We start from the raw sequence: 288358 nt of genomic DNA, 5'->3' as shown, positions 1-288358 counted from the left end.
ACTTCACACAGGGGACGTGAACGGCGTACATGGAGAGGGCTGGGATTGGGAGGATCTGGCCAAGAGGACAGACACCATAGAAGGACAGTCTACTGAGGCAGCAGTGCCGTGTCTACACGTCCACCCAAGACTCAGGTGTGTCAAGCTGCCATGTTGGGATGCCCCGTGGGCTGGTGAAGAGAGGACACGGGAGCCCTGAACAGACCTGGGCTTGGACTGAGTCCTCTGATCCAAGTCCTGTGTCTGCTTGAGCAAGCGGCTTCACGCTCTGAGACTCTTCCCGCTCCTCTCCAAAACGTGGAGGTGACATGGGGCTGAGAAGAGAAGTTCTTTACCCCTGAGCAGAACCTTCTCCAGGCCCCAGTGACCACAGATGCACCTGAGCTCTGCTGCAGACCTGGGGGAGGGCTGAATGGGAGGTGACCTGGGGGCAGGGATGTTGTTGTAAAGCAGAGGACCAGGGACGAAGCCCTCTGTGGCGGGGGAGAAGATGAGCCTGTGACAGTCCCGGCCGAACCCAGGAGCGGTTGGTCTCTAAGCTCAAAGAGCATGCCCAGAGCAGTGGGGACAACCAATTCAGCCTTCGCACTTGGGAGGTCAGTGCTGCTCCCCACTAGACAGAGGAGAACACAGAGGGCTAAGTGACCTCCCTCAGGTCACGCAGCCAGCATAGCGAGGGTTCAAACCAGAGTCACCAGGTCACGTGCTATGGACAGACACCCTCCTTGACCTGACTCCTCTCTGGCTCCTCAGAGTCCTCTGACTAGACCTTGACCTTGGTCTCTGTTCTCCCTCCAGGCCCCTCTATTCCAGTTTCCACAAGAATCCTACTGAGTCCATTTAGGGAAGATCCGCGAGCTCAAGATCTGCTCACCTGGTCCGTCTTCAGAAAAACTCTTGTTAGGTTAGTTGGTCAAAGAATCTCTTGCCCTCTTAGCCCATCTCCGCCTCTCTCTGGCCCTCAGTTCTAAATTCCTACTTCTCCTTATTGAACTTGAAGTTGAGCTTGCTCTCTTACTGCAAAATCCCCAGAACAAGGGTCACCAATTTCTTTAACACAGCCGACCACTACATAATGCTCTGTGTGAGACGAAGATCACACCGGGCACAGCAGCTTCAGGACAGCTGCCCCACACTGGGACCCCACACAGCATTGCCCTGGGTCACTTCCAGCAGGGCATCAAGCTAAGAGAGGGGAGAGGGCAGGTCTTCATGCCGCCCTGGACCGTAAGTTACCTGGAGCATTGGAAGACTTACGATGGCGGCCACCAAAGTAGGGAGCCTCTGAGCCCAGGGGGCCACAGCACCACCAGCTGAGAAGAGCTGAGTGCAGGGGTGATCAGTGCCCAGCAGAACAGCCAGGGCACTGGAAAGCTACGGCAAAACCCCTTAGGCAATCCTCAACGACCACTGAGAATCCATCTCCCTGCAGAGACCTCTGCAGGAGCCAGGACTTCCGGGGTGAGCCAGTGAGGCCAGGGGTTGCTCTGGTGTGACCACTGCCCAGATGGTGAGCGAGCAAGAAAGGGGAATCACTCCTTTTACATGGAGTCTTGCTACAGACAGGCGAGATGCAATTTTCTTAGAGAGGGAACAAGGCTGAGCAAGGCCAGTCTACTCAGATTTCCAGAATGTTTCTATTAGGCTAAGGAAGATTCAGGATGCTTTGAGCAAGGGAGAGATTTCAAGGTGACCTTGTGGAAGGCAATGGCATTATGAAATGTTTTTGATCGAGTGGAACAAGATAAGCTGCTCATGTTGCACAAGGCTTCAATGTCCTGCATGCCAGCTGAAATAAGGACATTTAATTTCTGGTATAAGATTGTTCTTCCTGCCTTGCAGAGGGATGGATACCCCGCCCCCCACGTCAGCCCCGTGCTCCTTGGAAATGCAGACACACACGGTGGTGAAGACAGGGTGCGTGGTACCATGAGCCTGGGGGCAGGTAGAAAACCAGGCTGGCTGCTGTGCTGTAGGGTCTTCCACGCAACACCACACCCAGCCAAGACTGGGACTAAGGGTGACCCAAGGCCATTTCAATATCCTTCTGTGTTCTTTTCTATTCTCACAGAGACCATGCAAATCTCCCCTGTGTTTATGTACAACAGAGCTCACCACGTTGATAGAAATGTCCTCTGTCTGTCCTGTCCACCATGGCGGCCGCTATCACATGTGGTTACTGGGGCTGGTGGCACCAGTGAAACTCAATTCTAAATTTCACTTCATTTACATTCATTAAAGAGCTGGTGACCTCGCTGGGCAGCACAGCTCTGAAAGATTCAGTGGAAAGGGCAGGATCTCCAGGCCACCTAAAATGGACTGGAACTCCACCTGTCCCATTGGGTAGCTGTGTGGCCCTGGGCAGGTGTCTTAACGTCTCTGACACCTGTCTCTGAAACTTGCCTGAATAAGGGGGATAATGATACCTACACTGTAGGAATTTTGTGGAAACGAGTTATAAATACAGACCACACAGCAGGCCACGTGTAGTTATTAAATCTCAGCTGTGGTCGACGGGCCGCAAACATGCCCAGCAGCTTCGTGACTGGCCTGAGTTTCCCTGTGAGCTTTCCTCCACTGTGGGCATGGACACTTGCAGGCACTGACTGGCAAAGTGGATTGAGGGTGAAGCCATCTCTCCTCTCCTCTCCCTTTCTTTTCTTCTCTTTTGTTTTTATTTTGTTTAAAGCAAAGAGCAGGAAGTGATGGGAGGTGGCAGGGGGCCAGGCAGCAACAGGCCAGGGTCACACTGGGGACCTGCCCAGCTGCAAGAGTCAGGGAGCTCCTCCCTCCAGCAGCACTGCAGAGACAAGGGAGAGGAGGAGGAGGAGGAGGAGAAGGAGGAGGAGGAGGAGGAGGAGGGAGACAGGAAGGAAAGGAGGGAGGCAGTGAGCGGGAGGTGATGGGAGGTGAGAGCACATACTGGAACATGGGGTGGGAGACAGGAGGGAGGTGTACATCAAAGCAGGGGTGTGAAAAGCAGAGAGACATATTTTTGTTTTGAAACAGGGTCTCGGTAAGTTGCTGAGTTTGGCCTTGAACTTGTAATCCTCCTGTCTCGGCCTCCTGAGTTGTCAATTCTCAGTACTACGTGAGGGTGAAGAAATGCTAGAAGTATTGAACATGCTGTCTTACCCTCCCGGAAGCACCCACTGAGGTTTCCAGACAGTGCCAGAGAGGGCAGAGGACAGAGAGACACAGGAAGTCAGGCCACAGAGACAGAGAGACACAGAGACAGATGTGGTGGAGACTCAGAGGGAGAAACAGAGATGCAGAGACCAGGTAGAGACAGAGGTAGGGCAGAGACTTGAGACAGGTACATGGTAGAGACAGATGGAGACAGAGGAGTCCCAGAGGCAGGCCAGGCAGACAGGAGCAGCAGTTCCAGGTGCACAGCAGAAAGCCAGGCAGAGAGACCCAGGAGAGACAGAGGAGGAAGGGGACAGCAGGAGGAAAGAGGAGGAGGATGCCCATGGAGGCCCCAGCTCAGCAAGAGCCATCGAAAGAGAAGCTGATCAGCTGGGGAGGGAGGGAGCTGGGGACAGTGGGCGGGCGCAGGGAAGGCCACCTTGCCAGGTGCCACCCAGGTCCCCTGTGCAGGGCATGGGGAAGGGCAGCTCCCTGGCCCCTCACATCCCCCAGAGGGCAGGCTGGGCAGGAGGGCTCCAGAGCTGCTCCCAGCCAGGGCTTTGGCTTCTTCCTCTCTCCAGAGTCATTAATCTTGGAGGACAGGTTGGTCTTTTGATAGCTATCTGCAGGGGTCAGCTTAGAAGTATATAAGGAGATCCTGGTCAGAATGTCATTTGTCACCGGGGGCTGACAGGCAGCATTGCTCAGCCCCCTCCTGGCTTCCCTGGAACCCGGAGGCCAAGGCTGCCCCTCACCCTCCCCCTGAGCACAGCTCTCCTGAGCTCCCCTCCCCTGGTCTCATCTGGGAAGGAACAGGAGGCGTGGCAGTGGGGCAGGGGACCCTTGCTCCAGGAACACGTGGGGACCCCTGGTCCGTGCAGTGCCAACCTCTAGATCAGCCCTTCTCAGCCTTGGCTGCACCTGTGACTCTCCTGGGATGTTTTAAAATGTGGAGGCCGGGAGTCCCCAAGAGGTGGGGATTTGGATGCTGTGGGTGGGGCCAGCCCTTGCAATTGGCAGACCCGACTGAGGTGACTCCAGTGAGCAGAAAAGATCTTGCCAGTCTCAAACCAGGTGATGCCTCCTAGGAGGCGTTTCCCCTGATGATCCTGCCCTCACACTACTCTCCAAATATGGGCTCATTTCCCAGCCAGCCCTACTAGCTACCTAACCTAGCCATGAGGAACAGGGCCGCTGGGCAGAGGCATATGCTTGGTGGCACATGGCCTGGTCTCAGAGAAATCATTGTGATAGGAAGATCCACGACAGCCTTCCTGGCTTCAGACACCAGCCCTTAACTTCCAATTCCGGGAGTCCCACCACTGCCTCACCTGCTGGGCAGGATTGCCCGCGGTCTCCCTGGTCAGGCAGATTTATGAACGTATCAATGAATGCATGTCGCGACAGAGCTTTGAGTTTCAGAGTGGAGAGGACGGTGGCTCCTGCATGGTGGCTGCAGGACCCAGGTGACTCAGAGCCCCCAACCTGTGGTGTAGTCGGACTGGAAGCAGAGGGTGGGCGAGGGCCAGGAGACCCTGAAGCACTGGGTACAGAGGACATAGCCCTGCAGGTCAGGGGAGGCCAGGCAGCAAGACTAAGTGTTTCCGCCCTGGAAAGCCCCCTTCTCCAGTGGACAGGGTCACAGCACAGCCCCACAGCGCCATCATGATCCCTGGCCTGTGAGATGACTAAGTGCCTCACCTTCCTGTCCTGCTGCCCAACCAGGTGACTTTAGAGGTCAGATTCGCAGGGGACTCCAGCTGTCCTCTTACCGGGCCGCACGGCAGGGTTGGCAAAAGTGCAAATTCTGTTTTAGTGGCCCCAAGTTGATGTTATGAAAACGCTCAAATATTCAGAAAAGGCACGAAAGTAGAGCACCAATCCCACCTCGATTCAACACTGCGGTGACTCCACTGGGCCAGGACCTGCGCTGTCCCCATGTGTTTCCTATCTACCCATGCAGCCAGCTCTCACGCAGCTCTCTGTGTTTATTTTCTAAACTATTTAAAGTCGGAGACATCATGACTCTACCCCTAACTACTTCAGTCTCCTAAGAACTTTCTTACACAACCACAGCATCATTGTCACACGGAAGATGGCGGGCAAAAGCCCCACGATCTTTAACCTCCAAGTTCAAATTTCCTCATGTGTTCCAAGAATGCATTTCAAAGCTTTTTTAAACCACCATCCAATCAAAACCCAGGCACCACAGGACATTCTTTATGTCACCGACGCAGCTGTTAGCCCAGAACACCACACACAAATGTCTTTGCAACATTGGCTTTTGAAGGGTCTTGTTGTCCTAGAGAATGTCCCACGTCTGCCATTTGTCTGATGGCCTTTCCATGTCATCATTTGATGTTTTTCTCTGTCCCCCATATTTTCGATAAAGTAGACGTGGTTCTATGTCAGATTCGGTTTAGTTAACTCTAACAGGTTTGTGATTTGCAACTTAGCAAGGATTCCTGACAGATGGCGCTCTGTGCCTCATTCCGCACCACCCTGGGAGGTACATAATGTCAACAGAGAGAACCTGTCATTCGGTCAAGGTGGTGACATCGGATCCCCCTGGTAAAGACACATTCTACCCCCTGGGCTTTAGGAAGGTGTCCACAGTGACGTGCCAGCTCCAGACGGTTTCTCCAAACAGTTACAGCGTCCACCACTCACTCACTAACTCAGGCCCCACAGGAGCGCTCAATCGCAAGTTTAAACAGTACTTTGTCTAACTCTCCTTCCCAACTCCTTCTATGTTATTTGATATGATTCTTCTTCTTAAATAAGTTTTTTCTTTGTTCTCTCTCTCTCTCTCTCTCTCCCCCCCCCTTTCTTCCCCTTCTCTGCCTCCAGCATCCCTATGGGTTCATGGAATTTTAGTCAAAGTATTGCAATCAAATTGTCATTTTCTCATGCTAAAATCTTCCTAGATTTATCTACTACGAGCCCCATGAGGCTGGATTCAGGACTCTTTTCCTTGCTTTATGGAGCTGCTAGAGGCCCAAGGTCACCTTGCACTTCCTGTCCCAGACCTGGAATCGACCATTTCTCCAAGAAACATGGTTCCTTTGGGTGGTGAGTGGTTCTCCTAAGCCACAATCTGGGCTCCAGTTGGGATAAGCATATATTTTGCTCCCCAGAGGCACAGGACTAAATTCTAGCTCTGCCACCTGTGAGCTGTGAGGTCTGGGCAGTCACTGCCTGTGCTGGGTCTCAGTGTTCTCCTCTGTAGAATGGGGAGAACAAAAACCCACTTCACCCTGAAAGATTGATAAAAAGAATCAACTATATCGTATTTTTAAAACCATTCAAGTGACACAGGACACATGGCAAGAGCTATGGAGATGTGTTGTATGTATTTATATTTCACATGTATGTATCTGGGCTTGGAATGGAGAAGAACCCCTGGGCATCCAAAGACAGAGAGAGAAAACGCTTCTTCTAAAGATTCATTCCATTCAGTTAGGATGTGTACAAGTGGAAAACAGCATGATGTTTATTTCCACTCTCGTATTAATGGCAGGTGACACAGATGTGACATTTGGAGTCTTGAAAAGAAGTTCCCTTTCTTGAAAATAATAACAACATTTTTATCAAAATGAAGCACAGACATTGCACAAAGCTTTCTTTGAAAACAAATGTATTTTTTTTAAATCAAAAAGTCGATTTGTTTAATCCTAATAGCTATGGATTGTAGAAATGTCACAGGTGACTGATGGTGGCATGTGTGGGTATGGTGGAGGTTTGAGTGACACTGTGCTGAGGTCGCCTGGGGAGACCGCCTGAGCCCCTTGTTGGGAATGATCTTATCTTAAAGCTGAGATAATGTGACGCTTCTGGGACGCGTGTGCCCTCAGGCTGGTGAGCCAACCTAGCACAGGAGAGGTGGTGGACACAGGGACAGGGGTTCAGTGCTCCCGCCTGCTTTTCAGTGATGGCAGTGGGTGGAGGGGGGACTCCAGGGAAGAAGGCCCTGGAGAAGTCACCATGCGTGTCTTGGCAGGACCTGTCCTCTCACACAGCACTGGAGGCCACACAGGTCTGACTAGCGGGTCTCTGTCCCCGGAACGCAGCTTCAGCCACAATCACCTTGAACTTCTTTTTATTAAACTCAGGACCCCAAAGAGCCATGGCCAGTAGCCCCCAGAGACCTAAGAGGGCTGAGAGAGGCCAGGGACGGGTCCAGCCCCTACCTGCCTCGAGCAAGGAAGCACCCACTCCTGGGGAGGGGCCTCAGCCACGTCGGGATGGGGTGTGAGGGACAGAGCAGGTAGAAAGGATTAAAATTGAGAGGAGGAAGGAGGCAGGAGGGAAGGAGGAAGGGGAGGCCCAGCACCTGGTTTCCCAGGGGTCCACTGTGTGTCACTTTCAGTAGTAAAACTGGGAAAGCCCAAGCAAATCAAGATGTTAGTCACTCTAAAAAGAAGGTCTAAAGCCCTCATCTTATTCTTTATAAAAAAAGAGTCAAAAATGAGACACAAAATACAATATACAGCACAACCAATGGAGGCTAGATCCCATACAGGACTTCCCAGTTACTGAACAAAAGACAAGACTGGTCCTGACCTTTAGCAACTGGGAAGGAAGCTCAGAGCCCAGGAGGGAGCAAAGAGAAATGAACAGTGTTTCCTTAGGATGAAACCTCTGAGTGGGTCTCTGGTAGCTCCCTGTGACAGGTTTAGCATGGGCTCTGCCTGTGACCTTGAACCTGGATGGATTTCCAAACACCAGACCTGAGAGGCTTTCAAAAGACGCTTGACTGGATTCTGCCCAGGGCCGCTGGGTGGAGGCACATGGCCTGGTCTCACAGAAATCATTGTGATAGGAAGATTCACGACAGCCCTCCTGCTGCAGAGTTGGCCAAGCACCCTAGATAAGCAGCAGCCAAACCAAGGCTGACCACACTTGAGCAGAGAAAGGTAAGAGAAGAATGTGCTCGTCCTTGGGATTGGCCTTTTCAACTCAAAGATCGGATTGTATTCTTTCCATCCCTTAAATTAGCATCTATTATGTGCCAAGCTCCGAGAAGCTCTGAGGACACATCATGCTGCACTACCTAATGATTCCAGCCACGGTGAACACCATTAACTGAATGTCTTTTCAGCGATGTCTCTGGCTGGAAATATGAGGCATTAATCAGGTGGCAATTTCAGAGTCTTTAGGGAACCATTATATGGGGCAGTCACCGCGGAGTGACTATTCCTAGGAATTCGGAGACCATTAAAATAAGGTGGGGTGCCCTTGCTTAACCTTTCTCTTCTTCCCTTCGCCCGTCTCTCCTCCTTTCAGTTATTTAATTTATCCTCATACAATTTCAGACAAGAAGGCCTCTCGCTGCAGAAGTGGCCAGACAGCTCTGGGGCACCCCCAGAGCACATCCAAGGGTACATGTTGGTAAAGTGATAGTGCTTCCTAAACCATAAATTGGGCGTGCAATCTGCAAAAGATCGGTGCCTCTGGGGACAGCAAAAGGGGCTATTTTAAGTTGGAACTCCCCCAGAAAACCTGGGTAGGAAACTGTAACAATTGAGATGGGGGCCCACCCCAGGGCACTGTGCAGGAGTGACATTTAGTGTCTGTCTCTGCGTTTCTCACACACCCAAAGCATCTGCCAAGGCTTGTGTGTTTGTGCGTGCTCCGTGCTTTGTGATAGACAGGAATGGCGGATGTGAACCCAGGAACTCTTTCCTTATGTGAAACGCAGAACTTGCAGGTCAAAATTAGCTGTCAGGAGGTGGAGGAGGAATGGACTGCCCCACTTTCCCCACTTCTCTCCACTCTTCATTGAAATAATCAGAAGAGGCTTTCAAGCCAGATGTCTTTATAGAACGGCACTTGGGGAAATGGTGCCATTTAAATTTTTAAGAAATTTATTAAAATGGCAAAACAATTAATAGGGTCTGAGCTTTAGAATAAGGAGCCTCAAATCGTTCCTGCTGCTCTCCTGAACCACCAGGATGTAAGATGAAGGACCTGGGCCACATGGGAACGGAGACTGTGAAGTAGGAACTGTGGGTCCCGTCTCCCCCGCTGGACACTCAATATAAATCAGTTGAGTGAATGAACGAATGAGGGACCAGCTCTTCGTCAGACGAAGCAACTTACATGTTTGCTCTGTGGCTTTTACCTTAAACTCTTAAGAAACAGACCCAACTGGACCAGCCAGGACTGCGGACTAGTTCATCTCAGATCCAGTGACTCCCCCGTGGTGACCACGAGGAAGGATCCTAGGGTCCAAAAGAAGTTTGATGGTTGGGCACTTCCAGAGGAGATATGGATTATGCAGACTCCCCAAACCATCTTGGCCTCCAGTTCTTCACTGAGAACGCCGCACAGATTGCTCAAGGAACTAGCTAAGGGAGTCGTCCTGGTCTGGATTACATGAATCAGGGGCCCTGTGCTGTGTCAATCTAATCGGTGTGACCGCATCTTGCTTCTGAGATCCCAAGCTTTCCTTCTGAACAAGCTCATGAGGGGACACATGCTGCTTCATTCCGGTTCATCCTGCTGCATGTGAAGGTCGTGTGCATTCCCCCTCTGCCACCCCCCACCTCCCCTCCTCCCACTCCAGTGCTCTGTGGCTGCTCCCCTGTCCCCCTCAGCTTTAGAATCCTTCCTGCAGAATGAACACTCTTCTGTGGGACTCAGGGCTGGTGACTGTGCTTGGGTAGAGGAGCTAAATGTTCTTCTTTGAAATCAGCGCTATAAACAGCTCCTCGCTGTACAGGGAAACAGAGGCGGGGTATTTTCTGTATTACTATCGTAGTGTTATCAATGCCTCCATGCCGAGAAATCCTAGAGCAATTGATGGGCAATACGGCTTTATCGCGCCCTTTCCAATAATGATCCTTAAAATCACACGGGGCTTCAAAAACAAATACAAAAAAAAGTTATCTATAACATATCATCAAACCTACAGAAGAAGTAGGTGTGAGGAATCACTGGTACAACAGTGTAACAAATGGGCCCATCAGATGTCACCATCCATTGAATGTGACCCATTCTTCACAAGGGCACTAAGGCATGTGACTAGTTTTATCCAATAAAATGTAGGCAGGAATGGAACTTTAAGAGTTAGAGAAGTAATATATATTACATTTATTAACACATATTCTACGTATATTAACTCATATATTAACTCAAATGTATTAGCTTATTTAATGCTCAAGATTCTTTCCATGCATTTCTTCTTTTCTGCCATGATGCTGGCGACATTCTGACTGGATTCTCCAGATGCCTGGGTCCTGGAGAGAGAACCCTCCCTCCCTCTGCTGACCCTGAGGAACAATTTTTAAGCCACAGAGATATGGGGTTGTTTATTAATGCAGCATAACTCATCTCAACCTGACTGACATATATATTCATGTACACAAAGGGGCTTTCTTTCCTTCTTCCTTTTCTTTCTTTCTAGTGCTAGGGATTGAACCAAGGGCCTTGTACATGAAAGACAAGAGCTTTACCACTGAGTACCCCATGGCCCTACAAAAAGGATTTAAATGAAAGAGAATTGATTGAAAGGATTGGTATTGAACATTTATTCATTTATTTATTGTGTGTGTGTGCATGTGTGTATGCATATAATAGATTGAGTTCCCACTGTGGGTAAGACATGATGACTTTGAATGAACCATCTAGGAGATTCTGAACACTCTGCAAACTCTCCCTTATCAGAAGCACTTGATAAGGAGGCAGCCCGGCCCATGAGCTTAGGAGGTGCTGGCGCCACCCTGCCATGCGCTGAGCAGCTCCTGGGCAGGGACCTGGTTTCCAGCAGGGGTGCCGTGCGCACCCTCCGCTGCTCCTCCTTCCCACGCTCACAGGGTGCAGTGTCTCTTCAGGAAACCACAAGGAGCAAAGAAAAATAAAATCTCTGCCCTTTGGAAGCCTCGCAGGCAGCCAGCACCAGGGCTGCTTTGACAGGCTGTCTCTCCTTCAAGATGAAAAGGGGCCTAAGACAGACAGAAAGCCAGCTGCTTGGCCCAGCAAGGACCTACACGCGGGCGCAGGGGCCTGTTATTTCGGGGGCCCCAGGTGCACCCCCCACAGGCTCTGCAGAGGACAGCTCCACTGACATTGGCCTGAAGGAGGAGGAGCTCCTTGGGTGGCATGTTTGTGCCCAGCCTGGGGGACCGCGGGGTCAGGGTAGGGAATGACCCATCCTGTTGTCACTCAACAGCCAGAAGAGCCCGGGAACGAGATGGGAAATACCCAGGGGCTGCAGGGTCATTGGGCAAATGCTTTGCCATCCTTGAAGTTTTAGTGCCAGTCCCCTGGCCACAGAGAAAGAGCCAAAGAAGACGTCCCCTGAGACTCGGCTCCCTCCCTCCCTCCCTCCTTCAATTGAAAGTCACTTACTGGACGCTTACGTGTTGGTGACCGAGATGTGAAGACAAGAGAAGGATATTATTTAACAAAGATGTAATAAGACCTGGTGTGGCCGGCATGTTCTCAGCAGTTTAGGAATATAAACTCACTTAATGCTCACAAAACCCGGAAGAAGTGGATGCTCTCATAATCTCTGCTGTGCATTAGGAGAAACCGAGGCACAGAGAGGTTCATCATCTTGCCCCAGGGCAAACAGCCCTGGAGACTAGAGCCTCAGCCTCTCCCGAGCCCAGAGTGCTTTACCCCCTCGGCCTCTCACAGGGTCCCCGCTCTCAAGCACAAAGGCCTGAGAGGAAAAGGACCTGGAAATAAATTATTCTTTTTTTTTTTCCACCCAGAGTAAAATCTGTTTCTCTGGAATAGATGCAGAGACCCAAGGAAGAAGAATTCACTCCTACCTGGAGTCAGCAGGGCTCTGTGCCCTGAGAAAAAGACCCTTCAGAGAATGTTCACTCTGGCCAGTCGGGGGGGGGGTGCTGGGGCGACACAGGGGGCCCCTGCGTTCTGGCTGGCACAACACTGCGGTTGGGGGTCTCCTAGTGGTCAGAGAGGAGGAGGTGCCCGCTTCTTGATTCTCATGGCAAAGTCTGCAGGAGGACCCGGCAGCCGAGGTGGAGTGCAGCTGGAAGGGAGGGGAGAGCAGCTGTTGAGATGCAGCCCTGCAGAATCCAGAGCGCGGAACTTGAACCCCAGCTCTCCGTGCCTACCTGTGCGCCCAGAGCAACTAAGGACACGGCCCAGGACCTCGGCTGCTGACCGGGCTGTTGCAAGGCCTGTGTGGCCAGGGGCCTCACTCTGCACCCTGCTGAGCTCTGCACCCTGTGCAGCACAGTCTTCAGTGGATTTGGAGGGAGGAGTGCCACTAACAGGACATTGCTGTGTGTCAACAGAAGGGGAAATGTGTCCCCACTGACCTGTCATGAACGGGCTGTTCCCCACCTCAGAGCAGCAAAGACCTGCTTGCCCTGCTCTGTTCTTGCTCTCATGCTGGGCTTCCCCTGAGACCAAAGCCAGGTGAAGGTGGCCTGGGTCAGCACAGCAGGTCAAGCTCCTACTCTTGGGCTCACCGTCAGGGGCTCTATCCTCAAACTTTAATGCACATACGGTTCCCTGGGACTTTTCTTCTTTTGGTATCAGGGGTTAAACCCAGGGGCGCTTAACCACCAAGCCACATTCGCAGCCCTTTTGGGCATTTTATTAGAGACAAGGTGGGTCTCCTTGAGTTGCTTAGGCCTCACTAAGTTTTGGAAGCTGGCTTTGAGCTTGCCATCCTCTGCCTCAGCCTCCCGAGTTGCTGGGATGACAGGTGTGCATCACCGTGCCCAGTTCCCTAGTCCTTTTTTTAAATTTTGAGACAAGTTCTTGCTAAGTTTCTTAGGAGCTTGTTGAGTTGCTAATATTGGCCTTGAACTAATGATCCTCCTGCCTCAGCCTCCTGAGCCACTGGGATTACAGGGAGCACCACCTGCCTGGCTCCCTGGGGTCTTGTTAACAAGGCAGATCCCAACTCCATAGAACAAGGGAGGGGCCCAAAAGCCTGCACTTCCTACCATCTCTCCATGGTGATGTCCATTCTGCTGTCCCACCGACTAGCTCTGCAGCAGGATGGTCTCCATCCACCGAGATTGCTCTTTTTCCGGGACCTAAGCTACCCAACCCAAGAGTGAGATCAAAACCCAGTAACTCTCACTGATCGCCTATTCACTCTTTCTTCCTTTTGATCTATTCTAGCATCTTCCATGGTCTAGGCTCTGGGAAAACAAAGACCCACAGGTCACAGGCAGCTTACTCAATCATTTGCTTCCCTGGGTAAGAGGCGGGGGAGAGGGAAGGGGCTGGCCACGGGGGTCTGCTTCACAAACTCCATCTCATCTGATCCTCCCACAGTGAAATGGCAAAGCCTGGCTCCCGGGACACTCTAGCTCAGGGAGTGAGGGCGACCCTCCTCCAGGTCACCAGCCAGTCGCTCATTGGCATTGGGCCTCCAGCCATGTCTTCCGATTCTGAGGCCCACGGCCTCCCTGATACTTAACAAGTTGGTCGCGTTCCTTTTTTATTTACTTCGAGCTTGACTGTGTCTCTTTAGCTTTAGAGACAGAACTTTTTTTTTTCCTCATAAATTTAATTGCTGACATAAAAGGGGAAAAACTCCTGAGGTAATTGAACAAGAAGATGTTTACGACCCTCTTCGAGCCATAGAGCTACTGACACACAGAATTTATGACAGAGAAGAGAAGGGAAATACTCAGGAGGAGAAAGATCGAGACGGGGGCCACTGTGCAAACGTGGGTTAATAGATGGGTTCAGATCCTGACGCTTGTACACTCGGTTGGGTAACTTTTTGGAGGCCATTTAACCAGCTAATGAAGATTTACTTAATAAACTCTCAAATTTACCAGAGCTAGACTTCTAAAAACAAACCTATAAATTACAAAGATGACAGAGTGTTAAAGACCCACTGCTATAACTTAAGGATGGAAGGATCTAGCTGGGCTGCAAAGGTCCTCATCTGGGACTCTTACAGCCAGCCCTGGAGGGACAGGATGCTGTCAAAGGCCTGGCTCTGGTGTGTGCACCCAGTCCAGATAAATGCACCCAGATGTTCCTCGAACTTGAGCAAATCGCTTCTCAGCATGAATGCAAAATTGATTGGGCCACATCCGTGCTTGTGCCAGCAAAGGCTGGCTGCATTCAGAAGTAAAATCAGCCACTTCTCATTTACTTAAAGTCTCCAACTCAAAATACACAGGAGGGAGAATACGTGCTTCACTTTAGAGCAGGAGCCAAATTGCACAGCAACAAAATAATCCCCATCCTGGAGACAGCCTCAGCCAGCCATTCTCTTTTCCTTAAGGTGCAGAAACGAGGCACATTGGCATCATTAAAAGCATTTTTGCTCCCAAATAAATTATAAAATATGGAGGAACTAGAAACAGAAGCAGGGGGCCCATACATCAGTCTACTTCTGCAGCTGACTGTTGAATGTTTTCTGTCCAGGGTGCATGATGAAGGTGCCAAGGAAAGGGGTTGTGTTTGCAGCTCAGGTGGGCAGGGGTGTGGATTTTAATTTCCCTCCCCTATTCTCAGCAGTACCTCCTCTTGCTCAATGTCCATTGCAGTGGTCTCTGATCTTCACAACCCCACCCTGTCTGTGGTCTGCTCTTTCTGTCCTTGGTCAGGAGATAACCACGGCTGCAGACATTTATTTCCTGCTTCCAAAGAGTCCTTTGTTTCTTCCCCCTCCTCCTGTGTCTTATTACCTGGTGAAGTTCAAGAAGCCGATCCAGGGTGTGCTGATACGAACAGTGTCTAAATGAACAGTGTAACTCCACAGTGAGCGCTCTGCCGGCCTGTCCAAGGAAGTCCCATTCCCACGTGTCACGCCCCCTCCATGCTCCATGTCTCCCTCTGAGAAGGAGCTGTGCTGGTCCCCTGCAAGCTGGCCTTCCCTTCCCTCTGTCTTGGAAGTTCAGGTCTCCAGATGTCTGTGCCCTGTAATATATGTTTCAGATCACCACCCTCCCCACCCATGAGGGACAGCATGCATTTCTTTCTCTACTGAATCACTGTCTGTTTATTTTGAACTCCATCCTTAGAAACTAGACTCTGCTGTCTTTGGTGATGTCCAGAATACGAGTAAGATTTCCTTTTCAAGTCCATAAATGAGTGTCCTTTCTGGAATACGACTTAAGGAGAAAAAGAGTAAATGTTTCAAATACCTGTAGGAATGCATCCCTATTTTGACTTCAGAGGAGATGGGCCGCCATTGATTTCTAAGGATGAAAGTTGTGTACATGAAGGAGGCACATATTATTCAAATCAAAGCCCAGGAAAGCAGGGATGATCAAAGGCTTCCCTGTACTTGTCAAATCAAATCAAGTGGTAGCGTGGCTCGCGTGCCCTGGCTGAGTTCAGACCAGAAGAAAAAACACAGCGGGAAGGGTCAGAAATGTCTGCCGCTGGCTTGATACAGAGATATGCTCCAGCGTCCATTCCCTTCTGCAAATGCTAACCCTGGCATGAGACAATCAACAGTTCGAATTTCTGATACATCTATCAGATACACTTACAAAGAAGTTTCAAGAAAAGGTCTAAATTCCCAAGGCACAATATCAAGGATGCTTCCCCAAAGCAGTTCTTTCCACTGGATGCTTTTATTCACATGCTGGCTTGGATGGGTTAACCCTTGCTAGGCCTACTGGGCTAAGCTCTGTGATTGATTAGTAATGTCTGCCACAGACACTAGGCATAGGCATGGTGCCACGTGGACCCAGTCTTTGCTTCCCTGGCTTGGTACCCTAAGCCATCTATTCTGTCTTGGGAAGGCAGTGAAGCAGTAAAGCCTTTAAAAGCATCCCACAGGATCAGGACACAGATTGATTTCCCATATGTTAGAGGAGAAGTAGAAAGAAGTAGAATGTGACAAAAATGTTAGCAACCCTATGCCCAAGATTTAGAGACTGTATTTTCTTCTGACTCATATAGAATATGAACAAAAATGGACCATAGATTGGTGATAAAGCAAGTATCATTGACATTTAGAAAACATTCTAAAACCACTAGGAAACAAAAAAGCAACCCCCATTCCCAGGGTCAAACCTCACTCTAGAATGTGATGAGCACTGAGAGGCAGGGATTTGAGAGGTAATTAAGCCAAGAGAGTGGACCCTTCATAATGCATGAATGCTGTCATGAAAAGGTGACTTTGGCCTTCAGTGTTCAAGGTGCCCTCTTGGAAGTGGAAACCTGGACCTCACTAGACATCAGACTTGCAGGTGTCTTGACCTTGGACTTCCTGACTTCCAGAACTGTGAGAAATAAATGTCAGTTCTTTAACTTTTCTGGTTTCAGGTATACTGTTACAGCTACAGAAAATGGACCAAGACTGTTCCCAAATTTGTAGTCACATGAAAATTTACCATATGTTTACAACTTTAAAAATGTACCTCTAGGGGCTAGGGTTGTGGCTCAGCAGTAGAGAGCTCATCTAGCATGAGGCCCTGGGTTCGATCCTCAGCACCACATAAAAATAAATAAATAAAATAAAGGTATTGTGTCCAACTACAACTAAAAAATATTAAAAAAACCACATGAACCTGAATAATTCAGACACTACCCTGACCTAACATATGTGTGCATGTTTTTTCTGTCTTTCCTCATGTGAGTGTGAGCATCATGAGGTCAGGGAATGATGGGCACTAGGCCACCCCCAGCAAAAATCATAGAACTTTGTTTGTGTAGGGGCAGGCAGAATATGAATAAATGCCAACATTTGTGAGATTCTATTTATGAAGTTCTTGAAGGGAGATGTACACCCTTAAGAACATACATAACAAAGGAAGGGAGATGGAATATGAGCTTTGAATACATATCTGAAATGGAAAATGCTCAGGAGTTCACAACCTTGGAGGTGGTAGAGGAGTTTCGATAAGTAAGGGACAGGGTAAACACTCCACAAACATGGAGCTCTGCTGGCCTAAAGACTTCTTGGGAAACTGCCTCTGAGGTTGGGCACTTGAAATATATGTTGTCAGGAGATTTAGCTTCCTTCGTAGTGAGACCATCAAAGCTGGGTCTGCATCTATGTGACCTGGAGGACATGGTTTCTGATTTTCCAATGAACATGATGCAGCAGTGCTGAATTCTCTCTTTGTAGGTAAACTGCTACCACTGGGGGCTAAGTGTCTCCCCGTGTGGACTGTGAGGCCATTTGGTCATCCTCCACTTTTCGTGGTGTTTCTTGCTGCTTCACTGAGAGTTTACTATTTGCTTCATGAAATACAAGGAGTTCAACTGGGACACAGTGCTGGAGGGAGTTCTGTCATGTGTGCTGACTCAGGGTCCTAGGAGAATGCACCAACTAGGCTTCTATCCCACAGAGCTTGCCCCTTTGACTATAGCAACCTGATTCTGAACATTGCCCTGAAACCTCTCCATATAACAAGATGCCTTTACATATAAGGGTCTGCTGGCTGCACCATGTCAGTCACAAGCCATTTGGAAACCAATGGCAGATTCATGTGGCCCCACTACAGATGTTTTATCACACACCTGCACACCACTGCTCTAGGCCCACTAATCAGCAGGCTGCAACTTACTGGCATCTCTGTTCTACACCATTTTCATGAAACCCAGTCAATCAAGGCACTGTCTGGTACACTCATGATCAGCAACAGGACATCCAAAGTTTCTCCAGTGCCACCTGGTCATGGGAATTTCAAAAATTTCATGGTATTTATCAAGCCATTTTTCAAGGATAAAGTTGGAGGCACTGTGGGTTGCTATTCATTCAGGAACCACTAAATGGTTACGAAGCTCATTTCAATGAAAGCTCTGGAGAAACACTCAGAGGCAAGGATTCCCAAGAGTGGCCCATTGAGGTCTACAATGTGAAGTCCATGTGTGTTTTGACTCTCAACTATGGCTGCCAGGTCTTTAAGAATAAAATAATGTGATATCCTGGCTGAGATTCCCAGTGCTCTGTGGAAAGTCACCCTGGGCCTAGATCTCAGTTTCCAAGGGCAACTCTCATGTGTTGCCTCCTAAAATCCCAACACAATTCATGGCAATACTTCTCTGAGGATAGTTTCAGAACTCAGTCTCTGAGGAAAATCACGCCAGAGTTCAAGCCCAGGTGGACCCAGTCATCCCTTCCAACCACCACACAAATGACCACAATTCAAACCAAAACACTGTCACATGGCCCTCATTTTCTTTCATATAGACACTCATCATAACCTCTGGCTGGAGGTTTCTATGAAGGGCGCAACCCAAGACAGTGTCCAAAATAAGCTCCTTTGCCCCTCATTTGCCAAATGTCACGGTGGCCTGGACACCCTTCCTGTGAACCAGGAGTGATCAAATAGGCCTGCCTTTAATACTGCTCCCCTTCTCCAATTTGAGACCTACTGACTGTCGGGTATAGATTCTTTGTGTGAATTGGAGTCCTGAGAAAACCCAAGCACCTATGGGCTAGCCTCTGCAGGGCTTTGAAGAACTCATTTGACCCAAAGGATCCCTATTCTCACTTGATGGAGGTCAGGAACTTTACAGAGGAAGGCGAGAGACTTCATCCACAATGACTGCTCTTTTTGCCATTTTGGCTTTGGATGCACACATGGGATCTTTCTTTAATCCATCAGGTTCTGAGAATCTAAGCCACAGCCTCACACAGGGCCAAGAGGCTGATTCAGACACATCCCTTTGCAAAGCAATTAAGCAAAAAGCCACAAGTGATGCCTATTCATTTCCATTTGAAAACAGTTTTCTTCAGGCTTCACAAAGGGCTGGCCTGAGGCAAAGACCTTCCTGACATTCAGGGCAACAGAACAATAGGTAAGCAAAAGGCCCAAAGCAGGGTTTCTCCACTGACACTTTACTGCTCACACTGATAGATGTGAGTTTTCTGAGATGCTAGCCATTCCCTTCAGTTATCCAGTACATGGCCATGTCACAGAGCTGGAAGGTGGTACATATCTTGGACACAAAACCATGAACCTATTCTGGAGAGTGGCCAGAATTCAGGAAGAAAACAGGAACTTAGGAAGATAGTAGGTGTTGCCCATTGATAAGGCAAGCAGCAGTCCATTCATAAACTGGGCAGGATGAATGCTGGGAAGTTTTCTACTAGACAGGACACATCCATTGATGCATTCTCTTTTCTCTTGTCTACAACCAGGGACACAGTGGGATACACAGACATAGAAACACTTGCCTTGTCAAACGACTTACTAGAAACAGTCCACTCCAAACCAAACAAACCGCCTTTCCTACCTATTTTCAGAACATGAGACAAAACCACAAACACACCCACACCCACAAAGGCACCTCCTTCCCCCAAGTAGGTCCATGACTATCCGGAGTGTCGTCTGACTGGTGGGCCATACTATGTTCCTCCAAAATGGCCTGTCCTCTCTCAGATCTGGCCTCCTTGGTCAACTCTGTGAAGTTGTCAGGAGCCAGCGGTGAGCCACTCACTACCTGCTTTCTCAGGAAAGTTCCCTCTTCAGAGCTTTCCTGGCATTTGGCCATCCTCACATGAGTAGGTACCAAGAAAGACTGACTCTCTCCTTGGTAAATCCAAACAAGTCAGCCCACTGGGACTGGCACTGGGACTGCCTCTGGGTGCCTGGCTTCCTGGATCCCAAGTTCAGAGAGTTCCATCACCAAGGAAGTGAGGTGAGGTTACTTCCTTTAAGAACTGAATGAGGTCACTGCCTTGGCATCCACTTTGTCCTAATAGTTGCTTCCAAGGGTCCCATGAGATGGAGGCTGCCCCTGCTTCCTGTGACACTTTCACAAGTTAGAATGGTATATCCTCCATTGGCACCCAGGAACACCTCTCCACACAGGCCTGGTTTGGTTCATCTTGTCTACATTAAGAAGAGAGAGGCTCATTCAGACACATCCCTTCATCCTGACCAGGTTGTTTTTCATGGAAGATGACTTTTGCTCTCTGAGGTCCTTCAGATGTTTAAATGCATCATGACAATGAGAAATATTTAAGAAAATGATCTTCCAGTTTGAGGTGAGGACCAAGTGGAGAGCACTCACAGCATAATCAGTGTATCAGAGCTTTCACACAGAGAGCCTGGTGAGGTAGAGGACCTGAGGGAGACTAAGTGAGGATGGTGGAGGGAGGTGCCTTGGACGTGCCTGGAGCATCAGGTTGTCACAAAACTTGTTGAAGATACACTGATTTTAGCCTTTAGACCCACAGAGACTGAAGCTATAATGAGGAATTCATGTAACCACAGAATGAATGAGGGAAACTCATTCTTCTATCACTTGTAGAGACCAGGATTCCAGTAAAGAGAGGAAAGGGAAGCAGATGTTCCATAGAGCTCCTTGTGTAAATCACACTGGGTCTGGTTTTATTTGTTTACACTGAAGGGAGTGATTCACTTTGTCTTATGTATGAGTATGGGGATCACTCAATGTTCTAGATTGACTCTTTAGTTCTGTGGCATGGATAAAAATGTCGCAAGTGAAATAATATTTTAAGATTTTCAACCATAAGAGAGCAGCATGAATGCAATGAAAAAGAAAGGGTAGAAATGGAGGCTTTCCAAGGTGAAGGCACAGAGTCCTGAGAGTCTCTCTATTTCTAAATGTGGGTAGCTGAAGAAATGGCTATTACAAAGAAGAAAGAGAAAGCTGGAATTTATGATCATACAAAGGAGCTAGAACCAAGTTAGCATGGTGGGCTTAGGTAGGGATGTTGGGTGGGTGATTTATAATACTGTCCAAATAAAGAAACAACCAAATATACACTTTCTCTGACTCAATTCTACTGACAGGAGAAACAATCCAGCTTTCATCTCTCCAGACTAGGTTCACTAGGTTTTCTCCATCATGGAAAAATCACTCATATGTAGAATGATATAATCAAGGTTACAATATAGGTCCTTGTTTCTAGATTTTTTTCCATAAGTGTCTTCTAGGCCCTGTTCCTTGATATGATTTCTTTGTGAGTGTGTCTCATTTCCCTCCTTCCATGTGTGGTCATGAAAATCCCCAGGTGCTCTGTGGTACTCCTTCATTCTGACCTTCTTCATTCTGACCTGACATGGTAATGAGCACTTGGTAAATGGATTGAGGAGTTGTCTTTTCACCCTCTATTGGTGGTGGAACAATCTTTCTATGTCATCATGCAGTGGAGAACTGTGGGTCTTTAGAGAAACTAAAAAATACATTTTTGCCTGACACAGTATTTTTCCTTTCTTTCTTTCCACAACTTGAATACAAATCCTTTAGGATTCCAATCAAAAGCAACCTTAATGACATAAACATTCTAGAAACCACCTCTGCATCCTAGCCCTTGCAGCAAGTCTACATAATTAAATTCTATTTCCCCGTGGTCAAATGCTCCCCCAGGAGACTCCTTGGCACTGTGTTTAAGGGTACAGTTATGGGAGTGCACTTGTGACTCCCTTCATATTCCCTGATGTAGTTTAAATTTGAATAGTTACTCAGTTTAAACTTACCTATAGGCATTTCAGTTGCAATCATAAAGACAATAGAGGGCCATAATACATTAAAAGACAAGTGTGACTGACACTAGATAAAATGTTTGGTTGATTATCAGAATAGTTACATTGAGGAAGGATTTTTAGCAGAAGAATCAGTGACCACACTAATAATTCATGCATAAGGCCTTATGTAAGTCAATACCTAGACACACTGCCAGGAAAAAATGTGTCAACCAAATAAATCCTATAAAAAATGATTATTCTTGAGAGCAGTCAACACTCCTACAAGGTTGATCAAGAAGTCTTCTAATCTCATCTTGTTGCTACCCAAGGGATCCACCATTTTTCCCAGAAGGTGATGGCAAATCACAGGCACAGCACTGGTTTCTGCCTTTAGCATTTGGACCCTAACTAATATTAGCAGACAGATCAGCTCAGATGAGGGGAAAAATGGTATAAACTTAGTTACATATTTAATGTCCACTCCTTTGACCATGATGTATAAGGGTACTTTGGGCATCACCTAGGTTGTGTGGGAGAAACTGGTTGTCTAAAATTCACAGTACATAAAATCTCATCTACCTGACTAGTGGCAATCTCCCAGGGGCAAACATGTGGGTGTAAACATAAAGGATTTTGTACTTCTTCTAAGGCAGTCTATGACTTTGAAGTTTCAATATAGTGTGAGAATCTCTCAGCCCTCTAGTCTCAGTCTCTGGAAACACAGTGACCTCAGAGTGCATGTTTTTCCCATCAAGTCTACAATAGCTTAATGCTAGTATGAGCCTACTTCAGTTATAAAGTCTTTGAAGAGATATATGTCTGTTTCTACGTTAGCCTCCATTTTATTTTCTAGGAATAAATTTACTATTCCTGTATCCCATCTTCAACTTATTTACCTATAAAAAATTGATAGACACTTGTAACTTTTACATTGAAGACCTTCAACTCATCCTACAATCCAAAAGACATGAGTAGAGGGCATCAAAGGAATTCTAAACTTTGCAACATTCAAGACTTTAATGATAATATTTGCCTCTATATTTCTCCCAAGGATGTGGTATTGCATTCCCTTTAATGTATCAGCAGAAGGCATCTACAGGGAGATATTTGGGGAACTTCCTTTACATTTGAACCTTTAAAAAGTGATAATCCCCATGACAAGAGTGAAGGGAAGAAAGTGAAAATAATTCTGCTTCATTCTGTATCTCTACTCAATATGATTTGTGGTTCTAGGTAAGTAATGATCTGCTCTATGCTTATTCCCACTGGAACCACAGAGGCATGCACTGAGGCCAAAATAAACTTTCATATTGCTTACCTTTCTTACTACATTTCATATTACATTTAATGATCTTTCATATTGTTTAGCCTGCTGAGGAGAAACCAGTAGCTACTCAGACCAAAGAGTTGGAAGTCTCAGAACAAGAGGGACCAATGACAGAGCCCCAGTACAAACATGAACGCTCTCTGAAGAGTTGTTGGTATGAATGTTCCAAAGCAGAAAAATTGGAGTCAGATGTCCATGGACAATAGCAGCAGCCAAAAATGTGCGCATTCAAGAATCCAGCATGTACACACTTGTGGACTTTCTCCTTCTTCCACTTTTGGTTTCATCTGGCTACCCATCCTTTGGATGGTTTCCTCACTTTCAGGGCAGACTTTTCTTGTTCCATTTACTGTCTGGCATGTCAATCATCTCTGGAAACACATTCTCAGATACACTCAGAATTGCACTTTATTATTAATTCCATAGGCATCTCTCAATCTAATCAATTTGACAATAAAGATTAATCATCACATCCCGAGGAGATATGGGTATTTTCCTTTTTCCAATATTGTAATACCTAGGTAAATGGCTGCAAGCAATTCAATAAAATGTCTGGATGAAGATGTATGCAAACATGTTGGCTAAGTTTGGTGACTTTTATCTAAGGATCCAAGCCTCCACTTCTATCTATAGTTTTAGTGTTTGTGAAGTAGCTTAGCATAGGTTGGAGAATAATATGAATTTATACTTCCCTTTTAGGAGAAATTATGCTGGTTTGCATCCATTAATAAATAAAATAATTCTTCATTATAGGAAAAACAGCATCTTAGTTGATTTCCTACTATTCAGTTACTTAGAATCACCAAATCCAGCATACTTTGTCAAGGATGTCCATACAACAAAGTAATTGATTACCATCTAGAGTTTGTGGTATAACTCTAGAAATCCAATTCCACTGCTTTTGCTCTAGCCGTTGTCCTTAGCCTACTGATGGCTCTTGGACAGAGCTTTGTTAAAATGCTGGTAAATATGTCAGCAATGAATTTCTTAATGTCTTGGTGAAATGATTGTCCTGAGATTCTTAGTATGAATGAGGTGAAATGGTTGTCCCTAGAATGAATGAGGTGAGAGTTAGAGAGGGTGGTGGTTGGGCAGTGACAGAGTAGATGGAACATAACGGGCTGCTTTTTTCTTGGTCCTCTTATGTCCTTGACTTTGGCCTCTAAAGGTTTTGATTTTAAACATCCTTCACACCAGTTTCAGCAACCTTATGAGAGTAACAAGTTATAACTTCAATGTCTGTAATTTTACAATTACCTCTTTCATTTAATTGGGGTCAAGATTAGTACTGGAAGTCAGCATTTATATCCTATCTGTTCTATAGCTGATGGCTTATTGTCTCGAATTAATTCAAGTTGTCCTTTTAGAAGAAGTACATCTACAAAACACTAATAGGCAATAGGAATAAAATTTTACAAGGAAAATAAAAAATGAACACTAATATACCTTTCATATCAATTTAGTCTCCACAAAGTTCCATTTATCAACTTAATTACATACAAATTTTACTTTCTAGAAACTCTTTTTTACATACCCAAATACCTTTTACAATTTACCCAAAACTTTACATTTTGTATTATATCTCTTAGTTACTTTGAGATCACAGTAATCTATATAACAAAAAAAAATCTATTTTCTGAACATGACTTTAAATAAGCTTAATTCTCGCCTACTTCAGAGCCATACTTATATGGAGGACAAGAAGCAGAGCAAAAACTCAGGTGAGGCTGGCCAGTTGAGGCATTTTTGATACTGCTACTGTTGAACATTTGGAAGAAACAATTTGCAATGTTCAGCCACTGAGAGTTCATTAATCCTTAAGGTTCATATACTAAAGTCCTCTAATCACAAAGAAATCAAAAAGAGATATTTCAATTGAACACACTACTTATTTTTTGACTACAGGGTTTTTTTAATAAATGTTTTTAAAATTACTGTTGGACCATTGACCAAATATTCCTTTGATTTCTTCTCTATTAAAGCAGGGGAGGAGTGTTAAAACAAACAGGTGGTTACTATGCATTTCAATGTTATAAAACTTTACCTTTGAGCTAAGCAAAGCAAGCATTATAACTAGAATGCAAACCTAAGATCTCCATTTCTACATCTTATGTTTTTTCCTTTCAAGTATGGCTGATAGTTACATAATTCAATTGATGACATTGTAGTAAAATGAAGACTCTTTCATTTTTCTATTGTTAATTAGCGTATCTGTTCTCATTAGCTTCCGAAAAATAATTTGCTCATTCCCTGTATCAATTGCTGAAATTCCAGTGTTTCTGTTTGTCAAGTCAAAAATTGGTAATCAACCTACTCTCTTAGTTCCCTATCTGCTTTTCAGTAACTCAAAAAATCCTGTGTCCTCACCTATTATGTGCTATGCCTTTCTAATCTTCTATACGGCTATCACTCTGCTCTAAATCACTAGCATCTTTTGCCAAAAAAATAAAATAAAAATATAATGAAATAGCTTTTAATTGATCTATACCTTTGTTCCCCCATAATGTATTTGAATAGAACATCCTGTATGATACTTAAAATCCAAGGAAGGGATTAGGAAGTATTACTTCTGTATTTAAACACTGTAAAACGTCCTATTTATCTGAAGTCAATTTTATTACAATGGCTGAGAAGTTATTCATGGCTTAGTCTACAATGGGCAACATCCTAACACTACTCTTTTATTTCTAACCACATGATTTATGTTATCATGGTCATTAACACAGTGGACAACTTAGTTGATGCCTGCTTCTTAATGCCACATATAATTCACAGCTGCTATTTAATGTGAAATACAATATCTAGGATTAGGGCCTGAAGTCCCCTTCTAATTGTACCTACTTGGAATACATTCATAGGTTCAGGTTCCTATATTTTCATATTCTATACCTTGAAGTATTGTTGGATCTCAAATAGGGCTAGTTTGTGTGTGGAGTGGAGTTCGCTCTCATTTGGATGAATTGTGGGTATACTTCATCAGGAATATCTCTACCTCAGGAACTTTCAGTGTTTCAATCACTTCCTATTTACTCTTAGAAAAAGAGGGGGAGTAAGAAATAGTGCTTTAGTACCAATAACAATCTTAAAATAAATGTCCAATATATACTACAACATCTGTAACACTCATTGCTACATGAAGAGGAATGGCATGGTCTGTATTTGACACCAATAATGAATTGGTGAGACCTTGAATTATCCTAAGAGGATTATCTCTCACAGAACCTGAGCACTCCTTAGTTTCCTCATTCAGGTTAACCAACATAGGGGGGAAAGCCACAGATGGAGCCCATTGAGGAAAACAACCAAAGTCCCCCAAAATATTCTACATGGAAGGGTTGTTTCGTTCACCAGACTTCACAAAGAAACTTACATCTTTATGTTCAGCACATGGCAGGCTTATTGATATCTTCTACAGTAATTTTTATAACAAAGCAATTCAAGAATTACAATTACACTTTACAAGTGAGAACATTGTTACTCACAGTTCCAAACTGTGTTACTGAAAATTATAGCTATTACTAGAATGACATTATAAAAGTACACTTAAAGTAAAATTTTGGAGCAAATTATTGTATTTGCTTCCCCATTTCCATTAGCTTGGAAGTAACCTGCATTTGTTAACACATCACTGCCCCCTCTCTTTCATGAAAAAGTCACTTTTAATCCATGAGCAAAATGATTAATGACATTATCACCACAGAAAGTCCAAGTGAATATCTTGCTAATTAATATTACTGCATTGATAAAATCCCAAGGATAGGAATATAGAACCAAACAGAGGAACAATGTCCTTGACATGGCCTGAGCATAAAGCAGGAGGTTGAAAATGGCCATGTAGTGGTCATAATCTAAGACAGCCAGCAGATAGCCCTCTTTGCAAGCCATCCCAGCAAAGAAGAAGAAGAACTGAGACAGGCAGCCAGCAAAGGACATGCTTTTGTCCTCAGAGATGTCGGTCACTATGAAGTATTGACAGAAGATAACCAGAGATCAAGGAAAGACAGATTTCCAGTGAAAAAAAGTATGTGGACCTGTGAAGCAACCCTAAAACTACAAAGACTATTCTAAAAGGGAGAAATACATTTTTAAAATAGTATTTTTATTAATTTTAAAGTCTATTTAAAATACCACTAGATATTGAGAAAAAATCAAATTTAAAAGGAGCTAATTAAATTTAGACACACAGAATTGAAACACTTTTTCATTTCTAGGGTAAGAAAGGAGAAATTGTTCAGAAGAAAAGCAAAGGTCCCTATAAGTGAGAAGGTGATGCCATTTCTTCTTCTACAATCATAGAATGTGTCCTTCAGGTGCTCTTCAGGGTCATCTGTCACATATATCATAATATGAGGGAGAGGAGGTAAGTGTGAGTCCTGGAGAACTCTTACTGGTGAACAACAAATTAATCCGTAGGATCAAACCAAGCAAAGCAAAAGTGTTGTCCACCTTGCTAGAGTATTCACAGTTCTGACCTTCCAAAATATAAGTTTTATTTGTTCATAGAACAGAACTGATTTCAAAGGAATGATTCATAAAATATAAAATATATCAATACACTATATGTAATGGTTATAAAGATAAAATTATAAATGGGCAAAGCATATAAATAGAAAAAATACAGGTAGACACTGTTATAGCATATAATTTTGAAAGTCTATTTTAATGCATAGTGTCCATTAAGACTCTGGATAGGGGTCTTGTTTTGTAGCTCAGTGCAAGAGCTCTTGCCTATGAGTCCCCAGAGGAAAACCTATCAGCATGTAGGGAATATAGAGGGTAGGACAATCTTCTTTAGAAAGAAGTGACCAGAGGATATAGGACATTCTCATCCTGTTCTACCACATATTTAGTAGCAAGTAATCAAGGACCTTTGTGACAATAAAAACACAACCACACAGGTAAAAACTGTTACCATTTTACCTTGTGACTTTTCATAAAATTGTTCTAGGGATAGTGGGAAGAAATAGAGAGCAACTGGAGAATATTCCTACTGAGCATACCACCTGTAGTGACAAACTACTCCATCCAGCTTCCCATGGCTCTACTGGACACTGGGATCAAGCAGAGTTAGTAACCCATCAAAACACAAATGCAAAGAGGCCGAGGCAAAGGGGCCATTATTTGTGTTGTTTATTCCTATATCCAGTGGTAAGGACAGTTCCTGGGGTATAATAGACACACAAAGTGCCGCAGTCTGCTGGGCACAAATCATGAGCCACTGAAGCAGGAACAAACTTTATTTCTGAACTCCACTGCTGAGGGCCATTGCCAAGTAGAAATGATGCATCGAAATTTCCTTGCTAGCGTACCCCATGTTAAATGGAAATTTGCTGTGACATTGCATGTGTCTTTGAGAAAGGTGACCCTGCTCAAGGACCAGGGTGGATCCAGGTTTAAGGTGTATCCTGCAGGTTTTAGGAAGTATCCCAGTTTAAGATAATTTGGGTTTAAGGTGTTCCCGGTTTAAGACAATCTGGGTTTAGGGAAGTTCCAGGTTTAAGATTATTGCTGCTGGGAATAGGGCGTTCCTGCTGCCTGAGTTTCCGTTGAGTTCTTGTGGAATTCAGAAAATATTTGGGACGTGAATTGGGCGGCAGAACTGGGATTTCCCCAGAACGTGTGTAGAGGCCAGTGTGAGTTCGGAAATAAAGAATTACTGTTTGAATCTACAAGGTGTGTGGTGGCTCGTGATTTTGTGCCCAGCCAAGACTGTGGCACTCCACCAGCACACTCCACACACGCTGCTGGGAACACCCCCACCCCAACGCCATGCAGCTGCTCCAGGAACCAGCAACCAGAAAAAATCCATCCTCTGGCACTTCCCCAACCAATGGGAACTCTCTGGGAATCCCTGAGAGAGCTCAACTGGAACTCAAGGGGAACTCTGGGAGAACTCAAAAGTCATCATCTTAATGGCTCCCTAGCGTCACCTCTCAACCACTACTTCTGGCGAAAATGCCATGCGTCATCCCAACTCGGCTGTGGCCCTCAACAACAAAGAATCTTTGCTAATATATGAATGAATGGGCGGGCCTGGATCAGAAAAGAAAGAAGTCGTCAGGACTGATTTTTTGGATGGACTCTAATGATGCATTTTACTTTCAAACCACTATGGATTTAATTTGTATCCCACCTACACTTCCTCATACTAGTAACCACTGGAAATTTGCAACCCTGCCCTACTCTCTTCAATGAGGCACCTAGTACTATGTGGAAATGATGTGATCCTCTTATACCTGAAAATCAAAACAAAACAATTATCATGAGTACCCTAGAGATCTGGAGACTACAAGGCAGAGCACAACTGGAGTCTACAGCATGTCACAGTATTTGGCCCTCTTTATTTCTCCACCGCATGGATGAACATTCATAGTCTAACTCAACTACCAGATTACATTTTAAATTGTAGATAAAAACACATCACTGTCTGGAATATGATTAAGTAGGGAGTGTGTGTGTGTGTGTGTGTGGACTAGCAATGATTCATTAGGTGGCATATGAAACTCTATTCCCTTTCTAATAGCAGTTGATGTCAGAGAGAGGTCAAATGACTTTGCTAAGCCTGATCCCTGGTACCTACATTTGATCAGAAAGGCCAGTTTCTGGAAATAGCAACCTTTGCCCTTCTCTATGGATTTTAGTCATGACTTGTTTGGACTCAATTTATGCATTTCCTCAGCAGGCTTTGGAGACTCCTCCCACAAGCAACAGGGAATGTATATCCCACTCTCCAAAAAATCAATTAGAGTTCATCTGCAATTTAAAGAAATGTATTACTTAGGGTATGTTGATATGAGTAGCATTTCATTAAAAGTTGACCCAATGGATCTAAATCACACTATCATCATCTTGTACCCCTGTTCCGTGTGGGCACCATCCAAAGGACCAAGGGAGGAGACCTTGAGACAACAGGAATCTGCAAGCCAAGGAGCGAGATCTCTAGAGTGGCCCATCCTCATATATTATAGATTTACATGTTGTTTCAACTTCATGTTTTATATGTTAAAGTGTGCTAAAAATTGGAAAAGTGATGTATCCCCAGTAAAATTCTCTAGCTTTTAATTCCTCCCTAAAACTGAACTGGCAGGAACATATGTTCATAGACTCTTAGTTTTATTAGTTTTATTAGAGTTATTAGATTTGACTTGATAAGTCTAAAGTTTAAGTTTTAAAAGACAAGTAACTGGTCAGGATCTAATGTAAAGCCTGTTGATAACAATTGATCAACTGAGCTGTGTTCTTGAAACTGGCTCAACAATAGAATTGAAATGTTCTAACAAAACACACATATACAATGGTTTGGAGGTAATGGATGTATTAGTAAACTTGATGATGGTGAGCCTTTTGCAATGTATATGTATAAAAAACATGTTTTTTCACCTGAATTGTATAAGATTTGTATATATAAATGATATTTTTATAAATTTTGTAAAAATAAAAATGACAGGTAACTGGTACACATATCCATTTCTCTAAATGCACCAGTATCATTTATTTTAAAACAAAATCAAATATATTGGTGCAAAAATAAAAAGATAGTTACAGCTCAGGTTTCTTATACCATATAACTATTTTTTATTATCTCATTTTGTTATTTTCTGAGATTACAAGCTGAGAGCAATGATATGTAGATAATCTGTTATTTAAAAATTATAATTGTCATTTTTTATCTTAAAAATAAAAACAGCTTTATTGAGATATAACTGACATGTAATGAACTGCAATATTTAACTGTTATAGTTTGCCAAATTTGGGATATGTTTACACCCTTGAAATTACCACTAAAATCAAGGTAGTGAACATCTCCAATGTACTTTGTTTTTTCTCATCTCATTATAGTCTCTCCCTCTCACCCTTCATACTCCCCTATGAAAACACTGGTCTGCATGCTGTCACTACATGTTAATTGGCAGCTTTCAAGTTTTATAAGCATGAAATTTAAATTTTGTGCTCTTCTCTTAATGTTTATTTTTATACATTGTAGTTCTACAGTATAATGTGTTCATTTTGATATAATCATACATGCATAAGATACAATTTGCATTACTTCTGAGCTCCCCAGTATTCTCTCTGTTCCTACACTCCTTCTTATCCCTGTTCACCTTCCTCTACTCTATTGGTCTTACTTATATTTACTTATTGATGTTTTAAATTGATGCTTTGTAGATAGACGTGATGATGAAATTCACTGTGCAAGCACTATAGAAAGCAGTATGGAGTTTCTTCAGAACACTTGAAATGGGACCACCACTTGATCCAGCTACCTGTCTCCTCAATTTATGCACAAAGGTTTTAAAAATCAGCATTCTACAGTGCTGCAGCCACAGTAATGTTTATACCAGCTCAATTCACAATAGCTATACTATGGACCCAACCCAGGTGCCCTTCAACAGATGAATGGATAAAGAAAATGTGGTATGGTATTTGAGGATAAATTGATACACTGGAGAAAATTATGCTAAGTGAAATAATCTAATCCCAAAGAACCAAGTGCCAAATTTTTTCTCTGATATGTGGATGCTAGTTCACAATAAGCAGGTGGGGGTAGGGAAGAATAGATGCACTTGTAGTTAAACTGAAGGGAAAAAAGAGAGGAGATGGGATATGAAGGGAGGCAGGATAGTAAAATGAATCAGACTTATTTACTCTATGTGCATTCATATGATTACATGAGTGGTGTACAACCAGAAGAGTCAGATTTCCTACTTCATGTATGTATGATATATGAAAATGTATTCAACTATCACATAAAACTAAATAGAAAGAATAAAACATCTGTTTAAAAACCCCCCAAAAATGTTTATTGTTTATATCAATGTAGAAAAGTTTATTTACCAGGGAGCTATACAAGCAAGGATTGCATCTACAAGATGTCGATATTTCTGATAATAATGTTGTGAAAAGTTGATTATAAATTCACATACATGAACATGAATAAATTTAGGGAGTGTATAATAAGACACATATATTTTATATTTTGAAAAATCTGGAGATTGTGTGTATATATATATATATATATATATATATATATATATATATATACACAAACAAACACACACACAGACATTAAAAAGTAGAAATATATATGCCAATCAAAATTCATCATGAAATATATATCATCCAAAGATCCAAAAATATTTATTTTACTGAACATGGATTTATGTATCATGTTGTACAAGTAGAAAGCTCACCCAAAGGTTGAATTTTCAGTTCCAACAGCATTTAGGAGGAGTGATCTCTTCTCACAATTTGTATTTGCCAAGTCAGACACCTCACAAGAATGTACATGAGATACCAGGAAGGATTCTATATGTGCATGTAAAAATACATGTGCTGAATAGGCTACAGAGAAAGGGAGACAGGAATTCACATATTTGTTAAATTTACAAACACATGGAGAACCATTTCTTAAATTGGAATAGATTTATAACACCTACCCTTTATAATGCAAAAGGCAAATCCAACTATACACCATGCCTCCTCTGAATTGCTTGTGTTTCTTTTCTGTTTGGGTTATTTTTCTTCATCATATCAGGATTCATAATCAGATTCTAGTAGGGTATGGGTTAGTGTCAGGGATTCAGTATTTTGAATGGAAAATAGGAAAATGAATCCAATGTGTATGCAATTATGTGCTACACGAAAATCTTCTCATTCCCATTCAGAACAATGCCTTGACACTACCTTTGCCCCAAGTAAGACACAATTCAAGGAGAAGAGTTAGAAAATCTGTGAATACATATATGGAATGGAAAATGCTCAGAAGTTCACAACCTTGGAGGTGGTAGAGGAGATTCCATAAGTAATGGACAGGGTAAACACTCCATAAACATGAAGCTCTGCTGGCCAAAAGATTTCTTAGGAAACTGCCTCTGAGGTTGGGCACTTGAAATATATGTTGTTATCAGGAGATTTAGCTTCCTTTGTAGTGAAACCATCAAGGCTGGGTGTGCATCTATGTGACCTAGAGGAGAAGGTTTCTGATTTTCCAATGAACATGATGCAGCAGTGCTGAATTCTCTCTTTGTAGGTAAACTGCTGCCACTGGGGGCTAAGTGTTTCCCCGTGTGGACTGTGAGGCCATTTGGTCATCCTCCACTTTTCGTGGTGTTTCTTGCTGTTTCACTGAGAGTTTACTATTTGCTTCATGAAATACAAGGAGTTCAACTGAAACACAGTGCTGGAGGGAGTTCTGTCAAGTGTGCTGACTCAGGGTCCTAGGAGAATGCACCAACCAGGCTTCTATTCCACAGAGCTTGCCCCCTTGACCATAGCAACTTGATTCTGAAAATTGCCCTGAAACCTCTCTATATAACAAGATGCCTTTACATATAAGGGTCTGCTCTCTGCACCATGTCAGTCACAAGCCATTTGGAAGCCAATGGCAGATTCACATGGCCCCACCACAGATGTTTTATCACATACCTGCACACCACTGCTCTAGGCTCACTAATCAGCAGGCTGCAACTTACTGGCATCTCTTTTCTACACCATTTTCATGAAACCCAGTCAATAAAGGCGCTGTCTGGTACACTCATGATCAGCAACAGGACATCCAAAGTTTCTCCAGTGCCACCTGGTCATGGGAATTTCAAAAATTTCATGGTATTTATCAAGCCATTTTTCAAGGATAAAGTTGGAGGCACTGTGGGTTGCTATTCATTCAGGAACCACTAAATGGTTACGAAGCTCATTTCAATGAAAGCTCTGGAGAAACACTCAGAGGCAAGGATTCCCAAGAGTGGCCCATTGAGGTCTACAATGTGAAGTCCATGTGTGTTTTGACTCTCAACTATGGCTGCCAGGTCTTTAAGAATAAAATAATGTGATATATTGGCTGAGATTCCCAGTGCTCTGTGGAAAGCCACCCTGGGCCTAGATCTCAGTTTCCAAGGGTGACTCTCATGCTTGGCCTCCTAAAATCCCAACACAACTGATGGCACTACTTCTCTGAGGTCAGTTTCAGAATTCAGGCTCCTAGGAGAATCACTCCAGAGTTCAAGCCCAGGTGGACCCAGTCATCCCTTCCAACTGCCACACAAATTACCACAATTCAAACCAAAACCCTGCTACATGGCCCTCATCTTCTTCCATATAGACACTCATCATAACCTCTGTCTGGAGGTTTCCATAAAGGGCCCAGCCCAAGACAGTGTCCAAAATAAGCTCCCTTGCCCCTCATTTGCCAAATGTCACGGTGGCCTGGACACCCTTCCTGTGAACCAGGAGTGATCAAATAGGCCTGCCTTTAATACTGCTGCCCTTCTCCAATTTGAGGTTTACTGACTGTGGGGTATAGATTCTTTGTGTGAATTGGAGTCATGAGAAAACCCAAGCACCTATGGGCTAGCCTCTGCAGGGCTTTGAAGAACTCATTTGACCCAAAGGATCCCTATTCTCACTTGAAGAAGGTCAGGAACTTTACAGAGGAAGGCGAGAGACTTCATCCACAATGACTGCTCTTTTTGCCATTTTGGCTTTGGATGCACACATGGGATCTTTCTTTAATCCATCAGGTGCTGAGAATCTAAGCCACAGCCTCACACAGGGCCAAAAGGCTGATTCAGACACATCCCTTTGCAAAGCAATTAAGCAAAAAGTCACAGGTGATGCCCATTCATTTCCATTTGAAAACTGTTTTCTTCAGGCTTCACAAAGGGCTGGCCTGAGGCAATGACTTCCTGACATTCAGGGCAACAGAACAATAGGTAAGCAAAAGGCACAAAGCAGGGTTTCTCCACTGACACTTTACTGCTCACACTGATATCTGAGTTTTCTGAGATGCTAGCCATTCCCTTCAGTTATCCAGTACATGGCCATGTCACAGATCTGGGAGGTGGTACATATCTTGGACACAAAACCATGAGCCTATTCTGGAGAGTGGCCAGAATTCAGGAAGAAAACAGGAACTTAGGAAGATAGTAGGTGTTGCCCATCGATAAGGCAAGCAGCAGTCCATTCATAAATTGGGCAGGATGAATGCTGGGAAGTTTTCTACTAGACAGGACACATCCATTGATGCATTCTCTTTTCTCATGTCTACAACCAGGGACACAGTGGGATACACAGACATAGAAACACTCACCTTGTCAAACGACTTACTAGAAACAGTCCACTCCAAACAAAACACACCACCTTTCCTACCTATTCTCAGAACATGAGACAAAACCACAAACTCACACCCACACCCACAAAGGCACTTCCTTCCCTTAGTAGGTCTGTGACTATCTGGAGTGTCATCTGACTTGTGGGCCATACTATGTTCCCCCGAAATGGCCTGTCCTCTCTCAGATCTGGCCTCCTTGGTCAACTCTGTGAAGTTGTCAGTAGCCAGTGGTGAGCCACTCACTACCTGCTTTCTCAGGAAAGTCCTCTCTTCAGAGCTTTCCTGGCATTTGGCCATCCTCACATCTGTAGGTATCAAGAAATACTGACTCTCTCCTTGGTAAATCCAAACAAGTGAGCCCACTGGGACTGGGACTGGGACTGGCTCTGGGTGCCTGGCTTCCTGGATCCCAAGTTCAGAGAGTTCCATCACCAAGGAAGTGAGGTGAGGTTACTTCCTTCAGGAACTGAATGAGGTCACTGCCTTGGAAACCACTTTGTCCTAACTGTTGCTTCCAAGGGTCCCATGAGATGGAGGCTGCCCTTGCTTCCTGTGACACTTTCACAAGTTAGAATGGTATATCCACTATAGGCACCCAGGAACACCTCTCCACACAGGCCTGCTTTGGTCCATCTTGTCTAAATTAAAGAGAGAGAGGCTCATTCAGAGACATCCCTTTATCTTGACCAGGTTGTTTGCTATGGAAGATGACTTTTGCTCTCTCAGGTCCTTTATAGCTGCCTATATCTTCACCAGGAATCATTTCTGCATGGACCTTTGAGGTTCTCAGCAGGTGGAAGATCCCCTACATTCCTGTATTTTAAGACCAACTCTGTCCCTGCTCTTCTGTAAGGTTGGAGTGAGGGAACAGTGTATGGTTAGGGGTAAGAACATGTTCAATTTGGGTTAGGAATCATTCTGCTGGATGAAGAATGGTATTGGGAATTTGGGATATTTATAATAATATATAGGGGAAATTTATGTATGAAAACACAAATCTAAGTAAGATTTGAAGCCCAGAAGGGCATTGGGCCCTTGACTGGCATACTTAGCTTTGAATTACATTCTGCACAGATGTCTCAGATAAATTGATATACAATGGCATAGGACCTTGTACCTTGGATGATTGAATGTGGAAGAGAACATCCAGTCAAAAATGGATAGTAGGTAGGATTAGGAAGATAGTCAGTAGGTTTAGGAAGAAGAGTGAGTATAAAAAAGCAAAGAGATGATTATGTGCTCACATGCCAAGGAACACGGAATATTCACATATAGTTTATGACATCTTCGCTAGAAAAGGAGACTTGAGCAAAGAAAAAGCCTCTTCGAATAAAATCCACTAAAGATGGGACAAGAATTTCTAATAAAAATTACAGGTAAAATTATCAAAGTATGGCAACTGTATGTGAATCGGTGAAGTTCAGAATGAATAGTATTGGTAACGGGTTATAAGTTCTGGCACTGATGAGGAGCAGGGCCCTGATATACTTGCTCACTTGAAACAATATTACCATTGTCAAAACAGATGAAGCAACAGTTTTCCAAATACAGACCTCAGGAAACAAAGGAAAGTGATCCCTGAAAGATAGGGCTCAGTGAGGTGCCCCCTGCTATAGCTTGCTACTTGGAGAGACAGGACCTTGATGGATCCCAGAGCTGTGGAGTTGAAGACAGAGGGAGTGAAGGGTTGATTAAGGCCAGAGAGAGGACCCCTCAAAAGGACTCAAAAGAACAGTACTCGACACTCACATGGGGCCAGGAGGAGTGTCTGCTCCTACCAGTTGGACTGAAAAACCTCATTTATTCCTCTGTACGGAAGCTCTTGCTTCAGTACATTCTTTCTACAGGAGCGTCAAAATCACCTGCTCAAAACCAATGATAAAGAGAAGCCCTTTTGCAAGGGTAGGGAAGACACATCACATATGTCAGAACAAAAGTAAGGTCGGGCACAGTGGTGCATGCCTGTAATCCCAGTGGCTCAGGAGGCTGAGGCAGGAGGATTGCCAGTTCAAACCCAGCCTTAGCAACTCATTGAGGTACTTAGCAACTCGGCAAGATCCTGTATCTAAATAAACTATTATAAAAGGGGGCTGAGGATGTGGCTCAGTGGTTAAGCAATCCTGAGTTCAATCCTAAGTACCAAAAAAAAAAAACCCAAAAACAAACAACAACAACAACAACAACAACAAAGATTAAATATGGCAGCAGATTTCTTATTTCCCACCAAAAACAACACAGATGAGAATGCAGAGGAACAACATCTTTAAGACTTAAAATAAGAATTGTAAATCAAAGTTAAGATGATATTCAGAAATGAAATAAAGGCTCTCAGTAAAAAAGAAAAAAAAACAGATGAAATCATTAATCTTCAACTTACTCACTCTATAATAAACGTTGAAGTCGTCCTGGTGCAATAAACTGCTCCAGGGGCTACTTCGTGGCCTGGCTTCTCACGTGTGCCAGGGAGTGACAGGGCAGACATGCACTAACTAGCTAAAAGCCTGGGAAGCAGGTCAGCATCTCAAGGCTTCACTGCCCCAGCAATAACTCCAGGTCGGTTGAACCCTCCTAGGCGTCGGTCTACATATCAAACACAACTTCTATGTCTTCCACAGGAGAGGACCACACCTAAAACTTCCCAGCTCTGGGAGCAGAGGGGACAACGTACATGTGAAAATATGTAGACAATAGATAAAAGTGCTGGCTGTGTGCAGGCACACAGGTGTGTCCAGGGTTTCTTTCTTCAAGCCATGCAGAGAGGGAGGGGCTAAAAATTATGCAGTGCCCTGTTTCTCCCTGAGTCCTCCCATGGTTTCAACCCTGCATCAAGCACCCCAACTTTTACAGCTACCTCCTATTAGACTCTGTCCTAAACCTGTTAGCTCTGGGAGCAGAAGGGAATAAGCATCTGTAAGTTTTCCCCAGATCATATTAAAATAAGGGGCTTTAAGCAGGTGCACACACACTTCCAGGAGTGATGCCTCTTGGAGCAGAGTGGTTAAGGTGCTGGAAGGTACAGCTCCAGATGCAACAAAATGAAATTGAGCCCCTATCTCTCACCATGCACAAAACTGAGCTCCAAGTAGATCAAGGACTTAGAAATACAATCAGAGACTCTGCGTCTAATAGAAGAAAAAGTGGGTCCTAATCTCCATCATGTGGGATTAGACCCCAACTTCCTTAATAAGACTCCTGTGGCATAAGAATTAAAACTAAGAATCAATAGATGGGATGGACTCAAACTAAAAAGTTTCTTCTCAGCAAAAGAAACAATCTGTGAGGTGAATAGAGAGCCTACATCCTGGGAGAAAATATTTACTCCTCACACATCAGATAGAGCACTAATCTCTAGGGTATATAAAGAATTCAAAAAGCTAAGCACAGAAAAAACAAATAACCCAATCAACAAAAGGGCCAAGGACCTGAACAGACACTTTTCAGAAGAGGATATACAATCAATCAACAAATATATGAAAAAATGTCCATCATCTCTAGCAATTAGAGAAATGCAAATCAAAACTTCTTTGAGATATCCTCTCACTCCAGTCAGAATGGCAGCTATTATGAAGACAAACAACAATAAGTGTTGGCGAATATGTGGGGAAAAAGGTAGACTCATACATTGCTTTTGAGACTGCAAATTGGTGCAGTCAATATGGAAAGCAGTATGGAGATTCCTTGGAAATCTGGGAATGGAACGCCCATTTGACCCAGCTATCCTCCTATCAGACTATACCCAAAAGACTTAAAAACAGCATACTACAAGGAGACAGCCACATCAATGTCTATAGCAGCACTATTCACAATAGCTAAACTGTGGAGCCAACCTAGATGCTTTTCAGGGGATGAATGGATTAAAAAAATATAGTGTGTATATATATATATATATATATATATATATATATATATATATACACAATGGAATATTACTTAGCAATAAAAGAGAATAAGATCATGGCATTTATAGGTAAATAGATGGTGTTGGAGAAGATAATGTTAAGTGAAATTAGCCAATCCTAAAAAAAACAAATGCCGAATGTTTTCTCTGATATAAAGTGGACGACTCATAGTGGGATAGGGAGGGGGAGCATGGGAGGAATAGATGAACTCTAGATAGGGCAGAGGGGTGGGAGGAAAAGGGAGGGGGCAGGGGATCAGCAAGGATGGTAGAATGTGATGGACATCATTATCCAAAGTACATATATGAAGACACAAATTGGTGTCAACATACTTTATATACAACCAGAGATATGTAAAATTGTGCTGTGTACATGTAATAAGAATTGTAATGCATTCCACTGTCATTTATTTTTTTTTAAAATAAATTTAAAAAAGAAAAAAGCAATAGAGAAAGAAGGGAGGAAAGGATCAACAACATAACCAAAAACAAATAGATAAATGATGCTATTAAGTTCTTACAGATCAATATTACTTTGAAATGCAAATTATTAAAATTTTCCAATTCAAAGTCATAGAGTAGCTTAGCAAAACAAGCACCGTCTATATGCTGTCTACAGGAAACTCACTTAACTTTAAGTACATGGATAGACTGAAAGTAAAGATTTTAATAAAGATATTCCATTCAAATGGAAGCCAAAAGAGAGCAGGAATAGCTATGCTTATTTTAGAAAAAGTTGACTTTGGGTCAAAAACTGAATAAAAAGAAAAAAGAGACAAAGAAGTTTCCTAAATCATTTCATAAGTCCACAATTACCCTTAATATCAAAACCAATGATATTATAAGAAATGAAACCTTCAGAATAATAGCTTTCATAAAGATATGTGCAGGGCCAGGGTTGTGGCTCAGTGGTAGAACACTTGCCTAACATGCATGAGGCACTGGGTTCAACCCCAGCACCACATAAAAAATAATAATAACAACCAACAATAAAAAAATAATAATAAAATAAAGATATTGTGTTGATCTATAACTAAAAATAATAATTTTTTTTCCAAAATTTAAATATATTTTCTTTCTTTTCTTTTTTTTATTGGTTGTTCAAAACATTGCATAGTTCTTGATATATCATATTTCACACTTTGATTCAAGTGGGTTATGAACTCCCATTTTTACCCTGTATACAGATTTCAGAATCACGTCAGTTACACTTCCGTCGATTTACATATTGACATACTCATGTCTGTTGTATTCTGCTGCATTTCCTATCCTCTACTATCCCCCCTCCCCTCCACTCCCCTCTTCTCTCTCTACCCCCTGTATTGTAATTCATTTCTCCCCCTTGTATTATTTTTTCCTTTTCCCTCACTTCCTCTTGTATGTAATGTTGTATAACCCTGAGGATCTCCTTCTATTTCCATGCAATTTCCCTTCTCTCTTCCTTTCCCTCCCACCTCTCATCCCTGTTTAATGTTAGTCTTCTTCTCATGCTCTTTTTCCCTATTCTGTTCTTAGTTACTCGTTACTCTCCTTATATCAAATAAGACATTTGGCATTTGTTTTTTAGGGATTGGCTAGCTTCACTTAGCATAATCTGCTCTAATTCCATGCATTTCTCTCCAAATTCTATGATTTTGTCATTTTTTAATGCAGAGTAATACACCATTGTGTATAAATGCCACATTTTTTTTTTTATCCATTCGTCTATTGAAGGGCATCTAGGTTGTTTCCACAGTCTTGCTATTGTGAATTGTGCTGCTATGAACATCGATGTAGCAGTGTCCCTATAGCATGCTCTTTTTAGGTCTTTAGGGAATAGACCCAGAAGGAGAATATGTGGGTCAAATGATGATTCCATTCCCAGCTTTCCAAGAAATCTCCATACTGCTTTCCAAATTGGCTGCACCAATTTGCAGTCCCACCAACAATGTACAAGTGTACACTTTTCCCCACATCCTCGCCAGCACTTGTTGTTGTTTGACTTCATAATGGCTGCCAATCTTACTGAAGTGAGATGGTATCTTAGGGTGGTTTTGATTTGCATTTCTTTGACTGCCAGAGATGGTGATCTTTTTTTAATGTACTTGTTGATTGACTGTATGTCCTCCTCTTAGAAGTGTCTGTTCAGGTCCTTGGCCCATTTGTTGATTGGATTATTTGTTATCTTATTGTCTAATTTTTTGAGTTCTTTATATACTCTGGATATTAGGGCTCTATCTGAAGTGTGAGGAGTAACGATTTGTTCCCATGATGTAGGCTCCCTATTTACCTCTCTTATTGTTTTTTTTTTTTTTTTTTTGCTGAGAAAAAACTTTTTAGTTTGAGTAAGTCCCATTTGTTGATTCTAGATATTAACTCTTGTGCTATGGGTGTCCTATTGAGGAATTTGGAGCCCGACCCCACAGTATGTAGGTCATAGCCAACTTTTTCTTCTATCAGATGCTGTGTCTCTGATTTGATATCAAGCTCCTTGATCCATTTTGAGTTAACTTTTGTGCATGGCGAGAGAAAGGGATTCAGTTTCATTTTGTTGCATATGGATTTCCAGTTTTCCCAGCACCATTTGTTGAAGATGCTATCCTTCCTCCATTGCATGCTTTTAGCCCCTTTATCAAATATAAGAAAGTTGTAATTTTGTGGGTTGGTTTTTGTATCCTCTATTCTGTACCATTGGTCCACCTGCCTGTTTTGGTATCAGTACCATGCTGTTTTTGTTACTATTGCTCTGTACTATAGTTTGAAGTCTGGTATCACTATACCACCTGATTCACACTTCCTGCTTAGCATTGTTTTTGCTATTCTGGGTCTTTTATTTTTCCATATGAATTTCATGATTGCTTTCTCTATTTCTACAAGAAATGCTGTTGGGATTTTGATTGGCATTGCATTAAACCTATAGAGAAAATTTGGTAATATCGCCATTTTGATGATGTTAGTTCTGCCTATCCATGAATAGGGTATATTTTTCCATATTCTAAGATCTTCTTCAGTTTCTCTCTTTAGGGTTCTGTAGTTCTGTAGTTTTCATTGTATAAGTCTTTCACCTCTTTTATTAGGTTGATTCCCAAGTATTTTATTATTTTTGAGGATATTGTGAATGGAGTGGTTGTCCTCATTTCCATTTCAGAGGGTTTGTCGCTGATATACAGGAATGCCTTTGATTGATGCGTGTTGATTTTATATCCTGCCACTTTGCTGAATTCATTTATTAGTTCTAGTAGTTTCTTTGTAGACCCTTTTGGGTCTTCTAGGTATAGAATCATGTCGTCTGCAAATAGTGATAATTTAAGTTCTTCTTTTCCTATTTTTATGCCTTTAATTTCTTTCGTCTGTCTAATGGCTCTGGCCAGTGTTTCAAGAACTATGTTGAACAGAAGTGGTGAGAGAGGGCATCCCTGTCTTGTTCCAGATTTTAGAGGGAATTCCTTCAATTTTTCTCCATTCAGAATGATGCTAGCCTGAGGCTTAGCATAGATTGATTTTACAATGTTGAGGTATGTTCCTGTTATCCCTAGTTTTTCGAGAGTTTTGAACATAAAGGGATGCTGTACTTTCTCGAATGCTTTTTCCCCATCTATTGAGATGATCATATGGTTCTTATTTTTAAGTCTATTGATGTGGTGAATAACATTTATTGATTTCCGTATATTGAACCAGCCTTGCATCCCAGGGATGAATCCTACAATGATTATGGTGCACAATTTTTTTGATATGTTTTTGTATCCGATTCGCCAGAATTTTATTGAGGATTTTTGCATCTAGGTTCATTAGAGATATAGGTCTGTAGTTTTCTTTCTTTGAAGTGTCTTTGTCTGGTTTAGGAATCAGGGTGATGTTGGCCTCGTATAATGAATTTGGAAGTTCTCCCTCTTTTTCTATTTCCTGAAATAGCTTGAAAAGTATTGGTATTAGTTCCTCTTTAAAGGTTTTGTAAAACTCTGCTGTATACCCATCCAGTCCTGGGCTTTTCTTAGTTGGTAATCTTTTGATGGTTTCTTCTATTTCCTCAATTGATATTGGTCTGTTTAGGTTGTCTATATCCTCCTAACTCAATCTGGGCAGATCATATGACTTAAGAAATTTATTGATGCCTTCACTATCTTCTAGTTTATTGGAGTATAAGGATTCAAAATAATTTCTGATTATCTTCTGTATTTCTGAAGTGTCTGTGGTGATATTGCCTTTTTCATCCTGTATGCCAGTAATTTGAGTTCTCTCTCTTCTATCCGTTAGCATGGATAAGGGTCTGTCGGTCTTATTTATTTTTTCAAAGAACCAACTTTTAGTTTTATCAATTGTTTCAATTGTTTCTTTTGTTTCAATTTCATTAATTTCAGCTCTGATTTTAATTATTTCTTGCCTTCTACTTCTTTTGCTGTTGTTTTGCTCTTCTTTTTCTAGGATTTTGAGATGAAGTATGAGATCATTTATTTGTTTTTTTTTTGTTTTTTTTTTGTTTTTGTTTTTGTTTTTTTTTTAAGGAATTAACTCCAAGCAATGAATTTTCCTCTTAGAAGTGCTTTCAATGTGTCCCATAGATTCTGATATGTTGTGTTTTCATTTATCACTAAGAATTTTTAAATTTCCTCCTTGATGTCTTCTATAACCCATTGATCATTCAGTAACCTATTTTTCATTCTCCAAATGATGCATGATTTTTTCTTCCTTCTTTTATCGTTGATTTTCAGTTTCATTCCATTATGATCAGAGAAGATGCGTGGTATTATCTCTACTCCTTTATATTGTCTAAGAGTTGCCCTGTGACATAATATATGATCTATTTTTGAGAAGGATCCATGTGCTGCTGAGAAAAAAGTGTAACTGCTTGATGTTGGGTGGTATATTCTATATATGTCAATTAAGTCTAGGTTATTAATTGTGTTATTGAGTTCTATAGTTTCCTTATTGAACTTTTGTTTGGAAGATCTGTCCAGTGGTGAGAGATGTGTGTTGAAGTCTCCCATGATTATTGTATGGTGGTCTATTAGACTCTTGAACTTGAGAAGAGTTTGTTTGATGAACATAGCTGCACCATTGTTTGGGGCATATATATTTATGATTGTTATGTCTTGTTGGTGTATGGTTCCCTTGAGCAGTATGTAGTGTCCCTCTTTATCCCTTTTGATTAACTTTGGCTTGAAATCTATTTTATTTGATATGAGTATGGACACTCCTGCTTGTTTCCGAAGTCCATATGAGTGATATGATTTTTCCCAACCTTTTACCTTCAGTCTATGTATGTCTTTTTCTATCAAATGCGTCTCCTGTAGGCAGCATATTGTTGGGTCATGTTTTGTGATCCATTCTACTAGCCTGTGTCTCTTAATTGGTGAGTTTAAGCCATTAACATTTAGGGTTATTATTGAGATATGGGTTGTTCTTCCAGCCATATTTGTTTATTTATGATACTAAACATGGTATGTTTTCCTCTTTGATTATTTTTCCCCCTTTACTGTCCTACCTCCCACTGTTGGTTTTCATTGTTATTTTCCATTTCCTCTTCCTGTAATGTTTTGCCGAGGATTTTTTTGAGAGATGGTTTTCTACCTGCAAATTCTTTAACTTTTGTTTATCGTGGAAGGTTTTAATTTCATCTTCCATCCTGAAGCTTAATTTTGCTGGATACACAATTCTTGGTTGGAACCCATTTTCTTTCAGTGTTTGAAATATGTTATTCCAGTATCTTCTAGCTTTCAATGTCTGTGATGAGAGATAAGCTGTTATCCTGATTGGTTTACCCCTAAATGTAATCTGCTGCCTTTCTCTTGTAGCTTTTAAAATTCTCTCCTTATTCTGTATGTTGGGCATCTTCATTATAATGTGTCTAGGTGTGGATCTCTTATGATTTTGCACATTCAGCGTCCTGTAGGCTTCTAGGATTGGGGATTCTGTCTCATTCTTCAATTCTGGGAAGTTTTCTGGAATTATTTCACTGAATAGATTGCTCATTCCTTTGGTTTGAACCTCTATACCTTCCTGTATCCCAGTGACTCTTAAGTTTGGTCTCTTTATGTTATCCCATATTTCTTGGATGTTCTGCACATGGTTTCTTAACAGTCTTGCTGAGCTGTCTATGTTCTTTTCAAGTTGAAATACTTTGTCTTCATTGTCTGATGTTCTATCTTCTAAGTGTTCTACTCTGCTGGTAGTATTCTCAATTGAGTTTTTAAGTTGGTTTATTGTTTCCTGCATTTCTAGGATTTCTGTTTGTTTGTTTTTTATAATCTCTATCTCCCTGTATAGTTGATCTTTTGCTTTCTGGATTTGTTTATGTAATTAATTGTTGAAGTGATCTTTCATTGACTGATTTTGCTTTCTAATGTCTTCCTTGAGACTCTAGATTATCTGAAGCATGTATATCCTTAATTCTTTATCCGACATTCCATCTGCTGCAGATATTACCTCTTCTAACGTTGAGTTGACCTGCATTGCTTGTGGTCCTTTCTTTCCTTGTCTCTTCATACTGTTAGCGTTTCTTTCTGCTTGCTGAAACTGTTGTGTTATTGGATTTTCCCCTATATATTTGTATTACTCTTGTATAGTTGCAAAGTTTCCTGCACAGGCACGGACAGGGGCTCTGCTCCTCCTCCAATTGGGGCAATGTGCCTACCACACCGGCAGGCCGCTGGGCCTGTTCTGCCTGTTGGTAGCAGGTGCGCCTACCTTGCAGGCACGGGCAGTGGCTCTGCCCCTCTTCGGGCCTGTGGGCCTGTCCTGTCTGTGGTCGCAGTTCCGCCTCCTTTGCAGGCGCGGGCAGCGGTTCTGCCCCTTTGAAGGCCGCTGGGCCTGTTCTCCCTGTGGGTCGCAGGTCCACCTACCTTGCAGGCGCGGGAGGCGGTTTTGTCCTTCTGCAGGCCACTGGGACTGTTCTGTTGGTGGGTCGCAGGTCCGCCTACCTTGCAGGTGCGGGGGGAGGGGGCGGCTCTGCCCCTCAGCAGGCCGCTGGGCCTGATATGCTGGTGGGTTGCAGGTCCGCCTACCTTGCAGGCGTGGTTGGCAGCTCTGCCCCTCTGCAGGCCACAGAGCCTGTTCTGTTTGTGGACACCATTCTGCTTACCTTGCTGGAACGGGGGGAGTGGGCAGGTCTACCCCTCTGCGGATTGCTGAGCCTACTCTGCTGGTGGGTCACAGGTCCGCCTACTTTGCAGGCCACTGAGCCTGTTCTGTTGGTGTTCACAGTTCCGCCTACCTTGCTGCAGCAGGGGGAGGGGGCAGCTCTGCCCCTCAGCAGGCCGCTGGGCCTATTTTGCTCTCTAAATTCTTTATTTGAAATATATTTAATATAATATTAAATACATTTTCAGAAATATATGACTTATAGTTTCTTTTTTTTTTTTTTTAAAGTTCATGCCACTGCATCTTAGGCAAATGTAAAGTTAAGGGGGAGGATGTACATATTGGAAATCATTTGGAAGTCTTAGTCTTGATAGCTCAAATCTTCTATGACTTTGACCTTGAATTCTCTGGCTTCTGGCTAGAATCTTTTCACTACCCTTTCAACAGAAACCCCATATTTATGGAATTCCAGACCCAAAGGGAAAGAGTTCTTTGGAAACGGAGAAAGCAATTTGAATTATTCTTTGACATATTGGAATAATTTGATCTAAAATACTACCTATCACTTTTAGATAGCCATTGAATCAGAGGTGCCTCCAGTATAGGAAGATAACACTTGTTTTGGATTTTGAAATGTATTATCTTTCCAACAAGGTGGTAATATTTAAGTTGGATATAGCATTCAGGGGCAGCAAGTTCATGGGATGCACAGAAAGTGAGAGAAAAGCTGTGAGATGCATGGTATGGACCTGAGGGTCCCAGAGACCTGTGTTAAAGGCTTGGTCCCCAGGCTGGTGCTTCTAGGAGGTGGTGGAAGCTTTATAAGAGGTGGGGTCCAGTAAGAGGCCTCTTGGTCCCTGGGGGAGTGCCCTTGAAAGAGTGTGGGATCCCAGCCCCGTACTCCATCCCTTTGATTCCTGACTGGGGAGGTAGGTGGATTTTCTCTGCTGTGTTCTCTGCCATGATGAGCTGCCTCTCCACAGGCCCAAAGTCAGGGGCTGATTTATCATGGACTGACACCTCCCCAACTGTGAGCCAAAGGCAACCTTCTGTCTTTATAAACATTTAATTATCTCAGGTATTTTTTTAAATAATGACAAAAGCTGACTAGCACATAGGAGAATTAAAAACACATTGTCCCCATGTTGTATTTACCCAGTAAAATCACCATTGGGACGAGGTGGTTTTGTACTTGCAGAGAATACTTCAGGCTTACTTCATAAGAAAATGAGAGTTGAAAATACAGCATCATGACTCTTCTGATAGTTGCCTACACCATACCCTCAAACTCCACAAGAGGAGTGTCCTCTTGAACTTCCTATACTTAGTCTGCCCTCCGACAGGTCCCTGTATCTAATCTTTTTGAGGATAGCAGTGAAGATACAGTACCAGTAATGGACTTGGATGTAAAAGTCACTAGAAGAAGATCCTAACTTTATTCTGAAGACAAATCCATTGACACAGATACAAGGAGAAAGGCATTTGAAGCAAAATCCCTATGACAGCAGATCAACTTTTAAGGATGGTTCACTGTGGGTCTCCAATTTTAGGTACTTTTGAGGTTATATATCACCACCATAGAAATGATTTAAATGCTTGATTTTTCTCCACTTTAAGGACTTGTGCTATGACTTCACATTTTTTTAATAATTAATATATTTATAATTTTGTTGTAAGAAGATCGGTAGGAAGAGTGTTACAATATCAAGTGGCAAACATTTTTAACATTACACAATTATTTTCCCTTTTTCTCTCTAGCTTCTATATATGAGAGAAACCATACAACCCTTGACCTTCTGAGCTTGGCTTATTTCACTTCACGTAATGCTCTCAGGAACTTGACGTTTTTCTATTGGAATATACAGAAATAAGTATTTGTATGATGTTACAAAACTCTTGTTCCATGTGCGGATGATTCTTGTGCTAGTTTGAACTGTTGTACAGCATCAGGGGAAAAGTTCACAGTTTATTAAGAAAGCCCTAGGGCCTATGAAATTTTCTAGGACAGCTTGTTACAAAGTCAAAAATTTGCAAACATTACTAAAGCTTAGAGAAAGTGTCCCAATAGAGCAAGATGCTGCTTAGCTTTAAGAAAGCAACTAATCCACCCTCTGCTGTTCTCATTGTCTGTCAGCAATTCCGGAAACCCAAATAATCTCTAAAATTGTAATAAAACTATAAAAAATCTCAGATATTATGAATCACCATAGGGTAATAATTTGCTATTCTTTTTTTTTTTAAAAAAAGAGAGAGTGAGAGAGGAAGAGAGAGAGAGAGAATTTTTTAATGTTTATTTTTTAGTTTTCGGTGGACACAACATCTTTGTTTGTATGTGGTGCTGAGGATTGAACCCGGGCCGCACGCATGCCAGGCGAGCACGCTACCACTTGAGCCAAATCCCCAGCTCCTAATTTGCTATTCTTCATGTAAACAATAATACACTTATTAATAAAACCTGGGCTATAAAAGATTTATTTCTGGGCAATAATGTCTTCTACGGAATTAGCTCCATTTTTACTTGTTTCCCTAGAAGACAGATTATATGTGCTGGGAGACAGTTCTCCACAGGTCTCTGGAACTTCTTCACACTCTGCAAGCCAGGCATTGTCATTTTAAGGCTGTTTGTAGAGCAGAGTCCTGGGTCCCATTCATGGTGTCTGCCTCCAGAGTAAAGGAAGCAGTGTTTACTGCCTGTAGATAGATGCCCAGTTCCTGAGAGCATGACGCTAAGTGAAATAAGCCAAACGCAGAAGGTCAAGGGTCATATGTTTTCTCTCATATGTGGAAACTAGAGAGGAAAAAGGAAAAGAAAGGTGGGGATGGGATCTCATGGGGAGTCTGGGATGAGTAGGAGACAGAAGGTCAGTGTGAGGGGAAATCGCTGAGCTGCTCACTGCCTCTTCCTGAGACAGCAGGGTGGGTTGGTAAAAAGCTCCCCTGCAGGTGCTAGGTCCTTGCTGTGGGGTGAGGACTGTGAGTGAGCGGCTGGTGGGAATCTGAAGGCCTTCCCTGGTCAGCTCAGCAATGGCCAAATAAGAGGTGAGCCAGAAGGAGTGGGGCAGGGAGCGAGTGGCCTGCCAGTGTAGGTTAGGGTCATAGTGCACTGGTGTGCTGAATAAATCTGTGTATTTATTCAATTTTAACACATCTGTATTTAGAAAGCAAGTTTTGCCTTCATGCTACATCTCATTGTTAGATTTTTTTTTTCAGCTTAAATCCATGCTCCTAGGAAAGCAGACCAGTACCTTCACAGCCTCTCTTGATCCTTTTCTGAGTTACCAGTTCCCCTGCCCCTTCATCCTGCACCACAATACAGTTCTCCCTCAGACAGGCCTGCAGCTTCTTCCCTACCCCTTCTCTTCGTGGTCTGCTGACTTTCCCTGAACCATCTGTATTTCCTAATCTCTCTGGGAGGCTGAGGAGCAGACTTCACTATCTGTGCCATGCCTTTCCAGTCGCCCACACTCTGCTCTCTCCATGTGTTTTTTTGCAAACCCCTAATTTTCGGGGGACTCTGGTCTTGCTGCACTGCAGTGGATCCCTTTAAAAAGGCACCATGTCCACTGGACAGCGCTGCATCCGAGAGGGGTTTGCCACCCCCAGCCCCTGGCACAGCACCTGGGAGGTGATCAGCGTCCAGTATCTACGGTGTGAACAGATGCATCCCTGGCTCTGATTGGTGGACACACAGGGGAGGATGAGGCTGGACAGGTCAGTGGAGCTGCAGCCCCCAAGGTGCTGTTAAGTGGAGAAAGCCAGAAGGGTGACTTTGACCGGAGAGTCCCTTTACTTTTGCAGTTGATATCTGGAATTCAAATCTAGGCATTGTATTTATCTGCTGTGAATAGCATTTCCCATTTTGTGAGATTCACAATCTAAATGGGCTTGCATTTATTTTTTAAACAACTATAAACTAGATCATGAAGTTAATGTGCTTGTCTGTGAACTCTCATTTCATTTATCACTTATTTTCTTTTGTAGCTCTCACAGGATAAAGTCCTTGATGTTAGAATGTTAAAGTCAATGAGTCTTCATGACTTTATAGTCACAGGTCCCTAAGTCACTTGGACACACTGGTGCCAACAGATATTCGGCATCCCTGTAGCAATTTTTCTTCAACAAGTCCAACATCCTTCAGAGGGGGAGATGGGATGGACCCCATCCTCTAGCTTCTGCTTCCTGCCATTGACTTACACAAGATGTAAACAGGCTTCTGCAGTATTCTTCCAAGCACCATCTCTTCCCGGGGTGGGTCATGGGATTGTCTGTCACTCCAGGAAGCAGATACTCCTCTGCTGGTCCTGCTAGTCGCTCCCTCACTGGGTCACCACAGCAAGGGCCCTCTCTGGAGTGAGGTCCTTGTGTGTCCACCCACCTGCTGCTGCACGTGGTTGCCACGCAGCTCCCCTGCTCCCACTCCGCAAGGCGCAGCTGTTCTGCATGAGATGCACCTGAGCATTTCCGTGTGCACACAGGTGAGAGGGCTCAGGGCAGAGCTGGAGCTGGAGTGCAGCCCCAAGGTCAAGGTAGAGGAGGAGCTGAGAGGAGGACAGAGGGCACTCCAGTGCAGGAGGGACAGCAGGGGCAGTCAGCGTGCACCAGCTCAGGCAGGCCAGGTGCAGGCAATGGGGAGAGAATTAAAGGAGGAAGCTCATCTGAGAAATTTGTAGGGGACCCAGCTATAGCCTACAGGGTAAGAAGACCAGAAGTTGGAGGGCACTGAGTGCCAGACATCACACCTGAATTTCAGAACGCGTGTAGAGTGGGGGCCCTTAGAGGTGTCTGAGATTGTTAATGTGTGACTTATTTTTAAAAGGTTTCTGCTGTGGGCATCCGTAAGGCATGTGTTGGGCAGTAAATCAGCATTTGCTATAGGATTAGTTACCCAGCGAAGCTGAGGGCCTGGGGAAGGATGATGGTGGAGATAATGGAAAAGCGTCTGTACCTACAAAGGAAAAGGGGTGTGATCCTTGGTGATTTCCTGGCTGTGGACTGAAAGTAAAGGGTAAGAACTAAGGGACAGTGTTCCTATTGGACATCATTCAACTGGATGTAGTGAAAGCTCCAGGAGGCTTAACCATGAAGGAATCAAAGTTACCCCTGATTAATGCCCAGCTGAATTTAGAAATGGCAAAATCCTGTCATGGAGTCGGCTCTTCCTGCTTCCAGTGGGCTCCCTGCTTCACTGTAGAGCAGCTGTTAGTAGATCCCAGCACATGATTAATTAGCTTAGAAATATGATCACTTTCCTTGCTCTTAGTGACTTCCAGTTCTACAGATCATATGGCTTTGTCTGTCTCCTTCCTGAGGACAGGGGCTGGGAGGTCCCGTCTGTAGCCCTGGAACACACAGGAATCTCTGGCACAATGATTTGTCAAAAATATCAAACTTAAAATGAAAGATTAGTATTCTATGAATGCAGTGTTGGTTTTTGTGAATCCCATGCACTATTTTGAATGTTCCATGTCTTCTATAGGCACACTGATGAAGAATCGTTTCTGGCCCACACTTTCTCAAGCAGCACAGTTCAATCACCAAGCTTGCTATCAACCAGGGATGGCAGGGTGAGTGTGACACCAGGCCTGTGGGATAGGGGGGGGGGACAAACAGTGGGATCAGGAGGCCCACAGGAAGGATTAATCCCCAGGACCAGGTGGAGAAGCCCATTTTATGAATGTTCTCTTTCTCAAACCTTTAAGTTTTGGCAAGTCTAGCTGAGTCACCCCATTAAGTAACAAGGCAACAAGAGGTTTTTGTTGTTATTTTCTTTGGGAATTCTAACATTTTTGAATAGGTATAAAATAACCTTGTAGAAAACATTTAATATAATTTTCAAACATGATTTTATAGCAGAACAGCATTATAACATACACCTAGTGGAAGTGAATCTCTACCCTTGGCTCGTAAGAGTAACCAGGAAATATTTTTCTGTAGCAGCACAATAAAACTCTACAACCTTCCATGCTGAGTCAAACACATGGAAACACGACGACTTTTGACCAAACTTCCAGGTAAGCCAGAGGAAGCTCTTGGATTTTCCAAAGGGGAAACTGGAAATTCCAGTCGTTCTGTTTCCAGCTGTCTTTAGAAATTTATTTCTTGGACTTTAATATTGTTGGAAATCATCTGAGACCAGAAAAGCAGAGTTGGGAAATTAATTAAGGAGAAACCAAGTGAAAACATAACGGTGATATTATCTGTTAACACCTACCCACAACATTCTCTTGAGATCACCTTAGTATATGAACCTGTGATGTCTCTAAAACTCTTGACTTTGAACTTGAACAATAAAATTCAACCTAATTATTAAGGAAGATTAAGTTTAATTAAATCTACTGCCTAATGATAATCTTACTGTTTACTCAACCAGTTAATAAATGCTCAAGAGAAGTTTACTGAGCATGTGTCGTCTTTCAGATGCTGTGCTAGGTGTGCACCCCACAAAGTTGGATAAGGCTTGTACTGTGCTCTCAGAGAGCTCATGATTCCCAGGGGGAGCTAGGCCTGCCAGCTAGGAGTCCCAAGGGCACGTGGAAAGCCTAATGCAGCAGTATAGAAAGAAATGGAATACAGTATGATTTTAGTTAGCATGTCTTTTTTTTTGATGTAAGAATATTTTTATTCAGTATTTTTAATGCTACTTCAAAAGTTATCCCTGGATTTTTTTTCCCTCATCAATGATGAAGGATAATAACATTAGGCAAGTACATTGAGGAGGCAATATTCCCTAAATGCTGCCCTTTCTTCTTGGATTCTTCTGTGACTGTTCATGGGAGCATGGGACCTGTCACCTGAAGATGGTTTGGTTGTCTTTTTTATCTTTGCTTCTTCACAGTTTTAAAATGCTTTTTTTGGGTGGAAACTATAAATAGTAAATATTTAGCAACTTGGATTAGTATTTCTCTATTTTTTTTCTTATCCCATTATGTAGCATATTTGCTAAATTCTGAGAATCCTCACTGCCAGTGTTATCCAGGGAAAATGTGTGCTGGGGAGTATGGAGACAGGCTCTATTGTCGGTGAACCTTAACTCCTGTAAGTGTGTTAATCATGGTCTCAGCCAAATTGTACTGCTCTTTTTATGTTAAGATCACAAGCCCTAAAGTCAGACTCACCTTATGTAAATGTCAGTTGTCACCTCGAGGGGATACATAGAAAGATATTTATGTAGCAGCTACTTTGCACATGTACCTAAGCAGTGTTCCCCCTGTGGTGGGATGGTTGCTGCAGGGTGAGTTGTTGATCTGTTGTTGTTCTCACATCTTAAGATGTGTCACTGTCTTCATGGTATCAAAAGGAAAACTTGAGACGAAGTGACTTTAGCAGAGCTTATTTGAGCAAATAAATATTTGACGAACCAGGCATGGTGCTGTGTGCCCATAATTCAACCACTTGGGAGACTGAGGCAGAGGACATGCGGAGTTCAAGGCCAGCCTGGGCAACATAGCCAGACCTCACCTCAAGGAAAAGAAAAATAGAGGAGAAAAGAGAGATGTTTCCTAAGTCCACCAGCAGTCCAGACATAAAATGGCTCAGTAGACACCACCTCACCACATACACAAGCTTTATCTATCAACAGAGAACAGGAAATGACATACAGAAGTGACCTGCTTGGCTGCAGTTGGGGTTTGCCTTATATGGTCAAATCTCGGCAGCTTTTAGCCTCTGATTGGCTTTTGATTCAGCTGCTATGAGACTTGGAACATTGTTGTAAGAGTGTACTTTCAGGATTAGTTATGCATCAAATTAGGTTATAGTTCACAACATATGGAGAAACTTTTAGGGCAAACATGAAATATATATGGAGACAGCTTCAGCAAAACAATTCAAATTTAATTTAACAGTGGAAATGAATTCTTTTAGAAAAGCTGCTGTTAATTCCAATATTTTTTATGAAGTCAACTTCACTAAAGCCAATTTTATGTACTAGATTTTGTTTCTGTGGTTCCCAATATCATGTACTCAGCCTAACAAATCACCAGAGGAGACCCCAGGCTACCTCTTACATCTAGCTAATTGAGAGTAGTTGACATTTTGCCAGCTTATTGCAATATAATTAATTCTGTATGCCTTTCCCCCACCTTTAGTGAACTTAACAAGTACATATAAATACACAATTCAGAATCTTCTAATGATATATTCGAGGTATGGCATTCCTTTTTCATAACATATCCCAATGCATGATAGAAAACATGTTTAAGATTAACAGATCAATAAACATTTTTCTTAGAGAAAATATGCACAACATCTGAAAGGGAAATGAGTGCAGATTTGAAGGACACAGAAGAAACCCAAGGCACACAGTGTACTTTATTCAGCTTTTTCACGGCTGTAACTAAAAGGACCCAACCAGAACAACTGTAGAGGAGGAAAGGATTATTTAGGGGCTCTTGGTTTCACAGGTCTCAGTCCATAGATAGCAGGCTCCAATCCTTGGGCTTGACGTGAGGCAGATCATCATGGTAGAAGAGTGTGGTGGAGGGAAGCAGCTCACATGGTGATCAGGAAGCAGAGAGAGAGACTCCACTATCTAGATACAAAATATATACTCACAGCCATGCTCCCAAGGCCAACCTCCTGCAGCCACACCCCACCCACCTTTAGTCACCACTCAGTTAATTCCTCTCTGGGGATCAATTCACTGATTAGATTAAGACTCTTACAACCAACTCATTTCTCCTCTGAACCTTCTTGCATTGTCTCCTATGTGAGCTTTTGGAGGACACCTCACATCCAAGCCATAACATTCTGCTCCTGGCCTCCAAAAGCTCACACTCATCTGAAAATGCAAAATATATTTAGTCTATTCCAAAGAGTATCCATAGCCTCTGCAGTTCCTAGATTGCTCAAAGTTCAAGTCCAAAGTCTTCTCTGAAGCTCAAGGCAATCTCACATCATAAGCTCACATAAAATTAAAAGCAATTTACAAGTGTCCAGTATATAAAAGTACAGAATAAACATTTCCATTCACAAAAATAGGGGTATAGAGAAAAGGGATGGGGCCAAAGCAAGACCAAAATCCAGCTGTTCAAGCAAGTCCTGTAGTTCTGTGTTTGGCATCTGGAGCACATGGCATGATGTCCTCTCCAAAGGGCTTGTGTAGCTTTGTCCTTGTGGCCTTGTTGGTTACAGCCCAAGTGGCCTCTCTGTTGGCTTGTCTCTGTGCAATTCCTGCAGCTTTCCTAGGATGATGTCCCACGTTATTGGCATTTCTTAATCTCAGGGGTCTCTACTGCAGCTTTGGCTACCTCAGATCTCCACAGCTTGCCTTCTCAGGGAATGGCTGCAGGGAATCCAACACTGCTGCACTTTGCCTGGCTTCCAAGGCCTTCTTTTGAAATCTTGGTGGAAGCCTCCATGATTCCCTAACTCCAAAGTCCACAGTCCTGAAGAACCAGTATCATGTAGTTGACGCCACGCTCTGCCGCCATCTTGATCAATAGCTGTGCTTCTGGGGACCTTGGCTGCAGCAGCCTCCGATTGTCTGGGTAGCTGAGCATGTTGAAAAAACTTCTTAGGCCCCCTTATTCAAGGATTTCACGCTGGTCTCTTCTCAAGAGAATTTTCACTTTTATTCCCTTGAGCCTGAGATGGGTGTGGACTTGCCAGCTCCTGAGATGCCTTATTGTCTATGGGCAATAAGTCTTTAGCATTTATTTAGTGGCAGTAATGTCATTAACAACTGTGGCTTCCTTGGCCCCAGTTTTACTCCTGCCTTTCAATTGAAGATTTTCAAATATTTCTTCTCTGCTTTCTGCTCCTGAATATCATAATAAATTTGGCTAAAAGCAATATCTGTGCCACTGCCTGAAAGCTATGCTGCTTAGAAATTTCTTCCACCAGATTAAGAAGTTCATTGCTTTTAAAATGAGCCTCACAGAAAGACTCAGGACTTGAGCAAAATTCAGGCAGCTTCTCAGCTGGAACATAGCACAAATGATCTCTGGTACAATTACCAGTAGTGTCTTCCTTTTCTTCTAAACCCTCTTGAGCCCTGTCTTTACTGTCCAGAGTCCTATGGCATTCTGGTCTTCTGAGCTCCTACCAGAATCAGCCATTAAGCTCCACTTACAATAACAAAGCATTTTCAGTTTACACTGCTAAACATCTCAAAATTCCTCCCACCAATTCCCCAAAGCTCAAAATTCTCATGAACCACATGTTCAGTTTAGTCACAGCAGTGACCCCACTTCTTGGTACCAATTTCTGTATTAGTCAGCATTTTCACTGCTGTGATGAAAGCATATGACCAGAACAATTGCAGAGGAGCAAAGGTTTATTTAGGGGCTCATGGTTCCAGAGGTCTCAGTCCACAGCAGGCTCTATTCCTTAGGGCTCAGGATAAGGCAGGACATCATGGCAGAAGAGTGTGGCAGAGGGAACCAGCTCACATGATGATCAGAAAACAGAGGTCTCCATTTACCAGATACAATTATATACCCCAAAGCCACAATCCCAACTCCCATATCCTCCAGCCACACCTACCCCTTCAGTTACCATTAAGTTAACCCCTACTAGGGGATTAATTTAAGACCCTCACAACCCAATCACTTCTCCTTCAAACGTCTTGTATTGTCTCACATATGAGCTGTTGGGAGAGACCTCTTCTCCAAACTGTAACACATGAGATAAGAACCATCCAAGGTGGGAGTATTTCCAGGGCCTCTTCAAACTTTGAGGAGGTGGACACCAGGAGCAGGAGGGACCAAAGGGTACTCAGGTGGTAAATAATCTTGATAAAACAGCCTTTAATCACTAGTGATTATTTTAGGCCAGATCATAAGTAACAGAGGATTGTCTCAGGGTGAGTGACAGGGGTCCTTGGGCTGAAAAGGCAGGGTCATTCCCCGAGAAGCCAAAGATGCCAGGCAAAGGCGGGAGCACACACCCTGTAGACAGAGATCCCCCTGAAGAGGTCGGCACAGAGAGGTTTCCAGTTCGTTGCTGCAGATTTGCTTTTCACAGACCCTGGCTTCCTGCAGGTAACTCTGACCTGAGCACCTGGCATACAGTCCACCTATCTTGTCCCCCACAGGTTCTGTGCAGGGAGGGGCACCGTGAGAACTTCTAACCACAGTCTAGGTTTGGGCATGGAATTAATGCTGCCCATGTGGCAGTGTCCCTAAAGGCCACCAACATCAAGTGCAGTTTCCAGTTGTCTTGGGTTAGTGGTGCACCCTGACCCCTGGCTGAACACGAAGATGTGCGAATGTGAGGGAATTTCAGGGCTGAGCGACTAGTTCTGTATCTTCATTATGGTCGAGAGCCCACAGGGCTGTATGCCTTTGTCAAGGGACTTTGAAAATGATTTAAATCAACTCTCAGGAATGTCACTGTGTGCATCATACTCCAACAGACATATTAAGAAGTTAAAAACGTAAGAGTGATGATTATCCTGTATCCTAATGTTTTTTGAGCTCCTGTTTCTTCACTCCATTTCGCCTGCATATTTATTAACCCTAATGTGGCTTCCTCCCTGGCAGGCGACTGTGACGCTTCGCAGGGATCCGCCTTGCCTCCGTCCTCCTTCAGCAGCTCCGCGGAGCTGTCCAGCAGCCACGGCCCTGGGTTCGCCAGGCTTAATCGGAGAGATGGTGAGTCTGCTTCTTCTTTCTTGCTGATCCTCGGTGAATCTCATTGGGTTTTCACTTAATAAAATAATTGCAATTGATTGATGCTTTATAGAAGGAAATAAAATTCCAAATACGCACGTTTGCTCTCATTGGACTGAGGATTTATTTTGCAAGAATCAACTGCCCCTGGGCAGCTGGTGTGTCTGAACCTCTGGGTCCAATCTTCACAGCTTTGGAACAAGTCGCACACACCTGGCTTTGACAGTGTTTGATCTTCCGGTAAAATCATTTCAGTATTTAAGTGTGTGCTGAAGGCTTTAGCATCTGCTGTGTCCTCTTATCTATCCTGAGTTGTTTCTTTCCTCCTTTCTTGTGTACATTGCCCCAGATTGCTTAATTAGCCCTATTTAGATTGAAAAATAATGGCAGATTAAAGAAGCATTTTCAAAAGATTTTTATTGTTTTAACTAGAACTTCCAGTTTGCTTCTCATAATGACCCTCTGGATTTTCTCTTTAGCATTCACTGAGGAGAAAGAGCATTTAATGGTTTATTTGTGTTCCATTGTAAATATCCATTGAGACCTACAGACATTTCTTGAGAGGAGCATGTTTTCCGTTACATGGGTTTAAACAGAGGTGTAGGGAACTGAGTGCTAACTTACCGTGTGATACAGTTTGGGTAAGTGTCCTCCAAAGACCCATGACTTGGTCCCGTGGTGACCCCACTGGGAGGTGGTGGCACCTTTAAGTAATAGGACATAGTGGGTAGAAGTGAGGTCATTGGAGGTATGACCTCAAAGGAGTTATTGGGACCCCTAGCTCCTTTTTGTTTTTTTAGCTTCCTGGTTCACACCAAGTGAGGATTTCTCCACCATGTGCTCCCACCATGTTTTGTTACCTCACCACAGTCCAAAGGCAGTTGGGCCAGGTTGACCATGGACTGAAATCTCTGAAATTGTGAGCCAAACATTTCCTCTTTTTAAGTTGATTATTTCAGGTACTCTGTTATAGTAATGGAAAGCTGACTTATACACTATATCAAAATAGGAACTTAAGAAACCTTATACATAGTGATGAGGCACCATCTGGCATTTTAAAGCAAAAACTAAGGTAAACATTCTTTGAATAAATTCTCAGGAAATTGAATTCACAGTTTTGACAAAAAAATATTTGTAGGCATATATGAAAAGACTCAAAAAGTGCACTATAAATACCTCACGTCCTTATTTCCTTATTGCCTTCTTTCTTGTTATTTGTTCTTACTTTTTTTTTTTAAAGAGAGAGTGAGAGAGGAGAGAGAGAGAGAGAGAGAGAGAGAGAGAGAGAGAGAGAGAGAGAGAGAATTTTTAATATTTATTTTTTAGTTCTTGGCGGACACAACATCTTTGTTGGTATGTGGTGCTGAGGATCGAACCCAGGCCGCACGCATGCCAGGCGAGCGCGCTACCACTTGAGCCACATCTCCAGCCCCTTACTGTTTTTTTTTTAACTTCTTGCTGCTTTCCTTGGTGTTTTCAATATCTGAGCACATTTAGTAAGTTGCACTTTGGACCAAATTAATGTATTATTTCTTTTGTTATGGACAATATGGTTATCAGAGTGAATGAACTCACTTCATTTTGCTGAAATGCACTTACGTGAACACAGTTGTAAATATGCAAATAGACTGCATAAATTCTAAACTAATACATAAACAAAAATGTTGGCTGAAATACAATGAAGTCTGCTATTTCATTCATTTGCTAAGATCTGGTTCTTTTACTCCAGATGATGTTCCTGTAGAGCCTAAGTGAATGTGGCCATCACTGGAGTAGTGATTAATACTGGGCACAAGGGATAAGAGAAAACAAAGTTCATCTCAAGCCATAGCTCTTTTTAATGGCAAATCACATTTTTTGTTAGGATAGGACTGCGAGGATTCTCCATCATCATTTTTATTCTTAGTTCATGTTCTTTCAACTCGTATAGTGCAAAGGCATAATATCAATCTTAATAAAATTTATTTTCATGTGAATTAAAGAAAAATGGTTCCATTTTATCATTTTAATTAACTACCAGCTGAGGTGTTTATAAATTCATTGTTGTGACTGTTGTGGGTTTTTATTTTTGTTGTTGTTGTTTGTTTTGACTTTTCCTCCTCCCTATAAGAAATTCCAAATTGTTAGTGATATATGGAAGGCTGTAGATTATCTCTGGTGTTTTAAGATCCTTTATTAGATTTAGAGTGATTTACGAAGAGCAACTAAACCAGTCTCCTGATCATAAAGAGTTAAAGCAAAATACAATTGACTGCAGGTCGCAGATATTACAGCCTTTCTCCAGAGGAGTGCAGAGATCTCAGAGCCACATTCAACAGTCAGGAAACAAATGCTCTTCAGTCAGACAGCCCAGTACTTGGAACCTCTAGGATGGGAAAATTCCACGGACACAGCTGTGGTCATTGCGAAAACCTGGGTGTGAGGGATGAGAGAGGAAGAAGGTGACTGAGTAGTCAGTGAATTACATCTGACCCCATTTAATTCCGTCTGACCCTCCAAAGATTGCTCTTTTGGAAATGTCTTCATTTATGCTTCTTGGAAAGTAATAAACTAAACTAGTTCTTCTGTTTTACTAAATGAAGAACCCCTGAGCCACAAAATTAATATACTTATCAAACCAAGTTATTCTCTGCCCCCCACCTTTTTTTTTAATGGGGAAACACTCAATTTTACATCAAACCTTTCAAAAACTATGAAACATAATCCAAAGTTACTTTCCACTTATAAAAATTCAGTACCATACTGGTCAGATTAGAATGTAATTAATCAAATATGTTTTTGCTTTCTAGATTTTCATAGTTGAAATTTTAATATGCTTGAATTTTAATGTGTTAATGAATACAATGAACACAGTTTTTTAAACTGACATGTAATGACTTTACATATTTCTCACAGTTTTTTAAACTGACATGTAATGACTTTACAGATTTCTGTGGTACAATGTGATAATCCAATACATATAAACAATTTTTAATGGTTAAATCAGGATAATTAATATTTCCATCCCCTTAAACATATATCATTTCTTGGAGCTCGACTTGTCAAACTCCTCCCTTTTAATTCTTTGTAAATCACATAATAAATTGTTCTAAACTAGAGACCAACTACTGAAGATGCACATTTTAAAAACCCAAATCTGTGCTATTATTGCAGCAAGCCAGGTGGTAGCACTTACAGGTTGATGAGGGGTCTCAGAGAAGGAGCTAATGATCACGTGTGCCTGGGACCCACAGACTCTCGAAGTGACAGCACAAGGTGCCTTAATGAAATATTTCCCCCTGCACTAGGGGAATCTGAAAATGCATTTCTATAACCTATAATTATGCATTTGAAACAAGGAGAATTTGAAGAAGTAGAAAGAATTAGAGTTTGGAGTACAATAACAGCACATCATTGCTCCCAGAAGCGACAAATGCTTTTTTTTAAACCTCTTCCATCTGCTCCAAAGTTTCCATCTATTGCTAAAAGAGGCAATATTGTGAGTTCTTGCTGATGCCTCTTGTTTTTATTTTTTACTACTGAATCTTTGCATGGCCTGGAATCCCTTTTAATGTTAAGATGAAACTCTGTTACAAACGACAAGTAGAAAGTTAGCTAAGATCTATTATTAATGAAGAGGACTTCAGGGCTCAGGGTTAGGGCATGTCCCTAGCATGCTCACAGCCTTGGGTTCAGTCCCCAAAAAAGAAAAAAAAAAGAAATAAAATGATTCTGATTCTTGAATAGACCACGAAAAGGGCTAATTTTAAAATTTAGTGAGTATTTTTTTGGGAAGTGTTTTAGTGTCCTAAAATAACCCACTCTTGGAGGCGGGGTGTGTACCAGGGATTGAACTCAGGGCACTCAACCACTGAGCCACATCCTCAGCCCCAATTTGTATTTTATTTAGAGAAATGGCCTCACTGAGCTGCTTAGTGCCTCACCATTGCTGAGGCTGTCTTTGAACTAGCGATCCTCCTGTCTCAGCCTCCAGAATTGCTGGGATTACAGCGTGCATCACCATGCCCACCTAACCCACAGTTCTGTGACCTTAGTGTGTAATGGTCACTTCTCACATGCTTCTGATGATGGCATGGTGTCTTTGGGTCAGGTCCTAAGAAGTAGAGGACTAATGGACTTTTCTTGATAAATATTTTCTGCAGCTTAATCTATGTTGTAAAAATATTCAAAAAATAAGTCCTTATATATTTAGCTACCTGGTAGTTTCCCATTACTGGAGAGTGCTTTTAAATAATTAGGAAAAATATACAGAATTGTGATAATTATATCAAAGTTGACATCAATTAATTGCCAATTGGCTCATCAGAAGAGAAAATTGATCTGCTGTAAATTTTATGATGCCAAGGATCAATTTGCATCTCTTCACCTTTTAGATTGAACAACTCACCACTAAGAATTGTGTGGCATATTTCACATAAAAGTAAAACTAAAATAAACTGTCAAAACCTTAGGAAAGGAAATAAGATGGGCAGAATTTTATTTCTAAATAAGAAAGAGATTTTGAGCAAAAATTGGAGAACAGATTTTGATAATGGTGTCAGGGAAATTCAGAGAAGTCATTAGAATCAAATATTTAATTATCTTAAGATAATATGGTTATTATTCTTTTTTGCTATAACTGTTTTGGGGAAGCTAAATTAAAACTTCTGAAAACTAACATATGGTCTAAAGTGTCTAACATAAGAGAATTCAAATAATATCTTAGCACATAGTAAATTCTTGCTATTTTTGAGTGAATGAGTGTATGATCTATATTAGGAAATCTTTATAAGTGTGTGCAATTGTAGGACTTGGTCTTTTCCATGATCAGTAATTGACTTTGAGAAACAAGTTAATTATATAGTCATTGTAATTGGCTTTAATACACTTTATAATAAATTGATCAATGTTCTGTTTAGTTAGCAAACATACTCACAGGTGAATGAGTTTTGCTTTTTGTATCGGTCTGTCTTCTCATGTATTTGGTCAAATGGTTTTATGAAAATCTAATATCTTACTTTAGGCAATTTTAATCATTAATGAACATAGTGCAGTTATTATTATTTTCACTTTAAGATTAAAAAAAGCTTTTCTGCATATCATTTTGTTTGTTGGCTGAAAACACACATTTATTTGTGCATCTGGTGCTCTCTGACTCTTCTGCATATATTTTATTAGCAGACTAAGATCAAAGTTATTTTTCCATACTTCAAATTCCCTGCTTCTTATGCTGGTTTTCATAATGATAATGATATGCCTTTCTAAGATTAGGACATAACACTCTCTTTGGCATATTCTTTTAATCCTATCTAGAGTTATTTTTATGCAAAACAATGGACTAGAATAAACTAATTGCAATTTCTTCATGTGGGAAAAATGTACACTTTATCCCTTCTCATTTATTGTGATTGTTTATTCTTATTTGGAAACTTCAAATTGCCTCAAAATTTTCCAAGATCAAAGAAGACATCTCACCAACAGCTGTTGCTGTTGTCTTCCTCTTTAACTTTGCTCATATTCTTCAGCACTGGTTCTCTCCAATTAAATTTCATTTAATTTTAAAGATGCAATCATATGGACAGTATCTCCTGCTTGTTAAAGTTTTAAAGTTAGGGGAAAAAAAGGTTCCTGAAATTTCCAAATAGAACTATAATAAACCTCCTGTTTATATTCCTGTAATGTGAGGATTCTGAAATAAGTGAGCATTTGGTGGTTGCTCTTTGAATGAAATCTTGGCTACACTCATCACTGCCATGATGAGAGTAACATAAATACTATGTTAGTCAGTTTTTTGTTACTATAACAAAATACCTGAGATCATCAGTTTATAAAGAGAAAAGGTTTATTTTGACTTACAAGTTTGGAGGTTCCAGTTCATGATCCAATTGGCCCTATTTGCTTTGGACCTGTCATGATGCAGCTCATGATGATGGGAACATGTGGTGGCATCAGAAAATCCCTCACCAGGGAGCAAATCGAGAAAGAGGAAGGGGGCCAGGGTCTCACAGCCCCCTGGAGAGCATATCTCTCATGACATGAGGACATCCTACCAGGTCACACCTTTTAAAGTTCATACCACCTTCCAATAGCACCACGCTGGGGACCAAGCCTTTTTAACACAGGCCATTGGGAATCTTATACAAAGGATAGCAAATAATTTTTGCTCTAAAGAGAAGAAGCACAAGACTCAGTTGCTGTAATCCTCACTACTGCTCCAAGCTGGATGCTTTAATACATGGTGTCACTTGGTTACTTTTAAGATACTCCCCTTTATGAGTTTTCCTTCTAAGGCTAAAGGAATGTTCTGTATTCAGCAGAATTTGGAGGTGATGGTGAAGAATTGGAAAATGCAAAGCCTAGGAGGTGTGGAGATGACCTGTCAGTGTCAGGGAAGAATTAACAGCATGTCATGATGTCGTCATGAGGCCTCACCCACATCTGTCACATTCTCTAGCACCACGCCCAAGGTCAAGGGGAGGAAGGCTGCATGAGCCCTGTGACCCCTGGGGCATTCATGTCTCACTACATCCTTGGTCACATGCTTCACCAGACTTGGGAGCCACCAGGAGGCTGCATCCCTAAGACAGTGCAATGTAAAGAGAACAGAAAACATAGTAAGCTGTGGCAATGTGGGAAGAACATCAGAGAGACTTTGGCTTCTCTTATCATGGGTATAATTCTGCAGCAACAAATTAAATATATACTTTTCCCTAAAGATAACCATAGATTCTCATGGTCTAAGGAAGATGGACAATATTATTATTCTTGGTTTGAGACTTTTACAGCAGCCCCTTCTAAAAATCACAAATTGAACATACAACAAAATAAGCAGAAATATAAGAACATCAGGGGCAAATTTGGCATGAAGCTTCTTTTTTATGGGTTCAGGGAGAAAGACCCATTTCTAATAAGCATTACAGAATTGCTAAATTCCTAAATTTATCAATTTTAAAATTTATCGGATTGCTAAAACAATTCTATAAAATTTGGAATAAGACTTATAAAATACAAAGAGTCCACCAGAAATGGTCTCTGCTCAGTCTACCCCATGACAACCACGGGGGAGTTGCTGTCTACTCCTGTCAAAGCTGAACTTAATCAGGTCTTATTTTCCGAAGCTTGGCCCACGGTCCTCCTGGTTTCCACTTCCAGCACTGACGTCTTGCACCTGGACAGACTGGTCAGCTGTGCTGCTGTGTGTCTTAGATTCCTCTCCATTTCCAAGCCTGGTTCTTTTTTTTTTTTTTTTAATTCTGGTCCTTGTTCCCCCATGACCCCAGCCACTCACGATTCTAACTGTACAGAGCTCCTGACACTAGGAGAGCCCTGGTGCAGGCGGGAAGGTGGCTGTGACCTGGCTGCAGCTCAATGACAGTCCCCAACTTTGCTCCCATCTGCCCCATGGGCACAGATCTTACGGAGATGGTCCCAGCCCATAGTCAGAGAGTACCAGTTTGGTTCAGCACACTTTGAAAACACTTGCTACCACAATTTAGTTCTTTTTTTTGTGTGCTGGGGATCAAACCCAGGGCCTTGCATATGGTAAGCATGAGCCCTAGGCTAAAACCCCCAGCCCTAGTTTTTTTTTTATTTTTCCTTTTGGTACCAAGGATTGAATCCAGGGATGCTTAACTAGTGAGCCACATTCCCAGCCCAATTTTTACTTTTTCTTTTGAGACAGGGCCTCACTAAGTTGCTGAGGCTGGCTTTGAACTTACGATTCTCCTGTCTCAGTCTCCCGAGGTGCTGGGATCACAGGTGTGGGCCACTGTGCCCAGCCTAGTTCTTTTCAGTTATACATGACAGTAGAATGTATTTTGATATATCATACAGATATGGGGTATAACTTCCCATTTTTGTGGTTGTACATGACGTGGAGTTACACTGGTCGTGTATTCATATATGAACATAGGAAAGAGATGTACCATTAATTCTACTGTCTTTCCTATTCCCATCCCCTCCCTTCCCTTCATTCCCCTTTGTCTAATCAAAAGTACTTCTCTTCTTCCCTAACCAGCCCCCCTTATTATGTGTTAGCATCCACATGTCAGAAAGAGCTCTTGGCTTTGTTTTTTGGGGATTGGCTTATTTCACTTAGCATGATAGTCTCCAGTTCTCCATCCATTTAATAGCAAATGCCATAATTTCATTCTTCCTTATGACTGAGTAATATTCCATTGTTATTTATCCATTCATCTGTTGAAGGGCACCTAGGCTGGTTCTATAGCTTAGCTATTGTGACTTGACCAGCCTTGTTCTTGATATCTGTTTCATGAGGAAAATAATTCTGGTATACAAAAGTCAACCTTAGGAAGAAATAGAACCTTCTTTCATAGTTAGCAGATGTCATTTGGGGCTAGCTGCTCAGAAAAAAAGAAGAGGTGAGAGCCATACTTTCTCAGAAAATTGTCACAAGAATAGAGAATGAAAATCAGCTTTTTGACAATTACAGAGCTCAGAGATTCTTAAATCATCTACAAAATGTAATTGCTGATATTTAAGAAGGGGAAAATCAGCAAAGGCCAAATGACCAAATAGCAGTAATGATCCTGAAGATCTAACCGTGCAACTAGAACTGAGGAGGGTTCATGGAGTTTTTCAGGTGACTTTCACTCTGAAACAGGATGTCTTGTTTGTGTGTCCTTCCTCGGCACACAAAACCAAGAGTGCATTAGCAGCCTGATTGCAGCGGTGGATGTATTACCCAGGTATCAGATGTCTCTGCAGCTCTGCAGAGGAGACAGGAGAAGCAGAGAGGTTGGTTTCTCTTGCAACACAGCCTGAATCTTCTAGGAATGGCTGAGCACTTTCTCTCTTTGCACAAATAACTGACTCAACATAAAAAAAATAAAAAGAAATCTTTGCCCAATTGTGCTAAAAAATGCAGAAATTTACCTGTATCCAGTAAATATATCAACACAGTTGGTGATTTGTCAGTAAGTATAGAAAGCATTTAAAGGGATGCTTCATTTTCCAAGCAGAGAGTATAAATATTTGTGGGCAAATGGTATCTTTTTGATATAATCAACCTACATAGGATAGATTCCAATGTCAGTAACAAAAATAGACTCTGCTTCTCTGAAGATATGTGTGACACACACGGATAAGTAATGGTCAAAAGCTGCTTTTAATATACAAATCCAAGGATCAATTTGTTACAGTAGCTCTCGTACTCCATATGAAGACTGCTCTATTACTAATTCAAAATAGTGGCCATTAAAGTTGGACAATTTGTAGGGGGAAAAAAATCTCAGAATCGTCCTTCTCTGCTCTATTGTTCCTTCCTAGCCAGTTGCTGAATTCTGAGTATTCTCTTTGAAATATTTCACGCTTAAAAGTCTTTCTTCTTCCTTTCCCTGGATTTTGCCCCAAATCTGTCCCTTAATGTCTCACTTATGTGGCCTTAATAGCCCCATGACTGATCTTCTACCTTTGAAGCTTTCCCTAATTAAATAAATACCTAGCAAAGTCCTCAGCTGACCTGCTTTGAAGCGCTGTTCAATTCTGCCCACGCACTCACTCTGTGGATCTCAGGAACTAGCCCCTTCATGAAGCAATCCTCAGACTGCTGCCTATGGGCTCTCTAAGCTTCCCCGAAATTAGGCAGGTGGTTGAGACACTTTAATAGGAAAATAATAAATATATGTTTTACCAAATGAAAAAGTGAGGTTAATTACCATTTGGCTAACGTAATTAAGAGAATATAGGATGTCTCTGTGAATACTTCTTTGTGTTTTAGAGTATTTTTAGAGTATTGCTAATGTTTTTTTTTTTTTTTTTTTAGATTTGGTAGCTATGACTAAATTGTACCATGTTCCTGTTTCAGGGATATGAATTAGTGACTCTACATGGTTACTGGAGGCATGGAAACAAAGATGATCAGAGACATGTACTTTTTAGAATTGAGCTTAGAAAACACTTTTAGTAACCACTACTCAAATAGATTAAAAAAAAAATCTGTGTTAACCTGAGACAAAATTGATTCTGCATGTGATAGTTTTGCCCAGGCAACCAACCAGGGAATCGTGGGATGAATGTTTGGAACCTGGACTTTCTTAACAGGGATGTGCTCATCCCTGGCTCCTCCTGTGTCTGTGTGCTTGCACACCATGTCCATGTTTTTGACTAATTTTCAAACAAAACTTAGGTCATATAAAATGTTCAAGAATAACTATGGGATGATGTTTTTCCAGTATGAACTGGGCAAATTTTAGGAATTTTGGTTCCTAAAATTTGAAGGATAGGGAGAGCACATGCCTAGCCAGGGTGAGGCCCTTGGTTCCATCCCCAGCACCCCCTGCCACCTCCACAAAGTGTGTTTGCACTACCCAACCATTGTTCAGAGTGGCATACCTAACACCCAAAATGTCTGTATCACCCTTTTTGTGGCCTACAAACTCCTGAAGTCCATCACAAAGTTAATATTTTGTTTGAAGAGATAATAAGTAGGATGAACTATTGGCACATTTCTTTAACTTTTTTTTTTATCTGATCATCCCTGAAAACTACTGATGCTGGTGGCAATGCCTTTCTATTTAATCATTCACCCTTTTGTGAGTGATTGTGCAAGTCAGCTAGAAACAGGACAGGAAAGCAGCTGCCAGGTGAGCTATGCAAACAAGAGGGCTGACACATGGATCAGACAGCAACTGGAAATCCATTGTTCATATATGTATATATATAAAATTTTTATTTACATATGTACTTATTTTCACGTATATTAATTTATACATATTTATATGTCATAGATTTATATTGATTCATTTACTTATATTTTATTTTTATTTACATATGTATTTACAGACATACATATGATGTCATGCAAAAAATCACCAAGTAAAATCTGTGCTGATCGTTATCATAATGCACTGGGAGTTGAGGGGTGGAGGGATATGAGACTTAAAATTAACATAAAAACTTTCTTCAAGACACTGCTGATTCCCACAAAGATCTTCTTTACGTGTGCGATGGCCAGTGCACGATCAATGTAAATGACTCTGGATTCCAAACTCACTGGATTTTTTTCACTGCTATCCTTGGACCTAGGTCTCTGCTCCTAACTCAGATTGTTGCTGGTTGTCTTGTGCAGAGAGAGAGGATCACTGCAGCCTAGGAAATTTCAATAGGATTGGACTTTAGCGTGGGTGGGAGATGGTGGGCTCTCCCCTGAAGCTCTGCCCTGATATTGGCTTCTGAAGGGAGCATCCTCATGAGGATCTCCATTGAGGTTCTTGTATTTCAGTGTGTTCTCCCGAGTGTCTAATGGAGAGGAGGCAGCTTGTCCCCAAAAGCAATCTGCCCAGTATCCTCATGCGGGCACATTAAGACAGTGACAGGTTTGGACTGCTTCAGCTCCAGGTAGCAAGTGAAAATGGTCCCAGTTTCCTGAACTGGGCCCAGACCTTGTCGTGAATAGTTTTGGTCTTGGCCCAAATCGGAGCTCCAATTTTGAGAAGTTCTTGGGGTTATGGAAAAAAAATAAAGTCACACTTTGCTTCCTGAGTCTGTGACTAAAAACTTGACACCTGTGTGTTGATTCTGATTTTTCCCAGGGGCATAACAGGCCTATATTCAATATCTCAACAGCTTGAACCTTCCACTTCTAGGCCAAAATGCCATGTCCTGGAGGATGACTTGACGTTTTCTTAAAAAGACTTAAACGTGATGCAAAGTGTTTGCACCAATGGAGCTTCTCGCTTGTACTCACCAGAGCCACAGGTACAAAGTATGCACAAAACAAAGTATGCTTTATCTCGAGAGAAAGCAGCCAGACTTGAGATTTGATATGTGCCACTCGAGTCAATTGAAAATTTGTCTGCTGAATGTGGACAGCTCTGATGTCTGTATTTATCCAGAATCATCTGAGAAAACCACCAGGCCATCCCCAGGGACCTGTAGCTTTAAATTAGATTTTTCTGCATAAGAGATACAAAGGGTAATGCAGTGAATTCACTTCCATCCATCCTTGAGCTCCATGTAGGTAATTTGGTTAGGATTTGCAAATATTGATTTCTTTCTCACCACCATGAGTTAATCCTTGACATCACTCACAATTTTTATGAAACCTTGGTTTATTTTCTAAGATTAAAATTGTGGTGAGTATTCTTTCCAAATTCCTGAATTTATGGACCCCTCTGTATGCCACACACTCCTAAGGTTAAGAGGTGGAGCATTCATTCCCTTACCTTTGTGGGACGGACCCCCCACACTGGCTCCACCCACTCTTCCCTCTGAGGGACCTCTGCTCCCTTCTCACCTTCTTGGTTCACAGCAGCCTGAATTGCATCCTTCTGTCATTGGGGCCCCAGTGTTTACCAGAATCCCCCAGCAGGACCAACTCTCATTTCAACTTTTTAAAATTCTACTTTAGGACCTGGGTGAAGTGCCTTCTATTTCCTAATCACCCCTCCAAAAAGAATCTCACCATCCTTTTAAAACAGGAGTCAGCTAGCTTTTTTTTTCCCTAAAGAGTGAGAAAGTGCTTTTGGCTTTTAGGATCACTGCTTTATTTCTCCTTTCTTCCCCCTCCTTCTTAGTCTCTGCCCACCCCACATGCACCACTTTAAAATTTAAAACCATTCTTAGTTCTCTGGTCATGGAAGCAGGTCATCATGTAGGCTTGGGCTGCCAGCCATATTTATTGACTTCTGCAAATTAAATATGTCCAGCACTTTTCCTCAAAAATCTCTCATACCATTTATCACATGCTAGCATGCAGATTGGGTGTTTACATGGTTTTTCTTGCTCTTCTTCTAGATCTGCTGAGGGAAGAGTGCCATCTTATCCTAAGTGATTAGGAATAAGCTTGGAGTCAAATGGTTCTGGTTTTTTGTTTGCTTTTATTTTAACCCCGATACTACCACTTACAATCTGTGCAATTTAGGATCAATGGATTTATTTCCTTGCATTTTTGTCTCCTCAAATATAAAATGGAATTAGTAAGAGTACCTTTTATGAGATAGTTAAACTGAGTGAGGATTAAACAAATGAACACACCTAAAACAGTTTGGATGTGGTACAGAAGTGTTCCCAGCAGATTTATTCAGAGCAGCCAAGATGTCGAACCAACCCAATCATCCATTTGATGGATGAACATAGAAACAAGAAACAATATACATGCAATGGTATGCCATTCTGTTACAAAAAAAAAGGGAAATTCTAATACAGTCTTACAACACGAATGAACCTTGAAGGCATTGTGCTAAGTGAAATAAGCCAGTCCCCAAGGATAAATACTGTATGACTCCATTTACATGAGGTATGGAGAGTAGTGAAATTCATCAGGACAGGAAGTGGAGTGGTGGTTTCCAAGAGCTAGGAATGGGGTTACTCTTCAACAGGTACAGAGTCTTAGTTTGGGAAGATGAAAGAGTTCAGGAAATGGATAGTGTTGATGGTGGCAGAACAAGAAGGTACTTCAGACTATCAGATCTCTTAGATCCATGAACTTAAAAATAGGTCAGATGGCAAATTTTATGTTAGGTATATTTTACCACAATATAAAATTAGCATATGAAATTGGATCCAACACAGCCTAGTATTTATTAAGTGCTTCTGAAGAAAAAAATAATTGTTAGTAATGATAGCAGGAATAAAAGCCATTAAGCCTATTATGGCTGTCACAACTTCTAGCCCAGAGCTTTGCAAAAAGCAAATATGAAATAATATATACTGATGTGGTAGAAAGCTTCAGAATAAAACACAAATTAATGCCAAATAATGTCAGTTGTAATCAAAGAAATGTCAAAACCCTGAAAAAGCTTTATCCATTAGGTTATGGCAGCCCATGGGGCTCTTATGATGTGCAACTAGTTTGCAGTGACCAAGTTTCCTTATGGTTTCATTTACATTGGTCACTACACTGCTGGTGATGTGACATTGGCAACTTAAAACAAATCTATCAGAAAAAACCCTAAGAATAAGATTAATGGATTTCTATGTTGAAAGCAGCAATAACAACCTAAATAAATAAATAAATAAAAATTAAAATGAAAAAAAAAACAGAAAAATATTGCAAGCAGTTTAATTATGAAGTAGCTGTGACAGTTTTAACTTCTGAGTCAGAAATAAAATTCACTTCTCTGCCTTTTAATTAATTGTATCAGGAGTGCCAATCAGATAAAGAGTTTTAAAGTTGCCACTGTATTTACCAACCTGAAGAGCTCTTCACTATTTTATTTAATACTTCACTGAATACTGAATTCTAAATTTATGCCTCATGTTTTGTAGATCATCACCATTTTGGATTATTCCCACCAGTGGAATGTATTTCAATATTTTCTGTGTAGAACTAGCTAACTCAGGACCCTTCCCATGGTCCCATTGATCTTTGTGAATGTCAGTGGATGTAGCAATCTCCCTCTGGTTCAGGAGGACAAAATGGACATGACGATGATGATGATTGTGCTGGTGATTCCTTGAATAATATAAAAGCAATTTTATATTGCTTTTAAAATTGTTGATTGGCCTTTAGGGTAGGAGCTGCTTAGGTCAGGTCTTGAAGATCATGGAACTAAAGTTAAAAAAGTAATTAAACTATGATTGATTTAGAAAGTTCATTATGGAGTCTTAAAGAACATGGTTCTTCTTACCTTTCTTCCATGAAGAAGTTCATGTGTACCATCTCATCACTCCTTCTTCCCTATTAGGGAAAAGCTGTAGGAAGACACCTCTAATGAGTGCAAAAATAGTTAACCGATCTGTGATTTCCGTTAAGCCATAATAAGGGACTTTTATGGTTTAAGGTATCAATAGATATGAAACTGAATTCACACGATGATTCAGGCACTCAAAACATTGGATAAATTAATGTAAAATACGTTTTAGAAAATAGTTGCGACAAGAAGACAGAAGTCTTTGAGGCTTTGTAGAAAGGAAGACTTAGGAGTGGGAAGATTGGGAGAGAATAGTGCCACCTGGGCCAAAGAGGATGTACCCAAGCCACAGGGTCCTGGTGTGACTGACTCACCCACAGTCTGCTCATCTTCCTATCAGATTCCTCATGGATGAATACTGTCAAAGAGATAGTAATTATAACCCAACAAATGTAAAGAGTAGTGGTTCTTGAAAGCATTAACAGCCATAAATATGATTTTCATACTCCTAATTTATAGTAGTCACAGTTGAAATTGGTTCACATTTCTTTTCGAAATTCCTGACATGAAGTCTGGGAATGTATGTATTTCATTCTAATCTAGAATTTGCACAGCCCTTACCTCTTTATGCAAAGAAACACAAAGGGATGAAAAGCTAATCCCAATTGTATGATTAATTTTTCCTACTTAATTTTGCAAAATTGATAGGTGTTAAATAAATGTACACAAATAATTGCATGTGTGTCTGGGTGTGTGTACGTATGTGTGTGTGATCTCCCAGCTCCATCTCAAGTTCTTAAAAATTTGAGATTAACCATAAAACCTGACTTTGGTGTCATTGAATTTATATTGGTAGTTGTTAGAATGGGAAATTGCTAAATTTTTTTTACAAAACCAAAACTCCTAAAATATGATGGTACATTACAAACAAGAAAAGAAAAATAAGAGAAAAAGAAAAGAAAAAGTTGAGCTCTCTTTTTCATTCTTTTTTACCATATCCTTAAGCAAACTATGCAAGTTCAGGTTATGTAGATCTTTAAAAGCTTAAAAAATAAAACATTAATACATGCTGGTATTCAGTTACCCTATTTGCTTATCAAAATTATCATTTTTATGATCATTATACCTTTAATTGTGAGCATTTATTGGATTTTTCTCAGTAGCATTTTCCGGGAGCCTGCTTTTCATTTCTGTGACTGCACACCCTCCTGTCAGTGTGACAAGGCAGGGCAGGAGCCGAGATGAAATGAATAGTCTTGCCAGAAACAACTTGAAACGGCATAGGCAAAAGCATGTGTGTGCTTTGTCCTTTTTCTCCCCACCAATAAGAGCTGCCTTAACTCTCCTTCACAGCCAGAGGCAATCCTATATCAGGGATTCAGGGAGCACTTTCATACTGAAAACCACGAGCTCTGATGTGAAGAGTCCAGCCAAAGAACGGCAGGCCCCTAGGTCAGGTTGGAAATTAGAATTGCATAGGAATTAGTTTCATCAAAAGGGAAAATCCAGAAGCCTGAGTGATTTCCTGCAAACACAAAGCAAATGGAGACACACCGGGTATTTTCCTCCTCTGTTCTCATCCATCACCATGTAGATGTCTGCCCACAATCATGCTTCCTTAAAACACTGCCTGGGTTCTAGGTGATGAAGAGGCAGAGAAAATATTTGCCTAATGCTTCCAATTAAAGAGGGAAGTGAATGGTGCTGAGGCTTCATGCCTGGCTGTGTAGGAGCAATGGGGCATGAAGAAAAGACAAACAGACATGGAGAAAAGGCTGGGGCCAGGTGGGTAGACAAGCCCTGGTGAGGCCTGGCTGACTCAGAGCTAGCTAGGCAAGTTGGTAACATTGAAAGGTTAATTGTGGAGAAGTTTCAGCAAAGCAGACAATCTGAAGGGCACAGGGCTAGCAAGACATTAGGGTCATCTTGCTTTGCTCAGAATTCACTATCCCTGGGAGAAGGTACTGAACTCAAGGCCAAAATAGATACAGCCCCACAGCTTCACGTGTAGCACCCCACCGGGACCCCACATCACCATAGCAACTGGGGCATCTTGACCTGCAACTTCAAACAGCCCAAAGCTATCCCTGAGGGAGTCATAGGCCATGATTCAAATAAAACACTCTCCACAGAATGGTATAGGATATTTGTGGGCATCATTCAATGTTGAGATATGTATTTCTTACTTTAGAAGTGATAACTCCTACTGAAAACTTAGCACTGTACCTAAAAATCAAGTTACTAAACAAAAGAAAAATCTTTACATTGTAGGAAATGACCCTGACCTGGTTTCTTATAGCATGTGGCCTCCACCTATGAGAAGTTTCCATTGCTCTGCACAATGCAATATTTCAAGAAAGAACTGAGTGTAAGACTCCATGGTTTTGTGAGGCATCTCTTTGTTAAATAGTAATTAACTTATGGCTATGCCACATTGTGTTTATCTATTCACTCGTGATGTACATATGAGTCGCTTCTACTTTTTTCTGGTATAAGTAATGTTTCTATGAACATTCAAATTTTAGAGTGGATGCATATTTCCATGGAGTGGAATTTCTGGGTTGCATGTCCACTCTAAGACTTAAATGACCACAGCAATATTATATTATATTTAGCAATAATATGAAAGGAACTACGTTTCCTTAGCTTTGAAAGTTATTCCCACAGAGGAACTTCATCACACTACTTTCTAGGCCTCCACACCATGCATTCTTTCTTATGAAATTTTCTCCCTTTACTTTTCCTTATTCAAAAAAATCCAGTGATATACATGATAACTCAGCTGTCGTGCAATACTTAGCACAGATGTGAGCTCAAACAGGAAGCTTCCTCTTTACCACAGGTGACTGGATTACTAATGGTATTGCCCCTTCTGCTTCTGGAAAGATAGTACATATCCTTGCCCTACTGCTCCAGCTACATATGTTTCTAAAACAGTATGATATATAGCAAACAAACATAAGAATGAAAAAAATGGAGAAGAGAAGGAGGACCAGTTAGGAAACTGAGGATCTGAGGAATGGGAAAAAAAAGAGATAATCTGGGGCATAGAGGAAGGATCTGCACAGATGGGTCAAAATGAGTGGCTGCTGCTTAACTATAAAGAGTAACAATGAGGAGGGGCATGGTGGCAAGGAGATGGGTCTCTTTCTTAAATGTGCTGGTGGTGACAGGACTCTTGACATGTCACGAAGTGTCACAGAACTCCACAGACACATTATTTTCCTGGTTTTGATATTCTCATATAATTATATAAGTTGTAACTGTTGGGGGAAAGTAGAAGATGAGTACATGTTACGTCTCTGTACTTTCTTTACTGTTTCCTGTAAAGCCAGCGATTTTAAAATAACACCAAATTGCTGAATAGGAGTTTAATTTGTGCCACAGAGCTGACCTAAAAGAACCATGGCCAATAACAGGAGCTGGTAAAACACCACAGTGGGTTCTGTAACCAGCTACCTTAGTCACTAAGTCAGCATTATATGAGGCACTCTTGAATTTCTGCAGCATGTGATGGAGATTGGCCCATTTTCCTTCACGATCATGCTTGGCAGTTGGATTCTTTTGAGGTGGTCATTATTTCCCACAAAGAGTTCAATAGGACAACCTTGGTGGAATTGCTTTTTTCCTAGTGTGCATTACCTGTTGAATTATTTGTCAACAGTGCTTACGTTATGATGATATTTAGAGCACATACTGAGATGTCACCACATTCCATGCAATGATTAATAAGTGCATGTATCATCTCATACAAAGTGTTCCTGCGACTTTACAAACTATAATTACTTCCACAGCCTAATACTTAGGGAAATGTAAATATTTGGAAGAGAATGGACTGAGACTTATAGTTGACTGAACAATGAATCACATACAGACAGATTTATTCTTCACTGAAATTATTATTTTTTGAGCATTTTGCCCTTGAGTTTCTTTGTATGATACCAGATGGCATTAAATAGGAAAGAAAGGTGCCTTCCTTGCCTGCTCAAGTGACATTTTGAGATTCCATATCTTATCCTATACACAGCGAGTGTATGAAAAAGGCACAATGGCGGTTTTATTGAATTACACACAGTTACGGAGATGAATGGAACCACACCTACCTCAAAACCAAGATGCAGCAGAGATGGGGAAGGATGAAGGCTGAGTAGTTTAACCCTCAGGGGCTCTTTCTGGTATTTTCTGAGTGCCCAGTGGGGCTCTCCATGGAGGACCTGTGAGTTGACGTCAGTGCCCAGTGGAGGAAATACCTGCAACAGGGTGCACACCCCTAGCTTCTGAGGTGCCTGAGGATTTCTCCCTGTCCCACCAGCCTGCTCTGGGAAGATGTCAGCAATTTACAAACCTGACTATAACAGGTGGGACTGAGACTCCTTGTAGCTCTTTATTTCTTTGGACAGATGCTTAGAAGTTGCATTTCCTAGATTTTGATATGTTGTATTTTTACTTTCATTCCATTTAGAATATTTTCTGGTTTCTCTTTTAGTTTTTTCTTTGATTCATGGATCATTTAGTCTGGTAGTTAAGTTTCTTAATGTTTCTCAAATTTCCAAAGATCTTTATTGATTTCTAATTTAAATGTTGCATATCACAGACAATATTATTTTCATTAACTAAATCATTTTAAATTTATTGAGCATATTTATGATTCAGAATATGGTCTAGTTCGTTGAAACTTCCAAGTGAATTTGAAAATACTATTTATTTTATTGTTGAATGGAATATTTCTTAAATATCAAAGAATCATACTGGTTGATAGTGATGTCTCTATGCTCTTTTCTGCCTTCCTGTTCTGCCAATCATTGAGAGAAAGATACTACAGTCTCTTACTATAATTGTGGATTTGTCTGTTTCTTTCAGTTTCATCAGGTTTGCTGCATGTATTTTGAAGCTCTGTTGTTACATGTATAGGATTATTAGAACTTTTTGACAAATGAGCATCTTTTTATTATGAAATGTTCTTCTTTATCCTTTGCAATAACTTTTCTCTGGAATCTACTTTTTCTAATACATCAATCCATATATGTATATTTTTTGATTAGTGTTAGCATGATGATATCTTTTTTCCATTTGTATACATTTCACCTATTTGAGTTTTTATTTTTAAAGTATAGTTCTTGTAGGCAGCACATAGTTGGATCTAATCTGACACCATTGACATTTAATTAACAGTGTTTATACCATTTATATTTAATATGATTGTATGGTTAATTTTTAAGTTTACCATCTTCTCTTCGATTTTTATTTGCTTCATCTCTTATTTGTTAATTTTCAGGTTATCAGAGGGTATAAATGCATTTTGTAAGATAATAAATTCTGCAAGTTTTTCCATACACCCTGAGATATGAGCTATAGGTAAGTGTAATTCTTCCTAATGAACATATTTTTGGGAGGTTGAATGTTCTTCCTACATCAGTCTTCCAAGGTTGAAGAAAAAGTAGCTAAAAGAAGACCAGAGTGAAAAGATAGATTCTCTGGTAGGATAAGTGTATATTTTACTTGGTTAAAAAGACTGTAATTCTTGAAATTCTGCACATGCCTGGTTAGAGCTTCATTTAAAAAAATATAATGAAATCAGGCCTCAAGGAAATTTTTAAATTACCTCAACAAAAAGGCAGACTTACTGACAAAAAAACTTTGGAGTTCAAAGCCCATAAATTTCAGAAGTGGGATAAGGAAGTTCACTTAAAATCCACCCTACTCCTTCCCTAGAAATACTTAAAAACCACACTGGAATGTAGGAGTGGTGATGGACCCACTCTCATCTCTCATCTTCTGTTTCCTGTTTACCCACAGGCAACACCTGAAATCTGTAATGATTCTGCAATGTATTAAGAGTCAATTACATGAGGAAAAAAGCAAACATATTTGGATAAAATCTCATTTGAAACAATTAATTCTCTTATAGGAAATTATCTCTTTGTGATAAGATCAATTTAATTATTTATTTGATGGATTGCTAGAATCCCCTACTGGTAGTTAGCTTTGTATGTTTACTTTGTTTATTTATAGTTTGTGTTCCTGGGTAGCTTTTAGTCCTAGTACTCATAACAGGTTGAGGAATGCATAGGATGATGATGATGATGGTGTTGACAGTGATGGTGGTGGTGATGATGATGGTGATGGTGCTGGTAATGATGGTGGTGTTGGAGATAATGATGGTGATGATGAGGTACTTCTGCATAACTTCCCTTATTAATAAAGTCACTACATTCTTACAGTGCCACCTCTTATATATACTGTAGGCATGGGGATTTTTATTTTATTTTATTTTAACTAGAAGCAATTATGGTTTCTGCTGAGGGATTTCTACTCAACTTGTTCATTCACACTTTCAGATAGTAAAATGTGATTGTCTATCCAGACAGAAAACTTACAAAATTCATCCAGGTTATTTATAAACAAAAAGCACTAAGTGATTGATAAGTCATGTGAATATGTTCCTGGATGAGATTAAAAAAATGAAAGAGGAGCTGATTTTTAAAATAATCTATTTACATGTATGTAAATTAATTGTTTTATTATTTTCTCATTAGTAAAATGGATGCAATAAAGCTGAATCACTGGATGCTTTTAGAAATAAAAAATCATAATGTGGATGGAAATACCTGGTAGCATTCTCAGCACACAATGCATGCCTCACTGTTTTTCATTTCTCTTCTTTCCATTTCCATTGCAAAATAAGTGGCAAAACTTCAAACATTTCCTCAGAGCTCTGAGGTGCAACAATGGAGAAAATCTTGGATGAAACAAGTGCCAATTCATGTGCTCATTTAGAAACAAAATGGTAGTGAATCTCAGCATTCCTGATGTGGTCCCCAAGTCAGTCTTCACAAAATAACTGCCCTTTAAAAAGCAGCCTCTGCTGTTTATCACATGATAGCAATCAGGAGGGAAATCTTTAGTTTCTGGACTTTGCTTAATCTCATTCAGGTAGTGAAATGCACCTGTCAGAACATACCTAATGAATGGGTGGGGTGACGTTCTGATCATCACAGGTTCTAAGGATTGAGTACAGGCTGAGCTGTCTGCCTATAGTTCCATTGAGTGTCTGTGACACCTCAATTAGCTCAGATGCATTGTCCTGCCAGAATGAAGGGGAGAGAGGAGGGTGAAGAGGAGGAGTGGAGCCAGTGATGAGCTTAGGGGGTGAGCTGGGGGCACATGCCCAGTGCCTTCTAGGTGTCTTTAGCTTTAGTGACCATCAAATAGACTATGCAAAGATGCTCCCAGGTTAAGTGGAATTGTTTGGTGTGTAATCTTGACTCTACCATTCACACAAACACTTTCATTAGTTTTAATTTAAAGAAAACAAAAATTGAATATGACATCACATTTGTATAAAAATTTTCAATCCAAAGTGCTTTAGCATCAATGACCCCGTGGTTCTCCTTGCAATCCTATGAGAGTGGTTAGTGTTGTCCTTTTAATGTTTTATTATTTGTGTGTGTGGTGAGGGGGAAGAATGTGCATGCCAGGCCAGTTCTCTACCACAGAGCCGCACTCCAGGCTCTACAGTTTTAAACAATAACAACTACAATGCCAAAAAAATAATTGATTAAAAAACAAAGGACAACTAATTAACTAAACAACAAAGGACAACTTTGTTCCAGAGACAGATAATGGGGCAATTGCCACACACCCTTTGGTAGAGTCAGCCAACTTTTTTTTTCCCATGACTCCAGTGTGGCCTTCATCACCAACCACCAAAGCTGCCTTTAATGAAAGCAACTAGATCAGCAAGGTGGGTCAGTGATTTTCTATTTCCCACCAGGACTATTCAGTGTGTAATTAAGTCACCTGCAAAGCAACACATCCTTGAAGCCCAGCTGGGATTGCAGGTTTCCTGAGGCTGCCACACCTGGTGCAATTCTTCTAATTCCAGGGTTCCTTATTTTATCCGTAGTGGCTGAACAGGATGGCTGATTTGCATATGAATACTGCCTCTTGGCACAGGTACAATGGAGTAACTGGAATGTATTGCTGTCTGTGAGCAGGAGTGCCCTTATTAAAACAATCTAGCAAACTGTGAGTGACAGAGGACAGGGATGACCAGGGTTTCTCTTTCTTCTAATGATAACTCATGATCCCAGGGCAGCACACCATGAACAGGCTGATTCATTTTCCCTTTCTCCTTCTCCACATGTGTTTCTGTGTTGATTATTTTTTTGGACCTGGGATGAGAAGGAATGAAAATACAGAATTTTTTTTTAACAAGGATATACAATTAAAGAACATGGACTATATCATCAATGCTAGCTAATGACAAGGGGGAAAAAATCCAAAATACTTAATAGTTCCTCTGAGGTCTCAACTGAAATGTATAAAATTCCCAATGTACAATAATATTGGGGAGAGGGATTGGTTAATAGCATCTCTTTTGCCTTTTTCCAACTATTCTTTGAAACAATTGTTAAAAAAAAAAAACAGGAAAAGAAATGCAGTTTCAGTAAGTTTGTACCTTTGAGACTCTTTGTTGCTAGTTAGGTGAACTGTGGAAGAATTTCACAGTTATTAAACTTTACGTGGACTTGGGAGAGAGTGGTACGTTAGCTTCACATCATAGTGAACAAAATACCTAACAATGAATTCATTGGATGACTATTAATCCATTGGGTTGACCGCCTACCTCCTCCAGCCACTCTCTAACTGCCTACAGTTACCACGCAGCTAATCCACATCAGAGGATCAATGCACTGATTAGGTTAAGGCTCTCCTTCCAATCGTTTCACCTCTGAAAGTTATGGCATTGTCTCACACCTGAGCTTTGGAGGGACACCTCCTATCTAATCCATCATGGGGACGATGTTTCAATACAGGATCTTTCTGGTGTTGTTCCACATCCAAACCCCAATCTCAGGGATCTGGTAGATCTCAACAGGAAAGTGCCAGCAGATAAACCCTCACTCTTATCGTGCATCCACTGTAGGATCCTGGTCCTTGTCTGACCAGGAGGATGGAGTGTCACACTGCCCTCACTTCCGGAGTACCCAACTCCACTCCAAACCTACATTACATACTTTATGCATCCACATAGGACCTCCATGTCCCATCAGCACCTTCAAAATAATATGCTATTAAGAGTTTGTTACCCAGCATCTCAGGAGGCTGAGGCAGGAGGATCACAAGTTCAACTTAGGGAGACTCAGCAACTTAGGGAGGCCTTGTCTCAAAATAAAAAAGGGTACTGGTAGAGTGCTCCTGAGTTCCATCCCCGGTACCCATCTCCAATCTCCCCCAATAAAAGAGTCTGGGATGTTGTCTAGAAGACAGTGACTTACTGGTGGCCAACTCTGCACTTTGGGCCACTGAAGTCTCCCCTACTTTTCTGACACTTACAGGTAGGAGGTCGGCACAGTAGGTCTCCTTCTGCACATGGGGATCATCCTCCATTCACACAGCATGCTCTTTTACATGAGGGAAGATTGAATCTTGGATGATCTGCAGCACAATTTGCATTTGTCCCTGCCAGAGACAGTGCAAGGGTTTGGGGGACACCTTATGTGCACCTCAGTGGAAACTGCTCCCATGGTTTCTTCCCCACTCCTGATCCTCCCAGCATACTTCACTTTTCAGGCAGTCAGAAAGCACAACCTACCCGTTTCCATTCTTGCACAACATCTCTTATTTAGTGAACCATTGAGAGCTTTGGGTCAGGTACAGAGTTCACTTTACAGGAATTTTGTCATTTAATTCCAAAGGTAGCCTTAGGAGATAATCAGCTTACCTGGATTTTATTTAGAAAAGGTTCTCACTGAGTTGTTTAAGGCCTCACTTTCGCTGAGGCTTGCTTTGATTCTCCTGCCTCAGCCTCCAGAGCTGCTGGGATTACAGGTGTGTGCCACCATGCCTGGCTACCTCCCAGGATCTTCAAGTTAAAGTACATAGCAATAAAAAGCAAAGCAACGCCCCCCCCATATCTATCTATCTATCCATCCATCCATCTACCATCTATCTATCTGCATCTGTAAGCATATGCATAAATATATGTGTGTGCATATATATATATATATATATATATATACATATATACACATATATATCTTCAGAGTCTGGATCAAAAAGGTTTGTGCTTATGGTACATTCAAGGGGAAAATATTTTGAACAAAGATTGATTACCAAAAAAAAAAAAATAGAAAAGAAATCTTAGAATCTGAATTCTAAAGAATCTGTAAAATTTGAGCTCTTAAGCACATAGTATTTAAGTTGTGCTTATCAATCCAGAGAGGTGCCTATAAATACATTTCTCTGCACTCCTACATCCCATCATATAATGGTGTAATATCATCCCCTCATTCATTTCTTTTCCCAGTTATGTTACAATAACAAGCTTTTTTGAACCTTCACATTATGCTGGACATGGTATTGAATACTTTACAAATTAGGGTATAATTATAAAAATAATCCCTAATAAAAAGACACATTCCCCGAGTTAGAAAATAGCAGTGTCCAGAATGCTGATTATTAAAGAAATAGTAGTTCCGAAATATCTCCCATTTTATTTATTTGACCAGAAAAATGACAAACATCAGTAAGACCTCACCAGCCATTGCTATTCTTGGTCCCAAAAGTGTGACCTTTGTCAAAACAAAAAGATCAGAATCTTGACTCTGTGCCCGGCAGACTCTGTGCTCCTCGACTCATGATACTTGGCAGACTTCTCAGTGTGTAATGAGAACACAGGCACTCCTTGGGGCTCTCCCCGTCTCCCTGTGCTACAGCCAGAGAGCCCACAGCCCTTCCAGGGACTCCCTCCTCCACTCCCTACTCTGGACCTGTTCATTCATTTTTAATTTTCAGGTTTTACCATTGTCTCTCCACCACACACCCTCAGTCCCTGGTGACCCTGTTCTATTCTCTACCTCTAAGATCCACTTCTTTAAATTCCATGTATAAATGAGATCTGTTCACAAGTACTCTGTAGTTTGAAATCCCTTTTATTTTTTGTGACACTCAAGATCTAACATGGGGCCTCTTGAATGCAAAACAGGTGCTTTACCCCAGAGCCCAGCCACCAGCCACCAGCCCCTTGAACTGGTGTCTGCTTCGACTGTAGGCAGTCTGAGCGCAAGGACTGTGTTTTGACTATTTTCATTTACTTAATGCCCAATACTGTGCCTTACTGTAGGAATTTAGTCTCTTGTGTTTGACAGAGAACAGAACTGGTCCCCCAGGCATGACGGGAATTATGAACTGGCCGCCCACATGACATCAGACACTTCCTCCACTCACTGGGACCCCCTGAATGGCAGGAGTCATCTAGCAAAATGTGAAGACAATGTAGGGTTCATCTGCTTTCAGTTTCTTTTTTCTAACATGAATCTATGATTTTCTCAAGTTTATGTAGACTTCTAAGCTGACTGTTTGCTACTCCAGGAACAGGTATGCTAAGTTATTTCCTCCTCCTCCTTACCATTCTCCTTCTTTTTTTCTGCCTCAAAAAAAGGAGCTGGTGGATGGACCCCACTTGTGTCAAATAAATACCAATGGCTGCAGATTGACCTTGGAGAGAGAATGGGGGTCACGGCTGTGGCCACCCAGGGCGGATACAGGAGCTCCAACTGGGTGACCAGCTACCTCCTGATGTTCAGTGACAGTGCGAGGAACTGCAAGCAATATCGACGAGAAGAGAGCATCTGGGTATGTTTTCCAATAATAAGAATCACTACTCGTTGCTGCAAACCCATAAAGAGAAACAGTTTTCATGTACACTTTTTATTTTGTTTTCATTTGACACATAACAATTACACATATTTAGGAAGTATAGTCTGTTAGATACATCTATACACTGAATAGTAACTAAATCAGGGTATTAGTTTGGGCAAGGATATTTTGGAGAAAACTCCAAAATCACAACCAACAAAACTACAAGTAGAAAAATCAGATTATAACTAAGAAGCTTCCATACAACACAGGAAGCAGTGAACAATGAAGAGATAACCTAAAGAATGGGGAAAGATATTTGCAAAAGATACTTCTATTGAGAAAAAGGATTTTAAGGATTACTTTGAAAAAAAAATTATGTGAAAGCAGGTTGCCCATGTCAAAGAAAATATTGAAAGAGCCTCTTGTTACTATACCTTAAGTAGTGTGGAAGATTAAGAATAATACAAATCCTATGTAATTTTCCTCGTTTTGTTGAATAATATATTTTAGCATTGCCTCTGCATGATTTTACATTAGTATATTGAATTTATTCTTTCATTTTCTCTGATTTAATCTCATGCTTCTGAAAGATACTGAAGTTTTAAAATTTAATAAATGAGCAGTTTCTCTATGTAGGACAAGTTCAAGAACACAGGCTTTGAACTTGAAAAATCGTGTTTTCTTTATTATGTAGATACATTGAGAAATTCCAGGCTGTAGATCTCAGTGAGATCCTCCAGAAGACTTTGAATTTCCTCACGGTGGTGGCATTTCTATTGGTGATTATGTCTCAAAGCCTTTTTTTGAGGAATAATTTTTGTTTTAATTTTGTGAATATTTAACTTATTGTTAAATTTAACTAATTGAAATATATTTCAAAAATAATTTGGTACCTAAGGTTTGGAAGTAACTCAGATATGTTTGAAATCTTGCTCTGCATTGATGAAGGCTATTTAAAAGGTTGGGCATGATTTCCCTATAAAAGAGATATTCTAAAACCAACACCTTCTGTCTCCCCTCCCTTCTTTCCCTGTTTCCTTTTTTTTTCTTACTCTAAAAGGTTATATGCTTAGGGAGAAATAATGTGAAGAATAAGGTCTGTATTAATCCAAAATAGTGTAAGTAGCACCAAATGCCAGTCCCCACCATCCCATCCCTGAAGGCACATCACAGCATGAGCATCCTCTGAACTCACAGTGTTTGAGGGCAGGGCTTTGTCATGGCTCGCCCTTCCTCCTCCATCCCTCTGACCTGTGTGGGCGGAGCTGAGCTTCACTGGAGTGACTGGTTTCCTTTCCTGAAGGCACATCACAGCATGAGCATCCTCTGAACTCACAGTGTCTTTCTGCATCTCTGGTTTGGGTTGACTTGTGCTTCTCCAAAACACATGCTGGAATCCTAACCTACAGTGTGTTGAAAGGTGACTTTATTTGGAAATTGGTTATTTACAACCACATTAAAATGAGGTCAGTAGGGTTGGTCTTAATCCAATGACTCCTCCTAAATGAAGACATTTGAACACAAAGATGGACATTCATGGAGCGAGAGAACCCTCCATGAAGAGGAAGTAAGACGTCTACAAGCCAAGGAACACTGAGGTCTCCAGAAGCTAGGAGGTGGGCAGGCATGGAACAGGTCTTTCCCAAGTGCTTGTAGAGGTAGTTGCCCTGTGGTCAGCTCCGTCTTTTGGCCTCTAGGAGCTTAGTTACTTTGTGTGAGGTACTTTGTTCTAATGGCTCTAGGAAATAAGTGCATTCTATGGAGTTTAACTCTTCCATGTAGAGACCAGAACATCAGCAGATTTTTTCTGAATTAATGAGTGGGATTCATCCTCTCCCAGGACACCTTTCTTGAGCAACCACACTGACAGTAGTCTCTCCCAGCCCTGCTCTTGTCTAGGACATGGTTGCACTAAAACTAGGACTCGTGGTACTGTGAGGATCTGGTTCCTCCTGCCATTTTGATCCAAGAAGTGTTTGAGGGCAGGGCTTTGTCATGGCTCGCCCTTCCTCCTCCATCCCTCTGACCTGCAAATTGTCACCATTTAATAAATTCAGTGCCTACTCTGATTGCACAGAATTGTAGGGTGAACCAAAGTTAATGCTAAAGATATGGAACCCACAGACCAGCCTAGAGATGATTATTGGGTGTTCACCTACGAGACACAGACCCCAGGGATTGCAGAATGGAGCTTAGACAGGCCTTGAAGAGAGTGTTTGGAGTGCTGCGGAGTGATGAAGGTAGGTGTCCTAGAAAGCAGAATAACATGAGCTCCGAGATGCAAGAGGACTGGCCATACAGAGATGGAGAGACTGAGGAGTTTCATGAAAGTTGTAAAATAGCCAAGAGTGAGGGTCTCACATTTGAATTATGAAATGCCTTTGCAGATAGCTGAGTTTCTCCACCTACCTCAGCATCCAAGGGACCTTTTCTTTGTTCAGTCATCCATTCTTGCTTTTAATAAATAAGAGATTGGTAGACTTTAATAATATCTTCTAGGAAAATATAAGCTGAATCACGATTATATTCTTGATGAGTGTGGCCTCTCTGGTGTGTTCTGTTCGGTTACTTTTTCAGAAGTAAAATTCACTGATTGTCTTAGGTTTATCATTTTCTTAAAAGGATGAGTAGATACTGTCTGTTATATAGTCTTGTCATTACTGCTGTAATAATAAATTGCATATCTTATATGAGCTTTCACCCTTTATCTAGGCAATAATTCTAGATTTCATGAATGGAGTTAAAATAAGTTAGCTTAAAGAGATTTGGTTTTTATGTATAAAATTATTTACACTATGGATTAAAGAAAACTGCATGTTTTTGTAAACCTACTATCATTTTTTTCCAGCACAGATTCAGACTGGGTGCAGTGCTTGCCTTAGATTTATTGCATTAACCTTCCTCTCGCAGGAAAACAGAATGTGTCTCCAGATCTCTTCTAAAAAGCCTATTTATTTTATTTTTATGTTAAGGACACATTAAAAATTTATTCTCCAACCTCGTATATTTCTTGGATGCTCTCCTTATCCTGTTTTTTAATGGCTTTTTAATTTGGGGGGTCTGGGTCTATTTATTAGCTACACTAATGTTTTCTATTATTAAAGATCCACACTTGCTTTACTGCAGTGCCTAATTCTAGAAGCAGAGCGATTAAAATGATAAAACCCAAACTCATGTAGCAACAAAATCTGAATGTTCCAACTTTGGGGGCTGTTTATGTTCTTTATTTATCCTGCTTAATGGGAATATCCATGTATTTTATTGCAGAGATAGCCATGTGTAAGATTTCTGCCTAGTCACTGATGCTTGGTGTATGCCGTATAGGACCTTCCTAAAATCTGAAAGAAGAACAGTCTGAATCTGAAACAAATCAGGTATCAAGGTGTCATGCATTGGATCTGGAATGTCCCCCAAAGGCTTTGGCTCTTGGAAAGTGATTGGATCAGGAGGATTCTGGCCCCATGAATGGATTAATCCATTGTTGGGTTCATAGCTGAATGAACTATTGAAGGTGGTGATTATTGTAGGAGGTGGGATCTGGATGGAGGGAGTGAGTCCTTGAGGATGTGCTCTTGGGGATTACATGCATCTACAGCCCCTTCCTCCATCTCTTTCTGCTCATCAGAGGCCCAGAATCAGTGGACCCAAGTGATCATGGGCTGAAACCTCAGAAGCTGTGAGCTAAAATAAATCTTTCTTTCCTTAAGTTATTTTTTCTCAGGTATTTTGTTACAGCCACAAGCCATCATCCCTAGTGTCAATTTTCCACTTATTTCTGTGAGACTTAAGAACCAAACCTGTAAAGAAATAGATCAGTCTTTAATTCCTTATGAAATTTTCTACAGGCTGGGAATGGCTATGGTCAGATCCTTATCCAATCCTTCCACTTGGCTTCAAGCTTTCCCTGTAAGCATCAAACTCCTTTTCTGTTTGGGTGTCAAAAAAATTAGAAAATGAGCATGCTTAAACACAAATTATTGCCTTCCATACTCTCCCCACCACCAAAACTATCTCCTCTGGGCATCCACCTGTCATTAAATATTGCCATATTTACCAGCTGCTTGAGCCAAGATCCTTGGAGTCACCAGTGAACTCTATTCCTGCACACCCCACATTGGCTCCATCAGTGTATCCTGTCAACCCCAAATCCTTTGAGAATGTGTGGGGTCTTTCAGCTTCCATCACTTTCACCATTACCACTATGGCTTGCCTCCCAGTCCTCCCCTGGACTATTGCATATGGCTTCTAATTACAAAATTCGTGGAATTTTATTTTCTTCAATTCTTGCTGCAAATGACCATGGATTTTGTGTACCGTACAATTGTAGTTGTTTTCAAGAAAGAACTTTTGTAGATTAAAGGAAGCAAAATTGACTGTATTCACTGCTTCTCTCTGGCTTCATAACATTTTGTGCTACACTGTGCTTCTGGATGATGCTCTTTAAAGGTGTCAAGTGAGGTCCGTCTTTTGTAGTATCTGTTCAGTCCCTTTGAAATCTTTCCCTAGGTAACTTAGCATATATAACTTCCTTGATTCATTTCTCAGATAAATATTCTCTTCTGCATAAAATTCTTTTATTCAAGGCCCGAACACACATACACACAACCCTTCCACGTCATCCATCCTTCATCCCCGTCTCTTCCTTTGCTGTGTGTTTCCTTGTGGGATTCACTATTTCTTGGTACTGTATATGGAGTTTTGTTTGTGTTCTGGATCTCTCGCTCCATTAAAATGTTTTATGCCAAGAAAAAAGTATCCCCTGGATAATATTGTGTGAGTTTGTTTTGTAACTTTTTAACTTTCTGGTAAAGAGGATGAGTTTTGCTTTAATTATATCATCGGTTATCTTTATCTTCTCCCAAGTTTTATCTTTATCTTCTCCCAAGTTTTGTTTCAAAGAATTACCTTTCATCTGTATTGAAATCCAGTACTGGTCATCTTATCACCATTTTACTTTGGAATACAAGTAATATCCACAGATATTAAGTCCTTCAGTAATAATAATTAATATTATATGAAAATACAGTAATTTGCCTCATAATGAAATTTTAGACAAAAACAGCCGTATGTGATTATGGAACCATTGGACTGTATGACTTAGGGACACTGCAGCCATCTTAGTTTGTGTTAAGTACACTCTAACAATCACTATATGACAGAGTCACTTAATATCACATTTTTTCAGAAGGTGCCCTTTGTTAGCAACTGGAGACAGGGTGTCTAGGTGTAAGACATGACTGTTAAGTTATGTTAGTCATGTTAGGATTTTTTAAAAGTAGTTTTAGTAAAAGAAGTGTTTTCCCCCCTCATTTGTATTCCAAATAATATCCTCTTTAGTAAATATCTCTCTTTTCAAAGAATTTTGTATCTGTGTTAGTCAGTTTTTTGATGCTGTGACCCAAATAACCAACAAGATCAACTTAGAGGAGAAAAGTTGGGCTCATGCCTTCAGAGATTCAGTCCACGGTTGGCCAACTCCATTGCTCTGGCCCACGGTGGAGCAGAACATCATGGCAGAGGGCCACTGTTCTACTCATGGTGGCCAGAAAGGAGGGGGGAGGGAGAAGGGGCCACAGGGAAGCTGCACTCTTCCTGGGCACGTCCCCCATTGACCCACTTTCTCCAGCCATGTCTCACTTGTCTATAGTTACCATCTAGTTAGTCCATTCACAATAAGTTGGACTGATTAGGTGACAGCTTTCACAACCTAGTCATTTTACCTCTGCACATTCCTATGTCAACACAGGAGCTTTGAGGAGATACCTCTAATCCAAACCATTCCAGGATTCAAAATGTATGTCCATCCAAACTGGGAAATCTAAATATACCTGCTCATGTGTGTGATCCTGAAGTACACTGGTGGACCTCCCTGGAAGCATAAGTTGTCTGAATTTTCTCCTTGATGGTCTGGCCTGATTGGAGCACAGGTGAGGGTATCTAATCCAAGAGCATGAAGATGGGGATCAGAGAAGAGCTGATCATGTTGGAGTGAGCAGGGACCCGATGGAAGAGGCTGCACTAAGCACCAGGCAGACAGAAAAGCTCTTAGTGGCTTCTTTGTCCTTCTACAATAATGCAAATGAGTGCATCTTCTGAGCCAGGCAATAGTTAGGTGACCCTGGGAGAAGAGGAGCTGGTGGGGTGGCTGGGTAGCCAGCAAGCCCTGTGCCCCTGACAGGCATGGACACAGTGAGTCAGAGGGAGAGCAGGTCTGCAGACAGAGCCAGCCCCTGTCTTGTTATACAGGTGCAGTGCCTGAGCTCTGTTTCCTCCAGGCTCAGGGGTGATCATTTGATCTCCTGTCTTCATTGATGTTTATTCTGCTTCTGGCTGTAGTAACTGCAGCCTGTTCCTTCTATATCTCCACATCTTCACATCACCTTCCCTTCATCTAACGCCAAGTTGGGCATATTGTCTGTATAAAGCTGACCGCATTATCAACAGATCCATGTATATTGTGTACATACAAAGAATACTCAAGATTAGGCAATATTTTTTTCCCTTGAAGGAAAGGGCTTTTCCTAAATAGGAAGCAAGAGGGAAAAACAAATATTTTGTCCATGATTGAAACTAATGCCATCTGCTATTTATGAAGAACACTCTGGGCATCAAGCTATATGCCGTCTGGGCTTGCCAGTACCTCCATGCCTGATCTTTGCACCATTGCATCCAAAGTCCTGATTTCCAAGAAGGTGAAGAAACAGTCTTTTTGCATTTTTCCTGATGAAGCATTCTGCAAAAATTTTAGTCCTGAACATATATAATCTACCTCAGAGAAAAACTCAAAGAGAAAGAACGTCAGTAATGACAAAATCTTTCCTGTGAGTGGTGACCATTGAATGGGAAGTGTTTCTTAAGCTGCATTTAAGGTCAAGCAGCCCAAGCTTTAAAAATTCCTTTGAGGTAGGTTTGTGCAAGCCAGGAGTGCCACATCAAGTGACACCTCTACAATGTGACCTTTCCAACGCTTCGGAAACTGAAGGGCGTCACAGGGTGTTGCCTACTTCGTGAGTTGTTAAAAGGCATGCTCTGAGTTTCAGTTGCAGGATTTAAAGAGTTCCAAGGATGGATGGTGGTAATGGATGCATAATCTGAATGTACTTAATGCCACTGAACTGTAGGCTTGAAAACGATTGAAATGTTAAGCTCCGCGTGACATCTATCTTACCACAATGAAAGCATTTTTTAGAAAGTATGCAACAAGTTACTTCAGTAGTCAGTGGGCTCTATTAATAATGTATGATCTACACAGCACTACTCATTTTTTTCTGTTTTTAAGCTAAAACCTTTAAAAAGCTCCTTGGGTTAATATTTTTCATTTAATATTATTCATCTGAGTTCAGTTAGTGTGAGGGGGAGCCCTCTGCATCCCGATAGCACCAGGAGCACAGAGGTAGTCCCTGCAGGGAAGGATGTGGGTCAGGGCCACATAAGCTCCACGGGTAGACCTGTAACCTTGAGACACAGCACAAGCAACTTGAATTTACACTTGTGTTCTCTTGAATGAATAAATTGCCCAGGAATTTTGTGGAAAATCAAAATGGCAACTGTGGATGAGTGTCATGAGATAATCAAAATTGGCGGTGGAATGCCATCATTGACCCCCAACCCCTTGAAGGACAAGCTCTTGCAGCTCCTTCCTTATTCCATGCCCTAAACTTTTGAAAGCACTTAGGATGATATTAAGAATGACAGGGCTACTCCAGAATCTCACTGGTTAATTTCACAGTGAGAGATTCTGTTTTGTCAGGGATTCTGTCCTTTGGTCACATTTAGAATCCATATAACAGCTCAGTCCCATTTTGTCTTGGTAATAGTGAAAATCTCCCCGTTGTGGCTTGGATACAAGGTGGTCACTCACATCCTCTGGGTTGAAGCAGGAATATTCAGAGGTGAGATGATCAGATCTTGAGAGCTGTGACCTAATCAGTAGATGGGTCCACTTGATGGATTAATAAATTGAAAGGACTGGAGGGTAACTGTGGGAAGGGTGAACATCTTGCCATGATGTTCTGCTCACCTCGGGCTCAGAGCAGTGGAAGCAGTTGGCTGACCATGGCCTAAACCTCGGTAACCATGAGCCCAGATAAGCTTTTCCTGCTCTCAGTTGTTCTTGTCGGGTGTTTTTGTCCCAGCAGTGAAAACCTAACTAACATGTTCCTTTGTGGGTTCTTTAAGAAAAGCTTCACCATGGCCCTGAAGGAGACTCTCTCAATGGAAGCCTGGTTTACCAGCACAATCCTTTGATTTCCCTCTAGGTTCCCAATTGTGAGTCATTTAACTTTCTGAAAACAACTACCCTACATCTACAGACTTCCTGAGAGGTCACAACCTTCATTTTTCATTCAGTGACATTGACAAATCAGAGCTATTTGCTTACCTAAGCAGTTTTCTTTCAAAAGAAGTATAGTATATACTCTGCTTCTATCCAAGATATTGACAAGTAGGGCTTTTTTCCTGCACAGAAACTTTGGCTACCATGATAAAATTTATCTTAGGGAGAATAGCCCTCTATATAGTTAGTGAAAGTTCTAATTAATAATACCTGTCAGGGAAATGCAAATTAAAATTACATGAGATATCATCTTGCATCTTTTAGAGTGGTTCTTATAAAAAAAAAAAGCCAGGCATGGTGGTACACACCTATAATCCCAGCAGCTAGGGAGGCTGCAGCAGGAGAATTGAAAGTTCAAAACCAGCCTTAGCAACAGTGAGGCACTAAGCAACTTAGTGAGACCCTGTCTCCAAATAAATAGAGCTGGGGATGTGGCTCAGTGGTTGAGTGCTCCTGAGTTCAATCTCCGGTAATAAGAAAAAGAAAGATACCAAGTGGTGAGGGTGTGGAGAAAAGGAAACTCTTGGTAGAAATCTCTATTAGTGCACCTATTATAGAAAACAGTATGGAGATTCCTCAAAACATTAAAATAGAACTTGTAAATGATCCAGCAACCCCACTACTAGGCAAACATTTAAAGGAAATGAGGCAGCAAGTCTAAGAGACACTTGCAGTCCAGGTCTGTAGCAGCACTATTCATAGAAGCCAACAGAGCCCCTCTAAGTGGTCATGGGTGGATGAATGGAGAAAGGAAATGTGGTATATATACATGGCAGAATACTCTGGGCCTTTCAAAAGGAAGTTCATCCTTCATGACAGCATGGAGAAAGGACATTATCTTAAGTATAATAAGCCAGGAACAGAGAGACAAATACTGCACAGTCCCACTTAGACGTAGAATCTAAAAAATGTTGAACTCAGAGGCAGAGAAGCCGGTGGTGCCTACCAGGGGCTGGCTGGCAGGGAGGAGGCTGTTTGGGGAGATGTTGGTCAAAAGGATGCAAAATTTCAATTACATTAGAGGAATAAATTCAAGAGATCTGTTATACAACACGGCCACTATAGTTATGGTGTTCTGGTTAAGTTGCTTAGGGGCATCACCAGGTTGCTGAGACTGGCTTAGAACTTGGGATCTCCCTGCCTCAGTCTCCTATGCCTCTGGGATCACAGGTGTGTGCCACCATGCCCAGCTAAAAAATTAATTTTAAAAAAGAATAAGCCAAGCAATTAGTATAAAGAACTATAATAAGGGAAATTAGTCCTACAAACAGGAGAAATATATAATAAAGCTGAATTCTGGATTTTTGGATGCTAAATATTAGTATGAAGAACAGTGGAGAAAAATATGGTATCCGTTAATAAATTACAACATGTATGCTGACATGTCAAATATATGATATTTTAAATGAATAAGAAAAATATATACTTCATACATTATATGAAGACAATTAAGTAGTTATCTGCAAAAAGAAAACAAAATAATGCTCACTTCTCTTTTTTTACATTTATTTTTTAATTGTAGTTGAACACAAGATCTTATTTTATTTATTTATTTTTATGTGGTGCTGAGGATCGAACCCAGGGCCTTGCATGTGCAAGGTGAGCGCTCTACCACTGAGCCACAACCCCAGCCCCTGACCTCACTCTTTATATCAAAATAGATTGCATATATTTAAAGATATAAAGTAAGGCATCCATAGAGACAATCTCAGAGGATTCTGGGAGAAAGTTTGCCTTTACAGTATTGGAGTGAGCACATATTTTTAAGAAAAATGCAAACCCAGATCACACTGAATAGACAAATAAATTATCTTTCTAGAAAAATACTACATGAAAAAATGCCACCATAGATATCAATCCAGGATTGGGAAATGAGATTTTAATGGACACAACACTGTTAATTTCCTTATCTATAAAAGTACCTTTACACATTGATGGATAAGGACAGAAAGGCAATGTAAAAATGAGAAATGTTAATGAGCAGCCCAGACCAAGAAATGATTTGTAAATGTATGAAATGATGTTCGCCTTGCTTCCACATTGAAGAAAGGAAAATAAAGCCACAGCACTGAGACTCTCCTCAGCTCAGCAGGATGGATTAAAACATTTTATTTTCTCCAACTTTTACAGTTACGCATTAAGTGTAAAGTCTCTTAAAATCAAATGTAAACGGTACACCAACTCTGCGAGATCATGGATAGTACTGCTTAGCCTAAGACTCATGTTAAAATAAATTTCAATGAAAATGAAGAAATTTTAGTTTGAAGACCTAACAACCTGAGTGCTTCAGTGTGTACCCAGCAAGATTCTTTTGTGCTTCGTATATGTTTAAATCCTTAACAAGACTCTACGAAGTAGATACTAATGGTCTTCCCAGATAATATCAAGGAAAGAAAAAAAAATACAGGTTTTGTCTATTTAACCCAACTGTAGATTGGATGGGTAATGGCTCAAGGATTTGAACCCAAGAAATCTGGCTGCAGAATCTGAACTCCCTGCCCGACCCCAGAGCTAGGCCTGTTATATGCCCGCTCCTGAGTTGAGAGTGGAATTTGGAGGATTCATAATCAGCACCACTTCAGATGCTGGTGGGAATATATATTGATACTACTCCTAGACAGCCAGCCATTTGACAACATCTATATTTCAAAATTGATCTCCTTGCAGTGTTCTGGATGAAGGTAATGCAAAAAGAGCAATGTTTTCATCTCTCAATGTACAAGCTACATGAAGTAGTTCTACTTGCAGGAATGCATCTCACCCTTATGGCATTAATATATGCACATATATGCATGTAGGAACACACATAGATTATACCATTTTATAATAATAAAATGATATGTTGATACAGTTCTCTAATTGCTAGGTGACTGATAAATAAATTCAAACATTTATACTCTGCAATAACACCAACCCTTAATAGAGAATGAGGTAAACATATTGACTGATAGTGAACTTCAAGATTTTTTTAAAGGCAAGGAAGAGAATAAAATATTCTCCCATTTGAAATTTCCAAAATGAATATCTACATCTATAGGTATAATGTGTACATGTAAGATACAGGACATTTCTGGAAGGGTCCACTAGAAAAATAATTGTAGCAATTTTCCCCTCTGGAAAAGAATAGGGGTTAAATATATATATATATATATATATATATATATATATATATATATATATATATTTAAAATGGATCCATGTATGGCTTAAACTACATGTGTCATATAGTCTTTTCAATTAAATTCAAAGCAATTAAAATTCATTTAAAGTAATAAATAATGTAATTCTTTTATTTATTTACTTATTTGTCTTGTATCAGAGATTGAACACAGAGGTGCTTAATCACTGAACCACATCCCAGACATTTTTAATTTTTTTTAATTTTAGAGACAGGGTCTTGCTGAGTTGCTTAGGGCCTTGCTAAGGTGCTGAGGCTGGCTTTGAACTCGAAATCCTCCCAAGCCTCTGGGATCACAGGCGTGCACCACGGTGCCTGGCTAAATTATGTAATTCTATTACCCACTGAAGTCTCTCCAGGATGAAAACCAACTGACAAAGCTCTGCTATAAAGCCTTAGAGTGAGCGTGCAGTCCTGTCTTTCCCTGAGAGGGAGGGGATCGTAGGGGGTGAAGAGAAGAGAGGGATTGGGGTGGAGTGGCCCATGTGGACAACACTGTGTTGGAAGGAAGGGGACTTTCATGGGCTTTTAAATGAGGAAGAGCAGCCTCATGTCAGAAAGAGACTCACAGAGGGAGGCCACATGGAATACTGTGAAAGAGACTTATTGGGTATACATATATATTTTTTTTCTTTCTTTCTTTTCTATTTAATATCTAATATGTATCTCACTCAGGGTAAATGCCATTCTCACTTTGTTATTTTGGTTATAAGCCCCATGGAATTAGATTGGAGGCATCAGATTCTAGTTTTGATATTTATTTTAGTGGTATTTCGATGACATGTTTGTTTGATGTTTAATGAATGATATTTATCCAGGCCCTGAGCTCTCCAGCCTTAGATGATCATGGGCTATGGTGGGGATACCATCTAATGAAGGGTAAAACTGAGCCCTGTTCCTAACATGGCCTTTGGTAAAACCCTTGACCAAGCACCAGGAGCTCAGCACCTGTGAGCTTCTTTTCTTCTTCTTTTTTTTTAATATTTATTTTTTAGTTCTCAGCAGACACAACATCTTTGTTTGTATGTGGTGCTGAGGATCGAACCCGGGCCGCACGCATGCCACACGAGCGCACTACCGCTTGAGCCACATCCCCAGCCCTGAGCTTCTCTTCTTTTTATTATGAAGTGAAAGGTGGAGGTAGGATCCAGTCTTGTGCTACAGGCCGAACCATGTGGAATTGCCAGCATCTAAGGAATTTGACCTATACAAACAGCAATGTCAGGTGACAGACTAATAGACACACATCGATTCTCTTCTAGGCTTAAAATTGAGTGGTTCAGCATGCGTTTGCCATAGAGGCAGCTGCAGCTCATTCTAAGTTCTGATCTGTGCCCTTTTCCATTCACAGGGTCAACTTATTTCTCCTGTTAGTGTTTCCTCGGTGTATAAACACACATGTATTTGCACATGCACACACACACATACACACACATACGCTGCAATAAGCTGGAAAAAAAAGAAGCATAAGGAAGACTGAATGATGAACTTGGGCCTCCTTAATAAATAATCTACAATAAATAACAACAATGATGTAAAGTTTAACAAGTATTATTCATTATATTATTGTGCTCTAAAGTATTATTGAAGTTCAAAGAAGAATTAGCTTTGCTGTGTCCTCTGCTTCCTTTCTGTTGATAGATAGGGTATCAGAGTTATCACAGAGGATTCATTTGAAATGAGGAAAACGTATGAGTACAAATCTGTCAGGATTTGGGTGGGTTCGCTGGGGAACCTTGTTAACAGAGGTGACACATCACCTTTGTTTCAAAATACATTTCATAAAAATGAGTTGCTTTGCTGTGGGAGCCGTGGGCGCTGTCCACCACTTTAACTCTGGCTTTCTTCCATGATGACCTCCTTTTGCATTTCAGCCATTGACTCAGTTTCCAAATTTTTGTAGCTAGATTGATCACTAGGGTTACAACTCTTGACCCTCATGATCACTTGTTTCCCCAGGTACTAGGAATTTAACTCAGGGACACGTTACCCACTAAGCTCTATCCCCAATTCTTTTTTGTTGTTGTTGTTATTGTAAACAACAACAGTAAAGCCAATTGCTTGCCATCTTCAAAATATTTCCCTCCACCTTGAAAATATTCACCAAATTATTCCTTCTCTATCACAGAAATGGCTTCTGAGACAGTTCCATTTCCAGAGGTTTTATGAATTACCAGGAGCTGCACTGGTTTGCCTGATCTCTCCCTGACAACAGTTGAAATTCAGTTATTTTCTGTTCTATTTCACAATGACTTTCACTCTGTTCTGGCCCAGCTATACCTTTGACACACTTGAATGCCTGTGTACATTAATATCTATGGACTACTGGCTAAAATGTGTATCACTTAGTCCATTTCATTATTAGAGACAGCATTGTTCATTTCATACTGAGAATTCTAAGAGATGAGGACTTTGTCATATCTCCTTCATATGGATAGAATCTTAAATCATCTCTACAATGGATTTTTGCCTAATGTGTCCATTTTAATACATGGATAAGAATAAACATTAACAGTACGATATTCTAAATAACCATCTTTTTGGATAAAATGGAATGTGTTATCTAGTCATTTCATGGATTGCATTATAGATATTTCTGTTTATTTATAACAAGACACTTTGCATAGCTCTGACAGTGTACAAATACTTACAATAAATGCTCTTCCTCATAATTGAGGAGTAAGACCTAAACCAGGTGACTCTCTCTCTCTCTCTCTCTCTCTCTCTCTCTCTCTCTCTCTCTCTCTCTCTCTCTCGGCCTCACACCTGCTAGACAATTTTATTCTACCACTGAGCCACACCCCCAGCCCTAGACATCTCCTACCACTGAGCTATGATGCCTTTGGCTCTCAAGTGACTTCTGTCCATATTTCCAATTCCTCTTTTTGTCCCCTTCGAAAGATGCTCCTGTAAAAGCCTTTCTTTACAGCAATAAAATCACATTTCTCCTTTCACAAATGTACCTGTGCAGTCAACTTTGGGTGCTGTGGAAAGTTGTCCTTTGTAAAAGATTCAAGGGCCAGCGCATCACTTCTGAAGTAGCTGCAAGCCCGAAGGGAAAAGATGGGCCTTAGAAACATCAACCATTTAGGCTCAGCATCTAGCGTATCAGACAGAAATGATGCAGAAGAAGTCGGTTTTGTTCTCCATTTTAAAGATCAATGTTCGTTTTGAATTTGAACTCTTATCTCTTATTTTGTATTCGTCAATGTCCTTATTAATCATTCAAATCATTCAAATCAAATGGCTTGTCTTTCTTTGGGCACCTGGAACATTCTAAAGACACAATATTATTCTTTTTAAGAGAGAGAAAGAGAAAAAGTACCTCAATGGTGGAAAGAGGTCCCTGGGGAGCTATTGTGCTCCACTCCAGCAAAAGCTTCATTAGCAAAACTTCTGACTGAAAGGAAAGAAATTCAGATTCGAAAAAGGCTTGTATTTATTGTAAAGAAGTTTGCAGAAATGACTATAAAAGACACCCAAAAACTTAATGCAAAATTACTCTGGCAGTATCCTCTCCACCCTTGCTTTTCCAAAATAATAAAATGTAAAATGGTCAATAAATTTACATTAACAATGATTTTTTCCACCCTCAAATCAGAATTGCTTCCTTAATTAGTCAATTAAGCAAACTCAAATGAAAATTAGCTTCCCTTCAAGAGCTTCCATGTCAGAGATGCCAGGTCACAATTAAAACACCCCTGTACTGAGAAGGCATTTTCCTTATCACATCTCATTAATTTGCTACAGACACATATTCGAATACATTTGTTGAATTCTCACAAGGCGTACCATCGATTTCTTATTCTGTTTGGAATCTTAATGTTGAGAGTTTTTTTCCCCATCTGAGCCAAAATCTTTTTGCTATAAGATGAAATGTTTTTTAAAAAATTCGTTCTGAATTAAAACTACATTTGTGACTCTGATCAGACTGAGCAGGCTCTGGGTCCACCTGAGTTTGGGCTCAGGAATGTATATATATCTTCTCACAACCCAGTCCCCCCATCTTTCATGGGCTGCCTGCTTGGGTATTGCTTGCAACTACTGGTTACCAGGAGTCTATGGAGTCACATCTTAGGGCAAACTGCTGCTTGCTCCAGGGCTCCAGAACATTCGGTATTGGGTTAGTCACCCTTGTCTGTCTCTTCCAGTCTTCTCATCTTCCCTCTCTTTTCTTACCTCTTTCTCTCTGTTGATCCTCACCTTCCAGGCTCCTCAGATTTTGGCACAATCAGTGTGGCTGGACCTGATTGGCTAGCTAAGGTGCCAAAGGGAAAACATTAGTAGGAACCTTCAGCACCTGATCTCTCTTCTGGCACATGTGTGCATCCTAAGGGTGGTTTTGTGGAAATTATGGTCCTACCTCTGTTGTCTAGCTCAAGATGGACTCAAACACTCAGAATGGCAAATCAGGTAGGACAGAGCTGCCATCGGGTGAGCGGGAGGAAAGAGTAGGAAGGTAGGTAAAGAAGGCAGAGGCAGGAGTCTGCTGGGTTCACATATGGGGTCCACCACCTACTAGCTGTGCGGACCAGTTGCTTAATCTTTTAACACCTTTCATATTCATCAACACGAGTAGATATTGCTCTACTATGTACCTGTTGGGATTATTGTGAGAATGAAACAAAAATATCTGTATCAATGAATGAGAGAGATAAAATGATCTGTAACTTTATCTGCCTGAGGACAGGGGATGCCTGATGGCAAGGGCTTTAGGAGGAACATGAGATGATGAAACGGAGGAAGCAAGTAAGGCTTGGTAGGAGTGTGATGATTGGAGAAGGAGATGGACGTGTGTGAGCAGAAGAGAGGATGAAGGGGAACCTAGAGACACTTGTATGTGATTACAGCCTGAGGGACTCTGTCTACTACTTTCAAGAATACCTGAAACTGGGTGAGTTATAAGGAACAAAGGTCGAGTTTGGCCTGTGGCTCTGGGGGCTGGCAAGGCCCAGAGTATAGGGCTGCAACTGCTTGGCTTCTGGTGAGGGCCCCACGTGGTTCACCTCATAGCAGCAGGGCAGGCAGGTGTGTGTGGAAGCTACAAAACACAAGGGGTAGTCTTGCTGTATAGTCAGCCATTTTGGAGGTAAGGGACCCAGGCTGCAAGAGTGACATCAGTCCTCTTAAGGAGCTGACCACCTCTTTAAGGCCTCACCTCCTAGCACCACCACGGTGCAGGTCCAATTTCCCCATGTTGCGGCAGGAATAAACCAGAGGCAGGTGACAGTGCTGGGGATCATGGTGGAAACCTGAGAGAGTGGTATAAGAGAGACTCAGAGAACAGTTACCTGAGGGGGTGGTAGGAAGAAGGACCCAGGATATAGAAGACACTGGAAAGAGACAGTACTTTTTCTGAAACAGGAGGAAGAGGTGATTATGTTTTATGTCAAATTTCTGAAAGGGACTTTCTGCCTGTTATCTATTTGTTGTTCATAAGATTCAAGTTTTGTGGTAAGAGCCATGCGGGAAAGTGGAATTGGAGCAGGGAGTCTGGCTGTGTGTACGGCCGCCATGTGGAATGGAAGAAAGAATTGGACATGGAAGGAACCAAAGGGACCTCTAGTGACAACATCTTTTTACACTGAGAATCTTACGTGGGCCATTGCCCAGGTCACCGAAGTCTGAAACTCGGGTGTGGGGGACCTGAGCATGTGTTCAGGGATCCACCTGGTGATTTCAGTGTGAGGTCAAGGCTGGGAACACTGTCCTGGTGGCTTAAAGACCACAGGCTGGAGGTCATGTATAAGGCCCCCTTCTGCAGGGCTGGGGTTTCTCATTAACATTCAAATATGTGAAGGACTTGAGGAGGCAGCTCCTTGGATCGGCCCCAGGTTAGCCTCTGTAGGGATGTTGTCATGGATGACTTTGACACTAGCATGCCAACAAACTGACAAAAGAGTGAGTGAACAATAAATATACTATTGTGGCAGCATAAGGAGGATAATTAGACCTTGAGAAGCGGATAAAGTCAGAAAGTCAACATGTTCAAAGCAGATCTATATGAAGGTGAGAATTCTGACAGTATTTGGAAATGTACACCAATCTGTAGAATTTAAGGATCCAAGAGTTGAAAGATGGCACCACCATCCCAACAGACGGTCAAGGTGGCCGTGGGAGAGAGCGCTGGAGTGGGGCAGTTGGAGCACGAAACTCAAGATTGGTCAGTCCAGGTGTCTTATGGGTTTGCCTCAAAGCTGTGTGAGTTCTGAAGTTGGGATGGAGGAGATGGAGGTAGATGTGAGGGAATGCCTTGGAGTTTAGTCCATGACAATGGCCATGCAATGCAGAGGGGGCAACACTCAGGTGATATTTAGGAAAAGAGTTATTTTGTCACTGTGTTTGGTTATTTTTGTGAGGGAGGAAATTTATTCTTCTGCAGTTGATGGGAGATTGATAACAATGCTTTCAGATCTCACGAAAAGGAGGATGAGGAAACATGAAGAAGGTGTGTTCCTAAGGGTTTTAGGACAGTGATGTCCAAAAGACAGGTTTGGATTTCAATCAACATGATTATCACAGACTGGCACCTAATACTGCTGAATGTTTACTGTGAATTGGGTGCCATTATAAGAATTTTTTTAAAGTATTTTTTTTAGTTGTTGATGGACCTTTATTTGTATATGATGCTGAGAATCGAACCCTGTGCCTCACACATGCCAGGCTCTGCCACTGAGCCACAACCCCAGACCCATTATAGGAGTTTTAGGTGTATGATATCATTTACTCTTTCACAATGAATTTGGGATGAAGAAATGCAATTCATAGAGGTTAAGCAACCTGTTCATGTTGCATAATGGGTCAGTGGGGGGATCGATTAGAAACCTGAGCTGCCCTAATAGAGAGGTCTCAATTTTTTCTTTCTACAGTAGAACATTCTAACATTAAGCAAGTCTTTTTTTTTCTTTTCTTTCCTTCTTATTCCCATCCTCTCCCTCCCTTCCTTTCTTTCTTCCTTCCTTAAAAATGAGGGATATAGAAGAAAGAACTGCAAGAAAGGAGGAAAGAAGTAGGAAGGTACATTAGGGAGACAGGGATCCTGAGAACAGATAAACCGGCAGGTTGATCTGAGGCTCTGTGTCCAGGGAGATAGGAATGAGAAGCCTGGGGAAACTGCTGGCCTTGGGTTCTGAGCAGCATCCTGGAGGGATGTGGTTTGCTGCTGTCCTGGCTCATACCGTGTTCAGTGTTCTACTTAGCAACAAGTCGTTTGGTGCCTCTGGATTCTGTCTGCCTAGAAAGTCAGACCTGGTATAGACCAGGCATGGCTGTTCTAATCAGGTTTGGAATTCATCAGGGAGGAAGAGTTTAGCATTAGGTAAAGTGCATGCCCTGCTTCACGAGGAGACCCATCAAAAAACCCCGGGATATCTGCATACAGAGACATATTGTAGTGGCACCCCCTCCTCCACAGAAAATCTTCACTAAGCTTCTCCAGAAATCTTCACCATAGTTGATTTTAGGACTGTCAGTAAAAGAGTCTACAAAAGAGTTCAATGTGGGTAAACTTCCTGTTTTCCTGTTGCTCTATTTTACTTGGCCACTGGCCTGGAAGAAATCAGCACTCCAGGTGCTGGACACCCCTTTACTAGTATTTCACAAACATTTATCCAGTAGAGTAGAAGTGTGTTTGCAAATGCAAAGTGTGATAATAAAAAGACAAATCCTTTAACAAGGCCTCTGGCCTTGAGCTGGGCTTCACGGAGATGTCTACATTTCTAAGATGAGAGAAGTTGCCAACTGGGCTCCATGGTAACAGCTGGCAGAGGAGGGAAGAAAGGGGGAGGAGAAGCTCTCCCCTTCTCATGTGTTGTCCTTGAAGGGTTAACTTGCCCAGAATATCGAAAGAAAAATCTCCTTTATGTGGACTTCTGCAGACTGTGAACTTGTGAGCCCCTCCCCTTACATGCTTGGTATAAAATTCTGAAACTACCTGAACTTGGGGTTCAGGGGATTGATTGATGACAGCAAAAGCTGTGCCCTCTGAACCTGTCTGCAGCCAAATAAAACAGTTTCTTTCTTCTATCTTTGGTGCCCTGCCTCATATGTCCCCTACAACAATATCAGATGGAGGGAAAGACAGTTTGGGTCTTCAAGTTGCAGTCCTAAGAGGCTCTTCCTGTCCCCTCCAAAGTGTTCTCTGAACAAGTCTGTACCCAGGTGACTGGTTCTAAATCACTATCCCAGTCTGAGAACCACAGAGGAAAGGGAGAAAGAATGAAAAGAAGATGCAGGGGAGAGAGGCAAGGGGCAGAGTGTGGAGAGTCCTCACCTGCAGAATAAATCAAAGAGCAGGGCTGACCTTTCCTACGTGGGGGTTTAGGCCCCACCAGGTTCCGGGCCTTCTCTGCAGAGTTTGCTGCATTGTTTTTATTTTCCATTTTTGACTTGTTTTGGGGTTGCATTTGCTTCGGTTTGGCTTTCTGCTTTTCTCGTTTTGATTGTAGCTTTATTAATTCCATGTGCTACCTCTTTTCCAGTGACCACTTTCCTCCTGTTACTGCCATTTTACCTCGAAAGCCAAAGGCTGATTTTCTACTCACTCCTAGTGATGCAAACTCATACAGGGAAGTCTGACTGCCCTTTACAAAAATGGCAACATCTGTAAATTAAATCATGTTCACCTTGAAGGAAATCATTTGCTCAGTAAATACCGAGGACTGCTGTCCCTGGGGACCACGTGTGAGAACTGCTGTCCCTGGGCACCGTGCGTACACGCATTATAGTTGTACTTTCACATGTGTGTTAATTAGGATGGTCCATGCCCCATAACTTATATTTTTAAATGCGATACAGTATTTAAGAAGAATACTGCAGAAGTACGTGCTTTTATTGTTCTAAATTATTTCTGGCTTAAATCTCCCATCCAAGGACTCATGAAACGATAATAGTGATAGGAGGACTAAAGGGTGACTTATGATAATGAGCACTTTTACCTTGAGGTAAAAGTGAAGAAAACGATTAGCTGATTAGCCGTGAGGTCTGAGAATGTGCTCTCTGTGAGCAAACAGGAAGCAGACCTTGCAGACTTGAAGAGGACTCGCACAGCTCTTTCAGAAAAGCAGCCTGAGAAAACACCTTGCTCTTGAAAATTGCACGTATGCAAAGCCTGAAACACAATGCTGTTTCTTCCAGTATAACTCCTTTCTAGATCCTACTTTTCAACCTAATTCTCCTTTACCCCAACGAGAAAACATTTAACTTGGAGAGTTTAGTAAAGTTTTGAAATAGAGTAAGAAGCATTTGTTATTCTGCTGTGGTTCCTCTGGCCCCTTTCAGATGCCTCGGAGAATTGATGAGAGCAAATACCAGTAAATAAAAATGTTATGGTCCTGCCCTGAATGTCTGCCCACAGGCCCCGTGTTGAAAGTCTGGTCCCCAAGGCAGCAGGGTTCCGAGGGGGAGCTTTGGGGTGGGATTGGATCAGAAGGGCTCTGACCGAAGCAGTGGATCAAGCCTTGATGGCTGAATGGAGTACTGGGAGGTGGGACCAAGTTGGAGGAAGAGGTCACTGGAAGGGTCTGTCCTCTCCCTGACTCATTCTCCTCTCTCTACTCTCTGGCTGCCATGAGCCTACCAGCTTTCCACTGCATTGCATCTCTGCATGATGCTCTGTCTCTGAGCCAGCCTTGGATTCAGAGGATTGGATTCTCTAAAACCATGAACTAAAATAAATCCTTTCTCCTCCAAGTTGCTCTTGTCAGGTATTTTGTTCACAGCAACAAAAAGCTGATTAACACAGAAAAATCTTTGTTATTCTTTTTTATTCTTTTACTATCTTCTTTCTACCTTGCTTCATACCAAAGTGGATTTGAAGTAGAAATTGTTTGAATTTTCTAATGTGCTATGTTTGCAGACATGTGCACATCTTTTCTCAGGTAAGGTCCTTGTGGGGTCACTGTTATCTCCATTTTGCAAATGAAGACATGGACATTCCAGGATGACAGGTGACTCATATCATAGTTGAAATCATGATAGTTCTTGAACTCGGATTTAGATCTTCCAGTGTAAAAACCATCCTCCCTTCCAAGAAATCTAGTGGAACTTCACTCAGCTTGTAAGTAGGTTGCACGTGGGCAGAAAGATGCTAGGTACTTACACTTTCTCAGGGTCACCTCATCTCCTGCTGAAGGTTTCTCACAGGCTGGCCCGTGGGGATTTTGCAAAGTGAGCCTATAACATGACCTGTGGGAAGCAGCCTTGGGCCATGGCTCTGGAGAGGGTGAAAGAGCTGGAGCGATCTCACCACCCTCAGTCTATCCAGGCCCATCCTGAAGCTGCAAAATTTTGTAGGGAGTTCTCCTAATGGATCCATCCAGGAATCACAGAGACCCAATTCCCAGGGGATGTTTGAGTTGCCTGCATCACTGAAGACGTTTCAGTGATAGGAAAAATCTAAACCCTACAGAGATAATATTCAAATAATTGGTTACTATCCTATATAGAATTGCATCTTCAAGATATGAGTGTCAAGATGACAAATGTCATGTGAATACTAAGACTTGTTATGGACCACTTCAGCTGGTGATTTAGAATTTCTACCATATGTTCTTTATTCATTCATCCATTGATGAGCATTTGTGTTGTTCCACATCTTGGCTGCTCTTAGTAATGTTGCAATGGATGTGGGAGGACAAATTGCTCTTTCAGATCCTGACTTCAGTTCTCTTGGGAAAATACCCAGAACTGGTATTCTTGGATGCCATGGTAGCTCTATTTTTTAATCTTTTGAGGAACCACCATCATGGTTTCCATAGCTGCTGCACCATTTTTATATTCCCACCCATGGTGCACAAGAATTCCTTGTCCTCCACAGCCTCATCAACACCTGTTATCTTTTCATGCATAAACTTTCAATTACATAAGATGAATAAGTTCTAGAGATCCTCTGTACAACATTGGGCCTATAGTTCAACAATACTGTGTTGTGCACTTCGTTTAAGAGGGTAGATCTCAGGTGTTCTAGCCACAACACAAAACTTCTACCTGAAAACATGCCTACAACTTCTTCAATGACTATAAACTCAAAATCTACCAAGAAAATGCTTCTTAATAGCAAGGAACCAAAAGGCTGATAATATTCTTTACTACTTCATCTAGATTTGAATTGAATATTTAGAGTTAAAAAAATAGGCAATTTTTTTCACTGTTTTCATTTGGAGTTGCTACAGAAACAGCCATAAAATTTTTAAGAAAGAGAAGTTCCTGCAAAAGTATAGAGAAGAATGATTACTTAAACCCAGAAATCTGACTCCTGATAGTCTCAACTTGTAAATAAGGAAGCAGTTTATATGTTAGGAGTGTAATTATAAATTGGTTAAGTGTCTTTTTTATCACACTGTGGTACATTCTTATTGCTTTAACTTGCTCAAGTTTTTTTCATTGCTTGAGATTTTTCTCTGAAATGTGCTCGGAGGAAAGAGCTCTCCATTGTAAAGTCACAGCTCCACCTTAGACTTCCCTCAGTTCATGATCCACTTCCTCTAACACAGTCTATACTTTATTTCTCTCGCAGAACCAGCCCAAGGCAAAAGAATGAAGAGACCAAATTTAGTCTTTTATAAAGGGTGACCTATTCACTGCATTTTTCCAGTGCCCAAGAGTCTTCTGCTTTCATAAATATTTTGAATAAATTAATGAACAGGAAACTAACTCCTAAGAATCACCAGGGAAGGAAATTTAAACTCTAATAAGGGGATCCATGAGCACTAAAAGGCTTGCAGACAAAGGATGCCTACTTAGATGGCAGCACCTCAGATACAAGATCTGGAGATGACATTTTGAGAGAAGTGACTCTTTCTAGTAGTTTTCTTTTTAAAAAACAAACAACAACAATTTTTTTTTAGTTGTAGATGGACATAATACTTTTACTTTGTTTATTTTTCCAGACTTGGGGAACCAGTTGTAAAATATGTTAGGCTGAAACAACCACTTTTGGTGAGTTCAGTTAAATTCTTACTTTAGTCTTACAATAAAATACATTTGCAACTCTAAAAATTGTATTTCTAAAATGCAGGAAAACAAGGAACAAGGAATTTCTAAAATAAGGAACAAGGAATTTTCTAAATGCAGGAAAACAAGGAACAAGGAATTTCTAAAATAAGGAACAAGGAATTTTCTTCTAAAACTGGAAATCTAAAATCTGTAAAATAATCTAGAAGAAACGTAGTGAAAATAAATATTTCTGTGTAAGCTCCGGAATCAGTTTTGCATTTCGACCAGATTTAGGTGAGGGTGATCCTAGTTGTCATGACAACTGGTCAGGAACTATATCTGAGCAAGGGTCTGATGAAGTTCCTGGGAGGTGTCCAGCACTCGACCCTGATCATGCTGACGCCCAGTACACTGGTTTGCATCAGGGAATATAATCCCCTCTCCTTTGGCTTGTTTGAAAGCTAGCCAAAATTCAGTTAAAGGGGAAAAAATCATTAAATTTTAGCAAGTCATTCTATTTATGGCTTCATTATACCAACCTGACAATCTTCTGTGGCCAAGAAGAAAAATACGCTGTGCAGTTCCTGCAGTCACCGACTTGACTGAATGCTTAAAATACACCTCCTTGTGATGGTGAAAAGGAGTGATTCAGCAATGAGCAATCCTGTGGGTTAGGAACGCTATCCCTAGGAAACCCTTGGAACAGAAATAAATAAGGGCAACTCTACCCTGTCTGCACAGGATGTTCACCACAGTGTCATATATCTGTCAAAATGGCAATTCTCTAGTGTCTAGAAGTTTATTGATACAGAAGAGGAAAATGATGTTTGGCACACATCATGCAACCCCGTCCAGCTCTTAGAACGAATGAGGCCCAAGTACACAAAGTGGAGAGATTTCCAAAAGTTGTCTCATTGAAGTGAAAAAAAAATTTAGGAAAAAAGCAAAGTATGTTCCCATGGTTGTTAAAACACACCCAGACAACAGCATAAAGTATATAAAATATATGTGACCACAGTGTTAAGAACTTGAAGAGTACTTCCTGTTTTGGTTGTTCCTAGGGAAGAGAGAGAATGAGAAAAAGAGAGAGAGAAGGAAGGAGGGAGGGGGAGAGGGGACAGACCGGCAAAAGATGACTAACTCATTTTGCTCCATATATTTAGGTATTCTTTGATTTTTATAATTTTTCATTTTTTTTTTGTGTGTGTGTGTGAGCGCACATCAGGGCATCAGGGATTGAACCTGGGATGCTTTACCATTGAGTCACCTCGCCAGTCCTTGTTTATATTTTATTTAGAGAAAGGGTCTCAGTAAGTTGCTTAGGGCCTTGTTAAGTTGCTGAGGCTGGCTTTGAACTCTCCATCCTCATGCCTCAGCCTCCTGTATTCTTTGAAGCTTTACAAGAACACATTCATATCTACAAACATAAATAATAATGATAATAATAATAATATAGGTTGAATATCCCTCATCCAATAATCCAAAATCTGAAATATTCCAAGATCTGAAACTCTATGCACTGATCCACAAAGAGAAAATTCCACACCTGACCTCATGGGAGGAATGGACATCCAGTCACAGGCACACTAAAAATGTGGTATAAAATTACTTTTGGCCTAAGTATATGAGGCATATATGAAACATAATTGTGTGCTTAGACTTGGGTCTGATTTCTAAGATAACTCATGAGGCATATGTGAATATTCTAAAACATGAATATATATATATATATATATATATATATATATATATATATATATATATATATATATAAACCTGAAACATTTCAACATTTCGGATAGGGAATCCAAGATGGAATAATGATGATAATAAATACTTTTTGCATAGGGTATCCTAGCATTTTATCCAAAGTCCTGAATTTAGTAAGTGGCTCCAGAGTCTTTATTATTAACTCTCCTCAAATTAACTGTCCTCAAATCATAGAAACTGGCCCCAGTACAAAATGAAAATATGGGGCTTCTTACTCAAAAATCATTAGGAATTTAATAATTCTTAATGATGACACAAGCAGAGAATGAGACCAAAGACTGAGGGAGCCCTTTGAAGCCTGGGGACCTGTGACACTACACAGATCATATATGCATAAAGTTTATCCCACAGAGAAGAAATAAAAACTTATCAAGAAAATGAAGACCTTAAAATAAAGGCAGTTCATGGGGATGTTTCTAAAATGTAGAGTGATTTTTATCTGGAGGGAGTTGGGAACATGCTCTTAGAGATTAGGCAGATCTGGAAATCCAATGCTGTCAGGGACCCTCTGCTGTCCTCTGAGCAGGTGGTATTGAAGGGTGACAATTGACCTGAAAATTGAACCATAGGACACAGCCAAGAGGGATCTTTCTGCACTTGTTTGCTAGTCTGTGCCTCATGAGTTACTGTGATGGGAGGAGTTAGCAGGCTTGGGAAAGAGTTCATAAACTCTCCTAATCTGAGATCTAAAATCCCCAAAATCTGAATTTTACATGTCTATTTTAAGATCTCAAAAATGTACTCTGTAGTTATAAATAAGAGCAACTAAGAATTCTGGAGTATAGGAAAGAAATTTAGAAATCAATTCTGTTTCTTCTATTATTATTATTATCATTATTATTATTTGCAGTATTGGGGATGGAACCCAGAGCCTCAGGTATGCAGGGCAAGCACTCTACCACTGAGCTACATCCCCAGCACTTCACATTTTTTATAGGTGGAAACTGTATTTTAGAAACAAGCTCTGAGGATGGAAGCAATGTAAACAGAAGTTAGTGTAGTGGAACTTAAAGTGAACCAATCTGATAGACAATTAATGAGCTGCATGTTTCCTATTTTGCCATATGTCAAGTATGAATAGCAGTAGGCCACAAAAGTGATGGTCCTTAGTGCTGCCTTGTGTGGGTGAGCAAGATACACCTAGGGTCACTGATCAAAGAGAGATGCAGCTAAATACTCTTGAGTTCTGTGAAAGATTGTTGGAAACACAGCTAAAGGAGTCCTGTTCTGGCTGGGAGGAGAGAAGGTTCTGGAAAAACTTCCTGTGAGGCACAAAGGCACAGCCAGACCCTAGGCTTTCTGGTGGGGAGTAGGAGTGAAGGGGCATGGTTTCACACTTTTCTCATGACCTTCTAGCCTCTAGTTTCTCTAGAACCTCGTGAGTGATGGAGGTCACCCTCCCCACCCCGTAGCCAGTAGAGGGGTTGACTCCTTCCCAGTTTGCTCTTCTCTGTGCTGTGGGAATTCCCACCAGAGAATCTGAAGATCCACTGTTAAGACACAATCCAGTAAGTGATTTGGAAAAGATTCCCTCACATCCCTCTTGTTTGGCGAGAGTAGGGAGCTTGGGGGGTGACAAGGGCCCCTTCTCTCTCCTGGAGCCTGATGCTGAGGAAAAGCTCCTCCGCAGTAGCTGGGATCCCACAGCATTTCCCATGGTCTAATATATAGGTCCATCTGGGAGACCACGGTGGACGACAGTGGTTAAATTTCTGTAAGCCTCAGTTATGTCTTTGAACTCTATAAGGGGGTGGGCACAGTGCTCGGAATTAGGAACTCAGAGCAAAACCTGAGAGAAGGCATGGAAAGGGTGGCCCTAGCGTGAGCACGCCATCACCATCCAGCCAGGTAGTGCTGTCAACAGCAGCAGCTAGAACAGGAGTCATGACACACAGCAGGAGGGACAGGGATGAGAGGGGCCTTCCTCTTAGCCAGGATGAAGAGCAGCCACGCTGAAGAGGTGACACTTGATCTGAAAACAGAACGGAGAAAGGGGACAGCCAGAGAAGACGGTGGCAGGAGGCACATTCGGAGATGAGGGCAGAGTTAGAAAAAAGTCTAAGAAATAGGTGGGAGTTTTATAGGGTAAAAAAAAAATCACGACAGGAGACCAGGAAACAAGTGGGAGAGAGAACTAGGGAGGGCGTGCCACAGCAGTGCTCTTACACACCAGGGTAACCAAGGCTGAGAACTGAATCCCAGGGTCAGTGTGTGACAATGATGCTGGTGGTCACTGAGCACCAGGAGACATAAGAGAATGGGGATTGAAGAAGGTCTAAAGTTAGTGTGTGCAGACAAAGCGGAAGGAGCAACCTTAAATTTTATATTTATATTTATGTATATCATGTATATTAATTAGATTATGTATTTATTAATTATATCACATATAATATAAATATAATTATACATTACACTTATATATTGAAATATAAAAATATTTTGCATAAATACAAAATGTTTATGAATATATATTTATATTATGTTTATCTCTTTCCTGGAGCGAGGGTGTCAAGGTGTGTCAGCTTCTTTTACTCTATCATAACACTTGAGATAGGCATCCTAGAATGGGACAGGTTCATTGAGGCTCACATTAGGGAAGTTTCAGTCCACGATTGGCAGGCTGTCACTTTGGGGCCTGTAGTGAGGTTGCACATCCCGGCAGGAGTGATGATGGAGCTGAGCTGACTTTGTGGTCATTGAAAAGCAAAGAGAGAGAAAGACCTGGGGTCCCAATAACCCCTTCAAGGACATGCGTTCAGTGACCTAACTCCCTCCCACGTGGCCTCACCTGCTAAAGGTTCCACCAAGTCCCAGAGCTCTACAGTTTGGGAAACAAACCATCAACACACGGGCCTTTGGGATAAATTTAAGATCCAGACTATAGGAGAAGGCATCCAAGAGCAGGAAAAAGACGTCTTTGAAGTTTTGTGTGGTTCATTGTAAGATGGAAAGTAGGCAGGTTTGTTCTGGTTATTTTGGCTAGATGATAGATGATAGAAAATAGAGACAGATATCGATAAAAAGTAGATGGCTAGGTAGATTAGATAATGGAGATAGATCAATAAGTGATAGATAAGAGAGAAGGGTAAAATACATGTACCAGCTATATATTTATTGCATTTCTGACAAGTAGTAAAATCACTAGAAATAACCAACCTGTAATATTTTCTAACATGGCAGAAAATCAGTATGTAGTATCACATAATAGAGACATGCTATAGCTAGCTTTTAGATATTTTATTAAAAATATTATTTCCACCATGTGTCATTGTATATTATTGTCTTCCTGTTTTTCTATGTTATTTTAAAAGCTATGTAAAATTAGAATGAGCATTATTCAGAGGTACAATGAGAAGACTCTTTGCTCAGCATGCTTCTAGGGAATGAGAACAGGGGGTGTTAGCCACACTGTGTCCCTGAATTGGACCTCAGCACCCTGTGTGTATCTGCAGAGCTGCCCAAACATGAATGCTTTGATCCTTTTGTGGGAGTTCAGACAAAATACCCAAAATTTTGAGGATCATTGTGATGACTGGTGAAGATTCTGACATTTGGAAATAATGTCAGTTAAAAGGACTGGGGAAGTAGCTCAGTGATAAGAGTCCTTGCCTAGAATGTATGAGGCCTGGAGTTGGATCCCTAGCACCAGCAAATAAATAACAAATTAAAAAGTAAAAGGTAAAAATTTCCAGAACAAATTGGAATGCTTGGTGTAGGATGATTATTTCTAGTGATATTACTGCTTATATAAATGCAATCATAAGTAGACAACTGGTATATATTTTTATCCTCCTCTCTTATCTGTCTCCATTAGATATTTTCCACTGATTTTGATAAGAATTTTATCATAGTTTACAGTGTCTATTTAAAACACCATTAGTCTCTGTGAATCATGCTCTCCATGGTAATTCAGTAGTGGTTTATCCACAGATAAGTTTTTCTGGTAACTGTATACCAGAAAAATCCATAAACCAGTTCAGTCAGCAAGAAAGAGTGTCCTTCAATGCATAGAAGCTAAATTGGCATGTTAGCTTTTCATGACTGTAATCAAAATACCTGACAACAACTTAGAGGAGGCAAAGTGTATTTTGGCTCACATCTTCAGAGAGTTGATCCATTGTTGGCAGCCTGTGGCTCAGGGCCAGAGGTGAAGCAGAAATCATGGCAGAAGAATATTCTGGATGAAAGCTGCTCAGTTCATGGCAACCTAAAGGCAGAGAGGGAGGGAGGGGGAGATGGAAAAGAAAGGGAGCGAGGACAAGATCTAATCCCCAAGGGCACTCCCACCCCTGTGGCCTACTTCCTCCAAGGACCCCCACCTGTCTGTAGTCCATTCACATTATTAATCCATCAGATGCATTAACCAACCAATGAGGTTACATCTCTCATCTAATGGTTTCACCTCTGAAATCCCTGCATTGCCTGACACATGACCCCCGCATATCCAAACCAGAACAATTAGTATTTCCATAATATTTATTTACTTCTTGTTTATTATTTAAAAATGGGTGGATTTTTTTAATCTTAAAATTGCCTTTGCTAAACCTAATTGGAGAAGATACATTTTAAAGACTATTAGCCAACATCTATGACCATTATTAATGGGAAAATTGTTTTTTTTTTCCCTAAGGGTTTAATTTTAAAAAGTTTTTACTGAAAGACAGATTTTAATAGCCAAATTTTTTTAGGTTTTCTTTTTTCTCAGATTTTTTTCCTTAGAAAAATCATCCATATGGAGTATTTTTTGAATGGAACTATCCCCACCCCCCACCCACATTCCCATGTTGAAGTCTTAACCTGCAATGTGGCTGTGTTTGAATGTGGGCCACTGAACAGGTAATCAAGGTTAAATGAAATCGTGGGGATCAATCCAACTCAATCCAATAGGACTGTGGCCTTTTAGGAAGAGGAAGGGAGATTTCTCTCCCCTCCATGTGAGGACACAGAGAGAAAGTGGCTATCTGCAGATCCAAAAGAAAGCCCTTGTCAGGAGCCAGCCATGAAGACAACCTTATCTTGGACTTCTCACTCTAAGGACTGTGAGGAATGAAAGCCTAGTGTTGGAGGCCCAAGTCTCTGATAGTTTACCATGACAGCCTGAGCAGACCTATACAGACTGGTAAGACATCTGGACATTTCCAATGTTTTAAAGCTCTTTGGACCTGTGTTAACAATTCCTAAGAGTCAACACATAACTCCAAAATAAATATTTGCAGAAAATTGATTCCTTCAAACATTAATCCACCTCTATGCCAGGAAGTTATTCTTGAGGGAACATTTGCTGGTTTGTCTATCTAAAGTGTTTGCTAGTGCTTGTCATTGTCTCCGGTTAGCCCCAGTGTGAAGGCATTATTTCTAAGTGATTATATTTCATGGACTTCAGCCTCTATAACAGGGAGCTGTGGATTTTTTCTTTAAAGAGATCAAGTCTCACTTTGTTTCCCAGGCTGGCCTTGAACTCATGGGCTCAAGTGATCCTCCTACTTAGTCACCCTCCTAAGTCGCTAACATTATAGGTGTGCACCACCATGCCCAGCTACTCTTTTTGTGAATTTTCAGCAAAGATAACGCAGAATACAACTGTTAGCTTATAGAAGGAGCCAATGTAGTCACTAGGTCTCAGCCTCAAACCCATGAGCTCAAAGCTCAAGATATTGAAATAGTGATGTATATTCTGGCAAACAATGTAAAATACTTGATTATTTAAAGCTATAGTGCTAAGTGGTAGAAGGGAAACTATGAAGGCTATGAAACCCTTTGGAAAAATGTATAAGGGACAGTGCATCTACTGACTGAAAGATCTGTAGCCACACAAAATAAGTCCTGCAGGAAAAGGCTCCTGACGGATATCAATAATGGACATTTGGACAGATTGCATTAGTTCAAACTGACCATTCATCCAACTCAGCTGATCCCAGTCTGCTCTTGGACCAATTTCAGATCTACTTGGAGCTTTAACATGTGATAGATTCTACTGCTTTGCCCAAAATATTAAATAAAAGTTTTCTCTGAAACATATTTGGGTTTACCGAAATAGCTCTAAGTCCTATTTTCTGAAAGTAGACTTCATTAAGCCAGATTTAGAGTGGGAGATGATTACACAAGGAAAAGGAAAAATAAAAGGGAGAAAATTTATTGAATAGAGTCACTCTTTGGTATCCATCAGGGATTGGATCCAGGAGCCTGCCAGTATACCAAAATCAATTGATGCTCAAATCCCTAATGTAAAATGGTGTAATGTTTCCACATAACCTATGCATGTCCTCCTGAATGGCTTAAGTCATTTCTAAATAATGCTTAATACAATTTAAGTACTTCTTGTCTGCATTGTTTAAGGAAAAAAGACGAGAAACACATCTGTGCATGTTCAGCACAGACCCAATTTGGGTGGAATATTTTTGACTCACGATTGGTGGAATCCATGGATGTAGAACTGTGGTCACAGAGGGCCAACCGAACATAACTTAAAAGTCAAGTGCAGTCTGACATGGTTGACATTTCTCACATTTAATTTTCATGAAGACTTATGGTCAGACAGAGAATCAGCTAGGTGAATAAACTTCACTGAAGTCAACTGGTACTAACTTGGGTTGAATGAAGACACAATTAATTTCTCTTGAGAGTTTCTCAGGCAGTTACTTATATGTTTTATCCCAAACATAGAACAGCCACCCATTCCGTAGGGTGTGGAAGAATCACAATTTGAACAGATTTGGCATGACTTATTCTATATTTTCATCTTATTGTGAAACCCTCCTTCTCAAATTTAAGATGGCAAGTTTGGACTCAGTTCCGAGCCAAAACTTATTTTAGCATCTCTGTATGAAACATTAACATCAGTGGCAGATCCAGAAATCATGTGACCTGGAGCATAGTAAACACCAAATGATTTCAATTAGTTCTGCTGCTTATCCTGCCTCCACCAAAACTCTAGTGAAGAATGGAACACAAGCTCTAGGGCAGAGGGATGATCCAAAACAAAACCTCCCAGTCTGCAAAGAAGAAAGAAAAGAAGGCAAAGGCAGCTTTTAGGAGTGAATGGAAAGTTTCCATAAAGTGGAAACACATCCTGAACTGATCCTAGAAACTTGTGAACATTGTCATCAAGAGGATATATTTTGTGAATCTAAACTGAGGGGAGCCTGTGGAGAAAAATCAGATAATCAAGGTTATTATTCTAGAGATTCAAACCTAAACATAGTTACTTCTTTTTGCTAGACATTTGTAGCAAAAGGAAGTAATTTATCCAAACAAAAGTTAAAAGATAGGGTGAATGGATATACACAGGTACAATATGAACTGATAGAACTAGAGCAATTAATGTCTCCCTCTCCTGGGCATGACTTTGTGTTTGGAGCCTGGAGCTCCTCTATTCTAGTTGTTCATAAAACATACAAAAGGTTATTGTAGAGTGCAGTCACCCCACTGTGCTGCAGAACGTTAGAACTTATTCTGTGTTGATAAAAAAGTCTTTTAAATGTTTAATGGGATGGAAATATCTACCCTGATTTGATGATTACAACTATACACATGTGTTGAATCATCTCCCTATATCCCATTGATACGTATAATTAAAATAATAAAAATTAAAAACATGGGGAGTATCTTCTCAGGGGACCCAAGAGGTTTGAAAGAGGCTGGTAACCAACCCTGTGAGGTTCTCTTGTCAGTCCTAAAGCAGAAGCCAAACCATTTATGCAGCTCTGAATCTCTTCCTCTTCCTCACCCTCCTCTCCTGGGTAGGAGAAACAGCTAGAGATGAGGGAAGGGACCCAGGCAGGCTATCTCTGAGGCAGCAGGGTGGGGGGCTGAGGCTCTCTGCAGCCTGAGGCACCCAACACAGGATGAGATAAAAGCAGATAGGAACCTGACACAGGTCAACTAGTACAGCTCCCCATAGGGTGCAGAGAACCAGTGCCCCCACCTTCAGAACACAGTCTGCCCAGGGCACATTATAGCCCCAGAGCAAAGAGGGGAGGTCTGTGTGAAGCTGCCCCTGTGGGAGCTGAGCCCCTAAGTGCCAGGGGAGGAGCTGTGCAGTCACCACAGACACCCTGTGGGGTGACAAGGAGTCAGAATGGAACACCCCCTGACTAAAGATGAACGTGCAGCGGAAGAAGGGGTGGTCAGGACAAACCCTTGAGCAGTTATTTTCAAGATTGAAAGAAAGCATGACTTCCACTTTTATATTAGTTTTTCTGTATTTTAATTTTCTTTCTTTTTTATTTTTTGACACAAACCATCATATAACATATATATTTATGGGGTCTGGTGTGATGATGTGATACGTGTATACGACACATATTGATTGACTCAGGGTCATTAGCATGTCCATCTCCTTAAACATCTATCATTTTATTTTAAGTTTTCACCAACTCAATAGATCATATTTTTTTCTTTGTTATTCTCTGATCAAAATCAGACAATAGAAGGAGATAAGCAGAATGAGTCTTACCAAGGCTCACTTACCTCTCACGGATGGAGACAGATGAAAAGTAAGACATTTATCTCCATATAATAAAATACCAGGCTAACATATTAGCAATGGAGACTTTATGTTTAATACTTAAAATAGGCACATTTAATGCCTACTCCCAAGGGAGTCAAGAGACCTTCTTGGGGACTGATTTCCTGGGGGTCATTGTCAGTCACCTTGAATCAGCTCTCTGGCCTTCAGCTGAGGTGCAGTTACACATGACAAGGGACAGGGACAGAAACAGAATGTCTCACACTCATTTCAATTTGCTTTTCAGAAACATATCTACTTTCCTTTTCTCTCCAATTCAATATTTAACTTTTCATGTGTAGCAGCATGCATCTCAAATTTATTGTCAAATGCCTATTATCATTTTGGCTTAGCAATATTATGGACTTTTGTAAATGCTAAGGAAATCACTTTTATCTTTTTACCAAAACATCTAAAACAGCTTTGAAACATAATTTGATGGGGGTTAACCATTTATTTTAACAGATTTCAAATATATTTGGCTAGATTTTGTTTAAACTAATGTTTCCTTTAAATGCAAAATTGATATTTTTTTAAAAAAGTAATTGGTTCTTTTTTTTTAGTAGAACATGACAATAGAATCCATTTTGATATAATTATATAAGCATGGACTGTGTCTTATTCTAATTAGGACCCTCTTCTTGTAGATGAACATGATGGTGGGATTCATTGGGGTATTTTCATACATGTACATAGGAAAGTTAGGTCAGATTCATTCCACTGCCTTTCCTTTTCCTATCCCCTTCCCCAAAATTGATATTTTTGATAAATGATGGGTGCTTTTTTTGTAAAAATAACTTTTCCTGTAATAATAAACCTATTTCTCTTATAAATATATTATAAAACTCTATTAGTCCATTTAACTTTATTATAATGAAATACCTGAGGTAGACTAACTTCACTAAGAAAAGAGGTTTATTTAGTTCCTAGTGTTGGAAGTTCAAGGGCATGGCACTGGCTTAGCTTTGATGAGGGCCTGCATGGCTGCATCACATCATAGTGGATAGCAGTGATGACCTTGTGTACAGGAGGGAGAGATCACATCTCAAGACAGGAATCCAGAGAGACTGAGGTGTTCTCAGTAACCTACAGGTGCCCCTTGGGCTCCCTTCTTAAAAAGTTCCACACCGTGCTAAGAACCAAGTCCAACACGTGGACATTTGGAAGACCAACTTAAGGTATATCCAAACTGTAGCAAGACATATCTAACAATTCTAATTTGAGAAGAAAATTGTGAATGAGGTAGGTTTTTTTGTTTGTTTGTTTGTTGTTCTTGTTGTATTGTTTCTTGCTATCAAAATGGACAGTTATCCTCTTAAAAAGAAAAACCCAACTAAAAAATGATCAAAACTAACTTTGGAGAGAAGTATTATTGATTTAGAATTGAGTTGATAAATATATCCTGATTGGGAAGCTATTGATGTTTTCTAGCAAATGTCGTTTGAGCCAATTCAGTGTGATTTAACAAAGATCAGGTCATATCTGAATTTATTCCTGCAAAATGGAGTATCTGTTCAAGGTGACTCATGTTCTTTTAGCCAGTTTTTCTTTTTCTCTTGTGATTATGAACTTATTTTTAATTAGTGATTCCAGACACAGAATACGTGATTCAACCAGAACTTAATGGTTAATGAAGATATTAATACATTTCCCTATTTGCATATTCTAAGCTCATATCACGGGCAAAACAAATGATCTCAAATTCAAAGAGGCGTCATGAAACCATTGGCCGACCTCATGCAAGAGTGACATATAGTTGTTCTTAAAGTCTGTCTCTGGAGACATGTTGGCTGTCACTTGGGTGTGTACGTGTGCAAGAAGCTGTCTCTCTTAGTATAACAGATGTGCCTGTGCTAGGCGGGATGGGCGAGTATAAGAACCAAAAGGTAAATCTCAGATACATTCTGCAGACCCTGTGTAGGCCCTTGTACCCGTTAAGTCTGGCATGTTGACTATTTGCCTCTGGTATTTCTGTTTTTTAGTCCAAAGCATTTTACTTTCCTTTCTGTGATTACTCATCTTTCTTTCTGTCATCAATATTTACAGTCTTGGAGCTTCAACTTCAATTTCATGGTCTATTTGATTTCCCCTAAAATGTCATTAGCATACTTCTAGGTCTTTCAAAGTGCAGCCCTTTTTAAGTCGGAATAAGTGAATACCTATTCAAACACACAATACGAGTTGATTAAGGAGAATCTAAGAAATATAAAATTAAGCAAATGATCACATTCAAAAATGGGTAAGAGATTTAAAGTCCTAAATCAGGAAACTCTAAAATTCAAATGTTCAGCGAATAAAAGCTTCATAGGAGTATGATTTGAACTACCAGTTGTTTCACTTTAAATAAGCACGCCACTTTCAGAGGGAAGATGTTCAGAAGCTCAGCTGTTGCATAATCAGCACGGAGAGGCAGGTAAGCCTGTGAAAAACACACCCAGCTGGGAAATAACCTAATCCATTCTCGGTGAGGAATACTGAAAGACGTGACCAATCACGGGACTAATACACTGTCTCAGAGTGAGCACAGATTCTGAATTCTGAAGACCTTGACCTCAGAGCCAGCCTCACAGAGCAGTATGTAAAACAAGACTTCCTAGTTAGTTCTGTAAAACTATGGTGTCAATCCAGTTCTGCTGTTTTCTCAAAGTAGGATGATGCATAACAACTACAACTTTAATCCCATACAATTGGAGCTGAATACCCACCACAGCTCTGAACCCACTTGCTGGCTACCTGCATGCTTTCAGGGACTGGTTTTCCTCAACAATAATAAAAAATCAATTTTATATTTATGAATTGGCATGATCCTTTGGGTCTTGATTTCTTTTTTCCACCAACAATTTGGTGATGAGGATGGGGACTCTTGAGTGAGTTCTTCTACTGGGTCAGTCTGTCACAGAATTCATGGCCATTTTTTTAGTACTTTTTATTGTTAAATTATTAGTAATGTAAAAATATGACCACCTACGATCAGATAAGAGATCCTGAATAATTGCATAAAAGATTTCCTTCATCTCCTTTGGCTTAGTCGTGTCAGATTCCCCAGGAAAATCCCAAGCCTTCACCACAAACTTTGACTTACTATTGAGCAAAAAATGTGTGATATGAGTTCTGAGGTCCCACTTGTCGAGCACACAGGAAGTCCAGAACACTGCAGCAGACCTCTTTCACCTGAATGACCTCTCTTTGGAAAGCACAAAACATCAGCCTTACTAGAATATCCTGATGTTGGCTGTCCTGACTCTCCTCTGTGATTTCCTCTAACTTAAGTAGGAAAACCATAGTTAAGAATCAAGAAAAGATTAAAAGGAAATCAGTAGTCATTGGGAAGATGGGTAAGAGATTATGTCTTAAAAAAAAGGAAGAAGGCGCCTTTGGTTTGAAGAGTGGTTGCCCTAGAAACCTGGAAGAAAGGAGATAAAAAGAAAGTGAAGCTGTCATAGGAGAAGAGATATTTCTGGAAGAGTCCTTAGGAGTTTTCAAGGAAAGGAGAGCTTGACTCAGGATCAAGGGGACCCTTGACATACCTGATGGAGAAGAATTTCAGCATGTGCAATAGAGGCAGAGATTTTTTTTTTTTTAGGACAGCAAGGAATACACATTCAAGGGAGAATGTGGGTCAGCCCGCAAGTGGGAGACATGTTTTGGGGACTCCCGGCTCTTCTTTTAAAGAAAATTTGGTGAGGTCTGGGTAAGGGAAGGTGTGTAAGAATGCCATCAGTCTGGTGATAGGGTGTTTGATGGTTTGGACATTCTCAGAATTCTTCATCTGATGTGGTTTTCATGATCTGATAAATAGGTAATGCTGAACAGTCCCCTAAATTATAGGTTTCTTAAAATATCCTCTCTTTACATAGTGTATTGTGTGGTGGGTTAGTTGACAATACACAAGGTTGATTCATAGATTTCACAGAAATTTGGGAGTGCCAAGCCCCTGAGAGAGAGATGAGCTTAGAGAGTGACCAACTGAGAAAAGTATATGAAACTTTAAAATTATATTTTCTATTCCTTCCTTTCTGTCTCCTTTCTGCCTATTTTCTTTTTATTCTTCTATCTGACCTCAAAACTACTGTGGCAAAACAGGAGCTGAAACTATAGAGCCAAGAAACAAATAACTATTTTTCCTCTCAACATAGAGAAAACCAGCCCTACCCCTTGGAACTCCATTAACTCAAATGTCAAGTCCATATGGTCTTGCCCCCTGTGGATATTACCCACCTTAAGAGTTATTTTTCTGTTGCTCTTGGAAGATTCAGAAAAATTTACAGAGATTCTCTGCAGCAGTGTTTCAGTAAACAGCCGTGTGTGTGTGATCTACACTGGCTGCTGTGAATTTCTGCCCTGGTGGATTCACTCAACTCACAGATCAACATGACTGGGCCCAGATGATGACCCCACCCACCCCAATCAGGGAGTGCATGGCCTCGGGAAGCCAGCTGCCCTCCTCTCCCAAGATCCAAGTTGTACCATGGGGACCCAACACAGGGCTCACTGATGAAGTCCTTGAACTCACTTTGCCTGTGGCAATGCCACCATAATGCACTCAAGGTCCAGGTGGGATTTCCTTGGCAATTCACTGAAGCATTTCTAAATTGATGGAGATCAACCAAAGGGAAGATCAGAATATGGCATTGGTCCTCTACTCTTTGTAGAAGTCCTTTTTTTTTAAGTTTCTTACTTTTTTGGCGGAGGGTTGGGGCAAGAATTTTCATGCTGGGAATATTCAGGTTAAAAAAATACACACACACACATACATATATATATATATATATATGTATGTATGTGTGTGTGTGTGTGTGTGTGTGTGTATATGTGTAATTTTTTTTTGGCTGGCCAGGGCAGACAGTTTCTTGTGTCTTGATAACAGCAATCCTGTTATGAGGGAAAGACAAAAATAGAAAAACAAAAGGAAAACAAAACTTGAGATTGCAGTGCTAGCTGTCCAGTTAGGATCATTCCCAGAAGAGACACACTTCAGTGGGCCCCAAAAGCAGATAAGAGAGAATGTTCTGGTGGAAATCCACTGTTGTAAAAAAACAGAATATTGGAGAAAAGAACGCTGGAAGAGATGAAGGAAAAATGTATAAGATGCAACCTGACCCCAAGCTTTATTTTCTCTTCCAGGAGCTTTGTCTCCCAAGGTATCAGGCAGGAAATAATTGACAAACGGTGCAAACTAGTGGCCAGCATTGACCTGATTGGTGGTGGTAGTGGTGGTGGTGGGGGCAGCTGTGAGTCTGTTTCTTTTCTCATCTTAATCTTTCCCTTCTCTTTCTTTATGCATCGTGGAGCCAGATATTATGTGATTTAAAAAATCTTTTTCTGAAAACAATATGGGACAGGTAAACCAATATACTTTTTCTCTAGTTTAAATATAAGGAATAGAATCTGTAGTTAAAAAAAAAAAAAACAAAACAACCAACCAAAAAACCACTAGGGAAATAGAGTATGATAAAGAAAGGGATGTTTACCTTGTTGTTCTTCTATATTACATGTGAGAAAGGGAGGAAAATTTAATAAGGTAACATGACTGAAGATACACACAAGATCTAATAGAAGGAAATATGTTTGTGATTCCTCTAGCCCCCAGAGGTACTGACTTTGCTACTATTTTAATTGGCATACCCGTGTCAGCTTTTTCTACTTTAGCAATATGTTCACTTTTCTTCTCTGTACCTTTAAGTGAAGAACCAAAGCTCCCTTTTGCATTCACCTATGAAGACTTGCAATATTCATGGCAAGGGGTTTAGAGATCCTGCAGGATTTAGAGATCCACCTACTACATGTTCTTGGCATTCACAAGAGAATGTAAAGTAATTTTCCTCACGGTGGGACTTCACACTGATTCAATATGTGGATGATTTATTGATAGCTGGCGAAACTTTATATGCTTATAAAGATGTCATTGTAACTTTACTAAAATGCTTAGCTTCCCAAGGACATAAAGCATCACCAGGAAAATTGCAGTAGAGTCAAACTGAAGTCAAGTACTGAGGACATGAGTGATTGATTGGCTGGTGAAACATAGTTCCACCCCAAAGTCTGTCTCTATATTTTACAAATGAAGCCAACTGTCACCAAAAAACAAGTTTGCCAGTTTGGGCTGTGGGTTCATAATTGCATGGGTCTGTGATGTTGGATGCCATCACTCTGGGGTTGTGAGGCAGTTTACAAGCCATGGCAGATCTTCTGAATGAAAAACTCAACTCTGAGCCCAGTACAGAGAATGTCCTGGTACCCCATGCTGCCGCCATCCTACAAATCCATCAGACATAAAACTTACCAGTGCCCCACCAGAGTAGCTATGACCCAGTCTTGTCCTCTAACCCTCATGGATTCTAGGCAGGTGGCACCTTGGGGTCTAGCCACTCTGTTGCCAGATGCTGACCAGAGAGGTGGCCTGGACTGGCTCAGGGTTTTGGAAGGTACTTACCTTAGTCTGATTCATATGACGCTGACAGAACATTTACTGGTGTGGTTTGCACAAGAGATATGGGGAAATACAGATACATTTATGCTGTCAATATTTTGTACAGGGGACCTTCTCTCAGAATATTTTATAAGTGAATGTAAATATATTTTTTTTTCTATTTCACATAGTAGCTAAAAGCTACTATGTGAAATAGAAAAAATAGTAATAAAAGTCTTTGAAACTGTTACTGTTACGAAGTTCCAGGTCAGAAGGCTGACTCCTGGTCCAGCCACTCACTTCAAAAAACAAGAAAAGACTGGGTGTGGTAGTGCATGCCTATAATCCCAGTGGCTCAGGAGGCTGAGACAGGAGGATGGTGAGTTGAAAGCAGCTTCAGCAAAAACAAGGCACTAAGCAACTCGGTGAGATCCTGTCTGTAAATAAAAATACAAAATAGGCCTGGGGCTGGGGCTCAATGACCGAGCATCCCTGAGTTCAATCCCTGGTACAAAAAAAAAACCAAAACAAACAAACAAACAAACAAAAACAACCCAAGAAAAGATCATGGTGAAAAGCAAGAAAAGAACTTCAGGCACCATGACCCTATTGGGAAGGCCAAGGCAGACCCAGCATCTCAGGCCTGTCTTCAGATGCTAACAGAAGCTTTGGGTTTCAATAGAGGAAGGACAGGCAGAGGCCAGAGGTCTGCCTCACTGAGCAGCCTTGGTTGGACTGAGGTCTGTTGACCACTGTCAGTGCTGGTTCAAATCTTGCCTGAGTCTTCAAGAGGGACAGGATAGGTTAGGTCAACGATGGGCTAATAGACCTTGTGTCACTCATTTGTAGATGAACACCTCTTAGATGATTGCGTGCGTCTGTGCAGAGTGGAGCAGGGATGTGACCCACAGTTTAAGGTAATAAAGGAGACAGTTATAAAATGAAGTCAGAGATGGTGAGCTTTATCCTGCTTGAAGTTCCCCAAGGGCATCTGCAGGCCCAAGAGCCACTGCTTCCAGCATGGGTGTCCTGAGTCCCTGTTATAGCTTTTTCCCCCAAACCTTGCCTTGTCCACTCCTTGATAGGGGAGCAGCCATCTGAGTCTATGGGTTTCTTAGCCACATGGTGAACCAGTACGGAATGGGGACAACCAGGGTCTCTAAACAATGGCTCAAGTATATAAGTGAAAACAGCCAGATGCTTAAGTCTAGAAGTGAATTGTAAAGCAGAATATAAGAGGGGCCAAAGTCAGACAATGTTCCATTTAATAAAGTATATACAAGTGGGAGCCCTTTTGCTCAATGTCTCCATGAGTTTGGCTTTTCTTTTACCTCCAAAATAGCACATTTGTCTCTGGTTAAATTTCCCTGCTGTGTGTTCAAGACCAAGCCGTTAGCCCTGTGTTGGCTCAAAATTAACCTTTTTTCTTTTTACTGGTAAGGCCAGTCAGGATCCCTCAGGAGTTATTTTTAGGAACATGGTAGTATAAAGATTCATTGCCATTTCTATCTGTCCTATAGGCAATGGCTATTCTTTCAAAATTGGATTATTCTGTTAGAAGTAGTACTTATGCAAAATGTTAACAAGCAACAGTTAAAAGTAACAGTGACCATTCCAGTTTGTCTTAGGAATAAATGTCATAAAGCCTTAAAAATAAAGTGGTGGTGGTCTCTTAAGTAGGATGTACTTGCTTAAAGATGCATCGCCTTAGTGACCAACGTCCACTCTTTTTAATTGTCTGTTGGACATGGTTCCAAGTGCAGTGTTCAGGCCCAAACAATTATCTTTGCTCAAAGATGATGGTCATGATACAATTAGGGATACACAAGTATAAGGCTGGAGAAGGCTGTTGTGACTATGAACAATGTCTGTTTGGAGGATACAGCTTGGAAAATGTTCTCTTCAGGTTTGCATTTTAGAGCAGTCTAGTTGGGGAACATAAATACATTGAACACACAAACAAGTCAGTAATAATGAACATCACAGACACACAGAAGACATATATATATATATATATATATATATATATTAATTTAGTCTCTACTTTTGAGCAAAATTTACAAACCATAGCTCAGTAGGATGACTTTATGTGTCTGTCTTCAATAGGTCTACATAGGTAATATGATTGATGGAGATAAAACTCTGAACAAGTTTAGGAAGTAATGTGACTGACCTGGTGATGTACAGGTATATCTCATATACACAATAATAAAACACTTCATCAAAGCAAATAGATGTAAACCAGGGTGTAAGTGTCAGAGAGTCTTTTTAATCTGGATGGTATTGAAGACATATGACAGAAATGTCGAATTTCATTGACCACTGCTCATATTTAGGTCCAGCTACAAGGCGTATTGTGTAAAAGAGAAAACTAACTGCTTACCTTCATGTATTAACCTGTACACCTTTAACCTGACACATTTTTGTATAATATTCAGATAAAGTTCAGACATATGGCATAGTTAGCCCTTAGATGCATACACATCTCTAATCATAGCTATCTAGGGTACCACATACATAGTAAGTGGCCCCAAATAATAGTTGTTTATAAAGTGGTCATTTATAAAATAAAATGACACTTAAATAAACCCTGACTCTGCTATGACTCTATTCCCTAAATAACAAAAGCCTCACAAAGACAGCAAACACAGAGATTCTTTTGATAGAGCACAAAACCTTTGTTCTTCCAGCCAGTTCTTGGTAAATGTGACTAAGAGCAGAAAACCTGCTGTCTCAAACGTGGAGGATTCCATTTTGATTTGACATCAGTGTATTAAACTTTGACCTCAGAAAAGCGCTTCAAATAACTTTTTCAGTTACAGCCAACTTAATCATACATGAATTTCCTAATGTGGTCCTTCACAAATCTTCTGGGCCTGGTTTAGACATTTTACAACTTGTTCATATGCTTAGTTTTTGTTCAAGCTTTCTTGTTCATTTGTGACCTTAGGACAAAAAAAATATCTTATTTTGCCAATCAAAATCTTTTCTTTTTAATCCCAAAACTTCCCCCCAAATATGTCCTCACACTCATAACATTTTTATATGTCTTTTTCCTACTTATTGATTCTTTTTTGGCCTCATTTTATCTTTAGTTTACAATTAGAAATAATCCTTATGAAACTTTTAAATTTAGGCAAATTGCTTCTTTTTTAATAAGACAAAATAGTTCCTGCTTTTTATACTTTTTTTTTTAAATCAGAACACAGCCTCAAGTTTTAGTACGTTTTTCAATGTCAATTAGAATTAACTCTTAGTGGTCCTCTTTGTAGAGAAGGCTCAGGAAGAAAACAATTTCAAAATGTTTTCTAAATCTGAAAAACTTACAAAAAACCCACATTTAATAGACCCCAATATAGTGTATTTTTGTAAATGTTAAGATGCTTATTTGTAAGTTTTATATAAACCTCGGATTAAGCCGTTTTCTATGGCAATAGACTGGTTTTCAAAGGCTTTCTTTCATTCCTCTCCCTTTTTCTTCAGCCCTGTGTGAGTTGGAGAGTTAACCCTTTCCTAACCCTCTTGTTTTTCCAGACTGGGTAAGACTTAACACTTGAATAACCAGTTTCTGAGTAAAGACAGCAGAACAGACTGAGGGCCAAAAGCCTCCATTTACACAAAACCAAACAGAACAAAAATATATGAATTTAAGCACGCAGACCCTCCCTCCTCATTGAATTCAACAGAATAACCACGAGCTCAAAAAAGGAGTTGTTCTTGCAAAAAAAGAAGAAAAAGAAAGAAAGCAAGAAAAAAAGAAATGACTGCAGTCTCTTTCTTTCTTTCTTTCTTTCTTTCTTTCTTTCTTTCTTTCTTTCTTTCTTTTTTAAAGGAATTTGTGGGTGGGAGATTCACCCAGAGGCACTGAATCTGGACCAGGATTATTAGACTCAGAACCAGCTGCCATACAAGATGGGGTTTTCTCCAAACCCTTCTCCTTCTCTTAACTCCTTTCTCATTTTAGTGGAAGTGCCTCTTTTGTTAGACCTTTATGATCAGGTGTTCATAGAACCTCTGCCTTAAAAGGGACCAGGTTAGGATGACCAAGAGGAGACAAAAAAAGAAAAAAAAAGCAAATTTACCTAGTGGAGGAGCATCAGGAGAGAGAGAGACTCAGTGCTGTGAGCAAATGTGACAAGTGTTCTGAAACAAAGAATTTCCCAGTTATCCAAATATCACAGACCAAGAGCCAGACAAGAAAGGGAGTACAGTAACTTTGAATCCAAGTGCACTTTCAGATACAAAGGCCAGCCGTACTGCAGGGGGAAAATCATCTTTTTCTTAGTCTTAGGTTTATAGCTGTTAAAAAAGTAAAAAAAAAAAAAAAAAAAAATAACCCAGATAGTGAAGAAATTTCCCTAGCATTGAGACAAAATTAGCACTTGTCATTCTTAACCAAATACAACAGATCTCCCCCAATCAACCTCCTTTCTGCACCGACCTTAGTCCTTTCCCTCCTAATAGGTACCACAGAATTACAGATTCCAAACTTCCTAGCCAGATAAAATGGCAGAAGCCCAAGTAGGTTCATAAGAACTGGCTCCACTGAGCCCCAGAAAACAGGAAAAGGAAGGGCAAGGCCCAGGGGCATTGTCAAGGAGAAGACATCAGAATCCAGGGCCCTGGGCTCCAGGAGTTCATTTCTCTGCCTCACAGAATGGAAAATCAGCTGATGCAGGCACATAGGGGGAGGAAACAGAAATCCCTGAAACCAAGGTGGATTCAACCCCAGGTGGCTCACCCTTCTCTTCTCAGGGTGGAGATCAGCCGACTGCAACAGGCGGATGCTGGGAGGGTGGGCTTTCTTCCCTGGCAGCTTGCTACAGCAGAGGCCTGACTCCAGAGATCCCCCCAAACCTGGTCTGGCCACTCACCTTAAAAACCAAGCAGCAAAGGTCATGGTGAAAAGCAGGAAAAGAACTTCAGGCACCATGACCCTATTGGGAAGGCCAAGGCAGACCCAGCATCTCAGGCCTGTCTTCAGGTGCTGACAGGAGCTTTGGGTTTCAATAGAGGCAGGACAGGCAGAGGCCAGAGTTCTGCCTCACTAAGCAGCATTGGTCAGACTGAGATCTGTTGACCACTCTCAGGGCTGGTTCTGGGAGGAGCTGGCTCTGCAGAGGTCCTTACCACCTGAGGGGGCAAGTCCCACCTGCTGCTCAGGGTGTTTGTCTGTGGGACCTGTGATCCTGGGAAGGGGACATGACTTGGGGCAGCACTCCAGGGTCTGAAACAGGTGGCTGCAAATCTTGCCTCAGTCTTCAAGGGGGCATTATAGGTTAGGTCAATGAAGGGCTAATGGACCTTGTGTTACTAGTTTGTAGATGAACACCTCTTAGATGATTGGCATGTCTATGTGCAGAGCGGAGCAGGGATGTGACCCACAGTTTAAGGTAATAAAGGAGACAGGTACAAAATGAAGTCAGAGATGGCGAGCTTTATCCTGCTTGAAGTTTCCCCTTTGGGCATCGGCGGGCCTCAGAGTCACTGCTTCTATCCAGGTACCTCTCTCCCTGAGCCATTGTCACAGCTCTTCTTAAACTATGAGGACTGTGGACTGTTTTTCACAATAGCTCCTGGATCACGGCCATTTCAGTGGCATATCCAACGCACAGAGCGGAAGATCACGTGGAAGATCCAGTTTAACAAAGTGTGTTGATCTGTTTTCCCCTAAGATGGACAAAATGGATCCATCTATCCGATGTCCAGTACTGACCCTTAAACATTATAAACAAGTGATCTGAAGAACTGTGTTAGCTTCGCATCACTGTGACAAACTAGCTGAGAAAATTGAGGAAAAGGAGGAAAGGCTTATTTTGGCTCAGAGTTTCAGAGGTCTTGGGCTGTGGTCACCTGGCCCTGCTGTGTTGGGGTAAGTGACAGCACTGGACACTGAGGCAGGAGTGTGGAGCACAAAAAGGGCTGAATTCTTTTATTATTATTATTATTATTATTATTATTGTTAGTTGTTCAAAACATTACAAAGCTCTTGACATATCATATTTCATACATTTGATTCAAGCGGGTTATGAACTCCCATTTGTACCCTGTATAAAGATTGCAGAATCACATTGGTTACACATCCACATTTTTACATACTGCCAGGGTGGGGGGATAGTAGAGGATAGGAAAGGCAGCAGAATACAACATACACTAGTAGGGCTGAATTCTTGATAGCCAGAAGCAAAGGGGAGAGGGAATGGGCTCATCACCTCTTCAAGGCCACTCCCTGGGCCTCACCTCCTTCCTCTGCACCTCGCCCCCGCCCCCGAGGGTTCTACTAGCTTCTAATAATCCCACAGGCTGGCCATCAAGCCAGCACACAGGCCTTTACGGGGACATTTAAGACCTAAACCATAGCAATTAAAACACTACTTAGGCCTCTGATTTAGTAATAGTCATTCCCAGCTCATTCTTAATCTGGGCAAGTTGGGATACTCGGCAATGCGAAGGGTGAAAACAGCCCAGTTAAGTAACTGCTCTGTGGTTGGTAGCAAGCGGCAGAACGTGACTGGGACCAGGGCAGAGGTGCAGATGCAGAGAGCACCCCATTCCAGCCAAGGACCGCAGATGCCCGTGTATGTGCAGACCAAGGGCCTGGTCTAGAGAGATGACCTCTGACAACCAGGTCAACCCACTAGTATGTACTAGGTGCCAACTATGTGCTCAACACTGGCGAGAGCCAGGAAGGTCAGAGAGGGGTGTGAGTCTTGGGGGCCTGTCCCGAGCCCTCAACCCAGAAGGCATTTATTGACCTGGAATAGGCCCTGATTCTGCAGCAATGTCCACTATGTGCCAGTACAGGCTGGTCACTGAAGGCCTCCAGAAGTCAGAGATGGCGACAGGGGAATGGCCTGGACTTTAATGACAAGCCAGCTCTAGATGTCCAATAGGACACCTGAGAGCAGGAGGCCCTTCCCATCAATGTCACAGAGCAGGGTTCCCCCAGGGCCAAGTCAAACGACAGTTAGATGAATTACCTGCTTTTAGAAAAGGCATTTAATTAATTAGTGGGGTCACTTAAAGTCAATGGCAACATCTCGGTAAGAAAGCCTATTAAACTGTGTTATCTATGTAGGTATCAGTGTATATAAAATACCCGCTTCAGGGCAGGTTCTGTGACCTACCTCCTCCAGCAAGGACCTTCCACAGTTCTCACGGCCTCCCAATCATCCATTCAATCATGAATCCATCAAGTGGATTAATCCACTGAGGAGGTCAGAGCCCTCATGATCCAGTCATTTCCTAGAAGCCCCACCTCTGAACATGCTGCATTGGGGACCACATCTTTAACCCGTGAGTCCTTCAGGGACACTTCATATCCAAACCATAGCACATGTTCAAATATCAAGCATCATGCAAACATTCTCCACGACTCAGTCTTCAAATAGGAGTCTATACCTAATTAAATATATCCATCTATCTACACATATATTTTAAATATGGTACTCATACTATTGGGGATTATTCTTTTATTTTCTCTATATCCACTGAGCTTATCTATACCTGAAGAGAAACCCAGTGTGTAGACCAAAGTCTTTCTAGAGGAAAAGGCTTTGGATTTTATAGTAGTTTGTACGGTGCCCTTCATGTAAACCTGACACCTCAAGTAACTCACCCTGAATCTCACAGCTAATCAATGTAAATCTAGCACCACCACCCACACCATGTCATGCTCCTGGTTAAGTCCATTAATTTGTGCTAGAGTCAAGGGAAACCCCATTTTCCTTATTTTATTTATGTTAATAAGCACAAGTGTATTATAGTGGCTAGTAAATTATTAACAGAAAATGATGATTCAAGAGCCCTTACTTTAAAATAATTAACTACAGCTGGGTGCAGTGGTGCACACCTGTAATCCCAGCAATTTGAGAGGCTGAGGCAGGAAGATTGCAAGTGGGAGGCCAGCCTCAGCAACTTAGTGAGACCCAGTCTCCCAGTAAAAAATAAAAAGGGCTGGGGGGCGGTCTTGGCACATTGTGGAGTACTCCTGGGTTCAATCCCTAGTATTGAAAAAAATAATTAAGTATATCTCCTCACATAGCCAATTATAGGTACCAATTTAAATAAGAAGCAGTTTTGCAGGCTACATCACTATCTATAATCCTCTGAAACTAACATGAAAAAAATGCTATTCTTTCCTAACATCATCTGCTAGTGAGGAGCTGCCAACCTATGGATGAAGATGAGTCCATTTGAGAATTAAGGGTGTGTGCAGAGGCTCATGGAGAGTTGTGGGGTTGGGGGTGTGGATATACCTTATTCTCTGATCCCTGCTTCAGAGAACAGTGTTACAAGAAGAGGAGGAAATATTTAGCATAGTAACAATGACAGTAACAAGCAGCATTGGGTAATGATTAATCATTTATCACATGTTCATCCTATTCACATGGGCCACCAGTAATTTGTTCACAGTCACAGAACTAATAACTGCTGGGACTTAACTCAGACTCAGGTCAATCCGTGGGGCTCCTATAATTTTCCACTTACTGGAAATTCCAAACCTTAAAAAGCCTTCAACAGTGTCTTAGCCTGTTTCCTGTAGCTATGACAGATTACCACAGACTGGGGAATTTATAAACAATACAGGTATATGTGAGTTCAAGTTCAAGAACATAGTGCTCCTGTGCTGCAACATAACATTGTGGAAAGGCAAGTGAGCTTGGGAGACAGAAAAAGTGGACCAAAGTTATACTTTTTATCAGAAACTCATTCCCATGATAACTAACCAATTTCTACAATAAGAGCATTAATTAACGTGAAGGTGGAGCCCTTGTTACTTAATCACCTCTGAAAGTTCCCATGACTTAATGTTACAATGTTAATAATGTTACATGACAAAGATTCTTTTTAATTTTTAAAACTTATTTATATGTGAACATAGAAAAGTTCTGTCTGATTCATTCTACTGTCTTTCCTATTCCCATCACCCCACCTTCCCTTCATTCCCTTTTGTCTAATCCAGTGAACTTCTATTCTCCACCCTCCATGCCCAGAGAGAACATCTAGCTTTTGGTTTTCTGGGACTGGCTTAGCATTTTACCTGCAAAAGTCATTCTTTTTATGACTTAGTAATATTCCATTGTTTATATGTATCACATTCTTTTTATCCATTTATCTGTTGAAGGGCACCTAGGTTGGTTTCATAGCTTAGTTATTGTGAATTGGGCTATAAATGTTGATGTGGCTATGTCACTGTAGTATGTTGATTTTAAATCCTTTGGCTATATACTGAGGAGTGGGATAACTGGGTCAAAGGGTGGTTCCATTCCAGGTTTTCTGAGGAATCTCCATACTGCTTTCCAGAGTGGTTGCACCATTTTGCAGTCCCACCAGCAATGTATGAGTGTACCATTCTCTCCACATCCTTGCTAACACTTACTATTACTTGCATTTTTATAATTAACATTCTGACTGGAGTGATATGGAATTTCAGTGTAGTTTTAATTTGCATTTCTCTAATTGCTATAGACGTTGAATATTTTTTCATATATTTTTTGACCATTTGCATTTCTTCTTCTGTAAAGTGTCTATATTCAGTTCCTTTGCCCATTTATTGATTAGCTATCTATCTATCTATCTATTTATTCATTTTTGGTGTTAAGTCTTTTGAGTTCTCTATATATCCTGGAGATTAATGTCTATCTGATGTGCAGGTGGTCAAGATTTTCTCCCATTCTGTAGGATCTATCTTCATGTTCTTGCATGTTTCCTTTGCTTTGAAGAAACTTTTTAGTTTGATACCATCCCCTCTATCGATTCTTGATTTTACTTCTTATGCTTTAGGAGTCTTGTTGAGAAAGTCAGTTCCTAAGTGACATTGTGGAAAGTTGGGCTTACATTTTCTTCTAGTACATGTAGGGTCTCCAGTCTAATGCCTAGGTCCTGGATCTACTCTGAGTTGATTTTTGTCCAGGATGAGAGAGAGTGGTTAAATTTCATTTTACATAAGGATTTCCAGTTTTCCCAGCACTATTTGTTGAAGAGGCTCTCTTTTCTCCAATGTATGTTTATGGTGCCTTTGTCCAGTATGAAATAACTGTATTTATATTATCTCTGTGTCTTCTATTCTGTTCCATTGGTCTTCATGTCTGTTTTGGTGCCAATACCATACTGTTTTGGTTACTATAGCTCTGTAGTATAATTTAAGGTCTGCTTCACTTTTCTTGCTAAGGATTGTTTTAACTATTCTGGGCCTTTTACTCTTCTAAATGAATTTCATGAGTGCATTTTCTATTTCTGTGAAGAACGTCATTAGGATTTTAATAGGAATTACATTAAACCTGTATACCACTTTTGGTAATATGGCTATTGTAGCGAAGAAATTCAACACAAGTTTTGGAGGGGACATCCAATATAGCAGATAGTCACAGAAGTCAATCACCCTGCTGGAGTGATGGCTTCACAGTCAGCTGGGACAAGTCTCTGGGACAGCCCCAGGCCATACCTGCAGCAGCACTTCCTTCAACCACAGCTGGTTCCTGGAGAATAGAGAAGGTCAGGAGGTATCAGCAGAAGGTTGAAGGCGCTCCATCCAGATACTTGGGTCCACATGCTGGAGCCTGTGCGTGTATGCATGTGTTGTGTGTGTGTGTGTGTGTGTGTGTGTGTGTGTGTGTGTGTTTGGCTTTGAGTGCCAAGGGTTTGACTGGTCATATTCTTCAATGATGCATCAGTAAAGAATTGTTCTGGTCTGTGTCAGGTGGCCCTCCTCAGCCTCCGTTATCTCTTCATTCATTCATCATTCCTATGATTCACCTTTCCTGAGTCCAATGTGTTTTGTGTATTCTTCTAAAAAAAAAAAGGCTCGATTCTTTTGTTCACACATATTTAAATTTACATAAATGTTGTTTTATCTTTCATCATGCTTTCTACTAATTCACTTTTTACACAGGTGTAATTATACTACTCATAGAAAGGTGATAAAGATAATATACTCACTTTTTAATAACCTGTAGAAGCACCATTTAATCGATTCATAAAATACTCTCAGGGCATATGCTGGGTTAATTATACTCCTAATGCTCTACACTTAGCATTAATACAATTTTTTCCTAATAACACTTATAAATTACAAACTATCTTAATCAAATAGTCTTGTTAACATACCTTATAGGGCAGGTTAATTATATCTTTCATTTGTATAGCTCCTTAGAATTTTTAAGGCACTTTCAGAAACTTTCAACAAGCTATAAATTGGGCAGAGCAGTTGTTATATTTCCCATATTATTCACAAAGAAGCTGAGATCACAGAGACTGAAGCTCATGTCCAATATAAGCTGAGTTGGGCAATCCAAGGAGAATTATAGCCTAGGAGTACAGGGTGCTTCTCACCCAGGGATGCTGTCCTGCCTCATAACCGTTACAACTAAGATAGTAACAGCATATTGAAATAAGAGTCTTGTTTAGCACATGTTTTTAAAGTATGTTTTTTTGTAGTTGTAGATGGACAGAATGCCTTGATTTTATTTATTTCCATGTGGTGCTAAGGATATAACCCAGTGTGTCACACTGCCGCAGTCCTGCTGCAGCAAAATAACCAGGGGGTGACGAATAACTTGTGTATGTTGATACAGCAGGAGTAGGAGCCATTTATTGTAGGACAACAGAACTATTTATACATTTCACACAGCTTATCTTAATTAGCATAAACTAGATACATCAATCAACCAATAAGGAATCTCCACACTTAATGGCTTGCTTTTGTTACTTCTCAAACCACTCCCTCTGGCATTTTGCCAGGCACCATCCAGACTTGTTTACGAACTCTAACATTCCTCTGGAAAAATACCAGGTGCCATCCTGACTTATTTACAGACTCTAACATCACACATGCTAGGCACTGAGCTCCTTATTTAGTACTTTCAAGTGTTGGGAAAACAAAAAACTGGTATCTTTCATACACGTTGCTTTGTGAGTTCTGACTGAAGAAACAGTGGGATTGCTTGGTGCACTGGTGGTACCTCCTGGAGACTCAATCCTGCTCTCAAATGTCTCTGAGGTTCATTTCTGAAACTCATCGTTTAAAATAAAGATTTAATAAAAATGTATTAAAGACAGAACTGTTTCAGAATGACAGATCTCTAAGAGGCTTCTTAAAAATTACTGTTGATGATGAATCTTAGACTGGCCGCCCATTTGTCTACTGAAGGCTGGGCGTGTGATAGTGACCCCTCATCAAGAGTGTCCTCCATGAAGCCACATTAGGTAGGAGGCCAGGTGGTCCCATGAGAGTTGTAGCCCCTCCAGCCAGATTGTTAAATCTGGCCAATGTGAATGTGAAGAGCAAACCAAAGTGTTAGTGGCCAGACAGAGGAGGATGGTGGGAACAGGAGGTCAAGGGGATAATTCTATAAGTGGGCCCACCGTGCTGACCCTCACATGCTTTCTTTTCCAAGAAGCAATTTACTTGCAGCCCTGCCTGGCCTATGTAGACAGGATACGTCAATTCCTCAGCAAACTCCCTGTTATCTGCAGGAGAAACGCAGGCCTAAATTGATGTTGATAAGAGGAATCCAAGTTACCCTGAAGGGAAGAATTCTGTGGCCATAACCTGAAACTGGAAGATAAGGATAGTTCCTCCTAACCATAGAATCTGTAATAACATGTGGTTAAGAATACAATTAGAACTGGTCAGCATAGGCCAAGGTGACCTAGATTTGTCGTGGCTGTTGGTACTTTCAAATCTGAAGTCATTTTGCTGTCAGTCAAACGTCAAGAGGTGGGTCTGGGTCTGACTTTCTGGAAACTTCTCTGGGATCTCCCATAAAACCAGAGTACAGAAGAGACACTATCCCTGTCCACTCTGAGAGGGAGAGGACATATTCTCTCCCTTCATAGTGTCCCCTTCCCCTTTCCTGTCCCTTCAATACACTTATTCCTGTACCTCTGAGTGACGTGTCTGAAATCCTTCTGACTTGATTGCAAGAATCAGGGTTTGAAGGGGGTCTTTGCACTGTCTCAGTTTCTCAGAAGTCCCCCCAAAGCTGTAACACATACATACGAGTGGTGGGGAATTCTGTGGAGAGAATAGTCTATAATCTGACAAATCCTTTACATACGTTAATGGGTTTAATCATGTCCACAATTTTCAGGTAGTCATTATTTTTTCACTTTCAAAAGAAATTATGGTGCCTTCCATCAAGGTCAGGTGCCTGAGCAAGGACAGAAGAGAATATGAAGGACTGTGGATTCTAAAAGTTGTTTGCTAACCGTCCCCTCAGTAGTGCTGTGTCTCTTATTTGTCTCTAAATGAAGATTTAAGGCTCCAGAGAGTTGCTGAGGGCTGTATATTTCCACAGAGAATGCCTGGCTCTCTGCTTCTAAAACCTTTGTTTTCTATGAAACAAAACCAGGCAGGAAGAGCTCTTTATTCTTTATGACTAACATGCTTCTGTTTTTGCTTGCCTATAAATTCACGTCTCTTATGGAAACTCTCAAGGCAAATTTGGAATTTAATGAATAAAAGACTACCTTACATTTTTAAAGACACGGTATTTTATTGTAAAATAGAAGGTGATTTCGAGAATGAGCCCTAAATGTTACAGGAGTGAAATACTCGTGTAGATCATTCCTCTCTTTTTAATTTCTGCATCTTTAAAGAACAACTTTATTTGGTGGGTATCTTAAGGAACTGGTTACAATTCTAAAAAAATATAAATAATATGACTTTACACTAGCATTGAAATTGACCGCCCTCACTAAGGCTGTTCTGTGGTTCAATTTCTATTTATTTATACCAAGGGAAGCCCTCAGGGGGTCTGGGACTTTGCAGATTGATTCTAATTCCATTTGTATTGTTAAGCTGGCAAATTCTTTAACAAAGCAAAATAATTGGGCAGATAACATCCTTTAAAAAAATTGTTTTAGGTGTAGATGGACATAATACCTTTATTTATTTATTTTTATATGGTGCTGAGGATCAAACCAAGCACCTCACATGTGCTAGGCAAGTGCTCTTCCACTGAGCCCCAGCCCCAGCCCAGATAACTTCCCTGACAGTTGGTTGAAGTAATGGGCCAGCTCCAAACATTGAGTGTAACTGCATGCCCCAGGCATGTCAGGAAAAAGCCATTCTACTGTTAGAGTCTCTGCAAGCAGACGTTTTACTCCCTAATTTCATGATTATTAAGTGAAAGAGTCTCTCGGTCTTTGAATTTCTCTCTAATACAACTTTGGCTGCAGCTAAAAAGTTGAAAAGTTCTGATTTAAACCTTTATTCATTAGGAAGCGGGTTCTTCATGAATCCCTCATCTCAACCCACCCCTGCACTTTTTCATATAAAACCCACATGCTATGTTTGAACACCCTGATAAAGGGAGTTATACACAGCAGAAAATTGTATAAGAAGTGAAAATATTAATTTTTCTAAGTTTATACTTCCATGTGAGTGGTTATCAGCACTGTTTTTACCTTATTGATTGAACTGGTCATTGGTAAGTGATCTCAAATAAATGTGTATGTGCGGGAACATCAGTCTTCCCCTTGTTCCTGCACATTTTTATTAGTTTTGATTTTTGATTAACGTGTCCTAATTGTACATGGTAGTGATCCAACCTCTTTCACCTGCTCTCCCCCATACACAGCTGGAAACGAGACAAAAAGTATTTTACATAAACTTCTTTGCTCTCTCTCTGGTCTTTCATGATGATGATCAGGTGATGACACTAGGCAGAAGCACTGTCCTTTGCCCTAGGCAGATAAGGTTGGGGGGGGGGGGTTCCCTGGATACCCGCAGAACTCTGGCCACAGGAAATCTGAGTTTTGAAGTAGAGTAGGAAAGAAAACCTGCACTGATGTGGAGACAGCCAGGTGACGGGATGAACTCTGCACCTGAAGTAAAACCCCTAGGATGAGAGCCCTCCCACCCTAGGTGGTAGCCACTGACCTCCAGCCATCTCCTGTCTGGAACCTAAGGGGGTGGGGCCAGATCCATGCTAGGTCCCTTCCCCACCCTCATGTCCCATTCACGTCCATTCTTCTGTAGCATTGGACGTTCATCACCCAGGTGTTTTACCACCCTGGGTGATGTGGTTGATGGGAGCATCTTTATTTCCTGAAGATTAGAGGAGGAGATAAAAAATTCAGAAAAGCAAATTTGAGGGAAGCTACTGTGTTTATGGACATGTTAAAGGTGCTGATGAAATTTCCACTGTCCCATAAATACAGAAAACTTGGACAATGGTGACTGATGGAGAGACCCGGGAGAGGGCGTCACATCTGGGCTAAACGTTAGCAGACATTCTTGAAAGAGGGCTTTTCCACAGCAACAGAGCGCATGTGCTCTGTCATCCATGGAGCGGAGGCCAAGGGAATGTGGTTCTCTGCCCTGACCTGGATCTTTCTCTGATTTCTCGCAGGGATTTTCAGGAAACACAAACGCGGACAGCGTGGTGCACTACCGGCTCCAGCCCCCCTTGGAAGCCAGGTTCCTGCGCTTCCTGCCTTTAGCCTGGAACCCCAAGCGCAGGATTGGGATGCGGGTCGAGGTGTATGGGTGTGCATACAGTAAGTAGCCTTGGTTGCTGGAAGAAATCCACATCTGCATGGGATGCCACAAAAGCTAAACTGCCAACTGAACTTGACTTCTGATTTTTAAATAACTGTGAAGCCAAACTGATTTTTTTTTAAATCTTGTGTTTATTTTCCCATGACAGAGTGGACTTTAGTTTTTACTTTTTATAGTTGAATTTAGAGGTGGACCTTAATCAAGATGTATTAATATTTAGATTTCCAGAGTTTAACAGAGTACTTACAATATAATAGCCATTGAATAAAGTCAATAAAGTCTAAACCAGGGACAGATGAAGCTGTTCTTCTGATGCAGACACTCAGTATAGGAATGCAGAGGGGATGGGGGGCTCCGGTTTCTTGGGCACAGCGCCTGCTCAGTGGTGTCTCAGTTCTGACTCTGCCTCTCTCTGTTGACGTCCCTGGGAAATCTCTGTACAGCGCACTGAGGCTTCACTTTTTCTTCCTTGGAAGGGATACATGTATATGCATTATGTCAGCCTCTTTTTCTCATCAATTATGTCATTATGTCAGCCTCTTTTTCTCATCTATTAACTATAATCAAAGTCAAAAGACTGGCTTGTAATTCTAGCTCCTTGGGAGCTGATGCAGGAAGGTCACAGGTTCAAGGTCAGCCTTGAAAATTAAAAGGGTTGGGAATACAGTTTAAGGGCAGAGCACTTGTCTAGCCTGTGGGAGACCAAAGTAAAAAGAATGGAACTAATGTGAGTATATAACACAGACATGAAAAGCAGACCATGAAATTGTGTGGCAAGAGTTTATCATCTAGCCATTATTGGATAATCCAGGATATACTTGTTCTATTTCTTTATATCATCATAGATTATTGTCAGAATGGGACAATAATAAAAAAATAATTCCTGTGTAGACCTGGAGAACATGCAAAAAATAGACTGGATGGAATTATCTTTGACATCTCAGGTTTGGTCAGGTTGGACCCCCGTGTGATACAATTTGCACAAACATCCGCCTCCATTCTTTGCTAATCCCGGCTTTGACCTTGCAGAATGTTAATTTTCTAAAACATAATATTCATCTACCACCCATGAAGCATTTAAAGTCATGAAATGCTATTATTCACATTCTGTGACTCAACCCCTGTGCAAGCCAATTAATTTCCTAACTCTGTAATCTAATGTTTACATTTCTATGGAACATTAAGTATAATGGTGTTGTTTTTCCATCCGACTTTCTTTTCTCCCCCCCCCCCATTGGTCATTTTCTTTCATCACTGTATTCCCTTGAACCCAGCTGAGTTCACTGTTGCAATGGCTACAGTGTCTGATACTTGGAATTTCTCTTTTATGCTCTGAAATTAGCTTGTCCTCCCATCACTCTGAAACAACTTCAGGTTTACTGACTTCAAAGCAGAACACGCTCTTTGATGGGGATTTGCCATTAGCTTGATGTTCCTTCATGAGGAGATGCTACTCGAGCTCCTCAGAGTAATATTGGAAAGATCAAAGCTCCGTGACCAGTCCCAAGAAGCACAGTGCGCCGTGCAGATCTTGTGGAATCTCTCGGCACTGTTAACTTTTGTAGACTTGAGCTGTTGGGTAAGAGTCACTGAGGAAACAAGATGCAGATGGATAAGATCTCACCACTACTGAGTAATTCAAAATATGTCCTCCAGAAGGTGAATCTCTACAATGTCCTTTTTGTCTTCGAGGAATTATTTTTCAGATGTATTGATTTTGTGTACGCTGTTGACACTTTATGTTAATAAGGGTGGTACGTTTTGGTATTTTCATGTGTATGTCCACTGCCCTGTTTTGATTCAAGAACTTTATTATGGGATATGACGTTGCTTTAAGGCAGTGTCTTTTCCCAGTTACACTCTATTTATAGCAAAATGCTCACTATCATTATAAATTTTCATGGATTCTGATTAGCATGTGCAGTTTCTCTATCTCTGCCGCTTTTCCAGATTCTAGGGATTGGACCCAGCCACCCACATGTGCTAGACAAAGGGCTGTACCACACGTTGAGGTATCTGAATGGGGACATAGATTTTACCAAATTCCTCCCAGACAGGTGAATACTGTCTGTGACAATAAGTTCTTAGTCTTTCAGGAATTAATCTTTGAGAAACTCTGAATGCATCTGTCTTTGGCTCTTTTCCAATATTCCTTTCTGGGAAGCACCGTGATGATGTAATGGTACCAATCATCTTCAAGTGTCACTTCTACACTCTCTCTTGCCTCTAAAATGAATAGATAGACATACTTCCCAGTAAGATTTAGGTCACCAGCGATTGAAATGAGTCAGGCTCAGGAAGAGGCTGGCTGGCAGATAAGGAGTCAGCTTGGGTGTGGGATAGTTGTAAATATCTCTTTCCTTGCCGGGTGGGATCCAACCATGAGACTTGAAAGTTGAAGATTTCTTGCATCCTTCAGAAATGAAATTCATTATCATTTTAAGCTGCTGGCTTTCCTGTAAGTCCTCTGTGTTCTGTTGAAAACTAATTTCCACCTTTTTTTTTTCTCTCTGCCCAGAGCTCTAGAAATCATAAGCACTTATCCACTGTGGGCCTTCTGTGTGCTAAGCACTGTTGTGAAACTCCATGGATGTTAACACGTCAGATTCTCACAACAGTCTTGTGAGGTAAGGCCTGTTTTCAGTCTCATGTCACAGATGAGGAAACTGAGCTCAGAGAAGGTGTGTAACCTGTGTAGGATGGAACTAAGATTCACGCTTTAACTCCTTTGTCCTTCCTCTGAACTAGTACTCTATATTATGAAATGTCCCTACAAGGAAAAGAAAAGAACTGGTAAAGGGACTAGAACAGAGATTTAATATATAAGACAAATTAACCTCCATACTGGAAAATATAGCTCTATCTAATGGTGGTGTATCTGTGTTGTTAATAACCACAGAAATCCAGTAATCAAAACTATAATCTCAATTTGTAAGTTGAACAATTATAAACCAAGTTCATACCAAATTAGACAAGCACTTCCTCTTTTAAGCCAAGAACTAAGTTGTCTCCAGTCATTTTGGATGGCAGAAAAACTTGAAGAAGTTTGGTTCTCTAATTTTCCAGTGTCCCTCTGCATTTCCTATTCATATAATTGAATTTTATACCAATAATTTTTTTCTCTTAAAGGTTATTATGAAAGTTTATAATAAATGTGATACTGAATTTTTATTATTTTTTGTTTTTATTCAAATATATATTATAGAGGTTCACTTGTATTGATTAGGGCTATAAAATATTTATTTGCTCTTACAAGAGTCTTAAATTGCTAAAAATGTGGCAGATGGGGAAAAGGTTGACTTTTAGACTACCTGCAAGCACCAAGTCCTGAAAGGCTTGCTTCCCTGATGGGCAGATCACTCCTGAGAGAGACCTTGTGGAGATCTCCCTCACCAGCACTCAATTTTCAAAAATTAAAATTGCTGCTTAATTTTTGAGCTAAATGTTCTTTATCGAAAACATGTGCTTTTATTTAGTTTCATTTTTTTCATGTATTGACTTCACAAGTCAGAGTTGACTATTTTTTTAACTTGGATTTTTTTTTATTATATTAACTTATTTCATTCAAAAGTCCCCATACTGAGTTAAAAGCATGTGTTTAAATTTCTAGATTGAAGCAGCACAGTCACATTCGACAAGAAGTCAAGGCATTACCTAATGGACTAGAGTTTCAAGGTTATCACCTTGAAACTGGGCTTGAAACAAGTCTTCTAACACTTATGCTTTTCCATTTGCCTGAGAAAAACATTTCAGGAAATCCCCTTCGTATTTCTTAGAAAATCAATCCTGCTGTGGTCTAGCGTAGTCACATGGGGAATAAGGAAAAGCAAAACTCAAAACCAGATCGAAATCACCCAGGCAAGACCTCTTCAGGAGCAGAACACTGTGTTAAACAACTACAAAATATAAAAGCACAAATATTAACGTTATCTTTGAGCAACACATAAAGACACAGAGGTGATGGGAACAGCAAAATGTGAAGTCTTTGCTGTCTTTCGAAAGCTTTCCTTAATTAATTGCCATTTCCTAACTGTATGTGGCCTCATTTGGATTTGACAGTTTTGCTTTTAATTGTGCACATAAAATTAGTTCTATAACAAGGAATAATTGGTTTACATATATTTTGCACAGAATGTGTGTGTGTGTATGTAAAGTAGCACTTAATACAATAATTTCTCCTGCATACATTAACCCCATGTGAGAAAATCAGACTTGTAAACTTTCAAATATTAAGCTGCACAAAATGGATGAGTTTTTGAGGCACAATTTTTTTTAATATATTTTTTGCATAACCTAAAGAAAAGGGATAACTACACAAAAGACTTGCAGAAATATTATTTTGTGAAATTAAATACAATAAACAATCTATCTCAGCTTGAATATTTGGGCTGGTTGGCTTCTGACGGCTTCACATGTTTTGTGCACCTCTGTTTATTAGAAACATATATTTTTCTGAAGATAACTGCTTTCTTTTTCTTCCTTCTACTTTGAAAAAACACGAGAGATTTTTCTGGGTAATGTTAAATTTTTTTGTACATCTGTTGTTCCATCTTCAGTTGATTTTGACAGATGTTCTTTTGTATTATAGATAAGACACACTTGTTTTTTGATGAACTGAATGATCATGACCTTTATAGTTGAAATTGTAAGGCCCCATTAGAAAACTGAAAAGAAACGGCAGAATTGTAGTTCTGGCAGGCTTCTCCGGAAGGCCCAAAATAGTGTTATTGAAGTCATGCCCTCTCAACAAACCATCGAAATAAAAAATGTATGCCTTTATTAGTTAAAGTCCTCCAGAGAAACAGAACCACTGTGTGTGTGTGTGTGTCTTTTACAAACAAACAAAATCTTCACTAATGTGTGTACATGTATAAGAATCAAGAGAAGTCAAAGTTACTGGGAATGAATAAATCATTTAAATTGAGTGACACTTATTCTTAACAGAAGAACAATCTTAAAACAGACAACTCATTTGGTAGAAATATAACATTTCCTGATTTTTAAAAAATCAAATAGAATGAGAAGAAATAAACCAGTATAAAGACAGAAGTCAATGAGAATATATTAATAAATGTGTTTTTCAATGATCAATTTGGAAAATGAAAAAGCCTACCAGTGAGTATTAGGTATATCAACTTGTGACACCAATCAAGAATACATTGTTATCAGTGTTTTCCTCAATGAGCAACTAGAAATGTAACCTGTGTGTTTGCGTATATTGAGTTGTATTGGCCTATCCATTTTCAGGTGCAATGTACAATGTATTACAATTAGAATTACTTTGTCATATCCTCTTTCCCAGGATCTCAGGTGGTTTATTTTGATGGACTAGGAGCCCTGCTATACAGATAGGATAAAAAGCCCATAAGACCAATAAGAGATGTTATTTCTTTGAAATTTAAAACCATGCAGAACAATGGGATTCTACTCCACAGAGAAGGACAACATGGAAATCACGTATCTCTGCAATTAATTAAGGGAAAACTTGTCTTTTCTCTTAATTCAGGTAAAAGGCATTTGTTCTTTCATGCCAGTGATTAAAATAAAAATCTGGATAGTTGGAAATACATCCATTGGTACTTAATTTTCACAGTTAAGGAAAGAGACCATATGATTTATCAGTGAAACCAAACACCTTTGAGAGTTCAGGGACACATTACTGATAGTTACCCTGGGATAATGAGTGCAAAGTGGAATTGTCATGGGAAAGTGCGAATGAGAACTGAGGGACATTGCTAGCAAATGCATCCAGCCTGTACACATCTCCAGTATGATTTACGCAAACGGCACTTATTTTGACAACTGTGTAAGAAGGCCATTATAAATGCATTATACATATAATATATCACATATTGTCATTATACATAATCATACAGATAAGAATAGGCTGTTGTGAAATTATGAGCTGGTACCGATAGTGATGTTCTAGCAAAGAAAATACTTGCAAGGTAAATGAGGATTTCATGAAAAGTCATAAAAAACAAATCACTAAAAAAAAGGCAATTTCAACAAAGTATAAAAATGAATACAAAAGAAATCACAAAAGATATCAAGATATCATTGTGTTCAGATGAAGAGAAAGATGGATGATAGCTATGTGGGATGGAAGGGTGGACATAAGTTGTAGTGCTGATGCAGCAAAGGGAATCTATGGTTTTTAACAGAACCACCCCAGCCTGCTGTGCTTTCTCCTTTCAGGCAATGCCAACCTGCAGCCTGCTGGTGCCCACGTGAACCGCACCCTGGGCAGCCTGCTGGATGACCAGCACTGGCACTCCGTCCTCATCGAGGTCCTCAGCACTCATGTCACCTTCACGTTGGACAAACACACTCGTCATTTCCATGCAAGGGGAGAATCTAGTTACCTGGGTCTTAACTTTGAGACTATCATAAATTGCATAATTTTTTAAAAAATGTAGTTGTAGATGGATAGAATGCCTTTATTCTATTTGTTTATTTTTATGTGGTGCTAAGGATCAAACCCATATGTGAGGCACGCGCTCAACCATGGAGCCACAACCCTAGCCCTATAAACAGTTTCTTAACTTCTTTGAGGACATAACATCTTTTGCAATGTATCTCCAGTATGTATCTAACTTTTCAATAACATCTATTCTACCTGTTCTTCAAGGACAGATTTGAGCTACTTTTGAGCACATGAAGAATCAGAGCAAACCAGGAAAGCTGTGATGAGTGTCTGATACCCATGGTTTTGGCACATAATATCTACAGAGACCCTGGTCTATACTAGATCATTGATGATTTTATTACCTTAACTGTGTAATAACAAAATATAGGACCCAGTGTAGAGGTTGGCACTTTATGGGCCCGAATCTTGTCTTATTTTAAAAGAGCCATTTTGTCGTTTTAAAAAATTTCATTGGAACACGTGTCCTTTTCCAAAATATGTTGTCTATAGCTGCTTTGGTGCTAAAACTACATTATGGAGTGGTGCAGAAGGTACCAAGTGACCCACAGAACAAAAAATATTCACAACGTGGCCTTTCACAAAGGAAATTTATCCACCTTTTTCTTTAAGTTAATGCACAAAGTCTGGTGCTAGAAATAACACCATCAAAAAGTGCCACCTAGAATAGGGGGGCCTCATTTGAAATGAACAAATGTGGAAATATAATTGGACACAGATGGATTTGTGACCACCATTGCTTGCACCTATTAACCGTAACTGTTTTAAACAGATAATCAAAACATCACTAAACAATGTTATTTATGTCATTTTTCTTTCTAAGATCAGCTTTGGAGGAATCCCGACATCTGCAGGGTCCCTGGCAATCTCACATACAAACTTTTATGGATGTGTAGAAAATCTTTAATATAATGGAGTGGATATTGTTGAATTAGCCAAGAAACACAAACCACAGGCCCTTGTTATGATAAGAAACTTAAAAGAAAAGGGAAGGAAAATGAATTCTTAGTGTTTTGTGCCCTTAAAATATTTCTTTTGCCCTTAAAATATTCAACTCTTATTATTTAAACAGTGGACATGTGATAGAAGTTTTTTATTATGTATTAAAAAGCTAAAAAGTAAATGTGCCTTGCAGGACATGCTTACTTCATGTTAATATGAAGTAAAGTAACTTCTTATTTTTGCATGGAGATCAGACTTTGTATGTCTCAAATATTTGGGGTATTATTATTCTCAGGGGACTAATTATTTTGCAATGAAAATCTCCAATGAGCTATCCCTAAATAACTGGAAATATTTCCAAATCAGTAAACTTTTTTCCATGTTTAAAATTAAAAATACCTAAGTTTTGGGTTACAGGGCAAGTTCATGTTCAGTTTGACAAGTCTTAGAAGCACATCACGGGACTACTTACTGATATTGTTTTAAAAAGTGTTTTCTTTCCTCTTATGGGCTGCAAGGAGTTGGCTTATGGGTTTTAGAACCAAAATCTGACAATACCTTTGGTTCTGGCTCACTAAGTCACAAAATGAATGATTCACTTGGGTTTGCAGGTAGAAAGGGGAAAAAATATAGCCATGAGACCTATGAATCTTCCAAGGAGCTTAAGGGGAAAAAGAGAAGAAGGAGGAGGAGGAGGAAGAGGAAGAGTTAGAAGCCTACTGTGAACCATGCCAAAGAAACATAAATGGTGGCTAAGAAAACATTAAGGTGCTCGAAAAGCGAAACACGAAGGGAACACTGATAAGAAGGCTCCAGGTACCTTTGACAAGGTGAAAGATAAAGGAAGAACAGTCTTTTACCTGAAGACCCCATCCTTGGAGAAACTGAGACACTAAATATTTCTGGGACATGAAGGAGAAGGGAGAGTCTCGGTTACGGTTACTGACACCAGCATTGCCAGAGGTGCATTCTCAGAAACCAACCTAATGCAAACATGTGTCTGGACAATGGGCCTCCACACAAAGAGGCCTAGCTAACACCTCTGGAACTCAACCCATCATGTATTTGCCAATCCCTGGTGTAAAGAAGAGTCCTTCATCCCCGCCCTGACATCTTTGGCGCTGTTGCCCTATGTACTATCATTGAGGTGAATGGGAATGAGTTAAGAATGAGTCACAAGCAGCCACAATTATTGGAGGGACTCAGACATTGTTTTCCATGCAAATTTCATATTACACTGGATCACTGATGGATTTCTTGGCATAATTATCATCTGATTATAACCAATCAGGATAACCACAATAAACCTGACACTTATGGAGTCCTAAATATCCTTCTAAAGAAAACTATTAACCAATTAATTACATTGGTTGAAGATGGTGAAATGTATCAGTTTGACATGGAAACAAGCAAAAAGAAGATTCCTTCCAAATTATGCATGGGAATAAAAAAATGGTAGATATAAGAATTCCATTTTGAGAGTTATTTCAATGTCAGATGTTCTTTATAAAAATAGAAAATCTGTTGCTTCAACATTTAAAAGGGAAAAAATATATAATATATATAACATATATATATAATATATATATGATATATATAATATATATATATATATATATATATATATATATATAATTTGGTAAATTCAATTGTCATAATTGACTCATTCACCTAATCATCACTCATCTGTTGCAGGAAGCTTCACTTCTGTGTGGGTGTAAACAACTACCACCTAAACAATGAGGACAAGTGTTTGGAACAACTCAGCCCCGGTTGGCTGAAGAGGGAGAGGCAGACAGTCAGGAGTGCACAGAGTGCTGTTTATTGGGGGTCTTATGGACAGAAGCTCCATCCTGGGTGGCAGCAAAACCAATGCATCTCCACAATTTGGGTCAGAAGGAGGGGCATATGTATGGATTAGGACAAAAATTACTTCACGCAAACCAGAATATTCCTGGCTTCTCTTAAGCTAATACCAAAGAACTGGGCTCATTCCTGCACCAGGGTCAGATTCTGAAGCTCCACCTACCACTCTAATGGTCTTATCTATTTGTAGTTTGTTTCAAAACTATGCAGAACAAAACTGGCCAGCTTCCTCTGGGACCATGATTGTTATGATTCAAGATGGCTGTGGTCAGGTCAGACTGGATCCCCACCATTTGCAGCTGACAAAAAAATCAAAAAATTAATAATAGTCTGATGGTTAGATTTATACTATGGGTTAGTGTCTATTACTGTTCATCTTTTTATATTTAATTCATCATAGCAATTTTTTTACAATAAAATTCATCACATTCAGTAGAATTTTTTTAAAAAGCCAGGAATGGATATTCTGATTTATATACATATACATATATATATATATATATATATATATATATATAGTTTTAATGTACATTGAAGATTATTTTAAAATTTTAGTTTCTGAAGTACATTAAGACCGAATTTTTAAAAATATGATTCAATCTTAAAAGTGACTTTAATCCTTGGATCAGTAATTCTAAAACTTGGCTTTAGCTTGGAGGCACCAGAGGAGATCTAAAAGATACTCTCACCTCAATCCACTCCAGGAGACTGGGATTTAATTGGTCCAGTTGTGGATTTTTAACAGCCATCGGGTTCAACAAGGCTTGAGAACCACTAAACTAGAGTCTATGTTACTTTAGTAATGCTTCCCCCGACCCGAAATCATATACAGTATATTAATAAAAATTATTCCAAGAAAATTCCAAATAGAATAAAAATTGCTTTCTCTATGTAACTGAAATTCATACATGTAAATAACTACCCACTGTTCCTTCCTTCCACCATCTGAAATAAAAAAAAAAAAATAAAGAACAACATAAAGATGGCGCCTTACTTGCCAGATATTAAAACATGCCCAAAGCCCATAAGAATCAATATGGTGTTGGGTGGGGTTAGGCCAGTTGGTAGAATAAAGCAAAGACATCAGAAAGATCCCAGTCTACTTGTAAGTTAGTAACAAGTTGTAGGGTTCAGCTCAGTGGAAAAATGGAGGAACCATCTCATAAATTCTTCTGGAAAAGACCAGTGTCCAGAAGGCAGAAAGTAAACCAGGATCACTATTTTGAATATACCAAAATATGTAAATTTCAGGAAGATGAGAAACTAACAACACTGATAGCAATTCTCGGAAGAAAGTCTGCGTGATTATGCATAGAACTTGGTGGGGGGCATGAAACTTTCCTAACAAACTGGAAACTCAAAAGCAACCCAAGAAAACAGAGACATGATTGAGTATAAAAATTAATATCTTCATGCTAAACACACTTTAAGCAAACTTTTTATGTAACTGCCTGAGCTGGAAAAAAAAACATTTGGAATACTGTCAAAGTATAATTTCCAAAAGCTAAACAAATATGAAGCAAGTAATTGTTGAAAAACCTTATGTCAAAAATGTAATTGACTCATTAATTAATGAGAAAATCAATAAAATAATGAAGTTGGTACAAAGTATATTCTGAGGAATGTAATTTAGGAAAGATCAAATGTTGTTCAGGAGAACAGTCAGAGGATGGAAATGTCCTGGTCATTGTCATCCATCAGAGGACTGGAAAATGGTAAACATAGAATAACTCCTATTGAATTAGATGATACCTTTGCTAATGCTGAGAAATAGAAAGGAGGAGATTTTCACACACACACACACACACACACACACACACACACTCTCACACAAAGTCATCAGGATAGGTTTTCCCAATTATGATAATACTTACATTGGAAAATCAGACAAATAACATAGATTCAAGCTTTATCAAGTAGATTAGTTGATAACATTCTGGATTGAAAAAAAAAGCCCTTGTAAATCTGAGAAAAGCACCGTGAAGATCTAAACATGACCTTTTGTTTTATTTATAGGGAAATGTGTCCTTCTCATGTCCACAACCACAGGCCATCCCCGTCACTTTTCTGAGCTCTAGGAGTTATCTGGCTCTGCCAGGCAACTCTGGGGAGGACAAAATATCTGTCACATTCCAGTTTCGAACATGGAACAAAGAAGGATGTTTGCTGTTTGGTGAACTGTGGCATGGTGCGGGAAGTTTTCTCCTCTTTCTTAAGGATGGAAAACTCAAACTGAGCCTCTTCCAGCCAGGACAGTCATTGAGGAATGTCACAGCAGGTAATGCATGTTCACATAAACCTTACAACCAACCAGAGGGGGAATCATTGTGTACTAAGTCAATACCTGAGGTCACAAGACACCTAATGCTCTTATTTGGAGGAACAGGATGGCCATTTTCCTTGAGGATCTCCCAGACCGTTTATATGAGGGACATGTAGCCATTACTATAGTGATTCCTGAACCCCAAATGATTATATACAAGAAACGAGAATCCAGCGGCTCTGGAGGCTGAGGCAGGAGGATTGCAAGTTCAAAGCCAGCCTCAGAAACTTAGTGAGGCCCTGTCTCTAAATAAAATATAAAAAGGGCTGGGGATGTGGCTCAGTGGTTAAGATCCCCTGGTTCAATCCCCAGTACCAAAAAAAAAAAAAAAAAAGAAAAAAAAAGGAAGGAAGGAAGGAAGAAGTGCAATTTTCTGCAGATCTACTCCTGATATATCAGAAAAATATGTCCTATACTTAAGCTCCATTTCCTGATAAACAGGTGCCCAGCCTCCATCCAGTAGAAATGCTGAGGGGACCTAGTGAAGCAGACACCACACAGAGATGTTCACTTTTCCGTTACTTTCCTCCCTTCTCCATCTCTCCTCCTCCCTCTGCCTGCTCTCCTGTTCTGCTATGGGGAGAGGTATTCTCTACACAGTAGGTAACTTGAAGCAGAGGAGGAGATCCACTGAAGCAGCCATGGGGATTCTGAGCCCTGGGTTCTTGTAATCTCAGGAAGGATCTCAGATGAGTCACATGCAGGAGTCCATTTGGGAAAGTGAGAATAAGAGAGAAGTGTACAGCACAGATGCTGAATGGCTCAGACTGTTTCTGAAGAGAAGGGAGTGGCCTTACAGAACTGAGGATTTCTAAGGGGTTTGAGTTTTTTTGTCTTTGTTCTATTCTCTTGAACCCCCTTAAGTGGTTAATTATGTGAGGTTCAGTGGTTAATTATGTGAATTAAGTAGAAGGGAACTTGATGTCAGGGTCACAAGGAGTCATAACATGTTTTTGGTGACAAGGGAGGGTCCTGGCCACCTGGTTACAAGAGATGGTGGTGGCATGGTCTGGAACTGGGAGTTCCATTAAGGGATTATAATTAACTGTGGTTGGAGAAGGTTCTGGAACACCAGGCTCATCTTTGTGGAGCTTATCTGCTTTGATGAAAGTTCTCCCTGATTTCAAGCTAGACTTCCCTGAAGGGATTATAATTATGTATGGGTTGGCGAAGGCTGGACAGTTTGTCCCCCAGCCCTGCCATTTTGCAGAAGGCTACCTGCCCAGTCAGGCTCCCTGTGGCCTCAGTTTGGGGACTCACGGAGTTTTCTTAGTGATGTGTCTGAGGTCTTCCCTGTTTCTTACTGCCTTCTGTTGTTCTTCCCCTACCCACCGGCTCATGGCCGACTCGCCTACCAGACAAATTGATAACTGTTGCCTTGTCCTGAAAGATGCCAGCAAATACCAGGAGTCCTTACCCTTTTGCTGAAGGCTGACCCATTTTCAAGACACCCTGTGTTCAGGGAAGAATCCCAGCAATTCAAAAATCACAGAAGTCCCCAAGCCTCCACTATTTTCCCCTTGTGAAGTGGTAACCTTAGTCTTCAAAGAAGGGAGATCAATAGGAAGAAAATCCGGTTTTATTAGCACAATGGTTATCCCCCCCATCAGGCCACCTTTTTCCCATCTCCGTCCCAGGACCTGTTTTTGTTGGGCAGATGCTTTCCCTGCTGGGTTAGGGGCTCAGATCCTCAGGAGACAAACCTAGCAGTAGATTTGATACTAATCTGCTGTGTGGTGTGGGCAAGTTTGGTAACTACAGGGATTATTAAATTTTCCTGATTGGATTTGCAAATTTAGGACAAGATCTGAGTCCTGAATCTGTGTCATGCCTAAATCGGCCTCAGGGCTTTTCTTAAAACAGAAAGGGAGTTTAAATAAGAAGAAGGGGCAAAGGGTCATTTTCCATAAGGCCAGGTGATTATCAGGCCCCAAACAGATTTCTTTTGGCCTGAGACACACTTGACTGCTGCTGAATATTGCTTATGAAAGTTGGATTTTGAGACCTATGAAGAAGGAACTTAGAAGGTAGGGCCTTATTTCAATACTTCTGGAGTAATCCAGCAAGCACAGATATTAGAATCTGTATCTACCATCCCTCTGATCCCAGAAAAATGACTGAAGATAAAACAGAGGTATTCAGATTGGATATGTATTCTTCATCTTTTGAAAATGCAAAGCTATTTTCTGTTTCCTCACAAAGAGCATTCCCCACAATACACAAACATATGTCAAAGATCAACTCATTCACTAGTAACAGAACCCATTCTGAGGAAATAAAAATGAGAAACTTCTTCACAAAGAGAGAAAAGAATGAAATGGTCTTATTATTGAATAAGTATTAAACCAGACTTCGATGCCCATCTCAGTGATTGCTATCAAGACGATAAAAAAAGAGAAAGAAATCTCATCCATCTCTGTAGCCAACCAGATGTCACCCATTACACATAAGTCCTCAAGGTTAAAAAAAATCTAATCAATAAGCCAGGCTCAGTGGCACATGCCTATCATCTCAGCTGCTCTGGAGGCTGAGGCAGGAAGATCACAAATTTGAGGTTAGTCTCAGCAACCTAGGGAAACCGTGTCCCAAAATAAAAAAATAAAAAGGGCTTGGGATGTGGCTCAGTGGTTAAGCTCCTCTGGGTTCAATACCCAATGCAGGAAGAAAAAAAAAAGAAAAGAAAGAAAGAAAAATTCAAGAAACAAGACCATGTAAAAGTAGAAGGGTACTATCAATGAAGAGGAACAGGATGTGGGAGGAGAGGTGATGGTGTGTGGGAATGTCCAAAACATGTCACCTTCATGGGAGAATGTGAGGCCCACTACTAAGTATAATTAATATGCTCTAATAAAGAATTTCCTACCAAGAAAAGATAACTCCTATTCAAGTAAGAGGACCCAACAGGGCCTTTTGCTACAATAGCCCATACTAAATTCCTCTGGTAGATGGGGAGACCTCTGTATCGACTCCTTGTTTTATCCAGAAGAAAACTACAGCCCTTCCCTCTTTGACAAGCAGGTAAGTCACAAGGTGGGGCCAGCACCCTGGTTAAACCCCCACACAGACATCTACAAATCTACATGTCAAAGAAATGTCTCCAGGACCCCAAGAAAAAAATGTCCTTAGGTTGTCAAACTACAAAAAAATCTAAATCGAATTTTTATAAGTTTTTTTTATAAGATTTCTAAAGTTATTTTAAAACTAAGTATTTTTTTTCTAAATCTACATACACATCAAAGAGGCAGAGGAAGAATTTACATGTTTTTCTAAAGGAAATGTTCTAAGAAAAGGGAGCGCAAGTGAAAGTCTTTGGCATTAAGGAAGTTTTTGTTTGTGTGTTGCTGAGGCTGGCTTTGAACTTGTGATCCTCCTGCCTCAGCCTCCCCAGCCATCGGGATTACAGGCCTGCACCACTGTGGCCAGTGATTTGTGTTTTACACCAGGAAAGCCAGTTCAAAAAAGAACTCCAAATGCTTCACATGTATAGTCAGAAAAAGGAATCCTGAAATGAAATTGCACATAAGTGCAAATCTAGCAAAACTGGTCAGTGTCCAAAGAATAGCAAAGCCCTGTGTTCCTTCCTTGAACTGCTTATGTGTCTCTGAATAGATCTCACATGCATTGCTCTCTGTTCTCAACAAGTCAGTTTCTGTCCCAACACGGTTGTAAAATACCTAGTCGAAGATAGAGAGTTATAAAATCAGCTTAATTCTTTTATTAAAAAGATTCCCAGCCACCTCTTTGGTGCATTTCAAAGTCTGTTCAGATTTTTTCCTTCAGTAGTTAGAAATTATTGCTAACATGTTTCATGTTTCCTAGATGTGGCAAAGTGCTGAGCAAGCGTTTTCTCCAGTTCTGGTTTGCACTCTAACAAGAATTAAATACAATCAAAGTCCTTACATCACACCCACACACCCACCACTTTAGCTGATGGATTTGGGAGAGTGACATTGCACTTCCAATTTAGTTGTTGACAAGAGATCATCTTCACATGCAAACATATTTTAAAAAGCATCTCTGTTGTAGAACCTTACTTCATTAATTTAAGATTTCTCATTAAAATGTTCATAAATTCTGTGTATGATTTCCTTGGATATAAATTATGGTCAAAGACCAATTATAACCTAACAGTAAAAAAGAAATTATTTGCAGGATAAATGATAAACTTAAAAAAAATTACACCAAGTTTACTTTCATTTTTCAAAAGATATTTTTAGAGAGGGCACTATCAGGATTTTACACAGTTATAAAAAAATATGTCAAGGATTTTATTTAACTCATTAGTTAGTGAGGGAACCAGATGTTACAACAAATTTAAAGGATAATTCAGAGGATGACAGATAATGTAAGCAGAAAGTGACAATGAATTTACGTATAATATAAAACTAGTCTGTTTCCTGGGGTGGGACTAGGGGGTAGGAGGAAGGAGGTCAGTTGGGTTTCCACCAAATTCACCAAATTCATTTGCATGTCTGGGGACAACCATCTTTCACTTAATTTGACTTTTCTACGGTTTTAACAGTAGCAAAGGATCTCAAAGAAGGTAAAAGGCACAGAGATGTACAGTATCAAAGGAACACAGAGATTGTGTTTAGACAGGGCCTGTGTTTACGTTGAGGACATTAGTCATCTGGTGCGTTTCAAAGTACAGTTTTTCCTTATTACTCTTAGTATTTCTGTTTCTGCTTCACATATCACTGAAGGTTAAAAGGGAAAACTGGAATACTAACGTTAATCTTTAAAATATAAGAACCACACTACATTTGAAATGCTAATAATATATTAACTTTTTTTTAAAGTATTTGTGGCAAGGAAATAAAATGAGCAAGAACCATTTTAATAATTAGCAGGCTTTCTAAGATCATCATCTAAAATGCCTAATTTTGAAACACCAATGAAGTATTCACATAATAGGCTAATTTCACTTTTAAGCCATTTATTGGCACATATCTTTGACATATTACTTAATGAAAGAAAATAATAGACTACCTCTAGTTATTATAAATACTTAGTGCTTAAAGTTTTCATCAAAGAATTTATCATGCTATCATATTATTTCAAAATAATATGATATAATAATAAGGATATAAATGTAAATATATAAAAATAGTGTACTTACATGTAAGGTATACCTCTAGTGACTTCCTAAGCATTTTAAATCAAATATTAAATAAAAGAAGGTACAATGATGTCTGCAATTGTAATGCTCTCATTCAGAGAACACAGGGACATATGTTAAAAATTTTAGCTGGGGTTGTGGCTCAGTAGTTGAGTGCTTCCCTAGCTTGTGTGAGGCACTGGGTTTGGTTCTCAGCATTACATTTAAATAAGTAAAATAAAAGGTCCATTGATGAATAAAAATAAAAATAAATTTAAAAAAGATTTTATTTAGCTCATTAGTTACAAGGAAATCAGTAATATAAACCAATCAGTTCAAAGGAGAGTTTCAAGTACTATGCATACTGGTTGACAAGGAATGACAAAATGAGTTTACAAACAGATACAACTTCATCAATAACTAATTATTGTATCTCACAGGCACAATAATTTGCATTTCTGTGGACAAAAATCATTTTGCATTGCAACCAATTTTGCTCAACTATTCTGAAGTCCCTCAAACAGTGAAAGCATGTTGACCTTGATGGATGCACTATAGTGGGTGCTTAATGATGATAAATGATCATGATTACTTATTTATTTTTTCCTGTTTTATTGCATGGTACATATGTTTCCCAGAGCCTTGGCTTCTCTAGAATATCTTAGGTATTTCTTTCATCTGATAAATGAAAAGCATGTTTTGTCCAAAGTGACTAATAGTTTAACTTTACCAGTGATTGCAACTTTCCCTTGTTGCCAAGGAATAAAAAGGGAAACGTTTTACTAAATCAAGGAACATGGCAGCCTTTCCTAAGCAGAATATCTGCTGGCTCTTTGAGTGCAGCGAGAAAACATCACAGCCTTGGAGAGGGAGCTCAGAGAAGGGAGGCTAAGGAAGGTGTGATAAATCTTCATCTTTGGGATGTTCACATGGAAGGTCCTCATGTCATTCAAATTGCCAATAGTAAGAGGTACTTGCCAATCAGTGATCCGGCTGCTGATGGCATCAGGACAGCTTCACATCTTGCCACTTTCTTCCTGGAGTTGTTTTGATGGAGAGAATGCAATATGAAAGGAAAATTCATCCTTAAAATTGACAGCAAGCCCACACATCATGCATCCCATAGTTACAACGTGGACCATCCTGTGAGCACCTTCAGTGAGAGTGCAGGACGCTGTCCACCTGTGAAGCTCTGGTTGTTCTCTTCCATTCTGAGGAGTGCACATCTGATCAAAGTTGCTTTAGGATGTTGCTTCATGTGATAGATTTTATAACAACCCTAAGGGGCAAATTATTTTGCAAATAGTCAATAAAGCCAAGAACTATCACTTTAAAAGTAAGGGTTTATGAAGCTCTGACAGGTAGGAGGGAAAATGCCATCCAAACTTTTTATGATATCAAATAAAATTAACTACAGGAGATTATTTGTCAAACAGTGAATATTGTATCACCACTTACAGTTTAACATTCTGCCTGTGAGTTAGAATAATGCTCAGGCATTCAAGAGCACATTTATATAAATATATATGTGCTAATGTAATACATGCTTGTTACTTTTATTTATGTCATAATAGTATTTATTTTTACCAAGATCATTACAAAAATATTTAGAAAATATTTAATATTTTTCAAAAGAATGTACCTATCCCATTACATGAATATACCTATCTTATTTATTACCTCTGCTCTTCAATTTGACTATTGTTAGACAATTGTCCTCTCTGCTTTTATCTTTTTATAAAATTATATAAAAATTACTTTTATAAATATTCTTGAGCTTGTCAGGTTTTTTTTTAGTAAATTTTGAATTTTCTCTATGCATGCCTATTTAACTGAATTTACCCATTTGAATGTAAACCTTGGAAAACAATAGATTTAACCATTTTTACAATGTAAAATGGTTAAGTTGAATTGATGCACATGAATTAGAAATAGATCATTTCTTAACATAGAAAACAGCCTCTGGTACAGCTAATGTTCATTACCCAGTTTAATACATTGAAGACCACATGATCCTATTACTACTACTACTACTACTACTACTACTACTACTACTACTGCTGCTGCTGCTACTACTGAATATTGAGCCCAGGAGTGTTCTCCCACCTACCACCTAAGCTACATCCACAGTCTCTTTTATTTTGTATTTTTGAGACAGGGTCTCTAAGTTGCTGAGGCTGGCCTTGAACTTGTGATTCTCCTGCCTCAGCTTCCCAAGTTGCTGGGATTACAGGTATGCACTCCAGTGCCCAACTCCAGATTCTTCTCAAACATTGCGCATTGCAAGCTTTAAGAGGATTTTATTCCATTCCATTCATTGATTGAATTAATTCCTTGATTCCAATAAATAGAATCTTCATTGCCTGTTCTTTGAAATTGTACAAGTGATTGATAACATAACGTCAAAGACAGATGAATGAAAACCACCTATGTTCTGTTATCATTCTTTAATTCTTTTTTTTTCAAGCAATTGTTGAATTAAGTTTGACAGTTTGAGGTTTTATTTGAATTATAGTTCTTGAGTAATGCACAGATGTTAAATAATCCATGATAAAAAGCTAGAAAATAAATGTACCTTTGGTCACACTGGTAAAATAAAGAAATAAATTCCAAGTTACAGATCAATCTAGAACCCATAGAGCTATGGCATTTACTTTTTTTCAGGGGAGGTACTAGAGATTGAACCATTAAGCCACATCCCCACCCCTTTTGTGTGTGTGTGTGTGTTTTATTTAGAGACAGGGTCTCATTGAGTTGCTTCAGGCCTTGCTGAGTTGCTGAGGCTGGATTTGAACTCATCATCCTCCTGCTTCAGCCTCTCAGGCTGCTGGAATTATAGGCATGCACCTGGCAATACCTAATATTTAAATGATGGAAAAAATAAAGAAATTAGATTCCATAAGCTTGAAAAGAATAATGCTTTGCAATCAACACAAACAAGTTTTTTTTTTAAATAGGGCAAATAATAAAAAAATTCAAAAGCTAAAATCTCATGAAACACAACCAAAATTATTAATTTGATTTATGATTTGTTTGGCATTATGCTGTTAAGAAATGAGGCACCCATTTCATATTCACAAGTTAAAATATTTACTGAATCAGAATTAGATCATGTAAGACCCATAACTTATTATATAGGCCAAAGCAAAGATTTTTTTCATATGTTTAAAATGTTGTTATGGAAAAGAAAAAGCAAGGAGAATATTTGATAGAGATCATATTGTGCTCCTTAGAACCTTAAGCATTACCACCTAGCCTCCTACAGAAAACATTTGCAGACTCTTGTTTTAGATAAATGCCTTGTAATTTGATTCTGCAACAAGTCCCTTTGTAATGCTTTCCTTTCTTTAATAGTAGTGTGCACTTTTATCCCTTCTCTTAATCTGGCAACACGTGAATCTAAGTTCCATTATCAAGTTATGTACTGTAGCTCAGCAGATAGTGGGAGAGTTCAGATCACTAATTTTCTACATGTTTGAATTTATGTGTGGGTAATATTGCCTAATTCAAATCAAAGTTGTGGTCTTGCTCATACTTACCAATGAAAGTATTTCTCTTCCACAAAGCCCACACGGTCAAGGTAAATTATATCATAAGCATCAGCATTTGTACGTTAGTTGATGGGTGTGATGAGACTTTTAACATGTAACTTATTATATTGGAAATGATCAAGTATCTGTTTAATTTCTGTTCGCTCATGGAACAGCCTATACTGTTCTTTTATTTGTCATTATGTGCCCTAGAAGTGAGATATCTCCTTTTTCTTTTTGTACTAAGTTGTTAACACTAGAATGTAGTCTTTGGTTATATATGTGACTAAAGCACTAAATACTGTTAGTAGAAAAGCCAATCTAAATATTTCTGTTCAGTCAACATAAAACTAGTTTTAAAATATTCTCAAATGCACACACATTCTAACACACAAAAACACCTCCAGGGTAGATATTAAACATGTTTAGATACATAGGAGCATCCAACTATATTTTTAAGTAGCATTTTCCACACTTCACAAATACAGAGGCTCTTACATGAAATACGGGCTATGACTTGACTTATTTTAACTTCACCTTCATTTTAATTTCTCTTACTAATGCTACATGATGCCAAAATTTATTATTTCTTCTTCGATGAAATTTTAAAAGTCAAACATCTCTTCTTTTTGATGTGCAATAATTCCTTGTCATGAATTTAAAATCTTAATCCCCCCCACCCCGACTTTTTAAACTTCTGAATTCCAGGTATTATCCTACATTTGATTAACTCTGACTTGTGTCCTTCTCACCTATCTAGTGAGTGATGTAATGTGTCACCTCCTATCAAAATTTGAAGCTACAGTCCTCAGAATAAATGCTGTGGACTAGCTTGGTGACGTTGTGGATTTCCTCCTGTCTTTGTCTCTGTGTGCAGGCTGTCCCAACAACAGCAGTGCCTGAGGCTCATCTCCATTGGTGGCACAGTGGTGGATCCAATCTCAGTACAGCAGGGGACGCTGGGGAGTTTCAGCGATCTTCAGATAGACACCTGCAGCATCACCGACAGGTAGGGTCCTCCTGGGTCATCTCAGCAGATGCCTCCAAAGCTAAAAGGAAAAAAAGGCAGACGCATGGGGGGAAAGTGAATTTCATTCGCTTATTCTCTCTTTTTATCTACTATCTTTCTGCAGGGAATAAAATAGTCATATTACAGTGAGGATTCAAAACCTTCATTTTTAGTTGTATAAACTGTGTTTTTCGAATGATAGCATTTTATAAAAAGGCGTATGTATACCTTAAGAATTTTAATTAAAAATGGCCCCATGTTACTGGGCTCTTAGTCATCAACCCAGTGCTGGCCACCATGCCACTTGTGGGTGGACATGCTGAGGGGCAGTGTGTCTGGACAAGTCACTGTTGTTTTCATTTGTGGTGTCAGCTACCAAATACCAAATCTCTTCCATGGAGCAGATATGAAGTAATCTCTGGAACTTCACCACAGAGGTTGGTGAAGAGAGTTGTGTAATGACAAACTCAGTGAAAGATGGAGACTACAAGAAAAATATTTTAATTTTTAACAATTAAGCATTCACACAGTTCACACTGCTAGTTATTATGCCTTATTTCTATTACTCTTTTGGCTGAAAACTTATAATCACTTAGAAGAATGATATTTCTCTGTATGAAATGCCTTATTGCCTTCCCCTTGGCATGTGCCATCAATAAATAAATGCAGATTATGACACGTAACTATAAGTGTGGAAACATCACATGGTACCCCACAAACCTATACAGCTTTAATGTCAATTAAAAGAAAATAAAGCCAAGAGTTAATGCTATATATTAAAAATAAAAAGTTAATACAAATTTTAGAATGTCCAAACTTACTGCCTTCTACTTCATCAGTAGTTTGTTAGTCATTCTGCTTTAAACATTAGCCATAAAACTGTCTTCTCCCCCTAAACTTGTTTCAGTTTACAAAGCATAGTGATATTTTAAAAGAACATAATTTCTATGAATTGAAATTTTCACTACTTAAGAACTTGATTTAACCAAGAATAATTTCCCCCTTGAAACTTCTGTCGATTTGTAGGAAAACAGCGAGTCAAAGAGGAAGAGTGTATCACAAAACAATTGTCCCAATAACTCTTACTTTTGCCTGTGGGGTTGGAATTCTTGGCAGAGACTTAGGACTGCGTGGACGGGACCAGGCTGTGTCATGAGGATGGTGGTTGGGAGCCGGTCACATGTGTCTGGAGATATGCCATGGAGCTGGTCACCTGCTCTTTGGGTGCCAGCTCACCAGGCAAGATGCAGGACCCTCAGCCAACAGAGGCTCACGGGGAGGTATCCCAGGGCTCTCACTGTGAGGACTGAGGTCAGTCAGCTCAGCTGTGATGCAAGTGTGTGATTTTTCTCCTTTTGTAAATCATTGATATCTTGTCAAGGACCCCAGATGTGATCTGTTCACATCTTATCTGTTGTGAAGTGCTATGGTTTGGATGTATTAATGGCTTCAGGAAGTGGGGCTTAGAGGGAGGAAGTTAGGTCACTGGGGGCATGCCCTGGAAGGGGAAGTTGGGACCCACACCTTCCTCTTTTTGCTTCTTGGCTGCCATGAGGTGAGCAGCTTCCTCTGTCATGTGTTCCGCCATGATATGCTGCCCCAGCCACTGTGCACTATAACCACTTCAGAGAAGGGTTTGTGGCTGTTATCCTTGATGTTTTGGTAACAGGGATTGAACTCAGGGGCACCTGACCACTGAGCCACATCCCCAGCCCTATTTTGTATTTTATTTAGAGACAGGGTCTCACTGAGTTGTTTAGAGCCTCACTTTTTGCTGAGGCTGGCTTTGAACTCACGATCCTCCTGTCTCAGCCTCCTAAGCTACTGGGATTACAGGTGTCTACCACCATGCTGGCTAAGAGAAGGGTTTTAAGGAACACTTTTCAAATGAGATTACAAATTGGGTTATCCACTATTTCATTCTTGGGTCAGTGTATGGAGTCTAGCCCTTCAACATGTTTTTATTTTTTTTATTATTATTATTAGTTGCTCAAAACATTACAAAGCTCTTGACATATCATATTTCATGCATTTGATTCAAGCAGATGTTTTTAAAACAACTATATATCATAAGCAGTAAAAATGGGAAACCTGGTGCTACCATTTGATACTCTAAAGAGTAAAAGAGCTTTGCTATTTCCCTTCTCATTCAGTTTGGAAATCCTGAAAACTCACTTCTAAATATCTTGAACACAGGTCTATGAACCTCTCTCACCCTTTTGGGGAATTAAAAATTATTTTAATTCACAAAATAAAAATTTGTTGTTCAAACACCAAAGCTAAAAAGCCCACTAAAGATATGGGATATGAAGTCACCCTCTTTTACCAAAATTTTAGGCTAAGCAAAAAACAGCCACGTGTACTCAGGATGACATGCTGCAGAGCACAGCCTCTTCCTTCAGACTCTCATGACCTTAGCGTTAAAAAAAAAAAAAAAAACAGTCCACCTTTGCCTTCCATGCCCTGTGTCATGGTCCAGGCCACCTGGAGCTCTCTGAACAGGAAGGCCTGCTACCTCCCCACTAGAACTGCCAGGTGGCACAGGCTCCCCACCTTTGACCCCACCTCTGCACGCTTTCTCCAGCATTAGTCTCCTTTACTCTAGGTGGCTTCTCTGAACTACATGTAAAATTGTCATTATTGACATGTTTACTTGAAAAAAAAATTACGATGAGCCTGTTCATATATTTCTGATCACTTAATAGTTCTTCTAAGATATCTTAAGTAAAACTACTTTATCAGCAGTGGTTTGCAATCTTCTTATGATTTGTGGAATCTTCACGTCAGGTTGATCTTAAAATGTTCCATATGTTAAGGAGGAGGGGAAGAGGGCCATGGGCAAGGAGAAGGGGAAGGGGAGGAGGACACCTGCCAATGGGCCTCCTCCACCCGGCCTCCTACCTTCTTACCTGTCCATCTGACACCTACTCATGGCTCTGGGTCCCTGTCATACCTTGACCCTTGAAATATTTGAAAATTGTGACTCTGATTGCCCATAATTATTCTCCTCTTAGACTAAACTCTTCTTAACTTGAGGTAATTAGTCAAAATCTTGACCTTAAACTTGTGGTACTTTGCTGGGGTGCCAGCACGCAGGGGTGCTGGGGGCACGGGCAGGTAATTCCGTGATCTCTTCTGCCACAACCCTTTCAGTTTCCTCGAAGGATCCTTTCGAAGCCCCTGGAGACTCCTGCCAGTGTCCACATGGTAGCTTCCTGCCTGGCCTTGTTCCTCCAGCCACAAGCAGGAGGTCTCACTTCCCTCCTCCCCTCCCCTCTCCGGCTCCTGCTCTGGGCCCCTGCAGGCAGGGCCAGGTCCTAGCTCCCCTGCACCTGCCTTTCCAATACACACTGCTTTCCCCCTGGAAGCCTTGGCCTCCAAGTTCTGGGCCTACAGTGAAGCATTCTCAGCCAAGGGACAAGGTGGGCAGGGGCAGATCCCAACCCAGCCTCTGGGAGGCCACCATTTGTCCCTGGAATCTCCACGCTATGCTTAGAAACTTGCCCGTTCACCCAGCACCCTTCTCCAAGTTCTAATAAGAACCTGGAGGCCAGTAGGCTGGAACAGCCTCACAGCTTTACAGTGGGATGCAACAGAATCCAGAAAGCTCTGAAAGTGCTAGAAATCCACTGTGTTCTCTATCATCATTGTGTTGGCTATTTGGGGTCCCCAGAGACTCCCCATGTACTTTAGAATAAATTTTTCTATTTCTAAAAGTAAAAATTTAAAGCCATTGACAATTTTATAGATATTTCATTGAATCTATGATAGATCTTAACATTGTTAAATCTACCATTAATTGATCACCCATTCTAAATCTAAAGGGCAACATGTGGACCCAAGTTAAATGTTCTTCACGATTCCTGGAGCTATGTTGCATTATGATGGAAGGTGCTCCTATCTCTCTCTCTCCTCCTTCTCTGTCTCCTCTTCTTTGAAAAATGTCCACAATGAAGTATAGTGCGTGGCAAATTTTATATTTGTAATTTATTTTCCCAGCCACACATTTAGTTAGTATTTTGTCACAACAGAAAAAAAAATATGACGTGTTGAAAGTTGTCAAAGATACATATGATCAGTTATAGGCCGGTAAATGTATTTAAATAAATGTATCATGATGACCAGAAAATCTTGATGACAAATCACTAGTAACACGGCATTTTCTTGGGTATGTTGTACTTTTGCATTAATCTATTTTTAGTAAAGAGGGTTTTCATTTTATGCAGACTAACCAAGGAGAATACAGCCGTATCTGTTTCCTTACAGATGCCTGCCCAGCTTCTGTGAACATGGGGGTGCATGTGCCCAGTCCTGGGACACCTTCTCCTGCAACTGCGATGGCACAGGTTACACTGGAGAGACCTGCCATTCCTGTAAGCCTTCCACCTCATTGTCCTCATTTCTGTGTCTTTGTCACTTCATTTCCTTTTCATTCATTGTTTATGTGTGCCTGCATCTCTGTGATCACATATTCAAATAAGTCTTTATTAATTAATTGTTAATTAATTAATAATATTATCAATTAATAAGTATTTAATAATAGTTAATTTCTAGATTATATTTAAACCACCTCACTTTATTTTATCATTAATTAGTTATCCCTCACCATGTTGGGGAACAAACCCAGAGCCTCATGCATGCTGGCAAGCACTCTACCACTGAGCCTGGCCCCCAACCCCAAGCTCATTTAATACAAGGGTGTTGAGACAGTGTACAGAAATATGGAGTACTAAGTCGGTTACACAAAAGAAGCTGGTAAATATGATGAATTAGGTATGGTAGAATAAAAGAGTAAAATTAAGCTAGATTAAATCAGGAATGCATGATGTCACAAATCATTTCTTTCCTTGAGTGGGGCTGTAGTTTCAATTGAGAATCCTTTTAATCAAAGAAAAGTAGAAAAATACTCAATTGCCTGGCTTTCAACATTTATTATTAAATGTAATAAAATTAAGTATAAAAATAACGGGATGGAAATTATAGAAGAGTCAATTAGATATCAGCTAAAAACTAGCAGACCTTTAAGGTCTCTTACAACTGTAATTTTCCTTGGTGGTAATGATAATTATAAGTGAATAATTATAAAAGTATGCATTTATGGAGTACATAAATATATCTATCCTCATGCAAATAGTGATTTGCATGAATTAACTCATTTAACCCTAATGCAGCTTCAAGAATAAAGTACTCTTATTATCCTCATTGCAAACTGAGGACAGAGAGAGGTCAAGTAACTTGACCTTCAGACTACTTAAAGGCACCCTGAGGATTTGAACTTCAGGAAGTAGGCTCTAGATCCTTAGCTCCAGCATTTGAAGGGTGCTCCTCATACCAGAAGCTACAGAGTCACTGGGAACGTGTTACAAATAAAGAACCTCAGGTCTCACCCAAACCTACTGGACCTGAATCTCTTGGGATGGAGCCCAGAGGTCTGTTTGAACCAGCTTTGCATGTGCTCCTAATGGACACTGTAGGAAGCACTTCTAGGTGACTTGCTATAACTTGTCTATACTGCCTCTCCCGAGTAGACGTCATCTGTCTTTAGTGAAGAATCATCCTCTATCTTTTAAAGCCCAGACTAGTTTATTGACCACTAATTTGTTAATGATTAGAACATGCCAGAAGCCTTGAAAATCTCTCTCTCACACACACACCCTTTTTTTTGTTGTTGTTGTTTGAACTTTTAAAGTTTTCTTCTTTCTGTGCATCTCCGCTGACATTTCTCCAAGTCTCCTTGCAAACAATGTGCCATTCCCTGGGTCTTTAAAGAAACAGTGTAAGACAGGAAATCATCACTTTGACTCCCTTGCACTGAGGTTCTTCTTGAAACTTATGGCAACTCCTTGTGACTTCTTTAATTTGATTTTTATAAAAACTGTAACAGGAAGGCAGGGTGTGGAGTGTTATTAACTCTGCGCTCTGCATGCAAATGAGTCTTAGGGAGAATCCTGTGCTCCCAGCTTGAGGATCTAGACAAGAGCTTCTCAGGGCAGCAGACAGCCCATGGCCATCTCTGCTGCAAATGTAACTCAGAGCAAATCTGAGGGAAAATATCAGAAATTTGAAGAGGAGCTATTCAGATTTCACTCTGATGTAATGATATGGTTGCTAATTGTGGTTCTCCATAATTGTGGCTTCCAAACAGGTACACCAAGCAAAGGTGAAATTTCACCAAGCCCACAGTCAAGGACCATGAGACAAGACTGCTTAGAGTTAAAACAGGTCATTTTTGTTTGGGACACTCATATAATTATATGTGTACACATTGTCATTTAAGTCAAGAAGTTCACATAAAACAAGAATTCTCCTAATTTGTTCACTATGTAGGTCTAATCATTGTCATTAATATGAATGAATCCGAGCAGGCATTTATAAATTTGTGCATTTAAATAAATATACAAGTGGGAAAGAATGACAGAAAAGCAATCTATCCTATTTGTGTTTTCATCTAAGAAGTTTGTTAAATAACTCTGTTGATTTGGACCATCTACCGTGGGGCCATTCTCATTTGACAGCTGGTTGTATTTACCTTAAGGTTGCTTAGATTTAAGATGTCCTCTTGCAAAGTTTTCTTCCTCCTGTTTTGCAAAATGAGAGAGAATAACTCTCACCCCCTTCCTTGGGCTTTGCTGTGGACCCAGAATAAGTCAACCTCATCAAGAACAAAGAAAATAACGCAGATTGGGAGCTAATTAGAATTGCAGTGCAGGAAAACACACATTTAAGCAATCTTGAAAAATGTATCCTGAGGTTTTACTAAATGGCAGAGAATTTATAGCTTTAAACCATGAGGGGGTTGGAAGTGGCATGACTTGTTGGAAGGTATTAGGTTGCTGGCGGAGGTTAAGCTGTTCTGTAAGGAAGGGAATTTGAATAGAATCATGAATCCACAGCAGATAGGATTCAGATTCACAGATTTCTCTAAAATGCCCCTTCAAATCTTTGACACTAGGCTTCAGAATCTTCATCTTCCTTGCTCAAAAGCAAGAGAACATTTACGTATTGAAACTACAATCCCTAGACATTGCCCAGTGACCTCACATTCCCATGAAAATCTTCATTTTAGTCACCAGTACACTCTTTCCTTTTTCTTCAAATAGAACTATATGCCAAATATTTATTTAACACCTAATGATGTTCAACACTTAAATCCATCTTGACTTGCTAATGTCCTTCTCCTTTGTTAGTGAAAGTAAATTTAATTTATAATATGTCACCTTTCTGTCTTCTACCTAATCAAATATAATGTCAAACAAACTAATAAAAATGATGTCAGGTAATATGTATCATGTGTCTGTAATTCAGAAATGGAAACATTTGGACACTAATTAAACCAATTGAGGGATCCCTTCTGCTTCTGATGGGTGATGTTCTCCTACAGTGCTGTATGAGCAGTCCTGTGAGGCCCACAAGCACCGAGGGAGTCCTTCTGGGCTTTACTATATTGATGCTGATGGCAGTGGCCCCCTGGGACTGTTTCTTGTGTACTGCAACATGACAGGTACGTCAATAACCTTCAGACCTGGATATCAACTGTTTATGCCCATGATCAGGATAGACCAGGGAGAGATTTGCTGGTTGGCAGCATTGTTAAAACATTCAACTTGATATATTGGCTAATTTTATTATCAATAAAACTTCCTTGTATTTCTGACTTACCTTGGTTGGGTTATAGGTGAAACTTAATGTTCTGCTATGACTGCAACACTAGTCACAATTACATATTTTTCATATGCACCATTTTGACATAAAGCTTTGATTCTGTGATTTACATATTTTAAAAACTTAGAACAAAAAAGAGATTTTTAAAAGTACTAATAAGATATGTATGTATGTGTGTGTATCTATATCTTCAATAGCATGTAATTTTTATAATATAAGAAATTTAATTTGTGTTAATATTATAAAACCACTCCTGGTTTAGATATTATTACAAATGAACACAGCTTGATTGTTTAAGGTTGCTGTAAAATGCCACTTAGGTAATTAAATTTTTACAGAAATCTGCCCTAGCAAATTTCAGTGAGCTCTCTGGAAAAAAGAAATGTGAAATAAATAGTTCTCATTTAGTGTGCAGAGAAAAGGTTGTGAAGTCCTTTCAAACTGGACAGTGACCAAATGGACCAGCAAACACCTAGAAAAGAAGGAAACAAACAAATGAAAGTACATAGAAATTAAAAATGCTTTAGTGAAGATTGCCAAAGAATGTTTAAAATGTGAATATTCCAAAAATTTAGAACCACGTGATCAGCAAAGCACTGAAGATATAAAATACAGAAGTCCCACCAACAGGAACTCACCATCTCCCAAACTCCCTGGTTCAAACAATCATACTAACGCGAGAAGGGTCCTGCACCCAGAGCATCAGTCATGCAGCTTTCCCGGGATCCCTTGCTGTGGTTCAGCTTCTTCACAATGGGTTCTTGCAGTAATGTGGTCTTGGCAAATAGCAAAGGACTTAACCAAGGTCACCCTTGCAAGGATCTTGTCATTGTTTGAAGATGAGAAGAAGGAGGCTTGGTGAAGTTGGTAAGGGAAGCATCTAATGACAAAATCTAGTTAATGACAGAGGAATCACTAAACTCCCCTAGAAAAAGTCATCTTCTCTCTGGAGGTTGCATTGCTTAGAGCAGATTAAGCAAAAGCAATTAAAAAAGGTGCTGTTGTCAAATATTGTTCCACTAGCTTGAAAAATGCATGTAGAGTGATAGCTTTCAGGAACCAGTGGCTTCCATCTGTCTTGCTAAGGAGTTTGGAAGTCACTGCTCCATCTTACTAAGTCAAAAACTGGACAAAATGAAAAATCAATGACTCTTCCTAGATCTAGCAAAGATGTGAAGTCACAGAGCAGACTGCTGTCCCCCCATTGGAGAGAGAAGCAGGCAGACACAGAGAATCACCCCTTCCCAGAGCCTGCGTGGGAAAACCTAAAAGGTGATTGACAAATTGCTGGAGTCCCTGTGGAGACAAGTCTGGGAATTGAGATCTGCAGTCAGAGAAAAATCCTTATGCTTGAGGAGCTTGACCTGTGTCTTACAGTGATATTGGAGGAAAATCTCCTCATGCTTCCAGAAGGATAAGTGGAGAAAGAATCACCGGGAAACACTCACCAGAGCATTCTATTCTCCTTGACCTGCCCTTGAGAAAGAATGTTTTCAGAGCCTAAACTATTGGGATCTATTTCAGAGCTTAGCCTACTTAGGAAAAGGGAAATGCCTGAGGATGCTGGGGAGGGAGCTGAGGCCACAGTGCGGAGGCCCAGGCTCATGATGGCATCACACAGGCCCTCCCACTGGCTGCATCTCACTTGATTCACTAAAGGTCTGGTGGCATCATGACTTGCACCAATGCATCACCCCTGGCTATCAGGAAAAAATGTCAAGGAAAAACAAAAATAGAACAAACAGCAGAAAACAATTCAAAAGAGAAAGAGGAAGCCATAGAAACAGACTCCAATATGGCAGGGATGTTAGAATGAGCAGACGAGGAACTGAAAACCACTGGGACTAACAGATTAATGGTCTAAGAGACCAAGCAGACAGCATGCAAGAGCAGAGGAGCCGTGCATCCAAGAGGAGGGAATTCTCACAAAGAAGGAAAAAGGATGCCAGAAATCCAACTATTGGAACAAAAATGAAAACATGCCTCAGATGAGTTCATTTGGAGACTGGATATAGCAGAGGAAAGAAATCTCTACGTTTGGGGATATCAAAATAGAAATTTCCAAAACTGAAAAGCCAAGACATTTAAAAAAAAAAGACTGAAAAAACTAAACCCAGAATATCATGAGAATTGTGATATAATTATAAAAGGTGTAACTTCCATGTAAACGGAATATCAGGAGAAGAAATAAAGAAAGGTACAGAAACAAATTTTGAAGCAATAATAACTAGGATTTTTCATGAATTTTTGTCAAAACATCCATCACAGATCCAGGAAGTTTAAAGAACACTAAAACAGGACATGCTAACACCACTGCCAATGTAAAACCATGCCTGGGCACGGACATTCAAACTGTGAGCCATCAAAGGTAAAGAAAAACCTTGATAAAACAAAACAATAACAACAACAAAAACCCACCTCACCTCCACAGGAGCAAAGATAAGAATCATATCCGACTTCTCAACAGAAATCCCACAAGGAAGAAGAGGTTTACAGGTGAGTAAGTCTTCTGATGCTCTCTGGGACAGCCGTTTTCCAGATAGATCTCAAACCTATTTTTCTATTATTACACTGTGATCATGCATGACTGCAAATGTGTTAAAGTGAGTTACCCAGGACCATCCAACCACGACTCAGGACCTAAGATGGCACGTGACTGATTATCTTCAAGGCCCCCCTGAGTGTCAGGTGTCTGTGGATTTGATCCAGTCGACAGGAGAAACCTGAAGGTGAATGCAGAGTAGGAGTCATGCACACAGGATGGTCAGGAGTTTAAAGATTTTAAAATGAAAAGAAATTCATGCTGAGAACCTTGTGAAAGGAAAGAGCCTTGGAACTGAGATTGCTGCAGGAGGCCTGGGCAGCCCCTCTGTGAGGACAGCAGGCCATGGTCATTGAATTCAAGCCTGTGTTCCCTCCTTCAGTTCACAGGTTCTGTCTGTCCTTTCCGTCCATTCGTGGACACTGTGCTCTCCATAGGAACCATGGCCAAAGGTTTGTTCCAGCCACACTGCCGGCTTCCTTGTCTCTCTGTTTGTTATTTTGATATGGTAGGAATATGGTTTGTTATTTTGATATGGTGAGCAGCAGTAAGACAGTTAAACTTCTCTTACATTTGGAGACCAAGTCATTAAAAATCCTGAGATGTGACAGGATGGGAGGGTGATTTCTCAATAGAAAACCTAATATAGCTGGGCATGGTGGCACACACCTGTAAACCTAGTGACTGGGGAGGCTGAGGCAGGAGGATTGCAAGTTCAAAGCCAGCCTCAGCAACTTATCGAGGCCCTAAGCGACTCAAGAGAGACCTTGTCTTAAAATAAAACATAAAAAGGGTTGGGATATGGCTCAGTGGTTAAGCATCCCTTTGGTCAATTCCTGGACTAAAAAAAACCCCAAAAAACAAACAACAAAAAACACACGTACTACATTGCTTTGATTTTGAATTCTTAAAAATGTATATCCATATGAATTTTCCCCATCCCTACAGTTTGGAAAACTCCTATGTAAAGTGTCCCTTATACTAAATATGTCTTTTTTTTAGAAGCTAAAGGACCAGGCAGCATTGATGTAGTTGAACTGGAGTGACTTCATAGCAGCTCCTTGTCCACTGACCCATAGCTATCCATTCAGCTAGGCGATACTTTACACCATCAAGCATGAGTTCCCTTGGGAACTTTCATTAAGAACCTAAAGTTCTTCCCTTGGAAGTTTGCTCTTTTGTGGGTTGTTTTTTTTTGTTTTTGTTTTTGTTTTTGTTATTTTATCAAAACAACCTAATGGTTGGGTGTGGTGGCACATAGCCTGTAATCCCAGAGAATTGGGAGGCTGAGGCAGGAGGATTGCAAGTTGGAGGCCAGCCTGCACAACTTAGCAAAGCCCTTTCTCAAAGTAAAAATACATAAAAGGGCTGGAGGTTTAGTTCAGTAGTACAGTGCCTCTGAGTTCAACCCCCAGTACCACAAAAAAAAAAAAAAAAAACAGACAAAAGTAAAAGAAAACAAATTCAACTGATCAGCACAACAGAAATACATCAGAAATTATCATCAGATGGACAAATGGCCAGGATTACTGCCTGGACGCTCTATGGGACGCCCAAGGCATGTCATTCTTCAGGGTTTGCTTACTGATAAGTTGATAGGCTTTGAACAAAGTTGCTTCCTGTGGAATTCCATCAATCTGTAGGTCCCATCATCCCCAAATGCATCTTTTATAAATTTATTTGATAATAAGGAAAATAAACACACAGATGAGGAAAATACTGAGCAAAAAAGATACATGGACATGCCCAGTTTAGCCTCATTTTTGTGTTGATGTAAAAAGTGATTTTTACATTATATTATTAGACAAGTCACAGAAATTTAATCATCAGTTCTCCCAATATATTATTCTCTTTGAGGCTGAATTCTGGCTAATGCGTTGCTAAACAAATCCAAGGCAAAAAGTTCACTGTGAACTCGCAGTGATTCAAATTTTGATTAAAAACTTAATTAAGATGAAATCTCAGTGTAGTTTTTTATTTGCACTTTCCTCCAAAATTACACTGAGATTTCATCTCACAGCAGTGAGAATGGCAGCCATCAAGAACACAAGCAATAATAAATGCTGGAGAGGATGGGGAGGAGAAGGAACACTTGTACACCATCGGTGGGACTGTAAATTAGTACAACCACTATGGAAATCAGTATGGAGTTTCCTCAAAGACTAGGCATGGAACCACCATATGCCCAGCTAGACCGCGTGTGGGTATTCATCATGAAGAATTAAAGTCAATATCCTGCAGTGACACATGCCCACCCATGTTGATAGCTGCACAGTTCTCAGTAGCTAAACTGTGGAACCAGCCTGGGTGTCAGTCAACTGATGAATGGCGACAGAAAATGAGGTATATATACACAATGGAGTTTTATTCGACCATAAAGAAGAATGAAATTATGTCATTTGCAGAAAAACGGATGGAACTAGAGACGATTTTGTTAAGTGAAATTAGCCAAACTCAGAAGGTCAAGGATTGTAGACTTTCTCTCATATGTGAGAGCTAGAGAGGAAAAGAAAGGTGGAGGTGGGGATCTAATGAATAGCAGAGGAAAGGGACCCGAGGAGGGAAGGAGGGGACCGAGGGGAAGTGCTGAAGAGTGGCATTGGCCTAATTATCTGGGTATATTGGTGCAGGCACAAATGAGTAAGGACAAACCCCACCATGTTCAGCTACAGTGCACCAATAACAACGCGGGAAAGAATTAACTGAAATAAAAGGTGTTTCGCAGCCTCTGACTCCTGCCCCGCGGTGACGCCTCCTCTTTGCCCCTTTGTGCTCCGCAGACGCTGCGTGGACGGTGGTGCGGCACGGTGGCCCAGACCAGGTGACCATCGGAGGCGGCCCCCGGGGGCACGCACGCTCGGTGACCTTCGCCTACGTGGCCAGCGCGAGGCAGCTGCGGGCAGCGGTGGCCCTGGCAGAGCGCTGTGAGCAGCAGCTGGCTCTGCATTTCGGCTCTGGGGCTCTGGGCAGCTCGCAGACCCACGAGGTAAGGAGGACCCCTGCCTGGGGCCGCGCTGCAGGGCGCCCTCTCAAGGGATGGATGCTCAGCATGCAGGACTAGTGACATGTTTTTTTTTTTTTTTTTTTAAATCAAAGAAACTTTGCTAATAACAGGTGCCAGTTTTGATAATTAGAGGAGAGTGGGGTTTTAGGGTGGGTGAGGGTTAACTGTTCTTTCTGGAGGACCAATCCACCTCCCCACTCTTCAAAATCTACCCCTCAATCCGCCTGTCACGCTGGATCCCTCCCTTCAGATTGTCTCAGTAGGTCCCGTACGTCGGATTCGAAATAATTACTCAAGTTATTACAAGAGTTTTCTGGCTGGTCTCTCATCCATTTCCCCCAGGTTATCTAATAGACTATCTTCATCCTCAAAAATGCAGATTATCTCGAGGAAGCGCTGCTTGCATCATAACCTTCTGCTCTTAAGTAGATGTTTCTCCCTCCTTCTAGGGACTCCCACAGTCTCTTACTGAACCCTTTGATGCTCCCCAATAAAGTTTTTTTTTTTTTTTTTAGCAAGTACTTTATTTTCATTAGTAAATACTGAGATTTGTCTTTCTTTCTTTCTTTCTTTCTTTCTTTCTTTTTTTAGAAATTCAGCAATCTAAACTAGTGTAAGTTAGCAGCATAGTAAAGCCACTCTTAAAATTTTAATCTACAATCTTCTATTCAAATGCACTGAAAGGTATTGGTGTTTGACTCCAAGTTGCAGATGTGTCCTTCAGAATCACTGTCCCATACCTGTACTGCCTCCCCTAATCCCCATGGCTCCTGGTCAGTTGGCCCCCATGGATCATTCCAGACCACAGTTCTTCTCTGTGCCAGAAATTTCCTGCTACTTTCTCTGCTTGGAATGGCCCCCTCCTGCCTTTCACCCTTGGATCTTACCTGTTGTCTAGATCTATGCAATCCTCACTTGGGTCCCTTCTCAGAGTGATCTAGTCTCCTTTGAATGCCTATCTGCTGGTTCCAGTGACTAAAAAGAGCAAAGGACTTGTTTCATCTCACATCTAAGTTTGAAGTCCAAGTCTATTCTGTAGCATCTGCAGAAATTCAAGCAATTGCTTAATCTTTTTTTAAGACAGAGAGAGAATTTTTAATATTTATTTTTTAGTTTTCGGTGGACAAAGCATCTTTGTTTGTATGTGGTGCTGAGGATTGAACCCGGGCCACTGGCATGCCAGGAGAGCGCACTACCACTTGAGCCACACCCCCAGCCCAATTGCTTAATCTTTTGCATCTGTTTCTTCTTCAGAGACACCGAACTGATCTCATGGAGTCCTACATAAATGAGATAGACTACATAAAGTTCAGGAAATAAGTAATCCTCACTCCCAGCTCTGTAGTTTTATTCTCGGTCCCAGCTCTCCAGGTTTTTATATTTATAGTTGTCATTACTGCGTTCAAGTATTTGTTAATTCATCATGGTTGAAGTTTAATCAGTGAGAAAGATGATTATAGTAAGCCAGACCAGGACTATGGAACAAAATATACTAGATAGTTACCAGGGAAAGCCAGGCATGAGGAAGAAAGGGAACAAGTCACATGAGAGTGACCTCTAATGGAACCAGTAAACAATATTTCCGGATGTGTCAGTGAGCAAGCACAGTGTGCATGGACCAGCCTGTACCCTGTGCACTACACAGGTGTGCTAAACCCTTCCAATGGGGTTGGGATTTAATTGATGCACTTGACAGCCGTTGTCCATTTGGTTTTATTTCTAGATACAAGATGAATTTGGAGAATGAATAATTAAAAGTGAAATAAGATGCATTTCTTAAACTACATTAGGAAAAATGTAGTGTCATTTTTCTCTGTCTTAGAGTTATTGTGGCAAAGGGGCCACTGGAGAATTTTAAATATAAACTTAACCCAGACAAACATGTAGAATGAACCTAAACCTTTCAGAAGCTCCTGATTTGGGAAGAGATGACATAGAAGGGTAACATGGGTTGAACTTTCCTTAGGATGTGAGCTCTGATCTGCTTTGCTTTATAATGTGTACAAGCAAGTCAGAAAGAACTTTAATCTGATGCCTTGCAAACTGTAAATGAAGTAATGTTGGACTTTGCAAATGTCTTATACCTGTAAATTACAATTTAACTGATCTGAGGAACAGCCTGGGCTTGGAATTTTGAAAAAAAATCTTCAGGTGATCTTTTGGAAACTACTGTGTTAGGGGCTAAAATAATTGAGAAAATGAAGTATTCTACTTCAGTCATTGAAAGTTTTCTGGTTTTCTTTTGAAAAAGAGCCTATAGTTTTCCCTTAGGATTTTATTGGTTTTTTAAATGAATTTTTAAAAATTTGAGCCAACTGCACATTCACACGCACTTGTGAGAAATCATCAAGTGAACCTGAGTACCTTTACCCAGTTCTCCCAGTGGTAATGTCTTGCAAAACTTCAGTGCAGTATCACAACCTTGTCAGTCAAGATACACAAGATTTCCATTGGCATGAGCCTCCTCTGGCTCAGTATCCACACCTGCTTCCACCTCCTACTCATCAGTGGTAACCCCTGGCAACCACTAATCCGTTCTCCATTTATTTTCCATTTGAAGAGTGTTATATAAATGGAATCAGAAAGTAGAAACTTTGGGGATGGACTTTTTCACTCAGCATAATCCTCCTTGAGATTCATTAGAACGCTGTCCCCATTATGAATGTGTGATCATTAGTGTCATTTTCCTGGGATCAAAATGGCCAAGATCACAATTGTTGGGTAATTACATGGTTAATTTTATAAAGGAAAAAAAGGTGCCCAAGTGGTTTCTAGGGTGGCTATATTAGTTTACATTCCCCAAACTTCCACTTTATAAGACTTTGATTTCTTCCACATCCTCCTTATGCTTTAGCAAAAGTTTTACTTTAATGAGGTCAGATTTATCATTTTTTCCCCTTTTGTGGGTTGTACATTTGCTGTTAAGTCTAAGAATTCTTTCTCTAATTCTATATCCTAAAGATTTAAAAAATTTTTTTCTAGTGGTTTATATTTTATAGAAAATATTTTATATTTTATGTTCCACTTTGGGATGATTTTTATGTGTGTGAGAGTTTGGCCCAGTTTCCCTAATGCCATTTATTGAAAGACTGTCCTTCCTCTTTTGAATTACCATTTCAACATTGCCAGATACCACTTGGGCATGTTTGTGTGGTGGGTCTATTTCTTGATTCTTTGTCTTCAAAATCTATATGTCTACCCTGCATCAATATCACAATGTCTTGATTTCTATGTAGTAGGTGAGAATTATTCCAACCACATATATTTTCAGCTAATTTGCTTAAATGCCTTGGGGCATAATTGCTGGATCTTATGGTAACGCTGGTAAGCCTATTAAGCACCAAATTGTCTTCCAAAATGCCTGGGCCATTTTATATTCCAATCAGCAATAAATGAGAGGTTCTGTTGCTTTACATCATGGCCAGCATTTGAAAAGGTCAGTGTTTGAATTTTAACCATTCTAACAAGTGTGCAGTAGTATCCCATTATTGTTTGTGTTTGCTGTTTCCTAATAACATGTGATTTTGAGGGTATCTTCATATTCTGCGTTTCATCAATAGATCTTATTTTTTTCTGGTATCTGTTCAGATCTTTTGCCTCATTCTAATTGGGTTACTTATGGAACTATTGAGTTCTACAAATTATTTGCATGTTTCAGATACAAGTCTTTTATTAGATTAGTGTTTTTCATTTTAGAAGCTTTTTAGTTTTTAAAAAATCCACTTTATAAAATTATTTTCATTGATGGGACTTTTGCTGTTGCATCTAAAAACTCATTGACACACCCAAGATCAACTTGATTTTTTCCTTTTACCTTCCAGAAGTTTTGTTGTATGGCATTTTAATTTTGATATGAAAGGTGGACAGTGCCTCGATTCACCTTGTTTTGAATGTGGATTGTTAGTTGTTCTAATACCACTTTTGCAAAAACTGTACTTTCCCCATTGAGTTGTCTTTGGTCTTTTTCAAAGTTCTGTTGATTATCTGTGCGTGGATGTATATGTAGGTCCTCTATTCTGTCCCATTGATGGGTTTATCTACTCTTTTCCCAATGCCATGCTGTCTTGAGTATTGTGGCTTTGTAGTGGGTCTTGAAGCCAGGTGCTACCAGTCCTCTGACTTCATTCATCTTAAGTAGTGTGTTGGGTATTGTCAGTCTTTGCCTTTTTATGTAAACTTCAGAATCAGTTGTCAATATCCACAAAGGAACTTGCTGCGATTTTAATGAGGCTTGCACTAAATCTATAGATCAATTTGGGAAGATCTTAACACTTTCACACTCTCAATTCTTCCTATCCATGGACATGATATATCTCTCCATTTACTTAGATCCTCTCTGATCTCCTTCTTCAGAATTTTATACTTTTTTCCCCATATAGATTATGTGCCAATTTTGTTAATTTATACCTAAATATTTAACTTTTAGATCTAGTGTAAAATATGTTGTGCTTCTAATTTCATCTTCCAGTGGTATACTGTTTTATATAAGAAAGCAATCAACTGTTGTCCTGCAGTCTTGAGCTAAACACTTTCTAGTTTAGATATTTCTGCTGTTGAGTTTTTTTAGGGATTTTCTGTATAGACAGTGATGCTATTTGTGAAAAAAAAGAGTTTTAATTATCCCTTATAATCTATATACTTTATTTCCTTTTTTGCTTACTATATTACCCAGAACTTCCAGTACAATGTGGAAAAGCAGTGGTGAGCAGTGATACCCTTTTCTCATTCCCAGTCTTCATGGGGAATTATCTTGACCCTCACTTTTAGGTCTGATGATAACTGTAGGTTTTTTTTAGATGCTCTTCACCAAGTGGATGGCATTCTCTTGTATTCCAAGTCTTCTGACAGTTTTTATTTATCATGAATGGCTATTGGATTGTATTGAGCACTTTTTCTTCATCTATTCATAGGACCATATGGTTTTTCTTCTTTAGCCTGTTGATGTGAGGAATAATGTGAATTAATTCCATGACATTCAAGGCATATGTGGAAATAAATCCCACTTGATTATGAGGCATAATTATTTTTGCATACTTTTGGATCCAGCTGATTAATACTTTTAAAGGTTTCAATTCCTATATTTAGGAGAGATTTTTCTGCAGTTTCTCTCTTTTCTTTTCTTTCTTTTTTGTTCTGTAAAATGTTTCCTAGTTTGGGTATTAGGGCAATGTGGGCCTTTTAGAATAAATTAGGAAGTATTCATTGTCCTTCTGTTTCCTGAACACATTGGGGAGAATTGGTATCATGTTAGGTAGAATTTTCAGATGAAATTATCTGGGTCTGAACCTTCTGTTTTGGAAAAATTGTTGATTCTTGATTCATTTTACTTAATAATAAAATCTATCTTCTTTTCTCATAGATGCTATAACCAAGTCCTAGACATGGGTTGTTTAAAATAAGAAAAAAATCATTGTCTCATATTTCTACAGGCTAGAATTACAAAATCAAAGTGTTAACAGAAACCTGTGGCATCTGTTGGTTTGTGGACAATCTTTGACATTCCTTGGCTTGTAGATTAATCACTCCAAACTCCCAACTTTACATGATATTCTCTGTGTGTATTTTCATATCATCTTACCTCTGTGTGTGTCTAGCTCAGTGTCCATATTTACCTTTCTTTAAAAAATAAGACAAGTCACATTATATTGGAGCCTACATTAATGATTTCATCTTAATTCAATTACCTCTACAAAGACCACATATTCAAGTTATATTTTGAGGTATGGAAGGTTAAGACTTCAGTGTAACTTGTTTTGGGTATGTGATCCCACCCATAACATAGAGATGTCTAGATTATTCCTCCTCGAGTGAGGCTTGGTAGATTGTGTCTTTCAAGCGGTTGCTCCAATTCATATCAATAATCAAATGTGTGTGTATTGAGTTGTTCAAAATAGTCCTCTAATATTATTTGGATGTCCATCAGATCATTAGCAATGGCTTATTTTTAATTTCCAATGTTAGAAATTTCTATCTTTCCTTCAACTCACCGATTGTTTCTTTTGCTAAGAAGAAGCTTCTTAGTTTGAATCCATCCCATTTATTGATTCTTGATATTAATTCTTGTGCTATAGGAGTCTTATTAAGGAAGTCATGGCTTAATCCGACATGATGGAAATTTGGGCCTACTTTTCTTCTAATAGACATAGTGTCTCTGGTTTAATTCCTAGGTTCTTGATCTACTTTGAGTTGAGTTTTGTGCATGGTGAGTGAGAGGGGATTAGTTTCATTTTGTTGCATATGGTTTCCAGTTTTCACTCCACCATTTGTTGAAGATGCTGCCTTTTCTCCAATGTATGTTTTTGGCACCTTTGTCTAAATATAAGATAACTGTAATTATATGGGTTAGTCTCTGTGTCCTCTATTCTGTATTATTGGTCTACAAGTCTATTTTGGTGTCAATACCATGCTGCTTTTTTTTTTTTTTTTTTTTTTTTTTTACTATTGCTCTGTAGCATAGTTTAAGGTCTGGTATAGTGATATCACCTACTTCACTCTTCTTGCTAAGGATTGCTTTAGCTATTCTGGGTCTCTTATTTTTCAGATGAATTTCATGACTGCTTTTTCTATTTCTATGAGAAATGTCATTGGTATTTTGATTGGAATTGCATTAAGTCTGTATAGTACTTTCGGTAATATGGTCATTTTGACAATATTAATTTTGCCTGTCCAAGAACAAGGGAGATCTTTCCATCTTCTAAGGTCTTCTTTAATTTCTTCCCTTAATGTTACGTAGTTTTTGTTGTAGAGGTCTTTTGCCTCATTCATTAAGTTGCTTCCCAAGTATTTTATTTATTTATTTGATGCTATCATTAAAGGAGTAGTTTCCCTTGTTTCCCTTTCAGAGGATTTGTCACTGATATACAGAAATGCCTTTGATTTATGGGTGTTGATTTTGTATCCTGCTACTTTTGCTGAATTCATTTACTAGTTGTAGAAGTTTTCTGGTGGAATTTTTTGAGTCTTCTAGGTATAGAATCATATCATCAGCAAATAGTGCTAATTCAAGTTCTTTCTTACCTATCTGTATCCCTTTAATTTCTTTTGTCTAATTGCTCTGGCCAGTGTTTCAAGAACTATGTTAACTATAAGTGTTAAAAGAGGGCATCCCTGACTTGTTCCAGTTTTACAGGGAATGCCTTCAATTTTTCTCCATTTAGAATGATGTTGACCTGGGGCTTAGCATAGATAGCTTTTACAATGTTGAGACATGTTTCTATTATCCTTAGTTTTTCTAATGTTTTGAACATGAAGAGGTGCTGTATTTTGTCAAATGCTTTTTTTTTTGCATCTATTGAGATGATTATATGGTTCTTATCTTTAAGTCTATTGACATGATGAATCACATTTATTGATTTCTATATGTTGAACATTGCATTCCTGGGATGAATCCCATTTGATTGTCAGAATGTTATATTTTATCTTCATTTATTCTTTCTTTAACGCTCCTTCTTTCTTTATCTAGAGCTAATTTTCTAATCCATATCATCTATCCTCCTTCTGAGAAACTTTTTGTTTTAACATGAATGGGGAATTGTAATGAAATTCTATATAAACTATGATAGTTTCCCTCCAGTTCTGGGTCCTAACCAGTTAGCCTTCCTCTTTCCTCCTTTCAGAATTTCCTGTGGTTCTTCTTGTGTGTTATCTCCAAGGTTTATCATTGTGCTTAGTCAGAAGAAGCAGGAAAAGATAAGTCTACATCATCTGGAAATTCCCCTGAAGTCTTTTGATTGTTCTCTAGAACACTTTAAGACACTTAAGCAGAACCAAAGATATTTGCAATCTCTCAAAAGATTATTTTTTACCACTCTACAGGGGGATTTCCAGGTAAATTCATCCTTGTGCACTAGGATATACACTTCAATCTAGGCAAGTGTAGTGGTCAAGGAAGTAATGTAGCATTTCTCAAAGTAGCATTTTGAGAAAAGAATATTAAATTTTCTGAGTATCTCTTATTTCCTAGTAACAAGCTTTCAATGTATTTTTAACAGGTTCTAGATATTTACTCCTCCATAAATTTCTCAGGATTGCTTTTATTTTTTTAAATTTCTTTTGGGGGGGGTGGGAGAGTGAAAGTGAGGATGATGAATGCAGAGATCTTACCTATAAATGAATCATAATTGAGTTGTATTAAGCATTAAAGGCAGAACCTGGAATAAGTTCCAGATCTCAACTCAAGGCCCAACAATAACAACTTACAAATTTGAAAAACAGCACCAAATTACCAAGCACATTTGGGAAATTGATTGAAGCAATCCAATTCCATTTTCTTCATCCTCTAATTTTGGGATGACTGCAATTTATCTTCTCCTGCATCTTCCTCTAAGAGGGCTAACCTGCACACCTGCTTCTGTAATCATCTCAGGCTCACTGCAATGTGCATCCTGGTCCCCACCCCCAAAGCATGCCTGGTCTTAACATGTGGTTCTGTAGAGCTGAGACAGTGCCCAGCTCTGTCATCTGACCACAGCCAGGGTTGGGGAGTTGGCACTGAACATCTGCACCAGGCAGACTTGGTTTCTCAGCATCATGTTCACTTGAGACTTGAAGAAGACCTATCCATGCGTTTATTTAGCCTCCAGATAAACAGTCAGTCTTTGTAATACAAGAAAAACACATATCTCAAAAATATGTGTTAAGTCATTACAGAGGGTGCCATACCTTTCCAAAGGCCTAATGTATAGCAACTATACTTTAAAAAAATGTGGGGTGATAGATCATTGTTTCTGTATGACATTGAACTTGCTCCGGGGGCATTTGTCATCTTAAACAAATTCATCCTGGGTATATAAATTACTCTTACTGTTGTTTTTATGGCAAATGTTTTTTGAATGTTATTTTTATGGAAAATATGTGATATCCATGTACAAGTAAGTTAAGGACTCATTTCCTAATAAAATAAAAATAGATGATGGGGATTATTTAAGCCTAGATATTGAAACACTGAGGGGAGAAACTTGGCCCATATATTTGGAGAAACCACATTTTTATTGGCAGGGGTAAAATATAGCTTCTGAAGTGAAGTGTATCTTTCTTCTCTTACACACACACACACACACACACACACACACACACACACACATTTTAGACCTGGCAAAAAAGGGAACTATTTTGGACGGGGGGAGGGGCAAAATAGATGTCACCTTTCTCAGACTTGTCTTTCAGATGGAACGCCACTGAACTGGTGGGCTAGAAGAACCAATGGAACTCACACTTACTGGGGAGGTTTTCTGCCAGATGCACAAAAGTGCACTTGTGGACGAGAGGGGAGCTGCCTGGACTCTCAGTATCACTGCAGCTGTGTCGGTGACTAGGATGAATGATGATTTCCACATGCTGTCCCTGCACAGAAATGTAGTTTTTATTCCTCAGTTATGCATAGTTAATTACACAGCAGGCATATCAGAACAAATAAGTAATTACATGATGCTCAAGTAATTTAAAAGTATAAGTTTGGATGAAATACCTTCAGTTAATCAAAAGATTAAATTGTCTGACCAAAGATTCACTATTTTACTGTGAATACCAGATAATGTGGTTTTTATTCTTCTTCAATTGGAAGCAATTGGTAAGTCTCCCACTCAACTAGAAGTCAAGTGTCTGTCTCTGAAGTTCAGTTTAATTGAGCAATCTGGCACTCATGGCAATAATTCAGAAGGTGAATTCCTCCAAAGTTTTGTCTTAAATATATTTAGGAGATAACACTATATATTTCTTAGGAATTTGTGAGTAAACATTAACATGGGAACTCCATTAACACAATGGAACTCCAAGAGGTTTTGCATAAAAGAATCAACTTTATCCCCCACCCATTTAGTTCATGTTTGATGTAGTCAGGAGCTCATTTAAAGCAGTATATGAAAAAAAATATATAATTAGATAGACACCAATTAAAGCAAGACGTTTTCATTAAATTTCTACAGTAATTCCAATATACCAAATATTTAACATAAAATACACATATATAAAAGGCACTCTAATAATGTAAAATGTTAAGCTATGCTCCAAGTCAATCTATAGGTATAAATTTATAGTAAACATTGTTCAAGAGTCTTTTATACATTATCTGAAATATACATACATCATAGAATTCAACTTCTCCAAAAATCCATAAGTTATTTTGCTAGTTAGGATGATCCCTGCAGCTGTATATAACATTGTTTTATATTTATTATTATTATTTTATATTTTTGTCTTAGGACTTTTGTTTAATTATTATTCAGGGTAGATAGAAAGCAAAACATAAGATAGTTTAAACATATCCAGATGTGCAACTAACCCCAGTGAATGTGAGGCCACTCTGTCAATTTTGAAGTCAGACATTAGGCATTATCATATTATATTTTTTAAAGAAACCATAGCTTGTTCACAGAAGAGAACATAAGCACCAAGTAAAGTTGAAGGTAAAGGGGTGAGACATTTTTACCAGGTAAATACAAATCAAAAGGAAGCAGGTGTAGCTGTATTAGGTCACACAAAGACAACCATACTGTTGGGGATAAAGTTGGACCCTATATGATGCTGATTCGTTCATGAGATGCTCCAACAAGTTTCATATGCACCATAAGAAGTATATCAAGAAAAAAAAAGTGTATCAAGAAAGAATTAGCAAGGAAGCAAAGAGAAATAGAAAATTATTCAAAATACTGGAAGATTTTAACATGACTTTGGAGAATCAGTAAGTGAAACAGGCAAGAGTATTTCAAAACTAAAGTTAAGAAAATTGACATTGCAACCATTCATTGTAGAATACACAAAAGCTCATCACATGCCAGTTACAAACACACACACACACACACATACACATATACACACAACAAATAACTGATGAAAAGCTTATAAAAAAAGGAAACAAAGCTGCCATCATTACCTACCAATGACATGACTGCCTACACAGAAAATTGAAGGTAATATAATGAAATACCACCAGGATGAATGAAGAGTTCAGTTGATATGCTGAATTTGTGATCAATCAGTATTGAGAAATTACTTGAATATCTATAAAAGCATAAATTAATTAACACTGAAAGACTTAATAAAAACTATTTGCTATGTTACAATGTAAATTTTTCTTAGAATAAGTCTAATACTTTTATATTAAAATTATTGAGATTTAGAAGACAAATAAATAGATTGATTTACTACTGTCATAGATTTTATGAGTCAGTAGTAGCTTAAAGCAGTCGTCCTCAATCAAGTATGCTTTTGATCCCCTGGGGAATGCTTGTTTTTTCTGAAGACAGTTTTGTGGTCACAAAGGAAGGAATGTTTCTGTGTCTTTAGTAAGTGCTAAAGGCCTTGGGAGGCTGATGCAGGGGGATCACGAGTTCAAAGCCAGCCTCAGCAAGTTGGCGAGGCACTAAGCAACTCAATGGGACCTTGTCTCTAAATAAAATATAAAAAGGGCTGTGAATGTGGCTTAGTGATAAAGCACCCCTGGTTTCAATCCCTAGTGCAAAAAAAAAGTGCTAAACATTCTACAATGCACTGTACAACCCTCATGGAGCAAAACTATGCAGTCCTTCAATAACACTGCTATTGAGAAGCCCTCTTTTAAAGATGTCATTTTTCCAAATTATTCTAAAAACGTAGTGGGATTTCTAACAAATGCCAAGTGTTTTACTGATTGGTGTGGATTGCAACAAGTGGATTTTCAAATCAATATGGAAACTCAAAGAGTAAGCAAGATGATTTTTAAGATGAAGATCAAGATGACGAGATGGGTCCTAGCACATATCAAGACAAATTGTATTATGATAGTAATTAATTCATGCAGGCTGAATTAGCCAGGAGAGAGGCAAGAGGTCAATGAAACAGAAGTTGAAAAACTGGAAAGATTTTAAGATTAGTTGTGGACCATGATATGTATTTTATTACTAACCTAGTTATTAAATGTTGAGGTGGACCCAACATTTTTCCTTTTTGGCTTTTTCAACAACCCCCCAAATGTATAGCTCTACTTTGCACCAAATCAAATCTCTTGGTAAACAATTAATAGTAGTTCTTAGAAGTCATGGCATTTCTTAGGAAAGCATAATTTCTAGAACAATGGGAACTTTCAAGCAAAAAGTCTTTGAAAGTTCTCTTACTGAACTTTTAGTAGTACTGGAAGGGGTTATCATATCTAGAAATATACTCTTCCCATGTTTACACTACCTAGAGGCTCAGTATTCCTTATCTGAAATGCCTGGGATCAGAAGTGTGTCAGATTTTGGATTTGGGGAATCTGGAATATTTGCAAATACTTAATGAAATATCTCAGGGATGAAACTCAAGTCTGAACCCTGTATACACACAGCCTAAAGGGACCTTTATACAATATTTTTAATGCATCTTCATTTTGACTTTGACCATCACAAGAGGTCTTGAGTGGAGTTTTCCACCCATGGCATCATGTTGGGGCTCAAAATGTTTTATATTTTAGAGTTTTTCCCATTTTAGGTTTTCAAATTCTGACTATTTTACCTGTAGTATATATTTCAGAAAATAATAGGGAAAAAAGAAATGAAAAACCAAGTCCCAGTTGCTGAAGAAATTTTAAGGAAGTCTGGTAACCATGGCAAATCTTCAGTCATCTATATAAATCTGCAAAGGTTGAGATCTGCCTATATCAACAAAAAATTGGTGAAAAATGTTAGCCATTTTTTATGATTTACTAGAAGCTCTCCAAAATAATGGGGGAGGGGGAGACTTAGTATCTCCTCCAATGCAACTGAGGTGCCCTACACAAGCTGTCACCTTACACAAGCTCAGTATTTTGCATGCAGCATTAAACATCAAGAAGCTTGGAGCTTCTATGCAAAATGAGTTTTTAAAATTCCAGCATCCTTCATAAATACCTCATAGAAGTACAGCTCCCCTACTAGACTACCTTGATGAGATGGCAATTACCAGCATGGAAATGCTGTTTTTGATGCCTGATGTGTCCATACACAATCTCCTAAGCTGACCTACCCTGTTTCCTAGGAGAACATTTCTGCTTGTCAACCATCAGTCCACTCCAGAGCTGAATGATGGTGACACTTCATAACTCATGCTCTGTTCTTTGCACAAACATCAATAACTAGGTAAGGTTATGGGATATTAGTCTGGATATGAGAAATAATCTTTCTGTATCACTAAATATTTCACATATTGCAGAGTACCTGAGTTACATTAATTGATATCTCTTTTATGCATTACAGATTACTTCATTTATTTACATGATGAAAATCTTAATATAGCCATTTTCTTTTATTTCTATCTTTTCCAATTTCAAGCTTTGATACCTAAAGTCTTTAATAAAAATTTACAAAAACTTTATTTTTGCCACTGTGAAAGGTCTTACATGATTTGATATTAATTATTCTGATCTTTGGCCATAAATCCACGCCAAGAAATGTTTTAGAAATGAGTGACTTAAGGACTAGGGTATTTATTAGATTCTATAGAGATTCTAGAGCAGGATGAGGAACCAGAGTAAGGGTTCTTTGTCTCTGAATCAGATTACATACACAGTTGAGTGACACAAAATAAACATCAACAGGTTGCAAAAGAAGAGATTAATGCCATTATTTTGGACAGAGAGAATAGGAGTGGCACAGCTGTGACCAGGACCCCAGGCCCTCCCAGCGCCTGCTCCAGACCTGCTTGTATTTGTCAGTCACTCACACGTAGGAAGATGTTGATGGCCATAACTATGGTTGGAACCTAGTGCCCAGGGGGCTGTGTACTCAGGGGCACACACAGTATTTTTCCTATGTGTCCTCAATGCCTCACTCAGGGTCTGATCCATGTTTGTCCCCTGGATAGCTGGGTTCAGCATTTCACAGAAATTTCACATACATTAACCTGTGTATTACTTATAAAAGTATTCTATTTAATTCATTTTGATCTGTAGGTTTAATTTTACAATTTACAAAGTTATTGAGGAAAGAAATACCCTATAAACATAAAAGGATTTCAAATATTTAATGGTAAAGTTCTGTGAAGATCTAAATCTGTAACTATTTATAATTGATAATCACTTGAGTAGTATCCTGAGACTAATTTTTAAAGAGCAGTTATATGCTTGATTATCGTGAAAATACTATCCCGTGCTTGCAAAATGACCCCCCTTCTTGATTTGCCCCTTTTATTCTCTGTGTTCGGTGAGTTCAGGAATTGGCAAATGGATCAGGAGTTGCTAAACTACTGCTGTGAGTCACATCTGCCCACTTACCTGTTATTGTCTGGCCCATGAACTAAGAAATGTTTTACATTTTTAAGTAGATGGAAGGAAGAGTGTTTCATGACACATCAAACTTGTTACGAAGTTCAAATTTCAGTGTCCATAAATTTTGATCATCCCACAATTATGCCCATCATTAGTGCCTGTGGCTGAGCTGAGCAATTGCAGAGGCTACATGGCCTGCAAAGTCACAATCATTACAGAGAAACTTTGATTTCAATTTTTAACAGTTTCTGTGCTCTCAAAATGCCAAAAATGTTTGTAAGTGTTCCATTAAGTCCTGAAATGTTAGATTCAAATAAGAGATCACAGTTGACTCTGTGTGTGTGTGTGTGTGTGTGTGTGTGTGTGTGTGTGTGTGTGTGTGTGTCAACTGGAGTCATCTTAAGGGTCCCTTTGTGGTTTTCCAGGAACAGTGACATCACAGTCTTCCCAGAAGGAGTACCTGCCAGTCATTCAAGTGGTGATGACGGACAGGGGCCGACCACCCTCTGAAGCTGTGTATATGCTGGGACCTCTGTTCTGCCAGGGGGACAGTAAGTGCTGGCAGGAGAAAAGCTTTCTTTCTATAATAACATACTTTGATTATTTTTAAAAAAAGTAAGTAAGTGCCTTATTTTGGCCAGAGAGAAAGTTCATGGTAGTGCTGGGACCAGAGCAGATATCAGAAAGCCTCGTGCTCCTTAGCTTTCTGTGGCTGTGACCAAAGATCTGAGATGAAAACCTTAAAGGGAGAAAGGTTTATTCTGAGTCACAATTTTGGAGGTTGGGTCCATGGTCACTTGGCCCTTTGCTTGGACCTGTGGCTGCACAGGGCATCATGGTGGGAGAGAGAGTCAGAGGGGGCTATTCACCTTGCCGCAGCTGCACAGCAAAGAGACAGGAAGGGGCCAGGGCCCAGTACCCCTTCATGGGCACACACAACGTGATCTAACCTCCTCCACTCAGACCCACCCATAAAGACTCTACCACCTCCCAATAGTAACCCAGGCTGGGCACCCATGGGCCTTTGGGGGACATTCTAATACACACCATAATGGACACAGGGATGGAACAGCACTGCATCTGTGCTAGAGATCAACGTTTCACGAGTGAACAGTCATTGAAATCTCTCTCATCCTAGATGCTCGGGACACAAGGTGTTTTGAAAAGCCATGGTTTGCAGACTTGGGAATGTTTGCCTGCGCAGTAGTGAGATCTCTTGGAGATGGAACCCGAGTCTAAATGACACTCGAGTTTTGTGTAAACCTTATACAAATAGCCCAAAGGTAATTTTATACAATATTTTTGGTGCACGTGCATTTTGACTGTGACCTGTTATAGGAGGCCAGGTGTGGAGTTTCCCTCTTGTGGCGTCAAAAACTTTTGGATACGGAACATTTTAGATTTCAGATTTTTGGATTATGGATGCTCTACCTGTATTAGTTTACATAGAATGAATTATCTTTATTTTAACATATTATTTGGTTGACTGGTTAATTGTCCATTTATTGTTTTTTCTTATGGAACAGTCCTTAAGAAAACTATTTCCCAAATTTGTGAATGACTGAGAATGTTGGTTGATTGCCCTTATATTTTCAGGACACCTTTAACAGTATAAAAACAGTGAATGCCACTTTCTTTTCTCAGACCTTGTACACACCACATCACCATCATGGGCTCTAGTATTAGATTGTGTTTTTCCCTGCAGGATTTTCATTCAAGGTTGAATGCCATGGTCAAGGTTTTCCTCATCCGCTCAGGGCTCATTGCCTCAATAGTCCCAGAATTCTTTCAAACCTGTGAGGATCCCCTATTGCCCTAGTACATGAACTCGATATCGAGACCTCTTTCCCTAGGGGAAAGTTCCAGTGTTTTTACTCATAAGCATCGTATGCTGCTGGGCAGACATCTGGAGTATGAATTTTTACTTCTCTCCCTTAATATGAGGAGGGTGCTGCTGAGAGGTCGTCCAGTGTGGACCCTGAGCATCCCTGCATGTCCTTGCTGAGAGTGTCAGAGTGTGTGTCATCGCTGTCCCCTAATATCAGTCAGTTTCTGTGCATGTGTGGGAAATGGAGTCGCTCCAGGAGAGTACATCATCACCACCAATGTCTCACCAGTCCCCAGAGTGGAGGGCACTGGCTCCTGTCCCTCCTGTCCTCATCTCACACCAATCACATGGTTCTGTGAGATTCAGAGCCAGGCCACCATGCTCACACCGAGATGCTCATACATCTCATGGTGATATATATAATAAAGCCCTTTGACTCCAACCCAGAAAGGTGTGTTTTCTCTCAGGCTCTGTGAAACTGTGGCCAGCTGCAGTGGAGGTGAGACCTCAGATGCTCCCCAGTTCTTGACCTGTCCCCCTTCAATCTCACTTGTCACCCAGAATAAGCCTCAATCTTTGTCATTTTCTATTAATTTTTCTGAAACCATTGTGCTTCTTGATCTCAATACTTTGTTCTTATTTAAGAAGAATGGTTTTATTATGCTTTGAATGCCTTCTGTTTCATGTGCTGGATTCTCTGCATCTGAGACATGTGCCAGCTTTACTCCATGCATGCCCTGTGTCCTCCAGTTCCTTTCATCTCTGTCCGTCTCCTCTTCAATGCACTTATCTAAGCATTCCTCCATACACGTGCCATGCTCCCTCCCTTCCTTACTTTGTGATGGCTTTTTAACTTGTTAGTGTGTAGCAGGCAGCTCTGATCCATTTGATTGATTGATACATGATGTGGTTCAATTCTTCTTCGCATCCAGCTCCTCACAATCTGATGCATCTTTCTTGTCCCTTCCGAACTGTGATCTTAGGTCTAGGGTCTGTCATTCTATCACTTTTTTTTTCCCATGTCTCAAGTTGGTGAAGGAGGGGTCTCTTACACTGTGTCTGATCAACTGCTCTCTATGCTGCTTTATCTTCAACAATTACAAGTGTCCTGTTCTGCAGTCCTAACACAACATGATGTGTATCCTATACTTTTATCAGGATGCCACAGGCGTCCAGTTCTTTTCACATTTCAGTATTAGCTCCTTCACATTTGGAGCCAAGTTTCCTGTTTGTTGAGGTTCTGACCTGGAGCACTGGTCTATAAGAATTCTGCACTTACATTTTCTTCTGAATTATTTGCTCTCTGGCAACTCATACCAGCCCTCCACTTCTCTCCGAATGTGGGTGTAATCCTGAGACGACTCAGGGCATTTCCTTCATGTCAATTTCTCAACAAAACTTCAGAGGGTGAGGTGGTGTTCAAAATAATATGTAAAAACATGGATGTGTAACCAATGTGATCCTGCAATCTGTATACGGTGTAAAAATGGGAGTTCATAACCCACTTGAATCAAATGTATGAAATATGATATGTCAAGAGCTTTGTAATGTTTTAAACAACCAATAGTAATAATAATAATAATAATAATAATAATAATAATAATAATAATTCTTTCTTCAAAAATTCCTTCTTCAGCTGCACACATCTGTAATCCTAGTGGCTGGGGAGGCTGAGGCAGGAGGATTGCAAGTTCAAAGCCAGCCTCAGCAAAAGTGAGATGCTAAGCAACTCAGTGAGACCCTATCTCTAAATAAAATAAAAAATAGAGCTGACATCCCCTACCCCAATTCCTCTTTCCTCTCTTTCCCTTTCTTTCTCTTCATCTCTACTTTCTTTAAAACAGTTTCAGTTGGTTCTTTTAGCTTCCCTTAAGCAGCCCAGAATGGTGGGCCCAACTGTGCCCAGGCCATGGGGAAAGGGAAACGTGAAACATGAAAATCCACTGAGGATTACAAAACCAGGTGTTTCTCAGTGACCCCACTGAGAACGGGGTCACCCATATGGAAAGAAGGAAGAGCAAATTCTAGTACCCTCGGTACTAGACTAGAAAAGAAGGTTACCAGCATGAACTCAAGGGTTTTAACATATGCACAGTAGATAATATGAAATACACAAAAAGATGTGTTTGTGTGTGTGTGTGCTGTAGTGCATGTGCCCATACACCTGTTCCTGCAGCTGACTACTGAGAGGGCCTTGAAGTCATGGCACCTTAGTAGCAAAGAGATATAAGCATGTGACTTAATATCTTGACTTCTGAATGTCATTTCTATCCTTCTCCATGAAAAGAAACCACCACTCCTTGGGAAAATGGCTGATTTCAGAGATGGGACAGAGAAGATAGAGGATAAGCCTAGATCGTCCTGCTATATATATATAAAAAAAAATTGCTCAAAAAATTGCACTCTGTCCCATCAACTGCTTTTGTCAAAGCGTCTTGGGAAGGTTTCCTCTGACCTGATTTGGGACAGTGTAACCCTTGAAATCAGTTACAGTAGTAGATTATAAACAGTTTACAACAATAGGGATCCAGGAGTGATGCTGCTGTAAATTTGAAATGGATAAAAAATACTAAATAGGAGGTCCAGAAACAAGCCCTTCCTAACAGAGGCCTAGCACCCTGTCAAGGAATGATGGAACATCACCAGTATCATCATAATTCAAGGACCATCAATCCTCTATAAAACCACGGGATGGAAAAGTGGACCAGGTTATGTAAAGGCCATTAGATGTCCAAATAGTTTCAAATCACAAAGAGAAAAATATTAATTTTATATGGGAGCAATGACAGATACCATAGCAGAAATCAATTAAAGTTAACATGGCAAGTAGGGGCACACATTAGCACAGTGCAAGTCTTGTCCTTGCACTCCCAAGGACAGAGCATCACTTCTCTGCTTTTGAAGAAAAATGTTCTTATTAATGCACTACAGCTTTACATCATAGTGACGTTCATGTTGGCGTTCATTAATGCATATAACTTAACTAGATCCATTTCAATCCCTAGTGCTTCTCCTTTACCTCCCCTCCTCCCTCCCCTTGATCCCCTACCTTTACTTCATTGGTTTTTGTGCTTATTTATTGCTTTTTAATCATGAATTGTAATTATATGTGAATGGAATTAATTGCAATATATTCATACACATGCATAGCATAATTTGACCAACATCATCTCCAATTTTCCCCTTTTCCCCTGCCTATCCTCTTCTTATCTCCCTTCTATTTTAATAAGATCCCCATTTTTATTCCCTTTTTATCTCTAATTTCTGTATTTGAGAGAAAACATTTGACCTCTGACTTTCTGAGCCTGGATTATTTCACTTTGCATGATGTTCTCCATTTCATTCATTCGCCATCAAATGACATAATTTCATTCTTTTTTATGGCTGAGTAAAACCCCATTGTGAATATATACATATATTTTCTTTATCCGTTTGTCTATTGATGGGCACCCAGGCTGATTCATAGCTTGACTCTTGTGAATTGGGCTGCTCTAAGCATGGTATGCATGTGTAACTATAGTGTGCTGATTTTAGTTCTTTGGGATAAATATCAATGAATAGGATAGCTGGGTCATATGATGGTTCCATTCCTATCTTTTGAAGAATTTCCATACTTCTTTCCAAATTGGTCATACTTATTTGCAGACCTACCAATGATATGAATATACCTTTTTCCTACATGTTCTCACCAGCAGCTATCATTATTTGTATTCTTGATGAGTGTCATTCTAACTGTGGTGAGATAAAATTTCAATGTAGTTTTGGTTTGAATTTCTCTGATTGCTAAGGATGTTGAGCATTTTTTCTCATACATTTCTTGGCCATTTGTATTTCTTCTTTTGAGAAATGTCTATTTAGATTTTTTTTATCCATTTATTGAGTGGGTTATGTTTTGGGTGTTTTTTGAGATCTTTATGTATCCTAGCTAGTAATCTCCTCACAGAAGAGTAACTGGCAGATTTTCTCCCATTCTGAAGGCTCTTTCCTTACTCCTTTCGTTTTTCTATGCTGTTTTTGACAAAATGCACAAGACTAATCTAATGACAAGTGTCTGATATACCCAAATTGAGAAACATTTTACAAATCGACTGAAAAATGCTCCAAAAATATGAAAAAAATAAGAGGTTATTATTTTAGTCAGCTTTGCATCATTGTGATCAAAAGACCTGACAAGAACAACGTAAAGGAGGAAAAGTTTATTGTGGCTCATTTCAGAGGTCTCAGTCCACAGATAACTCACTTCATTGCTCTGGGTCTGAGATGAAGTGAAACAATATGGTAGAAAGGCGTGGAGAAGGAAAAAAGGTCAGGAAATGGTGATCAGAAAGTAGAGAGAAGGCCCTGCTTCCCAGGGACAAAATATCAACCTCAAAGCCATGCCCCTAGTGATCTACCTCTTTGAGACACATCCAACCAGCTTATGATTACCCAGTTAATTCATATGGATGGATTAATCCACTGATTAGCTAAAGTCTCTCATAACCCAATCATTTCACCTCTGAAAATTCTTGCATTGTCTCATCCATGAGATTTGGGGGGTTGACTCATATCTAAACCATAGCAGTTGTATTCATGAAAGACAAGAAAAGTCTAGAATAAAGGGCACTAGAGGGGCTTGAGAAATAAATATAAAGTGTGGTCCTGGATTAAATTCTGGACCAGAAGGAAAAAAAAGGAGTTTTTTTGTTTTGTTCTGATTTTTGTTTTTGCTATGAAGGGCATTACTAGGATGATGGGTTGTATTTGTTTATTGTTAGTTTGCAAAAAATATGGAAAGCAAGATTCTATGATCTGGCTTCCTGAGTCATAGACCAACTGCTGCCTCCAAAAATCCATCCGGTGCTGAATAGAGATTTCAAATGTAATGTATCCCTGTCAAACTTGCTTCTTCAAAATTATTCCCCAAACCCTTGGTGTCATCTCAAACTCTCTTCCACTTGCATCCAATTTAGCAGTGAATTCTGTTGACTTGAACTTGAAAATGATCCTGCAACCTACCCCTGTCTTTCCACCTCCCTGGACACCTTCTCCCTCATCTCTTGCCCACGTTGTTGGTGTTACAATCAGTCACACTTTTGCTTTGCTTACCCTCCGTCTTTTCTCAACACAGAATTCTAACCCTTAAAATAATCGCTGAATGTGATGTCCTGATGATACGGCATGAATGAGAACACCCAGTGAGGCAGGGAAGGCTTCTAGAAATTGCAGTAAAAATGATTCATGAGTTTTTCTTTTTTTCCTTTTTTTGGCATAAACAGAGTCATTTTGGAATTCGGCTTCCTTCAACACTGAGACCTCATACCTTCATTTCCCCACTTTCCATGGAGAACTCACTGCGGATGTGCAGTTCTTTTTTAAGACCACGGTTTTCTCTGGTGTGTTTATGGAGAACCTGGGCATCACAGACTTCATCAGGATAGAGCTGCAGTGTGAGTGAGCCCCCCCCCCCCAGGACAAGTCACAGGATGTCCATTACTTGGCATTGAAAACTGATTAAACAAAAATTTAAATAGTGTCATTCTTACCTTATAATCATATTTATTTTTTAACCACAAAAGTTCTATAATTTTAGTCAATCATTTTAAGGGTCAAACCATGATGCTAAAGTACACAATAATTCATAAAACTGTTTCGCCTTCCCTGGACCATTGCCAACTAGAGTCAGAACTTTAAACCAAACTCACAAAATTGTTTTCTAAAATATTTGATCAAATATTTTTTTCATGTACTCAGAGCTTAATTTATGACTGTAAAAATTTGCATCTTTTGTTTTAAAATTAGAGGAGACTTTGAAACACTTTTGAGTAAAACTATTTATAGATACAAAACAAATTGTGTTTCTTATTCTCTCTAGGGGTACATATCTACTGACTAGAACTGAGTGCCGTTAAGTATTAAACTCAAAGTGAATATGTTAAAATTTGTGTGGTTTTGTTTTTATCCTCCAGGATACAAATTTCTCCTGCCCCCCTTCCCCAACTCGAGTCACATGTCTGCATCGACACCTTTGTCCCCTTTTGTAAAGAGCACGCCATGATTCCCTGACTCGACTCAATACTCCCTTGGGAATGAACTTGGGCCATATTCATATATGATATTTTTAGCTCCCACAGAAGTGACCTTTTCCTTTGATGTGGGGAATGGACCTTGTGAGGTCACGGTGCGGTCACCCACTCCCTTTAATGACAATCGGTGGCACCACGTGAGGGCAGAGAGGAATGTCAAGGGAGCCTCCCTGCAGGTGGACCAGCTCCCCAGGAGGATGCAGCCGGCCCCTGCAGACGGCACGTGCGCCTGCAGCTCAACAGCCAGCTCTTCATTGGTGAGTCCCGTGGCCACCGCTGAACTTGGTGGGACCGCAGAGGGCGCCAGCAGACAGTCACAACGGTGGGAGTACTTTTAGTGGCAAATGCAAGTAGCAGCTAACCGTTGGCGCTATTTATTGATAACCTTGTAGGTTCGGGAGCGTGCTGGGCTTCTTATTAGGTAACTCGTTTTCTAGGTTTTATTGTCATCTGTTTCCAGGTGAGATCATCGCATCTGAAAGAGGTCAAGTAACAACCAGTGAAAGGAATCCAGCCCCGAGGTCTCTGACGCCCAGGCTTGAACAGCTCTCCTTACAGATGGTTGGCATTTGTGACCACTAGGTCTGATCAACACCACCTGTGTGACCATGAGCCACCTGTACCCACTTCTTCCCTTTTCACTTCCAGTAGAAAGTCTATCTTATCCGTGGACAAAAGTCATCCACTGTCTGCTTCAAAACAGATCACAGGTTTGCTTCTTTAATCCTGCAGTGCGTTTGTACAGAGAGGTCAGCCCTGGGTGATGGACGTCTTTCCTTTGGCTTGCCCATAGATGGTTTTATCATTGTTTATTTTCCCCAAGGGCAAAAATTTACTTTGCCATATTCCTTTCCAAACAATTCCATTCTAATGTAAAAACCAAGCACACTGAGGTAGTCATACTCACTTGTTTATTTCTTATGCAAGATGAAGCAAATAAGGACACGGCTCCAATTAGAAATTGGACTAAATCAGAAATTATCGCACAGCCTACTTTACAGGAAGATTCAAACAGCTTCCAGGTACTAAGCACTATACCGCTGAAGGCTAATGTGTGTAAATCTCCGTGTGTGTGTGTGTGTGTGTGTGTGTGTGTGTGTGAGACTTTCACACATGCAGGAGTTTATGTACTATGACTCCATAAAATATAACTTCCAACATGGGTGGTTTTTACATTAGGGCAAGATGAATCTTCTTTGAAGGACTTGAAACCACAAAACTACCTGACATCACTACATGAGTCAGGTTTTCGTTACTGTAACAGATAACCAAATTAAGCAACTTATAAGAAAAAAAGGGTTATTTTGACCCCTAGTTTTTGAGGTTTTGACTCATGACCAGGTGGACCCATTGTTTTTGGGCCTCTGGTGGGGGTAGTGAGCTGGGGGCAGAGCTTAATGTTCAGTTCATGGTCAGGAAGCAAAAGTGAAAGAGGAAGAATTGAGGGTCCTACAATCCTTTTTAAGGGCACACCCCTAAGGACTTAAAACCTCCCAAGGAGCTCCAGGTGGCAAGCTGAGGACCAAGCCTTTGCCACAAGGGCCCTTGGGGTATTTTCCAGATACAAACTTAGCAGGAGTCAAGTTGAGAACTTTATTTTCTTACTTACAATTTTGAGAATTATTTAAGGGAAATCCTAGGAACAAAATCAACATAAATATTTGCCTAGAATAAACATTCCTATTAAGGAAAGTTTTATAAAACAGTGGTGGAGAAATCATCAGTCACCCATGAAGCTGGTTAAAAATTCAGATTTGGGTCAGGTGTGGTGATGCACACCCATAATCCCAGTGACTCTGGAGGTCAGGGCAGGAGAATCACAAGTTCAAGACCAGCAACTTAGCAAGACTCTTAGTAACTTAGTGAGACCCAGCTTGTCTCAAAATATAAAATAAAATAAAAGGCCTAGGGATGTAGCTCAGAGGTAAAGAGCCCCTGGGTAAGTTTTAAATTACCTTTAAATAGAAAACAAAAAAGAAAAAGAAAAGATTCAGAATTGGGATCCCCACTGAAGGTCCACTGAATCAGAGTATCTGGGTGGAGGCCACATTTTACAGGTAATTTCTGGAATCCTCTCTTAATAATATGTTATTATGACCTTTGAAACGGTGTCTATCCTGACATAAGTGTTGCCAACCTCTCTGAACAGATTATTTTGTGTTGAAGGTTGATGTGATCCAATGTGCATGTGCACATTATTCAGTAAAGACTTACCACTGGGTCTCAGAAAGGAGTGGGTGGAGTAGGGGGCGATCATCCACATACAAATTTAACTACATCTATTTTTATTCTTGTAAATGTTTTGGAAGTCCATCTAGAACCATTCTAATCTACATCACTGTTGATAAACATAAGCAAAATAGGGTTGATGTGATCTATATTTGGTGAAATTAAAGAAATGGTTTTAGAACGAGTATTTGCCAATCTCATCTAAACGTTGTTTAAGGAAGTTTTATCTGATGTCTTTTGAGGTTTCATGATATCTGATACAAGTTTATATTTTAAAAATTTTATATACTCATGGTATGTTCAACAATTTGCAATTTTTGCCACTCTCCCTAAGGCCTGACTTTGACGTGGACACAAAATCCTGGATAAAATACCAAGGAGCACATTTCTATTTGCCGTGTTTCCCTTGTAGGTGGGACGGCCAGCAGGCAAAGGGGCTTCCTGGGGTGCATTCGGTCCCTGCGGCTGAATGGGATGGCCCTGGACCTTGAGGAAAGAGCCACAGTGACACCAGGAGTGGAGCCAGGGTGTGCGGGACACTGCAGGAGCTACGGACACTTGTGTCACCACGGGGGGAGATGTGGAGAAGGGCTCAGAGGGGTGGCTTGCGACTGCTCGGCCTCTGCCTACGAGGGCCCCTTCTGCTCCTATGGTGAGTGAGGCCAGGGATGGGACTTTAGAGAAAGTGGGGGTGGGGGGGCTACAGCCTCTGAGGGACACCTCTGGCATCTGACACCGTGAAGCCAGGGTAAGATTTGCCATTATTAGAAATAGAGTCATTTCAGACCCCCATCCCTCTACTGAATTTAGGAGGGTACCAATTTTGAAAACCTGAGACTGTGCAATTGAATATCCATCCTCACCGGATTCCTTCTTTGGAAAATCTCTGTGTTACTCCTGTCTTCTGTTCAAGGCTCCAAATGATCTTCCAAACTCTGCCTTTGGGTTGTTCTGATTTTAAGATCATCCAAGCATCATTGTTGTTCATTGCAATGACTTGATGTGATGTAAGGATAAGTTTTAAATTACCTTAAATAGAAAACAAATATATTAACTAGGAGGGGAAATGCATATTTAAACATTAAATACTGACTTGTCATCAATAGCACCAAACAGATGTTATTAGAAATATATGCAATGAAATAAAAGTAACTATATGTTATGGAGTGAATGAACATAGGAATGTTCAATTCATATGCCGAAGCCCTCATCACCAACATTATGATATGTGGAGATGGGGCCCAGCTTTAGGTCATGAGGTTGTGAGGATGGAGATCCCTCTGCTAATATATACATCCTTATAATAGGAAGAGATCAAGAGGCAGTCATCTGCCAACCACAGAGAGGGCTCACAGCACATACCACATCTCTGGCACATTGATGATAACCTTCCAAACCTCCAGAAGAGTGAGAAAAGAATAATGATTTGAGCCACCTTGATTCTAGTGTTTTGTTACAGCAGCCCAAGTAGACAAAGACACCATGCTTGAGTGAGAGAAAATATGACAGTTTTAATCAAATATAGAATTACAGTAGATGAAACAAATATTTCTAAAAAAGAAATAAATAGAAATTCTGGCATTATAATGTACAATAATGGAAATGAAAAATTCATAGAGACTCAACAATAGATTGGAAACAGCAGAAGAGTCAGCAAACTTCAAGATGGGTCAATAGAAATTATGTATCTTAAACAACAGAATAAATAAAAACCGAACAGATCATCAGACAAGCGTCAGACATCATTAAGCACACCAACATATATGTAATTGAATGTCAGAAGGAAAATATCAGAAAAAAATTACTTTTCAAATAATAGTTGAAAATATCTCCTAATTTTTGAAAACCATTAATACACACACACACACACACACACACACACACACACACACACATATACACACATACACACACATTTATGAAATCCAGGTAGGATAAACACAAGAAAATCCATACCCAGGCACACCTTAGCAAAAAATGTTGAAAGCTGAAGTCAAAAAAGAAATTTGTCAGAAAACGATAGAGAAAGATGGCTCATTTTTCCTTGGTGTAAAAGCAAACACCAAGATGAACAGCTGATGTTTCATCAGAAACACTGGAAGCCACAAATCAGGGAAATAACACACTCAAAAATGTCAAATAAAACAATTGTCATTCAAGAAAGTTATACGCAGAAAAATGATCTTGCAAAAAAATGACAGCAAAATGATGGTATTCACAGATTTAAGAGAAAATTGCAAAGAGAAGGTGGGGGAGGGGAGAACTCACCGCTGGCAGGCCTGTCTTAAATAGCAAAGGGTGTTCTTCCTGCTGAAAGAACGTAACCCTAGGCAGTAAGACAGTCTATACCTGTGCACTTGGGTGCACTTACACACACCAGCATAAGTTTGTAGGTAGCTATAAAAAGAGTACAGTGGTATATTTCTTATCCTTACTTTTTTTTAAACTGATATAAAAAAGAAATTATATAAAACTATAATGAGAATGAATATGTGTGTGTGTGTGTATGTTTGTGTGTGTGTGTGTGTGTGTGTGTGTGTGTGTGTGTGGTTGGCTCTGGAGATGTGTATTTGAAAGTAACAGCACAGAGGAGACAGGTGGGAGGAAAGCTGTAAGGGAAGAAGGAAGTGAGACTAGATGGTAACATGGATTTCAGGAACACAAAGAGTTAATGTGAATACATACTTTTTTCTTTTCTCAGGTGCTTTAAAAGACACCAAATTTATAAAATCCTAATTAGATGAGCACAGAGTTTCTAATTAAAGCAATGGAATATTGGTTTTAGTATAACAGTAGCTCAAAACAGGTAGAAGTAATAGAACTATATGGAAGTACCATTTATATATCACACTTGAATTAAATTAGTGTAAATATAAAGCAGATTTTACAAGATATACATTGTAAGCCCTAGAGCAATCACTGAAGAAAAGAAAATTGAAAATTATGGTGAAGCACAATAAAAGGATTATACATCAAAACCTATTGGGATATACAGTGTAGGATTTCAAGAGTGGTTCAGCATTTCAATATGTGTTATTCAAGATTAACAGAATGAAAGAGGAAAAAAGACGTGGTCATCTCAATTGATGTTAAAGAAACATTGAAAAAAAGAAAATCTTTCATGATAATAAAATATTTAATAAACTAGGAATAGAGTAAAACTTTCTCAATATAATAAAGGCCACATGTTGAGAAACCTACAGCCACCATCCTACTTCATGATTAAAGTTTCTTTTTTGAGATAAGGAGCATGACAGATATGCTAATACTTTTCATAGTACAGGGTGTTCTAGCCAGAGCAATTAAGCAAGAAAAGAAAAAAAGGTCATCCAAATTCAAAAGAAAAAAACTGTCTCTATTATTGGATCATGTTGCTTTAATTACAGAAAACCCTAAAGAATCCAGGAAGGAAAAACTGTTAGAAACAATAAATGAATTTAGCAAAGTTGCAGAATATAAAATCAACATGCAAAATTTGACTCTATTTCTGTACAGTTACAATAAAAAATGTACAAATGCATGAAGTTTTATTACATGATCCAACATGGATCACATTGTACTAAGTGAAATAAACCATAAAGTTGGCAAATGTATGATCCCAGTTTTACTAAATATTGATAACAGGCAGATTCATAGACAAGAAGTAAATCAGAGGTTACAAGGGTAGGAGAAGGAAAGGAATGCAGACTTATTGTTTCATGAGTATATGTTTCTCCTTGGGATGAGGAACATTTTTTTTTCCCATACGTTTTATTGGTGCATTATAGTTGTACATAATGGTGGGGTTTCTTGTTACATATTTGTACATTCATACAATATAGCAATATAATTTGTCCAGTATCATCCCTCAGTATTTCCCATTTTCCTCCCCTCCAGGAGTAGGAAAATTTTTGAAAGTAGAGGTTGGTGGTGATTGTTCAATTTCATGGATTTAAGTAATAACCATAAAAAAATACATTTTAAATGGGTTAAAATGGCAAATTGTGTGTATATTTTGCCACAAAATTAAAATGAAATAAGAAAGGAATTAAAATGATATAATTCAAAATATTTGCTAATATAAAAGAAAGCAGAATGAGAGTGGAAAGAAAACAGAAATGGAATGAAACACAAAAATCAAAAATAAAATGAGATATATAAATCTAACTATCAATAACAACATTAAATGTTCTCGGTATAAACAATACACCACAAGGCAGATTATTATCAGAATGGGTAAAACAACAACAAAAAAGGTCTATTGATATGCTGTCTAAAGTTTAGATTGAAAGATAGGTTAAAAATAAAAGCATGGAGAAAGATATCCTATGGAAGGAAGGACAATAGAAACCAGAGGAGATGTACTAATATCAGAAAAAAATACACTTTACAGAAAAAGGTGCTACTAGAGATAAAAGAACTTTTATAATGATAAGAACCTTTTTATAATGTTTAAAGAGATAAAAATTATAAGTATATGTTCAGTTAATAATATCATCCCACAATACATAAAGAATACCTGACAGAATTAAAAAAAAAAAAACAGACAAATGAGGAATAACAGTTGGAGGGTTCAAAGTTCTACTTTAAATAATGGGTAGATAATTGGGCCAAAGATGATCAGGAAAATAGAAAACTTGGGGGAAAATAAAACCCAAATCAAATGATCCTCCACTCAATAATAGCAGAATATATTATTCTTAAGCACTCATGGAACATTGTCCAGTATAGACAACATGCTACCTGTAAAACAAGCCTTAGTAAACTTAAATTTTAATTGAAATCATAAAAATATCCTTCTAAACACAATGGAATGAAATTAGAAATCAATAGCAAAAACAAATCATGGAATATTATAAATAGGTAGAAATTCTTACACTTCTAGTTTGACAAAGAAGAAAAACATAAGGGAAATTTAAAAAGAGAGGAATAAAAACAATACCTATTTGATGCAGCTAAAGTCATGTCTAGAGGGAAATTCATAGCTCTAACTGTCTGTATTTTAAAAAGAAAAGAAGTCTTAAATCAATAACCTAACCTTCCATTTGAAGATACTGGACAAAGAAGAGAAAACTAAATCTAATTTAATGAGAAGGAAAATTAACATTATAGTGAATTTCATAAAGTAGGTATTATAAAAACAACAGAAAATGAACAAAACCAAAAGTTAGTTCTTTGAAAAGATTAACAAAATTAACAAACCCAGTAAAACTGACAGAGAAAACAAGAGAGAGAATTTAAATTACTAGAATTTAAGTTATAATGTCACTAGAGTAGACAGGGGCAAGAGAGACATTACTACTGAGTAACAGAAGTAACCTGGATTGTTAGGGAATATTATGAACAACTACATATGTGAAAAAGTCAGTTAACTTAGATGAAACAAATTATTAGGAAAACACAAACTATCGAATTTACTCAAGAATAGAGAAAATCTGAATAGGCTTATAGCGATGAAGAAAATTAGTTATTTTAAAACAATCACAAAAGATAAAACCCAGGTCTGTATGGTTTCACTGGTAATTTCTATGAATTTTTTAAATAAAAAGTACTATTTGTTATTCGAAATTCTGCCAAATGAGAGAGTGAGGGAGAGAGAGAGAGAGAGAGAGAGAGAGAGAGAGAGAGAGAGAGAGAGAGAGTATGTGTGTGTGTGTGTGTGTGTGTGTGTGTGTGTGTTTCCCAACTCATTGTGTAAGGTCAATATTTTCCTGATACCAAAACCAAAGATTTCAGAAGAAAACTACATACTTAAATTTCACTTAAATATGTAGATGCAAAAATCCTCAAGAAAACACTGCCAAACTAAAGCCAATTGCATAAAATTGATCATTCACCAAGATAAAATAGCAATTATCCAAAAAAGTTGTTTTAATAGCTGAAAATCAATTAATATAATACAATATAACATTTTGGAATAAGGAACAAGAATAAATAATCATCTAATTTCTGCGGAAAAGTAATTTGACAACATCCCACACACTTCCATGATTTTAAAAAATGAAGAAATTAGTAACAGACGAGTTCTCTGAGCCTAACCAGTGGCCTGGTGAAAACCCCACAGCCAAAATCATTTCAGTTGTGAAAGAGGGAATGCTTTTCCATAAGGTCAGGAACAAGAAAGAAATATGAGTACTCTCACAACTTCTCTTCCATGTTGTTCTAGAGGTTCCAGCTAGGCCAATAGTAAAGTAAAATACATCCAGATTTGGAGGGAACAAGAAACACTTCCTATATTTGCATATGATATAGTCATTTTTACATGGAAAATCCTGTTTTCTGTTACTAACAGCTATTCTACTATTACAAAAAAAAGTTGATAAAAGCTTCAGGATAAAAGATCAATATATAAAATCAACTGCATTTCTGTGTACAGGCTATGAACCATCTGAAAATAAAATCAATAAAAAACAATTTCACTTATAATAGTATCAAAAAGCAAGATATGTAGCAGTAAGAAATGGAAGATATACGCTGTAAAAGCATAAATCTGAAAGAAAGACAAATAATCAGAGAGATACTTCAATCATGGATTATAACAATTAAAATAAATAAGGCTTAATGTTCCCTAAATTGATCTACAGATTTATTTTCAGCAAGTCCCTCAGGATTTTCTATGTTAAAAAAAAAGACTAAGTCATGTGCAAATATAGGAAGTGTTACTTTTACCTTTTGATACAATTTCTATCAAAATCACAGCCAGATCCTTTCTAGAAATTGACAAGTCAATGGTAAAATTCATATGGAAATGAAAGGGACCCAAATAGCTCCCCCCGAAAATTGAGAAAGCACAGATTTAGTGCATCCAGACTTTCTGATGTCAAATCTTACTGTAGAGGTATTATAAGCAAAACAGCGAGTTAGCTGGCCTGAGACTAGCCATATAGATCAGAGTTCAGAGTTATACGTTCATGTCTGTGGTCAATGGATTTCAGAGTGCTAAGGAAGTTCAGTGGGGAAAGAAGGGTCCCTGAGACAACTGGGTATTCACATACACCACAGAAAAGTGAGAATGGACCTCAGTCTCACAATACAGAGAATGTACCTTGAGTGTGTCGTACCCCTTTATGTGAAAGATGAAACAGTAGGATTCCTAAAACGTGGGAGAAAGAAAGGACCGGGACTTCAAAATTAAAAACATCTCTGATTCACATGGCTCAATCAGAAAGTGTATTTGCACATGATATAGTTATATATATAATCCAAATTATGGAAGAAAAGAAAATGTTTGCAAGTTGTTTATCTTATAAGGTCTGGTATCCAAATTATATAAAAACTCCAATAACTTAATCCAAAGGACAAATAACCTAATCAAACAATGCGCAGAATTTGTGAATATTTCTTCAGAAAATATATACAGATGGCCAATTAACCCGTGAGATGATGCTTGACAACATTAGCTGTTAGAGAATGCCAATCAAAGCCACAAAGAGATGACTTCACATCTAGAATGGCTGTAATTACACACACACACACACATACACACACACACACACACACAGAGGCACGTTACAATTGGACGTGTGTATGGGATACAGCGTGGCACTTCCATACATATATATAATATGTAATGATAAACCAGATTCATTCGAATGTCAATTGCCTCAGGTATTATAATTTTTTCTCTGGTGAAAATATTCAAAGTCTGCTCTACTCATCGCCACAGTCTGGCTGGGCACAAATCACGAGCCACTCAAGCAAGAACAAGCTTTATTTCCAAACCTCCCGCGAATGCCACACACGCGGCCTTCTCCCAGGACACACTACACCAACAGGAAATCTCTCCTCCGGAATTCCCTCCTACTGCACTTCCCCAACCAATGGGAACTCTCAGGGAGTCCTGCAAGAGCTCCAAAGTAGCAGGCCTAGGCGACAGCAGGGGTCTAATCTCCAATTGAGTGCACATCTTAACATGATCATTATCATCTCAATGGCTTGCTGGAGTCACCTTTCAAACAAAAATGCCATGCATCATTCCTACTTGGCTATGGCTCTCAGCAACTCATGCTTTTGAAATATTCTTTTTTGCCAGCAATAGTTCAAAAACAGCTAGTTTTAAAGAAAGGCAATAATGCATTTTGGTGAGGATGTGGGGATATCCAAACTCTCATAAATTTCTATTGGGAGTGTAAAATGATGCAGTTGTTTTGAAAAAAAAAAAAGGCAGTTTCTCAAAATATTAAGGATGGAGTTATGATAAGATTAAGCTATTCCACTCTTAGGTATATATTAAATGAAAATGTATATTCTCGCAAAAGTTTGAATATTGAGGGAAGTATTATTCAAAATAGCTCAAGGTGGAAATGGACTAAGTGTCTATCACCTGATGAACTGATCAACAAAGTGTGGTACAATGAAATATTATTCATCAGTGAAAAAGGAATGATGTGCTTGTAAATGCTATAATATGACTAACCCTTGAAAATGTGCTAAGTGAGAGAAGGTAGTCAGTAAAGATCACACAGTTTATGATTCCATTGATATGAAATCTCCAAAATAGGAATGTCTAAAAATATAGAAAATAGATTTGTGATTGCCTCAGTTAGGATATTGAGGAGAAACAGAATGAATTCCATCTGAATATAAATTTTTTTGTGTGGGGGTGGGATGAGGATGGAGAGGATTGATGAAGAGGCACTAACACTGACGGTAGTGATGGATGCACATGTCCATGAATATCTGAAGATAGGCAATGCAATTTTACATTTTAACTGGGTCCATTTTATGGTATAAGGCTTAGATCTTAATAAAGATATGTAAAAATTTACCTCTTAGAAAAAAATGAAATCCAAAACTAAACCCCCACCCCACCCCTCAAAATTGGGACCTCAAAGCAGCTGCCTTTAAATTATATATTTATACAGAAAAACTAATCATTTGTAAGTCTTAGTTAAAGATAATTTGGAGAATTAAGTGAAATCTCCAGCAAATGTCATTCTGGGCTATATGTTGGGATTTGTTACTTTTTTCTTCAAATTTTATTTTTTTTTAAATTTAAAGTTAAAACATGAAAAAACAAAACATTTTGCCATTTTATCTCCCAAAATAAAAGGATTAAATTCTTTTTTAAATACATTTTTTAAATGAAAAGCTATCTAAATAGTTGTTATACTGTATTGTTTAGGGAATAATGTCTAGAACAAAGTCTGTACATGTTCAGTACAGACCCAATTAATTTATTTTCAAATTTTTTTAGTCCGAGGTTGACTGACTCCACAGATGGGGAACCCAGAAACACAGAAAAGAGATTGTGCTATTGTTACTTTATATGAGTAAACAAAATAAAATAAAACATTGAGACATTCTTTCAACAAGACTTGTATTTGCATTCTGTTAACATGAAAAAAATGTGCTTTTCATTCTAGAGATTTCTGCATATTTTGAAACTGGCTCCTCAGTGACCTATGATTTTCAAGATCATCACCCCTTAGGTGACAACACCAGCTCCCTTGCTTCTTCATTACACAGGGATGTCACACTATCCCAAGAGACCATCACCCTGAGCTTCCGAACCACTCGGACACCCAGCTTACTGCTTTATGTGAGCTCTTTCTATGAGGAATACCTTTCCATTATCCTGGCCAACAATGGTGAATATCTTTTGTGTGAAGAAAAAAGAGAGAAAACACTGAATTAGAAAAATAGGACTGTAATGACATGGGTCTTTTCAGCACTTAAACTACAAATAAAGAAAATCGCATGCATTTCTAAGATGCACTTTGGTTTTTCAGTACTCTCCATAATGCTTATCATAAAAAGTAGTATTTAAAGGTTAAATTAAGATGCTTTTTCCCATTCCAAGAATGACAATTTCACAGATTTGATATGAAATTACACTTTGCTAGGATGCTTTAATACTCCATGATGATCTAAGACTGTTTGAAATAAGATATTTGGATATTTGCCAGGTATTTATTTCCTGCTCATTCTAAGTAAGTACAAGAGCATTAATATGGATGATATTATGGAGCTATATAAAAGCTAATTTCCTTAAGCAGTTGATAAATACAATGGTTCTTTATCTCATTCATGGTTGACAAGCAAGTTAGATGACATCCACCTAAGAACAGTGAGGGGACAATCTATCCACCAGTGGCAGCTGGGGAATTACAGGACTTTCACAGTTGGACAGTGAAGTCATACTTTACATTTAGTGAATTAGGACAAAAATCTGATTTCTAGACAATCCTAGAATCAGAATCTTCATGTAAATTGTTAAGAGTTATGAGCCCTGAGGGTATATCTGTGTAGGAAAGCTAAGTATGTTTGAAAACTACACAAACCTCATATTCTAATAAAACCTTTTCTCTTCCCTATTCTTTGGTTATGGTAGAAGACTTCATAAGGAAACTCTGGTTGCAAAATAAAAACTTAATTATGCACACATCAGTAACACATCAAAATAGGTTTTATTAAAGAAGTTATAATAATAGGAACTGAATATTGATACAGTGTTACAGTTTTATCAATTTCTAAGATAAATATAGTTGTGATTTAGATTTAAGTTCTGAGTTTCCATATGTATAATTTAAACTTCTTCATTTTGGAAAGATTTAGAAGACCAGTGATTATCAATGCATCGGATCTTGACTTAGAAACAGTACAGTTGGACTCAGGTTGGCACTTAAGCCACCTCTAGTATAGAAGAGGCAAGTGTTGAGTGCATTCAAGTCAATGCTAAATACAGTCAAAGGTGCATGAAATAAGTAATAATATAAGTGCTCTAGAATCTGCATTGAAATATTTGTAAAATACCATTGTAATTTAAAATGTCATTTATTTTCTTCTTTAGGAAGTTTGCAGGTCAGGTACAAGCTAGACAGACATCGAGATCCAGATGCTTTTAATTTTGATTTTAAAAACATGGCAGATGGGCACCTTCACCAGCTGAAGATTGACAGGGAGGAAGCCGTGGTCTCTGTAGAGGTAATGCAGCAAACTTGAAGGTCCCATTAACCACCATGAGGAGTTTGTCAGAGAATGGATAATCTAATGCAAAAGTTTGATGATAAATAGTAACAAATGAGCACGTGTTCTCCATAGATCAAGGCAGAAAACCCAATACATCCAGGGTTTAGAGGAGTATTTAGTTTGTTTTGTTTGTTAAGCAATGATCCTGTCAAAGTTATTATTACTCTTAAGTTCTTTTAAAAATGTCAAGATGTCCTTACTTGTTTTTACTTGATTCAGCAGGGAAATGTCTATTTTATCATGGTGACGACGGGTAGAATTTGTTAATTAATATTTCAGTAGGTGATAGCAAAAGAACAGATAGGCCAGCAGTTTAAACACAAGATGAGAGCATGCAAGATATTCATTGAAATGGGAATAAATAACAAAATAGACCTGAGTCAGAAGAGAGTCAGGCAGTTGTCACTGACATTCAAAAGAAAATATATTTTAAGTCTGCACATAAAACTACAATTATTTTGGCTGTGTCAAGTCTCCTCCAGAGAATAAGTTTTTACATTTAAAATAATTGATTTTCCATCCTCTTGTGGATTCTGCCAACTGCAGATACATCATAAAGAAAAGTAAAGCAGCAAAGAGAGTGGGGGGCTGGGAGGGCAGGCGGCTTGTGGCAGTTAGAGATTGTTCATAAAATCGGTTTCCCCTCCTAAACGTTGTTTTAAGGTGAATTATTTAAGCATTGTTGAGCACTTACAAGTGACTTATTTTTATCACTTTTTTTCTGGCCTCCTCTGATTCCTTATCATTAAAACTGTATCTCCTTTTGACTTTCGCTTCCCACAAGGCGTTTAATAGGTTAACCAGAGTGCACAGAGACAAGTCAACCTGTCCTTGGAGATAGAATTCATCAAATCCCTCACGTTGGGAAAGGTTTTAGGTAAGTGGCAGAAAGATCTTTCTCCCAAAAAAACATCAGATTGTAAGTGTTATGTCACACACTCTGGAAGCACTCGTTATGCTGAAAGAAGCTCCTTGTCTTATCTTAATAATAATTTCCCAGTGAGTGACAATGAAGGCACAAATGGCACTTTTGTCTGAGTGCACATAGAACCATGAGTAAGTGCTGCCTGGCGGATGAGCAAAGGCTTCCCCTGAAAAACACCCACGCTTACCTTCCCCCTGGGCAATCAGGCAGGAGTCAAGGTGTTTTTCTAACACTTACTGAAAAGTGAACTGTTACTAAAGCCGACATGGAGTATCAGCCTCAACTCAGGGACCTCCACTCAATGATAAAACTACCCATGAGCTGAAGCAGATGAAAGAAGGGTTGATTTCCTTCAGCAAATGGTAGCACCTTGAACTCGGTTCCCAAGTCCTGCTTGGCCTATGCTTCTGTCCTTGATGACACTGAACCAAAGCCATGAGGCATGCTCATAACCACCTTTACCCAGGGGGAAAGGTGAAGTTGAGAATGATACCCCAGGAAGGATGTATTTGAAAGGCACAGCTTAACTTCAAATTAACATCATAGTTACTGAGGAAAGGAATCTTTCTGGAAAGAAATATGTCAATCAGCTCTGAAAATGAACTATTTTAATGATATAAACTCTAAAGAGAATCACAAATTAGGAAACAATATTAATTGCATACATTCCTGTTTCCTTCCAAATAAGTAGGTGCAGGGAGTTAAGATGTTAATTCAAATGTTATTCAAAGTCATATAACTTAGGGTTTAAAAATACAAGTTTGAATTGAGCAATGAAGCATGGAGTCTGAAGCCACTGACCTCAGAAAGTGATGAATATTCATTCTGCCCATGCCTGGCAAATGTGAAATAATAATCAAAGAATAAAGCATGATTTGGACAGCTGTCTTTCGAATGGGTTTTGTTGTCTTTTCCTGCTGTTCAACTATTTAATAATTATGCCAATATAATTTTATATTCAAACTTGGAGATCCATGTGAAGTATATTTATTCTCTTAACTTACAATAAGATAGACTGTCATATTGAGGAAAAAAGAAGCCACTAATTTTCCAAAGAAAGTTGTTCAAAGTATTCAGTGGAAATTCGTCATTATTAATTCTCTTAGCCCCTGTGAATCATTCCCTTATCCATTCACTGAAAAATATTTGGTGAAAATTGATTATGTACACTTAATTAGATGTCGAGGCAGCTTATGAATAAGAGAGTCACTGCACTTGTCCTATACTATACTCACATATTAATAAGTAACATAGGCTAGTGTGTGAGCAATTATAATAAAATAATGCTTGTTATTATTTACCATACTTCACAAGAAATATCCCAGAATTCATTAAAGTTATCATGCTGTTTTTATCTTCCCAATTAGTTTTTTTTTTGTGTGTGTGTGTGTGTGTGTGCCAGGGATTGAACCCAGGAGTGCTTAACCACTGAGCCACCTCCCCAGCCACATTTTTAATATTTTATTTTAGAGACAGGTCTTGCTGAGTTGCTCTTAGACCTAAGTTGTGGAAACTGCCTTTGAACTTGCGATCCTTTTGCCCCAGCCTCCCGAACTGCTGGGATGATAGGCCTGGGCCACCACACCACACCTGGCTCTTATCTTCCCATTTCTGAATAGTCTTGCTTAATGAAGACCATTCAAGTTAATTATCTCAACATCAATTCAGTATACACCCACCTCAATGTAAGCTCTTGAAGTCAAATTTTCTATGTAGTTTTAATTTTATCAGAGAAGTGTCTTAAAGAATGTTAACACTTAAAATACTATAATCCAGGAGAAGTGACCTGTCACTTTTGTTACATTCTTTATCCAAATAATTAGGATTATTATTCTTTTGATTTGGCTGTGTGTATGTGTGTGTGTATGTGTGTGTGTGTTTTAACCACAAACTTAAAAAAAGAAATGTACTAAAACAAAATAAGAAATGTAGAAGCTGAGCATGTCTTTTTATCTTCTCTCAGAAAATAAAGCAGTAGCCTATAAGTTTTTACATTTTATTTTCATTTAATTAATTAATTTCCCTGAAGTACTGGGGGATTGAACTTAGGGCCTTGAGTATGCTAGACAAGTGTTCTATCGCTGAACTACATCCCCATCCCCTAGCAAAGCAGTGTAAATACTCACGTATTATTACAATTACACAGATATGAGAATGCCAAATGATTTTGGTAATTAACTATCCTGGAAATTATGTTCTGAGTTCTATAAGGAGATGTCACATAACACATAACATTTAAAGCTCAGTGGAGCTATGGCTTTATATTATTTTTATACTATGATATTTGCCTCATTTAGAAGGGTTATTGTATTTTGGGTCTGAGATTTTCTTTACCTGATTCACAAGCTACTAAAGAAACCTACAATTGATTTGTGGATGCTGGCAGATGACATAAGATCCCTGGGTTAGAAATAAAGGGCTCTGTTATTTATATAGCAAGTTTCATGCACATTAGCCATTGGTATGGTTTCCCCTTATGGAGCTGGGATAAGCATTCAGGTCAATGCTGCAGATGGGCCGGGTCTGCATTGTAACTGAGGAACACATAGCTTAGGGAATCTACAGATTTTGTAGCAAGCACTAAACAAGCTTATTCCTTATCCCATAGGGAAAGGTATCCTTATCCCTCAAAATTGCTTGTGCCAAACAAATTTGAGAAGTGGTCTGGATAAAGTGCTGTCAAGTATTACATTTCTTTGTTTATCAGGAAAAACATAGAGAAACACTTGAACCCAGGGCAACTTACTATATTATAGGGTGAAAACACAAAAAAAATCTGAAAAAATAAAAAAAGATATGAGATTTTACATTGTTTATCAAGGATGATCCAAGATTAATTGTGTAAGTCAACTCCTTTTCATATCATCTGTTAAATGAGAAAAACTTAGAAATAATTTAGTAGAATCCATAGAAATCTTTTGGGGCTAGGGATGTGGCTCAAGTAGTAGTACGCTTGCCTGGCATGCGTGCGGCCCAGGTTTGATCCTCAGCACCACATACAAACAAAGATGTTGTGTCTGCCGAGAACTGAAAAATAAATATTAAAATTCTCTCTCTCCTCTCTCTCTCTCTCTCTCTCTCTCTCTCTCTCTCTCTCTCTATCTTTCTCCCCCCCCTCCTCTCTCCTCTCTTTAAAAAAAAAGAAAAGAAAGAAATCTCTTGATTTTCTAAATTAACATTAACTGGGAGTCAGTGAGGATCATGGATGTTTTGAGGTCTTTGAAATTATGAGCCTTCCAGACCAAGGCTAGCAAATAGAGCTTTCTGTGATGGTGAACCTATCCTATAACTATGCTGACCTACACAGTCATTCCTAGACACACATAGTTTTTTAACAAGTGAAATGTGGCTACTGTAACTGAGGGACTAAATTTTTTATTTTATTTAAATCTAATTGATTTGAATTGCAACAGCTGCATGTGGCTAGTGTGTACCATATTGCACAATGTAAAACACTGTCCATTTGCTTGCTTATGTAGTCATTTTTTTTTTCATTCAAACAAATGACACCCTGTTGTGAAAGCAGACACCTGTCTAATTGGCATGACACTGGCCTGGGAAGCCAGCCCTACATCAAATATTTTTTTCTACCTCCCTAGGTGCTAATATTTCAAATTCCATAATTAAAGAACCATTTCTTTTGTACCAAGTCTTTCCTTCTGCTAAAATGCATATACTTCTTAGAGTACTATCAGAAAGCATAATCAGGTATTTATGCAAAAGTGAATTTATTCAAGAACAGGCTTTGATGGAAAAGAAGAGAGAATTGGAAGGAATCCAGGTAGAGTACCATAGAGAGAGGGGGCAGAGTGACCCACAGACATTCTTGATTAGAGCTAATTAGCTAACAGGTGCAGAAATGAAGGGTTTTGACAATGTCAACTTGTCAAGGCAATAGGAAAATAGAATTCAGGTCACTGCCTAAGTGTTGAGTTCTACTTAAAATGTGTTCTACTGAGAAACAATTACTAACAGTGTTTTGTTAAAAGCCAGAAGTGTTTCACCCTTGGGTTTCTTCCTGGGTTGTTGAATGAGTGATTGCCTGGTAGACTCAGAGTAGGCAAAGTGATTTCTTCCTTTCAGATATTTTTTAAAAAAGTATATCTGGATCATTACTGATTTAAATAATTTATTGATGAATTAGAAGAGCTCTATTCTGTTCCATCACGTTCAAATTAAATGATTATATAATGTTAATATTCACCATTCATCAGAAAAAAAGGTCCCCTAAAACTATATGATTCTTGTCCGAAATACCATGATTTATTATAAAACCTTTTTGTATTATATTGTGTCAAAGAGAGAAATATTTTTACACATGACAAAATGACAGACTTTCTTCAGGACTAAAGGAACTCTGGACTGGGGTTTTGCAGTGAAGAGATTGGGCTCAGCTTAAAATGCAAGGAAAAGTGTAGACTGACAGCCAGCCAGGTGAGGGTGTTCCTTGGTGGGTGGAAAATTACCAAGAGGTTAGGAGAATTCTTACTAAATTGGCCTATTGGAATTCTGGATGAAGACCCGCTGGGCTAATCAATAACCTGGAGGACTGTCAAGGACATCAAGGAGAGTGGAGGGTTCAGGCTAAATTCCACAACTCAGAAACAAAAAAGATGGGGCTAGTGGAGCAGATGGCTCAGAGAAGCCTGATTAAAGTTTGATTAAGGGTAGAATCTCAGTGGTGTCAAAGTTCTTTTTTAGAAAAAATATATATAATTATACAAAGGTTCTTGAAATAGAAGAAAGAATACATAAATGTAAGGGAAATGGTAGTTCTAGTCAGGAGATAAGCATGAGTAAAACCAAAGAGGGTTAAAGAGAGAAAACGAAGAGGAAACAGCACTGTCCAAGGTTCACTCTCTGGCCTGTGGGTAACATGGGGAGGGACCCGGGAAGGGGACCTGACCACTAGTAAGGGCCCATGCCCAAGGGCTCATCTTACTGACTGCAAGTGAGCGAAGAGTTGGATGAATGTGTTGGGGAAAAGAGTATCTGTTTTCACGTAATGGTGCAAGAGAATGATTCTGATTGTGGGTGCTAGGAACGTGGAACTCTCAAACTCAGGAAAGAAAAGGAGAAAGAAGAAGGAAACTATGTAACCCCAGTGGCTCAGGAGGCTGAGGCAGCCTCAGTGACTTAGGGAGGCCATAAGCAACTTAATGAGACCCTGTCCCTAAATAAAAAATAAAGAAAGAAAAAGGACTGGGGATGTGGCCCAGTGATTAAGCCTGGCTTCAATCTCTGAATAATAATAATAATAATAATAATAATAATAATACACCACTAAATCAACAAAATTTTAAAAAACACCATGTAAGATAAAATGAATCAAATCAGATAATAGAAGTTGTTACTCTAAATGTGAATAGCCTCAATTCTGTCATATTCAGGTCAATAAATATCTAGTTAAACGCTCTTACAAAAAACGAAACCACTAAGAAGTCCCAGCTAATGAATTTCAGAAGTGCAGCCTTGTTGCCAGCAGACAAGATGCGCATGAGGTTAGAATAAGTGAATGAGCTCAAAGGTGGGGGAGGGCATTACCTGGGGATAAAAGGTACAGTTTGTTAAGAGAACATAAAAGCCATGAATCCAATATACATCATGAAAGATAACAGTTGAATAGAAGGAGTAAAAATGAACTTCCAGAGCTCTGTCGTCTCCAAGAGTCAGTTTACTATAATTCCTCCCTTGGCTGTGGCCTCCCTGACAAATGTGTTTTAATGATCAGTTTTTAAAAACCGAGTTCAGATCGTCGCCTTGAAGCCCCCACAGAGTCGCTGTCCCTCGCAGCTGTCCACGGAGGCCCTCTGCCCTGGAAATGGCCATCAGCCGCCTGCTCCCGCAGGGGGGGCGCAGGGGGGGCGCAGGGGGGGCGCAGGGGGGGCGCAGGGGGGGCGCAGGGGGGGCGCAGGTCGGAGCCGGTGGCGGCTGTGCCGGCGGGGTCACCTACCGAGCCCAGTGCCCCTGCGTCCTAACGCTGTGTCGCTTTGTCCCCGCAGAGCCCCCAGGCGCGGACCCCGACACGCGGCGGGCGGCGGCACGCGGCTTCACCCGCTGCCTCTCGGCCATGCGCTTCGGCCGCGCCGCCCCGCTGAAGCCGCTGCGCCCCAGCGGCCCTGCCCGAGTCACTGTCCGCGGCCACGTGGCCGCCGGGACCCGCTGCGCGGCGGGGTCGCGGACCGGCGATGGAGCGCGGGAGCTGGCTCGGCTGGCGCTCAGGTGGCGCAGATGGCGCAGGTGCTTGGCCCCCTGCCCCTCCCCGCGGGCTGGGAACGGCGGCGGTGCGCGGTGGAGAGGGCCTGCGACGCCCTTGGCAGCCTCCCCTTTTCTACCCTAGGTCGTTCCGAAACCAGCGAGGAGGGAGAGCCTTTGGTGAAGGCGGACAGAAGCGACTCTGGGGTCATCGGAGGTAAAGGGGCTGAAGGAACTCGTCTGCGGCATTACTGTCGCTTTAAAAAAAAAAAAAAACAAAAACAACTTTTTAAATTTTAAAAATTATTTGTTCCCATTTAACAGTATTAACTTAATAGAAAATTATAGCTAAGAATCAGCACTCCAGGAGGGGTGCTTGTGGGTTTTCTGAGTTGATGTTCACCGATTTAAGCTGGGGGCGGGTGGGGGGGATGCTTCTGTGAGGATTCCACTGGAAACAGGACTTTTAAAGAACAGGTAAAGTCTGGCATGGTGGTCTCCCGGATCCCAGCTACTTGGGAGGCTGAGGCAGGAGGATGGCAGGTTCTAGGCCAGCCTGGGCAACTGAGCAAGACCCTGCCTCAAAATAAAAGGGCTGGTGATGTAGCTCAGGGGTAAGGGGGCCTCCGGGTTCCATCCACAGTCTGAGGGAAAATTAAAAAAAAGTCACAAAATAATGAAAATTTCTTATTTCATAAATAGCTGTATTCCCTAAGATCTGAGGGATATATAGGAGGGAGGGGGAGATAGATAGAAAGATAGATAGATAGATAGAAGGATAGATAGATGATAGATAGAAGGATAGAAAGATAGAAAGAAAGATAGATGATAGATAGAAGGATAGATAGATAGAAAGAAAGATAGATAGAAGGATAGATAGAAAGATAGATAGAAGGATAGAAAGATGATAGATAGAAGGATAGATAGAAAGATAGATAGATAGAAAGATAGATGATAGATAGAAAAAAAGATAGAAGGATAGATAGATAGAAAGATAGATAGATAGATAGATAGATAGATAGATAGATAGATAGATAGATAGAAAGAAAGAAAGACAGATAGGGCATAGATCTGATATAGCTATTAGAGCAAGACATTGCCCCAAGTAATTATATTCAAAGCCACAAAAACCTAAGTCGAAAGCCAAATAATGATCAGAGCACATGTGTTATGATACTTAAAAAAAGGCAATTTGCATGATTTAGATGTTTCAGTTGTTATTTGATTTTTTAAAAGAAACTTTTAAAAATTTAAATATGCTTAACATTACTTCAAGTGCATTTTTTAAAATTGTGCATTTCAGTGACATCTCGTACATTCTCAGTGTGGTACAGCAAGAGCCATGGTTTATTTCATTTTTGATTGTCCTTTCCAGTTAGTCGGATAGGTTATTTTTCATTGAAGGGAAAATTGAATACAATCTAAACATATCTTTTTGGCAATGAAAACAATGTTTCATTTTCTTGAAATATAATTTATCAGAGCTGGTGTGAAAAAAATTAGATTTCATATTTCCTCACTAATTAATTAATGGATTATTGAAATATTGTTTGTTTTCTTGTTGTATAGACTCTTCATAGTACATACAAAGCAAACTTTTTTCCTCTAAAATGATAGAAAACAAAACAATTCAGACATTATGAAAACCTGACTAAATATTTTTTTCGTGTATTGACATTTGTCACTCTCTTGGTTATTTTTCTCTTTGAAATTAGTGAGGTATAAAATAATAATACATGACCCAATGAGGAAAAAGCAGTTTTACAGTTTTATGTGAGAAGGTAGTCAAGAATGCATATCTAAAAAGACTACTTTTATCTTAGATTTTAAATCAAATATAATCCTTAATAAATCCTGATTTTTTGGGGGGCGGGGAGACAATTTTTCATTGCAATACAAAAGCAATTTAAAGATGTTCAACATTCCAGAACAGGATCCCAAGTCCTACAAGTGTTTGCAAAATGTCAGACTTAGCCCCTGATCTTCTTGAAGAGCTAGAGGTAGTCAGCAAATTAAAAACAAAACAACAATAACAACAACAACAAAAACTTACTTTTGGAATTTTATTGCTTTTGGTCAAACATCACTGTAAGATCTTCTGTAAAAAAATCATTGGCAAGATTCTCTGCTGTTCAACAATAAATCTTACAGGGCTCTTGGGCTGTCCTGAGAAACTCTGATGAGCTCTTGAAGGAGGGGAAGGGAAGAAGGAGAATTCGCAGAAGGATTCCCAGTCTTTGTTTGTTTTTTTTTCCCAATAATTTATTTTATTCTCCTCATATACATACTTCAGCCTTATTTCTTTCTCATATTTTATTGTCATAATTTGCATAAGAGATAAGATTTAGAGAATTTTTCTGTTATGTCTATTTATTACTAAATCAAGTGTTTGTTTTTTACTATTATTTCAACCCGATCCTCTGAAATACTTGCTAGTATAATAAAAGAAATATTCAAGTAACCATTAGTCATTGAATTAGAAATATAATTTTATGAAATTATTATGATTTTTAAAGCTAATAATTTTCATTATTGAAAGTACCATAACTATACCATACCTAGACTTTAATTAATTATTTTATACACTTTATTTCATTTAATATTCACAAAGACTCTTCACAGACATAGTCTTCATATTCTAACAGTCACCAGCTGGAGATACAAATTGATACCTTTTGTCATACACTTACAATGTGGACAGTCCAAGCATGGCTTTATGCATAGTTTTTTGGTGTAGCATAGATTTGACTTTCATTCTTCAGGAATATGACTGCTGTACAGCTAGCTTTCTTGGGGGTGCTTTAGCACTCTGGCTCTAAATTACAGCCTTAAACTAGAAGGAGGCACCAGGTCTTCCCCTCAGGTATTCTGATTCAGCATGATTTTGGGTTGAGAACCATGGCATAGCTAATGGTTATTAAATGGTTATTAAATATTTTAGAACATTTACATCTGGCACCAGGTCTTCCCCTCAGGTATTCTGATTCAGCATGATTTTGGGTTGAGAACCATGGCATAGCTAATGGTTATTTAATGGTTATTAAATATTTTAGAACATTTACATCTGGTTCCTTCAAATAGTCCACATTCCACAAAAATAAACTTAATAAGTATCCCTGCAATATTTTTGGTGACAGGGATTGATCACATATATGTTACACTACTGCATTTCAAAATTATGTTGTCATTAAAGTATTTTGGAGTTGGGGAGATAGCTCAGTGGTAGGGTGCTAGGCCCTGGATTCGATCTCTATCATCAAAACAAATTTACAAAGATATAAAACAATTTAATGAAAATTTATCTACTTAGTTAAAAATAACATTTATTCTAGGATGGTACTAAACAAACTATGCTTTTTTTTTTTTTTAGTAATAGTAACCTTTTTTTTTTAGCTTTATTTTATTCACTTATTTTATTTAGTGCTGAGGTGTGAACCCAGGGTCTCACACATGCAAGGCAAGCACTCTATCACTGAGCAACAACCCAGCCCCTATACTTTTAAGATAATTTAAAACTTTGTCTCAGAGCCTTGTGTATATATGTTTTTGTTGTTTGTTTGTTTGTTTCGGAACCAAGGATTGAACCCAGGGATATTTAATCAGTAAGCAGCATCTCCAGCCTTTTAAATTTTTTATTTACAGAGAGGGTCTCTTGAAGTTGCTTAGGGCCTCACTAATTAGCTGAGACTGGTTTTGAACTTGTGATCTTCCTGTCCCAGCTTCCCAAGTCCTGTTTCTGTTTTTAAGCACAAAAGCTGAATTTCAATCACAGGCCTTTAGGGAAAAGAACTACCCCAACTATATCCAAAAGTCATGGAAACTCAGACATACCAAATGTTATAAAACCACCGGACCTAAAAATTCCTAGGCTTGATGGTCCCAACTTATGATATAGTAGATGGTTGGTTTGTTGTAACCTACCTTATAAGGCAGTGATGTTAGCAAAGCCCCCAATTAAGGCAAAAATCGCCATTTATATTCTGACTTGGTGTTCTTCTGTCTTCTCCCCTATCCCAGGTTTGATAGCAGTTGTGATATTTATTTTGCTCTGCATCTCTGCTATAGCCATATGCATTTACCAACAGAAAAAAGTTACGCAAAGAAAATGAATCAAAAGTCTCAAAAGACGAAGAGTGCTAGGACTACTCAGCGAAGTGCACGTGTCAAGACACAGTCCTGAGAGACAATGTCTTCTGGTTGGCAGTGGGCTGATCTACCCCATCCACTGTGGACTGTCCTGATCTGGTCATCCCTGTGGGTGGGCCAGTGCTAACCATCTGCTGAGGACCTGGGGTGCTGGAAGGCCCGTTCTGCCTTGGTGGACCCCTCCCTCCAGTGCAATTTATATGACAGTGAAGGAGGAATCCTCATTCATCATGGTGGAGTAGTTTGCCCCAGAAGGAATGCTCTCTTTCAACACAGAAATTTAATTTGTGTAGTAATTGGGGATTTTAGCTGAGAAAATGGCCATGAGGCTCTGGTCCTACTTAGAGAATGGGACAGAAGTTTCATTCACATGTAAGAGACAAAATCAAACTCTAATGTTCTTTATTGCTCAGAAGCTTATCTGGGATCCCGTTCCTGTTCCCTGCTGATATTTCATTTTGGACAGGAAATGCTTCTTTGATTACTTCACCAGCATTTCCATAGTCCTGCAATCCAGTGCCAAGGGCCTGCTAAAAAGTTAATGGCGTGTTTGATTTCCTTATCTGATGGTCAATGCAATGCAAGAGAGACCTGGAAATGTTATTTTTGGTGTATTGCTTTTTCTAATTGACTGTTTTTAATCATTTTGATAAATTTTAATGTTGAAATCAATATGGAGTGTTGGTGATAAAATTTAGTATTGAATTTTGTAATGGAACAGAAAATTGATAGGTAACAAGATGCAAACAGAATGTCAATTAGAGTCTGCCTATTTTCTTTGTAATCTGTAATTATAGTTTTTTAAAATTGTGATCATGCTTTTAACTAAATTTATGATGACATAAATACTACTTCTTATAGTGAAAAAGATTGATTCTTTATTTATATCAATACCTGAAGGAAACGTATTTTAAACTTATTTCCCCCTCCCATATTAAGAAATTATGTCAGTTTTTTATTATTCTATATTTATATTTCTCTTTTTTCTTTTTCTTTTTTATTTGGGGGGGTGGAAGGGTGGGGACAGTGCTGAGGATCAAACACCAGGTCCCTCAGCTCTATATTTCTCTTTCTAAACGTTGTTACTGATATGTCTGATTTCCTGAATTTTTACTGAATATCTTTCAATTTATTAGGAAAATCAGCTGCAATTTATTTTTTAAATATTCAATTGCTCTAAGCATAAATATCATTGATTAGTATCCTCTTGTCCAGTTGCTTTTGAAATATAAGATGAAGGCTACTTCCTCCAAGGAAAGGCAGAATTTATAGGCTCTATATTAAATCTGCTCTTCTAATCACAGGTTTATGATCACGAAGCCAGATTTTAATAGAGCATACCAAATTGAATATATGCTACTAAGTACTGAAATGTGTCTCATTTGAGTTTATACACACACCAAGATAGCAGAAGATTGGAACTAACAGTTCCAGGAACGAGTATTGAGATAGTGGTTATTTGGTAACCACATGGAACTACCACTGGTTTAAATAAACCACTTATATAAGAATAGTGATGCTACAGTCTCCAGAACTCAGATGCCAGTTGCCTGCAAGGACTAATTAGATTATGGAGTTTGTCCACACCAGGGCAAGCTGGAAATATGCCACTTTAGCCTGACTACTACATAACTGAATTCACATCTTATTTGTTTCAGTTTTGAAAGGAGTACTACAGGTACTCTCTGAGGTCTGCTCCCAGCATAGGAGTTCTTCTCAGAGTACCTCGTCTCTACTGATGTTTAAGTGAATGACAAAATATATTTTATTTCTACAGTAACATGTAGGAAACACACTTGCGTGAATGATAAATGTTTTTGGGGGGGTTTTGCTGTATCTCAAAGATCTCTGCAGGGTGAAGAAAGATTCAACAAAGATAAAGTGCATTTGTAAGTTGGCATAGACATCATGTAATCACTGAAATTTTTACACACACATTTTACATCACAGATTTGCATAGTTGGTGTTTTATCTAATTGCAGAGAGTAAAACACCATAAACCACTGTTCTTGGTGTTTCTTGCAAGACAGAAAAAGTGCATTGATATATCATCCACTGTGAATCTTCTGTACTGATTTTTGGACTTAATCTTTTCATTTGAAAATAAATTCACTTTTGGAGTAAAATAAAATTATTGTAAGGGAAGTTGTGTGAAATTGAAATTATGAAAATGTGACTCTCCCCCCCCCCGCTAGTTTATTTAAAACGTGCAGATAAATGCAGCTTGTAATAGTTTGAGCATTAGCTTATATTCCTTGTATATTTTGAGATTAGCAAGACATGTTTACCTTTTTATGATCTGATATTTATCATCTGGTAAGATTTTCATTCTAAATTCTTAAACAAAAAGTAGAGAAAAGATAAATCTTTACTGATTACTAAAAGTATATATGTATGAATGTATATATTTCACCTTCTGCCAAGAGCAGCCATCAATTGACTAAAATACAGATGGAGTAATTTTTTATGTTGTTGCAGAGAAATGAGTCACTAAAAGCAAAAACTACTCTAATTATATAGAATTTAGTTGCAAGTAGCACCCTTCTATGTATAAAACTAACAGTGTAATGATTGCCCATATTTTGTTCTCATAAAAAGAAAATAGCATAACTAACATTCTTTATCTGAAAAGGCTGAAGTTTTTTGACTCTTAAGAACTTCAAACTTCTAATATTAAACCTAGAGTGGTTAATATGACATTGACCAATTGCTGGAAAATGGTGACATTGGCAAATGGTCTCATCTTGACACTGTGGCCCAAATTCACTGTAGGAAATCACTCCAATTCTTCATCATTTCCTAAGTGCCATCACTTTAAGCATGAACTTAACCTCTTTTGATTGTGGTTATTGCTGATAAATGACCAAGTCTATCTCATGTTTCTATTTCTGTGAAGGGTCAAATGGCTTGAATTAAAATATTTCTCCAGTTTGCTCTGATCCTTCATAGTAATAGAGACATGGGGTAAATCGTGGGCACATAAATAAGATTTGTTTTCCCTGCTGGGTCAGCTGTAGAGATGAGGAAGCAAACACAAAGGGTGAGAGTCACTTCACCAAGGGGACAATACCATTGAGCTCTCATACTTTTATGAAACTCCTGGCTCATCTCGCTCTTGATGCCACTAAGGATAGAGCCATCTCCCTGCCTTCTCAGCATTGCTGAGCAGAGTGGAGAAACTGATTCCATTACTTGACATTCCATTTGCCTAGACTGACCAATGCTTCTGGATCTCTGTTCACATCTTTTGAAAAAACAAACATTTAATGGAAAATTGATCTTGATTTTTTAAAAAATAAAATATTACTTTCATCATAGAAGCAAACAAATGCCCCTTTGGGTTATTCTGGAATCTACACTATAATTGACAGAAATGGATCATTAAAATATTCTTGAAGTTGGAAAATAATCAAATGGACACTTTTTTCCCAGTTTCACAATTATTTTCTAATATTTTCTGTTTAGTTGAATATTTTTCCTATTAGGGGAACTGTGTGCTTTAGTAATAGTTCATGCCATAAATAAGGAGAGCATAATGGTTGATCCGGAAGCAGCCTGATTCTGAAACCCAAAACTAAGGAATTTGTTATGCTAGGAACCCAGAATGATTAGACTGACCTTTATTCAGCTCTTCTATAAAAGCTCGGTATCCCTTGGCTCAATTAGCCCTCTCTATCAGACCAAATGGAGGCATTATGTCACTTTTGCTTTTTATTATGATTGTTGCTATATATTGCCAAATTACAGTTTTATATATTTATGGGGTATGGAGGGATGTTGCAATTTTCCAACACGTTGTGCAATGAAATGCAACAACATGGATGGAATTGTGAAATAAGCCCGTGATGGGAAGGTGAGTTACATATAGCCTCACTGACAGGTGGAACTGAAATTGGGGCTCACAGAAATGTGGCAGAATGGAGGCTACCAGAGGTTGAGAGTTGGATGGAATGGAGAACTGATAACTGAGGGGTACAAAACTTTAGTTAGAAGGAAGAAGTTTACTTATTTATTGTCCAAGAGCTGCCCTGTTTTACGGGAAGGGTAGATCTCAAATGTTATCATCATGAAAAGTGCTAAATATTTGTGGTAAGGTTATGTTGGTTGGCTTCCTTTGACAGATTTTTGAGTCAGAACATGATTAGGTGGTTGTGCAATCTGCTACGGAGATATCCATCATGCACTGTTTTAACAATTAAGCTTAAAAAAAGAAACTGATTTTTGTTCTTCAAAAAACTCATTCCAGGAATTATAGACTTTTCAGTTAGGAGGAATATTAACTATCATGTGTGCCAACCTTTTGTCTTCTTGTACATGCTTCTTGTGGATGTTGCTGAAGCTTGGCTCATTGCTGGTGTGTTCTCAGAACACCCCTTATGGGGTTTTCGTGGTAGTACTCCACTGGAAATGTGGATAATTTGTAAGAAAGTTAACATTGCTATCACTAAGACTGGCATCTGAATTTATATATTGTCTATTATCACATTGTTGGGAAAATATATTGGAGAACTATTTGTATTTGTCTTTTTAAAACTACTCCAATAATGTACTTTATCGATCATAAATTGACCATGACCTAAAAAGGTAGTTTTTCATTTTGTTGTATCATTATTTATTTTAAAATGTGAGATTCATAAGATGCCATTTGCCATATAAGTAAAAAGGTCTGTAATCACAAAACCAAACTTACTTATAATTTGAGGAATATTAAAATCAATAATTTAGTTGGCTTATAATACCACCTAAACATTTAGACCCATGTAGATATAGAACCTATAGATAAAGTGATATAGAACCTATATCACTGCATAATATCTAATACTACATTTTAACTCTTTAAACAAACCAGGCTGGGGAAGCAGGTAATTTTTCCCATTTCTGAAACCACACAAGGGCCTTCAATGCTTGTTGTTGTTGTTTGTTTGTTGCAATATTGGAGATTACACCTGTGAGTGCTCTAACATTGGGCTACATTAATTTTTATTTTGAGGCAGGATCTTGCTAAATTTCAATCCTTCCATCTCAGCTTCCCAAGTCCCTAGGACTACAGGTGTGTGCCACTGCACCCAGCTCCCTCCATATTATATACCAGATACTCTCTCTCTAGTACTCTGTGTATACTTGTGCTGCACCTAAAGAGTGAACCTTTTCTACACCACCCTCACCTCCAGCTAAGTGTTGCCCCATTTGGAGGCGATGTCACTTGGTTAAGAGAGCACTGAAGAAAGGAATCGAGTGCAGAATTCACACAGGACAGGTGACTGCCAGGTAGCCTGGAAATCCTCCTCATTAACAGGGACCTAGGGAGAGCAGGCAGGAGGGGCTAGTAGTGCACTAGGGGCTACACACTGCTATGGTCCCATTGAACACATCTTAACAGACCCAGACAAAAGAACAATTATCAAATGGTTTCTAAATCCCTGGAAAAAAGTCAAGAGAACATACAGAAATTTAAAAATTTCCAACAAAGTAAAATCACAATGACTGTTACTCAGAATAACTACCAGGCATGCACTGAGGCAGAAAAATATGACCTATAATTGGAAAAAGTTAATTTAAGAAATGATCCAGAACTTATACAAATGTTGAACTACTAGTCAGCAGTATTAAAATAACTATTATAATTATATTCCTATGTCCAAATACATAACATGGATGACATTGAAAAGGTTCAAATAAAACATATGGAAGCCATGATGGCACCTGCCTGTAATCCCAGGAGTTCGGAGGCTGAGGCAGGAGGATCACAAGTTCAAAGCCAGCCTCAGCAATGGCAAGGTGTTATGCAACTCGGTAAAACCCCACCTTTAAATAAAATACAAAATAGGGCTGGGGATGTGGCTCAGTGGTTAACTGCCCCTGAGTTCAATCCCCAGTCCAAAATATTTAAAAATATAAATAAATAAATAGATAAATAGGAACCATCTAGAGATGAAATTTTCAGTGCATGTGATTTAAAACCTAATGGATGGGATTAATGGCAGATTAGACTTTTCAGGAAAAAAAGTTGAGTCAACTCGAAGATACAACAGAAGATTGCCAAACTAAAATAGAAAAAATAAAAAAATAAAAACATGAGACAGGGAATAAACAGAGAATCAGTGACCTGAGGACAATTTCAAATAGCCCATGTTTAATTCGAGTTCATAAAGGAGACAAGGAAAGAGATGGAGAGAGAAAAAAATATTGGAAAAGAATATTGGCTGAACATTTTCACATTTGATGAAAATCAAACTGAGATCCAGGAAGCCCCACAGCCTCAAATACAAATGGTATTAAGAAAGCAAGACCACGGAACATCACAAAGAAATTGCTTAACATCCGCCATGGTAAAGAGAGAAAATCTAAAAGCAGCCATAGAAGAAGGCAAGTTTTATACAGAGAACAAGAACAAGGACAACAGTAGATTTCTTTTTGGAAGCAAAGCCACTTTTACCCAAAAAGGAAAAAATAAAACAACAACAACAAGAAAAAATTCTTCCTTAGATTTGTATATCCAGCAAAAAACTTGTTTCAGAAAAAGGTGAAATGAAAAATTTTCCAGCCACACAAAAGCTAAAATAAAATTTATTATCAGTATATCTGCCCTTCAAAAGCAGTTTAAAAGTCCTTGAGGAAGAAGTATGAAAACAGATAGAAATATGTATCTGCACAAAGGGAGGAGGAACACTTACGTATATGTAAGTAAATAAATATGACTTCTTGCTTATTATTTGAGCATTCACTGTTTAGAAATAAAAGTAGTATTGTGTAAGGTCTATAGCATAAGTGAAATTAAAATGAATGAGAACACTAGCACAAAAGCCTAAAGAAACGAAAATGTTGTTTGTACAGTTCTGATACATTGTATAATATCAGTTAAATGTGGACAATGATAAGTTTTGCTTATAAAAGAGTAACTCCTAATTATTCAATAAACATAACAAAATAGAATAATAAAAAATACTTGAAAGTAGACAAAAAATAGGAAAAGGTAACAATATGTGGAGCAAATATACGACAAATAGCAAGATTACATGTAAAATTTTGACGTTTGATTTTAAAATCCACAACTCCTCTTAAAAAGACAATGTTAACAGAAACAAAAGTCCAGCCACAGACAAGAAGAAACTATCCCGAAAACCCTGTAGTCAAACACAATACACTTGTTTCCAAAATATATAAAGAACTCTTACAATTTTCGTAAAGAGCAAAACAGAGAATAAAAAAGAGTGGATAAAGTTCAGTTACCAAAAGCAACAGACAAAGGACACACAAAACATGGTCCATATAATTAGTCATTAAGAAAATTCAAGTCAGAGTTGCTTTTCTATACCCAAAATATGACTAAGATGAGAAATATCGACAATACCAAGTATTGTGGAAAATGTGGATCTGTTGTAATTCTTATATATTATTGACTATAAAATGCCGCAATCTCTTTGGGAAACACTTTAACATCGTTTTATGCACTTAAACAAACATCTAGCCTATGAACTTACAATTCCAATCATGGATATATTTAAGACACACACAAGAATGTTCCCAGAATCTTTCTTAGTAATATCCTCAAACTATGAACTACTAGAATGACCCTCAGAAAAAAATAAATAAACGTATTGTGTTAGACTCACAAAATAGAGTACTCCTCGGTTATGCAATGGAAAAACCACTCTGACTTTAATCAAACTTGGATGAATCTAAAAAACCCTCATGTTGAATGCATAATTAAGTTAGATACTACAGAGAACATTGTGGAGTTCTAGAATAAGCAAAGCCAAGATATAGTCAGAGAAATTATATCAGAGGTTGGGGTGTGTGATAAGGTGAGAGCTGAATGCAAAGACACACCAGGGCACTTTCTAGAATGATAGCAGTGTTCCATATCTTGATTGGTTATGGTTACCCTGGTATACACGTTTGCCAAAACTCATTAAATTTTGTATATGGAATTTTTACATTTTGCACATAAATTGTATCTCAATAAAGATTATGTATAAAATTAGTACATATTTGATATATATCATATCTCTTCAAATCATATGTTTGCATAATAGAAAACAATGGAAAGTATGCTGTATTTAGGAAGAATTGAAAAAAAAAATATCACTTTTATTTAATCTTTTTAATATAGACCTGTAAGCATTCATAATTATATAAGTATAAATCTTAAAAAGTGGTATTTTCTCTGTGGTATAGAAAAATTCCTATATATTCTATGTTATGTAATGAATTTAAAAACCACATATTGCCAGATGTGGTGGTACATACCTATAATCCCAGCTACTTGGGTTGATCACAACTGTAGCCCAGCCTCAGCAATTTAGTGAGACTGGTCTCAAAATTTATAAAAAAGAGGGTTGGGGATATAGCTCAGTGGTAGAGCACCCCTCGATCCAATCCTCAGTACCACAAACCAATCAATCAAAAACAAAAACACAAAAATCAAAAACCTCAAATCGAGACGTCTCTGCTGTTCTATAAATTTCCATATGTTCTATAGTATGAATTAAGTGGTGAGCTCCTTCAGCAAACCAATGCTGTATATTCTACACCCAACTTCTTGTCAATCACTTCAATCCCTTTTTCTGGAGTCTTTCCCAATAGAGAGTTGACCAGTCAATGACATTTTTCAGCCACCCCTCAGGAGAAGTCCCAGAACAGTTAGAGACACTTGCTTTCCTTGGAAACACACATATTGATGACTTTGCTCCATTTTTAGTCAACACGGCTACCGGAATCAGATTTCAACTCCATCTCATTTCCAATTTCCAGGAGGCATTCAGATAGTTTTTATTTACTTATTTATTTATTTATTTATTTATTTATTTATTTATCATTTATTTATTTATTTATTTATGTTTTTGGTGAATAAAAGTACAAAGATCAGCTGGGCACAGTGGCACACACCTGTAATCCCAGTGGCTGGGGAGGCTGAGGAAGGAGGATCACAAGTTCAAAGCCAACCTCAGCAAAAAGCAAGGTGCTAAACAACACAGTGAGACCCTGTTTTTAAATAAAGTACAAAATAGGGCTGGGTATGTGGCTCAGTGGTCTAGTTCCCCAGAATTCAATCCCTAGTTCCTGACCCCCCTCATCCCGGCAATGAGATTAGAAATGTTCAAAAGATTATCAGAGAGAGGCACCTGAGTTTCTCCCAGATCTTGTGACACACAGAAGGAATGGGCTAGTGGAGAAGAAAGAGGTTGCATGTCATGTCATGCCCCCAGCTCTGCAGTCCAAACCAGACAACCCTGGAGACTGAGGGAAGACCTGAGAGATGCTGAAGTGCCCCCAAGGGAGCCCAGGATCTGTTCTCTGGGAGGTGCTGAAGGATCAAAAGATTTCATTGGAAGGGAATTTCATTTCAAAACATTCCCAGTTAGACAAGTCCTGGAGACTTAAGCTGTTAGTTTTCTGTGTGATGCTGATGGAAACTTGAAAGAACCATCAAGGCTTGCCCTCAGAAAAAATGCCCATTTATTGAGGAACAGCTCTGAATATTTATACAGCTGGGGGGGGGGTTGACAGTTGTCATGGGGTGCTTTTTTATTGGTGGGTAAGGATCAGGTGAGCCAGCAGGGCTAGTCTGATTGGTGGGTAAGGATCATGTGAGCCAGCAGGGCTTACCATTGGATGGCAGGATCATGTGAGCTAGCAGGGCTCACCATTGGATGGCTCTTCTTGGGGAATGGGGAAGTTAGTCTTTGGAGCCTGGGGCGACTCCCAATATTCCCCCCTTTTTGTTATTAAATGAGAGTGGGCGTCGACTCATTCTGGCTGCTTCCTGCTGAAATGGGGCAGTGTGGGAGAAAGAGAGGAGGGAATTAAGGAGCCCCCACAGGAGGGCAGAGAAGACAGGTATCAACAAAGGTTCCATGCCACCACAGATCCATGATGACATCAGTCCATTCGGCATAGGTCTCGGCATAGGTCTCGACTGGAGGTATTATCAGTAGCCGAGAGTTGGTTGGAGAAGCTGGTTAAAAGCTTGATTAGAAATTTTACCCACCTGAGTCTGAATGAACTTTATGATGGGGCAAGGAACAGGCACAGGGAGTTTTAATAGCCCAAATCTAATGGGGTCCTGGGTCTGAAAGCTGCCTTGTTGGCCCAAGGGGGGTTAAGTGTTCAACCCTGAGTGGGGGGCGGGAGGGGGTTGAGTTTTCAGCCTTGAGCAGTGCTTGGGCATTTGGGCTTGAAGCAAACAGGTGATATAGAACCAGACAGAGGGTTTGAGAATCCAGGTCATCCAGCAGCTGACCTGGACCAGCCCTGGAGACCAGCCTGTCCTACACCTAACACCCTCAATTCCACTCTTCATTCCTAGTCAATCTAGCTTCCTCCCCTCTCAATTAAGGCTGCTCTTCAAACTTTCTCCTAACTGGGTGTACCATCTTGGTTCTCCCTTTGCCTTTCTCGAAGGCAGCCAAGGGAGGATGGTGGCCCATTGTTACCAGATTTTGCTTTGAGTGCAGTCAGATCTCTCTAGGTTTTATGTGAAACACTTTAACTTTAAATACTTATACTTGAAATTACAAAACTGGGAGGGCAAACAAAACACACATGTTCCTCCTTAGGCCCAGAAAGCAAATGGTAAAGTGCTCTCTTATTATCACACTTATTCAGGGGTCACCATGCTCTGGACACCTAAGTGGTTTGTCAGAAGGACAACACACAACTGTCCCACTCCTGGCCAGATCCAAGCAAGTAGGGGGTCTGTAAGAAGGAGGAGGGGATCTGGCTGGAGGGGGCCCTTAGGATCCCTTGCTTTGAATCTCCAGACATAGGGAGAAGAGAGGACTCAAGAGGGGCCAGAAATGAGGGGGAGAATTGACAAGAGTACTTAATGACAGGTGACGATCATTGGCTCTTCTGATGAAGGTGTAGCAGTGCCGGGCTTAAGCCTGGGAATATGAATCCACAGGGTTAGTTGGTTATTAGATAGATTGAGTTTGGCCAACCAAGGGAGTGCACATAATCACCAGAGCAGGACTCTCCCGATTTGGTTTTAGAGGGGGGCTTTTCTCCCAGTGGGCAATAGTAAACAAGTTGACCATGTGTTAAGGAGTTAGGGTTTTGAGAGAGACTGGGGTCCAGGAAGAAGTCAGGCTTAATAGCAGCAGAGTTCAGAGTGTAGATGGAAGAGGAGGGACAGGGCATAAGTTTTGGAAATGGGTAAGGGTTCTGTAGGCAGTCCGGGAGGAATGAGAGGAAGGTCATGACTTCGAAAGGAAGTCATGTATGAAAGATTAGAAGACTTAGTAGTAACATCCCCTGTGACACTGGTTCCAATGAATGAGCTGAGGTGTCCACATGTTCAACTGAGGTCCAAAAGTTACTTTGGGGTCAACTATTGTGCTGTGTATTCTGTGAGTTATGATAAATGCATAATGACATGGATCCACCATTATGAGAGCTTACAGAGGGCTGGGGCTTGGGCTGGGGCTGGGGCTGGGGCTGAGCGCTAGTGCACTTGCTAGCATGTATGAGGGGTAGATTCTCAGCACCACATATAAATAAAAAAAATAAGGTCTACCAACAGCTATGAGAGAGAGAGAGAGAGAGAGAGAGAGAGAGAGAGAGCTTACAGAATCCGTCCATTGTCCCCTGTGCTGTCCCCATTCACTGTCTTGTCCTGCTGGAAAATACTGATGATTTTGCAGTCCCCATAGTTTTGTCTTTTTCCAGAATGTTCGTGCTTAGAAGCCTCCAGTATACAGCTTTTGCAGTTTGTCTTCTTTTACTTAATATGTGTCTCTTTTCTCGGTGCCTTTCCGTGCCTCACTAGCTCATGTCTATTTTTCACTGGGTAATAATCCACTGCCTGCAGGTACAACAGTTTTTTGTTATCTCTTCAGCTATTGAGGGACATCTTGGTTGCTTCTTAATGTTGACAATTCTGAATAAAGCTGCTATAAATTATGAATAAAGCCAATAGCTAAAACCAACAGCTGCCTGTGTTGTGGGGACCTAAGTTTTTCATCTCCTTTGGTAATATCAAAGACTGCCATTGCTGGATCTATGGGTAAAGTACATTTGGTTTTCTAAGACACTGTCCACCTGTCTTCCAAAGTGACTGTACCATTCTGCGTTCTCACAGGCAACCAATGAGAGCTCCTGTGGACCCCCATTCACCAGCATCAGGTCTGGTGTGGCCATCCCAGAAGGTCTGGGGCGCTCTCTGAGTGTTGTTTTAATTGGCATTTCTCTGGTGACATATGACACGGCTGATCTTTGTATATGCTTATTTGCCATTCTGTATAACTTCTTGGGTGAGGTGTCTGTTCAGATCTTTTACCCATTTTTAAATGGGTTGTTTGCTTTTGTCTTGTTGAATTTTAAATGTTCTTTGTTTATTTTAGATATCACTCTTTTATCTGTTACGTGTTACACAAGCTTGCGCTCGTAATATCTCTCTCTCTCTCTCTCTCTCTCTCTCTCTCTCTCTCTCTCTCTCTCTCTCTCCCCAACACTTCTCTTTTTCGTACCAGGGATTGAACCCAGGAGTGCTTAACCACCAAAGTACATTCTCAGCCATTTTTTCAAATATTTTTTTTTAATTTTGAGATAGGGTCTTGCTAGGTTGCTGAAGCTGGTCTTGAACTCGTGATCCACCTGCCTCAACCTCCTGAGTTGCTAACATACCCAACTTGTCTTTTATATTTTCTTAACAGCATCCTTTGCCATGAGGAATGTCTTTCATTTTAATGAAGGCTACTTATTAATTTTTTCATAGATTATGTCTTTGTTGTTGTATCTATTAAGTGATGGCTAAAACCGACATTATAAGCATTTTCTTATGCTAAATACTGTGAATTTGGGAGTTTTTCATTTTATATTTAGGTCTATGATCCATTTTAGTTCAATTTTTGGGAAAGGTATAAGGCCTGTAATTAGATTCACATTTCTGCATGTGGATGTCGAGTTATTCCTGCATATTTGTTGAGAAGATTGTCCCCTGTCCATTGAATTACCTGTGCTCCTGTGTCAAAGACGAGCTGACTGTGTGCATACGGGTTCGCTTCTGGCCTCCTGGAAATCCCACTGATGAAACAGTTCTCAATTCCACCACCAGCACCTCCCTGACTTGACCACTGCAGCTTCACGGGAGTTTCTGAACCTGTGTGGGTCCTGCCTTCCTGCTTTTCAATATTTGGGGGGTTAAACTAGGGCTTTGACCTTCTCATATGAGCTTTAGAATCACTTTTTCAATATCCACAGAATAACCTGCTGGGATTTTGATGGGGATTGTATTGTATCTATAAATCAAGTTGAGAAGTTCTGAGCACTTAGAATAGCTCTTCGTTGACTTACATATTCTTCGATTTTTTCCCCATTAGAGTTTTGTAGCTTTCCTCCTCAGGATCTTGTACCATCAGAACAAGATTGTACGAGATCATTGCTGTCTCTGTTGAAGAAAACCGTGGAAGCTTTGTGCTCCTTAAAACCAATATCAGAAGATTATCATAAAGTTGGGTTTGTTTTCCTCTCAAATATCGATTAATAGACAAAGATGAGATGTACAAACAGCCACTGTTCACTCGTATTAAGAAAATATCGGGGGGCTGGGGATGTGGCTCAAGCAGTAGCATGCTCACCTGGCATGCACAGGGCGCTGGATTCGATCCTCAGCACCACATAAAAATAAAATGAAGATGTTGTGTCCACCAAAAACTGAAAAATAAATATTAAAAAATTCTCTCTCTCTTCTCTCTCTCTCTATAAAAAAAATAAAATAAAATATTGGGAATGACACGCCATGAGGATTCTCACGGGAGGAAAGAAAATGTGCTTTGCTTACAGTTATCTTAGAAAACTGCAAAAAGATACATGTGTTTTTGCGAAGTTGGCAAATATGTTTTTTAAAGTCAACGCTACCATCCTTAAACACTTTAATCAAAATGTCAGTCGAGTAGTAAAAAGAGAATTAATTGATCTTGCCTCTCATCAAAATTATAAGTTCTATCTACATAGGAATTAAACCATAGATCTCATTTTAGTAAAGTTAATTAGTTCGCATAGCAAAAGGGAAAAAAAAAAAAAAAAAAAAAAAACGTCCAATTGGAATTCTCCCTGACAAAGACTGTAGGTTTCTTCACTGACAGAAACTATCTCGTGGATTTTTATTTAGAGCCTCATTTTTTTTTTCTGTATCTCTGATCAGATTCTACTTGGAACTAGATTCACTTTGGCTCTGTGATTGTCCGCCTCAACTCAATTACATATTCAAGTGACCTGGAAAGCTCTGAAAATACAGATGCTGGTCCCCTCCCCCACAGAGTAGGACTTAATCAAGCTGAGCTATTTTTGAAATAGCCAGACTTGAGAACTGCTGCTAGCAAAATATAAAATATTCATCTCTTGATTTCAAACAATTATTCGATTGACTTAGACCTTTGTCTGGATTTCCAGAGCAGATTTGAAAAAAGTATTTGTCTATCATTCATGCATATACAGACTTGCTGGCCTAATAGGGGAGGGAAAATGCTTACAGTAATTTTTCATGGGTCCTTCACATTTCTGCACAGACAGACTGCCCTTCGCTCCAGACTTTCTCTTCAAAAATATGAGTATTTGCTTCTGAAATAACATGTGGACATACTTGCTGATCTTCATGAGAGATTGGGATTTCCTAAACTCATATTTCTCTTTCTTTCTTTCTTCATTTTGAGACAGGTTCTCCTAAGTTGCCAAGGCCGGCCTCAAATTTGGGATCCTCCTACCTCAGCCTCCCAAGTTACTGAGATTACAATTGTGCACTACTGTGCCCCACAGGACCTCTTTTCTGTAGTGAAATCCATTGTGTTTACATGTACCTTTCTGAGTCCATCCATGTCACCCCATGAGACATGGGGACAAAGACAAGTGACCTGCTGATGCTTATGCTGTGTGTTATTTCCTGAGTAGTGAAGTCTTGTGTCTCTGACCAAGGAGTCTCATTTCTTCTGGTAGCATCCCTGAAACTGTGGCAGGACACCTGTTGCCTTGTAGGTAATGTAAAATATCACCCCACCACCACCATCATTCATAGCAGAGAGATAGGGTGTTAAATTGGATGAACACTTTTAAAAAGATATGCTGGGAAACTGTGCCTAGAAAAAATATTTAAAAAAAACAACATACAAGATGATATATGGGGTATCCCACTAGTAGAGCTAGAGGGTAATGGGATGCCCGTATCCTCTGAAGAGCTGCCGCCTGCCTGTGGGGCCATATTCCAGAAAAAAAACCATCCCTTCTTACAATTTTTTTACACATAAGTTTTCTCAGAGCTGAAAGAATAATTAATTACCAGTCATAAGGTTTTAAAAAACGGTTTTCTCTAATGCTGCGCCTTTAGTTTTTACCTCTCCAGCTACTAAAATCTAAAAGAATCTGCATTTCTGTGGACCAGCTCATGGTGTTAGAATTACATCATGTTATTTAGGAAAATCTGATGAGTTGAACCCATTGTTTAAGAGCATCTACCAAACCCTATGTCATGGCAATCAGCATCTTCAGAGCGTGACTTTACATCAGGCTGTCTAGTTCCTAATGAAGAGGCAGCCTGAGTTCAGAAGTGAATCCAGGCGAGATATGATGGCCCCATAAAGTAGATTCCAGGCATGTGCACGCCAGGCGTCCCCCCTGGGTGCATGACAACAGTTTATTTAATGTGCAACCCCTGCAACACACTCTGAGCACAATAAAACAAGACGTGCTGTCTGCCCTGGAGCACATCATAATAATAATGTGTTAGACCATCTTCTCGTCACCACACCATGCCTAAAGGCGCTATTATAATCCCAATGTGTGCATGATAGAACTGAGGCTCAAAAAATACAGCTTGTCCAACATCACAGAGTGAAACCCTGAGATTAGAGAACTACACCCCACTGCACGGAGCCTCCCTTGTCGAGGAAACACACCAGCCCACCCGCCCTGCACCCCACAATGAAATATGTCCCCTGCGCCCTGAAAGACAGAATCTCAGAAGTTGCTTGCAAGCGACTCTACTTATTTAAAAGGAAATTAGAAATGGATGCCGCAGCTGACAGTGTATTTATTGGAAGAATTAGAGAGGAAGGAATAAAGTGCAGTAAATTTGATATTTCAGAATGTGGTGGCTTTTGTCAAAGGTATTTTAAATTACAAATAAATTTTGAGCAGTTAGGGGAAAGATATATCAATGGACAGCAGGAAATGAGTTTTTGAGCAAATCTTGAATTTTATTCCCAGTGGGGAACCTTTGTTGGGGAAGAAGAGTTTACAAAGGCATTTCTCCATTTTTTTTTGCTATTTTTTTAAACAAAACAGCTGTCCTTTCCCGTGGGTTTCAATTACATTACTGGAAGAAAAATGTCTCTTTAAAATAGTTTTCAGGAACTTATATTTTCCTAGTATATTATAAAAGAGGTCAGTCTTGGAAAAGGGTCTAAGCTATTTAGCAAAAGAATAAATAAATAACTTGGACATATCATAAAGCTAAAATGTGGAATTGGTATTTATTTTAAAGATTCAACATAGCAAAGAGGAAAGTGGTCAACTTTAGAATCCGGAGATCAGATTTATTTATTTGTTTGTTGGTACTTAGTTATGTTCCTGGCTATTTTAATTTTTTTTTTTTTAATTTTGAGACAGGTCTCACGAAATGGCCCAGGTTGACCTCAAAGTTATGATCCTTCTGCCTCAGCCTCCCAAGTCTCTGGGATTACGGGCATACACCACTGTGCCTGGCTGACTTTAAAGTTTTTATTATGGTGATGAGAGATACTCTAATCAGTGCCAGGCAACAGGCTTATATTTGAAATCTGATCACTACTGTTTTGATTTGTCATTGAGATTTTGATAATGATATTTTTTCTAAGTTAGAAATTATTAAAATTATTGAGTTTAAATGTGTACCTATACCAGCTATGCAAGAATAAGACAGACTCTTCCCTTATGATGCACACTGAAGAAATCATACATAGGAGTTTCAAACATTGAATATATGGCAAATGTTTCAAGTGTGCCTTGTAGATAGTTTCAGAGGAAGGATAGACTTTCACTAGAATTATTTGCATTAATTTGAGCATCCCCATGAGATACAAATATTGTAATAAAATAGCTTGAAAAATTTATCTAATTGCCAATTCCAGCCTTAGAAATGAAAACACAGAAAAAATAGACATATTTCTATCTTGGCATATTGTTTCCTGCCTTTAGAATTGCATAATGAGATATCACATTTAAACATAAGGTTGGCATAAAATGTCAAGAACAATGTATCAGTGATAATTGTTAAAAAGCTGTTCTTTCCAAACACAGGTATACAACCTGAACATGCCTAATTTAAAAGAACGTGCAATCTCTATTAGGTTAATTAACCAATCTGTTATGGTCTCTAAATGATATAGTCACTTTTAAAAGAGTTAAATTTTGTTAGACATGGTTACTGGTAAGTAAGAAACTTATTTAAAATGTCCCTTTTGATTATAATGACAGAAAAACAATGGCAGATGATGACAGAGACATAGTTAAATATAGCATTGAAAATATTTCCCAAGGAATAAACATAATTTCAACACTGTGGAGTCTCCTGTCTGGAGCGGGTCCGACATGCATCCTATTGTCTTCCATAGAGAGTACAATTCCACTGGAGGCTGAAGGAACTTGCTCTTTGAAAGGTGACACATCACAATGGAGTACTAAGCAGCAATAAAAATGACAAAATCATAGAATTTGCAGGGAAATGGATGGCACTAGAGCAGATTATGCTTAGTGAAGTTAGCCAATCCCTAAAAAAACAAATACCAAATGTCTTCTTTGATATAATGAGAGCAACTATGAACAGAGCAGGGAAGAAGAGCAGGAAGAAAAGATTAACATTAAACAGAGACATGAGATGGGAGGGAAAGGAAGAGAAAAGGGAAATTTCATGGAAATGAAGGGAGACCCTCATTGCTACACAAAATTACATATAAGAGGTTGTGAGGGGAATGGGAAAATAAACAAGGAGAGAAATGAATTACAGTAGATGGGGTTGAGAGAAAAGATGTGAGGGAAGGGAATGGGGCATAGTAGGGGATAGGAAAGGTAGCCGAATACAACAGTCACTAATAGGGCATTATGTAAAATTGTGGATGTGTAACCGACATGATTCTGCAATCTGCATTTGGGGTAAAAATTGGGAGTTCATAACACACTTCAATCTAATGTATAAAATATGATATTTCAAGAGCTTTGTAATGTTGTGAACAACCAATAAAAAATAAAAAATAATAGAATAAAATAAAATAAATAAAATAAAGATATTGTATTCACCTATAACTAAAAAATAAACTAAATATTATGAAAATAAAAAAATAAAAATAAAAAATAAAATAAAATGTTTGCACGAGTGCCAAGTGCACTTCAACTCTCTCTCTCACTGAGGATTGACTCTCTAGGGGTGCTTTACCCCTGAGCTAAGTCCCCAGTCCCCAGCACTTCTTACTTTATATGTTGAGAAGGGATCTCACTAAGTTGCTGAGGCTGGCCTTGAACTTGTGCTCCTCCCACTTCAGCCTCCCAACTCATGATTGTTCTGTTGATTGTGGAACAATGACCAGGTCTCCAAACTGATGATGGAGAGTTTTCCATGGAGGCTTATAAAAGGAATATCCTGTCTGAGAGAGGCAGCCTGAGTCAGGAGGGGAAAAAAGGGTCCTGTCCAAGACGGGTAGGCACTGGGGCAAAAGACGGAGCCCAGGAGAATTGGTGTACAAAGAGAATTAAATGTAGAAATTAAACTAATAGGTTTTCCTCTCTTATTTTTCTTCTATAAACTCCCCTTTGTGTCCCACAGCCTTCAATTGCAAAGTAGAAAAGAAAAATGGTTCATGTTCAGCTTTTGACTTTCACAATAGAATTTCTGAGCTCTCCACAAAACCATAGAATTGAGAGATGAGCTTTGTTGAAAGAGAAGAGTGCACCCAGTTCCCAGCACTTCCTTTCACATTAAAAGCCACATCTGGCTGACTCAGAGCAGAGAGTCTTGCTGTCAACCATGATGTGTGAGCCAGAGACGAGAGGGAGACAGGACAGGGCCAGAGACATGGTTGGACTGTGCACCTGCCTGCCCCTAGGAGAGACCCAGCACCCTCCATGCACCAGCTGCAAGACTGTGGAGTTCCAGATAGCACCCAGGAGACACCACCTTCATCTACAGCTTCCCAGAAGCAAGCTCTCTCTCTCTCCTCTACTCCCTGACATTTCTCTATTGTACATACTCCAAAGTCCCACCTCACTTCCCAAATGGGACTTCCAAGTTATATCTTGTTTTACAAACCACACAGGAATCTCCTATATTTTTTTAAAAAAATTCAAGGAGAATGGACCACAATCCTTTAATTCTACATTTTTAAATTCAGGGATAATGGACCATGATGCCGACACCAGCTATGTCAGCTCATATCTCCTGTTCACATTTTCTCCACTCCCATTCGTTAAGTCTGAAGCTCTGCCTGCCTCCTCCTAACTTCTTTCCTTGTCAGTTTCTGTAAAAACAGAACTTCAAGATTCACAGACACTGAGAATCGCTGTTTTCAACCCCTGATTCCTAACATTGGTGAGAGAAAGCTTCACTTTTCCCCCCATGAAACTTGAACTGTGGGGAGAAGTAGCTCCCTGAGTGCAGGAGGCATCCTGCCTTCCCTGGTGAGTGACCTGGTGGGACCTTTGGAGCCGTTCAGGGCTCTGGGGAGAATTTAGTGCGACTTTACAGATGCACCAAGGCTGGGGGGGCAGGTGACTGAGAAGGTCCTCTGGGGGCAGCAGAATGTGGGCTCCAAGTCCTTCACGCAACCCACAATTCAGGGCAGGGAGCATCTGCAGGACCGACTGGAAGAGTCCCTTCCTAGGACCATGTTGAAGGGACAAACACAGACCTCAGCTACCGAAGGACTTCTGACCTGGGTCAGGAACATTAGCATCTGCTCAGTTGCCTCTGCTAAGTATCTTCTAAGGTCAATTTTCTGACGACCCTCAGGAGTTATCAGAGGTTTTGAGTAGATCTTGTACCTGTTTGGGACTTGATGAAAATGATTCAAAAGAGTCTGTTAATAGCTTTGTGTTGAAGAAAGGGAAGGATTTTGTTTGCAGGCATAAAATATAATCCCAGCCAAGGAGCCTTGGATGGTGTCCATACATTTCTCGTGTCCCCTGAGACTTCTGTGTTGAAATTTAATGCCCGGAGTGATGCGTGTGCAGAGATGCGGTCTTTGGGAAGGGATTAAGATTAAATGAAATCACTAGGGTGGAGCCCTCAAGATTGAATTCTACGTCTTCTGGTTGGAAAGAGACCAGAGGAGACACAGAGACAGGCATGTATCCCTGTTTCTTGCCATGTGATTCTCTGTGCTGCCTTGGGACTCTGCCAGAAAGAAGTCTGAGGTTTCTTGACCTTGCACTTCCAGAATCATGAGCCACAAGAAACCTCTTGTCTTCATAAAGTAGCCTACCCCAGGTATTTCATTATAGTAATGAAAAGCAGTCTAATTTGATGACATTATGAAAAAGGCAAAACTCTGGAGACATTCAAAAGATCAGTGCTTGCTAGTGGTTAAGGAGGAGGGAAGAATGAATAGAGCACAGCGTGTTTTGAACTCACTGAAGCTATGCAATATAATACTATGCAATTCTGGTGTGATTCTGTATAACAATAATGAAGGATGCACACCATTACACTTCTGTCAAAGTTCATAGAATGTACCACATGAAGAGGAAAAGCCACATGCAAACTATGGCCTCTGGCTGATAGTGATAAGTCAGCATCGATTACTTACAGCAAACCCCATTTTAGTGCTGTTGGTTTTGGAGGAGGCTGTGCATATGCCAGGGTGTGGGTTGATGATTCCTTCTCCTCTATTCGATTTTGCTGTGAACTTAAAACTACTCTGAAAAGCAAAGACTATAACTTTTTGTTTAAAAAAGTAAGTTGACTTCAAATATAATATTGAGACTTGGTCATTATTAAAAAGTGGAAAGTGTTTCCAACTGAGACTTGCTGAGCTTTATTGGTGTTTGGTAAAATCAAAAGCCAATGATGAAGAACATTAAGTCTGCCACAGGCAGGATACTTTGGAATAAATTCCTTTATAGCTTGTTTTCTTTAAAAAGTAAAAGAAATATAAGACCTTTATAGCTAGTTTAAAACTTAATGAGAATTATAACTGCCTCATTAGATGCTTATCAGCACGCACTTAGGAAAGTTCAAAGGCCTATGATTAACCAAGAGAGGGAATATTCCAATTCAATTATATTGAATCTTTCAATGAAACCCACATTTAAAAAGTCATGAACCATTCAAACCAAACAATTTTACTGTTAAAAACACAAGATAATTAAGCATGGTTCACACATCTCTTAAGACAGATAAAACTTCACACAAAAAGCCTAATAGGAGGGAGACATACTCATTTTTTGGCATAAAAACAGTTTGTCTCAGTCCCAACATCCAACACAAAGTGTTTAACTTAGAAAGTACTATAAGTCATTCAAGAGTGCAAGTGACGGCACAGTCCCAAGAGACCCAGCAATCACAGAAACCAGGATCTGCTCTGTCACAGGGCTTAGCACTTTCTTGAGAGAATTTTAAATCACTGTGATGAACATGACTAAGGCTCCAAAAGTTAGCATCCTGCAAACTTGGTAAGTAGTTTCAGCAGAGATCAGAAAACTATACCATGAATAAAATGGAAATGCTAGACATCAAAAGCCAGGGAAGGATGATAAGAATTTCTTTGCCTGGCTCATCCCATGAGATCATGTAGCCCAGGAAAGAATTCTGCACTTATGGAAAGATCAAATGAGCAGCATCTGAAGCACGATTGAAGAAACACACAGGACAGAGCAGAGGGTCTCTCCCTCCAAGACGGCTGAGACTAGAAGATGGGATCCAGAGCCTGTTGCAGACAAGTGTGGGTATCTTGATATGAGGGGTTGGTTGCTATAGGGCAGGGCAATGACTATCTGGCTAAAGTATTCTTGTGGAATGAGAGGCAGGATCTGGTGAAGGGATGAGATTAAAAGTGTGTAATCCTTATGGAGTGGGGTCAAGATTTGGTAGAACCAAGAAAGAAGTGGAAAGGGATGCCCTAAGGGCTACAGTGCTGCATCTCTGGTCTCTCCAAGGACAGGAACCATTAACAGTACCCACCTAGATATGTGGGTGAGTTCTAGCAACACACTCAACCCCAGGGTTAAGAATGCAAGAGGTTGGTTTGATGCAGTTATGTGGAACAGAAGGACTATGGATTGAGAATGTGGGTGAAACAGTGTTGGAACTGAGCTCTTGGAGGATCAATGGAAGCTTTGAGGGTGTGGAGGGACTGCAGGAATACAGGAGATGAAAAGCAGATGCAGGTTTAGAGTTTAAGTTTACAGGGAATAGGTTCCAGGAAACGGTACAGCCTTTGCTATAATGAGCAAGGAGAGAAGCACGGAGAAGTGAGTAGGACAGGTTCCCAACTTCAACTGTGTCAGAATAAGAAGTTCAGACATCACCCTACAGATGCCACATCTCGCCACAGGGAAATCTTGGACAGGGAAGGTTCCAGTTTTCCTGTTTCTAATCACTTGACTTTGAGTTTGAGTTCTGTGGGGCTTTTGAGCCCCACCACACCGACCCACTGAGATGCAGTTAATAATTCACTTCCCTATTTTATTCTTAACCAATAAATTATACACTGAGCCTGTGGGAAAAACATATTTCAATAGCCACTAGAGTGGCCTTGAAGACCTTCCAAATATAGGTCACAGTGCTCACGGACACCGGGAGTCTTGGAGGAAAAGGAGAACATATTTGAAATATAGCTAGAGATGATATGAATATGTATCATGGCTAAATTAGGAGTTCAGGCTGTGAAGGTCCCCAGGGTTCACGAGACTAAGAAACTCAAATGGGAGCTGGTAACCAAGGCTTCTCTCTGACTGACTTTTAATGGAGGGAATAAGAATGGACGTCCGTCTTGGTCTGTTTTGCGCTGATGTAACAGAAATCCATGGTGAACAGGAATCCTCTGCCTCCCAGCTCTGGAGTTTGGGGAGCCTCAGATGGAGGGGCGGACATCTCTTGAGGGACCAGACTCGCCCTTTCCTAACAGCAGCCAAGCCCCCAGCTCCTTGACCTCTTCAAGGTCCCATCTCTTTTTACTGTTGTCATGGCAACTGCATTTCCCGTGAGGTTTGGAGGGGACACCACCCCACAGCAGCTTCTAAGACAAGGCATGGCCTGGGGAGGGAAGGAGGCCCACCTCCATCCGAGGTGTCCAGTTCCAGGGTGTCGTGTATCATCTTTGTGAGGTCTGGTGAGGTCTTACAGAGCTGTGGAAATGGAGGGAGAGAGCACAGAAGAGGCAGGAATGAAGACTTTCCCAGGTTAAAGGCAATATCAGATATTTTAAAGGGTTAAAATGAAAATTAAATTGCTTCAGAGTGAAAATATCTATATTCAACCAGAAAAGGAGGGTCGAGACAACGTTAACACCCAACTAGAGCAAGATGAACTTCAATCATATTAAGTGCAATAAATATTAACCCTTGCCAGAAACAGGCGTCAGACAAGTACGAGAAAAATGAGATGCAAATCCCTGAACTCAGGTTTGTGGGTAACGGTCAATATCCTCAGACATGTGCCTAGACGTCCCAGTGATGGGACGGAGAGGGGGAGGGGTGGGCAGGGGGAAATGCAGCCGCCCATTCCCACTGTGCATCCCAGAGGTCCCCGGCCTCCAAAGAGGTGACCCACCATTCTGCCAGGTCTGTGGCCCCGTGTGCTTCTCTCCTTTACTTTAGGGTGCAAAGCTCTTTTCCTATCCCTGTGTGAGACCTGCTCCTGAGGTCACCTGCCTACAGTTGCCACCCAGTGAGTCCATTGGACAAGGCACCCTATATCCAAACCACAGCACCCTCTGTGTCGTGTGATAAACATGCCTGCCTGTTTTCATTAAACCTTACACAAGCTTTAATCTGAAACTGCTTTTTTTGTTGTTTTCCTAGCACAAGCTTTTTCATTTGTTTTTCAACTCACTTTCCTCATTTATTAGGGTGACTCTGATGCTAAATAACTAGTGATGGGTGTCACAATATGCTTTATAAATGTGCCAAAATCAAGTAATGCAATTTTTTTAAAAAATTTGATTTTATATGTTTAATCAACAAATGACAATTGTATGTATTGATGGAGCAGACTGTGATGATATGTGTGTACTATGGAGTGATTATATCAAGATAATTAACAGATCCACTACCCCACAGATTCATCTTTATTTTGTACTGAGAACATTTACAATCTATGCTAAAAGCAATTTGAAAGATGCGATATACTGTTAACTGTGGTCACCATTTATGAAATCCATCTCAAAAACATATTCCTCCTATCCAAATGAAAATTTGTACCCTTTGCTCAACATTTCCTCATGGGAGGAAATATTTACACCATATATCTGAGAAGGCAACGAATATTAAAAATATAATAAAAGGCTCTCAACAGCAAGAAAACAAATAACCTGATTTAAAAAGGGACACAGGACTTGTATAGATACTTCTCAGAAGAAGGTGTCTATCCAAATGGCCAAAAGGCTTATGAAGAGATTTGGGAATTAATGAAGTAGGTACTCCTCGTATCCTACTAGCTAACCATCTGAATTCAATACAGTTTGAACAGGAAATGTTTATAGAAAATGACAAAAACAACTTTGACATTCACTCCTGCAGTTCTGGCTGCCAGGAACATGTGCAGGTCAGAATGATCTCTGCACCCTGGGAATTTGTAATTATCCTCACTGTTTGCCTCCAGTCAAAAGTCAGCCCTCGCTAAAAGAGCCCAGTCTCTCTCTCTCTCTCTCTCTCTCTCTCTCTCTCTCTCTCTCTCTCTCTCTCTCTCTGTCTCTCTCCTCTCCCTGTCTCTCTCTCTCTCTCTCTCTCTCTCTCTCTCTCTCTCTCTCTCTCTCTCTCTCTCACACACACACACACACACACACACACACACACACACATACACACACAAACACACTAACACACTTTTTCCTTCCACTAAATGAATTCAAGTTTGCTACTGGCTTCTAGAGCGTGGAAAAATTAAACAGCAAATCTCTTCTGCCTTATACCCCACAGATTCTGTAAGTATGGAAGGGGAAAAAGGACCCAAGCTTTGTAATTATGCAGCTGCAGGGTCAGATTTCACAGTCCGTTTTGCTACTCAACATTAGGCAAGTGTTCAGTGATGAACTGGCCTCTGTGACCTTATCAGCAAAACCAGTTCTTCTGTGAGTGAAATGAGATAAGAAACAGAAATGACTAGGCACTGTGGTCCCCAAACTTGGCTACACATTAATTGGGAAGTTTTAAAAAATCCCAATGCCCGGGTTGTACACTGTGCCAGTTAGGCATGGGAAAAAGAATTGACTTTCTTGAAAGATTTTCACGTGAGCCCGCCATGTAGCAAAATTCGGGATTCAGTACCTTGGCACATGGAAGATACTTGGCACAAGTCAACTTTCTTCCTCTCCTAATATGTACCTCATTGGTTGGCTTTCCAGTAGCACTTCCTGTCCAATCTTAATTCCTTAAAATTCGGCAGCCCGAGTTGTATTGCAAAGGCATATGGTGTGCTGATCTCTGATGGGACACTCTACAAAATGGGAAATAATGAGGAGCTATCAAATACCCACAACCAAAGCGCCACATAGTTATTCAGTTGCCGCTTCCAGGGACCTTTCAGTAAACAGGGTCTTCTTTTCCCATGATTTAGATGAGACAAAAGAAAAAATACAGATATTCCCTTTAATATCCTATGAGGGTTTTTGTTTCAGTGAAAACCACGTAAAAGAGCAGAATTCATTGTCATTCAATGGACAAACCCCACTTTTCCTAGAAATGTACTTCGGAGCTTGCTCAACAGAAAAGCGAATTTCCTTACAGCTGGCCTGAGACTAGGGTGGTTTTGGGATCTGGTGTCAGGTGGCCATGGCCCGGGGCATGGCTGGGGGTCCTCCTCTCCAGCTGGGAACGTGTGCCAGCACTTGACCCGCACACTCCCTCACCGGACTCCCTGCTCAGAGCTGTCCTCTTGTAGATGCCGTCGGCAGGAAAGCTTTGCACCTGTGACAGCAGACTTTGTGATATGCCCACATGGCTCTCCCTCCTCCTGTCTTTGACAAGCATGTCCATGAGCTGGGGGCAGCCACTGGCCTCCCTGTGGGCTTGTAGGGTGGTCTGGCAGGAGAACCCGGCCCAGCGGAGATCATTCACATGATATAGCGACTTTACAAACAACCAGAATCTCCTGCTGACCTCAAGTATTGACCAGGTATGGAGGGAACAGGGAACTTGCATGTCCGAAGGCACAGGGTCCTAAGAAGGAAAGCAATAAACAGAAGTTCCAGACAGGGTGACAAACACTAGGGAGAAGAAGTAGCCCTAGCCCGTGTTTGCAAAGGCCCTAGAGAGTTGGGGATAGCCTGGGGCCAGGGGCAGAATGTTATGGTTTACATCTGGTGTCCCCCCAAACTCACATGTGAGACAATGTAAGAAGGTTCAGAGGTGGAATGAATGGGTTACAAGAGCCTCACCCCATCAGTGAATTAACCCCCAGATAGAGACTGCGTGGAAACTGTAGGCAGGTTGGGAGGGGGCGGAAGGAGGTGGGTCAGTGGGGGCTGCCTTGGGGTTTCCATTTTGTCCATAGAGAGGATGGATCTCTCTCTCTCTCTCTCTCTCTCTCTCTCTCCCTCTCTCTCTGCTTCCTGATCATCATGTGAGCGGCTTCCCTTCACCCCACTCTTCTGCCACGATGTTCTGCCTCACTTCAGCCCTGAGGAATGGAGCCAGCCTTCCATGGCCTGAGACTTCTGAAACCTTGACCCCCCCAAATAAACTTTCCCTCCTCTACTTGTTCTTGGCAGGTCTTTGGGTCACAACAACAACAACAAAATGGACTAAAACAAGTGGAAAGCAAGAGGGAGAAGAAGTAGCCTGTGTTTGCAGACACTGAGAGGGAGGGACAGTGTCAGAGCCAGAGACCGCTGATCCAGGGGCAAGCCTTCACCCCCCCCCGTCCCCCAACATACGGAGCATGAGCCTGTTTCTGACCACCTGCAAAGAGCCCTAACCAAGGAGCAGAAAGCAGCAACTGAAATCATTGTTTCATAGCTTATCTTTACCAGAATCATCGTCAATATGATTCTCAAACCTGGGTTACGCTTTGAGATCAACACTTTGAGGCAATCTTAGCAGTAGCTGTTTACTTTCTCCTGAGGAGAGAATATTGCTGGGCCCACCCACTGTCATCCTTCACTAGCTCGTCCCTGGTGGCCTGGAAGTGAGCTCAGTTCATCAGTCCCCACGGGGTCCCACCAGTCTTGGCCTTTGTTCCTGGCTTTGGGAAATCTGTCCTTCTCCTGCTCTCCTTCTGTGTCTGCCTGAGTATGGCCACCTATAGCTCTGTATAGGGTTCTCCCTATTTCCAGATCATTTAAACAGAAAGATTAGCATAGAAAAAAATGATTAAAAATACATTTAAACTTAAAAATTAGGAACAGAAAAAAAATATGAACTGAAATAAAAGGATAGTCCTGAAGTGGAGTTTGGCACTGCAGAAGTCTTTAAAAGATTTTGTTGACGTAACAGTCAAAGCAAAAGGGACAGGGTTACTACTTTTCATCTAGAGGAAAGAATCTCAGTTCCCCGTGAATGTAAGACTGCTCTAGCATTTAGGTCTAAAATCTCTCAGGAGGGCCTGCTGCTTTATCTCCTCTCTTTTCCATGGACTGTGTTCAACTCACTCATAACCTGACCACAGAGGCTTTGCAATGGAGCACACCCACAGTGTTCCAGACCTCCCAGCCGGCATCCCAGGACTGCCTCCGTCCCCTTATTTGAAAGACGATAATTCTAGAGTCCTCCAATATAGGCTTGTTAGCAGCACTAAATAGGTGGGGTTATATAATCTATAATATAAAAAGTTACTCCAGAAAATACAATACTATCCACTTGTCAAAATATCTCCACAATTTAGGTGCAATTTCTAATATGCTTTATTTGGCATATTTAGAACTATTTCATGTGTAACCAGACTATAAAATTTATAGTTCAGGACCCCTGTGACAATATTCTGTTTCTTTCTTTTTTTTTTTTTAATAGGATGTGCATTGAGGCCTAAATCTCCTGCAAAATATAAACAGTTTCCTGGAAATTAAACACAATGCCCCAATCTGCAATTTATTTACACACAATGACCTAAGGAACTGCAGACCGAAGATTCTCTAGATTTTCTCTTTTATTCAAGTTAGACCACTGAATAGCAAAGTATTTAACCTGCATTAGATTCATTTATTATTTATAAACTTTTAAGAATGACGATTTCAAAATATGCCCTTAAATTTTATCAGATGAATTTTATCAGAACTTTGCATATGCAAACGTTATCTATTTGCATAATCTGGAGAATCACGCAAACTCACTGGGTTTCCACAATGCTTTCCTTTTCTAACAGAATTCCTAATATAGTTCATTATCAGCAAAACAGAAGGTGATCTTTCCTAAGGACCTTGGAGCACTTCTGGAGGTCAGATCACAGCCCAAGGTCAGCCCTGAGAAATGCCTGAGAGCCTTGGGACCCTCCATCCCTCACCTCCCTCTTGGCTAACAGAGACCTAGAAACTCTCCATAATTTTGGTGATCGTACTAAGCTTAGCCTCATGTGTAATCCCTTCCCCTTGGTCTGAATGACTTTCTGTTTTCACCTTATCTTTAGGTATCATGTATAGCATATGCACATCAGACCTCATTTGGAATTCAAAACAGAATAAATTATTGATAAATTGATATTATTTTTCCATTGCACAGGAGAAAGCATGACACAGCAGAGAAAGGCATTGGTGCCAAAGAATCCAGAGTTCAAATCCTTACTCTGCAGTTTCTGTGCAGGCTGGGCATGCTTCTTATCTTTTATGAACTTATTTTCTCATCTCTAAACAGAATGACACTTGTCCCAAAGAATGACTTTGAGGATTTAAGAAGATAACAGACGCGGAGGGGGTCATTTTCACGCTGCTGGGCTCATGCTAGGTCCTCAATCAATATTAGTTTGATTCCTCTTTTCCCTCCCCTGCTGTCACCCTCTGGGTTTAGAGCAGCCACGGGCTCAAACACTAGGCTTCACCTAGGAAAGGTAACATACGAAGACAGGAAAAAGCAGAACAGGTGGGTCGGGGTCATCTACTGTGTGATCCCTGCATAAGAGCCCCAGTGCTTGCTTCTGTGCAGGAAGAATTGCTTCCTGTTGGAAAGCAAATGTTGTTCTCCTTGGGAACTCAAAGAATAAAAGACCCCTTAGCCACACCTGGGGGAATAGCAGATGGGATACATGTCCCTCCCTGCAGGCTTGGTGGCCCTCAGAAGCTAGAGAACACTGCAGGACAGCCTCAGGGTCTCCATCAACACACAGAGACTGAAGACACAGACATTTCTGCATTAATAAAATAGGTATTTTGCTGTTCTTATTCCTCGGAAATCAGTCCACTTAATGATTGAGTCCTTCCCAATGTTCAATTGCATGAGAATGTAGGAAACGCCTTGATTTCTTCTTCTCTTTAACATCCCCCAGTTCCTCTTCGTTATTCTTCTTCCCCCGCCTCCTACTTATCTTTTATTTTTTTCTATCAATGCTAATGATAAAAATCAACTCCACTCACACGGAAAGTCAAGCTATCTCAAAATAATTTAAAATCTTTAGTTGGTTAGAGAAAAGCACAATTAAGGGCTTTAAAAAACGTACAAGAATAAAAATGTCAAGATGAAAGATTTTGGTTATTAAGTCTGCTCTTTATTTTTAATTACTTATAAAAGTTTATTGATAATTTCTTTTGCAAAATTACATCAGATGCCATGTCACAGGGGCATGAGGATTTACTAGAATGTTAGCATGTAAGTGTAAAGGCAAAATTCCCCTCAGAATGTTTCAGTAGTAAATGTACAGGCTGCAAATGGGTAGAGGAAGAAAGTGCAGAGCTATCAGTACTAACAATTGGTGGTCATTTAAATTCTTCTTTAATAAATGGAAATAGGTTCTTTCATCCGATGAAGCTCTAGGATATTTTAGACCCATGCCCTAAGTGTTTAAAAATATCTCACTGAAAACTCATACAACATATGATTTTTGCTCAATGGCTGCCTTTTGGAGAATCTGGGTTTCTGCTGATGACCACGAAGCACTTCCTGCAGACACCAGGCACCGCTGGTGTAACTGTCACTGGCAGTAGAGGATCCAGTCTGCCACACACCAATTCCGCTGAATTTCGTGTTTGCAAATGCTTTCCGTTCTACAGTGGCAAGGTGCCACATTCAAGTGAAGAGGTCAAGACTCTGTTCCATTTTTCACATTCCACCGATCAGGATTCAGAAAACTCTGGTGTTTTGCACTGAAGGAGAGTGGGAGAACTTCAGAAGCAAGAGGGCCACTCTGACTTTCCCTGCTGTCCTGTGAAGGACCTGGCCTGAAAGAACTTTTCTGACCTACTGGCCCGAATGAAGGTGGCAAGACTCTGGTTCCAGAGATGTCCTGCTGAACCCTGGGGTAAGCAGTGCTCACAGAGGCCAAGAAGAATCCAGCAGACGCGTCTGTCTATTCCCCCTCCAGACCATAGCTCACCGTCTAAGCACAGGTCTACATCGTCATCAAACCTAAGCATAAAAAATGTATAGATCCCTGCCATCTTTGGGTCTTTTGCTCCGAGGGTCCCTGTGATGTACAAAACTCAAATGAAATAAACCTGACATGCTTTCCCCTTGTCTTTGTTTCAGGTATGATCCTCACCAGGAGCCAGGAAAGGTTTTGTCTGATTCTGTCCACACCCATCTTATAGTTAGTTCTGAGATCTAAACATCTATTACTGCACCAAAACAATGAAAGACAACGTACAAACACAGGGATAGTGAGAACTTAGGATTCATGAAACTGAAAAGAGGCTATTTGTGAGTTAACAATTTCAAACTATCCAAGCCACGGCAATTTCACATATTATATCCAGAACTGGAAACATCAAAGCAGCTTCCTGAAAAAAAAAAATTTCCCCATTATGCCTGAAAATATAACATAGTAGAGTATCCTTTATCTGAAATTATTCTGATTTGGTATTTTTTTTCAAATTTGGGGATATATGTATATACATAATGAAATTTGGGGGGGTGGGACCTAAATCTAAACATGGAATTTATTAATTTATTCGTTTAATGTATACTTCATGCATACAGCACTAAGTTGTTTTTTGTTTGTTTATTTGTTTGGTACCGGGGATTAAACTCAGGCACTCAACCACTGAGCGACATCCCCAGCCCTATTTTTTGTATTTTATTTAGAGACAGGGTCTCTCTGAGTTGCTCAGCACCTCAACTTTGCTGAGGCTGACTTTGAACTCACAATCGTCCTGCCTCAGCCTCCGGAGCCACTAGGATAGTGTGAAATTAGGATTCATGAAACTGAAAAGAGACTTTTTGTGAGTTAACAATTTCACCACCGCGCCCAGCTGGCATTAAGTTTTAACTGTGACCCATTGCTGAAGGTCAGGTGCAGAATTTCCTGCTCTGGGCATCATATTGGCACACTAAATATTCAGGATTTGGAGCACCTTGGATTTCAGATGAAATTTTCAACTTGTATTCAACATTGTCATAAAAACCCCCAAAACATAAATTTCACTCCTATTTTGCTTGGGACCTTGAGATAGCTGTTGAATAGCTTAAAACCAATCCACAGGCCTGTCTTCGTCTCTCATATCCTGCTGACTTTTAAATACAGACTCCTAATACAGATGTTTCTGCCAAGCCACAAACCTGCAGATGGATCTTTCTCAGAGACCTAAGATTCATCTTGTCCTCGATTAGTTCGTTGTTTCTTCTAAATCCTCTTCCTGCCCCTGAATCCCCCTCCCACCCTAACTCTAACTCTCTGTCAATGGCTAGCCCTCATCCAATCCTCCTGACGTTTCCTGGTCACCATCCACAGACCCACCCTGTCTTGCTACAACTAACCACCTTCTAGGAATTCCTTTCATGAGGTTTCATTCTGAGTTCACACGACCACCACCTGTTCTTTATGCTTCTGCTCTAACTTCCCTCTGACACCTTTTATTGTTAAAATCCAACCCTGTCATCTTTACTGAAAGATTTTAAATTTGTCAAAATTTGTGTTTTTGGTGCTGGGGATTTTACTTAGGGGTGCTCTACCACTGAGCCACATCTGCAGCCCTTTTTATTCTGAGACAGAGTCTCATTAAGTTGCTTAGGGCCTGCTAAATTGATGAGGCTGGCCTTGAATCTGCCATCCTCCTGCCTCAGCCTCCCGAGTCTCTAGGATGAAAGGCCTGTGCCACCATGCCAGGCAAGTTCAGGCTTCTGAGTGCAGCACAGAAGGTGCATGTTGATGGGACACACCGTGTGAATGTCAGGGTTGTATAAGATCAATCAAAGGCCCACTAACCTCCAGAACTGTGCATCCAAAGGCAATTCTAAACCCTACACTGTTGGCACCAGGCTCCTCTTTCCCCAGCAGGCCATGCTCTGACGCCACCACTGACACCAGCTTCTCAACAACCTACTGGAGACATAAAGGAGACAGAGACCCCCCAAGGACTCAAGAACCTTGAAAAGCCACTGAATTCTCACAGTGAGTCAGTTAGCGACCACCACAGGGGCAGAGGGCACAGGCGCTCCTGGGCCTGCAGGCATTAAAAAGTGGTGTAAGGTTTCTTTCTGGCTCTTGCACCTTAACTCACAGCTTGTTGGCTGATAAAGGCTTGGAGTGTGCCTCACCCTCCCTCTCCTTCAGCTTCCCAGGGGCACTGCAGGCTGGATATCCTTGCCAGGATTCTCCAGGGACAAACATAATTGCAAGGAGCCCCTAACTCGTTCCTTGGTTTCTCTTTCCTGTGGCCCCTCTGTTCTTAGATCAGCTTCCACAACTCATGCTCATCCCAACACAGAGGTGTTCCTACTGAACGTGGAGGGACCTGTGTGGGGAAGTAAGTACCACCACAGGGAAAGCAAACGCACCTTTAAAGTGCACCCAAAGCCAACCACTTAACATCCCCCTCACCATCCCATTACCCTCCACCACGATGCTCTCTTGGGCATCCAGAGCTTCTAGATAATTACTGATAAATGCACCCCTCATGATTTTAGCCACACTCTCCTCACCATTCAGTGTCCATGTGCCTGTGAAGGTCAAACCAGCCTGAGTCTCTGCCCACACAGCAGAGAACACGCTAGAATCTATAACTCCTATTAAAGAGCTTCACTTGTAAATATGAATCATATAGATGACCTTTACACTTGTCCTTGACGGGAGGCATTTCCTTAGTCCAGCATCCTTTACATTCTGTAGGTCAGAACCATCTCAAACATATTGTAATCATGTCTGTTTTACTGTGTATGAAGTCAGAGATCAGAATGGAATTGCATTCTGAATCTTTTTCATGAAAATCGGTGAAGATTCAGAGCTTAAGTCATACAATACAATAATCTTGGTTGAATTACGTGAAACCCAGTTTCTCGACTGCTTTGGGCTAGTAGAGAAGATCCATTTATTAATTGCATTCCAATTGCACTCTGTAGTCTTCAGGCTGCGTTACAGCCAGGAAAAAACAATAAACGCAAATACCAAACAACAGTGTTCTCATCTCAAGGCACAAGCATTTATCTTGTATTATCATTCCCAGTGGGAATGTCCCCAAAGCAATTTTAGGACAAGGCTTTTTCATTTGTTTTTAATACTTTGAGAAACAAATCAAAGGCTTTTTAAAGAGTTGGATGCGAAGTACGGGTGAGGAAACCATACATAAAATTACAGGCTGGACATCAAGCTCAGATAGCAAGAAAGCCCCTTCTGCCTGAGTCTGTGTTTCTCAAATCTTTTCTCCAACTCCATCACCAGTCTTCTCACTTTTGTTTCAGTGTCTTTTGAAACCCAACTTTTCAGATTGTTCTCTTGGGGATTTTTGCCTCTTTGGGTAACTTATCCAAGAAAACTTTGACTACTCTTAGGTCCCATAGATGTTCTTCTGTTTCATCCTAGAAGTTTTACAGTTTCTGCATTTACCTTTAGGACTCTGAACCATTTAGAGTTTGTAGCTGTGTGTGTTGCGAGGCATGAAGCAAAGTTCAATTTTTCATGTGTCCAGTGGTTCCAGGGCCCTTCTTTGAAAAAAAAAAAATCCCTTCCACACTGCATGGCCCCAGAACTTTGGTCAAAAATCGGTTTTCCATATCCATGTAGATTCAGGAAGGATTTCTTTCTTTTTTTTTTTTTTGGTACCAGGGATTGAACCCAGGGGTGCTTTACTGCTTGCTCTGAACTTGGGACCCTCCTGCCTCAGCCTCCCAAGCTACCGGGATTACAGGCATGCGCCACAGCACGCGCCATAGGAAGGATTTTTATATCATTTTACAGTTTTACATTTTACAGAAGCTGAAGAAATTAATTAACTCACTAAAGGTCACACAACATAAATACCAGAGTTGCGTCCGAGTACTGGACTTCTCTGTTTCCTCAAATATAAACTGAGAATGCACCTGTCTGCCTGGCCAGGCTCATTTCTACCCATCAGTACTTACTGGAAAAGTCAGGGCTTCTGGTTTCCTCCTTTTGATATGAAACCCCTCTCTGGTCCTGACCCCCAAGGCCACGTGAGGCAGTGTGCAAGCTGGCTGCTCACAGCCCCTTTCCAGAAGTTGAGCCTGAGATCCACAATGTGCTGGTCAGTGTGAGGCACCTGAACTAGGGCCTGAAGAGGACACCTGGGTCCAAAGTAGCCTTTTAGGAACCCTGATGGGACCCATGCAGATGAGTGACCTGAAAAGCCCATCTGCTGAGACAGACACTCAAGAGAAGGGAACAGCCTCTCCAAGACTACCCTTTCCTTCTCTCTGTTTCTGCTTCCCAGCTGCCATGAAGTGAGATGCTTTCCTTCTCCACTCCTTTCTGCTAGGATTTGCTTCTGGAAGCAATGGAGCCAGCCAGCCACAGACAGAAACCTCCAAACCTGTGAGCAAAAAAAAAAAAAAAAAAAAAAAAAACAAAACAACTTTGCTCCTTAAAGTTGTTCTTCTCACGCAATTTGACACAATAACAAAAAGCTACCTGACACAAGAGGTTTTCAGAATTTTGTTTTAAGGACATTTTTACTAAGCAGATGCATTCTGTAATGGTCACACAGGTCCTGTGACACAGCACTTATCCTCAACTCCAACAGAAACCTCATCATAAAAGAATTATAACTCAGCAGCTCAGGAGGCTGAGGCAGGAGGATTGCAAGCTCAAAGCCAGTCTCAGAAACTGAGTGAGGCCCTAAGCAGCTAAGCAAGACCCTGTCTCAAAATAAGAAATAAAAAGGACTGGGGATGTGGCTCAGTGGTTAAGTGCCTCTGGCTTTAGTTCCTGAAATGAGAGAGAGAGAGAGAGAGAGAGAGAGAGAGAGAGAGAGAGAGAGAGAGAGAGAGAGAATATTATTATTGTCTGGCAATAAACCAATACTTCATACTAATATTAGTGCCCCCTTTTCGGCCTTTCTTGGAACATTGATTTAAAAGCAATTGAGTCTGTGTTTTCCAAGTTGCAATTCTTAAGTTTCTGAATAAAGTCCTATTTACTTTTGTAGATTCTGAGTTTGAACTTATTGACCTTACCTTGAGCTCCTGAGCCTGAATCCTCTGTGCCAAACACTTAGGAGTCTCATGGTCAGATTTCCCCAATATCTTTAGGATTAAATTCACTTCCTTTTTTATTGTAATTCCGTGAAAGTGGTTATTGTTTGATAATTCAATGAATGCTAAGATGCAGAGTCTTTGCAAATATTAAATATATTTCAATAAGAAAATGTCTATCTTGAGTCATATGAAATTACAGACATATGGTCATTTTTACCTATTTAAAAAACCCAGCTATTTCATCTGGTTTAATCTGGCATGTGTCGAAATATTTAGCACAGTACTTAAAAAAGACAGTCATCTCACTAATCTCACCTTAGTCCTGACCCTGACAGACCCTGCCTTCATCTAAAATGCTGGTATTTTGTTTCATCGTGGATTTTTTTGCTTTAATTTTTATTTTTAACATTGCACTGAGGTTTTATTTTTCTTATTACTGAGATTTTGGGTGGCCCATGAGTATTTTTCCCCCCAGGTTCACAGAAGCACTTGCTTCCCCCAGTCCTGGCCCCAGTCCAAGATTCACAATTAGCTCACTGGTGGTAGAGTTGCTCATTGCATTAGTGAAATTATTCATGGAAAATAACTGGATTGCAATCTCCCAGTCCTTTTGTATTAAAAAGCTGTCAAAGTGCCAGTGATGGAAAATTGCCTACATATCAATATTCATACAAGAAATACAATTTTTTGTTAAAGTTTCAAGCTGTCAAGTCTTGAGAGAAGGGGGTGGTTTTTAGACACTACCTTAGGGAAGAGTTGAAAAAGGACAAACATTAATTCAATGTCTCTTCCTTACCAGGGATCATTCAGACACATCGCAGACATTAACTCATTAAAACTCAGCTTCTCCAAAAGGTAAATGCTGTTAATCTCACTTTGCAGAAGAGAAAACTGTATAATGAAAAGAATCAAGTTCACAAAGCCAGCGCTAAATTTCAGATCTCCATGTCTCAGATTGCAAACATTTTTCACAAGCTATTCAGTTTGTAATAATTTTGTGTCATTGTAGATCATATTTTATGTTTTAGAAATCACAGGATCCACAGACCCATGGTAGGGGGGGGAATTCTTTTTCTACTAATGAGCACTTTGCATGAGCCTAGAATTCTCTACATTGGAAGTCAACTACGTGGCTCTTCTCCACCTTCAGTCTATGACGAGTGTCGTCTGGGGATACTAAGGTGGGCCCCACCTCATATTCAGCATAATTCAGTTAAAGCAGTTATTGTTTGATAATAGAATGATTTCTCAAAATCAAATGATTTCTCAGATACAGAGTCTTTGCAAAGATTAAATATATTTCAATAAGAAAGTGTTTAGCTTCAGTCATACAAAAACTATATATACATGGTCATTTTTTTTCTATTCAAAACTCTGCCATTTCATCTGGTTTAATCTGGCATATGTTGAGGTACTTAGCACAATACTCGAAAGAGCTGGTCATCTCACTCACCTCACCCTAGTCCTTTAGTAAACCATTGTCCAGGTGCATGCCTCATTCAGGCAATGTGGGGAGACACCATAGGTTGAAATAAATTGTTTACCACATAGAAAAAAGGCAATGTTTGGATTCCCATGTCGCATCTCACACTAAAACAATCCTGGAAGTATAAAAATGGTATTGTAAAAACTAAAACATCAGCCAGGCACGGTGGTGCATGCCTGTAATCCCAGCAGCTCAGGAGGCTGAGGCAGGAGGATCACGAGTTCAAAGCCAGCCTCAGCAACTTAAGAAGGCCCTAAGGAACTGAGGGCTGGGGACGTGGCTCAGTGGTTAAGCACACTGGTGAGTTCAATCCTGAGTACCACACAAACAAACAAAACTGAAGACATTAAAGAACAAAGAGAAAATTAGGAATATTTTTGTGGCTTGTATATGGGTGTTCTAGATAAAGAGCACTGAAAGCTAAGAAGCCATAGAGAAAACCCCATAACCTTCAGGCTACCTTGACCACACAGAGCTCCCCTCTGAACCCTGGCCAAGGTGGCCACTCAGATCCACTAGCCCTCAGGTCTGTTTTCTTTCAGGAGCCACCAACCATTATAAACACAAAAGCCACCAGAACAATCTTCAATAGCTCCAAGTTTCAAGTTTAAAAACCTGGTTCTGTTTTTCACAGTGTTGTTGTGATTGCAGAAGCAGAGGAGACAAAGCCTTCTTCCAACCTATCCTCTACCCCAGGGTGCAAAACTGTCACAAGGTCAGGGAGAAAGCAGAATGCGGTCATTTCAGAGAATGGTAACCCGGGCCACCGAAGCCTGCGCATGTCTTGCCATGATGTTATTTAGTCCTTGGTTAAAGCCAAATAAGCACAATCCTGCCAGCTTGGACACACCACTTAGCCTAGCAGAAGCTAAAGGAAATCTGGCATGACAAGAAGGATGTCTGACATCCGTGCTGTCATCTTAGCATATTCAAAGAGCATCTTTGAGCCAGGTGCAGTCATGCACGCCTGTAATCCCAGCGGCTCTGGAGGCTGAGGCAGGAGGATCACAAGTTCAAGGCCAGCCTCAGCAACGGCGAGGCGCTAAGCAACTCAGTGAGACTCTGTCTCTAAATAAAATACAAAACAGGGCTGGGGAGGTGGCTCAGTGGTCACGTGCCCCTGAGTTCAATCCCAGGTACTGCTTGCCCTGCAAAGAGCATCTTTGAATATTTGAACACGTTTGATCTCAAGAAGCTCCAAGGAAGGATCAGCATTTAGTCCAAGAGGATGTTCCCTAATGTACGTTCAGTGGCCTTTGGAAGGTGTGGTTGGTGCTGGTGACACTGATGCTTCTTTCTCTGCTGGACCCAGAGATGCAAAGTTAGCCTGGCCCAATCCTAACTGGCCATCCTCCTGTCCTCAGGTAACGAACCTGTCTTCTTCTCCAATCCACCAACCAGAAGCCTGTCACCGCCCGCTGCCCTCTCCTGCCCCTCACATCCACTCCGCCTCCCCAGTTCAACCCACTGATCACTAGCTCAAGACCAGTGTTCGGGCTCTGACCCAGCATTCTTGCCTGCTGAGCCTCTGTGATGTCCCCCTAGCCAGTCCCACCCCGCACCCTCACTGCTTCCCCTCTTACAGGTAGGAGTGATCTTTTAAAAACATAGATCAGACCAGACCACATCCCTCCCAGGCTTAAAACTCCTGGATTTCCCAGCACCACCACCCGGGAATTTAGAACGACGTCCGAATTCCTAACAGTGGCCTCCTAGATGCTGCATACATCCTTTGGCCCTGACTGTCTGATTTAATGATTAGGTAACTGGTAAGTGGTATTTTTATCAATTATTTGTAGAAACCCACGTGCATTTTTAGAGTATGTTGTATATAATTGAGAAAATTGATTTAAAGAACAGGTAGACACACACACACATCTGTAGCTTTATGTTAGAGCATGCGCAGACTAGTGCCACCATGGAGAGCGAGTGCCAGGAGTCTCCCCCTCTTGTAGGGGACAGACGAGGCAGGGTACCAAAGACAGCAGGAAACAGTTTTACTTGGCTGCAGCCAGGTTCAGAGGGCACAGCTTTTGCTGTAATCAATCAACCCCCTGAACCCCGAGTTCAGGGAGTTTCAGAACTTTATATCCAGCATGTAAGGGGAGGGGCTCAGAAGTTCACAGTCTGCAAAAGTTCACACAAAAGCAGCTCTTCCTTTCGCTGTTCTGGGCAAGTTAACCCTTTAAGGACAACCCCTGAGAAGGGGAGAGCTTCTCCTCCCCTTTCTTTTCTCCCCTGCCAGCTGTTACCATGGAGCCCAGTTGGTAATTTCTCTTATCTTAGAAATGTAGACATCTCTGTGAAGCCCAGCTCAAGACCAGAAGCCTTGTTTACACATTTCTACAAAATACTGTACTAGATACGTGTTTGTGAAAAACTAGTAAGGGGGTGTCCAGCAGCTGGAGTTCTGATTTCTTCCTGGCCAGTGGCCAACTAAAACAGGGCAACACAAAAATAGGAAGTTAATCTACATTGAACTCTTTTGTAGAGACTCTTTTTCTGACAGTCCTAAAATCAGCCATGGTGAAGATTTCTGGAGAAGCCCAGTTAAGACTTTTCTGTGGAGAAAGGGGGTGCCACTTCACCCCTTCTCAGAAACTGTTCCAGAATATTTGCTGGCTCCTCTCAGAGGACATTTTGGAATCCTTGAAAATGACTTTCAGTTAAAGTTTCCTTTGGGCCATAAAAGATACCTTTCAAGCATGACACTTGTCACCATTAGATTTTTTTTAAAATAAGCTCTGTGCTCTTTAAAAACAAGAGAGAAAAAGCAATTAGGTATGCTTCTCACCTTCAAGAAGACCAGCAACGTTCTCTGATCCCACCATAAATTTGAAAGTATATTACTTTTTTCCAAATCCACTCCTATTGTGGAGAATTTCTCTTCCTAGTCAAAAGAAAAAAAAAATGAACCTTTTTGACGCGAGGGATATGTATCATTTGTGTTCTTTAAAAATTCTCTTTGATAAACCACCCTGTGGGTACGATGCCAATTCCCCTCTTAAGTCGTGAATCACAAAATTCATTCTATAAGTGAGCTGGAAGCCTTAGTGTGTTTGCCAGTGGAGTGTGTGTCTTGGAAATTGTGTCCAACATAATGCTCATCTGTACCAAGCACTCGGGGAGCCTGAACTGCAGATTACCTTTTACTGCAAGACATAACTACTCACATCCTCATTTCCCATGCAAGATGAATGAACCAAGTTTCAGACACAGAGCCACCTGTCCCCAGAACCGAGCACCTCCCTTCTCTTCTGTGCTGTGCTGCGCTCAGATATCGGCATTTGAATCCCAGGCTGTAGGGCTAACGGATGCCCAGCCCTCAGAACACTCTACCTGCAGATATGGCACCTTATGAAACTGAAGAGAAATCTGAATTAACCCTTTAATTTCACCTTTTTCCTGTTACCTGCCTTGATTGCCAATCTCGGGGGTCACCTCACCACGTAGCACTCTCCCACGGAGCTTTGCTCTAGATGACATCTGATGCCTGGGTCAGGAAGGTAATAGGTGTCCAAACTGTTGTTCAGGAACCTGGGGCAGCTCAAACCAGCTGGAACACCCATCTTCTCCTGGGCCGTGCAAGTGACCCATGGGTGACCTTTGACCTCCACCCTCAGAGCCCGCCAACACCACCATCTGAGCAGGAAGAGCCATGAAGCTTGATGAGCACTCACAGCCCACTCATTGCTGCATTCCCCATCTTCCCTCACCTCTCTCCCCTTTTCCTTCCCTAAGTTCTCCCAAACCCTGCCCTGGGGAGGGGGATCTGATGCCTGGTGCTCTTGCCTCCTCAGCTTTGGGCCACCTTGTGAGAAAACTCTTTCTTTTGCAAAACTCATCTCTTTTTGGTGATGGGTATACCACAAGGTGGGCAAAACGGGCCTCATTCAGTACCAAGACCTTGTGTGAGAATAGATCATCGGACTCTTCCCACATTCCCAGCCCCAAAGCAATTATTTTAAATTTGTCATTTCTCTCCTTGGACTGTATTTGGTCATCGGAGTGTCAGGCATGACTGTGCATGAGTGAGGAAAAGTCTCACTGGCAAATACAAATTATTAAACACATTTAAACATCTGGCACAGGTGAGGAAAAGATCTTTTTCTGCACTTTTGACCACCAACAACAGGAAAAAAATTCACTTTAACAAGATCACATGCAAGTCCTCTCCAGAGAAGGAATCCAAGCCTTCACTGAGTTCTGACATCTCTCCTAGATAATGCTCTTCCTTTCTGCTCTCTTGCTGGGCTTGGGCCTCTTAACTTTGCAATTATCTTACCAGCTCCCTTACAGCCATCCTTAGTCAACATCCTCTCTAATCTCTCATCCGTCCTGTGGCCACCTACCTCACATCCTTGGGGAAGAGCTTTTCCCCTCGCTGTTCTCTTATTACATTTTGATATTATTTTTGATTGTTATTTTCTTACATGCTTTCGAAAAGGGAACCTGATTTCAACATAATGAGAAACACAGAGCCAACGTAAAATATGAATTTGTGTTTTCTAGAGTAACATGACGACATTCACAGTCTCATTATTTTATAATAAAAATGAGGCTTCGAGCCCGGCTTATGCAGAGTGCAGCTCTAATTTTTCCAATTCACTTTGGGCAGCTCTGCTTGACAGCCAGGTCTTGAACAATTAATCACCCTGTGATGTGGAATCTTTAAAAATAACAAGCTAAGATGAGAAAGGGCGATACCCTGACCTTAAACATGGCCACAAAAGCGACAAAGCAGGACACCTGCATATCCATTGGCATGAACAACAGCATCTCTGAACGGTTCTATGACCTCTTCCTACGAGTCCTCCATCCCAATCCTCAGAAGACAAATCTGGGAAGTGCTCCAAGAATGTCTAGGAAACTCAGGTGGATCTCTCCTGTGGTTAATATTTTAATTTTTATCTGTAGAATGAAATTAAAAAGTGATTTCATCTCCATAACATTAAAAGGAGGGAGAGCTTCTCTCCAAAGGAAGCCACTGTTGAAGAACACAGAAAGAGTCAATAGTCACTAGATATTATCCCTGCGCAACCTGCAGGAGTTGAAGTCTCCGCCATCTTACTTGGGAGTTTAGGGACAAGTTTAATACATCATTTCAGTTAATGTTTTTATTGAAATCATTTTTGGTCCATTAAACTTAATAGAAACTTACATAAAAGGAAGAAGTGTTTAGAGCTAAAGGAGAAATAGATGAGTAAAAAAAATATTAAGTTATCTAACTTCCATCCATCCATCCATCCATTCATACTCTATAAACATTTACAGAGACTCTATTATATATTGGGCATTGTGATAGATGTTAAGAATAGCAAGCTCCATAAGATATTTCAAAGTTAGTATATGCTTCCATCTTTTAAAAATGGATTTGATTCATGGGAAGAATCAAGATTTAAATGTTATTTAACCACTCTCCATAAACTTCCTAGGAAAGGAGATTATGGAATTGGGAATATCTGGCAGTGTGGCTCAATCTTCCTTAATCCTACAACCTTGATGGTTTTGCCCACAGAACACATGTGTATGTTTCAATTTTAGTTTTCCCACCAATTTTTCAAATTCTTCTTGAGTATCAAGACCCTATCTAGATTATGTGATCATGTCATATTTCATTTAGTGGCAGTGAGTAAATCTCAGCTTCTTTTTCATAGGACTTCCCTGTATTCTATTGGTAATCTGTCCCAGTGTCGCTCGCAGTGTGCGTGCAGGCAAATACAGCACTCAGATTGAGCGTATTGCAATATCTAAGTCTGTCGTCAGCCTTTGGCTGGGTCTTTTTCATTCCAAAATCCATTAGCACTGCTTCAACATGTCAGCCATAGACCTCTGCCCCCTTCCCTGGAGTCTGAGATCACCTTTGTCAGATGGAGAATTGGACAGCATATATGTCAATAAATTAAAAGATTAACTGAGAAAGAGAAAAATCGTGTCCACCTCTGAGATGTCATGCCTGTAGGAATGTCTTTGTGTGAAGCATTGCTGGACAGTCTTAATAAAATTACTTAGGGCAACCTGGCTGGCCGGTGTGATCTTAGGGTGGGGCTCTCTGTGCTAGAAGGATCAGCCCCTTGCCCAAGGGTGGGGGCCCTATTCATTCTGTTCAAGGGAATTTAAAAACCATAAGGCGAGATGCCAATGAGGAAACTGACGTCCCTTCACCCTAGGGAGCAGGGTGTCTTACAATACAATTGAACAGACCTGGGTCCTTCAGCCTCACCCCTGGCTGCAGACCTAAGGCCATATGAAGAGGAGTGGATAAGATGGCCAGAGAGTGAAGAAGCATGATTTCTGGGACTCCTTGACCCAGCAGCCCCAAAGGTTATGGTTCCAAAACCTGTTGGCAAAGACTTATTGAAAGCAAAGGTTAGAGTAGGAAAACACAGTACTCAGCAGACAGAGGGTCAAGGTGAAAGTCAATCTTCCTGATGCTGTGGCCCTGGGTCAGACTTCCCCTTTGCAGAGACGGATAGTGCTCACTCAGAAGCCCTACATATGCAAACCAGCCAATCCAGAGCCCACTGCCCCTGTAAACATCTCCCTATCAAACCGTCACACCTCAAGTCACTATTCCCCCATCCTAAATCATCGTGGAGTCAGGTTACCAGACAACTGCGGACAGTCCCCATGCCCCAGCGCTCACTGATGACCCAAACCAGCCAGGACAAGACCTGCTCACCCTTCCTCACCAACTGCTTCCCCCAGAAACCATCATGAAGGTCCTTGCCCACATTTTTCTCCTCTTTTGCTCCTGATCAACGTAGTGATTCCCAATGAGGGCTTGTGTGGCATGGTGCGACCCTCCTCTTGGGAACTGAGAGCTTTAGACTATATTTTCTTTCTTTCTCTCTTTTTCAGTTGTTGATGGACTTTATTTTATTTATTTATATGTGGTGCTGAGAACTGAACCCAGTGCCTCACACATGCCAGGCAAGGCTCTGCCACTGAGCCCCAGCCCAGCCCTAGACTGTGTGTTCAATGCAGCCATCTGCTGATCTGTCATCCCATGACCCCCCCCATTAATACAAATCTATACCTTAAAACATCTGGAAAGGATCTCAGAGCCATAGAGAATATTCTTTCATCTGGCACAGTGTACCAGAGCCCGCCAGGGGGAAGCTGAGACCACTTCTGTGCCTGGCACCTTACCAGGTCCTAGGGAGTAAGCAGAACTGACAGGCTACATGTGGTCAAGTCACGGTGAGCTCTGAAAGCTCTCAGCTGACTTCTCACCTTTCACATTTGGGGATTCTTTCTGCACCTGAAATTGTACTCTAAGGCCTCACTTAATAGCAATAACGTGATTTATCATGCCTATCCCTATGCTCCATATTCACATTCAAGTTGGGCTATCTCAGGATCCCTAGGTAGGAAGTAAAAGAAAATCTGAAATGCAGAATTTGAAATTTTTTAAGCATTGACATAGTGCCCAAATGGAAAACCCCACACCTCATGTGTTGCCTTATAGTCAAAATGCAGACACCCTAAACATATTGTATAAAATTATCCCCTGGTTATGTGTGTTGTAGTAATTCACTTGCAGGTCATCATGGGAAAAGAAAGAAGAAGAAGAAGCAGAGCAAGCAAAGCAGCAGCAGAAAAAAGTCCTTTATTGTGTACAAGCAATCTTTTTCTAGTATTGTGAACAAAGAAGGCAGCCTTCCAACATCAATGAATCGGGTCTTTCAGTTAATTAAACATAGCATACAGAAGTTTTACTTTCTAATCAGAAGTGACCCACTTCTCATGACTAATCTACTCTTGACCTAGAGTATGCTGAGCTCTGCTCTTTGTTTAGAACAGATAAAAATTTTTTTCTCAGTGCCCTCCTAGCCCACTTGGCAGAACATCCCGTTTGCAGGCAAGTCCTCCCAAGGACAGCAGACACCGCGTTTTCAAGCATGTCTGCTGTTACCTATCTATACCTTGAGAGAATATCCTATTTGCAGGCAGACTCCATCAAGGACAGTAATAGTAACACAGTTACCTCTGATTCTCTACAATGTGTATATAAAACGTTAATGAAATTTTGTTTGGGCTTGTGTCCTATCCCCAAGATATCTTTGTACATGCACATATTCCAAAATTTTAAAAAATCAAAACTTGAAACATTTGTGGTCTCGAACATTGTGGATACTCAACCTGTACCGCTGCTTTAAAGACATAGAAGCTGAGGTGTGGAGAGACAAAGTGACTTACTCATAAAATGGGCTAAATATTTTTTTGAAAAGTTAAAATGAATTGCATCTCTGAAAGTTTTGAACTATCTCACTCCTAGACTATGAAACTTTGTAACTATTGGTTTAGTGTATGAAGGTGGATTCTGACAATTAATTGTCAATTTTCCAATCAGACACCATTCAGATCCCCAAGTAGTGGAGAGTTGGGCAGCATCAAGTCTTGAGGAAGATGTGGAGCAACTTGGATGCACATTCTACAGGAGTATCCAGGGAATACAAGAACTTTTACAAGCCAAAAGTTGTATAAACCCTACCACAGAAATCTTTCAAAGATTTGTATCCTCAAGGGAAACTTGCAGTGTCAGGAGATATGCATATGGATGTTTGCTGCAACATTATTTGCTTTAATCAAATGAATGGAAAGGATGAAGTGCACATCACCAGTTAGGTGGAAGAGATATGTGTGGATATGTGTGGAATAGAATAATATACAGTAATGAAAAAGAACAAATTGCAACTATAAGAAGCAATGTCCATGAAAACCTAAAACATAATATTAGATAAAAGAAGTATTTCTGCACAAGAATATGTGACCACAAAGTTTCCATTTATATAAGATGCTTAAATGTGCAAATATGCAAACCTAAACAGATTGTTTAGGGATATAGCATAAAAAGTTGGCATAGATACTAAGTAATATTCATAAAATCTGAATAACTTTTATATAACAACATAATGAGCATGAATTGTCCAATTTGGTTTTTAAAATGTCTTGGTTTTATTTTTCCTCTATTAATCTTCCAAAGATAGACAAACTTAAAATATTTTGGATTTGTAGACATTTCAGCTTAATATTTAGCTGGAATTTCCTATGTTCTCAGCATTTTCCCCAATACAGCATTTTGCATAGGTCAGAAATATCAGCAATTATTTATTTAAAGATGGCTTCGTTACTATTTGGTCAACTTTTTACACTTCATGTGATTCTTTTAAAAGTTTAAACATTGAGGCATGAGTTGAAACAAATTATTAATTTGGAGTTAGAGCTTGAGGATGAATGTTTTGTGAATACTAAAGCATCAGCTCTATTTGTGAGCTGGCTGACAACCCAGTGCAGCTGAAAATACCAATTAATTTTCAATAGTACAGCTCATCAGAAGAAGAAGCAGAACTGTCCATCTGGACACCAGCAGAGACCCCGTGGGCTCCCGCTCGCTGCATTTCAATTACATTTAGAGAGAGAGACAGCAGAATTGCCTTTTCAGACATTTGGAAAACTTTCCCAAAGTTTTATTTGATTTTAGTGGCACATCCCATTTCTAGCTTGGATGAGGAGTGGTTTATTGCCAGATACCACGGAAAATATTCAGTGATTGTGAAAGTTTAACTACAAAAAGCATTTCCAATAACTCTGATTTAATTGGCATTACATTACTCACAAAGCAGTCAATTAGCAGAGTTTGTTTTTTTCCCCATAAATAATGTACAAGTGGTTGGGCAGGGCTTGCTGCCATACTGTAAGACCATAACAGGTTCTTAATTCTTAATGGAATCAATAGGTTAGCTGATGAAAGACTATTCTTTGTCAACCCCTGGGTGACCAGAGCGTGGATCACTCCCTCACTGTATCTCTGGCTGCATCAATCTCCCAGAGGACTCTGACCTTGCCCACCAGGGATTGATATGCCAATGGCCAAGTGAGGAAGCCCACACACCTACTCAGACAATTTTCTCCAGGCTCCCTAGAGTCAATGCCATATGACATTTAGAGTACATCTCAGAACATCCCAGGAAAGAAAGGGATTTTGTGTTTGTTCTCAATGCTATACAAATACCCTGGGAAAGTTTATTATGGGTGGTGGGTTAGAAAGTTAAACTGGGCAGCTACCAAGGGCAGAGGTGGGGACACAAGGTGGGTGACAATGACAACAGCTTGAGTTAGAGAAGAGGGTGTCTTCATCCCTCTCCCCGCCCCCTAGTGTGTGTGTGTGTGTGTGTGTGTGTGTGTGTGTGTGGTTATGACAGAGCATCTGAGACTGGATAATTCATAAAGAACTAAAATTCACTTCTTTTGGTTCTGAAGGCTTGAAGTTCAAGTTCAAGGTGGTGGCAAGTCTGGGGTGTGGGGAGGACTGCTCTCCACTTCCAAAATGGTACCTTGGACGCTGCATCCTGTAGAGGGAGGAAGACAGTCCCTGACATGGAAGAGCAGAAGGAGAGAGCCTGCTCCTAACCCCCTTTCACTGTGGCATTGATCTGTCTGGGAACCTCAGCCTTCCTGCCCTAAGCGCCTCCCCTTAGAACTCGCCCCCAGTCCTGCAGCACTGGCCATGAGGCGTTCAACACAGGAATTTTAAAGGAGATGGACATTCAATTAGGGTCACATGTGGTAAGATTTGGGAAGGAGACTTTTTTACTGATGAGTTTCAAGTAAATGCCAGAGAAAGAGCAGAACCTAGAAGGACCCTAACACTGCGGCCCACATGGATGAGTTGCTGGAACTGCTGCTTCTTAAACCAGACATGATTAAAGGAAAAGAAATCCTGGAAATAAAGACCAGAGTTTGTTTTTATTTTTATTTTTTTGTACCTGGAATTGACCTCAGGGGCACTCGACCCCTGAGCCCCATCCCCAGCCTTATTTTGTATTTTATTTAGAGGCAGGGTCTCACTGAGTTGCTTAACTCCTTGCAGTTGCTGAGGCTGGCTTTGAACTTGCAGTCCTCCTGCCTCAGCCTCCTGAGCCCCTGGGATGACAGGTGTGCACCACTGTGCCTGGGTTGTTTTTGGATGTTTTCAGTTTGAGGTGGCATCCAGATGAGGTCAGCCTGAAGCCTGGAGGAGACAATGTAGTGTTGGAAACCGCAGAGACACTAGCTGTGACTGGGATTTAAGTGATGCTGTATAGGGAGAGGGCGAGGTGAGTGAGGTGGTCAAGGGCAAAGTGCAAGAGCCTCCAAGCTTTAGGACAAGTTGTGGCTTTAGCAACAGGTTGTCAGTTCACTCTTCATTAAAATTCCACTTGACCCACCCCAGCCCCAGCCACCTGCCCCTTCTCCTAGAAAGAAAAGCAAAAAGAAGTGTCGATGGGGTTTTCTTAAATGTAAAACCAGAGAAGAAAAAGAAACCTTCCTTTCAAAGGCACAGCAGGATGCGTTATCCTTGGCTGTTTAAGATAGCAGCTAAAGCAGGGGCACGATGCCCACTTCATGGCCCTTCCCCAAGTCCACACCTGCTGACCCCCTGGCCCTGGGGAGCTTGTCCAGCCACTGGAACCCTCCAGGAAGAAATCTTTCTGTGCAAGTCATGAAAACGAATTCAACTGATTTATATAGCTTAATTTCACAAGTAAGAGTCTAGAAGAGAGGGCAGCGTAGGGTCTGGTGTGGACCTGTTATGTCATCAAGCACTGACCATCTCTCTCTCCCCTGGTCCTGACACTCTCAATGTGTGCCTTGTCCTGCTGCTCTCCCCTCTTGTCCTAAGGTAGCGGCGACAATCTGAACATCAGCAGGGGGACAGCACCACTGACCACTGGCAAAACAGGAGTGAACATCTACTCTCAATTTTTTTTTCAGTCAGTGAGGAACTTTCTCCCAGGTTTCCTCATGGCTCAGGGACCAGAATTTGGTGCCAGCTCCCCACTAAACCAACCCAAGATAAAGGATCATCAGGGTGTTGTGGAGATTTGGCTCCTAGACTGGAAATGACCTGGCAGAAAGCACTCAGGGTTGGGGCAGGGCCAGGGCTGAGGCGGCAGAGGACGCAGCAGTGATTGCCTAGCCTCAGAGCCCAGCTGGGCCCAGCCAGTGAGTGTCATCTTGGAGGAAGGGAAAGAGGAATCATCTGGAGGCAGAGCCTGGGTAGACCCACTCCATGTGCACTGAGGAGCACAGGCCATGACAATGTCCACCAACCCTCGACCAGCCACGGGAGATCCCTGGGCTCTCTCCACCCTGTTGAAACAGATTCTCCTGATCACTGACAGATTTTTGCCTCCACCAAACTTGAGTCAGGCTCCTGGTTCTTTGCTCAGCCCACCTGCTTCTTCCTTATAAAATCCAGTTTAGCCAGAACCCTACTAAGTCAGGTTATCAGGAACTCCTGGCTCTCAAAGTCTAGTCCCCTGTCACTTCCCATCTGGTTCCTCTCCCTCCACCAACCCCCAGGTGAGGCCTTGTCCCCCTAACCTGTCTTCAGCAACAGTCCTGTTAGGCTGGTTTAGCATGGGATTTGTCCTCACCCAAACTCAGTTGGAAATTTGATACCCAATGTAACACTGTTGAAAGCAGGTGGAGGACTGGGGGGCCATTGAGAGAGGGATGCATGGACTTCCTGCAGGAGGGAAGGGTAGAGCTATGGCAAGCATCCATCATCTGAAAGCAGGGCTGCCTCTTGTGCTTCTCTCTTCCACAGGAGCCGGCTGGCCCTTATGCATTCTGCTGTGGACTGAAGCCACACAAGACCTGACAGACATCATACTCTGGGACTTCCTGGCCTGTAAGCTTCCAGAACTGTAAGCTAATAAGTCCCTGTTTTTTTGTTGTTTATTTGTTTGTTTGTTTTTATTACCTAATTTGAGGTATTTAGTTAAAGCAAAGGACTGAGACACCCCTGAATTGTATGTTCATTTTTCCATGCACCAACCCCCACAAGGATTTTGTCTCTGAATTCCCACAGGCCCATGCTGGACTTAGAGCTCAGACTTTCTCTTTCACAGCAAATTCCATTGTGGCAAGTCCCCATACCCATCTCAATAGTGTCCCTCCCCTCACTCTTGAATAAAGCCTCCCTTATGGTGTCCTTGAATATTGTTTTTCTAACATGGAAGAGAGAAGGGGGACTCTGCCATGTGTAGCACAATTGAAAGATGAATGTTCTTTGACTCCGATTTTTTTTTTTTTTGTCACTGTGACCAAAAGAAGGGACAAGAAGAATATAGAGGAGGAAAAGTTTATTTGGGCTCATGGTCTCAGAGATTCAGTTCATGGCTGGCCAACTCCACAGCTCTGGCCTGAGGTGAGGCAGAACATCATGGTGGGAGGGCTTGGTGGAGGAGAGCAGCTCAGGACCTGACAACCAAGGAACAGAGAGCTTCACTCAACAGGGACAAAACACAAAACCCCAGGCCACACCCCCCTTGGCCCACTTCCTCCAGTCACACCCCACTTTTTATAATTACCACCCAGGTAATTTATATCAGTAAATCAATACACCTATTAGGTTATAACCCAATCATTTATATTATAGATGATTAGATTATAACCCAATCTCACAACCCAGTCATTTCACTTCTGAGCAGTCTTGCCTTGTCTCCCACATGAGCTTTTGGTGGGTAACCTTATATCTAAACCATAACAGATGTGCATGTATTTCAGCTTGTGAGTTATTCAGTCATTCATTGAATATACTAGCTGCACACCCAGTTGTGCCTGAAAATGAGTTAATTGTGGGTGTAAACACTATGGACTCTCAGCCTATAGAGAGATAGGGACATCCACTAAGTTGATTAGAGAGAGGCCTGGGCGGAGTTCTGGGAACGCCTGGAGAAGTGAGACACAATATGTTCCTGTAGGAGTCCAAAAAGAGACAGAAGAGCTTTCCAAACATGGAAGTCAGATCCCAGGCTGAAAACTTAATGACTTCATTTTCACACTGCATCTAGGTCCCCTGCAGCTTTATCTGCAGTTCATCTTGTGATGTGCAGGGAGACGCTACATTTCTGCTTAGTCTGGGTATGAGTTGGAAAAATGCCATGGGCGTACAATTAAGAAATCAGTTGATATTTGGCATAAAAATTAAGCACATCTAAGCCCACACTTGCTGAGGTTGCCTGCCAAGGGTCTCCAATAGAGAAGTAATTCCAGTAATTTGCCACACACCACTAGCTTGACCTCACCTAGTTGTGGAATCTAAAAAAGTCATACAGAAACATTCTGATGGTGGTCACCAGGGGCTGGAAGAAGGGAAAACCCAGCAGATAAGGGCAGAAAGATACAATATTTCAGTTCTGAAAGATGAATCAATTATGGGGATCCAATTGTCTGTGGCTAGCAACATTGTACTGTATGATTAAAATTGCCACATAGAGACCCAAATGCTAAGAAGCCTTCTTCCTTGAGACAGCAATCTCAGCAGAACCCTTGCTCCTGGCTCCTGACTCCTGTTCTAGCAATATAACTCTGAGGAGAGAAAAACAAATCAAGACAAAAAAAGAAAAAAAGAAAGTAGCCATGAATACAGTAGACTAATTGTGCACACTTATTCACAACATGTGAAAAGATAATACAGTAAGCTTAAACTTAATTATGGAGGAAAGAGTTCTTAAAATGTATCCGATGGGAACAAAGGATGGCAGAAAACAGACTAATTTAGTAAATGCATAAGAAGAGTTTTTCAGAGAATTTGCTAACAAGGCAGGTTCTCAGGACGTTTTTATTACATAGTTCGTAAAACATATTTTTCTGAACAAAGAGTCAAAATAAGATACAAAAGAGGTTATTGTTAACAGCATTTAACTCACTGAGCTGAATTCCTGTCACTACTGTGCTATGGGGGTGGTGTCCCTGCCTGTGATATCTTCGTAACTGCTTAAGGAAAGCCTTTAACTGGGAGGATGGATGGAGCCGTGTTTATTTTTTAATTGCAGTGTCTAGCAGAGTGCCCTGGGTAATGCCGTGGAGACGCCCAATCAATAGTTATGGAATGGATGGGATGGAAATGAAGAGAGAAAAAGACATCGAGAGTTCAGAACAAATGGAAGAGTCGGGTGGAGAGAGAGGGCTGAGTCCCGGGGGTGGGAGAGGGGAGTGAAAGTGAATTCCATCTGCTTCTTGATCATTCTGCGTAGACTCAACCCTGCTCCTGAAGATGGATTAAGATTTCATGGGGGAATTTACATTAAACTAGAGGAATTACAAAGTGTCAATGTGGTGATGCAATAACAGGATGGGGAATAGTTAGCTCTTCTTTTCAACCCTAAGAGAATCACCAATGGAAAATGGTAGGAAAAAAACATTTTTTTTTCAGTCCAATCAGGATAGGAATCAGGTTGACAACCCCTGGTAGGTTGTACACGCAAAAATAAATAATTAACACTCCCAGCTAGGCACTCACTGCCTTCCAGGTACTCCATCAGAAGTATGGAGTGCTGATCTATGCCTTAGGATACTCAAATCTGACTAAAGTCATGATAGCTATGCTTTCTTGATTGCTTACCATGAACCAAGAAGTATTGCAATCAACACGTTGCATGGATTATCTAGCTTGCTTTTCCAAGGAGGGATGAAATATTTACAAAGTCAAATCTTAGGAAGCATCTTTTTTGTTGTTGTTTTATTGGGGCAGGGATTGAACTTAGAGGTACTCCACCACTGAGCCACATCCCCAGCCCTATTCTGTATATTATTTAATGACAAGGTCTCACTGAGTTGCTTAGCACCTCACCATTGCTAAGGCTGCCTTTGAACTCTCAATCTCTTGATCTCTTGTCTCAGCAGCTTCCCTAGCCACTGGGATTACAGGCATGTGCCACCACGCAAGACTGTTTGTTTTTGACTATGTAGCGTGGTAACATGTTCAGACTGCACTTATCCAAAGTTTGAATCTCTGTGAGGCAAGATGAGGACATCTTTTGTCCTTGAGATGTGTCCAGGAGTATTTCCTGGATGGGCTGGGCCTTTGAGGAGAATGATGTGGTGTCCCTGTGTTTGAAAGGACAGAGTTGGCCACATCTTGCCCTTTGAGGGAGAGGATAATGCAACCTTAGTAAAGCCTGGAAATACAACTGAACGCACATAATAATTACTGATGTCGCCATTGAGTACATGATATATCCTTGAAATTGCACAAGTTGTTTGATGGGGTTGATCCACAGAAGCAATGACGGGCTCCACACATCCTGAAGCACTTTGGGGACACAGTGGCTTGGGACACTATCATCAGCCCCTACACATTCATTACAAGTCTTTGTCTCTGGTGATCTGTGCCTCTGATTTTTATTGAATAAACCTATACGTCTCCTGTCATCCCAGCGGCTCTGGAGGATGAGGCAGGGGGATCACGAGTTCAAAGCCAGCCTCAGCAGTGTAGCAAGGTGCTAAGCAACTTTGTGAGATTCTGTCTCTACATAAAATTTAAAAAGGGCTGGGTATATGGGTCAGTTTAAGTGGCCCTGGGTTACCTAAATTAATTAATTAATTAAGCCAACCTTCTTGTCTGGCATACTCTGGGGGAAATGATCAAGGTAATTTTTAACTGAGGAGCTTACATCCCACTCCACAGGGTCCCATTATCCACCCTAGTTTTAGAAATGACCCACCATCTGGTCCCTCACACTCTGAATGAGGATGACTGTCAGGATGACTCCAGGTGATACCCCTAGCTCCTCAAGAGTGGGCATTCAGGTCACTTCACACGGTAAATATGTGAAACTTTTATTGTTCCAAACTTTTGTTCACACTGTGTTAAACGGGACTCATCACAATTATGATTTTTTTTAAGTCAATGAAAGGCTCATAAGTTAGTTCCTTGATCAGCTAATCCATTGTAGACATGGGCTTTATATTTTCCATATAATTTAGGCCTAAGGGGTGAAAGAGCCAGCGTGAACCCCTGAGTGAGTTTGCAGAACTGTCAGCCCATGTGTGGAGATGAACACTTTCTTTGCTCCCCACTGGTTTTATCTCTTATAGCATCAATGGCAGCCACCAAGCCTTATTCCTACGCCTTGGCTTTTCAAAGTGTGGTCCCTGGACTCCCTGCGTCTGCATCTGCTGGGAATCTGTTACCAGTGCAGATTCTCAAGCTCTCCCTGAGGCCTACTGAGTGAGAAACTCAGCCCTAGGGTTAACAAGTCCGCCAGGTGTTTCTGAAACATGTTCAGGAGATGCCCATTGTCTCACACCCCCAGGACATAATTCAATGGAGAATATTAGTTTACATGTGGCTGCCTTCACTATGGGCTTTGTGTGATGACTGTCACACGCAGATGATTCACAGGCATGACAATCAGTGCTCACGGAATCCTGAAAGGAAAGCTTAATACATACAGGCAAATGTGCATGTCCTGTAGCATGGGGAAAACCTAGCTTCAAATTATTGAATTATTGACAATTTAACTTTGTATTCTGAGCAATCAGGCCATGGGTGAAAGCAATACAGTTATGGAAGATTTGGCCAAATACCTAATCTCTGTCTTAGGTAGATTCTGAAGCTGTCAGGGTTGTTTCCTTGGCTCCTCTTGAGTTGTAGGCTGTAAATGTTATGAAAATCATGCTCAACAAGATACCAGGCTCCGATAACCCTGACCCAGGGGAGCTAGTGCTCTGAAGTTCCGGGTCCCAGAGCTGAGGTCACATAGAGCTTTTGCAGTATATTTGACATCATTTCTCTTAACAACATTGTGGGGATGGGTTTCTTGGCCTACAGAACCAAGGACCATGTACAGGAATTTCATGATAAGTAGCTCACATTTGCAATGTCACCAGGAAGTAACTTTCACCACAGGCACCAGTGACTCAAGGTGACTTGAGTTGACCTCCCTACGAGGAAGCTGTAGTTCTAAGAATGATAGCCTAGGAGGTTATGGTTCAGATAGCAGTTAATTGGCCTAGCAACTAAGTGATGCAGCTACATTCCTACAGATTCAGAAAGTTACAAAGTCTAAGAAGAAAGGACTCTTTTCACAGGCAGCTGTTGAATCTCTGGCCTTAAGAGCCTGGCACCAGTGTTTACATTTCAACAGGGAGTAGTCAGTCTCCTGGAGAGGCTACTTACAATCCAACCCAGGTGAATCAGGCTGAGAGCAGAGGAGTGGAGTTAACCCTCTCCCCAGGGTTTGGTTCTTCATTGTTATTTTCTTATAATTTCATTTTATAGCCTGGTCTGATTTTTCCATCATAGGGCACCATGATCCGTGGGCACAAGACATCTGTGTCACAGAACAGTCCACTCAATTTTAAAGTTCCAGCTTGATCATCCCATTCACCCTCTTACTGATCTCTGAAGTCTTCTCATTTAAAACTTTCTGTAGTTCATTTTTATGCCATTATTCTTAGAAGGGAAATTGTCCCATTTTCCTTTAGGATGCTGATTGTTGTGTGAAACTATGTGGATCTAAAGTGCCAAATAATTCCAGATGTGGGTTTAGAGATGTGACTGCAGGAGGTGGAACCAGATCTAGCAGAGCCCCTGATGACCAAAGGCTGTGTTTACAGGTGGCAGGATCCCCAGATGTGGGATTCAGTCAACTGTCACCGCCAGCAGTAATCTACCCTCAGACAGGGAATAGCTTTGGGGTTAAAATGAATTATTTCACTAGTATAGACTAAAAATAATGAAGTTATTGATAAATAAGAGTTTGTTCATTTGAAAAGCTCTAAAGTGTTTAAAATTTGACAGATAAGTGGCAGTGCTCAGCATGAGGCATGCCCGGAAATAGAAAGGCAGGCTTTGATTTTTAACACACTTTCAAATTCAAGCATTGGTTTTCAAAGGAAATTGCATCAGTTAGACATATAAAATTTCATGAGCTCTCCCAGTATTTCTAATTACCTGACATTTTCTTACTTGATATAGTGTTTCAGCAGGTCAAAAGTATAATTTTCCATGTATGTGGCTGTTGCTAGGAGCAGTTGCCCTTTTCATACATACAAAGAAAAAAAAATTTGCATTCCCAGAGAGATCTTGTTGGCAGGGCAGAGGAGGGAGCCATGTTGGAAGGCAGAGCCACCAGGACAGTGCGGCCACGGGCGAGCGCGCTGGATGCGCCACACCTGGGGTGGAAAACTTGCCTCTATTTGATCCACTATTTCTGACAAGTGCTCAGAGCATAGTTCCTAAATAAAAAGGAAAATGCTAGAAGCCTGAGTTTTTTGATAAATGGAATGATGAAATCTCTGTATGTAAGACGATGACTTGCCAGTGGAAAATATTCTGGCCCCTGATGAGTCTGTGTACGTAAAGAATTTTGTTTACTTGCAAATAAAACACTAAGAATGATTAGATGTTGATTAACTCACATAAAAGTCCACATAAGCATGTACCTGTGTGCATGCATGTGTGTGCATGAGACAGAAAAGGAAAGAGAGAGGTGATCAGGCAGCCTTGCATAAACCAGGTTTAAGAGTTGACCCTGGCAGGTTGGTAGATTAACTTTTTCTTCATAAAGCCAGTAGGTGATTGCACTTGAACTCCTTTTCATCTCTCTCTTGCTCTCTTGTCTTTGCTGGATTCCTACAGATCTCACACGGCAATGTAGACTTGCTTCTTTATCAAGCAGCTACCCTCAGCTCACCCACTAGGATCTCAGGAGAAGAAACTTCCAAACATTGCTTTCACGTGAAAGGCAAAGTGGCCAGGGAAAGGAGCGATGATGGCATTTACCCTAGTTAGAGATCATCTCTGAATTAAAAATGATTTGAAATTAGGTCACTTCAACAGCTCCTGGATGCAGTGACAACTAAGTTGTGGTTCCTGCATGTAAATGACAGCCACATTCATTCCGGCCGTTAAGAGGGAAAGACGTTCGCAGGGATTCATTTGAGAGATTGAAGGAAAGGTAGCAGAATACAACAGTTACTAATAGGGCACTATGTAAAAATGTGGATGTGTAACCAATGTGATTCTGCAATCTGTATTTGGGGTAAAAATGGGAATTCATAAACCACTTGAATCTAATGTATGAAATATGATATGACAAAAGCCTTGTAATGTTTTGAACAACCAATTAAAAAAGAGAGAGAGAGAGTGACACACTCTACTGAACAGGCCTTGGGAAAGCCATCATGCCTACCTTTATCTAGGGGGGTGTTTGCACTGTGAGCCCTGCACAGAGAGGCCTATGCCAGTAGCTGGCAGCACTGCATACTCCCCTGATGCCACACAACCCATCCTGAACACAGTCCACCAGTACACAACAAAGGCTGGGTGAGAATAGGAAGGGAGGACCAGGGGTGGGAGTGGACTTCTCTCAAGTTTGTTTCCCCCCTACAATTTTTATATTGAGACCATATCCAAGAATAGGAATCTGCTATCCAATTACCCAAAATGCTCAAGGCTTTTTTTTTCTTTTTATTCTAAATCTTCACTACAATGTACATTTTAAGTGTGGGCATTAATTCTGGTATCCCAGGAGTCAAGTGTCCAACATTCACTTCTTTTATTTAACTTGAGGACACTTTGACTTTGGCGCATTATCTCAGCATAAATTTTGGAGAAGTTTCTGGTTTTCCAAAAGGATTAACCTTGTGAAGGATTGAAGCAGATGTGTGCGCCCCACCCCCCACTCACCCCCAAACCCCTGCTTCCTGGCTGCCATGAACTGACTCTCTCTCTCTCTCTCTCTCCCTCTCTCTCACTCTCCCTCTCTCCCTCTCTCTCTCCCCCCACCCTTCCTGGCTGCCAGGAACTTAGCACGACACCACACTCTTCCACCATGACATGCCACCATCCCTTCAGAACTCCTCGGCCTCCGTCTCCCCACCCCATCTTCCACATCCCACTAGCAGTTGCCTCACATCAACTAATCAAAGCAGGGCTCAAACCTTATGAGTCAAACTGCTGCACTTCAACTAGCAACATCAAGTTTAGAAACCTTGGAACAGAGCCAGCCTCCATACCGCAGGGTCTGTCCGTTTTCCTGTGTAGCAATCTCAGGGTCATCACTTTCCCTTTTCTTTTCTTTTTTAATTATTATTATTAGTTGTTCAAAACATTACAAAGCTCTGGACATATCATATTTCATACATTTGATTCAAGTGGGTTATGAACTCCCATTTTTACCCCATATACAGATTGCAGCATCACATCGGTTACACATCCACGTTTTTACATACTGCCATACTAGTGTCAGTTGTATTCTTCCCTTTTCTTAAAATGATATAACCACCACCTTGTTCCAAGTCATCTCTCTGAGTAGATGTCTTCCCATCTGGAAGACAAACAGAGAAAGGCATATCGAGTTAAACACTGTAACAAATAAACAGATGATCTGTAAAAGACACTGCCACTTTTCCAGGAAGATTTTGTGTGTGTTTGTGTGCCTGTGTATTTAAAGTGAAAAACCATGGCCCAAGTCTCATGATTAAAATAGAGATAAATCATACTGAGAGCCTGAATTCAGCCTTTTTTTTCTCTCTTTTTCTTTCTTTTTTTCTTCTGGTTCTTTCTTTTTCTTTTATTCTTTTTCTTCTCTCTTCTTTTTCTTTTTGGCAGCTGTAAAGCATAAAATAGAAAGCTATAGTGAATTTCCAACTTGACTTTTTACCTCCCACTGGTTGTAATCAGGACGGGTAGCAACCAAATGATAAAGTGGTCAATTCTTCAGAAGAGGGAGGCTGAAGAATGATTCATCCATTTCAACACTCTATGCGGATTTTTCCTCTTGAGTTAAAGATCCTGCAACAGATATCATCAAGATGTGGGGTGTTGTGAGACAGAACATATGCTGTGGTTCGGGTGGGTCTGGAATGTCCCTAAAATTTTATGTGTTAGAAGCCTGGTGCTCACGGCAGCAAGGATCAGAGGTGGGGCACTGAGCGACGATGACTAGGGCTCTGACCTCACCAGGGAATCAGTCCATCTATCCAGTAAATGGCTTCATCCATTGATAGCCACGTGGACTCCTGGGAGGGAGAAGTAGTTAGAGGACGTAGATCATGGGGGTGTGGCCACGGGCTCTGTCCTCCTCTTCCTCCCCACCCCAGTGCTTCCTGGTGGCCCTGTCCTGAGTTGCTTCCCTTGGCCATGCCCTTCCACCACACTCTTCTGTCTCTCCTCTGACCCAGAGGAATGGTCAGCCAACCACGGACTGAGACCTCTGATCCTGGGAGCCAAAGCCAACTGTCCCTTCTCTAAGTTGCTCTTACACTGCACATTAGCAGAAAGACCCAGGCTGGAGCCATCCTACCCTCGATATGAAAATTACTTCTGTGTCTTGTGCTTTTTCTCCATTTTCTTAGCTTAATGTAGCAGCCAGCTCTTTTGAACCCAGTCTGTGAAGGTCGCAGGAGAGACCAGGACACGGCTTCATCTGAGTTAGGGATTCCTGAGCCCCCAGGATTCTCTTGTGTTCTCTCACCTCACTTCAGCCCATGGACGGTTCTGATCTTCCCAGGACATTTGCTTCAGCTGTCAGAATCACTCCGTGGTTCTCACCAAGCCACAGCCTGTGAGCTGATTTAAACACTCCTGACTCTCAGGCTTTTATCTCAAGTGACTTTTGTGTGTACTATTCAACCAGAACAGCATGGTGCAGATTCCTGGTTTCCTTACCCAACCTCAATCCTAGGTTATTTCTGACATAAAAATACTCTGTGACTCCTCCAACACACAAAATACCGAGGCCACTTTTCCTTGAGGAAAAAGTGGTGAACTGAGCTTAAGCTTGATGCTATTGGGCCAGAAGCTTCTTGTTTATAAACATGACATTCAAACGGTTATTTTGGTCATTGTAGTGGATGAATAGAAACAAGAGGCTCCTTGGCTTTCTCTTCCCTAGGGCTCCTTTTTCTAAGAGTTGTTTCTTCTTTCTGGGCTAGAAGCTCACCACCACAGTGCAGTTTGCTATAAAATCCTTCATGATGACAAGTTTTGTTTTGGTTTTGGTATCAAGAGGTGCTTAACCGCTGAGCTACATCCCCAGCCCTTTTATATTTTTTATTTTGAGACAGGGACTTACTAAATTTCTTAGGGTCTTGCTTAGTTGCTGAGGCTGTCTTTGTACTCTGATCCTCCTGCCTCTGCTTCCTGAACCTCTGGGATTACAGATGAACACGACCATGCCCAGCCGACAAATATTCTTGACTAGTGTTATACAGGACAATTGTTTGGATCTGCAGCAAAAGATGCCTCATCATCCCCCGGTATCTGTGGGGTTGATTCCAGGATGCCCTTTGGATGCCAAAATCTGCAGATGCTCAAGTCCCTTTACATAAAAGGGTCCAGTATTGCATAGAACGTACATGTATCCTCCCTTATATTTAAAGTCAACTCTTAATTACTTATCCCTCATGCAGTGCAAGTATTATATTAATAGTTGTTATATTGTATTGTTTAGGGACCAAGGAGGTGAAAAAGGGCTGTGCATGTCCAGGTCAGGCACACTTACAAGCAATCCTTTTGGTCTGCGGTTGTTGGACTACAGATGTGGGATCTGCAGATACAGCGGATGGCTGTAGGTGTGGCAGAGCGCCTGCAGCCACCAGGCATTTAGCATGTCGTGAAGTCTTCCTCTGCCCTCTGATGTACTGTCATTAACATGCAAAGGCATGGTTTAAGTGTCACAACTGTGAGAGCCCAGTTTCAAATCTTTCTTTCCTATGATTAGAAATAACCAGGCGCTCCCGGAGAACCAAATAGGTGCTTGAAAGTGGATGGGCCCTGCCAACCTCTACTGCTAGCAGAAGGGCACACTGTGCAGGGGTTAGCAGGCAGCTGCTTAGATACGGAACCAAGGCAGAGCTGCCCTTCACTCTGATTGGAGGAGTTCTGGATTACGACCTCCGTGATTGGCTGATTTTAGAATTAGGGCGGGCAAAAGGGAAGGGCTGTGATTGATTCAGTCACTTCTCACCCTAAGACTTGGTGACGATGAAGGCTGGCTCCCTAATGACAGTCGCAGTCACCCTTGGTTTTCTTGCCTGTGGTTTCAAGTCACTAGGACAGGAGGTGGGTAATTAAACAGGGAACATGGGACTGTCGTCTTTAGGACTTATCAGGATATTAACTTCCTAATATTTTCCATTAATAAAATTCGTTTACATTGTGAACCTCTAACTTCTGCCACAGAGGCCAGAGCTGCGCGGTCACATCTTAGCCGCCAGGACTTGAGTCAGTTATTCAGCTGCTCCGGGGTCAGTTCTGTTCTTACTTGTAAGTGGTGTGTTGTAAGCTGGCTTTGAGGTCTCTGGTGTGAATTAGAACCAAGGAGTGTCAAGTCAGTGGTGGGAAGGGGACTGTCCTGTCCCTCCTACTCAGGATCAGCTGAATGCCTTTAGGTGTTCAGTAATTAATTTGTGTATAAATATATCCTCATTGACACCCTGTAAATGTCAACTGTCATTGTAATGTAATAGATCACTGGATGACTTACTACCATTAATAAAACTCCAAGAAAGATATAAATAAGTTAAATCAGGGTTTCTTCTGAGTTAGCAAATAATTACTTTCTTTAATATTTAATTCGCATTCATGAATATCATAAATAAGAGTATTATTGCTTAAGAAATATGATAAACATTTGAGGATTGACACTTGATTAAATGATCAATGATCAACTTTTCTCCAATGTCTTTCCTTCTTTTCTTTCTTTTTTTTCTTCTTTCCTTTCAGTACTAGGGATTGAACCCAGGCCCTAGCACACTGAGCTGCAGCCCTTTTTATGATATTTTGGTACAGGGTCTTGCTAAGTTGCTCTGGCTGGCCTTGAACATGTGATCTTATTGCCTCCCAGAAGTGTGTACACCACTGTTCCCAGCCCATCTTTTTGTTTTGGGTACCAGGGATTGAACCCCGAGTGTTTAACCACTGAGTCACATCTTCAGCCATTTTTTTTTGACAAGGTCTTGCTGAGCTGCTTACGGCCTCATTAAGCTGCTGAGGCTGGCTCTGAATTTGCAATCCTGCTGCCTTGGCCTCCCAAGCTGCTGGGATTACAAATTTGTACCACTGTGCCTGGCTCATGTCTTTTTATATTCTATTCTAATTCTCCTGCCATGCTGAGGACAGGGATGTTGATCACCCAGCCTTCAATCAGGTGAGGCTTCCTGTTAGATACTCTGATATCGTGCTTGGTGGCATGGAGACAGACATGGCATGTGGAACATTGTACAATATCTATCATTTCCTGTCACTTCTCATCTTCCCTGGCTAAGGACTCAACCTATCCACTTGAATCAGTGTTTTTACTTTTTATTCTTTCTAATTTTCCTCTTTCCTGTTTTTGTCCCTCAATGTGTCTTATTTCTTTGATATTTTCTATTTTTACTCCTGCTCCATCTCAGGATGGCTAGTGGTCTCTTTGGACACTGTTTACCCAAACTGAGAACCTCAGGGTTAGGACTGAGTTAGAGTCTTGATCTCCACTCACTGTGGTCATGAGAAAAATAGATGTCTAGTATATGGATAATACAAATCACGGAGGACACAGAGCCTGAATTCACATCATGTCTCATGACCTTGATGTCTAGGAAAGGACGCAGGCAAGGAAACTGGTGGCCAGAGAATATCAGAGAAGGGTTGAAATGCCCAGGACCCTGAGGAAATCCAGAGGGGCAGGTGTTCACAGGGGAACCTTGACAGCTGGGGGAGATCAGCAGTGGGTTAGTACTATTTTAATTTTTTTATTTTAAAAGACATTTTTCTATCACACTTCTCCCAAGATAAAATCTCTCCAGAACTCCCCATTTTGCTTTGCATAACTTTTTAAATGCCTTACTTTTGCCTTCAATGACACCTCCAGTATGGCTCCTTACCTCCTTCGGCTTACACCTGCCCCACCTGCTCCAGCCCCCTCCAAGCCCCCCTCTGCTCATAGTTTTCCACACGTGCCCCTGATGTTCCTGCCCTTATCCCCTTGAGCTGCCTGCACCAACCTTTCCTCCCATTTAGGCCCTAGACTGACCTGCCCTTCCATCCCTGCAGCTGTGATACTACAAATCCCAGATTAAATTCTACTTCTCCAGGAAGTCAGCTCCAACTCCTCCCTGGAGATTCTCCACAGAACAAAATGTGGTTTTCTTCACTTTGGGTGCCAAAAATTTGAGACTCTCTAGAACGACACCAACTCACTGAAACATTTTATAGCAGGGATTTAGATTAGGTGCCTTTCTAGAAGCAGTGACTCTTAGCTCACCATCTCTGACTTCATTTTGTACCTGGCTCCTTTGTTACCCTAAACTGTGGGTCACATTCCTGCTCAGCTCTGCACAGAGGTATGACAGTCATCTAAGGAGTATTCATCTGCAGACTAGTAATACAAGGTCTATTAGCCCTTTATTGACCTAACCCATCCTGTCCCCCTTGAAGACTGAGGCAAGATTTGAACCAGCACTGAGTGGTCAACAGACCTCAGTCTGACCAAGGCTGCTTAGAGAGGCAGATCTCTGGCCTCTGCCTGTCCTTCCTCTATTGAAACCCAAATCTCCTGTCAGTACCTGAAGACAGAACAGAGATGTTGGGTCTGGCTTGGCCTTCCCAATATAGATGCTTCGATCAAAGTTTCCTTTCTTGCTCTCCACCATGGCCTTTCTGCTGCATGTTTGGAGCAAGTGGCTGGATCAGGTTTGTTGAAACCCCTAGAGTCAGACCTCTGGCCTCGGATGCCAGCAAGAGTTTGGGAAGAGAAAGGATGAAGAGTAGAAAGTGAAGGAACTTTGATTTTGAGGGAATTTTAATCCCCTGGGGGATTATAGGGTCACCTATGGTATGAAATTGCACCTGTGCTGTTGATAGGGAACAGACTGGCACAAGTGTGGGAACATGAGTTTAAGGGGCCCACTGTGCTGACCCCCACAAGTCAGTCTTTCTTTCTTTCTTTCTTTCTTTCTTTCTTTCTTTCTTTCTTTCTTTCTTTCTTTCTTTCTTTCTTTCTTTCTTTCTCTCTAAAGCAATTTACCTGCAACTCTGCCTGGCTTAAATTCACAGAATATGTTATATTTCTCTTGATATAGGAGCCATAACTCACTATGGAAAAAAAACACACATCACCACACACAAATGAGGCCTGTGGCAGGTTATTTTTAGGGCCCAGCTAGCCTGGTAAGCAGACTGAAAGGCATTGTGTGTAGTTTTTGGCCCTGAGATGGGGGCTGTCTGACTCCCCACCATGAATGTGAATTGGAACCCCACAGAGGAAGCAGTTGGATATTCTTTGTACACAAGCCAAACTTCAGGATGATCAGGATACTCATCCAGCATGATTAAGTGGGCCCCTTTTGCATGGACACCCCAAGTATCTTTACTACTCTTACAAAGTCAAGCAACAGTCCAAGGAGCCTTTGTGGATTGGCTGAATCCATTTCCCCTCTGATCTCTTATGAATGAACAAGAACAAAAAAAAATTGGATTTCTTTTTTTAAATATTTTTTAAAAGATAGAGAGAGAGAGAGAGAGAGAGAGAGAGAGAGAGAGAGAGAGAGAGAGAGAGAGAATTTTTAAAATTTATTTATTAGTTTTTGGCGGACACAACATTTTTGTTTGTATGTGGTGCTGAGGATTGAACCCGGGCCACATGCATGCCAGGCAAGCGAGCTACTGCTTGAGCCCCATCCCCATCCCCCCCAAAATTGGATTTCTTACAAAAAAATGGGGAAAGACAGAGAGGAGAATCAAGGGACTCATTTCAGTAAGGTAGAAAAGTTTAGGTAGTCATTAAAAATGGGATTAATAAACCAGGCACGGTGGCACACACCTGTAATCCCAGTGGCTCAGGAGGCTGAGACAGGAGGATCATGAGTTCAAAGCCAGCCTCAGCAAAATGAAGGCATTAAGCAACTCAGTGAGACCCTGTCTCTAAATAAAATGTAAAATAAGGTTGGGGATGTAGCTCAGTGGTTCAGTGCCCCTGGGATCTATCCTCCAGTACCCTCCCACACCCAAAATATTGGATGAATAAATCAAATGTTAATGGGGTAGAAACAAAGGTGTTAATGTAGTCCTTTGGGAGGTTAGATACCCTCTGGATGGTATCCCATGAAAGGACCTTAAATGAGTCTACTCTACTTACCCCAGTTTGGAGGAATTTTGAAAGCCATAAAACAAAGGTCACAATAAGAATATGGAGATGCAAGGTGGATTGACGTGAGGTAAGCTTGGAAGGCAATGGCGATGTTTAAAATAGGCTTTCCCTGAACCATTGTGTCTCTTTACCTGTGAAAAGGACAGTGTATCTGATTGGGGAACATGGCTCCGACCCAGCATCATAAAACAGAAGGCTTGTAAGATCTGCCCTTCAGGGACTGGACATGTTAAGTGGGAACCAATAAATTGCCTGGCCCTATGCACTCAAGAACAAGAATTGAGGTGCTTGTTGAGGTGGTTTCTCTGAGGTACACTATCCCTGTGTGGAGTGTAGACGAGGCTTATGGCAACAGCCTGTAAGCACCTCCCAGAAGCAACTACTGGTACTTTGGAACAGAAAGATTCCATTTGAAGGACAATTACTGGCTTATGACCAGAAATTAATCCAAATGTCTCCTGTGACCGACAGACATAAAATAATATTGAAACACAAATTATTACCATTATTTGGTTGATGTTGGAGAGATAAATGCTCCAACCAAAGGACAGTGACTAGAAGAATCTTCTAAAAAAAAAATGGAAATAGTTGGTACACAAGGTTCAGGGAGTCTTAGTCTTTTCATGTGATATGACAAAATGCCTGAGATTGGGTGGTTTATAAAGAACAGAAATGTATTCCTCAGAGTTCTAGAGGTTGGAAAGTCCAAGATCCAGGAACCAGCAGTTTTGGTGTCTGGTGAGGGCCCATTCCTCAGAGATGGTGCAAGCTGGGTGTTCTCACATGGCAGAAGGTGGAAGGGCAAAGGGGGATGATCTGGCCCTCACCAAACCTTTCATAAGACACTCCGCATGCTGACTGGGCTCTCGGGACTTCATCACACTCTTTTTTGTTGTTGTTGTTACTATAACATTTTACTTTTTATTTACATTAATTATAGATCTTGATTTTATCACATTCCAAATTTTTCTAATAGATAATTAGGAATACAAGATGAGATAATAAGTTATTACTGGATTAAGCAATTTATTTATTTATTTATTTTTATAGATTGATCCCACCACACAGGGACTGAGTTTCAGACCATGCTGAGGAGAGTGTGAGGAGTTACTCAGTCCCTTCACCACCGAGTAGCCTTTTCTCCCCCACAGCTGGCCCTTGACCTGAGGTGGCCAAGCCAGAAGAGCAATGGACAAGGGACCTGATGAAGGGATGCCAAGAGGGCACGGCCCATGACAATCACTGTAGGAACTGGAGGAGGGCATTACAGTCGGACACATCAATTCCTGTCAGAAAATCACCTCTCCAAGACCAGAGGAAGTTGGATATCTCCATGGGCTCTCTTGAGTCCTCACTCAGCTCCAGGAAATGAGTGGACTTTGAGGAGCTGCCACACAGCAGCCAGGAACTGAATCAGACTCACGCCTTCTGTCTCTGCTGAGCACAAAATGCCACTACAGACGGCTCTGTTTGTCAACAGGAGGGACAGAGACTCTGGATGGCTAAGGAGCAGATTCAATATGAAATTCAATATGACATCAGAGCTTTAAAAGCACCTAAGAGCAAGGCATGCTATTGTATGTTAGCTCATAATACCAAATGCAGGGGGAGGGTGAAGCCATACATTGCTGAAAGCTCTCCTGTGGTGGAACTTGACAGAACCGAATGGAGCCCTGCAAACCTGAGAGGCTGCACCCTGGGAGACATCCTGGTTATAGAGTATGATGATAGATTAAACTCACTGTTAATGATTGAATGAGATTTTAGCAATATAGCAGCATTTTTTACTTATTTTTAGAGTTACGTATACATTTTAGCAATATGGCCAGCATTTTTGGTAAGACTATAATACTGTTGGCAATCAAAATGAATTAGAATATTGAGTTAACTGCTTTCTATCCCTGACCTGCATTAGAGTCTCCAAATCTGGGGCATTCTACAACAAAAGCCAGAAGATAGTCTGTGATATACTAAAGAATTTGGCAGGGCTGGGATTGTGGCTCAGAGGGAGAACACTTGCCATTTTACCAGGTTTTCTAGTACATTACAAATCCCCACTGGCCTGGGAGCTCCTTGAGGAAGGGATCACACTTTACACTTCTTTGTCTTGTCATAGTAAAAATCTCACAAATGGATCAGCAGTACAATCTCACCTGTATGAGATGGGTCCCAAGATTCCCCATATGCCCCAAGGCTGCCTGAAATCATGATTAGCCTCAAACTCAACACATACTCCCTTTTTTTCTATGCATGCATACCTATGATAAGTCTTAATTTATAAATTGTCACAGAAAGAGATTAACAGTAATGAAATAGAACAAGTATAACAACATGATGGAATAAACATCGGCTAAAACTTAGGTATTGTATATTTCTGGAATTTTCCACTTAATCTTGTCAGCCTGAGGTTGACCGTGGCTCATTGATGCTAAACAGTGAGGGGATTTACCCTTGGGAGGAAGCCCAGGCCAACAGCCCCAGCAGCCTGGTGCAAATGTCACCCCAAGGGCCACCCCCCACCCCCAGGCCTGGGGCAGGACTGTGCCTCTTTGAAACGGAGGTTGATCGATTATAAAATGGGATACATAGTGACATGAGACCATTTTTGTGGTAATAATGAGAGGTAAAGTCTTTAATATGCCTGGTTGTGTGCTCCATGAGGGTTAGCACTCCCTAATGGTTAAAAGAACAAATGGATTCAGGAAAATATGAAATGTAATTCATGTTTTGCTTTGTTTTTATTTGTTGTGGTTTTCTTTTGCATATTTTTATGGGTACATTATAATTATACATAATGGTGGGGTCCATTGTTACATATTCCCACATGCACACATTGTAACTATAATCTGACCAATGTCATCACCCAGTACTTCCCCTTTTGCTCCCTCCCTCCTTCCCTCCCTTCCTCCCTGGGTCCCTTTCCTTTATTCTACCAAGCTACCTTTCATGTTCATGAGATGCCCCTCCCAAACCTTTCTCTTGTCCTTTT

At 40.4% G+C, this 288358-nt stretch overlaps 1 protein-coding gene across 1 annotated transcript; it reads left to right on the top strand.

Annotated features, from left to right (window-relative positions):
* Positions 1-83515: 83515 nt before the first annotated feature.
* Positions 83516-221221, top strand: LOC110597345 (contactin-associated protein-like 3). Its single transcript, XM_078029832.1, is given in 26 exon segments — positions 83516-83697; positions 139195-139342; positions 144646-144849; positions 145542-145724; positions 146592-146731; positions 150595-150856; positions 153847-153919; positions 160407-160538; positions 164805-164911; positions 167920-168039; positions 173523-173728; positions 182899-183048; positions 184194-184208; positions 187319-187331; positions 188372-188491; positions 195027-195197; positions 195873-196049; positions 196052-196090; positions 198475-198714; positions 207407-207631; positions 208834-208967; positions 209808-209889; positions 215940-216221; positions 216278-216349; positions 220150-220217; positions 220219-221221. Coding segments are annotated over 26 exon segments (3543 nt in total). The 5' UTR covers positions 83516-83571; the 3' UTR covers positions 220273-221221.
* The last annotated feature ends 67137 nt before the right edge of the window (positions 221222-288358 follow it).

Source organism: Ictidomys tridecemlineatus, chromosome 13 (genome assembly GCF_052094955.1).
Source record: "Ictidomys tridecemlineatus isolate mIctTri1 chromosome 13, mIctTri1.hap1, whole genome shotgun sequence".
NCBI classification, from domain to species: Eukaryota; Metazoa; Chordata; class Mammalia; order Rodentia; family Sciuridae; genus Ictidomys; species Ictidomys tridecemlineatus.
Note: the sequence above shows the minus strand (reverse complement) of the source record. Positions and strands in the feature narration are given on the sequence as shown.